This window comes from Homo sapiens, chromosome 5, assembly GCF_000001405.40.
Source record: "Homo sapiens chromosome 5, GRCh38.p14 Primary Assembly".
NCBI classification, from domain to species: Eukaryota; Metazoa; Chordata; class Mammalia; order Primates; family Hominidae; genus Homo; species Homo sapiens.
Genome location: NC_000005.10, coordinates 21,442,176 through 21,730,533, shown reverse-complemented (window position 1 = coordinate 21,730,533; position 288,358 = coordinate 21,442,176). Strand labels below are relative to the sequence as shown.

Here is a 288,358-nt window from a genome sequence, read left to right as displayed (position 1 = left end):
TTGCTCATTTTTCATTCAACATTTTCCTTTCTGTATTTCAATTTGGATGGTCATCCTTACTGACCTTGATTTCAAGTTTATTGATTTTCATTTACATTCTTCCGTGTCTAAAGTTTTTCTTCAGTGCCTAAATCTGCACTTAAGCAACGTCAGTAAATTAAATAATTCACTGGAAATTCATTCATAGTTTTTACTTCTCCATTGAATTATTTTATTTGCTTCTTTATTATGCTAATATTTTCATTAAAACTTGAACATATTTTAATATCCGTTTACAAATGTAAATTTCATTATCTATCATTTCTGGACCTGCTTTTATTCTTTGGTGTATCTCTTGGTTATAAGCCAAATTTTTCTATATTTTTACAACTTTAGTACTTCTTGATTGTGTGCAAAACATTATGGATACTATTTTTTATGTATCTAGAATTTGTAGTTTTTTTTAACTGAATGTTGTTTCATTACATTAGTCACTTAATTTACTTGTAGACAGATAAGATTAATGTTTTTGAAACTTGTGATTACACACTGTTAAGGTAGGTATAGTATGACCTTTACTCTAGGACCATAATAGTTTGACTACTAATCTGGGTTATTACACAAGTCTGTACTGAATAACTATGATGTTCCTAAAGGACTATTCATTTTGACTGACTTGAAGAACTCAAATATTTCACAGCCTTATATGGACTTTGCTATTTGTACAGTTTACAGTTATACAATAATGATTATTTGACTGGTTTTGTGAAGTCTTACTCTGTGCATACATAGTTTTGTATTCTGGCAAAGACTAGTACTTCTTTGCAAATTTCTGGAAGTCTTTCTCAACTACCTTTTTTTGATACTCTGGCTCACACAAATTTTACCACGTCTCTATGCTCTGTCTTCTAGGTTGTTCTTCACTGTGCCCCAGTCCGGATAGTGGCTTCATAAGGAAAGCTTAGTCAAGCAGGAGCCTTCCTCATTTCTTTTCCTTTCATGGGGAGATCACAGTCACATGCTGCCCCCTCATTCGTGAAAACAGTTATCTTGCATATTTTGTCAGAGTTACAGGGGTTTAGAGTGGGAGGGCTAGTATATAACCAGCCCCTCTACCATGCATGAAATAGCAAGTCTCTGGAGTAAAGTTTTCGAACAAGTAAGAAAAAATGGATCCTGTGCACAGGTAAAAAGATTAGCCTTAAATAAGATATAGAAAGGTTAGTCCAGAAACCTTGAACACATACACAATCAGATGTATAGTGTTTTTCTATAATCCTCTTGTTTCAGGGAGAGTCATACACTATTTCATACCAACAAGCCATGTGATAACTATGATAGTATCCTACCTATATTGCCTTTGCATTCAAATTAGGTATTAAATTGCATGGATTTCTATGCTATTAACATATCTGCCTCTTCCTCTGCTTTCCCACTATAACTGCCTTAGCATAAGGCCTCATTACTTTTTGACTACTTTTTATATTATATTCAAATATAATTCTAAATTTCAAATATAATCCTAAATTTAATAATTAGGTTACAATAAATTCTAAAACTATTATTTGTCTTAGTATATGCTAACAGGAAATAAGATATTGCTGGAAAACAATGGTATTAATAGTATGTTTTAGTCTGCTTGGGTTGCAACAACAAAACACCACATACTGGGTATCTTAAATAACAGACATTCATTTTCTCACAGTTCTTGAGGCTAGAAGCTCAAGAGTTGGTTAGGTGCTAGCCCATTAGGTTTCTGATAGAACCTCTCTTCCTGGCTTGTAATGTGTTGCCTTCTCACTGTGTTCCTACATGAATTTTCCTCAGCAGGTTTGTTGAGAAAGATAACAAACTCTCTCGTGTGTCTTCTTATAAGAATATCAATTCTATTATATCAGAATCCCAATGTTATGACCGTATTTGGCCTAATTACTTTCTTAGAGACCCCATCTACAATCTCACACTGGGGTTAGGGCTTCAACGTATGAATTTTGGGGTAACATAGTCCAACCATTATGGATTACCACTAAAATTTAATTTGAAATGCCGTTTTTAAAAAATTGCCAATTTGAAGGATATTCTTAAAGAATGACATTCAACAATGACTGTAGTTACAAAAAAAAAAACAAGTTTTTTCCAATCTATTCTATAACAATGAATTTTTTTCACTGATTGGCATCATAGAAAATTATCTTTTCTATATATTTAGAATGTAATGTATTTTTCTTTCATTTTGGAAATCTACTTATTATATATTATATATTATATATATAATATATATATATATAAGGACATTTGTGATGATATTTGAGGAGGCAAATACAAAAGATACTAAAATTCACATTCATTAGAAAGACAGTTATAGGAGAGAGGAAGATAAATATTCTCACCCTTATTACTGTTGTACATTACATCAGTGATATGGTACATCACATCGGTGATATGAGACAGGGTCTGGGGATTTTTTTAGCAAGGATTGCAGAGAAGTTTGGATAAGTGACTTTTGTAAACCTAAGTTCACAAATAAATGTGAATGTGAATATTTGAGCCTGGGGAGTGTGAAGGATATAAATAAGCTCTGTGCTCACACCTAAGAGTACTTCAAGTACTCTGCACTACAACACTCATTTTTACTTACTATAGAAACCAAATTTTTAATAAACTAAAACTATGATATCCCCTGGGCTTAGTTTCCAATTTCTCAAAAGTTTTAAAAATTCCTTGATTCAAATTTCATATGCTAAAACTATTAACTGGAGCTACCTTATATCACTGTATTGCCAGTTCGTTTCCAGGCAGAAAATCTTATTAGCTGAAAATAGCTTACACTCAGAAACAATATGTGTGAATGAAGGACAATGAAAATGTTGATATTTACTGCAATCGATGTAAAACAGTGACTGACTTGAAAATGTACTCAAGTGTAGCATGTGTTAAAGAAATCATTTGTCAATGTACTGCTGCTTTGTAAAGCACTGCGTGAAGATAATTTGGTTTTGCTTAAGAAACAGTTCTGGAACAAAAGTTTAAATGGAAAATAATTATAAACTCGTGTTATATGGATAGTGGAAATAATAGGCTTTGGAATTGAGCAGTGTTAAGTAGGCTTTTGGGAATTAATACATAAAAACATAAGCAAATAGGTCTCTGAAGGTTAGTAAAGCAATGAGACTGTGTAGTCTGATTCCAGTTAAAGTCTCTTGTTCACGGCTCATAACTGAACATCAAACTGAAGAAACTTCATAGTAAGTTCTATCGTAAAACACAGAACATTTTTCTTCAAAATAATTTTAGTGCTTGAATTTAGACAAAATAGTTATGCAAGTTGAAGAGTATTCAACGACTACATACACTATGTACACATTACATTTTAGCATGCTGCTTTCCTCTCTTCCCCTTATGGTTATGGTTTCTTGATGAGTAATTAGGAGGTAAAGAACTGACGCTAGTGGCAGTAGTTAGAACTGACTTGAGAAGATGAACATTTTCCTGGATGGAGTCCTTAGGATTGGTTCATCGTTTGTACTTTTGAACTTTTCCTCTTCCCATCACTTTAAATCTTTGCTTTTCATTCTAGGATGCCTTTATCATCCTTCCTCTTTATTGCGTTCAGCTATTAATTTATTTATGTAATTCTTTTTTTTACATAATTTATTTAAAAAAGAAAACTAGGACGGGCGCTGTGGCTCACGCCTGTAATCCCAACACTTTGGGAGGCCGAGGAGGGCAGATCACGAGGTCAGGAAACCGAGACCATCCTGGCTAACACGGCGAAACCCTGTCTCTACATAAAATACAAAAAATTTGCCGGGTGTGGTGGCGGGCGCCTGTAGTCCCAGTTACTCTGGAGGCTGAGGCAGGAGAATGGCGTGAGCCCAGGAGGCGGAGCTTGCAGTGAGCCGAGATCGCGCCCCTGCACTCCAGCCTGGGCGACAGAGCAAGACTCTGTCTCAAAAAAAAAAAAAAAAAAAAAAAAAAGCACTATTTGGTAACCTCAATTGATTGGCAAAGAAAATCATGTTGACACTCTCATCTGTTTCAAGCACTGCTGTAATAAATCGTTCCTCTCTCATTTTTTATAACTTGGAAATAACATGGCACACTTAACATATTTTATTGTCTCTTAAAACCTACCTCATTTAGTGTGTATGCACTACCTGCATTTTACATTGACCTTTGATCAGATTTCTCAACCCTTTAGTGAACGCTATTTTGTCTGAGACTGTCCTTGAACAAACTGTGACTTAAGAATTTGTTGGTGGCTCACACCTGTAATCCCAGCACTTTGGGAGGCCAAGGCAGGTGGATATCTTGAATCCAGGAGTTTGAGACCAGCCTGGGCAACATGGCAAAACTCGGTCTCTATAAATATATATATATATAAATTAGCCAAGCGTAGTGGTGTATGCCTGTAGTCCTAGATACATGGGAAGCTGAGATTGGAGGATCACTTGAGCCCAGGAGGCTGAGGTAGCAGTGAGCTGAGATTGCACCACTGCACTCCAGCCTAGGTGACAGAGCAAGACACTGTGTCAAAAATAAATAAATAAATACAATTTAAAAAAGGAATTTGTCATAGTCTTTCCAGTTTCTTTATAATTATTAGTTTGAAATATATTTCTTTATAAAATGTCATGAGACAATACTTTCTTTGGGATTTAACAATTTTTTTTTGAGATATTTTATCACGAAATGATCAAGTATCACCTTGTCTTTTGTCCTTATAGGTTGCATTACATTCATTGATTTTACAATGTAAACCACCCTTGTATTCCTAGGGTTAAATTACACCAACTTCATTTAGTCTATAGATTTGATAGTATCCTGGAAATTCCCATCATTTCCAACATTCCTACAACATTCAATATATAATAGAGGCCGGGTGTGGTGGCTCACACCTGTAATCCCAGCACTTTGGGAAGCTAAAGCAGGTGGATCACTTGAGCCCAGGAGTTCAAGACCAGCCTGGGCAACATGGTGACACCCCTTCTCTACCAAAAATTCAAAAAATTAGCTAGACATGGTAGTGCATGCCTGTATTCCTCGCTACTTGGGAGGCTGAAGTGGGAGGATCACCTGAGCCTGGGAGGTCAAGGATGCAGTGAGCCGTAACCATGTCACTGCACTCCAGCCTGGGTGACAGAATGAGATGCTGCCTAAAATACACACACACACCAGCAACATGCACTCTAAAATTATCAGAGATATAAAAAGGTATAAAATGTATAGTTTACCAATCTCACTTTGCTACCACCCTGTCTCATAAAAGAATGTAAAGTTTTTTTAGTGATTTTTAAATGATTTTATAGAATATATTTCTTTATTAGGCTGAAGAGGCATATTATCTTCCTGGATAGTTTTCCTGAATAAATATGATGTAAAAGTGAAACGTGAAATGTGTAAAATGATTCAGGCTAAGGCCATCTCTTTTTACTCAAAACAAGACTATGAACCTCTAACATTTTTATATTGCTGACTTAAGATAGAATTTTAAAACTAAAATGCCAAAGTGGCAGGTTTATCATTTTAAATTAATTTAGTAACAAATTGCAATACATTATGAGAAAGCAGTAAAATAAATGTTAAATTTTCCAGTTTTATTCTTTATAGGGTGTCTCCTGTTCTGTATTAAATTGTAACTAGATATTTATTTTGTTTGTGTTAAATATATTAATTGTTTTTTATGTCTGAAAAAAGTATTATATTAAATAAGGTGTTCTTACATTTATACCATAACAGGAATGAAAAGGGTTTCATTAGGTACTGGCAAATTATGTTATATAACAAAGTTGCAGTGTTATGAATTGTACTATGGCACAAAAAGAAAATATCAGGAGAAATGGAATTCACAAGATAATTTTGTGGAATATTGTGGAATTAATTGTACAAGGTAATTGAATTGATACAGTCGCTCATTTGCTGATTACCAACCCTATGGATTTCTGGAATGGTAAAAAGAAAATATCAGGAGAAATGGAATTCACAAGATAATTTTGCGGAATATTGTGGAGTTAATTGTACAAGGTAATTGAATTGATGCAGTTGCTCATTTGCTGATTACCAACCCTATGGATTTCTGGAATGGTACTATGGCACAAAAAGAAAATATCAGGAGAAATGGAATTCACAAGGTAATTTTGTGGAATATTGTGGAATTAATTGTACAAGATAATTGAATTGATGCAGTTGCTCATTTGCTGATTACCAACCCTATGGATTTCTGGAATGGTAAAATGCCTGATAATCAAGCATCATTGATTATTGAATTCATAATCAAGAAGCCAAGTTATTCTTTGTTTGCTTGTAAGTTACATCAAAGATCAAATTTTGAGGAACGAAAAGCAAAGAGTGACTAAATGCTGAGAGATGCATTTCTTTTCTTTTTGAAGTCTCCCTGGCTTGAGGAAAGCTTCCATTTGTATAATACCTAAAAGAAGACAACATTTGAAAGATATAAAGGAGAAAATGAGGACCAATTCTCTAGTGGAAACGAATGGATTGATAAGGAGGAAGGCAAACTAGAAGAGAGAGGAAAGGCATAAAGTTTTGTGAAGCAAATTGTGAGATATTGGAAAGATTAAGGACAGCTGAGTGTGAAGAACCATGAACTCTGAATGCTTGATCCTCCAAAGGCATACGTTATGGGGCTTACCTCCTTTCTCACTTGTGGTTCAATGGAGCTTGTGAATTAGATACGGTCCCTATTCCCTGTTCTTACACACCATGATATCCCAGGAACTTTGACTTTTAAGTAATAATCTATTTAAATCTCCATTGGTTAGGTTTTCAGCCTGTTTATGACTGTCACGATTCTATTCAGAAGTCCAGAGCCCACCTAGTGTTTATGCAGATTCCAACCAGCACAGGCCTGAGGAAGGAACAATGATGAGCTCTCTCACAAGAAGATTTTGAGCCACAGAGACCAACAAAAAATTCTCCCAAAATAGAGGCCATCAGCTCTGATATGCAAGAGAGTTTTACCAAATTATAACATTCCTAAAGTTATTGCAGATTATGTTATGACTAGTGAATTTAAAAATTACACCAATTTAGAAACTGTTATTGCCTATAATTTTCATAACTACTAAATATTTTTAATAAATAGAAATAACATACTTCAGTTGAGAGGAGTCAACATTTAGTCATAAAACAATTTAATGTCAAGGCCGTTCTTATAGATTCACATTAAAGGAAAGAATAACAACCAAAAAAATGGATGTTTTAAGATACATAGCAAAGGATGGCTATGTTTGAATCAGTATGATTAAATGGCGAACTATAATTTTTGTACAGTGCAAAAGTGTTTATATTTTAGTTGTTTTTAGCATATAGGAAATATTTATAATGCAGAATCATAATTTTAAAAAATTATAATAAACACAATACTTATATATAAATGTATGATATTATATACTATAATTAATATATCATCAGTGTAAAGTATAACATACACTTAATATATACTATGTAATATTCTAATGTCAATACTAATTAATTATAATTACCAACATACAAATTAATAAGTTTTATTTAATTAGGGCTAATCTTTTCTTCAAAGGAATGCTCACATTTGTGATTTATACTTATTCTTCTCAGAGAGAAAATTTATATTGTCTTGCTGCCATCTTAACATTGCTAATTAGATCATAATTTTAAACTCATGCTTTTTGGTGAAAGTACCAAGCAACAGAGGAGAAAGGACTAACAAGGAAGACAGAGCAAATTTTCCAAGGCAGTTAGTCTAAGGAGGACTGTGATGCCTTAGGTTTTGATGGGAAGGAAGAATTGCTCAGGTTTGAAAATATTACATGGACCTGCATCATAGAGGGAAATCTGATTTCGTTCAGCCTCACTTACACAGTATTTATATACTATATATGAAATATTTAAATGTATTCTTTGTCTCTTTCTCCCTGCAGAACGGAAACCATTCTTTTTAGAACTAATGCTTGTATTCTCAACTCCTACTTTCTTTTAGTTACCCTATGTTTAATGTTTTTTAGAAGTAATTTTTTCTTTATTTTTTACCTGAGAACTTTATGTTATTAGTTTTATGTGTTGAATATTTATAGTTTTATGAATTTTCTTAAACTTTCAAGTCAAAAACTATAAACTCTCAGTTAATACCTCATAGAAAATAAATCCTGGATAATATTTTATTAAAAGTATATTTAAGATAACTTAGCCATTTTTGTCCCAAATTCAGAAAATTTTAACTCTCAAAATATTTAAAATCACTATAGAAAATATATAATCTCATGAGATAATTAAAAAGTTAAATATCTCTAAAGTTTGAATAGACAGTGGCTCTGGATTTGCAAATTTCATCTGTGGTGTGGCTGAACCATCAGAGCTGATATGAATGTTTTCTCAGGCATGATTGCATTATGATATCAAATATCAACAGCACCTAGGATAACATGTGAGCATGTCCTGTTCTAAACTCCACCATGTCTAAACACGAACACTAATCTTTCAATTTGTTCATTACAAATGAGGTACATTTCCAAAATTACAATAGTAAAAAAATAGTGTCAGCAGAGGGTGAAAGAACCAAAGAAATGACTATGATTTTTATTTATTTTTTTATTTTTTTGAGTTGGAGTCTCGCTCTGTCACCGAGGCTGGAGTGCAGTGGCGTGATCTTGGCTCACTGCAAGCTCCGCCTCCCAGGTTCACGCCATTCTCCTGCCTCAGCCTCCCAAGTAACTGGGACTACAGGTGCCTGCCACCTCGCCTGGCTAATTTTTTGTATTTTTAGTAGAGACGGGGTTTCACCATGTTAGCCAGGATGGTCTCGATCTCCTGACCTCGTGATCCACCCGCCTCGGCCTACCAAAGTGTTGGGATTACAGGCGTGAGCCACCGCGCCTGGCCTATGATTTTTGAAGAACATGAACATACAGAATTTTCTTCTAAATTGACACATGCATTTTCCAATATTCAACCAAAAATATGATACGGAAATATAAAAATATAACCAAGACACAAAAAATCACATTCTTCAGAGTCAGTTCATTCTGAATTTTTATCAATATGTGAAGAAACTTGAGAAAAAAAAAAACGAAGATGATTTTGCCTCATGAAATTATGTGTGTTGCTTTATTTGTTAATTGTTAATTTCTTGATAGCTTGCAAACACTATATTGGTCCTCAAAAAAACTACATCCCACACACCCCATTATACTAATTAGAAAAACAATATATTGGGAGGCCAAGGTGGGTGGATCACCTGAGGTCAGGAATTCAAGACCAGCCTGGCCAACATGGCAAAACCCTGTCTCTACTAAAAATACAAAAATTAGCCAGGCGTGGTGGCAGGCACCTGTAATCCCAGCTACTCAGGAGGCTGAGGCAGAAGAATGGCTTGAACCTGGGAGGCAGAGGTTGCAGTGAGCCGAGATCGCACCACTGCACTCCAGCCTGGGTAACAAGGGTGAGACTCTGTCTCAAAAAAAAAAAAAAAAAAAAAGAAAAGAAAAGAAAAACAATATATTTATTATACAAGTGATAAGTTTTTAGAAGATGTAATTTCTTCATCCCCTAGTCTTTGCACAATGTACAAAATACAGATAACTTTTTGCTGGGAATGAAGTCCTGTTTGTTTTAGGTCATAGCTCATAGATAGACCTAACAAAATATCTAGATGACAGGGATTTTAAGTGGGAAACACTAATCATTCAGGACTGTATAATTTCCCAAATTATTTCAATTATAGCATGTCCAAATGGGTTCGTGCAAGTTAATGGGTACAGACTCGTAGAGTCTATTCACAACTTACATGTCAAAAGACAAAAATTAATGCAAGAAATTGAATTTCATCTTAATAGATAGACACCATTTATTTTTTCAGTTTTCAATGCATTTTAAATGTGTTTTTAATTCAATTGGAAGCAAATCGGTGACTGATTTTCTCTCTAGAATTGGAAACATAGTTCCAGGGAAAATGAATGTATCTATTGGTAGTAAGAGGAATCCAAATGATTCATTCGTATCTTGAATGGGGGCCACATTTTTATCAAAATTAACACAGAGAATGCATCCCTGGCATAAGAGGGACTGCAGGTGCCATTCAAAAAGTTTAATTTGCAGAAACTCCATTCTGGAAGGGCCAGACAAAAATTTATGTACTTGAAACGGTGGCAAAATTAATTTATACAGATTCTCCATAACAAACTTGGTAATGGCTGAATTTCTGGCAAAAAAGGTAATCTGGTTATGAATCCATATCCTTCATTGATTGGCTTCCTCTTGTAGCAAATAGCAGAGATTTCAAATCTTGCCAAAGGCAACTTATCCAGATTCTTGCCAAAGAGTTTGATTTTTGGCATGATCATCAAATTGATTTATTTCTAGTAACATTTTCCAAAGGTTGCATGTTTCCAGGAACCTCGCAACTATAACTGGCTTTATAGGGTCAGACCAGAAATAGAAATGACCAACAAAATAAGCTGTGTAATTTACTGATTTACTGTGGCAAAGCTTTATATTCTTAGCTGTTTCTGAGAACCACAATAAATGCCTTCTGTCATAGACAATTCTTAGAGTTGATGGTGAGTCCAAATGGCTATTTCTTTAGATGTCATCAAATACAGCTTAAACATATGCAAACATTCTTTTTAAAAAATTGCTTGTTATCTAAAAAAATATATTCATGGGCTTCTAAAGTTAAGTGCATCACGTGAAAAATATTTTTTATTCAATAAGACAAAAATGATGCACATATGTATTTATATTGGGTATATATTGAACTATTTTCTGTATAACCTAGTATTGATTGCCTGAAGTAAGTTTGTGATTTTATATCTTTATATCTTAATTGCTTTTTTTCCTGACTTGGTGATGATATCAACTGTTTTTGAAGTTTTTCAAATAAATGGATTTATTTCAGTTTTGATATACATCATAATTTAACAAGTTTTATTTTCATTCATAGGTCTACCAGAATTATTAATCCAGTTATACTTCTTTCTTTCTTTCTCTCTCTTTCTTTCTTTCTTTTTTTTTTTGAGATGGAGTCTCACTTTGTAGCCCAGGTTGAAGTGCAGTGGCGTGATCTCCTCTCACTGCAACCTCCGCCTCCCAAATTCAAGTGATTCTCTGCCTCAGCCTCCCAAGTAGCTAGGATTACAGGCGCACGCCTCCACTAGTTTTAGTGGAGACGGGGTTTCACCATCTTGGCCAGGCTCTTGAACTCCTGACCTTGTGATCCACCTGCCTCAGCCTCCCAAAGTGCTGGGATTACAGGCGTGAGCCACCGTGCCTGGCCCAGTTCTAAACTTAAAAAAATACATAGTGGCAGTATTTTTTCAAGTCACTAAATGCCATTAATACATTAATGTTTACTTTTGTGAGGTTTTCCCCACAATATCTTAATTGCTTTTTTTTTTTCTTTTTGAGAAGGCCTTCCTCTGTTGCCCAGGCTGGAGTGCAGTGGTGGGATCTCAGTTTACTGCAATCTCCACCTCTAGGTTTCAAGTGCCTCACCTCCCAAGTAGCTGGGATTACAGTTCTCTACCACTACGCCACCCATAATATCTTAAATATAATCAGATCAGAATAGAAATGTATTTGTACCATGTTTTTATTTTATATTAATTCTCCAAACATTAATGTCGTATAAAATGCTTCCTTTTAATAGCTACTGGGGAATTGGAAGTACAGAATTAGTCTAAATAGGAACCAATGGTGGATTGTCTTTTCTATCAATGAGTGTATGGGATGACTTCCATTTGACATTCTAGATCTATACTACAATATTACTTGCCCTACTCATTGGCTGGGAGTACGAACTATAGAGATTAGGTTAATAGACCTTGTATTCTCTGGGTCCTGCTGACATTGACCAGTGAGGAGCTCCAGCAAGAAACCAAAGAAAAGAGAGAAAGAGTATATGTTTCCTTGGTTCTTTCCTTTTGAGGTGGCATCAGGAAAATCAGATTTCTTTAATGGCAGGTCTCTACTCCTCTGAGTGAAGCTGACCCTAGAGGACTCTCTTTTCAGATTCTAATGATTTTTTTCTGCCCTTGACTCTTTGAGCCTAGAGATATTGATAGCCACTGTTGCTATGTCTGAGTTCCTGCACTATCCCTTGAGGTTTCCTGCAGTTAACAGATTTTTTTAAGTAGGCAATTCCTTTGGAAATATGCTTTTCACCTACTATACAAATTAGAATGTGTCATCTGTTTCTATCAACACTTGAATACATGGGTACGTGATTTTTTTCATAATTAATTAATAATACAAAAATGTTATTATTTTACCTGAAGCCCTGAATTCAAAATGAATGAAGCACTATTCCCAGCCTAACTTCTGGTGATATAGCTAGGCTTTGTATCCCCACCCAAATCTCATTTTGAATTGTAATATCTATAATCCCTATGTGTCAAGGGAGTGATCAGGTGGAGGTAGTTGAATCATAGAGGTAGTTTCCCCCAATGCTGTTCTTGTGAAAGTGAGTGAGTTCTCATAAGATCTGATGGTTTTATAAGGCACTTATTCACTCAGCACTTCTCCTTTCTGCTGCCCTGTGAAGAAGGTGTCCTGTTTCCCCTTGTAAGTTTCCTGAGGCCTCCCCAGCCTTGCTGAATTGTGAGTCAATGAAGCCTCTTTCCTTTATTAATTACCCAGTCTCAGGCAGTTCTTATTAGCAACGTGAAAATGCACTAACACAGTAAATCCGTATAAAGGTAGTGGGATGTTGCTATAAAGACTTTGGGAATGGGTACAACACGAAGAGGGTGGATCAACTTGGAGGGCTCAGAAGAAGGCAAGAAGATGTGGAACAGTCTGGAACTACCTAGTGACTTGTTAACTGGCTTTGACCAAAATGCTGATAGTGATATGAACAGTGAAGTACAGGCTGAGATGGCCTCAGATGAAGATGAGGAATTTGTTCGGAACTGGAATAAAGGTGACTCTTGCTATGCTTTAGCAAAGAGGCTGGTGGCATTTTGCCCCTACCCTAGAGATCTGTGGAAATTTTAACTTGAGAGAGAAGATTTAGGGTATCTGGCAGAAAAGCAGTAAAGCTTGCTCAAGAGGTGACTTGGGTGCTCTTAAAAGCATTCAGGTTTATGTATTCACAAAAAGATGATTTGGAATTGAAACTTATGCTTAAACGGAAGCAGAGCACAAAAGTTTGGAAAATTTGCAACCTGATGATGCAATACAAAAGAAAAACCCATTTTCTGAGGAGAAATTCAAGCAGGCTAGAGAAATTTGCATAAATAATAAGGAGCCAAATGTTAATCACCAAAACAATGTGGAAAAAGGCTCTACGGCATGTCAGAGGTCTTCAGGGCAGCCACTCTAATCACAGGCGTGGAGGCCTAGGAGGAATAAATGGTTTTGTGGGCTGAACCCAGGGACTTACTGCTTCATGTAGCCTCAGGACTTGGTGTTCTGCATCCCAGCTGTAGCTAAAAGGGGCCAACATACATCTCAGGCCATTGTTTCAGCAGGTGCAAGCCCCAAGCTTCGGCAGCTTCCACATGGTGTCGGACCTGTTGGTCGACAGTAGTCAAGAATTGAGGTTTGGGCTGGGTGCAGTGGCTCACACCTGTAATCCCAGCACTTTGGGAGGCGGAGGTGGGCGGATCACCTGAGGTCGGGGGATCGAGACCATCCTGGCTAACATGGTGAAACCCCATCTCTACTAAAAATACAAAAAATTAGCTGGGCGAGGTGGCGGGCGCCTGTAGTCCCAGCTCCTTGGGAGGCTGAGGCAGGAGAATGGCGTGAACCTGGGGGGCGGAGCCTGCAGTGAGCCGAGATCGCACCACTGCATTCCAGCCTGGGTGACAGCAAGACTCCATCTCAAAAAAAAAAAAAAAAAAGAATTGAGGTTTGGAAACCTCCACCTAGATTTCAGAGGATGTATAGAAATGCCTGGATGTCTAGAGAGAAGTTTGCTGCAGGGGTGGAGTCCTCATGGAGAACATCTGCTAAAGCAGTGGGTAAAGAAAATGTGACCACATAGAGTCCCCAATGGGACACTGGCTAGTGGAGCTGTGAGAAGACTGCCACCATCCTCCAGACCCCAGGATGGTAGACCCACTAACAGCTTGCACTGTGCACTGCACCTGGGAAAGTTGCAGACACTCAACACCAGCTCATGAAAACAGCCGGAAGAAGTCTGTATCCTACCAAGTCACAGAGGGAGGGCTGTCCAAGGTCATGAGAGCCCACCTCTTGCATCAGCATAACCTGGATGTGAGACAAAGAGTCAAATGAGACCATTTTGGAACTTTAAGATTTGACTACCCTACTGGATTTCAGGCTTCCATGAGATCTGTACCCCCTTTGTTTTGGCTAATTTCTTCCATTTTTGAATGGTGTATTTTCCCAATGCTTGCACCCCCATTGTATCTAGGAAGTAACTAACTTGCTTTTGATTTTACAGGCTCCTAGGTGGAATGGGCATGCCTTGTCTCAGATGAGAGAGATGAGACTCTTCCCCCTTCCCTCAGCACTTCTTCTTCTTCCTGCCACCTTGTGAACAAGGTGCCTTGCTTCCCCTTCACCTTGTGTCATGATTGTAAGTTTCCTGAGCCCTCCATAGCCATGCTGAACTGTGAGTCAATTAAATCTCTCTTCTTTATAAATTACACAGTCTTGGGCAGTTCTTATTAGCAGTGTGAAAATGAACTAATACAACTGGCTAAGAATTTTATACTGATAAATGGGTGGGGTGTAAAGAAAAGTAACTGAATACATGGCACCTATAGGTTCCCAATATCCAGAAGAATAGGAAGTCTTCGATGAAGAATCACTCAGTAGGCAACACACAGAGGGTAGTTTCTGAGGATAAAATTTGAGGAAAACATCCTAGCAAAACTGAGCAGGATAATTTGGCAAAGCAAATATGCACATAAGCCCTCGAGTGAGAACACAGTAAAAAAACTGGGAAACAAAATACAAACATCAAGACCAATGATATAAAAAGAAGATAAAAATAAAATTCATAGACAAGAGTAAGAGCTAGACAAAGCTGCCATCAACCTAGATGCAGCTGGAAATTGAACAAACACCATCATGTTTTCTGCAGAGGACTTTATGCCTTATTTTTTATTGATCATTCATGAATACATTTATTCATTGACTCATCCAATTATTCATCAAATATTTATTCATTGATACAATTTTTGGGCAGTATACCAAGCTATGAGTACGCAATGGTAAAGAAAATACTGACACTGCTCACAAATCCATGAGTGAGGCATAAGGAAGAAATATTATGGGTACAAAGAAACACAAAGGAGAGTCAGATAAGTCAGTCTGTAGTAAATCAGAAAGCTAGCCAAAAGACAGGGATTTATATGGGCTATTTCAATAAATATTTATTTTGCTCAATACCCATCTATGCCCAGGAGTACTGGATAATGCAAAGACACTTCTGTTATTGAAGGAAGTTCTATTGGACAGCAGTGCCTTAGACATAAAAAAATGGTGGATTTTAAAAAGTAACTCAAAGTTATAGTGATTCCAGGAACACCTGGTAGAGTAGTGAAAAGTTGAATTAAGAAAAGGAAGAAAGTCCAGAAGTGTTAATAAGTAAGTTATCATAGTGGGCAACTGGAGTGCAATCCCACTGCAGACCTTTGGGACCAAGTATAGAATTGGCCTCAGAATTTTCCCACTACGAAGTGAGAATGATGGAGTCTTTTTTTCATAAGTCCACTTTTGTCATTATTGAGGGATGCTCCCTGTGGAAATTAACTTCCCTGAACCGGCCTATGCGTGAGCCAAGATCATTCTGAAAGTACTGGAGCAATATAATGCCAAGGGTATATGGCTGGGCACAGAGAGCATTTTTTCACAGATTCCTAAATAAAGCGGCTCTCACAGAAATATCTATACTTGCTACATTGATACTGTGATGATACTGTGATGTCCATGTGGTCGCCACAAGATGCAGTACGCTATTTGAATTAAAATTGATAAGAAAAATAAATATAATTTAAAAATTCAGTTTTCTCGCATCAAGCCAACCACATTTCAAGTGTTCAATATTCACGTATCCCTAGGAGTACTGGGAAATGCAAAGACATTTTCATTCTTTAAAGAAGATCTATTGGACAGCAATGGCTTAGACATAAAAGAATACTGGGTTTTTAAAAGAAACTAAAAGCTGTCATGAAATAAAATAAGACGTATTCAATGAACTGGTTCACTAAAGAGAAGGAAATAAGTGGAACAAAACATATATAAGTACTCATATCTAGCTCAAGAGTTCAAATCAGAGCCCAAGATTATTCACTTTGTTTTGGAGGTGTTTAAACTATTATTTGAGTTATTTAACATTTTCATAAAATTATATTCATTTGCTGATTAATGTAAAAATCACGTTTATGCTCACTGCTCTCAATTGCTTCCCAATATAATGTAAATGATATAAAAATGCATGTCATTTATGTGATATTTAAATACTTCTGAGTGCATTTTACAAACTTTGGATTCCAAAACTCAAGAGGGCTTTTTCTAGGCAGAATCCTCTCACACTTGTCCCTGCAGTTGGAAGCTAGAGGGGAAGATACTTTCTTGCAATTATCACAGACTTGGGACAAGAAATCTGCATCAGCTGCTCTGTCTTTTGTCTATGTAAATAGATTTCCTACAGATCCTATATTGTAAACTTTGATTTTATCTGTGAGCATCACCTTGTGTTAAGTCATGTTAGTACTTGCAGCAATCATCAAGCTGGTAGATGGTCATGGAATCACAAAGACAGTATGTAATACTTCAAATCTTAAAATGTTTTAGAAATTAATATTTAATGTAATTTACTGTAATTTTGAAGATCTTTCTAGAACTATTAATGAAAATAATTTTATACTGGTTTTTGTTATTTTAAAATTATAGATATAGTTATTAAGGATGCTGAATAGAAGTTAGATAAATGAAAAAAGAATAGTGAACTATACAAAATCTATCTATTACCATCCGTATTCAAGTGGTAACAAAACACAGAGAAGTATGTATATAAATATATGTTCAATGGTAATTATGAGTTATTATTTTATATGGTATATAAATGCAGCAACCATAGTTAACTATAAATCAAGGTAAAAAATCTAATTCAAGCTTTATAAAATATAATTCAAATAAGTATCCTTAGAGAAGACAAATATATCTCACTGGAGCTAATTATATAAAAAGCTTTGTCTATAACATTACTATATTTATTAAATAAATTAACTTGTTATAGTACAAAAATAGTGAAATGCAATAATCCATATGATGTATTAGTATAAAAATTATAAATGACACTATGAAGTAAGTTATTTAATTTGAAAAATGTTATGTTTTATAACTTTATGAATACTGCTGACATTATTCTTATAAAAAATGGCCATATTACTACAAAGATTAAAAATTTTGAAGACATATATCATTCTGTATTTTTAGATTCTTTTCTCACTGTTATTTTCACTAAGTCACAATTTTGTGGAACTTGGAAAAATGCAATGTTGAATTCCAGAGTGAGTTTCAAAGAGAGAAATATGAACCTTCAGATTAATTTTTAATATATAACATTATGAATATGTATATATCAATTCCTAAGTTTCAGAGAGAGTGAATAAACAAAATGCTACCCTTTACACATCCTCAATTAGCATGGATACAGGAAGAGTTTATTTATTCATCCTTTCTTAGAAGACAGACACATACATGAAGAACATACATATATCTAATCCAGACTTACCTCAGAGATATTGTGGGTTTAATTCCAGAGCACTGCAATAAAGATTATTTTACAATAAAGCGAGTCACATAATTTTTTCCCAGTGTATATGAAATTAGGTTTATACTATAATATAGCCTATCAAATGCTCAATAGCATTATATCAAAAAATACATACTATAATTAAAAAGCACTTTATTGGTAAAAAATGATAATGATCATCTAAGCCTTCAGTGAATTGTAATCTTTTTGCTGGTGGAGGGTTTTGCCTTGATGTTGATGGCTACTGACTGATCACAGTGTTGGTTGCTAGAGGCTACGGTAGCCATGGAATTTTTAAAAATAAGATAACAATGAAGTTTTCCACATAGATTGACTCTTAATTTCATGAAATGTTTCCATATAGCATGAGATGCCACTTGACAGCATTTTACCCACAGTACAACTTCTTTCAAAATTGAAGTCAATCCTCTAAAACCCAGTGTTTCTTCATCAAATATGTTTATGTAATATTCAAAGCCTTTGTTGACATTTCAACAATGTTCACAATATCTTTACCAGGAGTGTATTTCATCTCAGAAAAGCACTTTCTTTGCCCACCCATAAGAAGCAACTTTTCTTCCATTCAAATTTTATCGTAAGATTGCAGGAATTCAAATACATCTTTAGCTTTCCCTTCTAATTCTAGTGCTTCAGCTATTTCCAGCATGTCTGCAATTACTTTCTCCACTGGAGGCTTAAATTCCTAAAATCCGTGAGAGATAGAATCAACTTCTTCCAAACTCCTGTTAAGGTTGATATTTTGACCTCCTCCTGTGAATCACAAATGTCCTGAATGGCATCTAGAATGATGAATCATTTCCAGAAGGTTTTCAGTTTTCTTTGCCAGGATACATCAGAGGAATCATTATCCATGGAATCTACAGCCTTATTATTTATTACTTAAATAATAAGACTTGAAAGTTAAAATTACTCTTTGATCTGTAGGCTGCAGAATGGATGTTGTGTTAGCAGCCACAAGAACATTAATCTCCTTGCACTTTTCATCAAAGCTCTTGAGTGACTAGATCTATTATCAATATGGATATATAAGAATATATTCTTATATATATACTTACATATATTCTTATATATATTCTTACATATATATTCTTTCAAACTATTACTGCTCATTCATTAAGAGCTTTGATGAAAAGTGCAAGGAGATATATATATAAATCTATATATATAGATTAATATATAATATATGTAAATGTATATATATATAGATTAATATGTAATATATATATTCTTTCAAACTATTAGTTTTCAAACTATTACTCTCCTCATTGTCAATGAGCAGTAAATTTTATATATTTATATATTTATAAACATATATGTTTATATATATATTTATATATATATTTATATATATAAATATATATATTTATATATTGATAAATGTATATATTTATATATTGATAAATGTATATATTTATATATTGATAAATGTATATATTTATATATTGATAAATGTATATATTTATATATTGATAAATGTATATATTTATATATTGATAAATGTATATATTTATATATATATTTACATATTGATAAATGTATATATTTATATATATATTTACATATTGATAAATGTATATATTTATATATATATTTACATATTGATAAATGTATATATTTATATATATATTTACATATTGATAAATGTATATATTTATATATATATTTATATATTGATAAATGTATATATTTATATATATATTTATATATTGATAAATATATATATTTATATATATATTTATATATTGATAAATATATATATTTATATATATATTTATATATTGATAAATATATATATTTATATATATTTATATATTGATAAATATATATATTTATATATATATTTATATATTGATAAATATATATATTTATATATATATTTATATATTGATAAATATATATATTTATATATATATTTATATATTGATAAATATATATATTTATATATATATTTATATATTGATAAATATATATATTTATATATTGATAAATATATATATTTATATATTGATAAATATATATATTTATATATTGATAAATATATATATTTATATATATATTTATATATTGATAAATATATATATTTATATATTGATAAATATATATATTTATATATTGATAAATATATATATTTATATATTGATAAATATATATATTTATATATTGATAAATATATATATTTATATATTGATAAATATATATATTTATATATTGATAAATATATATATTTATATATTGATAAATATATATATTTATATATTGATAAATATATATATTTATATATTGATAAATATATATATTTATATATTGATAAATATATATATTTATATATATTTATAACTATATAAATATATATTCATATATTTATAAATATATATATTAATATATGTATTTATATATATAAATACATATATTAATATATGTATTTATATATTTATATACATATATTAATATATGTATTTATATATTAGCATCCGTCTCAACATTAGGCTTAAAATATTTGGTAAACCATGCTGTATACAGATCTGCTGTCACTCAGGTTTTGTTATTTCATTTATAGAGCATAGGTAGAGTAGATTTAGCATAATTCTGAAGGTCCTTAAGATTTTCAGAATGGTCAATGAGCGTTGGCTTCAACATAAAGTCACCAGCTGTGTTATCCCCTAATAAAAGAGTCAGCTTGTCCTTCGAACTTTGAAGCCAGGTATTGGTTTCTCCTCTGTGGCTCTGAAACTTGTAGAAGACATCTTCTTGGAATAGAAGGCTGTTTTGTCTACATTGAAAAATCTGTTGTTAATGTTGCCGCCTTCATCAGTGATCTTAGCCAGATCTTCTATGTAACTTGCCACAGCTTCTATATCAGTACTCATTGCTTCACCTTGCATTTTTATGTTTTGGAGATGGCTTCTTTCCTTAAACGTCACAAATGAACTTCTGTTAGCTTCAAATTTTGCTTCTGCAGCTTCCTCTTCACTCTTAGCCTTCAGAGAATGGAAGAGAGTTAGGGCCTTACTCTGGAATAGGTCTTGGCTTAAAGGGAATGTTGTGTCTGGTTTGATCTTCAATCCAGAACATTCCAACTTTATTCATATCAGCAATGAGACTGTTTCACTTTTTATCATTCATGTGTCCACTGGAGAATCACTTTCAATGTTTTTAAAGAACTTTTCTTTTGCATTCACAAGTTGGGTAACTCTCTGACACAAGAGGCCTTTCAGCCTATCTTGGCTTTAGGCGTACCTTCCTCACTAAGCTTAATCATTTCTAGCTTTTGATTTAAAGTGAGAGACATATGACTTTTTCATTCCATTGATCAATTAGAGGCCATTGTAGGTTTATTAACTGACCTAACTTCAGTATTGTGTCTCAGGGAATAGGGAGGCCTGAGGAGAAGGAAAGAGATGGGAGAACAGTTGGCCAGTGAAGCAGTCAGAACACACATAGAATTTATTAAATTCTGCATCTTATATGGGCACAGTTCATGGTGCCCCAAAACAATTACAGTAGTAACATCAAAGATCTCTGATCACTTGTTACCATAACAGACATAACAATAATGAAAAACTTTGAAATGTGAGAATTACCAAATGGGATGAGACACTAAGTGAGCACATGCTGTTGGAAAAATGGTGCCAGTAAACTTACTAGATGCAAGGTTGCCATAAATCTTAAATTTGTCAAAAGAATGTGATATCTGCAAAGCACAATAACACAAAGGGCAATAAAATCAGGTATGTCTGTGTGATATTTTACCACACTGTGTGCAGGCCCATTCTCTGCGTGGCCTTGAACCAACCCAGTTATCATTTGCAGTTCTCAAGAATAAGTGTAGACTATTTTGGAAATATCACATCCTGATATGAGGGGGAGATGGCCAGAACACAGCAGACTGTTCGAGTCCTTCCAAGAAACAAAATGTCTATCAATGCTTTAGCCCAGTGCGTCATGTAACCATGAGGTATATAACCGGGGCAGACTGCCTTTCAAAGTTTCTTATCTGTGGTGCAAGTGGGGTACACACGACTGAGACTCTGTCTGCTCTGAGTGGTTTTCTGAGCTTCAGAAGACCAGCTCAAAATAAATCCTAGGCTTCTGTTGTCCCTTGCTGCCCATCTGTAAATACTACATCCACTTAATGTAACTTGTTGCTTACGAGCACGTACTGTCTTTTCAAACTCAGACCTGTCTTGCGTAAGTGTGTCCTGTCTCCACCAGACTCTAACCAGAGAACAGTGAACCTCCTTCACAATATGCGGCCTAAATTTCATTTTGAAATGGTTATTTACATAAATTCTTAGTGAAGGAAATTATCAGAGGATTCTTTTTTTTTTTTTTTTTTTTTTGAGATGGAGTCTCGCTCTGTGGCCCAGGCTGGAGTGCAGTAGCGCGATCTTAGCTCACTACAAGCTCCGCCTCCCGGGTTCATGCCATTCTCCTGCCTCAGCCTCCCGAGTAGCTGGGACTACAGGCACCCGCCACCACGCCCAGCTAATTGTTTTGTATTTTTAGTTGAGACGGAGTTTCACCGTGTTAGCCAGGATGGTCTCGATCTCCTGACCTCGTGATCCAGCCGCCTCAGCCTCCCAAAGTGCTGGGATTACAGGTGTGAGCCACCACGCCCAGCCTATCAGAGGCTTGTCTTAACTCTGCCCTGTCATCTTTCTCCCTTGGGATAATTTTCATCCAAGCAAGTTTCCTTTATTCCTTTCATAATAAAATTCTAACCATACCATCTGTTTTTTCTTGATGTTTAAAACAGATAGTTCTGCACTCTAAAAGCAATACACAATAACAGCATAACAGCCCTCCAACCAGAGAGTAAAAATCATAAACTCTTGCATATACAACCAATAGAGAAAACAATTTGGAATTCTCCTTAAGTTCCCTTAAATAATAAGAATACTGTGCCAAGTTATACAATGCATCAGAATGACTGCAGTATTTAGTTCAGACAAGAGAAAGAAAATTTAACATCTTCAGTTAAATTATTGTTCTACTCTTTCTATTAATAACTATATATGTCCAGGCATTGTCAAAAAGCTTAATAATGCATAATGAAATACACTACTGCCTATAACTTAATTGAATTGTGCACTTACAATAAGTAAACATTTTATGGTATGTAGAATGTATCTCAATAAAACTGAAGATAAAGCATGACTTACTGGTTGACTTTAGAATATGTGGCATATTTATAAAGGATGGAGAGCACCTATAATGCTAAAATTGTTGGTTGGAATCTAATGACTTGTGTGCGCTTATAATGGACTATTTAACTACATATTCTAATAAGAAATAAAAAATTGCTGAAGAAATTTTCACATTCTATTCACCAGGTACTCTAAACTCTATCCTTAAATTATATAGAACAAATAGGTGACAATGCATTTTAGCATATGATCTTATCTTTAATGAGTTGGTTTTATTAGAAACTTCCCTGCGAATCTTTCACCAAATGTAAAGTAAGATTGTTGATGAGGACATTGCATGATCCAGACATTATTTTACTTAAGGTGGGATGTATGAGAACATCTTGGTATTCATCCTTAGATTAAGATTTGCTTTGTTTCAAGATTTGCTATTCTTTCTACTTTCTACTAATACACATTATGTGACTTTCCATAGAAGCAGTTAGAGTAAGAAAGGGAGATACTTAAAATTGAGATTGTGTTGTCATTGCTGTGGCTGGTAATGGCTGAGTCTAGATGGTATGAGTGAGTGGCTGAGGTAGAGTGGAGAATAAGGTTAAGGAGACGAGGTTCGGGGAAGGTAGGAACAATTGTATGAAAGTAATAGAGAAAAGGAAAAGAGACACCTACATCTCCTGCCATAGATACACAAAAGCTACTTACTAGACCCTCTGGGTTCTGCTGCTATTTTCATTTAGAACACGTATGGAGAGCTTGACTCCATTTTATTCCCTGTCTTGTCTAGACAATAATGGACTAAAGTCTGGCAGAGGCAATTTACTTGTAAATTACCTATCTCATCAGTCCAGTGATGTCTAAACACTCCATTGTGACAATGTTTACCATTTTCCAAAGCACAGACTTTTCTGTAACTTCCAGGATTATGACAAGGTATCACAGATATTGTTAAACTTAGTACTTTCAGACCACTCTATTCAATATTGTTTACATTCTAGAAAGCAAAAAGTTGGGCAGAATGGGCAGGATAAAATGCGTTTCTGTCACATACTCATTTTTCTCTGTTTTTGAAAATGTAGATTATTTGAAAACAACTAAGAAATATTTATATTTACAAAAGAGTTGATAAATGCACATTGTATATGCAGAACAAATTATAGAAGTAAAATTAGTATTGATCATAATTAAGTATAATTAATAATGAATTAATGATTATAGTGGGCAGACAAAAAATGTGTGTGACCTAAGGCTTATAAGCAGTTAGCATTTTAGAAAATGTCTTAAAATTATGGACTTTAATATACTATTCATTAATTTGCTTTTTGTTCAGTAACTATTTTTTAAGTCACTTACTATATAGGATGTACATAAGACTTATTTTTGAATTTATATTAACCTTATAATAAATAGAACTATGTTTTTATTTAGGTAAATATTTTTAAGTTAAGGAAATACATACCTTTTGTATTAAAATTGCATGCATAATTTTAAATGTAATATATAAATTTACTTTTATAGTTGTCTACTGAGAACGTCATAAAAATAGCATTTGATTCACGACCATTTTATTAATAATGATGTACTGCAAGTGACTTTATAAAGAACTTGGTTGAAGATTAAAAATTATTCTAACAGGCCGGGCGTGGTGGCTCATGCCTGCAATCCCAGCACTTTGGGAGGCTGAGGTAGGCGGATCACGAGGTCAGGATATCAAGACCATCCTGGCTAACATGGTGAAACCCCACCTCTACTAAAAAAAAAAAAAAAAAAAAAAAATTATTCTAACAAAGACCTAGAAAATCAAGATAAATTGTATTGCAATTGTTTCATTTAGTGATATATTGTGATCATTTCTATGATATTAAAAATATAAGCTTTGTTCTGCCAAATACTTTAGAAGATGATTTATTTTCCCTCTTTTGGTTATAGCATAGCTTGTTTCAGATTAGGTTGCAGCTATGTGACGAGTTGTTAAATGAAAATTTAAATTCCAGTAGGTTTAAAATAGAAAATCACTGCCTGACTTCAGGCTATCTGCCTGGTAATTGCAGAAAAAACTTCGTTAGGTCCGTGTAGAATGAATGAGCACAGGCTCTATGAAATGCTGTTCAGACAACCATCCAGCAGAGAAAAGACTTTGAAGATGATTGCCTTAGGAGTTATTGAGCACACATACTGAAGAAGTAATTCTAATTCAAAGAATGAAAACCTTCTTGATTTTTATGAAGATAACTTACTAGAACCACTGGAAAGTAACTACTGCATTCAGCACATAATTGGTATTTAAGAAACATTTTATCTGACTGAGTTAGCAATGTAGGTTGAAATGGAAACCAATTTACTCTTGTTGGAGTTTAATAACCACATCTGTGTTACACATTAAAAATAAGAAATATAAGGATGCTGTCCTGAATTGAAAGTTGAATAATAAAATAAGGAAATGATAAAAGTGCCTGGCCAATATTTTGATGTCTTTGCATATTGCAAACTAATCATTTTTTCAATTTAAATAAATCAAATGGTGATAAAAAAGAAAGTATAAATAGTAAAGATTTTAGAGACCACATTTGCTGTAGAGACATATAGTTATGAGCTGATATTCATGTTTTCCTTCTTCCTTATATAATCCTTAATTATTCTGGTGGATAAATGGCTGCCCATTGGGAAGGGAGAGCTCAGATTTAGCAAATGCTTCTGCAGTTATGCATGACCATGTGGTTAAGTTCTGGTCAAGGAAATCTTAGTTGATATGGTGAGTAAAACTTATCCTCAAAGAGAAGAACAACTGCTCGGTTGATTGCTTTCTCTTGCTGCTAATTGGAATACGGACTTAATGGTTGAGGCTCAAAAATCCTTTTGTGGGAATCCAAGCGGAAACTATATGTAAAACTGAGTGATTAAAATAAGATGCTACTACCTACCTCCTTAGCTTATCTACTTCCAGATTGCTGTATATGACAGTGAAACATCTACATTGTTTAAACCATGGTCATTTTATCACTCAAAGGCAAACTTAACCCTAATTGATTCAGCCTTGTATACCATTATAACCTGCTTATCTATTACACTGATAAACGAAATTTAAGAATCATAGTTTTGAATAGACATTACATTAAACTACCTCTCCTGTCATTTTTTCCTACTTATGGACTCAATTTCTGATCAGGGTAAATAAGATGCTTTCACATTTCTGACAATTCCATTTAAAAAGCCATCACTGAGATTCTTGGTTAGAAAACTTATGTTCAATGCCTAAAGGAAAAACTATTCAACACATAACAAGGCTTGGGATGCCAAACAAAATCATATCTCCTCCTCTGATTGGGAGCAGTATTTCATAACACGATGAACTATGATGCTGCGGGACCACATTCTAACCAGCAGAAACCGGCTAGTGTGGAGGAGAGGTAATTCAAATTGTTCTTTCCCTTAAAATGCTCAACAATCTATATTGCTGATGAGAAAGAGGAAGAGAAGTCAAACTAGACAGCCAGAATGGAAGAGGAAAATTACCTTTTGTTTGAGGTAATAGGTACTCAGCAGTTGGAAATTATATTTAAATAACTAAAATCCCAAAATTCAATGCGTTTCTCTTGTGGTTTGGTCATGACAGGTTTTCTGCATAGCAATGATGCTCAAATTGGAGCAAGCTGCAGTCATTTAGCAGGTCTTAGGAAAGCATGGGATTCTGAGTCCCACTCCACAGTTTCTTATTTGGCAAAGGTAGGTGGGGCCTGGGGATGTGCTAAATTTCTAGATAATAGCAGTAATTCAGATACAGGATTCACATTTCAGAACATTTTTTAAGTCATTGGAGATTCATGCCTATTAGCTCAAATGAAGGTAGATTACAGGGTGAAAGGGAGAGCGAACTTGGGAGAAAGCCTGTTAATTCTACCAAAAGTTATCTACCATATATGTTCTTTAAAATGTGTGGCAGCAGTGCCAGAGATGGACTGAATAGAAGTAGGCTGATTTGAAACCCCAATGATAGCCTGAGCTCAGGGCTGACATCAGACATGAAGAAGTTAGATTAACTTTAAAAATATATATTTCTAAGGCAGAAAATTACCAAGATCTGAGAGAGAAAAGCCAAGAATGATTCTGGATGCCTGGCTTCTCTGACCACCATTAATGGTACTGATAAGACTAGAAGTTAAGTTCTATGTTGGATGTGGAGTTTTAAGACTGGGCTTTCTGTAAAAGAGTGTGTTTCAAACTTAAGTGTGCGTGACAGTTACATGGGGTGCTTTGAAAATACAATTCCCAGTCATTACCCCAAACCCACTGATGAAGTTTATGGGTGTGATCAAAATTTATTTTAAAGAATTACAGGTGATTTTGATTCAAGTGGTCTGTAGCTACTGTTTGGGGAACAACAGTATGGAAAAAAATCGCTTTTAGAGGTAGCCCACATTCCTTGGCACTTGTCGCCTTCCAGCAATGGAATCACTCAGACCTCTGCTTCCTTCATCAAATCTCCCTTCTCTGACTCTGACACTCTCCCTCCCTCTGATGAGGACCCCTGTGATTAGATTGGTCCCACATGGATAATAATAAGAAAGACCAAATAAGAATATGGCAAAAATTTGTATAGTCATTTTGCCAAAGAAAATATACTAATGTCTAATAAACACACAAGAAGATTTTCAACATCATTAGTAATTAGCAAAATTCAAATTAAAACCAAAATAAAATAGCACTATGGTAGGCAAAGAATGGCTATAATAAAAAACACTGTTAATACCAAGTGTTGCTGAATATGTGAAGGAACCGGAACCCTTATACATTGCTGGTGGGAAGGTAAAAATGGTAAAGCACCTTTGGAAAAGTTTGGTAATTTCTTAAGCAGTTAAACATTTCCTTGTACATGACCCATTATTCTACCCCTAACTACCCAGCCAAGCAACATTAAAACCTATATCCACACAAAGACTTGTGCTAAGTGTTCCTAGGAGCATTATTTATAATAGCCAGAAGTTGAAAACATCTAAATAGCCATCAACTGGTAAATAAACAAATAAATTGTAGTCTATCAATACAATTGTATACTCCTCAGCAATAAAAAGAGACAAACTACTAATGCCTCTAATAACATGGATAGATCTCAAAAACATGCTAGGTGAAAAACCCAAACAGAAAAATTATGTATTACATTATTCTACTTAAATGAATTTCTAGAAAAGACAAAAAATATATGTATATATGTGTTTGTATGATTCATATTATATATAAATATATATAGAGAGATAAATCAATAATATATATTAGATCAATAGTTGGTATGAAATGTGAGAGCTGGGCTTGACTGAAAACACAAATATCAGAGTATTTTAAGGTAGTAGAGATATTTAAAAACTATATTGTGATGATCATTGCACAACAATGTACATCCATGTAGTCACAGAATTGCAGTTATGAGGATGAATGTTATGGCAAGTACTTTTTATATACCTCAAGAAAGAGACATGACAACTAAAAAAATAGATACAGAGATACACTTAAAATAAATTAAAAAGAACAATCCATAACATATGAGACAAGATCAAACCTTCACCAAATTAGTCAACATAATCTATTAACAAAGAGAAATATAACTAGGGTTAGTAATTCTTTCTCCCTCCCTCCTGTCTGTGGATTTATATACTTGTACGATTTTCCAATTGAAATGTGTTACAAGTAAGAAGGGAGGATCAAATATCAACATTTTGACTGATTATTTTCTTTATCTAAAATACTTAAAAATCATTTTAAAGGACATGTATTAAAAATTTAGATTAAAAAATCAAAACCCGTTGATATATATTAAAAGAAACTAAAGGTCATGTACTTAAAATACAATTTGAAGTAGGTTCTCCAGCTTCCCACCAAGAAAAGCTTTTTCAAGAAACACATTAAGAAGCTTAAATTTATAATCCTTCAAAACTGACTGGGTGCTTGAAATTTGAAAATGCCACAAACCAGTAAATTGAAACTAGCCCCGTATAACACAAAACCCATGGAGGGGAACCACAATTAAGAAAGAAAGTGAAAGATTTAGAAACAAGGATTAAGCATTTGAGCAGGAGCTATCAGCTTACAAACTGGCAGACAATGGAAAGAGCTAAGCAAAAAAATTGCCCTTAGGCTTTTGAGTTTCTGCACTTCTCTATTATGACAAAAAAGTACTTACAGGAATTAGTCCTTTTTAATATAGATGTTCTATGTACATTGGTAAAACTCTTTCAGTTTTGCTTCCTCTCAAATGCTTACGTGCTTATTTGCCAGTATTGGTGGTTTGATTTGGCTGGAAGCCTCAGGATGCGGGAGTTGTACAACCAAACATACCTGGGATTACATTCAGAGGCAGCTAAATGGACTAACAAAAAATTCTTGGTCAATCTCAATTTTCTCATTTATTAAAGAGAGTAATGCTATTTACTTCGACAAAGGCTTTATTTTTAAGAGTTGAGGTATTTATTTAATAGCCTTCCAAGTAATAAATGTTCATGGTAGTCAGATTCTAAAGATTCTTGAAGTATTAATTGAAACGAACATGAAACTAGGTGTTGCCATAAAGGGATTTTGCAGATGTTATTAAAGACCCAAGTCAGTAGAACTTTAAATAGTAAAATTATCCAGGTGGGCCTTACCTAATTCCTTTTACAAGCAGAAAAGTTGCCCTAGCTGGTAGCAAAAGACAAAGTCAGAAATTCAAAATATGGGAGGGGTTTGATGCACATTCAGTGTCTTAGAGATAGACAGGAACTACTGCAGAACAAGGAATGCCGATGGCCTCTAGAAGGTGAGAGTGGTTCCCAGCTTCCAGCCATCAAGGAAATGGAGATCTCAATCCTAAAACCACACACACAAAAAATTTGGCTGACAACCTGAATGAGCATGGAAGTGGATTCTTCCCCTAAATTGTCCAGTTTGTGTGACCCTAAATATAGAACTTAGTGGTTCCCACCCAGACTTCTGAACAATGTGAAATAAAAAGGGGGTGTTGTTTTAAGCCAGAAAATTTGTGCACAGCAATAGAAAATTGATACTAAATAAAATTTAGTTTTTCTCTCTCTTTCATATAGCTGGGTAGAAACAAAGCCTATTAGCTTTTTTTTAAACACAGCAGTCTACTGTGTGTGATGACTGCATGCTGATACTTACGTTTATTACAAATAATTACTAAAATGTGTAGAACCCTTTAACAGGACTCTTTTAGTCCCTAACAACTGCTATATGCAAAAGAGTTGCAACAGTTTTCAGTATCTTGTTGCACATATGAAATCATTCTTAGAATGAAAGAATTTTAATAAGGTGCTTCCCAATCCTTATATAGCCCTTTTCCACCAGATGATGCAACAGGCATATTCTGGTAAATTCATTAAAATGTTAAAGTGGAGGTGTATATTCATAATGTAAATACTTAAAACCGTGGTGAAGCAAAATTATAATTTACCTGGCAAGTTTTTTGAGCCCTTAAAATGGATGATTAGTTAAATAATTTATGTTTGTCTTAATTCAGGGACATGTACGTTATAGAGATACATTAAGCCACAATATGTCTGTCTCTAATCTGTCCCTACTGACTCTTTCTTCCAATTTGATAAATTTTCCAAGTGAGAGTCAAAGGGAGTGCTTGGATCTATGTAACAGTCTAGCTTGGTAGTAAAAGACTTGATAAGCTAGTGCACACTTTCCAGTTTTCTATAAAGATTAACGTACCCCTAAAGTAATTACAGTAATGTAGATCCAAGCCTAATCACTTTTTATATCCTTAAAAGGTTACTTTCACCCAAACCTTCCAGAGCCTGGCTGGCCACCTCCTTGGCTGACTTTGCCTTGGCTCTATCACTGCAGCCACTGTTTCTGTGACAACTATTAACATGTATTATCTCTAACCCCTGTTGGAGAGATCTTCAAGTTTAACACAATTATGGTGACTGATGACAATTAAGTGACCATATTAAGTCTTGAAGGCCAAACGATATGGCACATGTGAAGGAAGAAGGAGGGCAAGGTGGAGAAAGCAGGATATGCTGGTTGTGCTAAAGGCCATTGAACAAGCTGTGGACACTGATGATTCTGAACAGATCAATATGAGGGTGAAGAGTGGGAGAGTGGAAATGAAGGAAATGGAAGGAGGGTAAAACCCTTTGTCTGGAGTTGATTTAGAGGGATAAAAAAAAAAAGATGTCTTTTGGAATCCGTTTTGCCTCTGAACGTTTTCAATTTGTTATTAAACATTTTGCCTTTGGCCGGGTGCAGTGGCTCACACCTGTAATCCCAGCACTTTGAGAGGCCAAGGCTGGTGGATCACAAGTTCAGGAGTTCAAGACCAGCCTTGCCAAGACGGTGAAACCACGTCTGTACTAAAAGTATGAAAATTAGCTTGGCGTGGTGGTGGGCACCTATAATCCCAGCTACTCAGGAGGCTGAGGCAGAGAATTGCTTGAACCTGGGAGGTGGAGGTTGCAGTGAACAGAGATCGTGCCACTGCACTCCAGCCTGGGCTACAGAGTGAGACTCTTTCTCAAAAAAAAAAAAAAAAAAAAAAAGATTTTGCCTTTGTGAAGAACAAGGAAGAGGGTTCTGACCATGATTTCAGCACATAGCACCTGCCTGGGCAGGGAGCCCAAGCCAAGGAAACAGGGAAACTTCCAGTACTATAACGTGCCCAAAGGGAAGCCACATACCAAGTGGAAATGGTTTATCTTCAACAAAAGCATGCTGACCTTAATCAACATCAGTAAGTGGCAAAAAATTATAAGTTTAACTTAAAAGAGCACGGAAGCCCAATGTCGGAGAGAGATTTTTGGTGTTTTTAATGAAAGAGGAGAAACTTAAGGAGGATTATAAAAGTAAAGATCCCCAAGCAAGGGCTCTCAACCTCCACTGCACATTCAGATTATCCAAAGAGCTTTTTGGCATTCCAACAGACCAAACTTGTCTTAAGTTGAAGCTTTTCCCAAAAGTGATAGTAAAGTAATAATCATTATTTAGAAAGTCTGTCCCTGGTCCAGTAATAAGGAAAAGTGGTTTCTAAATCTATCACTGCTGCTAACCACCTGAGTAACTTATTGTTCTTCCAATCAGCATTTCATTTATAAAATAAAATATTTGATCTAGGTTATATATTATATCTCTAGTTTTTTTTTGTTCACAATGTCTCTATATATTACTTATTTATATATGTTGCTATACATATAACGGGTTTGGGGATCAGGTTGGCTAGGTTTAAAATGGGAATTTACTTTCGGTTGTTGTTGTAAGAACATGGTCCACTTCTCAATTTAGTCCTCTGTAAACTAGAAATAGTTAGTTTCTACTTCATAGCATGAGAAAGAAATAAGATAGTACATGCATTAATTAATTAATACTTGGAAAATACAGATTTTTTTAAACCTAAGCTCATATATTTATGTAAATTTTAAAATAAAGTGATAAAATATTTGTGTCTTGTATGCTGTCCGTGTAAATAATATATAGCCAAATTTGTATGTCATAGTATAATATCTATATAATGTTTATATAATTATTAATAATATATACATTTTTCTGACTCCCATAAACTTGCATATTTCTTATGTTAAAGTATTTTTACATGACACTAGTTCTCAGAATGTGAATTAGGAATCACAGTTTTTTCATTTTTTAGGTGATTATATTGGAAGGTGTGTTAATAACATTAACATGAACATCATGTTTACTAGTAGTCAAATCTTCCATTTTTTTTGTAAACAATTATGTTTCCATTTAAAGCCAATTCAAAACCGTTGCTAAAATTTATCTAAAGAAGGGTACCAAAAAATGAACAACGAGAAAATCCAAACGTGAACTCCACTAATAGTTTTATGTATTATAATCTATTTGACACTATTGACATAAAAAGTAAACAGCATCATTTGTATGGATTTCAAATGTAAATGCTGCTCATTTTATTTTCAAAATTGAAAAGTTTATTCACAAACTATTAATATGCTTGGTTTTTTTTTCCATCAGAGAATGTAATTGCTCTGTTTTATAAGCTATTAATGAAATAGTTATAAATATCAGCAGAAGTAAACAAAGAAGTTTTCTCTAATTCCATGAGCTATTGTTTAAAAGCTTATAATTGAGAAAAGAGATAAATGAATGACGTTTTTATTATTCGTACTCACAGCACCAAATTCTTAAGTTTTAGCCTTAATAATTCAAGTATGTGGTGCCTACATGTGCTTTTCACAAAGCTTGAATATTTATTTAAAAGCAACAAACCTACGTAGAATGATCTAATGTCAATATGTATATCTCTCAATATATATTTCCACAATATTAGAGTGGTTTATTAGAAAGTATTAAAAAATATATTTAAGGACAATGGAAACGATTATCTATGTTTGTGAAAACACTAATGTGAATGTCAATAGTAAAATTATTTTTAAAGTCATTATCTTTGCTTTAAATTAAATGTTTAATCTATTTTGCTTACCTTACATGCATTAATGTATTACTAATTGTTTTCTTCATTAAAAAGTTACCTTATTAATCAACGTGCAAAAATCACAACATTCCTATACACTAACAACAGACAAGCAGAGAGCCAAATCATGAGTGAACTTCCATTCAGAATTGCTACAAAGAGGTTAAAATACTTGGGAATACAGCTAACAAGGAATGTGAAGGACCTCTTCAAGGAGAACTACAAATCACTGCTCAAGGAAATAAGAGAGGACACATACAAATGGAAAAACATTCCATCCTCGTGGATAGGAAGAATCAATATTGTGAAAATGGCATACTGCCCAAAGTAATTTATAGATTCAATGCTACTTCCATCAAACTACAATTGATATTTTTCACAGAATTAGAAAAAAATACTTTAAAATTCATATGGAACCAAAAAAGAGCCGATTTGGTCAAGACAATCTGAAGCAAAAAGAACAAAGCTGGAGGCATCATGCCACTTGACTTCAAACTATACTACAAGGCTACAGTAACCAAAACAGCATGGTACAGATACCAAAACAGACACATAAACCAATGGAACAGAAGAGAGATCTCAGAAATAAAATTGCACATCTACAATCATCTGATCTTCGACAAACCTGACAAAAACAAGCAATGGGAAAAGGATTCCTTATTTAATAAATGGTACTGGGAAATCTGGCTAACTGTATGCAGAAAACTGAAACTGGACCCCTTCCTTACACCTTATACAAAAATTAACTCGAGACAGAATAAAGAGTTAAATGTAAAACCTAAAAACACAAAAGCCCTAGAAGAAAACCTAGGCAATACCATTCAGGAAATAAGCATGTGATTTCATGATGAAATTGCCAAAAGCAATTGCAACAAAAGCTAAAATTGACAAATGGGATTTAATTAAACTAAAGAGCTTCTGACAGCAAAAGAAACTATCAGCAGAGTGAACAGGCAACCTACAGAATGGGAGAAAATTTTTGCCACCTACCCATCTGACAAAGGTCTAATATCTGGAATCTACAAGGAACTTAAACAAATTTACAAGAAAAAAACAAACAACCCCATCAAAAAGTAGGCAAGGGGACCATGTGCAGTGGCTCAGGCCTGTAATCCTAGCACTTTGGGAGGCTGAGGCAGGCAGATCACCTGAGGTCAGGAGTTCAAGACCATCCTGGCCAACATGGTGAAACCCCATCTCTACTAAAAATATAAAAATTAGCCAGGTGTGGTGGCAGGTACCTGTAATCCCAGCTACTCAGGTGGCTGAGGCAGGAGAATTGCTTGAACCCAGGAGGTGGAGGTTGCAGTGAGTGGAGATCATACCACTGCACTCCAGCCTGGGCAACAGAGCGAGACAGTCTCAAAAAAAAAAAAAGTGAGCAAAGGATATGAACAGACACTTCTCAAAAGAAAACATTTATGCAGCCAACAAATATATGAAAAAAGTTCAACATCACTGATCATTAGAGAAATGAAAATCAAAACCACAATGAGATACAATGTCAAATCAGTCAGAATGGTGATTATTAAAAAGTCAAGAAACAACAGATGCTGGCGAGGCTGCTGAAAAATAGGAATGCTTTCACACTGTTGGTGAGAAAGTAAATTAGTTAAACCACTATGGAAGTCAGTGTAGCAATTCCTCAAGGATCTAGAACAAGAAATACCATTTGACCCAGCAACCCCATTATTGGGCATATACACAAAGGAATATTAATCATTCTATTATAAAGGTACATGCACACGTATGTTTATTGCAGCACTCTTCACAGTAGCAAAGACTTGGAACCAACCCAAATGCCCATCAATGATAGACTGGATTTTAAAATATGTGGTCCATATACACCACGGAATACTATGTAGCCATAAAAAGGAATGAGTTCATGTCCTTTTCAGGGACATGGATGAAGCTGGAAGCCATCATCCTCAGCAAACTAACAGAGGAACAGAAAACCAAACGCTGCATGTTCTTACTCGTAAGTGAGAGTTGAACAATGAGAACACATGGACACTGGGAGGGGAACAACACACACCAGGGCCTGTCAGGGGATGGGAGGTAGGGAGAGCATCAGGACTAATAGCAAATGCATGTGGGGCTTTATACCTAGGTGATGGATGGATTGATAGGTGCAGCAAACCACCTTGCCATATGTTTACCTGTGTAACACACCCGCACATTCTGCACATGTATCCCATAGCCTAATTTTTTAAGTTGCCTTATTTATCTATTTATTATAGTCAAAGTGCTATGCTTATTACATTGCAAATGGTTTGCTTCATTGAAATAACTATAATAATAGCAAAATATTTTTTTGGAAAGCTTAGTGTAAGTGTTTTGTGAAAATGAGCAAATATAAACAGAACTTAAATGGTTTAGTGAGTGTTTCAGATATAGCGAATGAAAAACAAGGACTGAAGTTTATGGTATATTGAAGGAATGTGATGGTAAAAAGATGTTCCAGGCATGTTATGAATAGCTGATTAAGGAATACAGAATTCCTTAATGGGGAGAAAGTGGAATCTGTTGAGCAAGATGGTAAACATCTCACTGCGATACTTCCAGAAAGGATAAGAAATGACATTTATTGAACTCCTCATTTTCTGAGGGTTTAAGGTCACACAGTGAATAAGTAAGTTTGGAAGGGGAACTAAGAAAAATTTCACTCCAGAGCTTGTGTTCCTTCTATTATACTGCATTGCAAGGCAATGTAGAATGAATAGAAAAAGAATCAATGTTTAGATTACTAGAAATATCCAAGTCAGTTAAAGGCCTGCTTCAGAATATAAAGTCAGGAAAGAGAGAAAATAACATTTTTGAGTTTTGTATTTTCACAGGAAAATAATGATGAAGTGTTATAGAAGCAAGGATGTCATGATCCACAGCTTGTAATTCATTTTGCTAGTGTGTGCTGGGGTGGATGGATGGTGATGGGAGGCCATAGGGCAGAGAAAATAATAAAAGCAAACCTCCTGAAAACACAGAATGGGAAGATGTTAAAAGTAGAAATTTGATTTTAAGACAGAATTAGACCCAGGACACATATGGAGTGTATTAAGATGCAGTAAACCAAGAAACATTTTTTTTAAGTGACAAAGTTGAAAAGGACAATAACTGAGAAAAGCTGCTTTATTTGTAAATTAAAAAGTCACTGTTGGCCTTTAGATAAGGAATCAAATGTCAACATAGGATCACTCAATAGAAATAAAAAAACAAGTTGCAGTGTGATGAAATGAATTGCTAGAACTAGACATTTCTTTCTCTTAACATAGTGTAGCAGCTTCATGAAATTTTGGAGCAGGGAGAGAGAATGCCAAAAGTTCCTGACACATTGAAATGACTCTATAAATATTTGTTGAATTGACTTCAATACAATTGAAATGTTAATGAAAAGTTTTAACAGCAGGTCATAACTTGTTCACTGTTTACTTCAGTGGAGGATATGAATGATCCTGACCAGACATCCTTGTAAAAATTTTAATGGCAAGGTACTATCAGAAAGAAATGGGAGTCCTTATCTGTAAGATATTTTAGAGGGATATATCTAGTCCACATAAATTGCTTAATGTCAATCTAGAAGTTATGGATTTATGAGATCTGGCTGACTGAAGAATGGAGGATAGTGATATAAGTGTAGTCCTATTGAATTAATAGAGTATACAAAGAAAAAATTTTAAAATCAGAATGACTTTGTTTTATGGTCAATGACTCAAAAAAACTATTCTATTAATAGGAAATTATAATTTGTTTCAATGAGAGATAAAGGAACATTCTAAGAAGCTGTATCAGATCCTTTTGGTTCCTCCAGAAAAAGAAGGTTTCTTTGCATCTGTTGCTTTCCTGTTTCATACGGATCATTAGTGAAGTTTAGTAGAATGTTCCTGAGACTGATTTGACAGCTAAACCTTTATAATAGCACAGGTGGTTACTGGGGGTCTTTCAAGACATTTAGTATTCATCTTTATTTATTTAGAATAAAGGCAGTGTTTGGTGTCATTAATATTACTGTTATACTGTTAAAATTATACTCGTGTCCCAAGTGAAGGCTTCTTTTTTTCTACCTCTTTCCATGCACTGAATAATTACACTTCCACTGGGATTTCTTGTTTAAAAGTGCATACCATATTTATATTTGGCTCAATTATTTTAGAATTGCCTTGTACTTCCCTTTAATTCAATAAATCTTATCCAAGATAAAACTAAGCTCCATTGAATACCTAAAGTGTCTCTGGGGACAGAGATATTTAATATGTGTGGTTATTTTACACACATTATCAGAAATGAACATCAGAGCACTCTGTTGAAGGGATGTTGGATTTTACCTAAGAGACAAATGGGATGTTAAAAAAAAACTTGAGAAAATTAATTTAAGTTACTCTCAGAAAATCTGAAACTCTTTTTTTTGCTCTGGGGTAATATCTTCACTCAGTTTTTTGCAAACGTTGGAAAATACGGCACATAAAATAACAAAACTTCTGCGTTTGAGCCAATGATCTCTCCCTTTTATTTCACTTACCCTCTTACAGTTTTCAGCATGCTTTTATTTTTATAATCTCTTCTTTTTTACTCTGTCAAATAGGTCATTTTTGTTTTCTACTTTTGTCTCACCCACCAAATATCTTTAGAAAATTGTTGATTTAATCAAATACAGATTTGATATGCCTCTAAAGGCAAAAAAAAGTAACTTCTCAGGAAATATGTGCCTGAGGTTATGTGTGTAGTTCTTTGTTTCCTCACTGATTTTGGTCCTTTTGTAAGTCAAGATAACCTAATGATCTAACTGTTATAAACACTGCACAGACTTCAAATCTCAACAATTTGGGAATTAAGCTATGAGCTTTTTCCATGACTTCTCATTCCAGGATCTATGCTTCAATCATTTTTTTTTCCCTATAAGAAAATAATGCTCACCACCGTGATATAGTTTTCCTGTGTCCCCACCCAAATCTCATCTTGAATTGTAGTTCCTATAATCCTCATGTGTGGTGAGAGGGACCCAGTTGGAGGTAATTGAATTATGGGGGAAGTTTCTTCCATATTATTCTTGTGATAGTGAGCAAATTCTAATGAGATCTAATGATTTTATAAGGGGCTTCCCCCTTTGCTCAGTTCTCATTCTTCTCTTTCCTGCTACTATGTGAAGAAGGACATATTTGCTGTCCCTTCTGCCATGACTGTAAGTTTCCTGAGGTCTCCCCAGCCCTGTGGAACTATGCGTCAATTAAATCTCTTTCTTTCATAATTAACTCAGTCTCAGGCAGTTCTTTATAGCAGCGTGATAACAGACTAATACACATTGCTTCATCAATTCAGTGATTTTCATGTAGTACGCAGTCATGTAATTAATAAGTATTTAACTATGAACGCTTTGCCAGGTTGTTTGCTATCTGTTCACAATAAAAAGGGTGTTAATTTATGTAATATTTTCCTCTAATATATTCTTATATATATAAAACAGCTCATTTTAGAAATATACATTTACTTCTGCTTTTAAAAAACTGGAGCAATTTGGGGTAAGCCAAAGCTTCCACAATTTAGGCTGCAGAATATCATTAAGTATTCTTGTTCTCAACTTTCAAACCTACATCCTCCCTCTCCTGTGGCCCATACACTCCTTTTCAATTTCTTTTTTCATTCAATTCAGAGAATAAACATGTGGCTTCTCTGGATTAAAGTTTTCCATGTATCAGATACAACTATCCAATCTACAGGCTTTCAAACTCTTTCCTTATTTGTAGCACATAGTCTACCCTTATTTTTTCTCTGGTACCTCCAAATCTTTATTCTCCTAGAAGCTTTTCTGGGTGGTTTTGATTTACTTTACATTTTTCTCCTTCTGAATACATGCAGTATTGAATATCCTCCAGTCTTTAAAATTAATATTAATTGCTGCATATATTCAGCATGGGGATTTAGTATACAAATGTAGAGTTTCTGGTTAAATATAGCCAATTGGCTATGCTTTAAAATAACTTCTTTTTTTGCAAAACTCTATACAATTGGCTTAATTCAATAAAAATTTTAAAAGATCAAGATGAAAAGAATAGGGTAAGAAATATATATATATATTTGTGTGTGTACATATATATGTGTATATATAGGTGTAAAAACATAGTTTTAAGATGAAAATTAGACTTATGATTGAATAATTAGTTATTATTAAATTTTACAAGTGTAGAAATTGCAAGGTAATATTTTTAATATTGCAGGTAGAGAAACTGGGTAATACCAAGCTTACATTACTTGCTTAAGGGTCTTCTCTTAACAAGAAAACCAAGTGGGCCTCAAAACAAAGTCTATTAACTCATATGACATTTTTTCCCAGTATAATACACAATCATGTCATTTGACTAGATAAATCTAAATCGCAAATAGCCTTATTCTTTCAGCAAGAAAGATTTTTTTATGTACTTTTTTGTGTTTCATATGCTGTGAAAAAAACAAAGAAAACATTGCTGAAGCATGTTGGGAAATATTTCAGTACCAAAACACTGAAAGAATAGACATATTATTCTTTGAGTTAAAGTATCCATAACTAGTGAATGAGAAGAATTATAAAAATATTTTGTCAAGTTCTTCTAAATCTCCAAAGAAAATGGTAAGCCTCAAGGATGAATTTTCATTGCATATTGAATTTTAAAGTAAAATAAATTTTAATCAGAGCTTTTGCTTGAGATTGGGATTGGACTAGGTGGATGGCAACAAGAAATTACTATGAAAGTTTCAAAATTATTGCTAGGAAGGTATACTATTTTCTGTTTCATTTAAAAATATTTGCTCAATAAGAATGATCTACATATCAGTAGTTCCTATGATTCTCTATTTCAGTGATATTTATGCTATTTAAAATGAGAAAAGAATTTATACAAATTTTTTCTACTCAAGTCAGGTGCTCAGAATTGAGAAAATAAGTCTAGGATCTTTACTAAAATATATTGATCATAATTAAGGAAAATGACTAGAGAGAGGAATTATGAATAAAAATGATAGATCTTGAGTTACCAAACCAAACGATGTTGTTTCCATGTTTCCAAAATTATTTGTGGTCAATTACAGAAATACACCATAGGAATCAGCAAGATAGAAATAACAGAATACTTTTAAACCAGTAAAAGCCTGAACATAGAAATGAGTGCCATGAAATTCACTACAGCTTTATAACTTGGAGAGCAAAATCAACTTGTAGCTTTCTGGCAGCCAAAGTACAATTATGCTCAGTTACAACTTTCAAAACTTATAAGTGGTGTTAGTTTTATGAACAAGTTTCAAAATTCATAACTCGTTCAAAAAATTAATATACCAGTACACTGAGGAATCATAAAGAGGGAAATGGTGCAATTCTGGCTTAAGTAAGGTGGAAATGCCAGCAGAAGGAAAAACAACACCATTGCCCAGAGATAAACAAGACAGTATTGAATTCACAAGGTTTCTCTAGAAGCCCATAAATAACTGAAATTACTTTCCCTTATAACTGAGTCGGCTCGCTCCAGGGAAAACTGCTCTTCTTGATAGTTTTCAGCAAATCAGTTTGCCAAGGGAGGGGAAAATAAAACAAAACAAATTTGTACATGTTTTTCTTTTCCATTGACTTTTTTGTTCATTTGTAACTCTCCATTTCCCTTTGAAGAAATCTACATGTGACTAATTTCTCTTATGTATGACTAATTCAGTTGTAGGTTTAACTAAATTAAACATCTATTTCTTCTTAATACTACTTGGAAAAATAAAAATTTTATTTTTTATTGTCATCTGAGAAATCAGATCTTGAATTTTTCCTTAATAAAAAGGCTCTTAGTGACTTTATAATAATCAATAGTCTTACAACATATATAATAAAAATCTCTATATGCAATTTACTATATTCCTCAAGTAGCTCATTTGTGCAACTACAAAATATATTTCCAAAAAGCAGTTCTATAGAGGAAGCAGCTACTTGTGCGGCTGTTTGATAGTCAGCATGATCTAACAATCAGATTTAGAATATCTTTACCAATAGCTCTAAAAGTTTAGTGTGAGTTAGATTCACTTTGACAGTTTTAAAGTGCAGATTATCCTCCCACAATCTCCAACCACAATTCTGCTTAGTAGGTTTGACATGTAATCAAGAAATACGACTGTTTAATAGCTAACAAGATGAACTTGATGCTTATGACCCAGGACAACACATTGAGAAACACTGATTGAGGTTTTTAAAAAAGTAGTTTGTACATCTCTAAGAAAACCTTTTGTACATGTTAGTTATCCTAACTGAAAATTTTATTAAAGTATGAATAGCATAGAATGTGTGATTATAGTCTCAAGCTTGGATTGAGGTAATCTTGGTTTGTGTAAATACATTCTATGATGTTTGCATGATTGAGTCATGAGTCCCTTAACCACATAGATGCATTCTGAGAAAAGTGTCCTTAGGCAATTTTTTCATTGTGCAAACATCATTGCATGTACAAATCTAGATGGTAGAGCCTACTATACACCTAGTGTACCAGTCTGTTTTCATGCAGCTGATAAAGACATACCCGACACTGGGAAGAAAAGAGGTTTAATTGAACTTACACTTCCACATGGCTGGGAAGGCTTCAGAATCATGGCGGGAGGCGAAAGGCCCTTCTTACATGGAGGAGGCAAGAGAAAATGAGGAAGAAGCAAAGGCAAGAACCCCTGATAAACCCATCAGATCTCATGAGACTTATTCACTATCATGAGAATAGCACGGGAAAGACCAGCCCTCATGATTCAATTACCTCCCCCTGGGTCCCTCCCACAACATGTGGGAATTCAGGAAGATACAATTCAAGTTGAGATTTGGTGGGGACACAGCCAAACCATATCACCTAGGTTATAGTGTGTAGTAGGCTATACAATTTAGGTTTGCACATGCAACGATGTCCAAAAAGAAAATCATTGTATGTTTATACATGCAATAATGGTTTAGCCTACTGTTCCCAGGCTACAACCTGTAGAGAATGTTAATGTACTGAATACTGTAGGCAACTGTAATACAATGATAGGTATTTGTGTATTTAAATATATGTAAGCATACAAAGGCACAGTAAGGATACAGTATAAAAGACAAAAAAAAAAAAAAGGTACATTTTCATAGTGCATTCTACTAAGCCAGTCTTGCTTTGCTATAAAGAAATACCGAAGACTGGGTAATTGATATAGAAAAGAGGTTTAATTGACTCACAGCTTCTTCGGGCTGTGCAAGCATGGTGCTGCCATAGCTTGGTTTCTGGGGAGGCTTTGGGGAGCTTTTATTCAGGGAAGAAGGAGAACCCGGAGCTTGTGCATTACATGGTGAAAGCAGGAGCAAGAGAGAGAGTAGTAGGTGGGGGAGGTGTCACACACTTTTAAATGACAAGATCCCATGTGAACTCAGAGCAAGAGCTCACTTACCATCACCGGGGGAATGGCACAAGCCATTCATGAGGGATCTGCCCCCACGATCCAAATACCTCCCACCAGGCCCCACCTCCAACATTGAGGATTACAATTCAACGTGAGATTTGGGTGGGGCATTCAAACCATATCAGGCACTTACCACGAAATATGCTTACAGGATTGGAAATTGCTCTGGGTAAGTCAATGAGTGAGAGGTGAGTGAATGTGAAGGCATTACTGTACACTACAGTAGACTTCATAAACACTGTACACATAGGCTATACTAAAGTTTAAAAAATAGTTTTTTCTTTCTTCAATAATAAAGTATCCTTAGCCTACTATAATTTTTTACTTTATAACTTTTTTTAATTGTGACTGTTTTATAATAACACTTAGCTTGAAACCCAAACACACTGTACTGCGGTACAAAAATGTTTTCTTTCTTCATATCCTGGTTCTATAAGCTTCGTTCTATTATTAAATTTAATTTTAAAAATTTTCAATTTGTAAATATGTTTACTAAAAACCAAGACACACATATTAACTTGGGCCTACCCACTATTGGATCATCAATATCACTATCTACCCCTCCACATCTTGTCCCATTGGAAGGTCTTCAGGTGCAATGACATACATGGAGCTGTCATCTCCTGTGATCACAATGCCTTCTTCTAGAATGTTTACTGAAGGAACTGCCTCAAGCTGTTTCACAGTTAACTTTTTAAATTTATATAAGTGGAAGTGTACATTCTAAAATAAGATAAAAAGATAGTGTAGTAAATACATAAGCTAATAACATAGTCATTTATTATGAAGTATTGTGTAAAAATATATGTACTAGGCTTTATACGACTAGCAGCACAGCAGGTTTGTTTAATCAGCATCATCAAAAACACATCAGTAATGCATTGCTCTGTGAGGTTAGCAGGGCAATAGGAATTCTTCAGCGCCATTATAATCTTACGGAACCATCTTCCTGTAAGAGGTCCCTTGCTGACTGAAACATTGTTACATGTCATATGACTGTAATTGCATTTACAATTGCATTATAACAAACACATGAAATACTCAGATATAACTTTAACAAAATTATTAAAATTTATACACACGGCTGACAGAAAGATCTAAATAAATGAAGACATATACCATGATCATGAATCATGAGAATTAACATTATTTAGTTTTTATTTTTTTGGATTTTACGTATACCATGATCATGAATCATGAGAATTAATATTATTTAGTTTTTATTTTTTTTGAATTTTATTGAGGTAAAATTGACAAGGTATATTTAAGGTGTTCTGATGAAAAGAAAAACTAAGGGTATGTTTTTCCTATTTTCAACACTCACATACTCAATACTTCTGTGACTCCAGATGTGTGATGGTTTTTCCTTATACACCAATCAATTATCCAGCAAATTATTCAGCAAACCCCAGCTGGCTGTCCTCTAATTCAATTTAATTCTGATACTTTTTACCTGGGTACAGCATCAGCTCTCTCAGGTTGAGGTCTCAGCAGCACAAGACTTTCCCCCAACTTCAGATGCTAGTTACACAGGCTGGGAGCTGTGTCTCTGGCCAACCAGCTAGAAATCAGGGTTCCCACAATCTCCTTATTGGGTTTTATTACCTTGCAACAGTACTTCAGAGAAAAATGTTGTAATTACACATATTCATTTATTATAAAGGATATCACAAAGATACAGATGGGCAGCGTGATGGAAGAGATGCATAGAATGAGGGCATGAGGTCCTCATTAGAATGAGGCAAGTGGAAAGAGGGGTGGAGCTTCCATGCCCACTTCAATTATCACCCTCCAGAAACCTCCATGTGTTCAGCTATTCAGAAGCTCTCTAAACCTTGTCCCTTTGGGGTTTTATGGAGGCTTTATTATATAAGCATAATTAATTAAATCATTGGTCTTTGGTGATCACAACTCAACCTTCAGCTCCTCCGATCTCCTTACAGGTTGGAAAATGGAGCTGAAAGTCCCTATTTTGTAATTCTGTCTTGCTCTTTCCAGTGACCAGCCCTACTCTAAAGTTATATAGAGGCTGCCAGCCACCAGTCATCTCATTAGCATACAAAAGACACCCTAATCATGTAGGAGATGCCAAGAATTCTGTGAGTCATATGCTGAAAGGGAGGAGAAAGACCAAGTGTATATCTCACACTATCACACGTGTACAACGCGATGTTTTGATATATGCATACATTTGGAAATGATCACCACAATTAATTAAATTAATGTGTCCATTACCTCACATAGTTACCATTTTTTTGTAATGAAAATGCATAAGATCTACCTTCTTAGTAAATTTCAAGTATATAATACAGTATTGTGACCTACAGTATAGTATAGTTATCAATACTGTTTAAATATCAATGTTCCCAAAATTGATCAAAAGATCAAGAAATACTAATCAAAATGTGTATAGTAAATGATTTTTCTTGCTTAAAGAGAGGTTTGATCTTTTGTTTGGCTCCTGAAAAATAACTTCTAAGCCTTTGGAATGTCCTACCCAATAAAGGTGTCTCTGTTTAGCTGCATGTTTATGGCCACACCAGATAGTCTGTGCTAACAACGTGATTTATGTTGTATAGTGGAGGATCTTGAGTCACATGTTATCAGCTTATCAGCTGGACATCTGAAGGAGTTGGAGGCTAAGGTCAGTAACATGGTGAGCAATAATTTTTATGTAATTGAATGCAATGAAAACTCTAGACATCAAAGCTGGGCTGAGCTTTCTGGTTGGTATAGTCCATGCATATTGTCACATATTCCTGCTTAGAGAAATAGATTCTCTACCCAAGACTCCACTGGGAGAGTAGAAAGGGAAGCTTCATAGCTAGGTATTTCCTGGACTTTCGTCTATGTGCTTCTTCCCTCTGCTGATTGCCATTTGTGTCTTTTTTGCTGCAATAAACCATAATCATGAGTTGAACCTGAGAGCAGTCTTGGAGATGTGGGAACCTGGACTTAAAAGTGAGAGTGTTCTTGGGGACCGTACCAAGTTAAATAATGTCCCGTAAAAATTCATGTCCACTTAGAACCTGTGAATATGGCCTTATTTGGTAATAAGGTATTGGGAAATACAATCAAGTCAAAATGAAGGAAACCTAAATCCAATGTTATTGATGACCTCATAAGAAGAGGGAAATTTTGACACAAAGATGCAAACACACAGGAATAATGCCATGTAAAAATGGAGGCAAAGACTGTAAGGATGCATTGACAAGCCCAGAAACTCCTAGGATTGCCTGTGATCACAAGAAACTAGGATAAGGCTGGGAAGCATAATTCTCTAGAGCCTACAGAAAGAGAATAGGGCTGCTGACACCTTAATTTTGCACTGATGGCCTCCAAAACTGGGAAAGAAGAAATTTCTTTTAAACCATCCAATTTGTGGTTATTTATTATGATAGCACTAGAAAACTAATATGAATCCCACATTTTGCAAAATTCTGTAAGGATTTTTGTAGAAACTGACTGATTCTAAAATATTTATGAAAAACAAATAACCTAGAATAACCCAAACAGTTTTGCAAAGGAAGACCACAGCTAGGAGAGTTATACCACTTTACTTGAAAGTATACCATAAAGCTACTTTTATCAAGACAGAATAGTATTAACATAGAGATATACATTTAGATCAATGGGACAGAACAGAATTCATGAAAAGACCCACAGATATATAATCAATTGATTTTTTTCAGCATGTTACCAAAAAAAGGTGGGGGAGAAGAGAGATAGTATTTTAACTTATAGCTCTGGAAAAACATAACAATTAGAGGGAAAAATGAATATCAATTCATTTTTTTTTTTTTTCCAGACAGAATCTCGCTCTGTCACCCAGGCTGGAGTGCAATGGCATAATCTCGGCTCGCTGCAAACTGTGCCTCCAGGGTCCATGCGATTCTCCTGCCTCAGCCTCTTGAGTAGCTGGGATTACAGATGCGCACCATCATGCCTGGCTCATTTTTGTATTTTTAGCAGAGTCGGAGTTTCACTATGTTGGTCAGGCTGGTCTCAAACTCCTGACCTCGTGATCCACCCACCTCGGCTTCTCAAAATGCTGGGGATTATAGGCGTGAGCTACCGTGCCCAGCCGTATCAATTCCTAAATAATAAACATTTACTTGACATGAATTATATATCTAAAAGTAAACTGTTAACTTATAAAACTTATGGTGAGCATAATACATAGGAGAAAATCTATGTGTCCCTAGTAGGAAAAAATACAATACAAACACATGTAAAAATAAATAGAAATGTAAAAACTGATTTTATAAGAATTGAAAACATCTACTCTTTGACTGACATCTTTTAAAACAAAAAGAAAAATCAGAAAAAAACAACTCAGTTCATGTATTTGGCAGGTTGATTTCTATCCAGAATATGCACATAATCTTTATATCACAATAATAAGATAACAAAAATTTTTTAAAATATAAATGTGTAAACTTTAATATGAAATTTCATGAAATAAATCATATGCTATATATGAATTGCTAATAAGCACATATAAAAGTGCTAAGCATTTTTTGTAATAAAAATGCAAATTAACATTGCAGTGTGATACACTATACATCTATCAGAATGTCTGAAATTATTATTATTTTTTTCTCATCCTATTTTATGGTGTGTAAAATGTCTGAAATTAAAGAGTGATAGGGTTGTCAAGGATATGGGGAAACCACAACACTCAGACTTTGCAGGTGGTAATCTAAAGTGATACATCCACTGTAAAAACTGTTTCTCATCAATTAACACATACACTAACTATATTCCCAGTCATTCTACTGTGATGTGCATGCACAAGTCTGCCCATGGATGTTCATAGCAGCTTCATTTATAATAGCCTCAAACTGGAAAGAAACCAAATGTCTATCACCAGGGAAATGGACAAACACAATGTTGCATGAACATACATTGTAATGCTAATCAGCAGTAAAAAAAAAAAAAAAAAAAAAAACTACCGCATTTTTGCAACTTAGATGAATCTCAAAAAATAATTTTCCTGAGTCAAAGAAGCCAAAAAAGTACACAGTGTGTGACCCCATTTTTATAAGATGCTAGAAAATGTAAACACATCTATAATTAACAAAGCCCATCAAGGTTTGCTTGGAGTAGAAGTTGTGGGTGGGATAGACTGCAAAGAAACATAAGCAAACTTTTGGTTGTGGTAGTGGTGTCGGGTGTAAATAGATGTTAAAGTCTATTAAATTGTACACTTTAAGTGGGTGCAATTTGTTATACATAAACTATATCTCAATAAAGCTTCTCTTTCCTAAAAAAAAGTGCCTAGTCAAAGCTTTCATTTATTAATTCTTACTTAGGAATAACAAAAGTTTTCCAGGTAAATTAGACTATAGTTATCTAAACTGGTAGCCAGAAAGCAATCAAAGTCTTATAATTCTACATAACAGAAAATGGCTTTTTAAATTTTAAAATGGAATATTTTTAAAGAAGTTATCATCAATTGCCTGGCTCTATTATCTGAAATTCATTATGAGGTATAGATTTGTTTTATACCTGTGTTACACCACGTTTACAGATAAATTATTTATATAGTTTGGGCAGGGAAACCTCTTACTTAAGATACATAAAATGGATTAAAGAAATTTATGACAAAATGTGGTTACTCTTCTCAGTTTTTAATATTCCACCAGACCAATTTGGATTTCCTGCTGGGTAGACTTACTCATAATTAAGCCCAGACCCTGATTCTTTGGGATGAAGAGTTGCAGCCTCATTCATATTTAATACTAACAGATTTCTTAGGCTACGGCAAGTGTACTAAAGAGGAATGAGTGGAACCTTAAGACACAGGATTGGGATATACAGACATACACAGAAGAGGTTGAGAAATTTGAACAAACAGATTCTCAAAATTCTCTTGCTTTAGAGACAGCTTAATGCCTTCTCCTCCAAGAAAGTCAACCTTAATATGCGTACAAAGAAATAAAGAAAGAAAAAAATAGTGAAAGAAAGAAAGAAAAAAAACAATGACAAACACTTTTATTGACTGCCCTTGGGTAATTTATAATTTTTCTCAGGACAAATCCTCATGGTGCGTCATTGCCTGGGCTTTTAAGAAGAGCTAGAGCTCTTCTTTTTTTTTTTTTTTATCTTTTATTTTCTTTTCCTTACGATTTTCTTAATAACATTGTCTTTTCCCTAGCTTACTTTATCATAAGAATATAACATACAATCCATGTAACTTATGAAATATGTGTTAACCAACTGTTCATGTTTTCAGTAAGGCTTCTGATCAGCAAAAGTGTTACAGGTTTTTCTTATCATTTATTGGTAGAAGGCTGAGGAGAATGTATGAAATTCCTAGGATGTTTTAAGAAGAATGAAATACAACGCTCGATGGGGCCAAATACCATTATAGTTACCCTCACTCTGCATTCAGGGTTTAATGCCACAGCCTAAAAAGATGGAAGTGTTGGCTGGGCACTGTGGCTCACGCCTGTAATCCCAGCACTTTGGGAGGCCAAGGCAGGTGGATCACGAGGTCAGGAGATCAAGACCATTCTGGCCAACATGGTGAAACCCCGGCTCTATTAAAAATACAAAAATTAGCTGGATGTGGTGGCATATGCCTGTAATCCTAGCTACTCGGGAGGCTGAGGCAGGAGAATCACTTGAACCAGGGAGTCAGAGGTTGCAGTGAGCTGGGATCGCGCCACTGCACTCTAGCCTGGCGACAGAGAGACTCTATCTCAAAAAAAAAAAAAAAAAAAAAGATAGAAGTGTTGTTTATAGTCTACTAGATTGGCTAATCAAATTCTGGACTTAAATGACTTTGTATTAATGAAATTGAAATACCAGCACTCTTCTGGTAAACAGTGAAGTTGCAAGTCTCTGAGAATGACCATATAGCAATGGATCTATTTTGTCAACTTGTTCAGTGACTTTTTATCCATGCCCGGGAGGACCTGGAGTCTATTACTTACATAAGACATTGCAAGTGTATTAGTAAGAGGGCATTAGTATCCTCAAAAACTCTACGGTGCTTGTCCTTTGTAGGCAGGAGTTAATGGTGATGAATGCTGTTATTAAGTAGTTTTTCCTAATTTCAAAGGAAATAATGAAATTCAGAAACTGTAGAGGCCAAGGGGTAGCAATTAACTGTTTGAAAAAAATCAGGTGCAGTGATCACAATAGGCCTCAGAAACACACTAGTAATGAGAGTATCTTATCATGCAGATATTGGAGACCTCTAACTAATCACTGGATCATAATAAATGGAAACAGCTTAGTCATTTACTAAGATGATATACAGAGGAGAGAAATTTTAGATTTTGTGTGAAGGCCCCATTCTTTGAGGAAGCCCAAATAGCCCTGTAAAAGGCTATGGCTGAGTTCCCAGTCACAGTAGCCTTAATCTGTCAGTAATGTGAGTTAATCACCTTAAAACTGGATCCCTCTGCCCCAGTTGAGTCACTCTGTCTCATGTCTTATGAGTCAGACAACATTTTCCACCCCCTGAGATTGTTCCAGATTCATGAGCAAAGTAAATTATTTTTGCTATTTTGTCATTAAGTTTTGGAGTAGCTTTTAATACAATAATAAATTATTAGAGCAGGCATATTGGAATTTTCCTCCATACTGAGATATAAGCTGCTATTCCTTGCACTGCCCACTGCAAGATAAAATGGCATAACCTCTGGTGAAACTCTTAGAATTTTAGAGATAACCTGTACGACATGGGGCTACACTGCATCAACCTATTTTGAGAAGTATGTCATGGTTTCCTACTAAGCACTCATAAGAACTAATGTCTAACCTTGAACCCTAGGTGACTGTGACTTTACCTGCTCATCATGAGCTTGCTAATATAGTATCTACCGCATAATAAGTTTGGACAGGAGTCTGCATAATAAGTATGCACCAAGAGTCCATTGTTAAATGGAAATGGTATGTGTGAGACTCATTCTATGCATCTTGTTCAATCTTTATGTGAAGCCTCATGATGAGTGCTCCATGAGCTAATAAATGAAGAACAAAAAGCATGGACCTGAATTAAGAATCGGTTTGCCCAGCATACTGCCCCAAATGCATGTGAGTACTTCCTTTGTCATAGCCCTATACAGAGGTGACCCTAAAGACAAGGTAAAGTGAAATCTTCCAAAAGGGCAGAAACATCTGCCTTGTAGACAGTACATTAGGTTGTCCACACTGCATGGAAAGGAATAAGGTCTGAGGTTTGTATTTTAACACATGGACAGTGATTGATGGCACAGATGCCTGAACAAGAGCTTGGATAGAACAAAATTATTTAATTGGTAACATAGACTCCTAGGGGAATGGTGCAAAGGGTAATTGATTCTGATTATTTTGGAGGAACTTAACTTGGTATTACAAAATGGGGACAAGAAAAGATATTTCTGGAAATCAGGGCATTCAATGAAATAACATTTAGTTCTCTCCCTTAATTAAAGCCTTGCAGCTATTCAGGGAACCCTTACTTAAGGAAAATGGATGAGGCTGGGCGCAGTGGCTCACTCCTGTAATCCCAGCACTTTGGGAGGCCAAGGTGGGTGGATCACTTGAGACCAGGAGTTTGAGAGCAGCCTAGCCAACAAGGCGAAATCCTGTCTCTACTAAAAATACAAAAATTAGCTCTGTGTCATGGCGTGTGCCTGTAATCCCAGCTACTCAGGAGGCTGAGGCAGAGAATTGCTTGAACCTGGGAGACAGAGGCTTCAGTGAGCTGACATCCCAGCACTGCACTTCAGGCTGAGCAATGAAGCAAGACTCCATCCAGAAAAAAAAAAGAAAGAAAAGAAAAAAGAAAAATGGGTGAATCTCAGTAACAACAGCAAGCATTGTGGCGTTCTAAGTGGCCCTCTTTTTATCTCCTTTTTCCCTCTTCATTGTAGCCTTAAAAACCAACAGTCTGCAAACAACTGAATAATAGCTACTGAAGAGGGGTAAGAAGTTGGGCCTCCTGAACTTACCTGTTCCCAGAGAACCATCATTGTTCAACGAGTCTGCCATATCCCCACACCCATCTTCAAAGTAGTCTTTATTATGTATGACTTGAAGCTTACCTAATGAGAATAAACTTTTCCAATGGTGCATTTTCAAGAACAATCAAAGGAAATAGTTTAAGACTGTGAGTGCCCAAGGAAGGAAATGATGGTTGGAGACAACAAGAGGTTAAAGGAAACACTTAAAATAAAAATCAAAAATCTGGTGAAATGAGATGTCTGTAGAGAACTTCAGAATGCTCCAACATATTCTTGGAAATCTAAAATGCTGTATGCATACTTAGGGCTGTACCCAGACCTGTGTGTATGCACAGGGTAGAGCTGAGAAGGCCCTAAGCTCTTGCTGACAAACCTTAGCGCTCGTTGCAAGCAGAAAGTGAAGGCTAAGTAAGACAAAGATGTAAACTGTCACCTGAGTACTGAAGGTATGCATCAATGTGCCCAGAGACCCACTCAGCAAAGACTGAGAGACTTCTTGGTTTCTGGAATTTAAGGAAAGTCTATCCACTTAGTCTAACCACTAAGCTAGACAAGCAATGACTTCAATAATCAAGTAGGACAAAGAATCCACACTTTACAGAATTATTTTATAGAAGTCACTAAACAACACCAATAAATAGCAACAAAAACAAGCCCTGGGGTGGGAGAGCCTCTGTTTTCCAGAGTTGCCACAATATGTCTGTTAAAATGTCAAATTTTCTAACAAAATTTAAGAGACACTCAAAGAAAAATGAAGATGTGACTCATAGCTACAGATGTAGGGGGCAGTTAATAGAAACTATTCTCAAGAAGTTTAGATATTAAAATGACTACACAAAAACTTTAAAATCAGCTATTTGAGTATATTCAAGAAACTGAAGGAAACTTTGTTCAAATAACTAAAGGAAAGCATAAGAACAATGCCTCACCAAACAGAGAATATCAATAAAAATGTATACATAAAAAAATCAAGTCAAAATTCTGTACTTGAAACTTACAAAAACTTCCATGAAAAGTTCAGTAGAAGAACTCAACTGCATATTTGAGACAGAAGAAAGAAATCATAAAATTGAAGCTTAGTCCATTAAGATTATGTAGTCTGAGGAAGACAGAGAATAAAGAAACGATAAAGAAAAATGAACAAAGTCTTAGGGACCTGTGTAATTCAACAAGCATACCATCATATGCATGATGGGGTGCCAGAGGAGAGTAGAAACACACAAATTTTTGATTTAAAAAAATTAATCTATACATCCAAGAACCTCAACAAACTCCAAATAGGATGAACTCAAACAGACCCACACGTGACACATCAAAATGACACTATTAAAAGGCAAAGAAAAAATCTTGAGGGTAGCAAGAGAGAAGTAGCTCATCACATACACAAAAACCCTCAATAGGATTAATAGGTAATTTCTTAGAAGACACTCTGGAGGCCTAAGTCAGTGAAAGGACATATTCAAGAGCTAGAAGAAAAAAAGTCAACCAAAGACTCTATAACCAGCAAAATTACCCTTCAGAAATGAAGAAGCATTTTAATACAGTCTTATATAAGCAATTAAGAAGTAACTTGTTACTAAGCAGACCTGCTCTATAAGAAATATGAAAGGAAGTCCTTCAGGCTGAATAGAAAGGACATTAGAGAGTAACCCAAATGTACAGAAAGATAGAAAGAGCACTGGTGAAAGTAGCTACATAGGTAAATATAAAATATATAAATATATTTTTTATTTCTATCTTTTTTCTCTTTTCTGATATAAAAAGGCAACTCTTTAAATAAATAATTATAAATCCGTGTTGATGAGAATACAATCTATAAGGAAGTAATTTGTATAATAATAGCACAAAATGAAAGGAGAAAATGGAGTAAATGTTTTGTATAATATTGAAAATAAATTAGTACTACTCTGTATTATACTGATATAAAGTAAAGGAATAATGATAATTCCCACGACAATCACTGGGGGAACAATATCAATAGGTATTTATAGATAGATAGATATGGGTAGGTAGATATAAAATTAATGATTAGGAAATGTAAGTAATTACATTGAGATATAACTTCACACACAATAAGATGGGTATTAAAACAAAGACATGCAATAACCAATATTGAAGGGCATGTGGATAAATTGAAACTTCATACATTGCTGATGGGAATGTAAAATGGTGCAGCTTCTTTGGAAAACAGTTTGATAGTCCATCAAAATATTAAGCCTAGAGTTATCATATGACACAGCAATTCCACTGTTAGGAGTGGAACCCAAGGGAAATGAAAATGAAGGACTGCATGAAAACATACACATGCATGTACATAGTAGCATTACTCACAATAACTGAAAAATAGAAACAACTGAGGCTGTATTCAATTTATTTTCTGAGTCCACGAACAAGTTCAGTGCTTTGAGGAGAGAGTAATTGTAGGAATGGTAGGGTTTGAATATGTTTCCACTTCAAAATTCATTGAAACTTGAATTCCCAATGTAATAATATTAAGAGGTAGGCCCTTTAGGAGGCAAATAGGCCATGAGGGTGAAGCCCTCATGAATAAGATTAATGTCACATGTAAAGACTGGAGGGAACTAGCTAAGCCCTTTTGCCCTTCCATCTCTGTCGTGTGATAACATAGTGTTTGTCCCCTCTGGAGGACCCAGCAACAACGTACCAACTTGGAAACAGAGATCAGGTCCTCATCAGACACAAAACTTGCTAGTGCCTTAATCTTCCATTTGCAGTCTCCAGAACTGTAAGATAGAAATGTGTCCTTTGAGAATTACCCAGCTTCAGGTATTTTGTTATAGCAGCTGGAATGGATTAAGACAATAACACCCAGCTACTCGGGAGGCTGAGGCAGGAGAATCACTTGAACCAGGGAGGCAGAGGTTGCATTGAGCTGAGATTGCACCACTGCACTCCAACCTGGGCAACAGAAAGAGACTCTGCCTCAAAAAAAAAAAAAAAAAAAAAGAACAAAGTTGCAAATGCTATTTTCATAATTAGTCTTATGAACACACAGTATAGTCTGTGCTCATTAGGATTTTTTATTTTAAAATATGTAATTGACAAAGATTGTATATGTTTAAGGTGTGCAACATGATAATTCGATATACATATACTTTGTGTAATGTTTATCACAAACACATTGATCACCAATCATGCTGTATATTACAACCTCAGAATTTGTTTTGCTTCCATAGTGTTTTTCATAATGGCTGGACTAGTTTACACTGTCATCAACGGTGTACAAGGATTACGTTTTCTCCGTACCCTCACCAACACTTGTAATCACATGTCTTTTTTATAATAGCCCTCCTACCAGGTGTGAGATGATACCTCATTGTGATTTGATTTGCATTTCTCTGAATATTAGTGATGTTGAGCATCTTTACACTTACATATTGACCATTCGCATGTCTTCTCTGGAAAAATGTCTATTCCTGTTATTTGCCCATTTTTTAATTGGGAAAATTATTTGTGATTTTTTCTTTCTTTTACTTTTTATTTTGTTATGTTTTTACTATCGAATTGTGTATATATTATAGATTATATATTTTGAATATTACCTCTTTAACAGAGAGATGGTTTGCAAATATTTTCTCTCATTTTATAGATTGACAGGCTGTGCTCTTTGATTCCCAGGTGAACAACTATTATCTAGAATGGTAGATTTGAACATTGCTTCTACTTATTTTGGGGAAAGAGAGCTTCCTGCTCTCCCTTGGCCTCTGGTGCACCAGCTGCTATATGCCATGAATCAGGACTGGAGCAACAAGCAGAATAAAATTTGTCTTTGAGTGTATCTGAAACATCCTCTGCAGATGTCCAGAAATCTCTTAGGGATGATTTGCAGAGAACCAAAATACATTTGTCAAGAAGTAGGGCTGACACATCAGCAGAATGTAAAAGTTATAAAATGCAGCCATGTATACCTAAGGATTTGAAGTATGTTTAAAATACATAGGAAAAAAAATCAGGCCAGGGGAGCTGGCTCACACCTGTAATCCCAACACTTTGGGAGGCTGAGGCAAGTGAATCCCTTGAGCCCAGGAGTTCGAGACCGGCCTGGGTAACATGGTAAAACCCCATCTTTACAGAAAATACCCACCCTCACACACACACACACAAAAATTAGCTGGCATGGTGGTGTGTGTCTGTATTCCTAGTCCCAGCTGAGGTAGGAGGATCACTTGAGCTGGGGAGGTCAAGGCTGCAGTGAGCCATGATCGTGCCATTGCACTCCAGACTGGGTGACAGAGTGAGACCCTATCTCAAAAAGAAAAGAAAAGAGAGAGAGAGAAAAAAAAGTTCACTATGATATGATGTCTCCAATGCTGACCTCAACTTGTCAAACAACATAATAATCCAAAGAGTAAACAAATGTGTTGTTCTATTTTGTAGTTACTCAATATATTCAGTCTGTTAAGAGAACACATGTGAGAGAAGTCCTCCTATTATTGTAAGTATTAAAATAGGCCCCTAACATGGAAGCTTTGTCTATATTCTGACTTTAAGTTAGGATCTATCATAAAGACATTGTAAATGTATCACAGATGCACATACTAAATGACTGAATAAGATGAATGCTTCATACATATTTATGGACAAACCCCAAAAACCTTTTGAAATTTTTCCATATCTGGAGTTAAAACAAAAACCTCAAAAAACTGTTATTCCTAAAAGCAAATTCAATGGTTACTAAAATATATCATAGTTGACTAAAATTACTGCTTGAAAGTCACCTTATGGTTTTATCTCAAGATAGACACAAAGAGCTAAGTACTTATTTCTTTTTCTTATAAAATCATGAAACTCTATCATCACTTTATTTATAATGATTTTCTGAGAGTAAAAGGCAGAAAGGAAATTGCACTATATTACCCTAATATCAGTGTTCAGGGACACTGAGAAATTTTAATAGTTATAAACAAAATTTTAGAATTAAAGAGATCAGAGGGAGCAAAGTGTTTTATACTCAACCTTATACCTCTCATTTCAAGTACCTCAGAAAATAAAACTATCTTGGAAGCGGCTATAAAATGTGAATTTTAGAAGGCATTGACACAAAATTTTATTTTTAATTTACTTAATTCAAGCAAAAATTCTCTTGCAAAAATTCAAGCAAAAAGTCTCTTCATCTATATCACCTCTTCAGTAGGTGATTAAGAAATCTAACATATATTTCACTCCTTTATAATGTTCTCATTTGCTTTATGGTTGATTATTCAAATATTTTGTCTTCTATTTATATTAAACATATTTTGATATAGTGAACATATATTTTGCTATTAAAATAGTCAATATGGTTTTAATATGAAATGTGGTAAATAAAAACAAAGGCTTTCAGCTAAATTATACATCAACCTTCAGCAATTGTTCTTAAGTAATCTATTTAGTAATGATACATAATTTAAGCTCAACTTCATTTAATCTATTTTTTCCCCAAAAACCTTCAGGAGGTCTTCAATGCTTACTATGTTAGGGACAAAGTCCTTAGGTAGGCATTTTATTTCTTCTACATTTTTCTTTCTTACTCTTTTTCTTCCTCTGTCATTCTCTCTGTACTAAGCTTTCTTGCTTGCATTTAGCTATTTTTCAAGTTTTCTCTTCCACATTAATCTCTTGTTTTGAGAAGACACATTTCAAACTTATCATAAATGTCATCTGTTTTATATATTCTATATATGAATTCCTGATTATATGACTAATATGTGCTCATTGTAAGCAATGTTAAATATTGTCATAAATGTCATCTGTTTTACATATTCTATATATAAATTCCTGATTATATGACTAATATGTGCTCATTGTAAGCAAAGTTAAATGTTCATACAAAATGAACAGGACAATCTATCATAACGTCATAATGTCAGAGAGATATAATAATTTTCTGACAGCTGAAAGGGCAAAAGAATAACATGCTATTTTGGTTTGTAATTGCTGCTATAACAAATTATTATAATATTTCTTGCTTAAAACAACAAATAAGGATTATCATACAGTTCTGGGGGTCAGAAATACAAAAATCCAAGAGGTCTTATGGGCTAAAATCAAGATGCTGGCAGGGTTGTCTTCCTTCTGGAAGCTCTAAGGAAGTAATACTTTTCCTTGCTTTTCACACATCTAGAGGCTGCCTGTGTTCCTTGGCCTGTGTCCTCTTTACATCTTCAAAGGCAGCAATCTCACTGCTTTACCTAAAGCTATGATCATAGCATCTCCTCTCTGACTCTGATTTTCCTGCTCCTCTCTTCCATCTTTTAAGGGCCTTTCTTACCTTGGGACCAGTGAGGTAATCCAGGATGACCTCCCAGTCTGGAATGTCCTTCTGCAAAATTCCTTTTGAATGTAAGGTAATATATACACAGTTTCCAGAGAGTAGGATGTGTGTATCATTAAAGACCACTATTCTGCTTACATTATGCACTAAAATGTAGCCCATGGAATTAATATAATTAGCAAAGAGCTGACAATGGAGCCTCTAATCAAATTAATTTTTGTTTTGATTGTGTTTTTAAGTCAATATTTGTTGATTTCTGTCATCTGCAGCAAAGAATCTCAACTGATTGGAGTGCTTCTTAGCCTGATATAGAATCCCATTCTTTATCCCTAATTTTTTTGTACAATTGTGTACACACCAATGTTGTATCAGTGGTGCTTAGAGAATAAAAATAAGGAGAGCTTGTAAACAATCATATGGGGAGTGGTATATAGCCAACAAGGGTGGTGATGAACAGATGTGATTAAGATTTAGGGAATAGGCCCGGTGCAGTGGCTCACACCTGTAATCCCAGCACTTTGGGAGACCGAGGAGGGTGGATCACCTCAGATCAGGAGTTTGAGACAAGCCTGGCCAATATGGTGAAACTCTGTCTCTACTAGAAATACAAAAATTAACCAGGTATGGTGACGGGCACCTGTAGTCCCAGCTATCTGGGAGGCTGAGGCATGAGAATCACTTGAACCCGGGAGGCAGAGGTGGCAGTGAGCTGAGATCGCCCCACTGCACTCCAGCCTGGGTGACAAGAGCGAAACTGCATCGCAAAACCAAACCAAAACAAAACAAAAAACAAGAAAGGGAAGAAGGAGGAATGGAGGGAGGGAGGAAGGGAGGGAGAGAGGAAGGAAGAAAAAGAGAGAAAGAGGAAGGGAGGAAGAAGAAAGATTAGGATCAAACCTTAGATCAAGAATTCTTAAAACTATTTGGTAAAAAATAGAACTCCCTGCATAAATACTTGTGGCTTGGATTGTAGTTGTTTCTCCTGCCTTCCTCTCTTTCACTCTCTCTCTCAATGTCATCTATCTATCTTTTTATCTAGTATCTGTCTCTCGTGTATATATTTATACACACAGAGACACATCTTCTTATTCAGAAATAAGACCATTCAGAAACATTCAAAGAGAAGTTTATCTGCTGCAAGTTTTCTCAAAAATACACACAAGCACAAGTGCATAAAATTTCTTCTGCCTAAAAAGCAGTAATATTAATTTGCTGCTTGAGAAAGAAAAACGTGAAAATGAGAATAAGAACATCTTTTTAAAGAAAGGATTCAATTTTAATTAAAGAATAGCTATAAAGCTATTCACTTATATGTAAAACTGTTATTTATTCATACACTGTGCTGTCAAGGAAAACAGAATTTATGGCTAGTAAAATAAATAAACAATTCTACTTGGCTCTCAAGATGAAGTAAAGGTTTTACTTGTAATATTAGTATACATTTGACCTTGTAATATTCAAATTATTTTGACCAGGTAATATTACATGGTCGCATTTTATTATAATTTGACCATCTTTTTTTTTCTAGAATAACAGGTGAAAGCATTCTTTCTTGTGTTTTCTTACCATACAATGGAAAGAAATAAACACTACTGCTATAGAACTATTTTTAATATAGATAATGTTGCCTATTAAAATTATAAATATATATGTATAGATATCAATATTTGTGAAATATGACTTGTATAATTTAAAAAAATAGTAGAAGAAAACAGTGCTGGCCAGGTGCGGTGGCTCATGCCTATAATCCCAGCATTTTGGGAGGCTGAGGCAGGCATATCACTTGAGGTCAGGAGTTCGAGAACAGCCTGATAAACATGGTGAAACTCCATCTCCACAAAAAATACAGAGGCAGAGGTTGCAGTGAGCTGAGATTGTGCCACTGCACTCCAGCCTGGGTGACTGAGCAAGTCTTTGTCCCAAAAAAGCAAAATAAAACAGGGCTGATGTAAGAGTTAATGATAATTCTTAACTACCTCCCACACAAATGAGCTTCTAAGGACTTTACTATTGAATTTGTCATGTCTTTTTGCCTTGTGTTGAAAGTTACATATATAGCATCACCATATACAGCGTATTGTTACTGTATTCCTACACTTTCCTATTTATATGTTTAAGTTGTTTATGTGTTTTGAAAATTTAGCATAACACAAATTCGAGTTATTATTTGTGCATGTGAATTTGTGTCTAAATATGTATTTGGTAGTGTTTTCTAGCAGTGATGTGGTTTCATGCACTGTATTGCAGGAATCTTTTTCAGGAGCAAGAGTGAAGGAAGCAAGACAGGCACAGTGAATAGGTACACGCTGAGAGAGAATATAGTCTCAGAGAACTCAGCCTTGGCTTCATTCACAGGAGAATCTGGAACATAAATCTCACCAAAAAGTTGCCTTCACTTTGAGGCATTGTGGCCAGACTTTTGTATTTCCATATAATTAAATATTGAAAGCAGTATGCCTGTGGCATGGGAAGGAGCTCTCCTGGGTAAGGAAGCTCTTTTCAACCAAGGATTGTGGTCCTAATGAAGGGGATGGTTGTGAGCCTATTAGCAGCCAGCACTAACAGCAGCTGCAGAGTGAGTAAGTTACCAGAAGGCATTGGCTTCAGCTCACCCATCACCCCACTGAAAATCACTTTGTTCTCAATTTATGTTCACTGGATCCAGACACAGCTACTCCAGGATTCTAAATCACCACAATTCCTAGGAAGAGTTAAAAGTGGAAGGTTAATGCGATGAACCACAGCCCCTAATGCTGCAGTCAGTCCTGAGGACTGACCTGATACTCATCTCCCTTCTCTACCACAGTTAAATGACACTGATCTTTGCTAGCACTTCTGTTGGTCTAGGTGGCTTGTGGGTGAAGATTCATAGATACTATGGCCTATCTACCATCTACTATCATAGATTCCTGGATACTGTGACCTTATTAAGTTGTGGTTGTTCCACTTTCATATTGAGAATAAGAACTGAGCATGGGATTATCAAGAAACCCTGCAGTAGACCACCTGATTGCCAAACACTGTCCATCTTATGTAGCAGCCATCACCTGCCAGGTAAGAGGCAGAGACTGCTGTGAGCCGAGATTGTGCCACTGCACTCCAGCCTAAGTGACCACATTCCTGTCCATCTTATGTAGCAGCCATCTTACCTGCCAGGACCAATTACCCTGGCTGTTTTACTAATTCCTTTTTATGCCTGCTAGGTCATTGGCATGAAGAGTTCAAGGAGAACACTTGGCAACTGTAGCTTTAAGTATAATGAGATTCTTATTGTGTTCCCTGCTGGAAAGTGAAGCATAAATTCTGCATGTAGAAATGATGGAGAGCAGTGCCTGGCTACCTCCACTCCTGGATCCTGAATCCACACATTCTACCTGCTGGAGACAGCACCTCATAACCATCGTTTTAGGACTGTATAGAAGCATGAAGCATAGCTTCCCATTAAATGTGGATATGAGTAATGTGCATATGATGGAATCCATGTATCTGCATCCTTAAAGTCTTTGACAGTGGCACTAAGTTCTGCTATTCCTCTGGGATGAAATATTGTTTCTAATTTGTTCTCTTGGCCAGGGGCTATAATGGCCCGGTGTGAAAATTTCAGGGACTTCCATTTGGCCTTTGCTATGACAATCACTCTTACTCGAAAGATCAAGGAATCAATGTGAAGAATAGATTAACTGCTAAACATACCCGTTTTGATTTTATTTTCAGTCAGAAAAATAACCACTGTGTTAGTTCCTGGCCTCAGTGAACTGTGCTGAGATGGACCTGAATCAAGACTCCGTGAATTAGCTGAGTCCATATGTCACCCCACTAAGCGAAAGGTCACGGTGGTGATTGGGGTTTCAGGATAAATTCAGAACACATGAGTAGTAGTCCCTATTATAAATTTTGCATGTTGCTTTTTTTATAGAGTATTGTTATTTGAGCAAATGATTGTGATGCTTTTGGAGAGACTGGGAAAATATCTAGTGCATATATTCGCCAGGCTATTACAATGGCCTTCTCTGAGAAACAGCTGCTCCTTCAGTAGTAGAAAGGATGATGCTCAAATGGTTTTATTGTTTTTGTTGTGGTGTTTAAAAGGAGCAACATATACACAACACACACACACTCACACAAGTGCACAAAACTTATTACCTCAAATCTTTATTAAAATGTTGCAATATGAGAAAAGCTCTAATTAGAACTCTAATCTGAAAAGTGGAAGGGAATTTAAAGATTTTTATACTGATTGGGATAATCACTGAAATTCAGGGTATTCCAGGAATAGCTCACAAATCTCATTATGCCAACACTAACTTTACAGTAATTGTCCAGAAGTCAAACCTATTTTTCAAATGTAAAATCTTTATTTGTTTTAAATCACAACATACTTATTTATACTTTAAACTGGCCAATGATTATTTACTTCTCACTTCTTACACACCAAAATTTTTTAGGCACAAGGAAGAAAGGGAAAAACAAACAAACATTTCTTTTTTTTTTTTTTTTTTTGAGATGGAGTCTCACTCTGTCACCCAGGCTGGAGTGCAGTGGCGTAAATCATAGCTCATTGCAACCTTAAACTCCTGATTTCAGGTGATCCTCCTCCCTCAGCTTCGTGAGTTGCTGGGTCTACAGGCACCTGCCACCACATTTGACTAATTGTTTTTCTTCTTTGAGAGACAGAGTCTCACTTCATTGCCTAGGGTGGTCTTGTACTCCTAGGCTCAAGTAATCCTCCCAAAGTACTAGCATTACAGGTATTAACCACTGCACCCAGCACCAAATTCTTGACCTAGAACAGTTTAATCAATATATTATATTCTTTGTGGATCCAGATGTATTATATTGAACTTATAAAAGTATCATTGCCAATTAATTTCAACAAATACTAACATAGTAGTTATATAATGTAAATTCAAAGACTATACAAGGCCAGGAAAAGAATCAGTGAACTTAAAAATAGGTCAATATAGACTTTGCATATCAAAATACAAAAAAAAACTAAAAAATACAGAACACAAAATCCAAGAATGGGACAATTTCAAAAGGTCAGCATATATGTAATAGAATGCCAGAAGGAGAAAAAAAAGCAAATGGACAAAGAGAAATATTTGAAATTATAGTGGCTTAAAATTTCCAAAATTAATGACACTCACCAAGCCACAGGTCCAGGAAACTCACAACACCAAGATAAAAACAAACAAAAAAATTTTGAAAATAAAATAAAATAAAAATACCTAGACATATCATAATCAAACTACAGAAAACCAATGACAAAAAGAAAATCTTTTTAAAAATGGAGATTCAGGACAGCTTACCTACACAGGAAAAAGGACAGGAGTTAATGTGGACTTCTCATCGGAATCACATTAGCAAGAAAAGAATACAGTAAAATATTTTAAGATGTGAGAAAAAAACCAAAACACTAATCAAGAATTCTATTTCTGGGCCAGGCGCGGTGGCTTACGCCTGTAATCTCAGCATTTTGGGAGGCCGAGGCGGGCGGCTCATGAGGTCAGGAGATCGAGACCATCCTGGCTAACACGGTGAAACCCCGTCTCTACTAAAAATACAAAAAAATTAGCCGGGCGTGGTGGCGGGAGCCTGTAGTCCCAGCTACTAGGAGGCTGAAGCAGGAGAATAGAGTGAACCCGGGAGGCGGAGCTTGCAGTGAGCCAAGATCACGCCACTGCACTCCAGCCTGGGCGACAGAGCAAGACTCCGTCTCAAAAAAAAAAAAAAAAAAAGAAGAGTTATATCTCTGGAGAAATGTCTCTTCAAAGGAGATGAATAAATAAAGATTATCTTATATAATATAAACTGAAGTTATGCATCAGTAGCAAATCAGCCCTGCAAGATGTGCTAAAAGAAGTTTTTCAGGGAAAAGCAAAATTATATAGGTCAAAAAATTAAAAAGTCATAAGGAAAGGAAGACCACTGATTATGAAATAAATGAAAGAAAAATAAAGTGTTAATTTTTTAAATTGATCAAAAATTTAACCGATTTTAAAAATTTCATTTAATTTTAAGTTCTAAGATACATGTGCAGGACGTGCACGTTTGTTACATAGGTAAATGTGTGCCATGGTGTTTTGCTGCACCTATCAGTCCATCACCTAGGTATTAAGCCCCACATGCATTAGGTATTTATCCTGATGCTCTCCCTCCTCCTCCTATCCCCTGACATGCCCCAGTGTGTGAAAAATATAACTGATTTTTGAAATAATAATTATAACAAGGTATTGGGAAGTTACATATCGTATGGATAAGTTTTATGAGTCACAGTAATATCACAAGGCATAAGAGGGGGAATTGTGTACCTTACCTTGACATGAATGAACTGGCATAGTGTTATTTAAAAGTAGACTTATTTAAAATGTATAGTGTGAACTAAAGCAACAACTGAAAAAACTTAAATGAAGAATTAATATACTAAGAGAGGAGATAAAATGGAATTATAAAATACTCAAAATCAGAAGAGGCAGGGGAAAAAAGGCAGAAAAAAATAAAAACAAATACAAAAGATAGAAAACGGTTTCAAACATATAGATATTAAAATAACTCCATCAATAAGCACATTATATTTTAATAGTCGAGTTTCTTTCACTTTTAGAGAAGAAATGTGAGGAGCTTCATGTACTTACTTCCCGGAATAGCAACACAATTGGTGAAAATTATTATAAACAAGAAAACAATCATTTGTCTGGAAATTGTCACAAGGACATCCAGCAAATGAAAAAACATTTATTCAACAAAACTTACTAAAACTCAGTAAGAAAATATCAAGTCTGTGGAATGTGAGCCATAACACTTCCCTTCTCCACCCATCTCATTCTGATGAAGGCTTTACTCCACATGGGAGTGGCTGAAACAGGATCCCTCTTCCTTGAGCTGTTAATCAAGGAATATATTGTCTCGCCAGGAAGGAAAACCTGCCAGCATATCTCATCTATCCCAACTCCATGTTAGTGTAGTAGAGAGGTTGGGGTGTCCTTGTCCTCACAGGGCAGAGTGTCTAGCCCACGTGCAGAAGACTGAGAATATTCTGGGCCCCAGTAGTGCTCATCTCAATTCATTCACGGAGTAGAAGTTACATGTGGGGAAGAAAACCTGAGAAGACCAGAGGCCACTATTGCCTCCTGAATATTCCCAGGGTTTATTTCCAAGGTGGGTGCAGCCGATCAGAATGGAGAGCTTCAAAGCTCTTCACAAAGGAATTGACTCTATTTAAACCTAGAAGTCCAAACCATGAGAATAAGATCACAAAGGAGGCAGATGGTAGTAAATCTGTATTAAGATAAGGACATAACTGTAGGTGGTAACCTGAATGCATGGGAACAAATGAAGATGACCTGTAATGATAAAGAATAATGCTAATTGTCTTTGTCCATTTGTTTTGCTACGAAGGAATACCTGAGGCTGGGTGATTTATAAAGAAAAGATGTTTATTTGGCTCACAGGTCTGCAGGTTTTATGAGAAGCATAGAGCTGCTATCTGCATTGGGTAAAGACATCAGGCTGCTTTCACTCATGGGGGAAGGCAAACAGGAGGCAGTGTATGCAGAGATCACACCGTGAGTGAATATAAGGCTGGAGGGAGGTGCCAGCCTCTTTTTAACAACCGGCTTTCATGGGAACCAATAGAGCAGGAACTCATTCATTACTGTAAGGACTGCACCAAGCCATTCAAGAGGGATCTACCCCTTCACAGGCTTTCCATTAGGCCCCACCTCCAACATGGATTATCAGATTTCAACATATGGTTTGTGGGACAAACAACCAAACTATAGCTATAATATAACACATTGATATAGTTTGGCTCCGTGTCCCCACTCAATTCTTATCTTGAATGGCACTCCCATAATTCCTTTGCATTGTGGGAGGGACCTGGTGGGAGATAATGGAATCATGGGGGCAGTTTCTCCCATACTGTTCTCATGGTAGTGACTAAGTCTTATGAGAGCTGATTATTTGATAAGGGGAAACTCATTTCACTTGATTCTTACTCTCTATCTTTCCCGCTGACTTGCCTCTCACATTCTGCCATGATTGTGAAGCCTCCCCAGCCACATGGAACTGGGCGTCAAATTAAACCTCTTTTGTAAATTACCCAGTCTCAGGTATGTCTTTATCAGCAGTGTGAAAACAGACTAATACAGTAAATTGGTACCAGTAGAGTGGGGCATTGCTGAAAAGATATCCAAAAATGTGGAAGCAACTTTGGAACTGGGTAATAGGCAGAGGTTGGAACAATTTGGAGGGCTGAGAAGAAGACAGGAAAATTTGGGAAAGTTTGGAACTCCCTAGAGACTTACTGAATGGCTTTGACCAAAATGCTGATGATGATATGGACAATGAAATCCAGGCTGAGATGGCCTCAGATAGAGTTGAGAAACTTGTTGGGAACTGGAGCAAGGGTGAATCTTGTTATGTTTTAGCCAAGAGACTGGAGGCATTTTGCCCCTGCCCTAGAGGTGTGTGGAATTATGAACTTGAGAGAGATGATTTAGGGTATCTGGTAGAAGAAATTTCTAAGCAGCAAAGCATTCAAGAGGTGACTTCAGTGCTGTGTTAGTTTTAAAAGGGAAACACAGCATAAATATTAGGAAAATTTGTAGCCTGATGATGCAATAGAAAAGAAAATTTCATTTTCTGAGGAGAAATACAAGCTGGGTGCAGAAATTTGCAAAAGTAACGAGGAGACAAATGTTAATCCCCAAGACAATGGGGAAAATGTCTCCAGGGCAGGTCAGAGGTCTTTACCGCAGCTCCTTCCATCACAGGCCCAGAAGCCTAGGAGGAAAAAGTGGTTTTGTGGGCCCAGGGGTCCTGTACTGTGTGCAGCCTAGGGACTTGGTGCCCTGTGTCCCAGCCTCTCCAGCCATGGCTGAAAGGGGCCAACATAGAGCTGGGGAGGTGGCTTCAGAGGGTGCAAGCCTCAAGCCTTGGCAGCTTCCATGTGGTGTTGAGCCTGCCAGTGCACAGAAGTCAAGAATTAGAGTTTGGTAATCTCCTCCTAATTTCAGAGGATGTATGGAAACACCTGGATGTCCAGGCAGAAGTTTGCTGCAGGGGCGGGGCTCTCATGCAGAACCTCTGCTAGGGCAGTGCAGAAGGGAATTGTGGGCTTGGAGCCCTGACATGGAGTCCCTGCTGGGGCAATGCCTAGTGGAGCTGTGAGAAGAGGGCCACTGTCCTCCAGACCCCAGAATGGTAGATCCACTGACAGTTTCCACTGTGCTCCTGGAAAAGCCGCAGACACTCAGTGCCAACCTATGAAAGCAGCCAGGAGGGGGGCTATACCCTGCAAAGCCACAGGGTGGAGCTGTCAAGGCTGTGGGAGCCGACCTCTTGCATCAGCATGACCTGGATGTGAGACATGGAGTCCAAGGAGATGATTTTGGAGCTTTAAGATCTGACTGCCACTATGGATTTCAGAGTCACATAGGGCCAGTAGCTCCTTTGTTTTTGCCAATTTTCCCCACCTGCAATGGCTGTATCTACCCAATGCCTATACCCGCATTGTATCTAGGAAGTAACAAACTTGCTTTTGATTTTACAGGCTCATAGGTGGAAGGGACTTGCCTTGTCTCAGATTAGACTTTGGAGTGTGGACTTTTGAATTAATGCTGAAATGAGTGAAGACTTTAGGGGATCTTTGGGAAGGCATGATTGGTTTTGAAATGTGAGGACATGAGATTTGGGAGTGGCCAGGGGTGGAATGATATGGTTTGGCTCTGTCCCCATTCAAATCTCATCTTGAATTGTACTCCCATAATTCCCATGCTTTGTGAGAGGGACCCAGTGGGAGATAATTGAATCACAGGGGTGGTTTCTCCCATACTCTTTTCGTGGTAGTGAATAAGTCTCATGAGATCTGATGGTTTGATAAAGGGAAACTTGTTTCACTTGATTCTCATTCTCTGTCTTGCTTGCTGCAAGGTAAAACATGCCTTCGCCTTCCAACATGATTGTGAGGCCTCCCCAGCCACATGGAACTGTAAATTGAATTAAACCTCTTTATTTTGTAAATTACCCAGTCTCAGGTATATCTTTATCAGCAGCGTGAAAATGGATGAATACACGTATTCTATAAATATATACTTGCCTTTCTATCTCTTCTCGGCTTCATTAATTTATCAACATTTATATAACGTAATACTTTTAACAATTTATTGCTGGATCTTATATAGAAAAGCAGAAAGACCTAAGATAAATAACCTGAGCTCCTACCTTAGGAAACTGTAGACAAAAGATCAGTTTAAGGCCACAACAAAGAAAGAAATTAAAAAACATTAGAGCAGAAGTCGACGAAATTGAAAACAGACTAAAAATAAAGAAAAATCGAAGAAATCAAAACTAGCTTATTTTAAAAAATCAGTAAAATTGACAAACTCTTGTTGGGTTAAATGGAAAAAAGTGAGATGACACAAATTAACAATATCAGAAATGAAAGAGGGTTCTTCCCTATTGATCCCATGATCATGGAAAGAATTATTGTTATTGTTTTATTTCAACTTCTATTTTCAATACAGGATGTACAGGTGCAGATTTGTTATATGGGAATATTGCATGATTGTGAGGTTTGGAGTAAAGATCCTGTCACCCAGGTAGTGAGCATAGTACCCGACAGGTAGTTTTTTAACCCGTGTCCCCACCTCCCTCCATGTTTTAGTAGTCCACAGTGTCTATTGTTCCTATATTTATGTCTATGTGTGCTCAGCAGTTAGCTGCCATGTATAAGTGAGAACATACAGTATTTGGTTTTCTGTTCTCGTGTTAATTTGCTTAGGATTACAGCCTTCAGCTACATCCATGAGGCTACAAAGGACATGACTTAATTCTTTTTTATGGCTGCATAGTATTCCATGGTGTATATGTACTACATTTTCTTTATCCAACCTACTCTTGATGGGCACATGGATTGATTCCATGTCTTAGCTCTTGGGAATAACAGCACTGAACATATGAGTACATACATCTTTTGGCAGAATGACTTATCTTCTTTTGGGTAGATATCCAGTAATTGGATTGCTGGGTTAAATGGTAGCTCTGTTTTAAGTTCTTTGAGACATTTCCAAACTGCTTTCCACAGTGGCTGAACTAATTTACATTCCCACAGTGTATACGTGTTTCCTTTTTTCCATAACCTCACCAGTAATTATTGTTTTTTGACTTGTTAATTATAGACATTCTGACTGGTATGAAATTGTATCTCATTGTGGTTTTTCTGTGCATTTCTCTGATAAGTAGTGATGCTAAGCATTCTTTCATATGTATGTTGGCCACTTGTACGTCATCATTTCAGAATTGTCTGTTTATGTCCCTTGCCAATTTTTTAAAAGAGGTTATTTGATTTTTTTCCTTGTTGATTTAAGTTCTCTATAGATTCTGGATATTAGGCTTTTGTCAGATGCAAAATTTGTGAATATCTTATTTCATTCTGTAGGTTGTCTGTTTGCTCTGTTGACAATTTCTTCTGCCGTGCAAAAGCTCTTTAGCTTAATTAAGTCCCACTTGTCTATTTTTGTTTTTGTTGCATTTGGTTTTGGGGACTCAGCCAAAACTTTGCCAAGGCTGATGTTGAGAAGAATATTTCCTAGGTAATCTTAATGGTATAATATGAATGTCTCAATGCCCACAAATTAAATAATTTGTCAAATTATTTTGAAGATACATAGTTCTAAAATGTACACATAAAGGAATAAGTAAATATCATGCTTATGGCATAAATAAGGTTTTGATTTAATGGGTGTGTGTTTATCTCCAAACTCATTATGATGTACACTGTGAATATGTACAGTGTTTTGCATGTTAATCACACGTCAATAAAGTGGTTCAGAAAACAATTAAAATGTACTAACACTCAGTAGAAAAATAGGAAAAAGCCATGCATGCTCTGTTAGTTTAAAAATTAAAAAATTCAAATCTCCAATAAACATGCATCCATCTCACTACAAATTTCTAAGTGCAAAATAGGGTATCTGTTTTTAATTGTTCTTATTAAAAGAATAGCAAGCCTGATGGTATCTGGTTCTAGAAACTATTTTGGAAAATGTATATTCTTTAAACTGTATGAAATATAAATAATACATATATTCTAGACGGTATATTTTCCACATGTATCAACATGCTTAAAATTTCACATGCCATTTGACAGCAAAATTCAAATTATAAGAATTTATATTAAGAAAGTTATCTTAAATGTGAGAAAGAATACACACTAAAAATGGAGAAAACCTTAAATATGTATTTATTGGATGTATTAATGATGGAGTGTTCAGCCATTAAAAAGATGATATACCATCATATGCATTTAATTTAAAAAGATATTTTATGAATAGAAAAAAATTGAACATAATAAATGATGATAGCTGACATTTGCTGACTGCTGACATTGTGTCAAACATTTTTCAGTGTTTAACATGTATTGAATTATACCATTTCTCTCTTTCTCTCTCTCACACACACACACGTGCACACACACACACACATGCAAACACAGAGTGAGATTTTATAGAGGAGCAAATTTAACTACATTTTCCAAGGACACATAGCTAGGAGTTGTGGCTGATATACTAACTCAGGCAATTCAGCAATAGACACCATTAGAATCACTATCTTAATATGATTCTAGGTAGACCAAAGATACAGAAGGTGACCCAATTTGTATTTTTTAAATTTAAGTTTCATTTTAAGTTCAGGGGTATGTGTGGTGGTTTGTTATATAGGTAAACTTGTGTCATGAGGGTTTCTGGGTCAGATTATTTTGTCACCCAGGTATTAAGCCTAGTACTCATTAGCTATTTTTCCTGATCCTCTCCCTCCTCCTACTCTCCACCTTCTGATAGGCAGCAGTGTGCATTATTCCCCTCTGTGTAACCATGTGATCTCATTATTTAGCTCCCACTTATAAGTGAGAACATGTGATATTTACTTTTATGTTCCTAAATTAGTTTGCTAAGGATAATGGCCTCCAGTTCCATCCATGTTCTTGCAAAGGACGTGATCTCATTCTTTTTTTATGGCTGCACAGTATTCCATGGTATATGATATGGTTTGGCTGTATCCTCACTCAAATCTCCCCTTGAATTGTAATAATCCCCATATGTTAAGCGGGGGGCAGGTAGAGATAATTGAATCATGAGGGTGGTTTTCTCCATACTGTTCTCATGGTAGTGAACAAGTCTCCTGAGATCTGATGGTTTTATACAAGGGAGGAACTGCACAAGCTCTCTCTTGCCTGCCGCTATGTAAGACATGACTTTGCTCCTCATTCACCTTCTGCCACGACTGTGAGGCCTCCCCAGCCATGTAGAACTGTGAGTCAGTTAAACCTCTTTCCTTTATAAATTACCCAGCTGTGGATATGTCTTTATTAGCAGTGTGAGAACAGACTAATACAGTGTGTGTATATATGTTATATACGTAATGTATATATAATATATATAATATATAATATAATTTAATACAATATATAACATGTGTATATATACATATATGTGTGTATATATATATTTTATGTATACATATATATATAAAAAACATTTTCTTTGTCCAGGCTACTATTAAAAACTAGGCAAAGGACATGAACAGACACTTGACGAAAGAAGAAATACATGCGGCTAACAATCATATGAGAAAAAAGCTCGACATCACTGATCATTAGAAAAATGCAAATCAGAACCACAATGAGATACCATTTTAGACCTGTCCAAATAGCCATTATTAAAAGTCAAAAAAGAACAGGTGCTGGCAAGGTTGTGGTGAAAACGGAATGTTTATACACTGGTGGTGGAAGAGTAAATCAGTTTAACCATCGTGGAAGATAGCATGGCAATTCCTCAATTTGTATTTTAAAATGAAGCAACACATGTAACATATACGCTGACGTCCAAGAAAAAAAAATCATCAAAGCAAAAATAACTATTCCACAATGGTTATACATACCCAAGAAAAGGTTTTCTAACTCCAGTCCAAGGAGAAACTTTTTATTAAATGATGATGAAAGCTCTGAAGTGAGTCAATGAGATGTCTTTTATCCGGACAGACAGGCAATTTTTGGTTCTAATATATCACACATCATATCACTTACCTTTATTTTTGCAACATTCATTCTTGTCTCTAAGTAAAAGGAAGCTATACTTTATCTCCTGGCTGTCTAGGAGCACTGATTGTTAGCTGAATTTCTGCCAGATACTTTCCTTCAACAAAGAAGGAAAAAAAATATTTTTCTTTTTTTATTTTATTTTATTTTATTTTATTTTATTTTATTTTATTTTTCTTTTTTTTTTTATTATACTTTAAGTTTTAGGGTACATGTGCACATTGTGCAGGTTAGTTACATATGTATACATGTGCCATGCTGGTGCGCTGCACCCACTAACTCGTCATCTAGCCTTAGGTATATCTCCCAATGCTATCCCTCCCCGCTCCCCCCACCCCACCACAGTCCCCAGAGTGTGATATTCCCCTTCATGTGTCCATGTGATCTCATTGTTCAATTCCCACCTATGAGTGAGAATATGCGGTGTTTGGTTTTTTGTTCTTGCGATAGTTTACTGAGAATGACGATTTCCAATTTCATCCATGTCCCTACAAAGGACATAAACTCATCATTTTTTATGGCTGCATAGTATTCCATGGTGTATATGTGCCACATATGTTTATTGCAGTATTATTCACAATAGCAAAGACTTGGAACCAACCCAAATGTCCAACAATGATAGACTGGATTAAGAAAAAAAATATTTTTCAAGCAAGTGCTTTGTAGTTCAGTCAGCTTGGCTTTTAGAGAATACTTTTGGGTGATGTTTCAAGAAGTATTTGGTCTAAGAATAAGGACCTTCCCCCACCTTGACCACAAAAGCACTCTGCAGCTAGACAAATACATTAATGGGAATCAATATTGAATTAAAAATCATTTAACTTGTGGAAGTGTTTGAGTTTTGGTTTTTCCTCAGTTTTACAAATCTGCATATTTATTTAAATTTGATGTATGTCTTGTAATACATTATTGACATATAATTGAACAAAACCCTAAGTAGAAAATTCAGTGTATGTCATAAGATAGTGAAACAGTCTCTAGTTATCTGTTAATATGTAAAAAGCTATCACAATAATTGGTGGCTTCAAATGATATCATTTTGCTAAATTTGAGAATTTTGTGGGTTAGGATTTTGCCTGGGTGACTGTCCAGCTCCACGAGGGGTAAACTGGGGTTCTTGGGCAGCAGCTCTGGTCAGAAAGGCCCAAGATGCTGTCTCATGCTCCCAGGACCTTGGCAGGATGGCTGGAAGGCTGGGCTCAGCTGGGCTCCTTTCTCTTGTCTGACCAGGGCCTCCACATTTTCTATTCCACAGAGTACTCAAACTTTTTACATGACCTCTTAAGACTCCAAGATTCCAAGGCAGAAACTACCCATCCTCTTAAAATGCTAGGTCCAGGACAAGAATGGAGTCACTCTGCCACACTCTAGCAGTCAAGTCAGTCACTACTAGCTGGTTCACATTCAAAGGAGGAGAAATGGCCCTACTGCTCTACAGGAATAGTGCAGAAAAACTCGCAGTGATGTCATGCAGTACAATGACTTTGCTCTCTCTACTTTTTAAAACGTTGGTGGAGTCACAGAAAGTGTATGTTATCCAAATTAGTTTGTGTTTTTTTCTTTTCATGATACTGTAACATAAAGTTAGGAGTACTTTGACCTATACACATTTAAATACATTTCAGTTGCCTTAAGATTCAGCTTTAATACAGTCTGAAAGTGGTTTTTTTTTTTAGACAAAGTCTTGCTCTGTTGCCCAGGCTGGAGTGCAGTGGCACCATCTCGGCTCACTGCAACCTCCGCCTCCTGGGTTCAAGCAATTCTCTTGCCTCAGCCTCCAGAGTAGCTGGGACTACAGGCACGCACCACCACGCCAGACTAATTTTTTGTATTTTAGTAGAAACGGGATTTCACAGTGTTGCCCAGGCTGGTCTCGAACTCCTGAGCTCAGGCAATCCACCCACCTCAGCCTCCCAAAGTGCTAGGATTACCGCGCCCCACCTGAAAGTGATTTTAATAATCAACTTTTCACAGCAAACAGCAAGTCTCGAAAATAAATTAAAGTTTCATTAGTATTAACTGGTGGAAGATCCACAAAGCTCAAACCATAAACTAATGCTATAACTGAATTCCCATTTTCAATACTAAGACTGAAGTAGCATCAATCAGTCCTTTGTGATGATTATTAAATTTTATACCCAATTGTGCCAAACTATTTCTCATTTTTCTTGTAATGCAAAGTGGTTTCATCACATATTAGGAATGTTTCTTGGCAAGCAGGCAGTAAAAGCACCATAATAATTACATATGTTGTTAGAATGTTTGCATAATTAATTCATCTGGTAAATTATGTTTTATGCTCATGCAGCTGTTATACTTACAGAACACATATTTGACCCTCTTAGAACTTTTAATAGAAGCATTTCTACCTATCAACAAAGGATAACATGTAGCAATTTTGCATTAAACAAAAGTTGAGTTTTTGATCAATTTGAATAAAATGCCTGAACAATTTTTAATTCAAGCTTTCCCTTCATGTCTGCACTTACAACCTCAGAGGAAAAAAATGCATCATATCATTGGAAACTGTAATTTTGCACTCTGTTCTACTTGTATTGTATAATCTTAGAGAGCACTTAGAAAGTTTGTTGGCAAATATTAGTTTTACTGCCAGCTTTCTTACCAATTAATCTTATGATCTTGATTAGCTCAACCTTCCATGTCTCAAATTCTTCAAATAAAATATTGATTAGATGACTTTTTCAGGTCTAGCATTAAGATATTATGTAATAACTATACACCCGTAATGCTTCTTTTATGGGTTGATTTATGTGACATAAATTTTATTTTTAAATTTAATATAAATTACTCAAATTGACATATTTGATTAAATATACTTTATTTATTTATTCCCTTATTCCCATATTATACAATTTAGAATGATAAACTAAAGGGGCTAAAGAGAAGATTTTTATTTGTTTTTGTTTCACAGAATTTATTTACCAAAGCAATGTGCCTAACTGTAAGTGAAATATAAATACAATGGACTTTAAAAGCAAACAAATCTGCACATTTGTCTGCACATGAAATTGACAGAAAAATTGACTTTATCCACTATTAATGAATTATATGCTGTCTATGCATGAAATTGACAGAGAGTTTGAGTTTATTCACTATTGATAAAAATTAATCATTGGTCTATGAATGTCTGGAATGACATAATATTGAATAATTTGATAAATATTTTAAACGAATCTCAATTTTGTACAGGCATCTTTGCATGATGTGTTGGAAATCTAATATTCTAAAAGGCTAGCCTTTAAAATCTGAATCATAGCCGGATCTTTTTAGAACAAAAAAAATGGCTTACATTAATCAAAATGACAGTATTCAACATATGGTCATGATGTGGGTCATTCTTTGTGATTACAGAATGCTTCCTAACCATGGCCGTGTGCCGATTACTGATGATACGGTTTTTCTGATTCCATAATCTAACAGATTCACTCCGATTCTCCAATTGCCCATAACCCCAAACACTATAGACAAATCACTCCCCAGTTTATCCACAACTGCCCACTATTTTTCCTAACCACAGAATAGTGAAACTGAGCAGGACTTTTATTCAACACTTAATTCCATCACAAGATAGACGAAATTTAGGCAAGTTGGGACCCTCATCTTCTTCTCTGTAAATATAAGTACAAGCTGTAAAGGATGCTGGGCTTGGAGAAGAATGTCAGGAGTTGGGGTCACTGGGTCATTCGCATAGCAACAAAGTAGAAATGGGAGCTGGGCAAAGGCTGACTTTAAGTGAATCTTTGGTGACACCTTTCCAAAGAGAGGATAACAGTTTCCTGCAGAGGTATTCCAGCTGTTCTAAACATTAAATCTTTCAGGTTCACTCAGATAAATGGGCCTTGACCCTTCCTAAAAAAACATACTAAGGCTTCTTTAGATTTGAATGTAATTCTGATTTATACATCTTGCTTCTCACTTTATTAAAATTAAATTAAATGCTGCATTTGTTCTGAGCTTCATGATGGGTCTTCAGCCCTTCGGTGTCTGTCATGCCTGGCAGTCATTAAGCCTGTGTTTTCAATTATAATTTAAGAACTTCACTGAACAAACTATGGTACCAACTGTCTAAAATCCGCTATCCACATACACACAGTGGAAAAAAAAAGTTTTAAAAAACGTTTAAAATAAAAATACGAAAGGAGTCACAAAAGACTCATATTTCATATGCTAATTTCTTTCATGTCTTTTGAAAATAATCATTATCAAATATTTATGATGGTAGTGATGTGTGTGTATCTTCTGGCCTTGTTTGTACTTTAAACTGTTTGTGAATTTACTGGGAAATCCATCTATCTTCATATAAGTGCATGACTTAAATTCCATAGCAAGAGAAGGAAAGTTATTTGTTATCTAGGGAGAAATATGACCGCATGCCAAGTTTACAGCCACATATTTTAATTAACAAGCTATTGACCTGTTAAAAATACTAAATACAAATAATGTAAAAAATTTAGTCTTCCCATTGCAAAACCTGTTATTCAAAGAAATCCACAGAATCATTAATAAGCCCTTAACACAATTAGCTTTATCAAGCAGCCGATAATTTTTCTAGAGACAAATTTTTAGATTATAAAGTTCTGTATAACTTTTAGTTACATGTCAGCACTTAATGATATTTACTTCCCAAATTTTATTAATTTTTAGATATAAATGAGTTGACAGAATTGTACAATAGACACCCATAAGTCTTCCACCTAGATTCAACAACTATTATTTTTGTATATTTGCTTTCTCTTATTCTCTCTCTCTCTCAATCTGAATTTGTGTCAGAAAAATCATGACAATTCATCTCTAAATATTTATTAAATATTTCATAAGAATAAAGAAATGCTACATCCCTACATCTATAATATAATTACCACAATTGACTAAATTAAAATAATCATCTTATCATCTAATATCAAATCCAAACTCAAATTTTTCTCAGGAATTTTGTTTTATTATCAGAAATATCTTTCATAGAGTTTGCTTTTCTAAACCAGGAACCAAAACAAACAAAAAAGCAACATGAGTTATGTTTGATTGTTTTGCTTTAAGTGACATTTTTTGTGTTTTTTTAGCCTGCAATGCAATGATTTCTTAGTGACTCTAACCTTTTTAAGCATTTTTCGTGACTGTGATATTAGAAGATTTTACATTAATTGTCAAGTTCTACATTATTTCTCAGATTATTTCTTCACGTTTAACATCTTCCCTAATGCACTATATTTTCTGTAAACTCTATTAAATTTCTGGGTTCTTGATTAAACTTAAGATTTTTTTTTTGCAAGAATACACAGGTGATGTTTGGATGATAATATTGACTATATAGTTTCCATTATCAAGCAATAATCTATTTCCCATATAGTCTCCTCAGAGAAAATAGAAAGTTTTTTTTTTCAATTCAAGATGTTTTCACAGATTGTATAAAAGAAGAATAGCTTTTGAAGGACTCTTCATGAGCTCTTAGTTTCAGAATCTCATTTTATACAAGAGAATACCAGGTAAACACTAATAGGCGTAAAGGGCGTGAGTGATTCCTATTCTCTCTCTTGCTCTTGTTCCTGATCTCCTAGTAATGGGGCTCTGCTCTCTCACCCCCATGCCTTGCAAGGAACCAAGCAGCCTATGTTCTCAGGCTATCTATTCTCCTCCCAACAAAAATGGAATTGCAACAATTTCAGGATTTTTTAAAAACATGTTAAATATGTTATTTTTAAAAAATTTAAACTGGTTTATCACTAATAATTAAATGAGAATAACAAAGAGGTTCAGCAATAAAATATTGTAATTATAGAATAATAATAACATAAGAATATTAATACAGATACTAATAATAAAAATTAAAGCTCTACAATTTATTCTCTTATCTTTGGAAAAATGTCTTATATAGATACAACTACAACACAATGGACAGCCATATTTTGTATCATGTTCAACATCAAAAGTTATGGGGAAATTTTCACAATCAGAACACATAGATGTATTTCATTTTACTAAATATGGTATGTGCAGTATTTTGTTGTAATGAATGCATCACAATTTGTATCATTGTTCTTCTCTTTATGTTCATTTTTGTTGTTAAAATTTGGTAGTATGTGTGTTTCTGTTATAAACAATGATAGACTAATAGCTATGCACATTTTTGCTGTGTTTTCACCAAGGTGAATTATTAAACATTTTTAATTAAATGTAACTAATATGATGAGCCAAAATAGCATTCTATTATTGTTTTCTGCATTTCCATAGATTTAATTTTTGGTGACTATGTTCTCATTTGTTTTATAATCACTTGTATATTCGTGTGTGTGTGTGTTTGCAAGAGAGATTTTTTTCAAGATATTTTCTCAATATTGAAAAAATTGGACCACTTTTTTTTAGCCCATTCATTTATATTTTCTAGAAATTAGAACCTAGTCTGTCATTTTGGGTTCAGTTACTTTCCTAGACTTATCATTTGCATTTACAATTTAAAGACTTCTAAAAACTGCAGTAGTTGTTCTGGTTGGTTTTACACTTTGACATCATCATCTAGTTGTCAACATTGTTATGTAATAAAGTTTATCAATGTTTACATTAATTAGTGCTTACAGTTTTTTAATTTTCATTTTTTGAAAAACATCATACTGTGAGGTTATTTATTTTTAAATGCCCTTGTATTCTTACAGCCATGAAGTTTAATTAAAAAAAATTATTTTCGGCCGGGCGCGGTGGCTCACGCCTGTAATCCCAGCACTTTGGGAGGCCGAGGCGGGCGGATCACGAGGTCAGGAGATCGAGACCATCCCGGCTAAAACGGTGAAACCCCGTCTCTACTAAAAATACAAAAAATTAGCCAGGCGTGGTGGAGGGCGCCTGTAGTCCCAGCTACTTGGGAGGCTGAGGCAGGAGAATGGCGTGAACCCAGGAGGCGGAGCTTGCAGTGAGCCGAGATCCCGCCACTGCACTCCAGCCTGGGCGACAGAGCGAGACTCCGTCTCAAAAAAAAAAAAAAAAAAAAAAAAAAAAAAAAAATTATTTTTACCCTGGGAATTACTTTGAGGAAAGAAAGTGGTAGATTTACAGTTTTATTTATCAATGTGATAGTTCTGGGACTCATATGTATTGTACATGATGGAGCCACCAATCTCATACTTAACATGTAGCTAACCACATTTCACTTAACTAAAAATGTAAGTGATGGTAGGTTAAGAACATACATGCTATTATTAAGCTTTAACTGAATTATGATTTTTATCTTTACCTTATCAATTTACTAGAAAAGTTTGTTTTCTAAAATCATATTAATTGATCATTATTCTTTTTTTAATTCTATATTTCAATGCTTTATTATGTATTTACAAATGGCATTTTTTTTCAGTACCAGAATAATTTTTTTCCACAGCTCATCAGATATTCTGAATTCTAATCCTAACTTGTACTAGGAAGAGGAAAGAAAGAAAGGAAGGAAGGAAGGAAGGAAGGAAGGAAGGAAGGAAGGAAGGAAGAAAGAAAAGAAAGAAAGAAAGAAAGAAAGAAAGAAAGAAAGAAAGAAAGAAAGAAAGAAAAGAAAAGAAAAGAAAAGAAAAGAAAAGAAAGAGAAAGAAAGAAAGAAAGAAAGGAGGGAGGGAGGGAGGGAGGGAAGGAAGGAAGGTCAAAAGGAGGAAGGAAGCGAGGGAAGGAGGGAGAGATGGAGGGAGAGAGGAAGAGAAAGAATGAAGGAGGGAAGGAAAGAAGGAGAGAAGGAAGGTAAAGAAAAGAGAAAAGCTAATTCTTTGAGTTAATGTCATAGTTTAAATATTTTTAAATTAGTTGATGGTATCCAGTTTATTTGGGTTTATTATTTAGTTTTATATTTAACACATTTTCAATATCAATATTGAAAATCCTGGGGGATATCAATATCAGAGTAAAACCTACTTTTCATTATGTTTATTCCTCAGCATTTTTACTCACTGTGGACAACTTGCCTTTAGGTGATTAGAACTTCATTATATCTAAGAAGGTATGATCAAATAAAACCAAAAGCGATGACATTAAAATGAAGATTACTACTTTGCATGACATGGATTTATGAAATGTACACAAACATTAGAAGACAACAAACATATATTTGTTTATTGCAAAAGTTTAAAATTTGTTTAATTTAAAAAATTTTTACTTTTTTCCCCTGGTGTTAGACCAATACTCATGTTTTAAAATTTAAAATGACTGCTCCTTGCTATCTTCACCTTAGGGGGTCTTATTATTCACTTGTGGATAAATGCCAATGCCAGTTCAAATAAACGATGTTGACTGTCTGATTCATTTCCCAAGATACTCGAAATACAATGCTGTATTTGGGTTGGAAGCTCATAAATCTTTGAGGTTGAGTGTAGAGAGATTCCTAGGTGCACTCTGTTCTGATAGCATTAAAGATGAGATTTGAAGCTCTCCCACTGCAGCACGATAGTTTATCTGTAGCTGATACTATTGTAAATGACAGCCTAGTGGTAATCTAATCAATAATTTAAGATTTCTACCCTGGACCAAAATATCCACGAAGGAAGGAATTCCTAAAGTAATACATTTAATGTCTGGATAAAAGAGATTTGGCATTTCAGAATAGAGGTTCACCCAAATTGAAGTGTTCTATTGCAAACTCTCCCATTCATTAATGATTTAAAGACATCTACTGTTTTTCAGCAACATGTTTTTCCATTATTTATTTCCACCAAGGTGGGGATAATTAACTACTCTTTCTCCAGTCCAGGTTGTGATTGAATAAAAATAGTTCATGGCAGGTTACAGTACATCATTGTTTTCTCATCCTATAAATTTCTCACCTGACAGGAATGTTGAAATTTGGGCTGAAAAATTAATCATTATCTACTTTTGACCAATATATTAATATTTTATCAACTAAGACCCATTCATTTATTATTTATACCTCATCTACTTCCAAACTTTGTTTCCAGTGAATTATTAACCCAGAATTACAAATTGTAAAGTTTCAAGGGAAAAATAAGTGAAATATTGGATAAAAGCACCTGTATAAAACTGTAAGTTTCTCCCTCAAAATAAAAGAAAATAAGCACTATTCAGCAATAAGTTTCAGCTTACTTTTCTGGTAGAGAAATATGAACTGAGCTAATCACATGTCATGTATTTTATATTTGCTTGTGTTTAATATCTTGAAGAGATTTTTTTTCAATCAGGGCAATAATAAATTGATTTTCATAAGACTATCAGAAATGTATTTGCACTTATTTAGTTACTTCAGTCTAAACTACGTGTTTTTCAGCTTATGTTAACTCTTTTTTATTGTCCTAAAAGTTGCAATGTGCTATGTTAGTTAATGGAAAATTTATGAACAAGTAAAAACTTTTGCAACAATGGGAGCATTATCTAATCAATTGTGACTTACATGTAAAAATGATTCATGTGGTGGAAAATAGGAAACCTAATGATGTCCTAGCCTATTTGTAAATATATATCTAAGGATGTGTTTATGTTTAAGAAAAACATTAACCTTTTTTTTTTAGAAATATTTGTTCATTTGTTCTTCTACCCAATGAAGCAAGTCTTACTAATAAAGGCACAGATATATTTAGAAATGTATTAGAAAGATGTATTAGAAATGTATTAGAAAGTAAGATCAACAGCAGGTGGTTTACTGGAGCAGTCTTTTAATAAAACAGGTATCATTATTCTATTTTTAAAACTTTTTTATCAAACTATAACATGTATAGGAAAGTGCAAATGTCTTAACTGATTTTTTCAACTAATTGTAATAAATTGATGAACACTTCATGTAATGGACATTATGGGAAAAAGATGAACATTGCCAACAATTCAATACCCCCTTGTGGTCACTACCAGACTAATGATGGGTAACAATTATCCTGACTTTTAAACTGCAAAAGTAGTTGTATTTACTGTTTTACTTTATATACGTAGAATCAGATAGCAAGTGTCTGTCTTCTTTTGCTCAACATTATAATTGGAAGGTTCCTCCCTATTCTTGCATGCTATGTACATCATTCATTCTCACTGCTATATATAATTCAATGTGAGGAGTACTTATTAGTTTGTGTGTTTATACTGTAATCATCTGATTGCTAAGACAATGAACATAAGACTATCCTCAAGCATTCCCCGTTACTTTTCAGAAAAAATACTTCCTTCTGGACCAGGCGTTTCCTTTATAAGAAGATTTTTTTAAACAACACATTCAATTTATTTAACATATATAGGAATATTTATATTATTTTTTCAGTGAGCTTTTTTAGTATTTGTGTGTTCATTTCACTAAATTATCAAATGTATTAGCATCAAGTTGTTCATGTTATTTTTATTATCCATCTAAAATAGGAATGATACATAGTGATATAACTTCTTTTATTATTAATATACTGGTAATTTTTGTCTTTTCTCTTTTTCTCTTAATCAGCCCACCTACAGGTTTATCAATTCATTTTTAATCTTCACTGAGAACCAGCTTATGATTTCTTTATTGCTTTTCTGTTTCTATTTGCATGGTTTCTTCACTGATCTTTATTATTTCATTTTTTTGTTTATTTTGGTTTTCATTTGCTCTTCTCTTTTTAGTTTTTATGGTTGAAACTGAAATATCTTTCTTCTTCTACCATAAATGCTCAGTGGTAAAAATATATAAATATTGCTTCAGTTGCATCTTAAAATTTTGATAAGCTCTTTTTCATTTTCATTAAACTCAAATACTTTCTAATTTTGCTTTTAATTTGTTATTTGACCCATGGCTTTTTTGTAATTATAACATTTTGTTCCGACATTTAGGGATTTTTCAGATATGTATTGATTTCTAATATAATTGCATTATGGTTAGAGGAAGTAATTATATGATTTGAATCTCTTAAAATTTATTGGCCCTTGTGATATGACCCAGAATATTATGTTCTTGCAAATTTCCCATGAATATTTGCAAATAATGTGCATTTTTGGAAAGTTCTCTAATGGTCAATTAAATCAAATTTGTTGATAGTTTACTTCAGTTCTTCTATGTCTTTGCTTAAGTGCTGACTTATTTTTCTATTAAGTATTGAAAAATCAGGCCGGACGTGGTGGCTCACATCTGTAATCCCAGCACTTTGGGAGGCTGAGGTGGGCGAATCACCTGAGGTCAGGAGTTCGAGACCAGCCTGGACAACATAGCAAAACCCTGTCTCTACTAAAAGTACAAAAATTAGCTGGGTGTTGTGGCGGTCGCCTGTAATCCCAGCTACTGAGGAGGCTGAGGCAGAAGAATTGCTTGAACCCGGGAAGCAGAGGTTGCAGCAAGCCGAGATTGTGCCAGTGTACTCCAGCCTGGGCAACAAGAGCAAGACTTCATCTCAAAAAAAAAAAAAAAAAAAGGAAAAACAGTGTTGAACTATTATTATACTACAAGTGTAGAGTTGTCTATTTCTCCTTGAAGTTATATTTGCTTTTGTTCATATTTTGAAGCTTTGTTATAAAGTGCACAATTGAGATTGCTGTGTATTCTTGATTAATTGACCACTTTATCATTATAATAAAAATTTTCAAATTATATAATACTGCAAAAATTAGTCATAAATTTAATTGTTAACACAATGTTTAACTGGTTACATGTGAAGGAAAATGGAAGAAGATAGACCAGGTAATATAATTGTTAATACCCAAACAAAAACAATGACAAAGCTATAGAATGTGGAATGTGTGTGTGTCTGTGTGGGCATGTGTGTGTGCACATGTGTGTGTATAGATATAAATATTCCAGTTTTCAACAACAAAAATCATATGTCATTGTAAGTCATATAAAGAAAGAGAAACAGGAAAGTGTGATTCATACAAAGGAGCCGAAGCCAAAACCCAAACCAAAACATAACAAAGGAAGAAACAGAAATTGCTTTTGAGAGGGCTCAGATGTTGGAATTAGAAGATAAACACTTCAAAGCAGCAATTATAAGCATGTTCAAAGAACTAAAGGAAACCATGTTTAAAACAGTAAAACAATATATACGACAATATATTTATGTATGTATTTCCTTTTTTGGGGGGGTACGGGGGCAGAGGCTTACTCTGTCACCCAGGCTGGAATTCAGTGGCATGATCATAGCTTATTGTTGCCTCAACCTCCTGGGCTCTAGTCATCCTCTCGCCTTAGCCCCCCAAGTAGCTGGAAGTACGGGTGTGCACCACCATGTCAGGCTATTGTTTTGTTGTTGTTGTTAGAGGCAGAGTCTCACTGTGTTGCCCAGGCTGGTCTTGACTCCTGAACTCAAGAGATCCTCATGTCTCAACATGCCAAAGTGCTAGGATTACAGGTGAGAACCGCTGCACCCGGTCAATATAAGACAATGTGTTATGAATTTCGGCATAGGAATAAAGAGATATAACTTATTCTAAAAAGTCAAAGGGGAATTCTGATAATTGAAATGAAAAATATACTACATTAGCTCAATAGCGTATTTGAACTGGCAGAAGAATCAGTCAATTGGAAGATAGATCAATAAATTATAAAATCTGAAGAACACAAAAAATAAAAATGAAGAAAAAAATGACATAGCCTCAGAGACATGAGAAAACATTAAACGCACCAATTTAAGTGTAATGGAAGTACCAGAGGGAAGCGAAAGAGAAAGGGGCAGAAAAAATATTTAAAAAAACACCAAGGATGGAAACATTTTAAACTTTGATTTAAAAAAACATTAATTGATAACTTCAAGAAGCTAAAAAAATTCTAATTAGGATAAACAGAGATCCACAATTAGACACATCATAGTAAAAATGGTGAAAGACAAAAACAAAGATAAATTATTGTAAGCTGCAAAAGAAAAAACACATGACATGCACAAGGTAACCCTCACAAATTTATCAGCTCATTTCTCAGCAGAAACAATGACATCAAGAGAAAGTGAGATGACATATTCAAAGTTTCGAAAGAAAAAATTCTAACCAACAATTTTATGTCCATCAATAATACCTTTCAAAATTGATGGTGAAATAAAACATTCCTAGATAAACAAAAACTGAACTAATATGTTGCTATCAAAACCAGCTGGAAATAAATACTAAAAAGAAGTTCTTCATGCTGAAAGCAAGTAACCTCAGACATTAATTTGAATCCACATGATAAAAAGAGCAACAAAAATAGAGATTGTTTAATTATGAATGATATTGGAAATGTACGTCCTGTCTTGATGGATTTAAATAGCAATTGCATAAAAATTTATGTAAATAATTGCACTGTTTGTGTTATAATGTATAGAAATAAAATTTGACTAACAGCACAAAGAAAACTAATAAGGAGGAAGCTGTACTGACAAAAATAAATGATAAATGACACTAGATAAGATGTTAACTCGAATCCACAAGAACAAATAATAACAGAAAAGATAAATTAAAAGGTTAATATAAAAATTACAAATATATAATTGTTCTTTTTTGTTAACTTCTTTGTCATACAAATTTGTAACGTAATAATTATAACAAAGTATTTTTTGTAACAGATGTATTTGTAATGTTTTTAACAACAACAACACACACACACAAAGAAAATAAAGAATAGAGCTATATAGCAGTCACCTTTCTATATAGTATTAGAATTACATCCATATAAATGTGAAGCATGTGAAGCATATCCCAGTAAGGTAAGATCTACATGGTAAACCCTAGAGCAACTACAACGAAAATAAATTTTTAAGACGTAGTGAAAAAATTGAAAACAAATGATTAAAATGTTTCACTGGTTTCATTCTATTGAGGGAATGAAAGTGCTACACTAGAATATATTCAAATAATGGAAATGAATGCAGTAAAGGAAGGATAAAGAAACATACGAGACAAAGAAAACAAAAGCGTAAAATAGCAGATGTAACCATATCAATTAAAGTATTAAATGAGAATGAATTAAACAACAAAGTCAAAAGGCAGAGACTCTAAGACTGGATAAATATCAAGTTCCATATACATGCTTTTTATAGGAGACATGTTTTAGAGTCAAAGTTCCAAATATTTTGAAAGTAAAAGAATATAAAAATATACATCATGCAAAGGACATCCTTAAGTAAACTGGAGTGGCTATATTAATTTGAGTCAATAGACATTACAAAAATTAATGTTACTAGAGATAAAGAAGGACATTTTAAAATAATAAATGTATCAATCCTTCAGGAAAAATAATAACAATCATAAATTTGTATCTACAGAACGACGGAGTTCTAAAATACATGAAGTAAAGCTGATATAATTGACAGAAATAAACAAGTTAACACGGACAGTTTGAACTTCACTTCCTCTTTTTCAGTAACTGACAGAAGAACTAAAAAGGTCAAGAGAAAATAACCTACTTGAACACACTATAAACCAACTATACTTAGCAGATATCTATAGAAGATGGCACTCAACAATATTAGAATATATATATAATTTTTCCCCTCAAAAACACATTAATATGATTAATGATAGAACTCTTGATAGGCTATAAAATAATTCTCAAAAAGTTTAAAGGATTGAGATAATATAATATTCTCTGATCACTTGTAGTAGAATTAGAAATCTATAATAAAAGAAAATTTGAAAAAAAAATCCCAAACATGTGAACATTACAAAACAAATTCCTAAGTAACCAATGTATTAAAGAGGAAGTCACAAGGAAAATTAGAAAATACTTTAAAATGAGAGCAAATTAAGACAAACATGCCACAAATTAATAGTGCTTAGCTAAATCAGTGCTTAGAGAGAAATATATAACTTTAAATGCCTAAATTTGAACAATCTCAAAGAAATAACCTCACCTTTCATCTTAAGACCATATAAATAGAAGAGCAAATGAAACCCAATATAAGTAGATGGGGAGAAATGGTAAATATTGAAATAAATTAATTAAATAGAGAATATAAAAACAGGGAAAATCAACTACATCAAATGTTGGCTATTTAAAAATATAAACTAAGTTGACAAGCTTTTAGACTGACCAAGAGGAAAAGAATAAAGATTCAAATTAAAGAGGGCATTACAATCAACCTTGCAGAAAGAAAAACAACAAGGAAGTGCTAAGAGTAACTGTGTGACTACTATTAGACCATTCCTAGAAATACACGAACTGTCCAAAGTAACTCAAGACAAAATAAAGTACCTGAACTTCTTTACTTATATAACAGGTGTTTTGGTTTGAGTGTGTACCCTTCAAAATTCAGATGTTAAAATTTAATGTGATGGTATTTAGAGGTGAGTCCATTAAGAGGTTCTCCTCACATGTCTGTCCCCTTTAGAGAATACAAGCCTCACCAGACAACCAAATCTACTCATGCCTTGATATTGGACTTCCTAGCCTCCAGAGCTCTGAGGAGATAAATTTCTGTTCTTTATAAATTATCTAGTCTGTGGTATTCTGTTATAGTGGTGCAAACAGACAAATAAAGAAATTGAATTAGTAAAATTAAATAAATAAATAAATTCTACCGATATAAAAAAGCCCACATGTGGATGTATCCCTGGTGAATGTTACCACACATTTAAAGAATAATTGATAGCTGTTCTTCACAAAGTCTTCCAAAAAATGGAACTCGAGGAAACATTCTGTAATTCACTCTATCATCAAAATTTATTGGATTACCCTGAAACCAAAATAACACAAAGACACAAGGAAAGGACACAGCGTGACAGCTCTTATAAATACACATACACAAATTCTTAACAAAATAATAATAAACTCATTCAGTAAATATAATAGGATTACAGACTATAACAAAATATGATTTATCCATGCAAGATTGGTTTAACATTTAAAAATCCACTAATATAATATGCTATATCAATAGAATAAAAGAAAACAAATCATTTTCTCAATGGATGCACAAAATACTATTTTAAAAACGCAGCACTGTTTCAAGAGAAAAAACACTCAGCAAACTAGAAATAAAAGGAAACTCCTCCATCTGATAAAGAACATCTCATCTACAATAAACCCACAGCTAACATAAATACTTAATTGTGTAAGACTGAAGGCTTACACAATCACTACCATTTTACTATCAAGAGCTGGACAAGGATGCCCACTTGCATTAATTGTGTAAACATTGTACTGAAAGTTCAACCTAGAGTTAATTAGTTAAGAATATGTAATAAAATATATCAATATTAATCCATGTTCCTAGTTATGTGTTAGTGTATTGGTCAAGCATCTTAGCTACAAACAGAATCCACTGTAGCTAAGTTAAGCAGGAAGTAAATTATTAAACAAAATATATCATTTGAAGATGCTATAGAAGTAGTCTCTAAGATGAGCTTTCAAGCACATTTTTATTAAAACCCTACATAGCTAGCCTGATTAAAAGTTGCAATCCCACATACACATAAACAAGTAAATTAATTGTTGTGAAGTTTCCTCATGAAAGCTTCCAAGGACATTTTGAGACAGCTCTCTTATCTTACAAGCATGTGCTTCTGCAAGGAAAAAAAATATATAAAAAGGGAAAAATAAGGAAGGAATCAAGGGTGAATGTGATGGACAGACTCAGAGGTGGTCCCTCATGATCCCAGGCTTAGTGCTATGCCACTGTGTTTCCCTTCTCCTTGAGTTTGGGCAGGATCTGTGGCTTGCTTCTAAACAATAGAACACAGCAAAGCTCTTGTGATGTTACTCACATGACAAGGTTACTTTTATACATTCAAGACTCTTTCCTGCTAACAGATTCTCATTAGAAACACTCCTTGCTGTCTTGATGAAGTAAGCAGACATGTTGGAAATCCACATGTAAAGATCTTCTAGGAACAGCAGACAGCCTCTAATAACTGAGGGTCACCTCCAGCTGACAGCCAGCAAGAAACCAGTGTTGTCAATCCTATAACTACAAGGAAATGAACGCTGCCAAGAACTCGAAGAGCCTGGAAGTGGATCCTTGACAAGTCAAGTCATGAGATGACCACAGCCTCAGTCAACACCTTGACTGTAGCTTCGTGAAACCCTAAACAGAAGACTTTGCTAAGCTGTGCCTAGAATCCTGTCTCAGAGAAACTTCAGATAATATATTTGTGTTGTTTTAAGCCACTAAATTTGTGGATATTTGTTACGTAGCAATGAAATACTAATGCAGGAAGTAAAAGAAAATCACTAAAATATACCATTTCTTAAATAAATAATGAACATAAAAGATACACTCTTAACAATCTGGAATTTAAGACAAGTAAATATTAAGCCAGGATAAATGGGAGGGTGAGGACTTATCAGAGAGAGATAAAAGTGTGCTATAATACTTATATTGCTTAGGAAGAAAATATAGATACTGGTAAGCTTTATGCATACATAGGAAAATATTACTGTGGTAATTAGTAATTTATAAGTAAATATTAAAAGAAATGTACATGTACAACTATCAATCAGTTAAAACAAAGTTAGAAACTTCTTTCAATGTAAGAAAAAAATCAGGAAAAAAATGAAGAAATAAAAGCATGAAAAATAGTATTTACAAAATAAGATGTCAGTACCTGAGTCCTAACATCAACAATTAAAACAAATATAAATGTATTAAGAGATTAAAAATGTGATAGTCTTAGGTGTTACAAAACCAACATGAAAAGACCTGGTGCTATGTTATTTTAGGAGACATGCTTAAAACTAATGAACAGAGCTAATGAAGATAGATAATGAAGGTAGATAATAGACAGACAATAGAAAAAGATAGATAATAGGAGATAGGTAATATGTGATAGATATACAAGGAATAGATGCACCAAAAGAAAGCTGGAAAAGAAATTATAATGTAAGACAAAATAATGAAAAAAATATTAAAAGGTAAAATGGATAATATCTGATGTTTGTGAAAGGAAGACTAAACTAAGTTGGCACAACCCTTCTGAACATGTGTGTCTATAACACCATAGTCCTGAAAAAGGTGAACTATCAGAAAATATAGAAAAATATTAAAATCTATAAATTGAAGATGAATGTATTTTAGTAATACAATGATATATGATATTCAAATCACATTATTAGCAAGCTTGACTAAACAGATGTAGATAGGACTTTGACGTAAAAATAAGTTAGAACAAAAATCATTTGTTATAAAGCATTCATTGGATGGTCATACATGTTGATTTGACCCGAGGTCAAATAATTCAATAAAGGATCATATGTTACATTTATGGGTCATGTCTTGCTTGTCTTGTTCAAGTCGAAAAATTCTAAGACTTTCCTTGATTTTTATAATGTTGTGATTTTCCAAGATACTCACATGTTTTGTTTTATCTGATGCTTTATCATAATTATATTCAGATTATGCATTTTTTGTCAAGAATATCATGTCATCCTTTCAAGTGATATACAATTTTGATTTCTCACATTAGTGATGTGCTAATTTTGATCACTTGATTTGGTGAAGTAAGCCAAGTTTCTCCACTGTAAAGTAATTGCCTCTTTGTAATTAAAAAGTGCTTTGTGGAAATTATTTTGAGACTATCCAGTATTCAATTTGTATGAAACTTCTACTCACAGTATATTCATTCACTGACATTTTGTACCACCAATAATCATTCCAATAGTTATCAGGTGGTGATTTTTTAATTCCAACATTTCTTCTAAATTTTTCAGTTGTCTTCTTACTTAAGAAAGAGCATTCTCTTCTACCTATTTATATATTAAGATATTTATTATATAATTTTAAATACATTGAGCTATTCTCCTAAAGAACCCTGATTGTTTCTAGTGGAGAATAAAATTAGAGTCCATGATTTCAGTGCTAATTATGTTCCTGGCTCTCTCACTTTCTCAAAGAACAGAGAGTTAGGAAACACACACATACAGATTTACAGTTATAATTATTTCTATATCTATTTATCTAATCTATTTATCCATCTATTTAAGAATTATCTATCAAAAACAAAATTCACAATATCTCAAATTTAATTTCCAATCCTACAACAGAGAGAATATTCTAGCTTTCTGTTTTCCATTTTTGTATCCTCTGACACTATAGGAGTACTATGTTGGAACTCACTGCTCTCTCTAAAATAAATTTTTCACAAATAAATACTTCATTAATTTTCAAAAGTTTGAAATTTTCACCCTCCTGATATGGGTTAGTCATCTAAACAAAATTGACTTAATTTTAAATTTGTGACGGCCTGTATTCTAACTCACTTTTAGTATCTAATGTCATTCAACTTCATGTTACCCAAAACTTACATTTTAGTTCCTATTACATTTTACTTTTTATTGAAATATTGAAAAAAAAACCTCATGTTTACTTTATGAATTATTTTTTTAAATAGAAAAATTTGAGGTAGACTATCTGAGAAATGTCAGATATAATCGCTTTACAGCTTATTATGTTCTGAGAGGCTGAACTCTATGAATACTCTTAAATGCATTAGTGGAATAACATCAGATTACCAGTAATTGTATTCTCTGTTTCTATTTTTCCTGCATAATACCACCTTATATAACCTTTTATGATTTGGTTCAAATTAGATTTGAGTTATAACTGCAAAGTTCTTGATATGGTTTGGCTGTTTGTCCCCACCCAAATCTCATCTTGAATTGTACTCCCATAATTCCCATGTGTTATGGGAGGGACCCAGTGGGAGATAATTTGAATCATGGGGACGGTTTCCCCAACTCTATTCTCATGATGGGTTTATCAGGGGTTTCCGATTTTGCATCTTCCTCATCTTCTCTTGCTGCCACCAGGTAAGAAGTGCCTCTTGCCTCTTGCCATGATTCCGAGGCCTCCCTAGCCATGTAAAACAGTACATCCAATTAAACCTTTTTGTCTTCCAATCTCGGGTATGTCTTTATCAGCAGCAGGAAAATGGACTAACACAGTTCTCATACTAAATTGATTAGGGAAGCGACCTAAGAGTTATTCTTTACCTGGATAAATAATGTAGAACACAGACTATGCAACCACACTAGATAATATGCAATTTCTATGTCTCATATATGGGAAAAATCCACAGTTGAATATGCTAATTTTCCCTACCACCAAAAAATGTGGAGGAAAACAGCAAAAATAAAACATTGTTATTTTTCAAATTCTAAATAAGAAGTAATAAAATAACTTTAAATATCAATCAACTTTTTATCACTTTTAAGAATAATTTTTTATTTTTTCAAGCATATTGAAAATCATTACCACTGTCTTTGACCTTCTATTTGCAAATAAATTTATTTTCCAAACTTTCCTAAGTTGTTTTCTTGCAACAGTAATAAAAAAAATGACCTTTGTAAAAGCTTTTCTAGAAGAGGCATCTGACACAAATTACAAAATAATACACATGCTTTCAAATGATAATTGGTATAAAATTTTGTTTAGGCCTATATCATGGATTTGAAGTTTCAATAAACCATTAATGAAGAAGATTTGGGGGGAAATAGGATAAAACTGTTTAAAATATCACTCAAAGTGTGTGTATGGAGAAAAGAGAGAAAACATTACAGATAAATAGCAAGTTTTAACTTCTTTACTGCATGGTCATAAAAGATAAAGGTGGCCCACTTTCCTCTTTCTCTGTACACACATTTTCAGATATCTGGTCTCTGCAGGAGTATAAGTTACCCAAAGTTCAAATCCTGGAATGCAACAGATTTGCCTGATTAAAGGAATAGTAAATAATTAACAATAATAACAAATGCATAAATATTATATATACTATAGATGTGTCATGAATGCTGATTTATCATTCTCTTGTAACATTTCGTTATGCCTGAGTTCCATTATAAAATCAAAATAAATGTTAAGTAATTCTAATTACTTTGTTGCCTCTATGATTCTTGAGGGATTAAAAAATAATTATCATTTAGGCAAATATTATCTTGTGAATAAGTAGAGGGTACAAAAAATAGTTATAAAAACATTCAACAGACAAATTACTATAATCTTCAAAACTGTTGCTGAGGTGATATAAATGTGGGAAAAAATAATGGAGGAAGTTAGAGTATTAAGAGTATTCTTGCTAAGACCTTTTAACATTCTATGATTTTTCTAATTTTCTGATTGTATAATTCTAAGTAATGAATGTATTTTAAAGTTAAGCAAAGTCATTTATTATGATTATATAGTTCAAATCATAAATGAATTTAGAGTGTTGATTCATATTGTATTTTGGGTGTTATGTATTATTTCCCAAAGTTAATGGACCCAAAGCCTTCATAGAATGGTTTTATCATGGTGAATCTATCATGAGCCAGAATCTGTTCTGAACTGTCACAATGCTTATATGGTGCATTCTTCTTTCTAAATCACATTCATATTAACCGTATTCACAGAGACTGGTACAAGAAAAACTTAAAGTACAGAGTTAATGATCAAATTATTTAATAATCAATACATCATGGGTACAAAACAATAAAATGGGAACCAGTATTGGTGTAAATCATTGATGACTTGCCTGCACTGAGAACCTGAAAACAAGCTTAGTAGATCCAACTTATTGTCATGGTAGGCAACCTAAAGGGGGAGCCAAATTATAATTAGAATGTTATTTGGATAGAGTGTAATAAAATAAAGGGAGTTAGCTCATCACTCAAAGATGGTTGACATTGCCAGCAGTCAACTAGTATTTCTCCCAGGATGCCGTCCACATATGCCAGTGCTCTCATGCCACCTCACTCCACCTCAGAGCAGAGAGAAGGCTTTGAGCAGAGACAATATCGTTAGGCTAAAGATGAGTCGGTTACATTCATAGAACTCACAGACAGGTTATCATAGCTTTCTCAGGTGGTCCAAACTAATTATACATACTTACATGTGGAGAATGTTTCCCAGTTTTGTTCAGAGAGTGAAGAATGTGATGATGAAAGAATGGTCAGAGAGATCCAGCTTTGCTGGTTTTGAAGAAGGCGGAAGGAGGCCATGAGAAAAGGAATGTGGGCAGCCTTTTGAAATTAGAAAATGGATTTCCTTCCAGGACCCTCAGAAAGTCTCACTGCCTTACCAACACCTCGATTTTAGTTCAATGAAACTTAGGATAGATGCATAATACCATAAAATAATGAATTTATGTTGATTTAAGTCACTAAATTTGAGTAATTTGTTACCGCGACTATAAACAACTGGTACAAATGTAAATAGTAATCATGGGTACAGATGTAAAGGCAAATGGTAAGCTCTCTATGTAGCTAAAGTGTCAATGAATTAAAATCTAAGTTCAAAAATATGTGCAGCAGGAATAAAGAAATATAAAAGGTGAAACAAAAGATGTTAGAATAGAATGTTAAAGTGAAACGTATCTTAAAATTATGGAGATGTATATATGTATTCTTCAAATTATTATATAGAACTATAAGCACTCCTTAAACTTTTTAGGTGCAAGTGACAGTGAGTAGGTAAGTTGTATAAGTTTTAATTCTCTCGTGAATAAAATGGTGATAATAGTGCTATCTCTTCAAAGTTGTCATAATGAAGAATAAATGATCTATGTCAGTACAGTAGCACATTTACTGGCACATAGATATAATATGCTAATATTGTAAACAAAATGCTTATGTGCTGTATATAATTCATTACATAGTGGTTTCCAAAGTCTCATCAGCTCTAGATAACATCAATGGAAAGTACATTTTATGTTTATAATCTCATGCCTATCTAATTAATCCCTTTAAGTATCCTGTGTCTAAGGTAGTAAACTAAACTCACCTCCAGACTCTTTAAAGCCCAAAGTTCAGAAATAATAATTTTTAAATGGGACTATAAAAACACATGTCCCCAGAATTTTAATAACAAAATTTAATTGCAACAATCACATTGGTTTAAAAAAATTATTTAAAAATATAGGTTCCTTTATATCTATAACTATATATCAACATTGTCTTCAATGAACGGAAAAATTAACCTTTGAACTCAAAATATTTCTTGTTTTACATTCTTGAATCAACCTATTCATTGGCGCAGGTCTTATTTATAGGATTAGACTATTTTATCCAACAATCCCTGTGGTCAAAGTATAACATAATAACTTCCCATTTTTAAATTCCAGGCAAAACTGCACTGTTTATCCTATTTTAGATAGCCTATTATCTTATGGTACAAGGCACAGAGTTAAAAATAAACTTGCTATCAACAATTTGACTGAGGTATTTGTTCCCTACCAGACATTATTAAAAGAAACCTTCCTACTACATGTTAAATAAAGCCTCTGCAAAGATTGAATTTTGGAAAAAAAAGAAATGACCTGATTAAAATTCCATAATGAACAATGAAAAAACTCTGCCTATATTAAACGTCAAACTCCCTGAAGGATAAGCTCGAGAAGCCACTGAGAAGTGGGTGCTCCTAGTTTACAGGAGCTATTATCTTCCCATTAATTTCAATACAAGAGAAACGTTGTTAGTCTAAAGACAAGTTCAAGTGGAAATTTTATCGTTGTTGCTTGTGTAGCTAAAACGTTCACTTTCTTAATGCCTTCAGTTGAGCTATGGCCAGGAGTACATAAAAAATTACCTCCTAGATGTAAAAACAAAGTCAGCAGAACAAGAACAACCAAAGAGCCTTTGTCTGATGTCTCTAGGAAGCATTCCGGATATCTCTCCTCTTCTTTGCTTAGTTCCCTTGTGTTACAACGCAGAATTCACAAAGAAGAGCCTACCTGCCCTTGTAAGAATAGGCTGGAAACCCCCACAATTAAGTGAACAAACCGTTAAAAGCTGAAAAACATAAATTATTAAGTTGCCATGATCACGTGAAAGTTGCAGATACCTGGGTAAAATCACTTTTGTCAGATCCCGACAAAAGAGGGACTGGAAAGCCCGAAGGAGAGGTGGCTCATGCTTACGTATCTAAGTAAGAACTATTTCCAAAGACTTTCTAAAAAGCCTTTTGAGTCCTTCACACATCTCATGCTTCGATAAGACAGTCTTTAGGACTGCAGTAATTCAGAGACATTCTCAGAACACTTGCCCAGTAACGGCATCTCCACCAATGAGCAGACAACTCTGACTTCGAACCTCTGAAACCAACGAGCTCTTTCTAAGCAGCTATGTAACTCTCTTTTCACCAATGAAAGCTCCCCTTACCTTTCCTTCCCCAAATGCACTGGTGGCTTAGCCCTTCATGCATTCCAGGTTATATTTCTTGTTTTTATTTCTGAGTAAACACAACATATTTAGAGACAATTTTCTCTAGTGTATTATTATTATTATTAGGGTGGCAACAAGACATGTAAAGAATGTAAAGAGGCTTTCACTAATTTGTCGTGTGTCCTTTAACCAGGGAGAGCCAGCACTGCTGAGGCTACTTTCCCACCAAATGCAAGTCTGCATGAGGCAAAGCCACTTTCCGCAGACACCTGTGGCTCTCTCAAAGTTTTACTTCTGGGCATGTGAGCATGTCCTTTACCTGCTTAGGATACTCTTGGAATGTTGTAGAAGTAATGGATGTTGGAGAAGTGAAAGATGTTTTTCTAATAGTTCTTCAACAGTAAGTGGAGTTTTCAGCTTGTATGGAGGTGAATGGTATTTCTAACTTATTTTTTGATGCAGAAAATCATGATGGAATACTATGCAGCCACAGAGGCCATCAACTCTTCAACTAATGGCAGATGGAGTGTGTTCCTTGACCCCATGAGGGGCTTAGGTATTTGCTACATTTCCCTGAGCTCGCTAGCAGGACCAATAGCAATAATTTGTTTGGTAACATATACTCTATTGAGTTTTTGCCTATTACATATCATTTTTACACTCTCCTCTATTGTCGCCTGCATTCCATCCAAATAAATTACTTGCACTCAAACCATTGTCTCAGTTTCTACTTCTAGAGGAACTCAGCCTAAGAAACCTGACAATAGCATTAATCCTCCTCAAATGGTTCCACTAAGATTTTCCACTAATGTTGTTTTTCCTTGAAATACTGAAAACATGACCTGTAAATTATACATAAAATTATTTAGGTGTAACTTTGCTCATTTAGTCCAAAATATGCTTTTTCTTTTTCCTTCAGCATTTAGAAGAAACCATTCCTTTGTTGAGCATCAGAGGAAATAATCAACTTTCATTGGAGAGACATATTATATAAAAGAAGTACCTTTATTTATTTTATTTTATTTATTTATTCTTTTGAAATGGAGTTTCACTCTTGTTGCCCAGGCTGGAGTGCAATGGTGCGATCTCAGCTCACTGCCATCTCCACCTCCCAGGTTCAAGTGATTCTCCTGATTCAGCCTCCCAAATAGCTGGGATTACAGGTGTGCACCACCATGTCCAGCTAATTTTGTATTTTTAGGGTTTTCACCATGTTGCTCAGGCTGGTCTCAAACTCCTAACCTCAACTGATCCACATGCTTCAGCCTCCCAAAGTGCTGGGACTACAGGTGTGAGCCACCACACCAGGATCCAGAAGTATCTTTAAGACCTGGAATCCTGTGCAGCATGGTGAAATGTTTACACTGTTCAAAATATAAATAAAATGAGGCCAACTAAGGGAACAAATTATTAGAATGCCTTTCTCATATGCAAGCTATAGAGTAATTGAGTGATGGGGCAGATGGAATCTTCCACACTATTTACCCCACTCTGTTTTACTCTTTCCAGTGAAACAAAGTGTTTATTTGATTTGATCAAGAAAGAAAAATGGAGGGATATTTTTCTAACAGCTCTCCAACAGTAAGGAAAGTTTTTAGCTTGTATGAAGCTGAATGGTATTTCTAATTTATTTTTTGGTAGATAAAATCATGATGGAATACTATGCAGTCATAAAAAAGAACAAAATCATATCCTTTGTAACAAGATGGATGCAGCCGGAGGCCATTAGCCCAACTGAATTCCCACAGGAACAGAAAACCAGATACCACATGTTCTCACTTATAAGTGAAAGCTAAACATTCAGTTCATATGGACATAAGGATGGGAACAACATGGCTGGGCCTGTTGGCTCACACTCCCAACATTTTGGAGTCCAAGATGGTAGGATCACTTGAACCCAGGAGTTCAAGACATGCCTGGGCAACATAGAGAGACACTGTCTCTACAAAAATAAAAATAAAATATTAGCCAGGCACGGTGATGTATGCCTGTGGTCCCACCTACTCAGGAGGCTGAGGTGGGAGGATTGAGGCTGTAATGAGATGTAATCTTACAACCGTACTCCAGCCTATGTGACAGAGTGAGACTCTATTTCAAAAAATAATAAAATAAAGTAAAATAAGGAAAACAGCAGACACTGAGGACTAATAGGGGAAGGAGGGTGGGGGGGACTAGGGTTGAATTACTATTCTCACTACCTGAATAATGGGACCATTAGTACCAAACCCCAGCTTTCTGTGATATACCCACATATGAAACCTGCATGTATACCCCGAACCTAAAATAAAAGTTGAATTTTTTTTTTAAATAAAACATTATGGTCCTTTCAAAATATGTTATGAAAGAATTAAGCAGTCTTGATTCAGTTTTCATGGATTACATGATATCCTTTAACTCTTCACAATGACTTACACTGAAGTGGTCTGGCCTCTTTATGAGATTAGTGCGTGTAGTTTACTCCCTGAAACAGTCTGAGAATATTCTAGAACTCTTAGAATTAACGTTACAATTGCCAAATTCCCAGTTGACAAATGACAACTTAAAGGAAACAGACTTTGGACAAACAGTAGTAAAGGAAGTATATGATAAGCATATCTATATTTCCAAAAATAAATAAACAAATGAGGTGTGAATTAGCCAGGCCTTCAAAGAATGAGGACTATGGTAATATGCATATATGCTCAGCGGACCTTCTGAATTCAAAAGCAGTCTGAATAAACGGTCAATTAACTTCAAGGGAAAGGCTTATAGTCAAATTGTAGTCTCCCCCATTTCCAAGACACTTCAATATAGAGTGGGGATGTATATTGCTTTTTCTTTCTATGTAAATACTTTATTGTTTCATTAGCTACCTAGATTTGAAATGGTGTATGAACACAAGTCACTGAAATGATGCTTAATGAGCTGATATTGTAAAAATGCAGACTAGAAAGGGAAAAAAGTAAAAGGACTACAGGGGACTTGTTTTCTTACAGGAAACCACATTTTCTTCTTCACTGTTTTTATGATATTAGGCAATTCTTTGTTTAGAGTCCCTCTGACAAATTATTCTTATTTCTGTAACTATTTCTAGAGGTAGCAGTGTGGCATAGCTTTACAGTCATAAAATGTAGCCTCACAAGAAAGGGATATAAGCATTTCCTGAACATCTACTATATCTCAGAATCTATGTTAGGTGTTTTACATTTATTATCTAGTTTAATTTGACCTTCAGAGCAACAATATGATGCATTATAAATTGTGGTAAGAGCATATTTGAAAACTGAGTGTTTGGGTTATAATTGTGCCTCCACTTCTAAGGTATGTAATCTTGCGTAAGTCATTTCACTTCTCTGTGATTCAATGATTAAAACTGTAAAAAGAAAAGAGATGGTAACAACGGTACCTACATCATAGAGTTATTAGGGAATTTAAATCAGCTATTTTTAAAAAATGTTTAGATTACCATCTGGCAAATAATAAGCACTAAATAATATTTGTTTTAACCAACAATTTTAAAGTTAACAGGCGATTAAAAGGGTAACCAGAACTGTGTGAATGGGTTATTTTTCTAACTGATGAATCCAGATTAGGATTGACTGTGGATCCATCTGAATAGGTGTCCTTTCCCCCTATATTAAAAAATCATGATGCAGTAAACTGCTCAATGCCCTGCAGGTGAAAAGAAGCAAAAGACAAATTAAAACTCAGTGCCTGTGACATAGAAGACATTTGATGCGTATTTACGTGGGAGATGAATGAGCAAGTAAGTTAATAATGTGTCTGACTTCTGACTCTTTTTATTGTATTAGGTTGCTTCTAGCTCAGGCATATGAATATCAATTTAAGGAAAGCCTTTGGTCTCCCTGTGACATGTCGGATGAGTTGTATCATCTGTCCTATCAACTGCAAGCCTGTTACAGGACTTTGAAATGGTAAATGTGGTGAGGTATAGGAAAGTACTTTAAAAACCATAAAACACCATTTAGGTGTATGTATGCTGTTATCTGGCAGGTGATGTGCTGCATGTTGCAAAACAAACCTAGGATTAAACTTTACTAGTTTTATGACTTTGGTAACTGCCTAAACTCTCTAAACTTCACATATCTCATGGAGAAATGAGTGTAGTAGTTCCTAACTAATAGTGAAAAGTAAATGTGTCAGACAGTGCATATAAAGTCCTTAACTTAAAACTTATCATGGTGTTTATCAGTGCATAAAGTATTATGTGTCAACTAGATCTTCCTATTATCATATTATTGTTGTTATCATTATTGTATTTTTAGCAAGACACATTTGTAGGTAGCATTTCTTCTGAGAAATAGCAAATATCAGGCATACTACTAGGTCCCCACCCTGTGACAATGGCAGATGTTGCTAATTCACAATAACCTTTCTCTTCCTGCTGTATCAGGCAGCCACTACTGACTGAAATGATAAATGGGATGCAAGTTATGTGCTGCCATTCTCTCTTAAGTTTATTTTTGTAGACTGCATTAAATATGGACAATGAAGATCATGAATGACTCAAATGCAATTTTTATAACATTCATGGTTTCTTTAATAATCTAATCTTGAAGATACACTTTTGATGTAGAAGTGGAGTCCACCAGTAACTATTAGAAAATAGCAACTTTGAAAGTTTGTCTCATTTAATCCTTTTACATATCTATAATAATTATTATTTCAAGACCAGAAAACTGGTACTCAGAAAGGTAAATAACGCAACAAAAGTCACACAGCAATCACATATTGGAGCAAGGGACCTGAGTCCCATAATTACAAAAAACACAAAATAGCAAGTTTTCATATAACTGGAAGATTCCTAGGGGAGGAGGAAAGCCGTGCTTACTCACTGAGACTGCAAAACCCAATTCAAATCTAATCTCCTTTCCTGCAGCCTTATCTACATATCTCAATGTTTAATTCTCTTTTCAACATTTTTTTCATTTAAATATCATTCAGCTATTACTTTAATAAAAGCATCTTAAGTCACAGTCTCATAATGAGATAAGATTTACTTATAATAATTCTAGTAGAGGAAAGTGCCATAAATATATGGGGTTATATTAAAACATTCTCAAAGAATTCAGAGACAAGAAATGTCATTTTCACTTGTTTCATTGGAATTTTCGTTGTATAGAAAGTGATATTCAAACTGAGCTAAGAAGACAACAAAGGCGTGAAAAAGAAGGGGTTTATGCAACAGTGGAGTGTATTTAGTTTTTCTAGGTGATATGGTTTGGATCTGTGTCCCCATCCAAAACTCATGTTGAATTTGTGAACCTAGAAAATCTGAGAGAGGTCTCAGCTAATTTAGAAAGTTTATTTTGCCAAGGTTGAGAACATGCACCCATGACTAGCTGCAGGAAATCCTGACAACATGTGCCCAAGGTAGCCGGGGTGCAGCTTGGTTTTATACATTTTAGGGAGGCATGAGATATCAATCAAGTACATTTAAGAAATACATTGGTTTGATCCAGAAAGGCAGAACAAGTCAAAGTGGGGGCTTCCAGGCTACAGGTAAATTTAAACATTTTCTGGTTGACAATTGGTTGAGGAGTGTATCTAGAGAACTGGGATCAACAGAAAGGAATATTTGGGTTGAAATAAGAGGTTGTGCAGACCAAAGTTTTATCATGCAGATGAAGCTTGAAGCTAGCAGGCTTCAGAGAGAAACAGGCTGTAAAATGTTTCTTATCAGACTTAATGTCTGTGTTGATGTGAATGACGGAGAGGTTTAATAAGGCATGTCTGACCCCCGCTTCCCTTCATGGCCTGAACCAGTCTTTCAGGTTAAATTTTAAGAGCCCTGGCTGAGAAGGTAGTCCTTTTAGATAATTTTTTTTTGGAGGGGTGCCTTAGAATTTATCTTGGTTTAAATTCTCCTTCTTCTGGCCAAGATTTGCCAGAGGCAGCATCAAAGGCCAGCAATACTTATACTGTCCCATAGCATTGGCAGAGTGGCATGACTGCCTACTCTGGGTCCACGTTGTCCCTTGGTGGGACTCCCTATGGCTGAGGGCTTTAAGAATCAAAAGACTTATAGCCAATTAATTGTTGTAGGTCAGATACAACTGGATGTGGACAGGCATTCATTTACCTCTTAAAATTGTTATTTTAGGAGGTGGCTATCAAGATGGCCAAATTGGAACAGCTCTGGTCTGCAGCTCCCAGCAAGAGCAATGCAGAAGGCAGGTGATTTCTGCATTCCCAACTGAGATACCCAGCTCATCTCATTGGGACTCGTTAGACAGTGAGTGCAGCCCACGGTGGGCAAGCTGAAGCAGTGTGGCCATCGCCTCACCTGGGAAGCTGAAGGGGTTGGGGATCTCCCTCCCATAGCCAAGGGAAGTAGTGAGGGACTGTGCCGTGAGGGACTGTGCCGTGAGGAACAGTGCATTCTGGCCCAGATACTACACTTTCCCCATGGTCTTTCTAACCTACAGACCAGGAGATTCTCTAGGGTGCCTATGCCACCAGGGCCTTGGGTTTCAAGCACAAAACTGGGTGGCTATTTGGGCAGACACCAAGCTAGCTGCAGGAGCTTTTTATTTTTTTATTTTTTGTTTTTTCATACACCAGTGGCACCTGGGATGCCAGCAAGAGAGAACTGTTACTCACTTGGAAAGGCGGCTGAAGCCAGGGAGCCAAGTGGTCTAGCTCAGTGGAGTCCACCCCTCCAGAGCCCAGTAAGCTAAGATCCACTAGCTTGAAATTCTCGCTGCCAGCGCACCAGTCTGAAGTCGACCTGGGATGCTAGGGCTTGGTGTGGGGAGGGGCACTTGCCATTACTGAGGCTTGAGTAGGTGGTTTTCCCCTCACAGGGTAAACAAAGCCTTTGGGAAGACACAACATACCCGAATCTCTGGGACACAGCTAAAGCAGTGTTTAGAGGGAAATTTATAGCACTAAATGCCCATAGGAGAAAGTGGGAAAGTTCTAAAATCAGCACCCTAACATCACAATTAAAAGAATTCAAGAAGCAAAAGTAAACAAATTCAAAACCTAGCAGAAGAGAAGAAAGAAGTAGGATCGGAGCAGAACTGAAGGAGATAGAGACACAAAAATCCCTTCAAAAAATCAATGAATCCAGGAGCTGGTTTTTTGAAAAGATTAACAAAATAGATAGACTGCTAGCCAGATGAATAAAGAAGAAAAGAGAGAAGAATCAAATAGACACAATAAAAATGATAAAGGGGATATCACCACTGATCCCACAGGAATAGAAACTACTATCAGTGAATACTATAAACACCTCTAGGCAAATAAACTAGAAAATCTAGAAGAAATGGATAAATTCCTGGACACATACACACTCTCAAGACTGAACCAGGAAGAAGTTGAATCCTTGAATAGACCAATAACAAATTCTGAAATTGAGGCAATAATTAATAGCCTACCAACCAAAAAAAGCCCAGGGCCAGATGGACTCACAGCCTAATTCTAGCAGAGGTACAAAGAGGTGCTAGTACCATTCCTTTTGAAACAATAACAATAAAATAAAGAGGGACTCCTCCCTAACACATTTTATGAGGGCAGCATCATCCTGATACCAAAACCTGGCAAAGACACAATAAAAAAAGAAAATTTCAGGCCAATATCCCTGATGAACATTGATGTGAAAATCCTCAATAAAATACTGGCAAACCAAATCCAGCAGCACATTAAAAAGCTTATCCACCACGATCAAGTCAGCTTCATCCCTGGGATGCAAGGCTAGTTCAGCATATGCAAATCAATAAATGCAATCCATCACATAAACAGAACCAATGTCAAAAACCACATGATTATCTCAATAGAAGCAGTAAAGGTTTTCAATAAAATTCAACACCCCTTCATGCTAAAAACTCTCAATAAACTAGGTATTGACAGAACGTATCTCAAAATAATAACTATTTATGACAAACCCACAGCCAATATCATACTGAATGGGCAAAAACTGGAAAACCTTTGAAAACCGGCATAAGACAAGGATGCCCTCTCTCACCACTCCTATTCAACATAGTATTGCAAGTTCTGGCCAGGGAAATTAGGCAAGACAAAGAAATAAAGCGTGTTCAATAGGAAGAGAGGAAGTCAAATTGTCTCTGTCTGCAGATGACATGATTGTCTATTTAGAAAACCCCATCATCTCAGCCCAAAATCTCCTTAAGCTGATAAGCAACTTTAGCAGTCTCAGGATACAAAATCAATGTGCAAAAATCACAAGCATTCCTATACACTAATAACAGACAAACAGAGAATAGATTACCTGGGAATACAACTTACAAGTATGTGAAGGACCTCTTTAAGGTGAACTACAAACCACTGCTCAAGGAGAGGTACACAAACAAATGGAAAAACATTCCATGCTCATGCATAGGAAGAATCAATATGGTGAAAATGGTCATACTGCCCAAAGTAATTTATAGATTCAATGCTATCCCCATCAAGCTATCATTGACTTTCTTCACAGAATTAGAAAAAACTACTTTAAATTTCATATGGAACCAAGAAAAGAGCTTGTATAGCCAAGACAATCCTAAGCAAAAAGAACAAAGCTCGAGACAGCATGCTACCTGACTTCAAACTATACTACAAGGCTACAGTAACCAAAACAGCATGGTACTGGTACCAATGGAACAGAACAGAGGCCTCAAAAATAATGCCACACATCTACAACCATTTGTTCCTTGACAAACTTGACAAAAACAAGCAATGGGGAAAGGTTTCCATATTTAATAAATTGTGTTGGGAAAACTGGGTAGCCATATGCAGAAAACTCAAACTGGACCCCTTCCTAACACCTTATACAAAAATTAACTCAAGATAGATTAAAGACTTAAACGTAAGACCTAAAACCATAAAAAACTCTAGAAGAAAACCTAGGCAATACCATTCAGGACATAGACATTGGCAAAGACTTCAAAACTAAAACACCAAAAGCAATGGCAACAAAAGTCAAATTTGACAAATGGGATCTAATTAAAATAAAGAGCTTCTGCACAGCAAAAGAAACTATGATCAGAGTAAACAGGCAACCTACAGAATGGGAGAAAATTTTTGCAATCTATCCATCTGACAAAGGGCTCATATTCAGAATCTACAAGGAACTAAAACAAATTTACAAGAAATAAACAACCCCATAAAAAAGTGGGCAAAGGACACGAACAGACACTTCTCAAAAGAAGACATTCATGCGGCCAACAAACATGAAAAAAAGCTCATCATCACTGGTCATTACAGAAACACAAATCAAAACCACAAAGAGATACTCTATCTCACACTAGTTAGAATGGTGATCATTAAAAAGTCAGGGAACAACAGATGCTGGAGAGGATGTGGAGAAATAGGAACACTTTTACACTGATATTGGGAGTGTAAATTAGTTCAACCATTGTGGAAGAGAGTATGGCGATTCCTCAAGGATCTGGAACCAGAAATACCATTTGACCCAGCAATCCCATTACTGGGTATACACCCAAAGGATTGTAAATCATTCTACCATAAAGATATATGCGCACATATGTTTATTGCAGCATTATTCACAATATCAAAGACTAGGAACCAACCCAAATGCCCATCAATGATAGACTGGATTAAGAAAATGTGGCACATATACACCATGGAATACTATGCAGCCATATAAAAGGATGAGTTCATGTCCTTTGCAGAGACATAGATGAAGATGAAAACCATCATTCTCAGCAAGCTAACACAGGAACACAAAACGAAACACCATGTGTTCTCACTCATAAGTGGGAGATGAAAAATGAGAACACATGGACACATGGAGGGGAACATCACACACTGGGGCCTGTTGTGGGGTGGGGGGACTAAGGGAGGGATTGCATTAGGAGAAACACCTAATATAGATTATGAGTTGATGGGTGCAGCAAACCACCATGGCACGTGTATACCTGTGTAACAAACCTGCACGTTCTACACATATATCCCAGAACTTAAAGTGTAATATAAAATATTGTTATTTTAAGTAAAAAGCCAACAAACAAAACCAAAAGGCAAAATTATGAGACTGACTTATTTCTAACCTCTATGTGTTGAGTTACTGTAAACTTGGTTTTTGGTACAGACTTATGGCAATTATCTATATACAAAATAAGCATTGTTCTGAAAATAATTAAAAAATATATATATATTTATCTTCTTAACTTATAAGTAGAATATTATACCCAGGAAGCTTTGTTACAAGGTATTTTTACCCTGTAAAGAAATGTTTTTCTTTAATTCTATAGTAAGCAGGAAATTCTCTGTGGTTGGGGTGGATGCAAAGTTGATACATAATTGTTTAGAAGGCAACTAAACTTGTTTTACTAGTTGTTTAGGCATATTTGTACCCCTTCTTGATTTGGAGGGTTTGATCTTGACCTAATTTTATCCCTCAAAACTGGCCCTTATAATCTTATGCACCCACCTCTTCTGCAGTATCCCCTGGGCCTGGAGGAAGGGTGCTTGTGTGGTTGAGCGGCGGAGCATTCACAGTGAAACTGATCCAGGCCTCCTGGGATGCCAAATGAGGGAGATTCATGTCTCTGGTATGATGATTTTGGTATCCTGGAAAGTCAAACAAGGAGAGATAAATAACATTTATAATTTGACAATTATAAGACTAATTTGTATGTCAGAACAGGAAAATAAACTATTCCATTAGGGCACCAACTAAAAATATGAAGAAAAATTATAATCTGGTACTCTCTGGAGAATTACTGTAGCCAATAAATAATGATTTATTCTGCACTCAAAAAAAAAAAGTTGGGGCTGAGATTTAGCATTAGGTGTTATGCTTTTCCCTCGAAACAATTTATTGAGCTTTTTTTTAATTAAAGAGATATTATAGCAGGACCATTTTGTGTACAAAATAAGTTTTAGGCTTATTAAATTCAGTCTGATTATTTTGCATAGAATGCAGCAAGAATTGATTGGCCATGGAGGCTTTTTTAAGTTGGCCTTGCCTGAACTTTACCTACAAATACGCTAGTTTAGTTAAAGTCTTAGAAAAATAACTGGTGTCTCCAGTTGTTTCAAAATACTCTCATTGAATTTATGCAGATAACTATATTGTCATAAAATTACAAATTGAATTTTAGAACTTAGACAAAAAGGTAAACTTGCTTATAAAAACATATGTTACCCAAATAACTTAAAAGCAAAATATTTTTTGACCCTTCTTTAACTAGAGCAGCAGCTTTTAAAACAAGACGTTGATTTACCTTGGAAATTCCATTTACAAACCAAGCAGCTCACGAGAAGTGCCTATTAGGCACTGTGGAATTTAGCAGCTCCTCATAATTAGTCTTTGGAAAGAGTCTCCTGCTTATTAGGTAGCAAGATTTTATGTAAACCATTTTTATTTTATCATGGAACTCTTTTGAGAAACTTTGTTTCCATTAGCATAGGGGTAGCTTCAGTTAGTGTTCCATAGCAAGGCAGTAAATGCCCTAAGCAGAAATTCTCTAGTTCAGTCGTTATTGAAAAGTACTCATAATGTTTGGTATCAGCCCTGAAAAAAGCTCCACATAAAGGGCTATGCAGTGGAGATTTGTCCCAACTAGCAGTCGAACTTTTACCCTGTATTTTGTGGGCTCAGGCAATTTACTAGTTCCCATTTAGCATGTGCAATTAACATTTCTTAAAAGAACAAATTTATATGTCTTCAGTTTAGGAAACATCTCCCAGTTAGATATAGTACCCATTTTCGTAAGACTTTTCATAAAGGGGTTACAACTACCTTACATAAAGCTTGTTTAAACATCTTAAATTTCATAATTTTATCAACCTTTATGTTTTTACGTTCTGGGTCCCAGATTATATATATATAACATCTTCAGATAACTATTTTACCTTTTCTGGTGAAAAAAAAAAATAAAAGGATTTGGGTTCCCAGCAGGGAGTTGCATCTGTTAGACCTATGAGGGACAGCAAATTTGATAAGGCTTCTTAAACAGTCCTGTGATTCTATGGGACGGGCACCCATGAAAAAGGGACCCCTTAACCCTCAAATTCACCACGACTTGGGTAATAGACATATTTGGTGGGAGGGTGTTTCAGTTACCATAAAGCTAGTCCAACATGGCTTGCACATGAAGCATATTAACTGCTTCATCTGGGGTGCTTCCCTTAGTATTTTATAGGGAGAGTTGGGTAGTCCCCTTCTCAAAGCAAACAGACCTTACATTGGCATTTATCCAGCCCATTAGGCTGCTTGCTTTTTCAGGAATAATCCCCTGTGCATTTGGATCACATATACTCATCAGTGATTGTTCAGTAGTGAGCTGTGGGTCCTGCATTAATCCAAACCAGCTCTTAAATTCTGTACCATTTAAAATTAAGAAGCTGAATGATATCAATGTATGTAATTATTTATTTATTTATTTATTTATTTATTTATTTTTAACATTATACCCTCTGGTTTTACATAGTTACTTGTTTTACCCTTCCTCCATATCAACTATTTTCTTGGGAACCACAGTGTTCAGAGTAAACTTCCATTGCCCTGGCTTGTTTTTTTCTTTTTTTTTTTTCCCCAATTCAGTTAGTTTTATTTGTATACTTTTCTTCATTATAAAGCAACTCCTCATAATAGTTTCTTAAGCAAAAGGAAACCTGCATTTTTGAATATTGACATCTTTGTGTTTTATACAATTTTACCAAAAGCATATTTTATCTCCTACTTTTTTAACTTTTTAGTAACCCAAATTTCCAGTGGCAAGGGGGAAACTCGAGGGTTTAACGTGACTTTAAGATTTTAAATTACTGGAGGTTATTGAGATTAAATTTACTAAACTACTTTTACCAAAGATTACCAAGGTCATGTGAATTGAAAGTCAGCTGGGTTAGTTTCTACCAATCTGATAAGCATTTACATTTTCTAAGTTACTTGATTAGAGCTCTTTCCTGTGGTTTGGTAGTGATATATGAGTTCCACACGACACAAATAAAGATAGGGATATAACAGGCACTCAGAGTAAAATATATGTCCAAAAGATACTTTACTTGCCTGTATTCAAAAAAAATTTTTTCTCCCTTACTTTAGATAGTTAGTAAAAGTTACAGAAGCCAACAAAAGGTGAAGGAGAGAGCCATCATTCAAGGTCTTTTCAAAAGAATAAAAGTGGTACTTTTAAGATATCAATCTGAAGAATGTTAAAGAGGCAGATATTAAAATTTAACAATTTTTCATATTAAAAATAAGTTAATATTTGTAATAAAACTTGTTTTAAACAATTATTTAGTTTTGTATTAGTGCATTTTTAAATATCAACACTCATCTCTAGAAAGACTATTATAATTTCTTTTTAATCACAGCCAACTGAATTATAAAATCTCTTTAAAAATTACTTTTATTAATCTTATTATGACCTACATAGACCATTCACAACGTGCTTAAACTTTCTGTTTTTCCCCAAATATCCCCTTTTCTTGAACAAACCAGTCATTTTATTTTAGGGTAAAAATCCACCACACAACATTATTTCTTACATAAAATTCCTTTCCTTTTTACCTTCTTTACCAAAAAATACCTCTTTGTATCTTTAGCTTTGTGTCTCATTTCCTGATTTCTTTACCTTGTTTTATATATATCCCTTAAATAAGCTTTGAATTAGACAAAGATATTTACCTTTTAATGAGAAATTTAAACAATGTTTAAAATTGGAAATGACCCAGGTACTTAATATCAATTAATGACCTTAGATCTTAAATCGTGATGTTAGTGTACACGTATTTATTCCATTATTTACGTGATTAATTTATTTAATAGTTTAACTAGATTATTTACAAAAACTGTGATAGCCAATATTTAAAGTTATTTGCCTATTAGCAATTTTTTATATCTGTGAATTTCTGGTATTTACTTAAGTAATAAAACATATGGTTTCATTAAAGGGTACTTATTCCAATAACTCAGGATTTAGCTGTTTTCATTAAGCCAACAATATTTCATAAGCATACACAAGCAAAGATAACTCTGTCTTGGGCTGGGTTTTATAGTTTTATAACCCTTATGGCAAATCTTATAGTATTCTGCAGGAATAAACCCGAAATCATTTGATAAAAAAAATACTAACAATTCATAAGACATTGCTAATATCATTTTATCAATACTTTTAAAGACACCTTATTTATTAAAGAGTTTACTTAAGTCACGTGAACAAAAAGCATTTGACTAGTCTTGTTTTAAAGTATCTGATTTAAGCACTTGTATTTTTTAAGCCAATTAATTAGAGCTCTTTTATATATTTTTAGGAGTGAAACATTGTGTACACAACACATAAATAGATAGACGTATTAGGCATGCCAATGGAAGTACCTTTTATTGATTCATAAAGAACCCCCCCACTTTTTTTTTTCCTGTCTTAGACTTTCAGATTCTTGATAACCTGCTGACAACCCTAGGCAGTCGTCAGATAATGACTTATATTTGCATAATAAAGGAAACAACTTAAGTGAAAATCAAATAGCATAAGTAAATCATAAGGTACAGAGAGAAAAAGTCTGGTAGTGCTAGAGAGAGAGATGCTAAAATCAGGCAAAAACAGAATTCAGTCAACTAAGAAGAAAAAAACACTTTTTCCCCCCAAAAAAAGACAAGGTCTTAGAAGAGATAAACAACAAGAAGAAAAAAACGAAAACATGAAAGCTTTTAAAATACAAATACAAACATGCACACATATATGCACACATCATGGATGTTAGCCTTTTAATTAAGCTGACTTTTAACCATTGAGTTCCTTTTAAATAAATATTTTAAAATCTCTTATTACCTTATTTCGGCTAGGACAAAATGCTGCTATTTCAGAAGTACAGCCATTGCTCTTTCAGGTTGGTCTGGCTGGCAAAAAGGTGGTCTTGTTATATAAATAAAGCCCCTTTAGTAGTCAAAATAAAAAATCTTCCCTTTTTTTTTTTTTTTTCCTTTTGCTGGCCATTTTCCTCTCCTAACCATACCACCCTTTTGTGTGTGTGTGAGTTTTTAGCCATTTCAGCAGTCTTGTTCCCCGTGATTTGGCATTCCCCTTCAGATTTGACCAAGCTGGGACATGCGTCGGACTCAAAATGTGCCACTTGCAGACCTAGCTTTTCAGGGCCATTACTCCATGAACCGATTCAGACCACCTGTGTTGTGGCTACGTGGCACAGTGTGTCAGGGGCTCAAGGTCCGGGAGGGGTCATCTCCTTATATACACCTGCCAGCCCTAAGTACATTCTTTTTAGGGGGAAATCTATTTAGAGCCACTGCATATCTCAGGGAGTGTTCCTCCCAAACACCCTCATGTGATTCTCAGTTGCCTGAGAATGCCCCAAAAGGATGAGGCAAGTGCGGTGCTCTTATTTATTTGGAGTAGAAGATTCCACACTCATGAGCTAGAGGGTTATGAGTTGGTCAAATCCGATAAGGGAAAGGACCAAAACACACACACATACACACACACACAAAATCCAACAAGACAGAAACAAACAACAAAACAGTTAAGCAAAACTAAGAATGATCACACAAATTACAAGATTTCTGAGTGCTCTAAGAGTAAGCAGAAATTAATGCCAGGTGGTTGTTAATGCTAACTTTAGTCATTTAAGAAGAATTTGCAAGACAGAATCCCAAATCAGTTTCTTACCTAATGTTGCATCTCAGGCTATAGACTGCTCTCTACCATCTTAGAAGCAGGAAACAAAACAAAACACTAATCTTTCCTGTTGGAAGTGAGCTCAAACTCCATAAAGGAGTTACCGGCCTTCCATCACTATGGAAGCAGGAAAGCTTGCATTCCTCATTGGAAGCAAGTAAAACTCCCAAAAAAGAGGGGTTGTACAGCAAAATAAACTTTAGATATTGATAAAATGTTGGAAGATCAGAGATTTTCTGGAGGGGTGTTCTCAGATCTCAGCAAATTGTCCTATTGGTGTGAGCCATAAAATCTCATGCTGGTACCAAGCACCAATAGAAGATTTGTCAAAGGTCAGAGTCATCTTCACTCAGAATCCCTCTGTGGTTACCAAAAAGGTGAACCCAGAAAATCTGAGACAGGTCTCAGCTAATTTAGAAAGTTTATTTTGCCAAGGTTTAGGACACGCACCCATGATGCAGGCTCAGGAAGTCCTGACAACATGTGTCCAAGGTGGTTTCGGTGCAGCTTGGTTTTATACATTTAAGGGAGGCATGAGACATCAGCCAAGTATATTTAAGAAATACGTTGGCTTAATCCAGAAAGCTGGTGCAATTCAAAGTGGGGGCTTCCAGGCTACAGGTAAATTTAAACATTTTCTGGTTGACAATTGGTTGAGTTTGTCTAAAGACCTGGGATCAGTAGAAAGGAATATTTGGGTTGTGATAACAGTTGTGGAGACCAAAGTTTTATCATGCAGATGAAGCTTTTAGCTAACAGGCTTCAGAGGAAAACAGGCTGTAAAATGTTTCTTAACAGACTTAAAGTCTGTGTTGATGCTGATGCTGGAGATGTATAATGAAGCATGTCTGACCCCCACTTCCCTTCATGGCCTGAACCAGTCTTTCAGGTTAAATTTTAAGAGCCCTGGCTGAGGAGAAAGTCCATTTAGGTGATTGTGGGTGGGCAGGGGGTGGTTAGGATTTTATTTGGTTTACAAATTTTAATCCCCGATGTTGGAAGTGGGCGTTGGTGGGAGGTGAGAGGTGAGTGGATCATAGCAGTGAGTTTTCCCCTTTGATGCTGTTCTGGTGATAGAGTTCTCATGAGATCTGGTTGTTTAGAAGTTTACAGCACCATCCTTCTCTCTCTCTTTCTCCTGCCCTGGCCATGTAAACACGCCGCTTCCCCTTCTGCCATAACTGAAGGTTTCCTGAGGCTTCCCCAGAAGCCGTCAAGCTTCCTGTAGAGTTTGTGGAACTCTGAGTCCATTAAACCTCTTTTCTTTATGAATTACCCAGTCTCAGGTATTTTTTAATAGCAGTGTGAGAATGGACTAATACTGGGATACTTGGATTCATACTAGGCAGTTGTAGAAGATAAAACAATATAAACATAATAGGGATAGACAGGGCATAGTTTCCTTTTTTTATTTTTATTTTTTCATTTACATTCTTTTTTATGCTTTAAGTTCTGGGCTACATGTGCAGAACATGCAGTTTTGTTACATAGGTATACATGGGCCATGGTGGTTTGCTGCACCCATCAACCCATCTTCTACATTAGGTATTTCTCCTAATGCTATCCCTCCCCTAGCCTCCCATCCCCCAACAGCCCCCAGTGTGTGATGTTTCCCTCCCTGTGTCCATGTATTCTCATTGTTCAACTCCCACTTATGAGTGAGAACATATGGTGTTTGGTTTTCTGTTCTTGTGTTAGTTTGCTGAGAATGATGGTTTCCAGCTTCAGCCATGTCTCTGCAAAGGACATGAACTCATCTTTTTTTATGGCTGCATAGTATTGCATAGTGTATATGTGCCACATAGTTTTCATTTCCAAATCTAGACTTTGGATTTTGTGTGTAGTTGACATTGTGCTGAGAGAGTCGGGCTCACCCTCAGGAATGAAAATTCAGTTTCCATTTGTTGGGAGGACTGGCTCCCTTCCTCAGTTAAGGATGATGCTGATGAGTTACCTCAGGTGTTGTGAATGCATCAAGTATCACAGCTGAACTCCTGCCTCCGTCCCATCCTACTCACTTCCCTGCCCCCACAGGCATTTATCTGGGCATATCTCTGAATAAGGAAAACACACTGTTTTTACACTATACTCTCGGCTATTCTCACTTCTGACATCAAATGTTAATTTTCGTTTTCCCACACCAAGCAATTCCCCAATTCTTTGCAGACACAAACTGAATGCCCTACAATTTAGCTCAATTCGGACACTGTCTACCTGGAGAGAGCGTAAAATCCCACAGATTAAGAGGTCAGATCCACAAGACTTCCCCTATGTCAGATACCAATAACAAGTCCAATTTGTTACCTGTGCTTCGGGCTGACTGGCTGTAAGTCAGAGATTCCCATGTCCCCTTTCTCAGGTTCCACCATTTGCTAGAATGGCTCACAGAACTCAGGAAAACTTTGCTTAGGGTTAGCATATTGTTATAAAGAATAAAACTCAACAGCAGCCAGATGGAAACGCTGTATAAGGCAAGGTATGAGGGAAGGTGCACTGAGCATTCATGCCCTCTCCACGTGCTCCACCCTCTGGATGCCTCCAGCACATCCAAGTGCTCACCAGCCTAGAAGCTCTGCAAACCCCATCCTCTTCGGTTTTTATGGAGGCCTTATTACATACACATGACTGACTCAATCATTGGCCATTAGTGACTGACTCAACCTCCAATCCCTCTTTTCTCCCAGAATATCAAGGTAGGGACTGAAAGTCACAATCACTTAGTTGGTTCCCCTGGCAACCAGCCCCTATGCTAATGCTATCCAGTAACTGCCCCCCAGCACCAGTCCTCTCACTAGCATACAAAAGACACATCATCTCAAAGATTGCAAGAGTTTTAGAAGCTGTATGCTGGGTCATGGGGGCAGAGATCAAATATATTTCTTATTATATTACAACTTCCTAATAAACTTGATGCACACTAATCCCTATTGGAGAATCTATTTTCTTGGGAACTTGACTTTTAATAATCGCAAAATATGAAAAAAAGGTATTATAGAATATTTAAGATGCAAAAAAGTACATAAGACAGTTAATACAATTGCTTCTTTTCTTTTTTTTTTTTTCCTTTTTTTATTTGCGACGGAGTCTTGCTCTGTCGCTCAGGCTGGAGTGCAGTGGCGCTATCTCGGCTCACTACAACCTTCCTCTCCCAGTGAGAGACAGGACTAGCTGGATTTCCTAGGCCGACTAAGAATCCCTAAGCCTAGCTGGGAAGGTGACGCATCCACCTTTAAACACAGGGCTTGCAACTTAGCTCACACCTGCCCAATCAGGTAGTAAAGAAAGCTCACTAAGATGCTAATTAGGCTAAAACAGAAGGTGAAGAAATAGCCAATCATCTATCGCCTGAGAGCCCAGGGGGAGGGACAATGATCGGGATATAAACCTAGGCATTCCAGCCGGTGACGGCAACCCCTTTTGGGTCCCCTCCCATTTTGTGGGAGCTCCGTTTTCACTCTATTAAATCTTGCTGCTGCACAGTCTTCTGGTCTTTCTCAGGGCTGGAGCTGAGCTGAGCTTCCGCTTGCTGTCCACCACTGCTGTTTGCCCGTTGCAGATCCGCCGCTGACTTCCACCCTTCTGGATCTGGCAGGGTGTCAGCTGTGCTTCTGATCCAGCTAGGCGCCCATTGCCACTCCCGATTGGGCTAAAGTTTTGCCATTGTTCCTGCACAGCTAAGTGCCCAGGTTCGTCCTAATCGAGCCGAACACTAGTCGCTGGGTTCAACGGTTCTCTTCCATGACCCACAGCTTCTAATAGAGCTATGACACTCACGCACGGCCTAAGATGCCATTTCTTGGAATCCGTGAGGCCAAGAACCCCAGGTCAGAGAACAAGAGGCTTGCCACCATCTTGGAAGTGACTGCCACCATCTTGGGCGCTCTAAAAACAAGGATCCCCCGGTAACACCGGGTTCAAGTGATTCGCGGGCCTCAGCCTCCTGAGTAGCTAGGATTATGCACCACGCCAAGCTAATTTTTGTATTTTTAGTAGAGATTGGGTTTCACCATGTTGGTTAGGCTGAATTGCTTTTCTTTTAACATGTTTGAGTTTAAGTTTCTCCTCTTCTCTCCAAAGCACCAATAAAATGATATAAAAAAGAAAAAACTATAAAAGAGCAGAAAAAAAAGATAAAAGAAAAAACACTCAGTGAAAAATTTCTACAAATTTCTGCAAAACAGAAAGAATGTGAGGGTCAGTAGTCATGAAAAGGAAAGCAATAAAAAGAAGTAGCCCAAGATAAAACAGGAGTAGGCTACAATGGGGGAGAAAGCCAAGGGTTGTTAAAACAGAAAGTAACAACTAAAAGTCCTTCTCAAATTCGATGTATATTACAATGGTAAATATACAATCAACAAAAGGAATAAAATAACAAATTTCATTGATTAAGAGGAAGTGGGGACAGAAGGCTTTGTATATTTAAGATAAATCTCATCTTTCCTTGGAAGGCCTCAAGAGACATTGTTGCTGAACACAGGTTTGCCCACTCTCCACTTGCAAAATCAAATAACAAGCACGAGGGCGGTAAAAAGAAAGTGCTTAATTCCCAAGCTTAGCAATGGGAAAGGGCTAGATTCATATGTAAATGACCCACTTCAGCTTTGTGGGCAGAAAGCAGGGTTTTAAGAAGAGAAATTTTGGTATGCAGGGTATGCAGAAGAGGCATGGAGGTGGTGGTTTATGTGACTTTCTTGGGGACTCATCTCAATTAATAGGTCATCTGGTAGTCGGGCTGGCACCACTGCAGACAGATTCGGCCTGTAGTTTCCTGGTGGGGGAGAATTCTGGAGGGTGCTTGGTTTGTTTCAAGACTTGGTCCCTGGATCTTCTAAGCAAACATACAGCTAACAATGCTTGTAGGCACTCTGGCCAGAGGAAAGGAAGGTAAAGGTTACGTTTGCATTCCTGAGATGCTAAGTGAGAGGTGAACACAAGGAAGAAGAGAGAAGTAAAGATAACTTTTGTCCTTGCGATACTTTGCTGAGAATGATGGTTTCCAGCTTCATCCATGTCCCTACAAAGGACATGAACTCATCATTTTTTATGGCTGCATAGTATTTAAAAAAAAAAAAAGATAACTTTTAAGAAAATGGCATACTCAGTTACAGTACATTCAATTTATAACTTTAGACTGGTATATGGTAACTAAGGCTAGATAATGGAAAACAATTCTATATTCAAAATGTATTTAAAAAGTGAGATATATTAGGGGTAAGAAAGGTTAGGGAAAATATATGGGTGTGTGTTTTGTTTGTTTGTTTGTTTGTTTTTGCAACAGTGACTTTGCCTAGTTTAGAGGTTATTTAAAGAATGGATTAAACTGAGAGAATAAAAGGAAAAAGAATGAGATGGATTAACTGAATGGATATAGAACGTTGGGAAAAAAGAATAAAAATTGTGAAAGCTTAAAAAATGTTTACAGAAATCTTGTGTAGTCAAAGCTAGTTGAGGTTTGATGGATCTCTTTAGAAGCTTCCATTAAAATTAGGTTTACTATTTATAATACACTGATGCAAAGTACCATTCCGTTTTTTCTTTTGAACACGATGTTTATATATTATTCATAAGATAGTAAAAGACACTCAGTTTTCCAAACAATCAAAAGACCTAAGAAAGATAGCATGAGACCAACAGAATCTGTTTCTCTTTCTCCCTCTTCCCTTACTCCCTTTTTAACAGATTACTCAAAAGATATACAAACAACTCTATAATTAACCTAACACTCTATGGTCATTCAGTAATGATAGTCAATAGCTCATCAATGTTATTTCTGTAAATCAATTAGAATTCCTTACAAATAACTTTTGTAATTGCAACTATTCAGATTCATCCTTTTTTCTTTAAAGACTTGAGCCTCTCCTTTGTTCTCTTGAGCACTTCCCAAGGTAACTTGGAAGTGTTTCTGGGCTTCAGCCCTCAATATTCACTCAAATAAACTGTTTATTATTACCTTAGCCTCAATTTCTTTCTTTATGTTGACAGTATTGCTATTAGTTTTCAAGATTGGGTGACTAAGAAAACAGAAGCAGGACTTTTTTTTGGTTGGTAGTTTTTTAACTACAATTTCAATCTCACTGCTTGTTATTGGTATGTTCAGGTCAGGGTATCTAATTCTTCCTGACTTAAGCTAGGAGGGTTGTATCTTTCCGGGAATTTATTCATCTCTTCTAGGTTTTCTAGTTTATGTGCATAAAGATGTTCATAGTGTGGCAGGCCAGGTTTCACTAATGCAGGCTTCCATCACCACTGTTTCAGTACTGACTGAGTGGTTAAGTTCAATATTAAAAGCTAAAAAAGGAAGCCAGTGCTCTTATACAAAGACTGGGATAGAACAAAAGCCCATCAAGAGTTTTGCCTAGGCCTTTCCTGGGCCTTAAAGCATGACAAAATAGCAAAGGAATTCTTAACGGGACTTATTTTGGATTGAACAAGTTTTATTGGAGTCTGAATAAACTCCTCAGGCCTTCACAAACAAGTTTATTGGGGGTCTGAAGGAACTCCCCAAAACTCCGTGATGTAGCAGGAGGCAAGATAAGGGTAATCACCCCATTTAGAGTCAGTAAACTTACTGAGGTTCCAGAAGAAGGTCTTCAGGACTGAGACCTTAGGTATAGATGAAAAGAAGTCAATCACTTACGTCTTTAAATGAATGCACACTTACATGTATATGTATAGCTTAGAAGGTATATAAGCTCTGAAAAACTTTGTAATTTTGAGTTGGTCAGGTGATAATTTCCAGGCCTTCTTCCTGTAACCAGTTACAGAAATAAAACTCTCTTTCTCCCCAGTTCATCTGCATCTTGTTATTGGGCCATGAGAAACAGCAGCCTGACCCTCAGTTGGGTCCAGGAACAATAGTAGCCTTGAATGATCTTTTGTATTTCTGTGGTGTCAGTTGTAATATCTTTTATTTCATTTCTTAGAGGTTATTTGAATTTTCTTTCTTTTCTTGGTTAATCTTGCTAATGGTCTCTCAATTTTATTTATCTTTTCAAAGAATGAGCTTTTTGTTTCATTTATCTTTTTTATTGTTTTATAGTGGCACAGTTTTCAAGTTCAAAATCATAGAACCAAACCAAATGACCATCAAATAAAGAGTAGATAAAGAAACTGTGGTATATATATACAATGGAATACTGCTTAGCCATAAAAAGGAATAAACAGCATTCGCAGCAACCTGGATGAGATTGGAGATTATACTCTAAGTGAAGTAATTCAGAAATGGAAAACCAAACATCATATGTTCTCAGTGATACGTGGAAGCTCAGCTATGAGGACACAAAGGCATAAGAATGATACAATGGACTTTGGGGACTTGGTGGGGAAAGGTGAGAAGGTGGTGAGGGCTAAAAGCAAATAGTGTGCAGCGTATACTGCTCGGGTGATGAGTGTACAAAATCTCATAAATCATCACTAAAGAACTTATGTAACCAAACACCTCCTGTACACTAATAACCTATGGAAAAATTAAATAAACAAATAAAATAGCTAATTAAGTTAAAAGAAACAAACAAAAAACAAACAAATGGAAGCAGCAGGACAGGAAGAAACAGTCGTCAGTAACAGCAGCTGTTTAGAAGGATCATTGTAAACATTTTTGGTTTAGATGCATGTAGAATAAATCCTAAAACCTGTTCAGCAGGCCACTGGAATGGGACAATAACATATGGGAAACAGTTAAACTGTATATTCTATTATGTTACTTTAAACAAAATATTTTGGAATGTTAATCATCAGGCTTCCTATACATTCTTCTCTTTCCCTTTTGATTTAAGGGGATGGAAGTACCTTGAAATTGTCCAGGATTGTTACAGCAGAAATGCAAAGAGAGGCTAGGCTGGGTGTGGTGGCTCACCCCTGTAATCCTAGCATTGTGGGTAACCCCGGTAGGAGGACTTCTTGAGTCCAGGAGTTTGAGACCAGCCTGGGCAACATAGCGAGATGCTGTCTTCGAAAAACAAGGGAAAAAGAAAAAAAAAAAAAGAAAAGAAATGTAAAAACAAAGACACAGCAAAAAAAAAAAAAAAAAAAAAATTAAAAAGTCCTAACTAGGCCCTTGACAGTCAACAGTCTAGGAACAGACAGGATGAGAACATCAAATTGATCACACAGAAAACTTTAGAAAGTGTATAGAAAGGAAAAGAAAGAAATGGTTGGTGGCCCACGTAAGAGTAAAGGAGAATCATATGGAATTGAACAGGGTTGACAGAGTGACAGGCTTATGGTCATGAAGGAAGGCCAGCGTCAAAGACAAAAGGATGTGTTCTGGAGGATTTGCGTACACTCATCAAAAGATAGGAGCAGTATGTGGCCAGCCAAGTGCAAGACGACGTAACAGCTGAAAACTGTAACTCTTCATTCAAGCAAGCAGCTCACCCCATCTGAAGAGAGGCCAGATGGGCTTCACCTTCCTACAGAACAAATGCTTCCCATTGACCATTGCTTTTAAACCACCAGAGCCTCTTTCAGCAGAGAATGCCCTTTTGTGCTGTGAAATTTTTTGAGTCCCCGTCAAAACTCCCTTGTTTGCTTTGCCACAACCAAAGACATTTGTAAGCATCTCAAAAGCACAGAAGGCCCTTGACTTCTAAAGGGACTGTGGTAAGATAAGCTTTGGAGGATAATGGGGCTGGGCGTGGGGAAAGGCATACTTACATTATTCAATTTAGCAGTTAATCATATATTAGCATATTGTCGCTTTATTTTATGATGTCTATAAATGCTGTTTTTTTTCAAATTTAGTAAAGTCTTGATTTAAAAAGACATTCTTCTGCAATAATCTCATGTTCTCACATAGAACAAGGCCTATAATGAACATTCATTAACACTTGTTGACTTAATTCTTAAAGATTAGAAATGTTTCATTATATTCCCATTATATTCCTTGAGGACTTTTTAAATCCCACTTACAGTTATGCTGTATTCTGAAAAAGACTGATTTAAAAGATAAGTATGAATACATAAAAAATATTAAGTATACCCTGAAATGACCAAACATTGTTGAAATACATATATTTTTTTTTTGAGACAGAGTGTCACTCTGTTGCCCAGGTTGGAGTACAGTGGCACAATCTCAGCCCACTGCAACCTCCAACTCCCGGGTTCAAGCGATTCTCGTGCCTTAGCCTCCTGAGTATCTGGGATTACAAATGTGTGCCACTACGTCTGGCTAATTTTTGCATTTTTTGGTAAATACAGAGTTTTACCATGTTGCTGGTCTCGAACTCCTGACCTCAAGTGATCCGCCCACCTCAGCCTCCCACAGTGTTGGGATTACGGTGTGATCCACCACGTCCAGCCGGAAATACATTTTTAAAGAGACCTAAATTGATGGAAAGACAGCCTGTGTTCATTGATTGGAAGACATACTACTGTTAAGATGGCAATACACACACATACACACACACATGCACACATGTAACCCATGTTTACAGGCATGTCTGTATTTATTTCTCTATCTGGCTAGCTGTACACACATGAGGGCATATTGATGACTCCAATTCCCACCCACAAGAATCATTCTAACATTCCTTCCCTCATTTCTCATTTGTAACTTCTTTCTCCAGCAGTGAGAAGCCTGGCTCTTATCACCTATAGTATATTTACTTATTTGTTCAACACTTGTATACATATAGTTTCTCCATATTCCTTTCAAAACCTAAATCAGACCACTCCTTTGCTCAAAACCCTCCCATGCCTCCCATTTCATTTAGAGTAAACCCAAAGTCCTTGACCTCCTCTGACCTACAAGGCCGCATGTGCTGTGCATCCTCAATACATATTGATTGACTTACCCCTCCTTTTCCTTTCGCCTGAGATACCTTGACCCCCTTGCTGTACCCCACAGGCTAAGTGATGGGAAGGGATTTCTTGAGAATTGGAATAGGAAACTCGTTGGTATAATAGAACTATTTTGCATTTTGACTTTGGTGGTGGTAACGCAACTATATACATCTGTCAAAGTTCCTTGAACTACACATTAAAATTAGTGAATTTCATTGTATGTAAAGTGTGCTGTGATGAAGTTGAATTTTCTAAGAAGACATGTATTTCAAGCCATGCTCTCTGTGATACCACCCATTTGGAATGTTAGTTTGATGTTTCTAAAGTACTCTGAAGTACTTTGGGAGGCTGAGGCAGGAGGATCACTTGAGGCCAGAAGTTCAAGATCAGCCTGGGCAACATAGTGAGGCCTCATTTCTAGTAAACAACAACAACAACAAAAAAATTACCTGGGCATGATGGTGTGCCTGTAGTCCCAGCTACTCAAAAGGCTGAGGCAGAAGGATTGCTTGAGCTCATGACTTTGAAGATGCAGTGAGCTATGATCACCACTGCACTCCAGCCTTGGTGACAGAACAAGACTCTGTCTCCAAAAATAAAATATTTAAAATAAATAAATAAATAAATAAAGTATTAGTATACAGAGAGCTATTCTTTCCTTTCTCACTCTTTTTCATTTGCTGTTCTTAGTAGGTCTCTCTGTGGGAACAGAACATTCTCTTCAAACATAAAAAATGCCCAAAGAAAGAACATATAACCCAGTTTGTGCTAGTCTCTGAAATATTTCAAACCTATGCTCATTTCCTTTATCTCTTTCTTTTTTTTTTTTCTGGTATTCACTTCTTTGCTACTTCAGTTTTTTGGTCTTTCTTTTATTTATATTGAAAAGCCTGGTAAAAAGCGAATGCATTTGAAGCCTAAATATTTTTAAAGCAAGCTTTGCTAGTAAAAATGACTGAGGTTTCTTTGACCTCTAACTTCTTCTGCTGTAAGGGCTTACATATTTTCTCATCTTATTTGGCATAAGGTTCAGAAAATCACCTGGAAGTGATTTTGAGATACCACTCAAAATCACCAGGTGCCTTTTATCATGTGCCTTTTATCATGAGGCATTGTGCAGCACATTTACATTATATTTTTATATATAGAAAACTAAAAAAGTCTCTGGTTGGTTTCATAACTCCTAATAATAAGGCGTATGTTTGAACTATTCTACATGGTCATAAACAAGTAGACACAGAATTAATTTTTGCATTGATCTGTACCCTTAATGCACAGGGATTACATATACACTTTAAGCTATGGGTACAGTAGAAAATCTATCTTTCTTAAAGAGCCACAGATTACTATTACTATTATTATTATCATTATTATTGTTATTATTTTAGAGATGGCATCTTGCTATGTTGCCTTGGCTGGACTCAGGCTCAAGAGATCTTCCTGCCTCATCTCACAAAGTAGCTTGGACTACAGGAACACTACTGTTTTTATCCAATGTCTTTGATTAAAAGAATGAAGCCAAGTCTATTCACATGAAAAATACTTAGACTTTTACTTTGTCAGTGTTTTATTTTAAAGTCTTTAACTATTTTTTCATTTACTTCCAGAAGACTGTCAAGTATAAATTTGAAAGTCACTAGAATCATACATAAATTGATTTAAAAGTCTGTATCCTGTCCAGACATGGTGACTCACAGCTGTAATCCTAGCACTTCGGGAGGTCAAGGTGGCTGGATCATTTGAGATCAGGAGTTCAAGACCAACCTGGCCAACATGGTGAAATATCGTCTCTGCTAAAAACACACAAAAAAAATTTAGCCGGGCATGGTGGTGGGTGCCTGTAATCCCAGCTACTCAGGAGGCTGAGGCAAGAGCATCACTTGAACCCAGGAGGCAGAGGTTGCAGTGAGCTGAGATGGTGCCACTGCACTCCAACCTGGGTGACAGAGTAGGACACCATCTCAAAAAAGAAAAAAAAAAGTCTGTGTCCTAATATGTGCCAGACATCAAAGCGAGCATAAGATTAGAAAGTTGAGTGTTATGATTAGTGAAGTACATACTGACCTGGTGTATCTGGTCTCCACATATGTAGACTGGCATATTATTGGGTCAGGAATTAGTAGAAATCAGTAGGGAAAAAAAGCTGCAGTGCTACTGATACAGTTTTAGGAGCTGTGCCTGCATCAGCTTATGTTGACCTCTTTAGTACTCCCTACTGTGTAGCAATATCTGAAAAATGTAGTCTGTCTATGTATGTGAATCTCCGCTGTCAGATTCGGTGTCCATGAGAAAACTTTGTGAATCTTTCATTTGATCTTAGGTTAATAGATAACAAATATAGTTGTCTTTTTTTTAAGTGTAGAAAGCTTTAGTTTGAGAGACATCCTTATCTTATTTCTAATAGGAAGATGGACAAGTATTAGCATATTTTGAACCCCAGTAGACACCGATCGACTGTTTTACTCAATCTCTTTGGGAGCTCAAAAGATTTCTCTGAAATTCATATCTTATACTAGTAACCTTATTATAGTGTTTATATCATGCACTCTAAATTTATCCTGTGTTTTATTTCTAGCTCTGCTCACTACTAAAATTGTGAATTCAAGCTCATTTGCTACAGAAGTTTGATCTTCTATAAAATGTGATGGATAATAATAATGCATACCTCAGGGTAGAGTTTTCAGGAATGAGAATTTACTTAACAAATTTAATTCAAAGCCTACAATATATAAGCATTAGGAATGTTAACTCTGGTACAATTATTATTTTTATTACTCATTTATTTATTTTAAGCAGGATCTTGCTCTGTAGCCCTGGCTGGAGTGAAGTGGTGTAATCATAGCTCACTGCAAACTCCACCTCCTCTGAGCTCAAGTGATTCTCATGCCTCAGCCTCCCAAGTAGCTGGGACTACAGATGTGCACCACCATACTCATCTAATTTATGTAGTTTGTTTTTAGAGAGGGGGGTTTGCCATGTTGCCCAGGCTGGTCTTGAACTCTTTAGCTCAAGTGATCCACCTGCCTCAGCCTCCCAAAGTGCTGGGATTACAGGAATGAGCCACCACTCCTGGCCCAATTATTATTTATAAATACAAATAAAAGTTAAATGAATAAGGATATTTATCTAGTTACAAAACTAGTTTTACAATCAAGTTGTACTTCAGTGTCATCCTTTAGGTTTTGAATTCACCTCCAAAGCTTTTCTTTTGTATTGCTTAGCTCTAAGTATTCCTCATCATTTTTACCTAATTTCTTCTTCTCAAATCATAATTTATTGTTCAAAATTATGTCATAAATAATAACAGTCAACAGAACATGACATAACTCTATAATCCTTGGTGAAATAAACAGTATTTGTAGCCCTAATGTTTTGGATTAAAAGAATGAAGGCCAGGTTGTACGCATGAAAAATATTTAAGCTTTTCTGTTATAGTATTAGATTTTAGTCTTTGAAGATAGAAACAAATCTATCACCCATGCCAACACAGGTCATGACATATATTGGGAACTCAGTAAATATTTCAAAAGAAATTTTGCCTCTGGATAATACATTAATTTTGGTAACCTAATGATTTCTGTAGATAGCTACACCATCAGATTGATGATGGACATTAGCAAAATCATTATTGTAGCTATAATTACTGTCTTCTCTGTTATATAATTCTACCATTAACTTTAAATTATTCTTAAATGAAGGATTTTATCTCTAAAAATTACTGAAGGAAAAGATTTCTATGACAATGGCTGATATGAATAACTATACAAATTAATAATGAAGAGTGTTTCTCCAGATACTTGGGTGGTCATATATTTCAGAGATAAAATGATGTACATGTGGAAATATATATGCAATCATTTCCTCAAAAAGCAATTAGCTTGAAGTGGGCAACAATGTTATTCCATTGTAACTAGCATTTTGACACAAAATTGAGGATTAACGACTACACTTTATTTCTCAGAAATAGTCCTAATCTGACTGTAATCCAGGGTTTTGAGGAGTATCACATAGTTCATATATGATATGGTTTGGCTGTGTCCACCCCAAATCTCATCTTGAATTGTAACTCCCACAATTCCCACGTGTTGTGGTAGGAACCCGGTGGGAGGTAATTCAATCATAGGGGTAGGTCTTTCCCATGCTGTTCTTGTCATAGTGAATAAGTCTTATGAGATCTAATGGTTTTAAAAACAGGAGTTTTCCTGCACAAGCTCTCTCTCTCTTTGCCTCTCACCACCCATGTAAAACGTGACTTGCCCCTCCTTGCCTTCCACCATGATTGTGAGGCCTCCCTAGCTATGTGGAACTGTAAGTCCATTAAACCTATTTCTTTCATAAATTGCCCAGTGTCGGGTATGTCTTCATCAGTAGCATGAAAACGAACTAATACAATATGGACTGATTCTTTCTATTATTTGTAGTTGATTCTATGTGTGTGAATTAAACTGTAATTACTTTAATAATATTAGCAATAATTTTTGATTTCTAGAAATCTTTCTATATTAAAATGATTTTGAATATTATGTGATATTTTGAAACAGACAATTGAAAGAAAAAGATTATTTCTGTGCAAACATTCTAGTTCATTTCTAATATACAGACAAAAAAATTCCTTACAGTAGTATAACTTCTTTGAATCTTTTAAAAAAATTGCTGGAAATAGCTTTATCTATCCAACAGCTATGTAGAAGACACATATAGGCTTTTATATAGTGAATTTTTCTTTTTTCAAAAAGAATGGTGGAATTGTCTAACTCATTTCACCATCTAGCCTCTTTGGAAGACTAAGAAGAGGTGAGTAATAATTTCTATGTTGGAGTTATAAAACATTTTCTAGTACATACAGTTGCTTTTTAAAAAACACAATGTGAAACACGATTTCCCCTCTGGGATTGTGGAGTCCCTCAGCAATTGAGAGAACTAAGGTTAATGTTAACTTATTCCCAAGAAAATTATTACTGTTAATATGCTGATAATTGTATACACAGTAGCCACCAGGCTCAAACAGAATAACACCAGAGTTAAGAGACCAGATGTCTTCTTTTAAAATATGACAGTTGTGTAAATTGGTCTTTTCTTTAACTATGCCTATTCTAAGCCACTGGCTTTGACGTTGCCAGCTCTGTAAAGACATGGAGAAAACTGAACCAGGGCCAAGAACTTCATGGGAAATGTGATTTCAAGAAATCTCTATTATAAAAAAAGTAAATATACAGTTTCTTCAACAGTTGAAAGCTCAACATAAAATAATTGGAGAAGAGAAAGAAGCAAGTGACTCAAGAAAACCAGCTTCTAAGCGTATACTTTATACCAAGTCATGTATGCCTGAGTAGTAGGAGTGAGCCTTGAACCTCGTTCTGCCTGACATTCTGTAACTTTTCACTAAGTACTTTGAGTTTTATCTTCAAAATCTCTTTCCAGTGCATTTGTCTGAAAGCATCAAGTTAGAGACAAATATACTTTCTCTTGGATGAAAAAACTTTCAATTCACTCTTGTCTCCCTCCAATATTTTTACTGGATCCAGAGAGATATTTTAAAATGGAAATATAAATACTTCGCATCATGTTTTTACTTAAAAGTATTCACCATCTTCCTATTGCTCCTAGGTAAAAATTAAAAATTTTTATTGTGGAACATGAGACCTTAAGTAATCTGACCCCTGCCTCTCTTTACGGTTCTAGCCCATATCATTCTCTCTCATGTCTTTTATTTCTTTTTTTAAAAAAATTTCTTCACGCAAACATGATTTCTCTCTTTATAAGAAATTGCACACACTCATTTGCTTCAAACACTCTTTTCTCTTTCCACTACATCATTTTTGGCTAGATAACAGAGTGGTCCCTTGGTATCCATGTGGAATTGGTTTCAGGAACTTCCTGCCCCCAGATACCAAAATCCATGGATGTTCAAGTTTCTAATATAAAATGGCATAGTATAGTATTTGCAGGTAACCATATATGTTATATTTGCTATAACATTACTGAAGTAGATGATTTTAGTAATCTACTTTAAATCATCTCTATTTATAATACTTAATACAATGTAAATGCTATGTAAATCATCATTATAATGTATTTTTATTTATATTTTTACTTGTTACACTGTTATTAATGTTTCCAAATAGTTTTCATGCACAATTGGTTGAACCTGCAGACTTGAAGGGCAGACTGAATATACGTATCTCATTTGCCATTTGCTCTGAAAATTTTCTTGAACCCTGATATTATATCATGTACTTAATAGCACCTACTTGTTTCCTTTAACTGTACTTTTAAAATAATTTACTTAGAGATGCATTTGTGCAGTTGTTTGATTAGTATCACTCACTGCTCCACTGAGCTTTGGACTGATAACAAAAGACACCATGTTTATTTTTTTCACTACTGTATCTATTGTATTTGCCTGTTGCCATCCATATAGTCAGCTCTCAGCTTATGTATTTTAAGGAATGATTAAATAAGCAATTGAATGAATGAGTAAATAAATGAATTGCGTAAAATAAAATATCATGTGCAAACATTTAGTCCGCTCTTTTTCATGAGTCTGGCTGTGGCTAAGACATTATCAGTGATGTAACACTATGCCAGTTCCAAGCTGAGACCTCGAGAGACATAACGTCTCATATTCTTCTGTGTTCTGCCATCTGCCATGAGAAACATACCCCAGGTAGTATAACCCCTGAATGTGCACACACATGAACTCAGCTTATCGCTTAGAGTCAAGATAGCTGATCTGAGACGAGCTCTGTAGGTCCAGAGCTGATCCACCTGTGAGTGAGAGATCAACTCTTTGTATAGGCTACTCAGTGTTTAAGACACTTGCAATAATAAATGACTGATACATTTCTAAATATATAAATGTACTTGATTATGAATTACAGTGGGAAACAAGGCCATTCATTAAAGTTCGGCAAATATAGTACTTTAACCTATTTGATATACACATATTTATATATAATTTATACATGAAGTAAAATTACGTTATATGTACTGTTTAAATATATAAATATTTAAGTATATATTTGAATATATACTATTTATATATTAATATATACTATTTATATATTAATATATAACATAATATACATTTAAATTTCCTCTTGCTGTTTAAGAAAATTACTCTAATTCTCATTAAAATGCTTAATTAAACCTTATAAAAGATGAAATGGGTTGCATTATTTTATACTTATGAAGAAGATTGTTTTCCTTATTTTAATGTAATACTTTTTACAAGTTATAGCCATTTAAACTCAGTATTGCTTTACTCTTTTTCGCTAAAATTAGGCACTGGAAGAAGTTGACTTTTGTAGATTCCTTGAAATTCTCAGTTCTATCTTCTAAACCATGTACTTATGCCTGGCAGAGAAATGTCTTTGAAACTTAACTATGGCTAGATTTTATTTTTCTTGTTCCCTTCCAAGAACTGCGGATAAATTGAAACAATAAGTTTATGTCTGCAGCACTCATTGCATTGCTGTAGCGAATTTCTGTGACTTCTCATGAGAAGACCAACTGTACAGTGGTTACCTGCAGGGCATGTGTTTCTAATGAACGGCAAGTGTGGGAAGCTTCAGTCATTAAAAACTCCAGGCAGAAACTATTTCTAGGAGCACATGCTGATGCTCACCAGCAGTGGTGCATAATAGTAAAAAAAAAAAAAAAACAGGAATTACCTTTTTATAAAAAGCATATACATTTCAAGTTTTCCAGAAAGGCATATTTTAGATTCCTTAGTATCTAAATACTATACCTTCTTAACATCTTATTAGTCTCTTTTCGAATTTCTTTGAACTGCAAGAAACATTAATGTTCCTCTAATCCAGTTTTATCAACTGTGACTATAAAATCAAATTATCTGTGTACTTTCAATGTTTACTGATTCTCAGACTCACCCAAGATAGATTCTGATCACAAGGCCTGAGCAAGGGTAGTTTTTAAAAAGCTCCCAGATTAATTTAAAGATACATTCATGTTTGAGATTGTTGATACTAGTCTAATACCTTTAATTTATAAAGGAGACTGAAGCCCAGAGAAGTAAGATGATTTACCCAAGGTGGCCAAGAAAGTAAGTATAATTGTTAGTAAGACCCAGTTCCATAGTACAATATTTTTTCTAATAGGGAAAAGGCTCCTCTTGATCTGCCTGTATGCAAACCAGGATTTGACTCTTATATTTACTAATCATAGCATGTCTCCACATAACTGAGAGAGTTCATAAGCATGTCTGTTACATTTCTTTAGTATATGGTGAAGATTATGAAAATGAAAATAGAGAAGCAAGGAAAAGGTTGAAGAGGTAGGGTTTTTATAAATGTGAAGTAACGGTCACAATTGTATGATTTCAAATAAAAAAATAAGATTGTATACAGAAAACAAATCTAAGTAAATATTGAATCTTCATTAGTACACTATTTACTTTGTAAATTAACCTCTTCTAGATTAACAGAGTGGTAATTGCTGATGAAAGAGGATTAAATGTAAACATTGACAATTAACGGATACATTTTCTAAACTTCTTTTTCTTTCCAAAGGAGAGTGTATTGTATTTAATGCAATATAATTCAATACATTTTACTATGGAACTTTGTGATTTTTGCATACTCAGTGAAACATACATATTTATCATAAGAGGGAGTATGGACACTGACATGGTAAGGAGAGTGAAGAACTCTGCAAATATTAACATGCTCACTGTTGAAAAGCATTCATTAGCATTATTGGACAAATGAATCTCTTATTAAAGATGATATTGTTAATAACGCCATCAGAATTCAGTGTTGTCTGAGTCATATGACTGGAAGGCTCAGAGTGTCTAAAAGTTCCCTTCTCTTTTGGTGACTTCTAAATGTATCTCTGGGAAAGCTGAGTCTGTGTTAATGCCTGCTTAATCGCAACAAGGTCATTTTTAATGAACAGAAGTTAATTAGGCCCAAATGTATTTATTTTGGTGCAAAGGGTGCTATCACATTTGAATAATCTTAGACTATTGGGCACAGAAAGAAAAAATTAGAAGTGTAACTCACTAACGATGTCAATCTAGGATTTTTAATAAAAGAAATACCACTGAGGGGAAAAGGAAAAAAATGAAAGGCCTAAAAATTATTCAAGGTGGAAGAAGAATAGAAATTTGCAGAATGAGCACAAGAAAATTATAAACTAGAAACAGAATATCTATAGTAATTAAAATGATTATGGAAGGCAATTGAATGTGAATGTTAAATAGATTCCAAAACATCACTAAGAGAATGTTGATGTATTGATTAAACAGACACACACACACACACACACACGCGCGCGCACACACACACAGAAGGTTGAAATAGAAACACATTAGTAGTCTCAGTTAATCCATATGTTGGCCAAAAACCTTAATCTGAGTCAACTTATTGAGTCAATAAGATGTTAATGACAAATCTCATTAACATCTACATATAGTGGTTTTAATTTCAATTAAAATTATTCAGAATTCTTTAATTACATTATTACAAAATTTCTATGATGTAATCTCCAATTAAGTAGTGTTGCTCTGAAATGCACCAGCAATGTATCTAATTAGTTTTACTCTAAACTCTATCATTGCAAGTATTTAAAACCATCCTATTCTGTGATTAAGTGGAAATAAAAGAAAAAATATTATCTTATATGAAGATGTTTAAAATAATTTAAAATTGGATTTAGGACCAGGAATATAGTGAGGTATAATGTCATGAAACATGATTGTATTTCTAATTAAGAAGTGCTCTAAGTTGGTTTATTTTGGTAAATTCAAGCATATCAATTAACTTTTTGTTAATAGTTTCCTCATATGTAAAATGAGTAGGAGAAAAAATTTTGAGTCCCTTACAGTTAATAAATTGTTACAATTATTCTAGTTACATAGTAAGCTATTTCAAATGACTCACCGTTCCTTTAACCAAGCATATATATTTTTTCATTTTTATTGATACAAATTTGTCAAGAAATTATGACTATATTATGTAAGAAAATTTATTTATGACCTTTTATTAACCATTCTTAAGAGAGTAACATATTGAGTTTCTTAGAAAAACTCAACATTAATAGTAAATTAGGAAAGAAAATAATCAGTATAAATTTACCTAGCACGTTACCCTCTGCAGATATGTGATTATTTGTTGCTCTACAAAATAACAAGGTGACATTTATGACTCCTAAATCAATCCCATGTTAGAAAATAATTTTCCTTGTAAATCTAGATATAGAACAGGGCTGAATTCTCAAATGCATACTAAGACTTCGAAACTTTATCTAGTTATGTATTTTTTATTTACAACAAGAGATACAGTATAGGGGCAAAGCATATATTTAAATCTAAAGTGTAGATTTTATACCTCTGTTAATACATGTGAATTCATGCATTTATAACATTTTTATCAAAGAGCCCTTATGACTAACACTCTATGCATGTCACTTTGGTGATATGACATATATTCTACCCTTACATGATAGTAAGAGACACAAGAAATATAATTGCATTTCAATAAAAAATAACATTCAAGTGACAAGGAGTTCCTATTGAAATAGGTGATAACATGTAAAGAAGGAGACAACACTGCTGTCAAAAATGACCAGGACAGACAAGAGAAAGATTCTTGAACTTAGTCTTAAAGGATATACATGCCTGAATAGGGGATAATAAACAGAGTGCATGTTAAATGTAGGAAGGACATTGCTGTACAATGAATGTTTGAGTTTCCTCCAAAATTCATATGTTGAAATCTAATTCCCAGTGTGATGGTATTTGGAGATGGAGCCTGTGAGAATTAATTAGATCTTGGTTGGGGCCTTCATGATTGGAATTAGTGCCTTTTTATAAAGGGAGCTAGCTTCCTTGCTCCTTCTGGCCATATGACGACACAGTGAAAACATGCTATCTATGGGCCAGAAAGTGGGCTCTCACCAGACCCTGAATCTACTGAAACCTTGATCTTGTACTTCCCAGACTCCACAACTATGAGAAAGGAATTTCTGTTGTTTATAAGCGACCCAGTCTACAGTGTTTTGCTATACATGCCTGAAGGGACTGAGATAAATATTCTAGAAAGAACAAGCATTCAGAGGCAGAAAAGTCCAAGATGTTGACATTTTAACGTAGTTAACAGTATAGACTTGACTCAGCTAGCCTGGTTTGGAATCATCACTTTGATGATAATAATATGTATGAACCCTGAAAGAGTCAATCCTTCAAGATGGATCCTAAGTGGCTGAATGGGCCTTAATTCAAAATAGAGCCAAGCAGCCATTTGGTGACTGGAGGCCAATACACATACTCTATGTTCTGGGAAAACCCTTACGCCTCACCTAACTTTGGGACTTTCATAGCTACCTATTCCTGTTTGTGCAGCCTGAATCAATCAATAGACTGTGTCCTGCATCTGCAATCAAAACTCAACAAGCATCAGCCAGTCAGAACTAAATAATTTTGCATCCTTCATTTGCATAAGTAAACCAGAGTGAGAACCTGGGCAGAAACTTTGTCTATTAATAAAGACAGTCCTTCTCCTTGTTCTCTCGAATGCACCTTTGTTTTGTACTGAAGGCTGCATTTTCCTGGTCTGCAAACTCTTCACCGAAATAAAGTCTTTTTACTTCTCTCTCTTTCTTTTTTCTTTTTAAGAAGATCCTCTTTAGTGGATTTTTTTGTATATTATGGCATAGGGCAAGTTTTTTAACTTGTTTTCTCATCTTCACATTGGCAATAATAGCGTTTCACTATTATTGTAACTATTTCATGGAGCAGCTTAGAGAGGTGTGCTTATGGAAATGTTTGAATTCTAGGCTAAAGGGCTTAATATTTCATCAAGACTGCCTATTGTTTTAGACAGAGTCTCGCTCTGTCTCCAGGCTGGAGTGCAGCGGCACAATCTCGGCTCACTGCAACCTCTACCTCTCAGGTTCAAGCGACTCTCCTGCCTCAGGCTCCCAAGTAGCTGGGACTACAGGCGCAAGTCACCACGCCCAGCTAATTTGTGTGTGTGTGTGTGTGTGTGTGTGTGTGTGTGTGTGTGTGTGTGTGTTGTTTTTTTTTTTTTTTTGAGACGGAGTCTTGTTCTGTCTCCCAGGCTGGAGTGTGGTGGCGCGATCTCGCCTCACTGAAAGCTCTGCCTCCCGGGTTCACATCATTCTCCTGACTCAGCCTCCCGAGTAGCTGGGACTACAGGCGCGAGACACCACGCCCGCCTAATTTTTTGTATTTTTAGTAGAGACGGAGTTTCACCATGTTAGCCAGGATGGTCTCGATCTCCTGACCTCGTGATCCACCCGCCTCAGCCTCCCAAAGTGCTGGGATTACAGGCGTGAGCCACCGCGCCTGGCCCTAATTTTTGTGTTTTTAGTAGATACGGGGTTTCACCGTGTTGGCCAGGATGGTCTCGATCTCTTGACCTAGTGATCTGCCCGCCTTGGCCTCCCAAAGTGCTGGGATTACAGGCATGAGCTACCGCACCTGGCCCCCAAGTGAACTATGTTTCATATTAACTAGTCATTTTAATTTGGGGCAGTATATACAAGCCATTAAGACTGATTATAGCAGCAGGGATAAAGGAAATAAAGCATGAAATAGTTGAGAAATACTAATAAATAATAATCAACAGCGCTTGGCAACTGGGTATGGAAAATGTGAGAACAACTTAGAGTGAGGACGGATTCTAAAACGTAGAATGAGAATGATGGAAAGAAAAGGCCTTGGACAGAAATAAGGAAGCCATAATGAGGAGCTAGTTTTGACAGCAAAATAAGAAGTTTAGTTTAAAATATTTTGTTAGAAATGACAGCTAAATGGCAGCATATGTACCAGTTTGATTTAGAGAGATGTTTTTGTTGAAATCCAAGTTACTTTCATCACATTTGTTGAAGTTTCGTTATAGACGTGGGTTACTATCCACACAAAACTTAAAAAGAACCTCATTTTCAAGTGCTTACACTTTACACAGAGGAAATTGAGGGCAAGCAAGATGATTTACTAGCAGAGCTAGATCCTCTTAGCCATAAAACCTTAACTTTTTATTCTACCTTATGATTATATGCGAAAAACAAGAGAAAATTATGAAGAACTATGAGAACAATTTCAAAGTATTAGAAAACATGAGCCCTGCATACTTAAAGATAACTTCCTAGTCAAGTGTGCTTGTTGGTTTAAAGAAAAGAAGATTTAAAAAGATAATATAAGGAAGCAATTTCTAAAACATCATGTTATTTAAGTAAACAATTTATAACATATATTTATATCAAACCCTTTATTCTTTATAGGAAGAAACTTAAAATATTTAGATAAATCTGGAATTACAAATAAATCTATTAAGTGGAATAAAGAGTTAAAATGGTCCCACTTCCAAACCTACATCTGTATGTGCAAACAAAGGCAATGCTTAAAATCTCAATGGAGTAATGGGACGCCTGATTCTGTAGCTCTGTGCCTAGGTCTGCTCATGGATATATTTAAGAAGTTCTGCAGGTGATTGTTAGTCTCCAAGAGTTTTAAGAATCATCTATCCCCAGCTACTCAGGAAGCTGAGGCAGGAGAATTGCTTGAACCCGGGAGGCAGAGGTTGCATTGAGCTGAGATCACACCGCTGTACTCCAGCCTGGGCAACAGAGAGAGACTACGTCTTAAAAAAAAAAAAAATCATCTATCCTATAAAGATTGAAGCCTCCCAGATAATCTAGCTATCTAATAGACTCTTATTGAGTCCATATTGGAATGACTATTGTGTGGCAGGCAGAGACCTTATTCCTCAACGCATGGTCCAGCACCATGGTTACCAAGGTTTCATTTAGAATTTGTTAGAAAGCCTGGAGCCCACTAATTAGGCTACAAAATGCTAAGCTCATCAAGCTTCTGCCTCTATCTGGAATCTTAACTTTTGTCTCCTTGGAATCCAATCTTTTCATAGATTTTATTTCCCCAGTTATTCTTTAAATCAACCCTTAAGGAATAAAAACTCCTCACTAAACCTATGGTCTATGTTTTTACAGTATCTATCCATTTGCACTTCCCTTCTCAAATATTTCCATTCTTTCCTCTGACACCTTTGTTATGTGATTAATCTCTTCATCTTCCCCACGCCAGGGAGTATGCTGGGACTCTAAATAGAGGGAGTCCACAAAAGGTGAGTTGACATTCCCCCAGGGGCTCCACTCCTGAGGAACCACACAGAGACTACAAGGGAAGACAGTTACTACAGAGACTATGTGTAAGACCCATGGGGTCTCACAGAGATGCCTTGGCACCCCTGTGTCCCCAGGGGAAGTTCCTAGCCTAGGGTGGTGGTCAGTTACTATGTAGGTAACCATGAGAGAGCATTCCAGAGGAGAGTGGGAAGCACAAAGGCCCTGAGGCAGAACCATACCTACCAGCCCTGCAGATTCAACAGTAAAGAGGCCAGTGTGCCTGGGGCACATTTAGATGCATTGTCCACACTGAAGGAAACTCTAGAGGCAAGCAAAAGTGAGTCTTGGTGGAAAGAGGCAGATGCAGAATCAGAAATTGACCATAAGCGCAGAGCAATTCGGGGAAGGCATTTTTCTGGAGGAAACTTTGGGAGCCCAAGATTCTAGAAGTCTACGGATTTCATGGATTTAGTGGTTTCAGTTATACTCACAGCAGTATTACAATTTTTACATAACTTACTCAAAGGCATAGCTACTTACAGCAAAGGATATACTTTATTGGAAAGTAGATGTGGCTCTGGTAAGAAGATAGTTTTTTGTAGCCAGAGCCAAGTAAAATTCTGACTAACTGGAGGAGGCACAGAGACTAGGGAAGTTTGGTCATTAACACTTAGCCACAGCCTCTGCCCTACAGGTCTCATTGGCTTTTAAGGCAGAGGTTGAAATTACTTTGTAAGTGCCACAGTCATCCATACCTAACTTCCAGGTCTCAGGGGTCAGATTTCCAGCCATACCTTAGAAGAGCTTTTCAGGTTAATAAAGGATCCCTGAAGTGATAGGAGTGCCTTCTCATCTGCATGTCTGCCATGTCCCCCTGTGCAGATTGCACTGCCTTCTATGCCGGGTTTTTAGTGAGGGGCCTTTATGGTTTATGTCTAGAATTCATGGCTCTAAGAAAAACATTGAAAAAGATGGAAAATGAATGTTTCTCCTTGGGGTTTTAACAGTTTTAATTTAAATAGAGTGTCACGAAAATTTCAAAAGCAATTATCTCTGTTCTGTTGTTTAGCCATGTTTTTATCATTCAAGTCTAAAATAATGAGGCCAAAGAGTCTCTTGTAGATTTCCCAGGACCCTCATCCAACCCAAGTCCCTAAGCTCTATCTAGAATTTTTAGATAGCGAGAAAGTCAGGCTGTCTCCAGGCATCCCTTCATGTTGGCTAAACAGAACGCAGCAACTTTGGAGTTGAGGATTGGGCTTAAAGAACTAACAAGGGCTAGTGGGAACAAAACAATAGTACAGCTTCAGTTAGAAGTGAAGTATGCAGAGGTAAAGAGAAAGGAAGAGTTATCTTGTCTATAGGAAAAATAAACTATACTCTCTGTACTCCCTACACTATCCTCTCACTCTCAGTACTTCACTTCTGACACCAGATGTGTAGGGTTTTTCTCACACCATCAATCCTCCTACCAGCCATGCAGACTCAACAGTAAAATTAAATTAAATTGTAAGATGCCAGCTCCATGTCTTACAATTCAATTTAATTTTGATAGCAATCAAAGTTAGTCAGACCCCACAGGTTAAGCACTCAGTCTTGCAAGATTCCTCCTCTCCCACTTCAAGTCCCAGTTACAAGTAGTAGTGTATTTGTTAGTTCTTGCATTTCTATGAAGAAATACCTGAGGCTGGGTAATTTATAAAGAAAAGAGGTTTAATTGGCTCACAGCTCTGCAGGCTGTACAGGAAGCACAGCAGATTCTGGGGAGGCCTCAGGAAACTTACAATTATGGTAGAAGGTGGAGGGGAAGCAGGGACATCTTACATGCCTGGAGCAGGAGGAAGAGAGGTGGGAGCGGCCACGCACTTTCAAACAACCAGATATCATGAGAACTCTATTATGGTGATGTGGTTTGACTGTGTTGCCACCCAAATCTTATCTTGAATTTCCATGTGTTGTGGGAGGGACTCAGTGGGAGGTAATTGAATCACGGGGGCAGATCTTTCCCATGCCGTTCTCATGATAGTGAATAAGTCTCGGGAGATCTGATGGTTTTAAAAAGGGGAGTTTCCCTGCACAAGCTCTCTTCTCTTGTCTGCCACCATGTGAGACATGCCTTTCATCTTCTGCCACAGTTGTGAGGCATCGATAGCCAAGAGGAACGGTAAGTCCAATAAACCTCTTTTTTTTTTTTTTGTACATTACCCAGTCTTGGGTATGTCTTTATCAGCAGCACGAAAACAGACTAATACACACAGGAAGAGAACCAAAGGGGAAATTTGCTTCCATGATCTAATTACCTCCCACCAGTCTCCACTTCCAACACTGGGGTTTACAATTCGACATGATATTTGGGTGGGGACACAGATCGAAACCATATTAATAGATTTACAGATTATCCACAACTTCTGTCTAACTTGGCTACAAATCAGAGTTGCCTGGGATCTTCTTCTCATGCTCAATAATTTTCTAGGGCATCTCACAAAGCTCAGAGAAATGCTTACATACATTCATTGGTTTATTATAAAGAATTTTACTAAGAATACAGGCGAACAGCCAGATAAAGAGACTAATAGGGCAAGGTATATAGAAAGGCCCTCAGAGCATCTATGGCCTCTCCAGGTATACTACCCTCCAGGCACCTCCATGTGTTTAGCAACCCGGAAGCTCTCCAAATTCTATGCTTCTTAGTTTTTATGGAGGCTTCATTAGGTCAACATGATTGACTAAATCATTGGTCATTGCGATGAACTCAACCTTCATCCCTTCTTTCCTCCCCAGAGGTGAGGGGAAGGAGGGTGACACTTCCAGTCCTCTAATTACACAGGTGGTTCCCTTGACAACCAGCCCCCATCCTAAGGCTATCCAGGAGCTTCCAGTCAGGAGCCAACTCATTAGCATTAGGGGCTGTGTGTTAGGAAGTGAAAATAACACCAAAGTTATTATAAATCAAAATATCACATTCTACATTTTTCCATTTGCCTTTTTGTAGTAAATGTTGGTATCATTTCTGAGCAATCAAAGATTATGGGTAGAGGGAAAGACATTGACAGGTAATGCAAAAAACATGAAGTCTTACATTGTTTAACCTGCAATTTTTCTATCACTTGATTTAGGGTTTTGCTATTTTTATAAAGGCAGTCTCGAAAATCCTGTACATTTTATTTACAATACTAAAAAGCCTTCCCAGACATATTTTCATCACATTTGTCCCCCTTGATGATTTCAGTGGAGGGAATATAATACATTTAGTTAGCACTTTACTGGAGAGCTATTTAGGGTGAACATATGAAGGTATGTATAATATGCTAACCAGCATGATTAGACATACTTTAAAAGTTATTCAGCATTACATCAATCATTTGATTATAGAATAAATAATGAGATGTGCACACACACGTTTTCCTTTTTTTTTTTTAAACTCAATCTGTGTATATATGTTCTATATTGTTACCTTTGGCAAGATTCTTAACATGTCTGAAAATTCCTGTGAATATTTGCCTATTTAGATGTTACGCATCTATTAATTGTAACTAATTTTAAAAATAAGAGTATAGTGATTGCATCTCATGTCATGTAGTGTTTGGCATGTGGTAGGTTATTTAACAAACGTATCTTGTTTACATGGAGAAATGTATAAATAACATGATTTTTAGTTGAAAGATATCTGGCAGAAACCTGGGAACCAAACACATATTTAATCAAGGTAAATTTTTTAAATCAAACATATTCTAATTCATGTTTCATTAAAAAGCTTATATAAATATGGCAAAATATATGTTAAATTAAATGATGTTATATATATCGTATGTATGCTTTGCTAGCGATTAAAAATAAACTTAAACTTATTGTGATCCTATTATGTATGGGATATTTACATGTCACATTTACTCTTCACAGCAATCTTTGTCCACATATAACAAGTAAGAAAAATTGAGGCTCAAATATGTCAAGAGACTTTCATAAGGTCATTGAATTTATAAAAGGGTGAGCTAGGATATGAGCCCAGTTTGCTTAGATGTCAAGTTAATGACATTGTGTTGATGTCAAAATGCTTTTGATTTTTAACAAGGCAACATGGATAAAATGCAACACAAGAATGCCATACGATGCCAGGCACGGTGGCTCACACCTGTAATCCCAGCATTTTGGGTGGCTGAGGCAGGCAGATCACTTCAGGTCAGGAGTTCAAGACCAGCCTGGCCAACATGGTGAAACCCCATCTCTACTAAAAATACAAAAATTAGCCAGGTCTGGTGGTGGGCACCTGTAATCCCAGCTACCTGGGAGGCTGAGGCAGGAGAATTGCTTGAGCCTGGGAGGCGGAAGTTGCAGCTGTGAGCAGAGATCATAACACTGCACTCCAGCCTGGAGTCTCAAAAAAACAAACAACAACTCAAAAAAACAAACCAACAACAACAACAAAAGAATGGGTAGCCATAGTGGATTCACACTGGGAATGCACAATAGGTATAGTTTACCCAAGACTTATATATACCTGTTTAATTGGGAACAAGCTCACACATTAACTAAACATTTCTAACTCTCATATCTAATTTCAAAGAAGTTTAACTGTATCTATTCTCATATAATATTAATGAAATGGCCAATAATTAATCTAACAAATCTTTGTGGAGTTCCTATCAATCATATGCGTAAACTGAGAATACAGCACCAAATGAAACATGGTTTCTGGGTTCAAGGACCTCATGGGCCACAATGAAGACAGACGGTATTCAAATTTTCCTAATAAATTTCACATAAAAGATTAGGTAACTAGATAAATAGATCGACAGATCAATAGATGGATGAAGATAAAATAATACAAATGTAAGTATTTTATTTCCATGTATACATAAATATATTTCATAGATAATCAAGTCATTCCAACCTTACTGAGTTTCCTAATCAATCATACCTAACATAATTTAATGTTATACATTTGGTATTTTCATCTATTTGGTGAAACTATTTGAATTATTTTTAACTATTAGCTCTTGAATTCATCACATAGAAAGCAACTGCTTTTGTTTTATTTCTAATTGACACATACCATTGCCATCTTTATGGAGAAACATTTTGGTTCTAAACTGATATTGAATTCATTATGATCGTAACCCAATATTTTTAAGCAATATTTGCTTCAAGATTGCTAAAACCTTTTCACAAGTCACACTTCATAACCCTTCAATATTTTGAAAATTCCCTACTGCTGAAAAAAATTAAACCAGCAACATTTGTATTACTTCAGGGTACTCTCTACCTTAATGCTAACCACCTAGAGGTTTACAATTTAAAAAGAAAAAAAGAACCACTTCATTCCATTCAGCTATTCCGGTGTGTTTGTTCTTTGTTATTGATTCTTTACAAATGTATTTGGTTAATACCTTGGCACTGCCCTGTTGGTAGATACTTGTTAGAGATAACACTTACATAACTCAAGTATAATATTTTAGCTTTAACCCAAAGAGATAATATAACTGATTTGCTTTGAAAAAGATACCCGTTTTATGGCTTTTCCAGTGGTGGAGATGGTTTTGCAACAATTTCCTACCATTGTACCAGTTTCTTTTTTGTAGATTTGTAAGTATGCAAGCAAAATAAATATGACAACAGAAATTGTGGCTGTGAAATACTTTATTTGTCTTCAGATTGGTCTGGCTTATACATGGATTGAACCTCAGTTAGGGCAGCACCATCTTCTGTGAAATTCACTGTGACAGTATCACGTCTTAAGTAACCATATCCCCAAGATATTTCATTTCTCTTGAGCCCTGCATATCCTGAGGATCTAGTCACTATCCACCAGTCTTTTTATACAGGTTCTTGAGCAAATGTTTATGTAATCATGCATTTGTATTGAGAATTATTGGAAAGCCATGAAAGTGAAAGTAGAAAGACCATTTCGAAGATAATTGTGACAATTCAGAGGAGAGATAGCAAAAGCCTCCCTGTCTTAGTTTGTGCTGCTGTAAGAATATGCTTGATACTGGGTAATTCCTGAAAGACAGAAATTTTTTTCTGACAATTCCAGAGGCTGAGAAGTTTAAGATCAAGGTGCCAACAGGTTCAGTATCTGGTTAGGGATGCTGTCTGCATCCAAGGTAACATCACCTATCACTGGGGAGCCACTTGATCTCCTTCCCTTGGTGACAAGCAAAAATATCTAGAGAACCATATGGCAATAAAGAAAAATGCAATTATTTCTCAGGAAATACTGCTTTAAAGGTAATTTGAAATATTGCTGTGACTTTGAAGAGAAGAGCATGAAGACAAATTATTCCATGTGGGAGGTTTGCTACACAGCAAATGAGAGCACAGATACTTTTAAGATGAATCGCCTTAACATATTTAGTGGATTATCCTTCAATAATGAAGAGCTACTTCTATGGGGCACTAAAAGATTATCTATCTATCTATCTATCTATCTATCTATCTATCTATCTATCTATCATCTATCTATCATATATGTATCTATCATCTATATATGTATCTATGTATCTACCTATCTATCATCTATCATCTATCTATCATCTATCCATCTATCTATCATCTATCTATAATTTATCTATCTATCTCCTATCTATAAATCTATCTATCTATCTATATCAGAGGTACAAAACATCTCAGTAATAAACAACTTAACAACTTTTATAAATACTGTATGTTAGAAGAAAATTGTACACATATCACCACTGGTGGAGGGCCTACATGACATAAATTTTTTAAAAGAAAAATATATTGAACAAATATTATATATAACAAGAAGGTATTGTTCTCCTATCTAGTGCTAGAGACATTCTATAGCTTTTATGTTGTCAAAATATATAGATATAGATAATTTCATATTTAGTATGAATCATATTTTGGATAATATACGATAATCAGACATTATATCTTAGTTTAACAAGAAACTTCTTTTATGTTAGCTGATGGGTTTTACGTATTAGACAATGCGTAAAATGCTAAAATAGTAGATCTATTTCCATACCCTGAAGGTCAGTAATTTGAACTTAGTAGGATAAATTGAGGGAAGATGTTGTAGAGCTAAGAATACTCTATGGAACATCCTATATATCTCATTCTCTGAGATCCACCTGGTAACAGCACAGTTTTTGAGCCAGAGAAGTAAAAGTGTGCTGCAGACATGTTGTTAAGGTTGACATATGACTATTTTTGAATGATTTTAAAGCCATTTCAAATCACTTCAAAAGTGAATGTGAAGTTCTTTTGCTGACATTAAGATAGATTGATGGTCATACCTTTGGACATATAAGTGAATGCAAATTGGAGAGGTCATTTGAAATCTCACTTTCAAAATAGGTATAGCAATAGCTATCCTGCAGTTTTTACTTTAAACGATTCATCAGTAATCAGTACTACTTTTTTTTACTATGATGATCTAAGGTTGACTTTCTTCCTTCATTCCTTCCTTCCCATTTGCCTTTCTTTGCTCTTTCCTTAACTGCCTTCGTTTTTTTCTTCTATCATCCTCCACACTTTAGTAAATGATAATGATTAATTCTAAAAAGATCCAGATGGAAATTCCTGTGAACAAAGAGTGGTAGGTTGCATGATGCTTTTCCTACAACCACCCCCACCCACAAATGGGCATGGCCTCATCCCTGAAACCTGTTAATATGTTAACCTTGCATGCCGAAAGGGGCTTTGCAGAGATAATTAAGGTAAAGGTCGTGAGATGGGAGGATTATCCTGAAGTATCCTGGTGGGTGCGGTGTAGACACTAGGGTTTATGTAAGAGGGAGGCAAGAAGCTCAAGTCAGAGAGAAAAAGATATGATGACAAAAGCAGAGGCTGGACTGCTGGGAGGAAGGAAGGCTTACAAGGGCAAGAATGCAGGAAGCCTCTAGAAGCAGAAAAAGGCAAGGAAACAGGTTTTCTCCTGCAGCCTCCAGAAGAATCTGGCCCTGTGAAAACCTTGATTTTAGAACTTCTCTCTTCCAGAATTGTAACATAATCTACTTGTGTTGTTTTAAGCTGCAAAAGTGTGACAATTTGTTAGGGCAGCAACAGGAAAGTAATACTGGGAACAACATATGCAACTGCATGAAAGTGTCGACCTTAGTAATGGGACATGTGAAGAAATGTAGCTAGAACATCAAATGGATGCAGAAAAATACCAAGTTATTAGGCACAATTTGCTCCATTTTTTTTTTTTTTTTGACCTGATTAGGTACCTCTGCTTTGGGTTCTCATACGCAATTTTCAGACCTGTTTTATTTAACTGATTGTTTTTCTGTTTCCTCTGATCTGTAAATTTACTGTGGACAAAGATCCGTGCTGTTTTGCTCACTGGTAGATTTCTGGCACCCAGCACAGGCCCTCAATTATGATATTCGTTAATGATTGAAATGACTTTTAAGTAGTTTGTTCTCAGAGAGGGGTCCAAATATTTATATGACATGTCTGAAAAAAAAAAGAATGTAATTTTCTACAACAGATAGTTTTCTCTTAATGACAGCAGGATAATTTTGATTTTTCCAGTGAAAGTTTTCTCAGGGAAATCTAGTTTAAAACAGTCTAGGTCAGGTGCTGTGGCTCATGCCTGTAATCCCAGCACTTTAGGAGGCTGAGTCTGGAGGATTTCTTGAGGCCAGGATTTTGAGGCTGCAGTGAGCCATGATTGGGCCAGTCCATTTCATCAAGGGCAAAAAGTGAGACTCTGTCTCAAAAATAAAGAAATAAATAAAATAAGAGAATAAAGAAGAGTCTAGTTTGTAAATTACTTAATGTTTCATGGTTTCTTCCTTTTCTGAAGTCCTTCCTTCTTGGTTCTCCTTTCCCAAGTGGCATCTGGGCCTTTGGGTTTCCTCATAATATTGGGGAAGTGCTAAGCTGTCTCATGCTGTCCCCCAGAAGCTCTCTGTAACCACGATGGAAGGGTTCAGGGTTTAGCTCCTGTAACAGCAAGCCCGTTTGCTCTTCATGACTGATGCTTAGTGGTTCTGATGCAATGACTCACTATGGCTCCTATGAGTGCAACTCCGCTTCCACAGCCCAAAGTTAGGCCCTCTTTGTCCTTGTGTCTATCTACTCATCGGATCCTTCCTAGTGGAGAACTCCCCTTCCACATCATTATTCTTCCATCTAGCTTTCTCAGTTTCTGGTTTTGCCCTAGTGGGGTATATGGGAAAGTTATGATCATCCATATGTTGTGTGTTGTCAGTGAAGAACCAGCAGAAATATCTCAGGTCCATCTGTAAAAGTACTGTCATCGGAATCAATATTCCTACATCCAGGCATTCCATTAGACTAATTGTCAGGGAAACTAGAATTTGCTTAGAAGGGCACAGACTTTCAGCATTGCAGGGATGGGAGAAATCAGCCTTGTAGTCTTATAAGCAATTGCTCTTTCAAACTAACTCTTTGCTAGATCCAGAAATAAAGACAGCGTTTATATTTACATTATGCCTTTTCTTTCCTTCTTCTTCCATCTTCTTTCTGTAACAAAAAAAAAAAATAGATAAGCATTTACCTTTTATTTTTCAGCAAAACACTCTCTAAAGCCTTTCCAGCTGCTTTATAGACTAAAACAGCAAACAAAACAAAGCAAAACAAACAACAAAACCAACAACAAAACTCTCAATGATCTTAGACAATTAGGCTTGGATCTTAACGTGAAAATTCCATTTTGGGTGAGAAATGTCTTTACCAAAGAATCGTAAAACATCAAGATCATTTGTTGGAACCTATTTTCTCACCTGTACTTTTAATACTCAACCCCGACACTATTTTGATGTTCACAGAGAAGCATTAACTTCCTCATAATCAATCAAATTCAGCCATCCCCATGAGGCATACCTTTTATCTGATGAGTTAAAAAGCCTTAAATCAGTTAGGAACTAGGAATTACCTGAAACACAAATGTTTTGATTTAACATCTTCTTCCTACACAAACTTTATTTATTTCGAAGGTGGTTGAAAGCCCTTGAAGGTTATTAAGCAGGTGACTGACATGGTCATAACTGTAGGTTCAAAATCACTGGCAGTAGATTGAAAGGAGTTACTGGGTCAGGATAAGCCTAGAGATGGAAGTCCATTCCATGCTAGATCTAAAATGCAAGTGGGAAGCAAGACTGCTGTGACCTAAGACAATGATCCGAAGACAGAGAGAAGAAGGTAACATTGAGATAATTTTATAAAAATGAAATGACTCATTGGATGTGGCAGAAAAAGAGCAGCAGAAGAGTCTATTGTAATTCCTTGGCTTTTGTGCCATTTAATGACACAGAAAATGGAAGAAAAAGAGCAGATTTTAAGAATACGGGCCGGGCGCAGTCGCTCACGCCTGTAATCCCAGCACTTTGGGAAGCAAAGGCCGGTGAATCACAAGGTCAGTAGATCAAGACCATCCTGGCTAACACGGTGAAACCCCGTCTCTACTAAAAATACAAAAAAAAAAAATAGCGGGGCGTGGTGGCGGGTGCCTGTAGTCCCGGCTACTCAGGAGGCTGAGGCAGGAGAATGGCGTGAATCCAGAAGGGTGAGGGTGCAGTGAGCCGAGATCGCGCCACTGCACTCCAGCCGTCTCAAAGAAAAGAAAAAAAAAAAAAAAAAAAGAATACAATTATCCAGTCTCCTTTGGACATGTAGATTATTAACGACATAGGAATTCAGATTTAGACTCAGAAATGGAGTCTCAGCAGGAGATATGAAGACTTGGGAAATATAAGTGTATGGAGAAGACAATTTTAAATTCAGGGACACTATTCATAGAAAACCTGATTTTTAAATATTTTATGAATAAAATCAATTTTACTTTATTATAGCATAAATATAAATTTCTAAATGGCAGTAGTCAACAAGCCAACATATTAGACGTATATTTTCCATATGTTGGAAAATATTTTTATATAGGCATAGATCACTATGGGCACAGTTATTTGCCACTTTTTATACATTTATTTTTCTTTGCATAACTTTCATAGCTCTAGACTTCTCTGGATTTTTTTATTCCTCATCTTCAACTCATAAGTCCTAAATATTTCTAATGTGGTCTAAGGTAGTTGCCATATGATGGTTTACAAACATGGCTACAAGTTATAGAACTAATAGATACATAGAAATCTATGGAACCCATTCATGTTAAGTGGACTTTTTGCTTCATTTTTTGTGTATACAACCTGGACTGCATGCAGCTCCTTTAGCTTCTTGAGTCCTACCTACATAAAAGACATTTTAAATATATTTCTGAAAAGATAAACATTTCTAAAAGTCTTAAAGCAAATACTTTTTTGAAAGCATAGTAATTAATTAGTAAAAATACATCAAAATGTATGCATGTAAAAGCAAATATACTTTAAATATGATGTAAAAAGAAATAAAAGTGCTTGTTTGTAAATTTATGCAATATTTTTAAAATTTAATTCATATATTGGTATTCAAATATTGGATGGAAAGTAATTTTTCAGCCTTTGATGTTGGTGGCATTCTTTTTAATACTGAACACATTTAGTAACTGTATAATTAAATAAATACAATATTACTCCTGCTATAATACATTCACCATCATTTTTCATAATATCTTAAAATGGGTGCCTTTATGATTAAGAATCAATCAAAGAAACAAGAAAGAGATCATATACACTTTGTTAGTCAAAAAACTGAAAGGGTATTTTATATTTCAGCTTTAGAGGAGGCATAATTTGGTGACATTTGAATGTTCTCTATATTTAGGACTTTGTCATGAAAATTGCCCTATTTTGTATGCACATTAATGTTCTTTCAGAGAAAACGTAAAATATTCCTGGATAAGTTCCCAGGTGCTGTTAAGTAAGTTCATTCTGCCTCATAATTTGTACATCGTTCTCTCACATGGTGCTATTTGTGTTATTGATGGGCCTATGCATTCTCAGTTGCAGACTTCCTGTCTTTGTAAATTCTTTAGATGATCCTGCTTGTAATTACCTTGTGCTGGGCCCTTTCTCTGTTACCTGAAGAAAGTTTTATAAATCACATTATGCATGCAGAACAGCAGTGCTGTGTGTGGATTCTATTCTTGTTCCATGTCTGAGGCCTCAACTGAATGTTGCAAAGGAGCAAAACAAATGGACAGTGACCCATCTATCTCCATTTCCTTCTGAAGGTGACATCAGTGGATCTTTTTGATATTATTTAATAACCTTCCAAGACCAACCTCATTGTTTAGAGATACATTTGTCCGTGTCTTATTTGCCTTATTATAAATTAATCATCCCAAATTGTATGTGGATATCATTGACATATCCAAATTTACACAGAAAATGAAATATAAATATATAAAAACTCATTATATCTAGATATAAACTCATTATATCTAGAATAATGAGTTTCACCTGTTTATTATCCTCTCTTTTAAGGAGAAATTTTAGTTCCTTCAAAATTTGTATAATCTGCTAAAATATTCCCAGTTGTGAGGATAGTAAGAGTTTCAATGTATCTATCAACTTAATATGTTTATAAAATTTCAACTAGTGAAATTTTTATTTTTTCTACTGAAATAAAAATATTTAGCTTGTTGTTCTGTGAATACCAGTATTCATTTTTTAACATTTCTACAATTCAGATTACCATACACCTAATATCTTTTAGCTGAGTTATGTCTAAAAGAAGCTCATTGTTGAATTCAATGTTCTGAATTTTAACTGTCTCTTTATTCTTAAGAAAGGTGGTCATTTAATTAATGAAAGATGCATTGAGTATTGAATACATACCATGTACCAAGCATTTTGCCATTCTCTGCAGATATTGTGATTTAAAACTTAAAAAATGAATGAGATAGAAATTACCTTTATTCTACTTTGCACAAAGCTTATAGTATAGTGAAGGACGTGGAAAGTTAAAGAGGGATGTTAATTTCCAATTGCTGTTGTGAAAAGTTACCACACACTAAGTGGCTTAAAATAACATGAATTTATTATCTTAAGTTATGGAAGTCAGAAGTCCAAAATTAGTTTTACTGGGTTAAAGTAAAATGTCAGATGGACTGGCTCTTCCTGGAGGCTCTGAGAGGAGAATCCATTTCCTCGCCTTTTTCAGGTAACAGTAGCTACCTGTATTTCTTGGCTTGTGGCTCCTTCTTCCATCTTTAAAATGTATTATTCCAGTCTCTGTTTCCTATCACCCTCTCTGCTGACTCTCAGTCCTCTGTTCTACCTGCAACGGTTATTATGATTATATCAAGGCTATGTATGTAATTCAAGATTATCTCTCCATTGCAAGAGTGTTGATTTAATGACATCAGCAAAGTCTTCTTTGCCATATATCTCAGTACGTTTGAGCTGCTGTAACAGTACACCACAGACTGGGTAAATCATAATGTGCAAAAATTTATTGGCTCACTGTTCTGGAGTCTGGAAATATCAAGTTCTGGTTTCTAATGATGATTTTCTTTCTGTATCATCACATGGCACAAGGCAAAGGGTGAGAGAGCAAGAAGGAACCCAACTCGCTCTTTTATGATGTTTTGATCCCAGCTATGAAGGCAGGGCCTTTATGTCCTAATCACTTCTTAAATGTCTTACCTCTTAATACCATTGAAGTGGCAAATAAATTTCAACATTAATTTTGGAGGGGACAAACATTTAAATCATAGCACCATGTAAAGTAACATGCACAGGGTCCAGAAATTAGGATCTGTATATATTTGTCTCAAGAAATAAACAGATGCTTGCAATAAAGGAAAATAAATTTTACAATAAGAAAAACAGATATTCTTATAGAAGCATAGAGGAGGGTAATCTAAAACAAGGATGTGGCAAAAAAACAAACAAACAGTATTTTCCTTTTGTTTGATTCGGTTCACTCTACCAAACTGTTTACATGCTGTTCTTATTTTGCAGAAGACTAGATCATTTGTTGTGGTGCTTTTGTACATTCTTCATAGGTGTAGCCCCCAGGTATCGGCTTCTGCCTGCGCTTCTCTCAATTAGCATGATTTCATTGCTGCTGGGCTGGTTGCTTGCAAGACCTGCTACATCCACTCCCTTAGATCCAATCTCATTATTTTCTAGCTCCTGTCAGAACTGTTGCATGCCGTCATATGCTGCTTTAAGAAAAACATCCATGTCCTTTGCCCACTTTTTGATGGGGTTGTTTGTTTTTTTCTTGTAAATTTGTTTGAGTTCATTGTAGATTCTGGATATTAGCCCTTTGTCAGATGAGTAGCTTGGGAAAATTTTCTCCCATTTTGTAGGTTGCCTGTTCACTCTGATGGTAGTTTCTTTTGCTGTGCAGAAGCTCTTTAGTTTAATTAGATCCCATTTGTCAATTTTGGCTTTTGTTGCCATTGCTTTTGGTGTTTTAGACATGAAGTCCTTGCCCGTGCCTATGTCCTGAATGGTAATGCCTAGGTTTTCTTCTAGGGTTTTTATGGTTTTAGGTCTAACGTTTAAGTCTTTAATCCATCTTGAATTGATTTTTGTATAAGGTGTAAGGAAGGGATCCAGTTGCAGCTTTCTACATATGGCTAACCAGTTTTCACAGCACCATTTATTAAATAGGGAATCCTTTCCCCATTGCTTGTTTTTCTCAGGTTTGTCAAAGATCAGATAGTTGTAGATATGTGGCGTTATTTCTGAGGGCTCTGTTCTGTTCCATTGATCTATATCTCTGTTTTGGTACCAGTACCATGCTGTTTTGGTTACTGTAGCCTTGTAGTATAGTTTGAAGTCAGGCAGTGTCATGCCTCCAGCTTTGTTCTTTTGGCTTAGGATTGACTTGGCGATGTGGGCTCTTTTTTGGTTCCATATGAACTTTAAAGTAGTTTTTTCCAATTCTGTGAAGAAAGTCATTGGTAGCTTGATGGGGATAGCATTGAATCTGTAAATTACCTTGGGCAGTATGGCCATTTTCACGATATTGATTCTTCCTACCCATGAGCATGGAATGTTCTTCCATCTGTTTGTATCCTCTTTTATTTCCTTGAGCAGTGGATTGTAGTTCTCCTTGAAGAGGTCCTTCACATCCCTTGTAAGTTGGATTCCTCGGTATTTTATTCTCTTTGAAGCAATTGTGAATGGGAGTTCACTCATGATTTGGCTCTCTGTTTGTCTGTTGTTGGTGTATAAGAATGCTTGTGATTTTTGTACATTGATTTTGTATCCTGAGACTTTGCTGAAGTTGCTTATCAGCTTAAAAAGATTTTGGGCTGAGACAATGGGGTTTTCTAGATATACAATCATGTTGTCTGCAAACAGGGACAATTTGACTTCCTCTTTTCCTAATTGAATACCCTTTCTTTCCTTCTCCTGCCTAATTGCCCTGGCCAGACACTTCTCAAAAGAAGACATTTATGCAGCCAAAAAACACATGAAAAAATGCTCACCATCACTGGCCATCAGAGAAATGCAAATCAAAACCACAATGAGATACCATCTCACACAAGGTAGAATGGCAAACATTAAAAAGTCAGGAAACAACAGGTGCTGGAGAGGATGTGGAGAAATAGGAACACTTTTACACTGTTGGTGGGACTGTAAACTAGTTCAGCTATTGTGGAAGTCAGTGTGGCGGTTCCTCAGGGATCTAGAACTAGAAATGCCATTTGACCCAGCCATCCCATTACTGGGTATATACCCAAAGGATTATAAATCATGTTGCTATAAAGACACATGCACACGTATGTTTATTGTGGCATTATTCACAATAGCAAAGACTTGGAACCAACCCAAATGTCCAACAATGATAGACTGGATTAAGAAAATGTGGCACATATGCAGCCATAAAAAATGATGAGTTCATGTCCTTTGTAGGGACATGGATGAAATTGGAAACCATCATTCTCAGTAAACTATCGCAAGAACAAAAAACCAAACACCACATATTCTCACTCATAGGTGGGAATTGAACAATGAGATCACATGGACACAGGAAGGGGAACATCACACTCTGGGGACTGTTGTGGGGTGGGGGGAGGGGGGAGGGATAGCATTGGGAGATATACCTAATGCTAGATGACGAGTTAGTGGGTGCAGCGCACCAGCATGGCACATGTATACATATATAACTAACCTGCACAATGTGCACATGTACCCTAAAACTTAAAGTATAATAATAATAAAAAAAAGAAAAACATCCATGTCAATATACTTATTAAAATGTATTTGATACTCATTGCCAAATAATAATGGGCAATTTTCCTGTAACAGGTATTATATAACCTGACTGTGACTTATACTTCTACCCTTTGCACTAATATATATCCTGAAGTTTAGCTCAACTTGAACAATATCCATTTGGTGTGAAAGCCTCCCATGTTCCTTCCTTCATGAGATTATAATTGTACACAGTTGCCTGGTTTTAAAAGCCCAGCCTAAGTTCAAATTGGCTGAAGATGACTTTCAAAATTCATCAAATCTGAAGTAACCTTTACTTTTTGGGAGTTCCTTAAATACGTCTCAATGTACCTTCTACCTTATGTTGTTATTATTTACATCAGTTTTCTATCACTATAACTGGTATATATGCTTTTTGAAACAATCCATGATTTATTCATCTCAGTGTTTTTCAAAACACCTAATACTACATTTTAGAAATAAGATATGATCAATAAAGATAGGGAGAATGAATTAAATCTATGATATATATTTTATTCTCAATTTATACTACGTTTACCTCCAAAAGGTATTTTAAACAACCAATAGCAGCCAAATATAACATAGCAAAGGAAAATAAATTTTAAAAATTGCTAAGGAGGCTGGGTGCGGTGGCTCACGCCTGTAATCCCAGCACTTTGGGAGGCCGAGGCGGGCGAATCACGAGGTCAGTAGATCGAGACCATCTTGGCTAACACGGTGAAACCCCGTCTCTACTAAAAATACAAAAAATTAGCCGGGCGTGGTGGTAGGCACCTGTAGTCCCAGCTACTCGGGAGGCTGAGGGAGGAGAATGGCGTGAACCCGGGAGGTTGAGCTTGCAGTGAGCTGAGATCGCGCCACTGCACTCCAGCCTGGGCAACAAAGCGAGACTCTCTCTCAAAAAAAAAAAAAAAAAAAAAAAAAAAAATTGCTAAGGAACCCAAAGGAAAAATAAAGACTATGAACACTAAATTAGATCAGAAAAAAATCGTTTAAAAATCCAGAGGTTATTATACTGTTGTCAGTAATGAATAAGTATTAATCAAATATCAATTTATTATCCAGTTTTACCATTAGGTAGGATTCCAGGGAAGAATGGCATAGGTAGAGTTGGGGTTGGAGGTGGGGGAAACTTGAGTTTGACCAGTGTAGAATATTCAACAAATAGCTCCCACCAGCATTGAGGAGGTAACAAGAGGAGGAATAAAGTTCAAAGCCAGTGTATAATTTACAACAAAATCATTCATCCAAAAAGATCAATAGAGAGTGGGAACCAAAGTAAGGAATAAGTTTGTGGTCTATAAAACTCAGAAAGCCTCATGCCTGTAATCCCAGCACTTTGGGAGGCCAAGGTGGGCAGGTCACCTGAGGTCGGGATTTCGAGATCAGCCTGACCAACATGGAGAAACCCCATCTCTACTAAAAATACAAAAAAAAATTAGCCGGGTGTGGTGGGCAGCCTGAAGTCCCAGCTACTCGGGAGGCTGAGGCAGGAGAATCGCTTGAACTCTGGAGGTGGGGGTTGCAGTGAGCCGAAATCATGCCATTGCACTCCAGCCTGGGCAACAGAGTGAGACTCCATCTCAAAAAAAAAAAAAAAAAAAAAAAAGAGAAGAAAAGAAAAAACAGGCCGGGGTGCGGTGGCTCACATCTGTAATCCCAGCACTTCGGGAGGCCGACTCTGGCAGATCACCTGAGGTCGGGAGTTCAAGACCAGCCTGACCAACATGGAGAAACCCCGTCTCTAATAAAATACAAAATTAGCCAGGCGTAGTGGCCTATACCTGTAATCCCAGCTACTCCGGAGGCTGAGGCAGGAGAATCGGTTGAACCTGGGGGGTGGAGGCTGCAGTGAGCCGAGATCTCACCGTTGCACTCCAGCCTGTGCGACAGAGCGAGACTCTGTCTTAAAAAAAACAAAAACAAAAAACAAAAAAACAAAAACAAAACACACACACACACCTCAGAAAGCAAAGTATTTCAATGTATGTAAAATGAAGATAGGTTTCAAGATGAATTGTCTTTTTATTCTTCTGCTTTGCAGATGTGCCTACTGGCTATCCTAGATCAACTGAAGAGAACAGACTTTGAGGGAAAAAACAAAGTTTTCTTTTCACAGTATTCTATTTTTTCTCCCCATGTCAACCACCACGAGAATGAACTGAATGGTACTGATAACTAGTTCTCTTGAATTCTCTGAAAGTTTTCTAGAAAATCGAAAGTTTATTTACAAATCTGAGTCCCAAAACAATGTATTTTAAGATGTGAAACACAAATACAGTTTGCCAGCCAATCTAACTAAAGAGATGTTACATTAGCTGCAGGATACAAACTGAACTTTTTGATATAAGCTGCAATTTTACCACTAGACCACAGCCAAAAAAGAAAATAAATCCTTATATTGACTTGAATGTTTATATAAGACCCATAATATATTTTTTAAAACATTCAACACAAGTGACACATAATATTGAATTTGGTTGATGTGCCTGTTTTTAATATACCTCAATATTAAGGAGTTTAAGGTCATGTCACCAAATGTTACTCAGTCATCAAAATGACAACATAAACCTGATTGGATCTTCAGTATCTTTTAAAATCTGTCTATGAGGTGGACACACATTTCTCAAAGACTTATTTAGTGGCAATTATATGTGTGCCTAGAGTTTGACATGCTGCTAAATGAAGTTGATTTTATGCCTCCTTGTACCTACATATCTAGTAGGGGAGGTAAACAAGGCAGTAGCCAGTTATAATATTTTTAGGAAGCAAGGAAAGGGGATTATGGAAACAAAATAACAATTATTTCTTCCATCCAGACTAGAAAACATATTTAATTTTCAGTCAGAAAGAATAATTTTCTCTCTTGTGGAATTACTATGATGGAAATGAATTCATAATTTAACTTTTGTTTGCTTTTTATCTGAGTCCACTGCAGCAAATTGACTCAACACTTTCTTTTGTCTTCAACGGGTTGTAGCTTATGCATACACAAACATAGAGTCATTCACATACATGTGTACATACAAAATTTTGAATGTGTTCTCCGAACTGGTATATCTCTTGATTGTTAGAATAAGCATCTCATGTGGACAGGAATTATAAATGAGAGAAAAAAGCTACATTGTCTCGAGACATTTCTGCATCTTCACACTTAGACAAACTGAAGCAAAATTACTTTATTTTAAAATGAAAAAATGTGTCAAGAATCATGAGTATGTATTGTCACTATACGAAGTTTAAATTACTACTTTATAAGCATAGGGCAATCCAGACTTTATAAAAGTATATTTGTATACATTCAATTGCCACCCAACTAACATGCGCAAATAAAAGAAGCAATTCACTTTCAATAAACTGGTGTTAAAAGGAAAAATTTAAACCTCATTGGGAAAACAAATGACTTAAAATACCAGCAAACATAAGTGGGATGATCATAGCAACAAATAAATCAAGTGGTCCAATATTCATTGTTTGCAGGAGTCGAAATAGTGTATATAATTACTAATTTATCACACACACACACAAATTCACCAGCTGAGAAAACTCCTATTATATCCAAACAAATTCAAACTTGAGGAAGCATAATCAGTTGGATCATAATGGACAAAATAAGTGTCTGCAATTCTATTCTCCTAAGGAAACAAACTTAATTATAGCTATTAAATCTGTGGGCTATAGTACCAAACAGAATGATGCCAGATGATTAGTTCTGGAAGTTTTTGTGCAGCTGTCACCGAGGGTCCACTTGATAGTGGCGGACTTGGTATTTTGTATGCGTGATAAACTGACATGTCAGAATTGACCTGAAAATATCTCTTGTAAATCTAAATAGGTTTGATATTTAGATATAGTACAGAGTCAGAAAGGGACAAAATGCCAACTCTAAAACTAAACAAAACATCTCAGAAATTTTAAAACGATTGTTAGAGACAGGAAAAAATGCCTTCTTTACTAATTGGAAGGGAATTATCTGTAGTTAAAAATCTACCTAGATGAAATCATTTTACAAACAACATGTAAAGTCCTGCTATGCTTGGAAAAAGATAGAACCAAAGAAAGTTTAACTATGCTACATAATCAATTAACATGATTTTGGGAATTAGGAGAATAAAGTGAAATAGAAGAGGTTTATCAGTCAATGCAGCTGGCCCTAAAAGAACAACTAATACGAGACTGTTGTTCAGCAGATAAGCAAAAAAATAAAAAAAGGTCAGACATTTTAAGTATGTTGCAATGCTTTGACGCAAAGCACTTCTATTGCTCCCAATTTTCATTCTTATCTAACACACGCCCATTAGTGTCTTAAGTAGTGATAATGTAGTAATAAGAAAAAAAGACTCGAGGGAAAAACTAATCTCTGCATCAGTTTGGGATAGAAAAAAAGTGGAAGGAAGTGAGTCTGACTACCTAGCTCTACCAGGATATATACAAGTGTTTGAAAATAATTTTATTTTCAAAATAAATGGCTGTATTTTCCCGTAACATTTGCTGATGTTTCTATAATGCTGTATTTCAGAAAATTGCGTGGCCGTCCTCCTGTGCCAAAAATGGAAGTCCTGTTAGACTCTTCTCCTTTCCTCGTGCATGTCTTATCAGTCAGATTGTACAATTTTATTTTCTAACATTTTCTTAAATTCATGCTCCTTGCTTTCTGCACAATATTCTTGCTCTGATCATTTTCTCATGTCTCCATGGATTAATGAAACAACAATGAAAAATATTTGCCTCTATACAGTGTTCACAAATCCCCCCCACCCCCTCCACCACCACAGCTGCCACATGAATTACCATGAATGGGAGGCTCAATAAGCAGCTCACTCTTCTGCTTAGAACCCTTTAGGGACTCATTATTTCCAAGTGCTCTTTTTCTGGACTGGGTTTTATGACTAGTTGAGTAAAGAGTGGGGTTATTCTATTCAGGCAAACGTCAAACTTGCAAAAAAATAGATTTAGAGAAAATTCATTCTCATGTTTGTTTTGTCTTTAAACTTTTTCCTGCTCTTCATCTTTTCTTTTCTTTCAGCACCAATTAATATTTCATGGATTCCTGCTTACAGGAACATTATTGTAGAAATATGCCCTGGCCTAGACTATAAATTCTAAGTTATTTAGAGTGACATAAAAGGAATCTTGCCTTTGGCTAAAAATCCAATTATATCTCCTTTTAAACTTGACATTATAATTTATGTTTTATTAATGAAAACTGTTTTCAATTCTCTGTGAAAAGGATGCTGTTTCATGAATCTCTAGCCTAAAAACTTATCTCTTTTTTCTCTGCCCCTCTTCCTTTATTTGATGAGCTCAGCACTGTCAAATTGAACTTTCTGCAATGAAATAAATTCTGTATCTCTTTGTAGCCATGAACAACATATGGCAATTGAATGCTTGACATGTGGATAGTATATCTCAAAGACTAAATTTTAATTATACATAATTATATATTTTATATAAATTTATATATATTATATATGTATATAAATTGCCAAAGCCACCTCAAACTTTAGCAACCACCATCCTGATCAGTCAGCAGCCATCAACTTGAGGCAAGACCTTCCACCAGCAAAAAGACTTTCTGAAGGCTTAGAAAATTGTTGGCATTTTTTAAGCAATAAAGTATTTTAAATAAAGGCATGTACAGTGTTATTTTAGACACAATGCCATTGCACACACACATACACACATCTCTTTATATATATAGTCTGTATATATGTGCTTTGTCTGTACATACATATATACACATATACAGGCATAGCACAGATATAATGTGGGTTCAGTTCCAGACTAGTATACTAAAGCAAACATTGCATGGTTTCCCAGTGCATATAAAAGTGATTTTGACATTATACTATAGTCTATTAACTGTGCAATAGCATTGTGTCTTAAATAACACTGTACATACCTTTATTTAAAATACTTTATTGCCTAAAAATGCTATTCTAAGGCTTCAGAAAGTCTTATTGATGGTGGAAGGTCTTATGTCAAGTTGATGGCTGCTGACTGATCCGGGTGGTGTGCTAAAGGTTCAGATGGCTTTGGCAATTAAAAAAAAACAACAGTAAGGAAGTTTGCCACACCAATTGAATCTTTCTTTCAGGAAATATTTCTCTGTAGCTTCTGATGCTGTTTGATCGCATTTTTATCCGCAGTCAGACTTCTTTCAAAATTGAGGTCAATCCTCTCAAACTCTACCGCTGCTTTATTAACTAAGTTTATGTAATATCTTAAATCGTTTTTGTAATTTCAACAATGTTCACAGCATCTTCACCAGAGGTAGATTTCAATGCAAGAAACTGCTTTCTTTGCCATCCGTAAGAAGCAAATTTTTCATCCTTTAGTTTTATTAGGAGATTGAAGGAATTCAGTCACATCTTCAGGCTTTACCTCTAACTAGAGTTCTCTTGCTATTTCTACCACATCTGCAATTACTTTCTCCATTGAAGTCCTGAACACTCAAAGTCATTCAAAAGGGTTGGAATGTACTTCTTCCAAACTCTGGTTAATATTTGTATTTTGACTTCTTCCGATGAGTCAAGAATGTTCTTACTGGCATCCAGAATGGTGAATACTTTCCAGAAGGTTTTCAATTTGCTTTGCCCACATCCAAGAAAAGAATCACTATTTATGGCAGCTATAGCCTTACAAAATGTATTTTTAAGTAATAAGACTCAAAAGTCAAAATTACTCTTTGATCCATGAGCTGCAGAATGGATGTTATGTTAGCAGGCATAAACAACCTTAATCTCTGTATAGATCTCCATGAGAGCTCTTGGGTGACCAGGTGCCTTGTCAATGAGCAGTAATATTTTGAAGGAGCCTTATTTTTTCCTGAGCAGTAGATCTTAAGAGTGGGCTTAAAATATCCAGTTAACCATGCTGTAAACAGATGTGCTGTCATGCAAACTTTGTAGTACAATTTGTTGGGCACAGGCAGAGTAGATATAATGTAATTCTTAAGGAACCTAAAATTTTCAGAATAGTCAACAAGCTTTGGCTTTAACTTCAAGTTACCAGCTGCATCAGCCTCTAACAGGAAAGTCAGCCTGTCTTTTGAAGCTTTGAAGCCAGACACTGATTCTGTAGCTATGAAGGTAGCCATGTAGATGGCATCATATTCTGTAGTTATGAAGGTAGCCATGTAGACAGAATCATAAACCAATAGAAAGCTGTTTTCTTTACATTGAAAATCTATTAGATTAGCCATCTTCATCAATGAACTTAGCTAGAACTTCTGGATAATCTGCTGCAGGCTCTACATTAGCCCTTGCTGCTTCCTCTTGCATTTTTATGTTACGGATATGAGTTCTTGCCTTAAACTTCATAAACCAATCTCTGCCAGCTTCCAACGTGTCTTCTGCAGGTTCCCCACCTCTCTCAGCCCTCACAGAATTGGAGAGAGTTTGGGCCTTGCTCTGGATTAGGCTTTGGCTTAAAAGAATGTTGCACTGGTTTGCTTCTTTTTTTACAGACTACTGAAACTTTCTCCATATGAGCAACAATGCTGTTTCACTTTCTTATCATTTATGTGTTCACTGCAGTAGTACTTTTAATGTTTTCAAGAACTTTTCCTTTGCATTTACATTTTGGTTAACTGTTCTGTGCAAGAGGCCTAGCTTTCAGCCTATCTTGGTTTTCAACAAGGCATCCTCACCAAACTTAATCATTCCCAGCTTTTGATTCAAAGTGAGAAAGATGTGACTTCCTTTTATTTGAATATTTAGAGGCCATTGTAAGGCTATTTATTGGCCTCATTTCAATATTGTTGTGTCTTAGGGAATAGGAGGGCTTGATGAGAGGGAAAGAGACAGGGGATGAGCTGGTCGGTGGAGCAGTCAAAACCCAGACAACTTTTATCAACGCGTTCACTGTGTTATATGGGTGTGGTTTGTGATGCCTCAAAATAATTACAATAGAAATATCAAAGATCACTGACGAAAGGTCACCCAAACCAATATAATAATAATGTAAAAGTTTGAAATATTGTGAGAATTACCAAAATGTGACAGAAAGACACAAAGTAGATACATATGATTGGTAAAATGGCTCTGATAGACTTGTTTGATGCAAGGATACTATAGACCTTCCATTTGTAAGAAAAAAAAAAGAAAAAAAAATCTGCAAAGTGCAATAAAGTGAAACACAATAAAATGGGGTACACCTGTGTTTAGAATCTAATCTACTATGTATTCTTACACGAATAGTCCATGATTTGTAGGCAGCAGTCTAAATCAGAAGATGATAGGGCTGGTGAAGATGCTGTAGCATTAACAAACATCTCTTAACAGGACTTTTGTGTTGGTGGTAAACATTTCTGCACATAAGAAAAATCGAGGCAAAACAATACTGTGCATTATCTAAAATGGTCATAAAATTATTTCTGCTGTTCTCTCTGTTGAGGGCAACACATTAGGCCCATTTACCAAAGGACCTTGATGTAGAGGGCTTTCAGTTCTAGAAAAGGTCATTTTATTCCATAAGAATTTCTTCAGAATGACTATAATTTGCCTTGGCCAAATTGTATTGTAAGCTCACAGATTTACAATTGCTGAGGACTTCCAATGGTCTCTGACATTATTTGTTATCTAAAAACTTCATCTTTATCAATTAGTGTTTCAGAAGATTAAGTCTTAATGATATGAATTGTATTATATAAGTTCCTAAAAGATATGAAATTTTGAAGGGTAATTTCAGTGTCAGTCTAATTACACTTTTAATTCTCATATATTTCCAGGCAATTAAATTTAATTTTTAAAGTTCTGCTTCTTTGGTCACTTTATATGTAATGTAAAAATCTTTGTAAATTAAATTGAAAGTTTTAACTGGAAACCATTTAACTGGAAACCTAATATTCAAATAAAATAATGCATGAGTAGAGCCCAATCCACTTTATTTGATAACAGTTGCACTTAGCAAATGCATTTATGAAAATAATGCAAGCTTTAACAGTATATACAGTAAAATAAGATAAAATAAGCTTTAGTGTACGCATTGCCCAACCTCAACAACTCATTGTCAGTCTTGTTTCCACTATGTTCTCATTTTCTTCCCAACCTACAAGATTCATTTTGGAAGAAATCCCAGGCATATCTTTTCATTTAAAAACATTCAGAATACATCTCTAAATTACTATCATTCTTTAAAATAACTAAAATGTTATTAACCTTGATTTTAAAATTAACTGTAACTGCATCAATGGTCAGTGTTCAAATTTTCTTATCTGTCTCGTAATATTTTTATTCATATTACAATACAAACAAATCTATACTTTGCAAGTGGATGATATTTGTACGTCTTTTTCTCCGTCACCTCTGTTTCCCTCTAGTTATGAATACAAATTAAAACACAACATACTAAAACATGGAATGCGGCAGAGATGCTCCTGAGAAGTAAATTTATAGTAGTGAATGCCTACATTAAAGAACATACAGATTTCAAATAAATACTTAATCTTATACAATAAACAACTAGATTATCAGGAAAAAAAAATGAGACCCAAAGCTCCCAGAAGGAATGAAATAATAAAGATAAAGTTTAAAAATGTATTCAAATGAAATATAGAATGGAAAAACAATAGAGAAAATCAATGAAGACAAACGTATATTTTTTTGAAGAGACGAACAAAATTGACAAATTTTTAGCTAGATTGACAAAAAAAAGGAGAAGATTCAAATAACAAATTGGTAACAAAAGAGGGGACATTACTATTGACATTACAGAAATTTTTAAATATTTTAGAAATTTCCATATATAATTTTATATGTCAAAAATTAGGTAAACTAGATGAAATGGACAAATTCCTAGAAACAAATAAATTACCAAATTGACTCAAGAAGTGGAAAATCTGAACACATTTAGAATAAGCAAAGAGATTGAATCAATATTAGAAAACCTCTTAACAAATAAAAGTTCATGACCAGATGGTTTCAATTTGTTAACTTTACTAAACATATAAAGAAAGCTACTACCAATCCTTCTCAAACTCTTTGATAAAAGACAGAACCCTTTCTAACTCATTCTATGAGACCAGCATTACCCAAGCACTACAGCCAGATAAAGACTTCATAATAAAGGAAAACTAACAGACCAACATCACTTATGAATGTAGATATAAACATTCTCAAATACTAGTAAACCAAATATAACCGCATATTATATAGATTATATACTGCAGCCAATTGGGATTTATCTCAGGGATGCAAATTTGATTCAACATGAGAAAACCAATCAGTGTAATACACCACATTCATTGAATAATAAAAACAACAATTGATTATCTCAACTTATCCTGCACAAAAAATCCCATACTCTTCCATAATAAAAACATTAAATAAGCAGAAATAGAAAGTAACTTCCTCAATATGATCAAGCCCATATTTTAAAAATCCACAGCTAATACAATTGTTGTGGTGAAAATCTGAAAGCTTCCCCTAAGATCAGGAAAAAGACAGGGATGCACACTTTCACCACTGTACTAGAATTTCTACCCAGGGAAATTTAAAAAGAAAAGGAAATAAATGTCATTCAAATTGGGAATAATATAGTACAACTTTTTCTACTGGCAGATGGCATGATCCTAAATACAGAAAATCTAAAAAAATACACAAAAAAGCTACTAGAATTAATAAATAAAATCATCAGCATTTCAGGATACAAGATCAACAAGCAAAAATCAGTAGTGTTTCAAAATATACTAGAAATTAAAAATTTAAATTTAAAATTAAAAAAAACTATGATAGTGGCATCCAAAACAAGGAAATAACTAGAAATAAATTTGGTTATGTCTAGTGGGGTGTGTGATGGTGGTCATTAAAGATTTGTATACTGAATTTTTTTAATTGCTAAGAGAAATTAAAGAAAATCCAAATAAGTAGGAAAAATATCTTGGGTTCATTGATGTGAGACTTCATATTTATTAAGATGTCATTACAACCAAAAGTGATCTACAGAGTCAATGTAATCTCTATCAAAATTCCAATGGCCTTTTTTTGCAAAATGTAAAAATCAAATATCAAACTCATATGGAATTGCAAGAGGCACAAGATAAACAAAACAATCTTTAAAAAAAATTGAGGACTCACACTTCCCTGTATCAAAACTTACTATAAAACTATAGTAATCAAAGCAATGTAGTGCTGGCCTAAGGACAGACATACCAATGTAATAGAATTGGGAGTCCAGGAATAATTCCATATGTTTATGGTCAGATGATTCAAAAATCAAGAGGGCCAAATGACTAAATGGGAAAAGGAAAGTCTCTTCAAAAATAATGTTTAGACAACTGAATATCTACATGCAAAAGAATAAAACTGGACTCCTACCTCACAACATATAAAAAATTAACTGAACATGTATCATTGCCATAAATATAAGCACTAAAACCATGAAAGCCATAGAAGAAAACATGATTAAATCCAAATGACCTTAGATTTGTCAATGAATTCTTTAGCTATAAGACCAACAAAATTAAGCAATAAAAGAAAAAAAACAGATAGTTGTATTTCATCAAAATTAAAACACTTTGGGCATTAAAAAAAAAAAACATGTATTGTTTTTCTAGGTTTCCTAAGACAAAATGCTACAGACTGGGTAGCTTAAACAATATAAATTATTTTCTTATAGTTTTGGAAACAGGAAGTCCAAGGTCAAGGTGTCTGCAGGTTTAGTTTCTCCTGGGGCCTCTCTTTTTGGCTTTCAGATGGTCACTTTCTCATTGTCTTCACATAGGTATTCCCCTATGAGTAAATCCATGGCTCTTCTTCCTCTTCTTATAAGGACACCATTCCTATCAAAGATCCCACAGGTATAACCTCATTTAACCTTAAATTCCCTAACTTCAAATACAGTAACATTCTGGGTTAGGGTTTCAACATACACATATAGAGTAACACATTTCACGTTATCAAGAAAATGATAACCTAGAGAAGAGGAGAAAATGTTTGCAAATCATATTTCTAATAAGTGCCTCATACCCAGAATATACAAAGAATACGTACAATCAACAACAAAAAGACAAACAACCCAATTTAAATAAATAAATCATGGACATGGGTAGACATTTCTCCAAAGATATACAAATGGCCAATAAACACATGAAAAGATGTTCAGTGTCATTAGTTATTAGACAAATGCCAATCAAAACCACACAAAGTTACTACTATCAAACCTGCAAAAGTGGCTATAACTAAAAACATGGAAAATAATTATTGATGTAGATCTGAAGAAACTGGAGCCCTCCTTAATCACTGGTGGTAATGTAAATCATTCAGCCTCTGTGAAAATCAGTCTGAAATTCCTCAAAAAGATGAACATAGAAGTAACCATATGACCCTCACAATTCCACTCCTAGAATAGAAAACTATGTGCACACTCATGTTCACAGTAGTGCTATTCACAATAGCCAGTGGTGAAAACAGTCCAAATGCCCATCAATGGTTAAATAGATAGACAAAATGTGATATACACATAAAATGGAATATTATTTGGGATATTATTCACCCATGAAAAAGAAATTACTGAGACATGTATAACATGGATGTACTGCCAAAACATGTTAATTAAAAGAAGCTATATAAAAAGGACACATGTGAGTATATTTACATAAAATATCCTAAAATCCATAGAGAAAGTGTTCAGATTGGTGGCTGTCAAGGAGTGAGTAGGATGAGAAACTGCTTAATGGTTGTTTTAAAATTTCATCTGATGGAATTGTTTTGGAACTAGATAGAGGTGGTGGTTGCACAACACTGTAAATGTACCAAATGCCACTGAATTGCTCACTTTAAATGGTGAATTATATGTTATAAAATTTTCACCTGAATAGGTTATTTTTTAAAAAAGCAGTGAGATTTCTTCTAATTAACCATTTTATGGAAAATATAAATGAGAAGTATCTCTATTCACATATGGCTCCTGAATCCCAAAGGAAAACCAAGTGCTAAAATACAATAAATAGTTTGTGAAAAGTAATCTGTGCAGACTCATATTTATAAATTCACTAAAAACCATCACAGGAACAAAATTCATATTTCATTTTAAAAAATCAATACTTCTCAAAATTTAGAAAAAAGAGGAACTCTTTCTAATCTCAGTGGAAAAGGAGCTCTACACAACCACACTCAATCAGAAAATACATTCAGGAAGTAAAATGACTTGTGCTCCTGGAATTAGATGAAAATGGATTCTGGATCAATGTTAGAATTGTGTTGTCTTCATGCAAAGGACTCTTCTATAATTTTGCAAAGCTAGTTTCTAGCATGATTTACCTGGAGCTTTTTTGTATATTTTGCTAGTGAGAGGCCTTATGTTTAGAGAGTATTGTTACCAGTTTATGGTCATTTACAAAATTAAGAGAACTTTTTTTCTGGAATTCAATTTTCTGTCCCTAGGATGTGCATCTCTTCATCATCAGACAAATAGACTTAAAGCCAACTCATTGTTACTCTCGTCATCAATAAAAGAAGAAGAAGTAAAGAAGGTAAAGGTAAAGAGGATGTAAAAGTTATCATTTCAGGACCTTTTCCAAAAGTTTTCACATAACGCCACTGTTTACATCTGACTTTCCATTATGTGGACACATGAACACATCTAGTTGTAAAAAAATCCTATTATTTGTCATTGTCACCATTACATGTGCCCATGTACCTAGGAAGAAATCAATGTCCAAATGTAGGGGGATTGGCACTGGGATAGGCAAACAGCAGCCTTTACCCATAGTCTGCTCCTTTGGTTACCAATATATCCATGGATATCCATTTTCCTGTATATAGAACACATTTGTCTGCTCCCCAAGGAGAAGAGTTAGTATGCCATCCATTACTCACATCTATTTGCAGCCAAGTGTTCACAATCACTGAGTAACACGCAGTTCTTTCTACTAGATGCAGATAAGAGATTGCAGTATCCTGAAACTAGATGCAGATAAGAGGTTGCAGTATCCTGAAACCTGCAAACTGAGACACTAGTTACTTGCACCATACACATGTAATAAAATGATGATATAAGAATACATATTTCATTGAGAAAACCTGGGAAACACATTAGCTGATAGCCAGTTGGAATTAGCAAATAATGTTCAGCATAAAAAATAGAGACTCTACTTCAGTAGTAGGGCAAGTTTTCTGTTTAGACTACACTCTAAGCTTTTGATTCTTCTCTTTGGGAGGATATCCTTTCTCCATTGTACTTTGTGACCTCTTCATCATGTGTTATACATTTGCCTTTGGGTGCACATTCTTGAGGGACATAGAGATTTCATAGCCCATTTCATGCTGATGAAATCTGGACATGCTATAACATGGATGTACCGTCATGGGGATTCCTTAAGGCTTTTAATGTTGGGTCCAATAATTGGGTCCAATTCAGATTTATTTTTCAATAAAATTTCTTGAAAAATGTAGTAAATTTCTATTTGCTTCTAGTCAATTATATACGCAAATAATCACAATCAAAGTCTTTGTCTAAACAGATTTTTTTTTAAGTGTGAAATCTTCCTAAATACTTATTTTAGCCTCTTGGCTCTGGCCATCCTCCTTGTAATGTGGATGCCATCTTTATTACCAAGCTCATAATCTTTACAGAGGGGGATGCAAGTCTACGAAATTTGTGGCTATGCAGACACTCTCTCTTTGGTTACAAGTTGAGATAACAGTGAAGTTAGATATTTCAACCCTGAAAGTTTTAGAATCTCCTATTGTAGATTTCAGGCAGAGAAAGGCTCCTTTAGCAAAGCTCTGTTTTCTTTCTCTCTTTGTATTCCATCTACCCTAGGCATCAATCACTCAATCATTTGTAGGATTTTTCTAATAGATTCAAGAAATAGCACCAATAAAATTTCAAAACTAAGCAATTATTTTTCCTAATACTATATCCTAAGTTAATATGTAATTTGTCTTCCAAGGTGAAAAGATAACTTATTCAATAAAACATGACAAGGGTCACCTGCTTTCCTATCTGTGATATACATGCTCCTACCTCCCACCACCCTACTAATTACACAAACCAATTACATGGCTTAGTTTTCTTGAAAAATAGCTCTACTGGTACCATATTCTACAATCGTATGTGTTATATTTGGCTGTGAATAATAGAAACACAATAATAGTGGCTTAAAATCTAGAAGTTTATTTCACTCTTACAGTAATATTCACATGTAAGCAATCAAGTCAGCCATGAATCAAGCTACTTTCTACTTCCTTCTCTATCGTGGCCATCATAGATCTCACCCTTATGATCCAACATGAAACTCTGGCCTTCACATTGGCTAATTGCAAACAGCAGTGTAGATGATGCAGCAATACACTTCGGGAGCTCTGTAGAAAATTTCTCAGGAGGAATTGTTATGTAATAGTTCTACTTTCATCCTTTTAGTCACATGCCACTACTCAATGCAAAGATGAGAAATGTATCTTTCATTTCAGTTGGCCATGACATCAATTAGAAATTAGTGGTGTTGTTTGGAGGAAAATTCCATAGGGAAGACAGCTGGCAGTCTCTGCATAGATTTCTTCATTGTTCTTTAAATCTGCCGTATTGTACAATCATTTTAACAATTAATGAAATAACCTTGATATTAGGAGGCTGTAAAAGGAACTTGACCCACCTGACTTTGTACTTTTTGAAATGCATTTCTATTTTATAACTTTTATCCATCACCGCGCCCTGTTTCTTGTGATATTTCATGGGTCTGACCTCAAACATAAGGAGAATATTAATCAAATGATCTTGATTATTCAGTTGGCAAATATTAAAGGCAGATGTAACATAGATTGAAAAAAATGAATTTTTATATGAACAAATGGAGACTGAGTTATTTAACTAGATCTTTGCTGATGTGATGTAAAACAAAGAAAACAGAGATAAAAACAATGTTTAATATACAATTTAATTATTCTTTACCCAGTAAGAAATAAAAATTAATTTCTCGATATGTAAGTGCAAATTGACAATTTTCTGTGGTTATTTAGAATATATACGTATGTTATAAACAGTGAGATTATTGGCAGATAGAACTTAACTTTCTCGAGTTAAGCATTTATTGCATATGCAATCTGTGACAAATGCTATAATAGGTAGCAGAGCTCATATGGACCAACATATACATGTGCCTGCCTTTTATCATCATTTTTACATGTGGTTCAAGGTGCGCTTTTTGACTCTATGTCCCCAACATGCTGCCTCCAAACAGTTTCTTAAAAAGTTCTGTTACTATTAAATTGCATGAAATCTTAGAACTTCATATAGTGCTTCCATGAGGGAATCCCTCTCTTGCATTAACGAGGAAACTAATCTTCTTCCAAATCTTCAATCCTGAAAATATGAGTCCAGAAATTTGAAAATTATAAAAAATTATTGTAAGCTTAGCTATCAATATAGAGAGGTTGATGGACCAAGAAATTCACTGACATCAAATAAAAAGCAAAAACAGGAAGTCTAACAGGCAGGACTAACAGGCTAAGCTCACCCTTTCTGGGAAGCTGGAAAGGATCACCTAACAGAGACGCAGTCAGAATCTAGTCAGTTTTGCTTGCAGCCTTTGCACTATTACAAGAGTGGGATCCAGGCCCGCTTTGCTGCTAAAAGCGAGTCAATTTTTTTTGTGTGTGAATAAAACCAATAGTAATAGATTTGTGCAGGTAGCATTTTTTATAAAAACCTATGAGTGGTGTTCCAAGAAATAAGTTTTGGAAGCAAAATATGACCTTAATTAGGCAATTCTGCATATGAGTATGTGTAGGAGGCTAATGCTGCTAAGAGATGCCAATGTTGCAATAATCAAACACTATCTTGAGTGTTTCCTGGAACTTTCAAGAATTTGGGTATTACCTGTAGACTATAATTTTTTGTAGATACTATTAAATATAATTTATTAAGCATTCTTGATATCCATGTTAACGAGTAGAATATAAAGAACACTGAAAATATTTAAGAATAATTTATGATTTTGTGATTCTCTGATAATTTGGGAATTCTGATATCTCCTCCATGAATCCTTAAAATTAGTATCTGTCAGGAATTTGAGACACCATGAACTCCTCTGTAATTTCTGTTAGACTATAATTCTGGTAGACCGCAGTTATCATTTGTTTGCAGCCTTCCCAATCTCTTCTCTAATTTGAATAACTCTATTTTCTATTTAAGAAATGGCCCTTTTGCCATTGCACATGGTCTTCACCTGATTAACTGTCATTTCTCATTTCCGTGACCACAGAGGATAGGTCAATGCCCCACCTGTGGCAGATCATGCCTGACTCAAGCATGATCTACCATGCCTTTCCCTGGATGCCGAACTTAGCATCAGGTTCCTTCCAGAGCCAATACTGAGACAATACCAATAGAAATAAAAGTTTAAAACCAGAGGAACAACTGGCCTGAGTATACAGATTTTGCCTTTTTGAGAGATAGCAGCTACAGCAATGAGCATACTGTCTTGTTTCCCACACTCTCCCGAGGCCCATGAGTGAAAATCTCAACACTCCATAGCACCAATAGTGTTCTGTTAGTTGAGTGAATGAGGGAGAGAGTATAATGATTGGCAAGATGATGACCAAGAACATATCCTTGAGAAACTGTATTATGAACCCAATTTAAGATTGATATTGGTGTAATCTCTCATTTATAACATAAAAATATTTCCATAGCAAGTAAAATAAAATTTTGTCTGTGTGTATATTCATTTTCTTTCCACTTGCTGGAAATGAAATCAAGTCCAAGAAAGAATAATATTGAAGCTAAATTGATTATTGCATATACAAAGTTATTCCAATTGCTAAAAGTAATTTCAGGAGTATGTTTGAGTAATGAATGTCTCTCTTTTTAGCCTGACTATATCCATAATAAAATATCACTAAACATATCTCTATTAATGCATTTTCTTCTTAAAAGATTGAGGAATTAAACTGGATGTGGTTAATGAAACTTACTTTAATCCATCTTGTAAAACACACTGATAAAAATCTGTTAAATTCCTCATTTAAAATATCACACGTATTTCATTTAGCTACTACGCTCCTGAACTTTTTATTCACAAACTAAATTAAAAGTAATAATAAATTAAACTAGTCTATAGCTTTAAAAGAAGAAAACTAATATGATTTTTTGTTCAGTTCCCATATGTTCTTAAGTATTGCCGTTTGTCATAAATTTCATGTTTTCCTTAATTAACTCTATAAATAACATATTAAAGTGAAATACTTGATGAAAATTAAAATTAAGGACTTGTAAAAGCTATACCTGTCTAACGGTTTGTCAGCTAAATTATACCTTCTACCATAGGTGTCAGTATGATGCCTCAGTTGTGTTTCAAAATTAGAAAAACAAAAGACTAAAAAGACTAAAAGCTCTTTTTTTTTGAGATGGAGTCTCCCTCTATTGCCCAGGCTGGAGTGCAGTGGTGCAACCTCGGCTCACTGCAACCTCCACTTACCAGGGCTCAAGCAATTATCCTTCCCTAGCTTCCCGAGTAACTGGGGCTACAGGCACCCACTTGGCTAGTTTTTGTATCTTTAGTAGAGACAGGGTTTCACCATGTTGGCCAAGCTGGTCTGCAACTCCTAAACTCAAGTGCCGCCTTGGCCTCCCAAAGTACTGGGATTATAGACGTGAGCCACCATAGCTGGCCTAAAAACACTCTTTTTAAGAGAAATGCTATAAGTTAATACTTCGGTCATGTTACTTCTTCTTTTCTCTTTATAATTCATATACACCTTTAAAGAAATATTTGAAGCCTGACTTCACCTATGACTCTAGGCCTTATTTTCATCTTACTAGTAGTGCCACATAACAGAGTTTGCTTCTAAAATTATAAATTATTTTTTAATTTTTCCTCTTTGTAGCTCTCCAATTATATTCCCAACTATTTGAAGACACTGACTTAGGTAAATATTATTTAAGAATCTCCATTGTGTCTGATATAAAACATAAAAATATACTTCTTAAAATAGAAGTATTATAGAAATACTATAGTAAAATAAAAGTATAATATAGAATACGTTATGGGTGATTTTAAATAATGTTGAAACAGGAAAATTATTTTTCAATATTAGAAAATCCCAGAAGTCATGAAGATTCATAATTTTGTCTATATAACATTTTTAAATCCCTCATTTGGAAAAAATTATAAATAATTAGAATAAAGTATAAATGATGGTTTGGAAAAATATTTGCAATTATCTCAGAAACCAAAGGGCAACTTTCCATAATACAGATTTTTAAAAATATTATACATTACTGAGAAAAAGAATAAATTTACCAATTACAAAATTGGTGAAGGGAAAAAAATAATTGGGCCTTTAGTAAATAAAAATGATATTTATGATCACTCCTAATAAAATAGATGCAAATAAAAACTATAGTAAAATATAGCTATTTTAAGAAGTAAATGATTAGCAAAGACAGAAAAACGTGGTAACAGATAACAAAGTTTAACACAATTTAAAATAGTAAACTTTCCCTCAGCTGCTCTTCACATGCCAATTTAAAAGAAAAATTTACTCCATAGCACCTATCAACATCGAACATACTACAGTCTATTGAAATAAGCTGCACATAACAAGTGTCACATAGCCTACATAAGCACAGTTTTTCAACTTTGAGGCTCCACCTTTCTCTAGATTAGTCATGAGCTTCAGGCCCTGGGGCCAGGAATGACAGTGCTTCTATGCCAGGCCTTCTCCTCCTCCTTCACTCCCGTCTTCCTTCTTTCCTCTGTCTTCTTTTTCCTGTTCATCTTCAACTTTATCTCCTTCCTCTTCCTTATCCACATCTGCTTTGCATAAAACTCTTTTGTCAAACTGGTGAGAAACAAAGCTTCCTTGAAAAAATTATCCACAAAATGCAAAGCTCATTGATAATGTAAAAAGTTAAATTCTAAAACTCTGTGTTGAGGTGAGACACAGATTTTCATTTTCTTTTATTGTTTTATGGCATAAAATAATTCTATCAGGGAAGGAAGAAGATAGATGGCTGCTGTAGTTGTGCTGGTATAATCTGGACTAGAACTCAATAGTTTATAAATGTGAAGTTAACTTACAAGCAACATTCTAGTGAGTCTGCTGTCAGTAGAACTCATGGTAACTCTGATAATTTTAATGATCATAAAAGTGAGGTAGGAAACAAATATGACCATTGTGTTTAGAAACCATGATCCTTCAAAACTTGTATTTCTTCCTAAATAAATACTAATAGGGACTAAAAAATTAAAATTGGTAGTGAAGTCTTTACCAATTTATGTGATCAGTGGTATTCTCTTAATATTAACATAAATCTTTATTGATTCATTAGACATTTTTAGTTTTAAATAAAATGATCAGAAATGTCAGCAAGGGCTATGGGAAAAAAGGGCTGGGTAAGAAAATTTGAAGTCTCACCTAACTGGAATGTAGCAATTGCAGATAGATTGGTTGGGATTTATTTTATATGAAATATAAAATATATAAAGGCCACTCTGGTCACTTACATAAAATACTCAGCAGAAGCCCTACCACTTTATAATAATTCAGTAAGTGTTAACATCTTATAACTAAGGTATCATTCAATTCTAAAATCATCTAAGGAACTTTTGAAATGGATGTAGTGCGTATATTTCCAGGTTAAAAATGAAGCATTTTTAAAAAAATTACTTTTATTTATTTTAACTCCTTTGAAGTACTCTTTGAAAACAATAGAAGTAAGGAAGAAATTTTGGGATAGAACAGAAAGGAATAAACTAAACAACCAACGGAGTTACTGGAAAGAGTTCACCTGTAACCAGATAAGGTCCGCTCTCAGACCAAAAACTTGCTGTGTTCTACCTCCCTCTCAACTCTTTCTAGGTGCTCTTCTGTTCTGTTTTCATAATCTCACCTTCAGTATTATCAAATATTGTCACAGAATGGCTGGACTCTCAGCTCAACTCCACCCTCTAACCTAGAACCTCGGCTCTAAGTGAAAACAGCTGACCCCATTTTTCGGCCCAAATGATTGCCCTTTTGGCCTGCCCCGCCCCCTATCTTGTGAGTATAAAAAGACTTCAGCTGGCCAAGCAATAGAAGCAGCTGGTGCAACAGGTTGGGGATGCAGGCTGCTGAGTGTTGAGGATACAAGCGGCTGAGCATCTCAGACTACAGACAGACGGAGCTAACTTCAGAGGGTGCGGCTTCAGGGAAAGATCACTTTCTTCCCGCACCATCCCCTTTCCAACTCCCCATTCCACTGAGAACCACATCCATTGCCCAGTAAAATCCTCTGCATACACTACCCTTCAATTAGTGACCTGATTCTTTCTGGACCCCGAACAAGAAATGGGTGCCAAGAGGGCAGGGGATTGGATGCTGCTGTGGAACGCATAGAGCCTGCTCCTACCAGAGAGAAGCAGCTAGCTGATTCCAGTGTTCCTTTCTTCTGGTTCCTGCACTTGCTTGCTCGCACACTCCCTCTTGCAAGGAGTGGCCAGCAGCAGGCTAAGGGTAACAGGCCACTCCACTTCCCGCCCATGAAGGGAGGTCAGGGGAACAATCCTGTCTCAATATGAAATCTAATTTCAATAGAGGATTAAGTAGCTACCAAAAAATGATAGATTAGATAGAGACATAGATACAGATAATATTGATAGATATAGATATAGATATAGATATAGATGTAGATATAGATATACTGCATCCATCTGGTGATAGATTTCTGTCTTCAGAGTTGGAAATAACAGGCGAGATGGGGGTACTAGATCACAGAGATCTCAATTGTTTAACTCCTCAGTTTGCACACCATGATAATGAGGGACAGAGGCTGTATTTTCCATAACATATTCAATGACTTTATTTTGCAAAATCTCATTTCTTATCATTGATCATTTTCCAACATCAGATGCTAACTTTTTCTCTTGGACCAAAAAAAAATATGTTATCATGTGTTCTTTTCATAAATGTTTCTTTATTTCAGTAAAAAAAAAAAAAAAACTATTAATTTCAATGATGAAAACAAGGTAACACATTAAATTACGGAATGCCATACAAAGGGGGTATTATTTGTCAGTTTTAATATTATATATGCGTTTCTAGGAGACAGAAATATTTCTGCTTCAGTTATGTTTATTTTACTGCACTGTTCCATACAAGAATACATTGCAGGGTTAACAGTTTTTAAAGTGACTCACAATTTTGTGCACATCTCTGCTATATTATTGCAATCTGCATTCTGTTTAAGTTTTAAATTTAAAAATAATTGCTTCTTATTAAAATCTCCCACATTGCATTATTGCTGGTCATGCAGAAAATTACTTTGCTGCAGGAAACAAAACTATCCAATATAATCTTTTCTCCTTATAGCAGAGGAGATAATTGGATTAATCACAAGTCAAAATCTTGGAAGTAGAGTACTTGGTTGGCTAAACTGAGCCATGCCTGTTGGCGATGATAGATGATAGAGATTCGATAACGCTAGATAATCGAGTGAAGCTAGTCACCATGATAATGATTATTTTTTAAAATACTGGAATTTGTTAATTATCCACCAAATATGAGGAGAAGCTGGACTTGCCCTTTGAGGGAACTAGTTGCCTTGTTAAGACATCATCATATATCCACGTCCACTTAGGCAACTTGCTCCTCTGCTTATCTAGAACTATTCTGTCAATGTTGAAAGCTTGTGATGAAGTAGAGGTCTCTCATATTGTGAATCTTAGCGATGATTACTGCAAATGTTAATTTTTTTGCTAAATTTTTCTTCTTTTTCTTCTATTAAGCCAATTCAAAGTGTGATATATTTCTTGAAACTGTCTTACAGCTCTTTAATGTTCTCTTTTGTTTTTGTTTTTTTTTTTTCATCTTTTTTTCTCTTCTCATTTCAGTTTGGAAATTTTCTATGGGCTTACCTACAGCTCACTCATTGTTTCTTCAGTCATGGAAGTTGATTAATAAACCCATCAATGGGCCTATTCTTTTTTCTCCCTTAGCATTTTCTTTTGTTTTTTTCTTAGTTTTTTTTTCTTTTTTCATTTCTCTGTTTATATTACACACCCCTATTTTTTTTTCTGTTAAGAGCCCTTAATATAGTAATCACAATTATTTTAATTTCTCTGAATGATGATCCTAACAGTTGTGTTGTACCTAGGTATGGTTCTGATTCTTGTTTTGTGAAGTAAAAGTAAAGGAGTGACTTGATGAAAAATTACAACTGCAAATGCTTATATTAAAAAAGAAGAAAAAAGAATTAAAAAATTAATGATTTCAGCTCCCACCAAAAGAAGCTAGGGAAAGAGGAGCTTGATTATTAAGTAAAAGTAAAAAATGGATAAATAAATAGAAAAGACATCTCTGAAGGAAAAAACAAACTAATGATAAAGTAAACAAACAAATGTTATTTTAAATAAATTATTAAAAACAATTTTTAAAACTAGATTGCTCAAACAAAAGCAATGAAAGAGTAGGTTGCACTATATTTGTAACACACAATGGCTAAGAGAATATTATCTTAACAACTTTATGCTACCAAGTCTGGAAACTTAAAGAAAAGTGGCAAATAGCTTGAAAAACACAAGTTATCCAAACTAGTTTAAAAAGTAACTGAAAAGCTAAGTAGTCCTATTTCTGGTAAAGATATATAACTGATGATTAAAATCCTTTATACAAAGAAAGAAAAAAAAATAAACAGCCTTATGTAAATGTACTGGTAAATTTTATTAAATATTTAATGAATGAAGCATATAACTCTTAGTTGATAAAGTACAGTAGGAAATGTTTACTTAATTATGATTACCATAATACCAAAATTAGAAATTCAAATAAATATTTAATGGATGAATCATATAAATCTTAGTTGATGAAATAGAGTAGGAAATGTTTTGAGGTGGGAAATTAAAGAAATAAGGAAAAATAAAATTAAAAAGAGAAAGAAATAAGCTTTCCTGTATTAGGCTGACTGGTCCCAGAGGCAGCAACAGGCACAGCCCAGACCCAGGAAAAGGCTTGGTAAACACTATCTAAGAAGCTAGGACACAAAGGAATGTGCTCTGGAGACTCTCCCAGCACTCCTTCAACACATGGAGACAAAAAACAAATTTTCCTTTGCTTTATGGTATTAGTTTATAGATTCTTGTTTTCTGTAACTGGTAACTTCAAGTATTCTGTTTTATCTAAGAAGTACAGTGAAGGTCATGAGAAGCCTGAGCAGGCCTGAACTACAGCTGTCTGGGCACCATAGTGAAGTTATGCGATAAACCAGTGCAAGACTCTTTAGAGCAAAACCTGGATAACAGACAAATGGGTTGCTTGGCAATGGTCATGTGTAATCCGGAGTTATGAACCTGTCACAATTTAATTAATTGTTCTGACTCTGTATCCTTGCTTTCGCGCCACTGTAACTGAAAGCCTGCTTCAAGGTAGTCCACCCCTTTGTGAAGTGTGTATGAAAGTCAAATGCTGTCTTTGTTCTGGACCCAGTCTTTGGATGTTGAGTTTGCTGGGTCTGACTGCACTCAATAAAGATATCCTCCTGTATACACCCCAAGGTCTCTTTCTGGTCCTCCTGATTCCACAATATTTCACTTATTTAATTATGATTACCATAATACCAAAATCAGAAAAATTAGAAAACACAGATGTAAAAATTGATACATACATAGATGCAAAATTGTAGAACCAGAAAAGCTTTAGCAAAATATTAGCTAATTGAAATAAGAAATACTGGTTTAATATTGGAACATCTATGGCTGTATTTCACCATTATACTAGAGATTCTAGCATGTGCATTAGAGCAAGGGAAAAATATGTAAATTAAGAGTAAAGCTGCAAAACACTATTTGCATTTGACATTATTGACTTTGTAGGAAATTATAAGGAATCTACAAAAAATGTTATTAATATTTAAAGAACATAGTGGGTTCAGGCCAGGTGCGGTGGCTCACGCCTGTAATCCTAGGACTTTGGGAGGCTGAGGCGGGCGGATCATGAGGTCAGGAGATCGAGACCATCCTGGCTAAAACGGTGAAACCCCGTCTCTCCTAAAAATACAAGAAAAAAAAAATTAGCCAGGTGTTGTGGCGGGCGCCTGTAGTCCCAGCTACTCGGGAAGCTGAGACAGGAGAATGGCGTGAACCTGAGAGGCGGATCTTGCAGTAAGCCGAGATCTCACCACTGCACTCCAGCCTGGGTGACAGAATGAGACTCCAAAAAAAAAAAAAAGAAAAAAAAAAAAAAGAATGTAGTGGGTTCATAGGAAACGTGGCCATCATACAAAAATCTGTCTTTCCATGTCCTACAATTACAATTAAAATACAGAGTAAATTACAATTTACAGTAGCATCCAATACAGAAAATACTTGGAGACACATTTAATGTAATATTTGTAAAAGCTCTAAACTGAAAACTGTGATACATATCTGAGAAAAGTGAAAGAAAACATGAGATGGAGTGATGTATCATATTCATTGACTGTAAGACTCATTGTAAGATGTCACAAATCTATAAATTAAATGAAGTTTGGATCAGAGTCCTGGGAGGCTTTTTTTGTAGATTGTCAAGCTGATTCTAAAATGTATGTAGACATTCAAAGAACCTAGGAGCGCCAAAATGCTTGCACAGGAAGAACAGATTTGAAGGTCTTTTGCCGTGTGACTGCAAGCCTTAGTATAAAGTTACAAGTAATGGGTGGTATTGCTGTGAGGGCAGACATAAAAATAAATGAAACAGCATAGAGATTCCAGAAATCGGGCCATGGATATTTGTTGAGCTGACTTTCAAAAAAGGTGTCAAGTCAATTCAATGGGGGAAAATAAAATCTTTTCAACAAATGTTGCTGGGACAAGTGGACATGGAAGAAAAGAAAAGTTTAAAGTCATGACACATACGACATTACTTAAATTAATTCAGAAAAATATCTGTGAATTAAGTGTTAAGCTGTAAAATGTCTAAAAATTATTTTTGTGAGTTTTGAATAGGCAAAGATTTCTTACACAATTATTACAAATGTGAAAAATAAAAGAAAAAAACAAATTGAACTTTGTCAAACTTGCATGGAAATTATACTTGTCGAAAGGTGATTTAAAAAATTAATCCAGTGATAGTACTGCAAATTATGATAGAAAAAGAAATACATAATGTGACTGAAAATACCCTAATAGAGAAATGATGAAGTTTCCCTGTGAGAATATCTGAAAGAAAACATAAACTGCAAAGACAATTACCCAGTTGAAAAAATAAAATAAAACAAGATTGGAGGCAGAAATTTAAAATAGCTTTTAAAAATGCATGAGATAAAAAATGTGGAACAAGGGTTTAGCCCTAGCAATAATTTTGAACTATATTTTTTAAAAACAAAGCAAAACAAAACTTGCATATCTGAATAATTTGTGTAACAGACCCATCAAGAAATGTTTCTTGTGGAAAAGCAAGGCGTGTTCTTGTTAAGAACTTTCCCTAAAGCAATACTTTGAACAAAGCAAACTTTCTCTACACAAAATGGGTGAGTTCTACAGCTGATGAATCATTTTTAGTTCAGCATTATGCTTATAACTCAAAATCTGTTACTATTCATGGCCCATGGACTCATGCGTGACTCTCTTAGAGGGGAAGCTACAAATTTTGATTAACAAAAATAACAGGAGAGTTTTGCCACAATTTCTCTGTAAGTTACTAAAGCACTATTAAACCTACTTGATAGAATGTGCAACGGACAAATGCACAAGTGAGGGAGGAAGCCAGTTCCTACTCTAGATTTCTTTTGGTGTACACTGAAACATGGTAATAGCATGGTTTCTAAGGATATGGTGGTGGTTGGCAATTGGCAGACATGGCAACTAGTTTATACTCTCAAATGGACATTCATTCTTTGAGCGTGTACAAAATCTTTTTTCCCAGCTTGTCTCTTTCTCTAGAATGCAGGGCCTTGTCTAAGTACAATAATGTGCCTCAAAGAGGCCTTGCTTCATAGCAAAGGCACAATCTCAGCAGGACCAGGGTATGTATCAAAATAGGACACATGTGCTATCTGGTATCATTCATGTAATTTTCAGGAGGTTTTACCTGACGGTATATATTAGGTTGCCATGCAAATTATTACCTCCAAACCTGATCAAGGCACCCATCATACAGTCAAATCATTGCCTTATATCAAACACTATCTGCTCATTTTTACAGAGTCCTTTTTCTATCAATGAATCTTCTCAAGTCCTAAGAGGAAACTCCTCCTCTGTTTCTTGCATCAGTAGATTGTTCAGCCTTTACCCAAGAAATCTAACTGTTCTCTACTTTTTTTTTGTCATTTCACTTACTATGACTGCAGACTTCTGAGTTCTGGTCATCTTGGAGTTTCTTCAAGTTTTTATGCCATCGGCAACACAATGGTGTGCTCTGTGTGTTCAATTCTAAGACTGCATATAGCCATTGGAATATACTTAGTGAGATCTGCTAGATTATAATACAGTCATAATTAGGTTCACATATTTGGGGAATAAGAAACATCTTCGACATCAACAGGGTACTGGTTAGTTCTGTACCAATGTAATTCTACATGGGTTGTCAGATCTAGGACAAATATAATTTATTGGCTGTTCTCTTCTTTTGACACCAGCCACTGGAGGTCATTCTCTACTTCTAGCCTCAGAAGCTTATGTTCTTTTTAAAAAAAAATCCAGAATCTGAATCCCATTGCTACAGAAACTGATTTGTCAATGCATTCTGAAACTGTGCAAAAGGGACAAAGGAAATACAAAATACAACTCTCACTCTATGTTCCTGTATTTCTTTTTTATTCCCCTCAGAACTGAATTTGCAGGATTTAATGGCTGGATGACAGTCCCATCCTAAGGCACTTAAAAATGCTCGTGACAATGCTGTTCATTCATTATGCGAATACAAAAACTGTGCAAAAAAAAGCCTGGAACTCAGCTCACGGATAATTGCTTCTTTATTTTCCTGAATGCTTCTTTGCTAGAATAGCCAAATTTAACATCCTGGTTTCTCTTTAGCTGGTTACAATCTAACTGTTCCCTGAACAGTGTCTTTCTAGCTGTACTCAGGAAATGTAGACTTTGCCACTTCAACTCCATTGGACTAGCACTGCCATGCAAGAATATTTTAATAATTTCTTTTGATTATTTTGATGCTTTCCTTATGAAACCAAATATTTTTTTTTATTATACTTTAAGTTCTAGGGTACATGTGCACAAAGTGCAAGTTTGGTACATAGGTATACATGTGCCATGTTGGTTTGCTGCACTCATTAACTCATCATTTACATTCGGTATTTCTCCTAATGCTATTCCTCCCCTTGCCCCCCATCCCCCAACAGGCCCTGAGTGTGATGTTCCCTGCCCTGTGTCCAAGTGTTCTCAGTGTTCAATTCCCACCTATGAGTGAGAACATGCAGTGTTTAAAACCAAATATTTCTATTAGAGGTCTATCACTTTCTGTAGAATTGATGAATCTTCATAGAAAATGTATTTTTAAAGCAAAATCTGTTAAGTCGGTTTTCCATTTTGGGTGTATATATATATTTAAAACATTCTTATTTACTTTCCCTATTTCGTTGATATTTTGCACATAATTATTTCCACCAGGATATTGAAAATTAAAATATAATACTTGACTCTTCTATTAATTTTACTCAATATAACATTTCGACAATTTTACATAAGTTATTGTGGGTTAGCTGTTCTAGATGTTATTCTGTCAAGGCTCATTGTCCCAGGTAAAAACATTTGCAGATTTATATTTTATAAAAATATTTTATTCTATCATCAATTTTGAAAAATAAAAACAATTCCAAATGCAATATTAAACCTTTTCATTTGTATTTATTCTTTGGATATGATAATCTCTGTTTTCTCAGATAACCAGAATGACAACTACATCATCTTCAAAACGTTGCCACATACCCACCACAATCTGCTGAGTTTTAAGAGTACTCTTTTCCTATACTGCTCAGTTGCATTTGTATCTTTTTTGACATTTTCAAGCCACATGTTTTTCAAGTAGTTTGTTACGATCATAGTTACTAATTATTATTGCATCTATATTTTAGTAATGGAGAATGCTATTTGTGATGACGTATTCCAGCAGTACTTTTCACTATGAATTCAGTAAGAAATTATTATTTCTTACATATTACGTAAGAACTATTTTATGTTTTTCTCATAAGATAGAATTTTTTAAACTCACTTATTTTGGTGCCCATTTAAGTCATCAGTATAGATGCGATTATTTTATATACTTTGTTTTAATGAGTCATACAACTACCAGCAGAAGAAAGATAAAATTGTTAGTGTCAAACATGATGACTAAATGTCCTTTGGGTGAAAATATGAATGTTAAAATATTAATTGTGATCTGAAGCCATAAAACTTTCTACTAACAATGGAGTTTGTCAATTTATGTGCTTTATTAGGAGTATTTTGAAGCAAAAGGTATGACTCAAAAGACATTTTATAGTTTTGGATTTGTTGAAGATGCTATCTTAAAAATCTTTTAAATTTATGTGAGAAAGCTATCCACTAGTTTTTATTTAAGAACTCTTCAAGACAAACATTAATTAACATGTTCGAGACTTGTTGAGAACATGATTGGAAAATGCTGTCTCTGAACCAAAGGGCCTTGTGGCATTGGCTCTGTGATAATCCTTCCTTCTACGAAAAATGGAATGAAACTTGTCACTCTTTTTTCTGATACAAGATGCTGCAAATATCTCTAGACAATTCAACCCTGGAGAGATAATTTGTACATGTTTCAATAAAGTAGAGTGAATGAAAATTTATTATTCTTGGTGACATTCTTACGATATATTTGTTCTGACCTGAATAATCATATTTGATACTTTGATGTTTTTATTTTTAATAGCAAAAAAATCTCAGTGACTTGAATAAGGAAAATGTATTATAATTATACAGCATCACTGTCCATAATGTCTGCCCCAGTGTAAGTGATTAAAAATAGAATACTTCTTTCCTTTGAAGCTGTCATCGTATTCTGCTTCACTGGGTCGGGGAGGCAGATGCCTTTTTATTGGGCACCTTAACTCAATTCTAAGGATATAAGATGTTTCTTATCTGCTAGTTCTAGTTTTTAAGGTTTTTTTTTTACCTAGACAATCCCTTATTACTCCAATCCTCTGTTAGAGTTAATTATTTTAAATACAAAATTCTGCCTGTGCAAACTATTTTATGGTTTTGCTCTGCTGATAGGACCTTTTTTGATAGAGTAGAACATCATAATTTATTGAAAGGAAGAACTACAATCAGTAACAATATGGGATAGCAGGTATTTGATACTGAGGTAAGTAGTCTCTAAATATGGCAGCCAACAATTCCTTCCATCCTGGTACACTCATGCCCTTCCTCAGGTAACAGATGAGTTTATTTATATTATCCTTTATTTTGGAAGAAATTATGTCCGGATTTGACAGACAAAATGTGACAGAAGAGTGCACTGTTATGGAACCCAGAAGACATGCCGTTTGGAAGCCAGGCTAGACTATTGAACAATTAAAGACTATATGGAGAGAGACAGAGAGTGAAAAACCATCTCCCAAACAGTCTTTCAATCTAGTGGAATTATGTCAAAGACTCCAAGTGAGACCAGCAGAACTTCAAAACTGACCCTGGGTAACTCAAAGAATCATAATTAATAGTAAGTTATTATACTGGATTGTTTTGTAAAACAGAAACAAATGATTCAAACAGTAACCTGGAAATCATAGGTAAACGTGGGTATTACTATTCTCAGAGACTTGAGTAGGCAGGAACGAGACAACCAGCCTTCTCACAGACCAGACCCTCACCCTTCTTTCTTTCTTCTTCAAGAAATATCTGTCTTAGGCAGGAAATGTGTAAAAGTTTATGTAAACACCCAGAATCCTACAATAATTTCTGTTACTCACCTGGTACACCAATAATTAGTTAAAATATATTGCCGGTTTCCTGTAGGCATGGCAGGTGGCATGCTAATCTGCTGGTTATAAAATTAAACAAGATACACAGATAAACTGAATAGGGTTGAATTAGGGGCTTTGGAAGACCTCAGTAAGGATGCTCCCACAATGGCAATACAGCTCATTAAGAGATTAAGTGCCCAAGGCTGGTTATAATGAGTAGTGAAACAGCAAGAACATAATGTCCCAATTTGTAAATGTAATAGTGCTGTGCCTATGGAAAACCTTTACTATTTTAGAAGGTTAATGAAAGAAATCCCTATGCTATATCCATCACCTTGATTCGCTTATTAAATGCCCAAGATGATTCACATCTCACTGAAATTGAAATAGATTTGTTTTCTTAAATACACCTTCCTGGCACCTTTTAAAGAAGGCAAAGCTAAAGCTGAGAAAGTTCACAGGAATTGGGTAATGAAGAATTTGCTCAGCTAGCGTGACAGTCACATAGTCTAGATGGAGACAAGTGTCTGCTCAGGAGTCATTAGTTTAGGAACTCCAGGCATCAGGTCTTGATTGGCACATGTGATCACTTCTGCTTACAACAGCAGCTATAGTGGAGTAGCCTGCATGCACCACAACAGCCACACTGGCGATTAGTTCTCCTAAAGCAAGACGCCAAAGGGAAGAAAATAAAAGAGGTTGCTATGTATTTAATTGTGTCCCTAAGAACAAGATATGTTCTAGTCATAACCCTAAGTACCTCAAAATGTGAACATATTGGAAATAAGATCTTTGCAGATGCAATGAGTTAAATTAGAATGAGGTCATGTTGAAGTAGGCTAGTGTCCTAATCCTAGAAGCCTGGTGTCTTTAAAGAAGGCAGAGACACAGGCTCTGTGAAGACTGAGGATTGGAGTGATGACTCTACAAACTGTGGAATGTCAAATAGTGCCAGCCAACTACCAGAAGCCAGGTAGAGCCAGGAAAAGATTCCCTTATGTTTCAATGTGAGCATGGCCCTGCAGATACTTTGATTTTGGACCTCTAGTATCCTGAACTGCTAGACAATAAAATTTTTTTTAAGCCACCTAGTTTGTAGTACTTGGTTACAGCAGCCCTAGGGAACTTAATACAAAGGTCAATCTCTGCCTGTACAACATAAACAAGAATAATTACAATCCCCAGGCCCCCAATCCACACACACACACACACACACACACACACACACACACACTCCCTACAGAACAAGAACAGTAGCAACAACAACAAAAATGAAATGTACCTTCTTTTGATTTATCCTCATGTCTACTCCTCGAGAACAATCACATAAAAATATTTTCACAGAAGCTGTAACTCTATGTCCAAGTCCAAATGACCCTAAGAAACATTAATATACCAAAAATTGAGGAGCTTTTGAAAGTAGTGATTATATAAGTAATAAAGAATCTTGAGGAGAAAGAAGTTGAAGCTACAGAATTTTATCAAGTGTCCAGGTTAGAAATAAAGAACTAAGGCAATGAAGCTGTCCCCATTCCTTCAACTCCTACTGATAATTTGTTGTTTATAATTCTAGGGAAAGGATTCTTAAAAGGACAAAAAGAAGCAGTTCAGGAACTTCATTATAAATCATAATCATGAAATTATAATGCAATATTTTAAGGAAGACATATAATGTTTTAATTCTAATATGGAAATCACAGGGGTAGGTTATATACAATGCCAATAATCATCCCAATTATGGTCTCAGTTTGGCTGGTACAAAAGTCAGATGGGTTCTGGCAACTATTTGTAGAATATAAATAGAATTATTTATAAATTTTAAAAAAGGTTGCAGCAATTAGATGAAAACTGTGACCACATTTCTACATTGAAAGATGATTTTTAATTTCTGATTGGTATGCAGCCATTGATTTGGCTTATGTGATCTTACGAGTCACTGCTAATGCTGGATATCAAGAGCAATTTGTTTTTCTCTTTTATGGCCAGAAGTTTGATTTAGTGTTTTCCGAGCCACCTGGATATTTAAATTATCTGGCATGATATCATAATCCACTAAGATGAGCTTTAAACAGATGGCCTCAACCTAACTCAAATGCTAAAGTTGCTCATTACATTGGTGCCGTATTAACAGCAGTAATTGTGAAAAAATTGTGTGATGCTCTGTCTTTATTGATTTTATTGCAAAAAAGGGTGTGTTATTACATAGAAAATCATATACATGGCTTCCCAGACAGTATAGTCCCAGTTATCAGGGACAAATATACTCAAGACTAGACAGAAACTATTATCCTTGAGCCCCCTAAATACCAAAACTAATACTTAGAAAGAAACTTTCTAATATATTTTTAGGAGCAGCATTTATCACATCTAGTATGATCATGCCTCTTAATATGGTTGCTTTAAAATTTTTTAAAAAAATTTTTAGATATTATCTCATTCTATCACCGAGGCTGGTCTGAAGTGGTGCAATCATGGCTCACTGAAGCCACAACCTCCTAGACTTAAGCGATCCTCCCACCTCAGCCTCCTGAGTAGCTGGGACTAAAGGCACATGCCACCATACCCAGCTAATTATTTAAATTTTTTATAGAGCTGGCATCTTCCTATGTTGCCCAGGCTAGTCTTGAACTCCTGGGAACAAGCGATCCTCTCGTCTCGGCCTCCCAAAGAGCTGGGATTACAGGCCTTTTTATAAGATTAATAAAATGTGTCAAAATCATTTCAGTTATGAGCTATGTGGGGTCTTAAGATAACAAGATGCCTCCCAACTTTTGTGTTCACTTACTCATGTATTCAACAAGTATAAGCACTTACTTAATGCAAGTGCTGATCTAGAAAACAGGATCATAATAATGAAAAATTAAAAAGATATTCTCAAGGAGGTTATATTCCAGTTGAAGACAGACAATACATTTTAAAAATACATATGTAAATGCATTACATATCACAGGATAATGAACACCAAAGATAAAAATAAAGCAAGAGACAGAATTAGGATGTAATAAGAAAGATACATTGCTTACTAATAGAGAATTGTCAGGAATGGGTGCACTTACAAGTGGTATTTAAGTAGAGATACCACAGTGGCCAGAAAGGCTACAATGGAATGGAATGAATGGGGTGGCCAGAAAATGAAAACTTCAATATGAATAGATGTGGAACACGCAGGATAGGACAAAGCGTGGATCCACAACTTGCCATTACTTCCCTTGATATTGGCTAGTCTCCCAGTACAGCACTGGCAGGGATCATTATTGCTACCTCTTGATATCCTAGGAACTTTGTAGTCATCCTCAGAAATGTTGCCAAGCTCATGGATTGCTTTGCTAATATTGCTTCCCAGATCTTTGCAAATGACGAATCAGCCTTGTAGGGGCACAAAGAATTGAAAATCATTTTCATAGCATGTATACGCATCCTAAAGTGTTAAAATTATTGAAACATATCCCTAGTCAGGAGCCAATGGATTGTACTATATTGTTCTGGTCATTGGCCTTTCAAAAACTGGAATTATCTATCTAAATCTCTGTGAACAGCTCCTTCTAGGCTCACTTGGCTGACATGTGTGACGAAGTTGAAACCCTTGGTTCCTATGTAGATTTTGTGGGTGAAATTTCATATTAAATCAACACTTGATGCTCTGACAAAGCCAAAAGCTTTTTATGAACAGTCAGATCCACAGATACAGTCCAAAGAATGCATAAGTGGGTTGCCCATGGATGAAGAACTGCTATTCAGTATCTATAAAACCCAATTTAGAAGTTTCTGCATGTATCAAAAAAACAGTTTCAAGGTACCAAAGATGGCAACAGAACTGATTGTCTTCTATGGGTCTATAGTTGGTTTAGTGCCTGGGACCCATGTCTTTATAGGGGCATTTTAGGAAAGGTATTAATATTACATAAATATATACAATAATCTGGTTGATTTTCCTATTTATAATTTAGATATTTATTTTCAGACAGGTTGCTGCTACTTCTCAAAGTATAAATAAGCATGTGAGGTGTTGCATAAACATTAAATACCTTAATTTCACCATGCCATAATATACACATATGTCAAGACGTCATGTCACACATCATAAATATATACAATTTTTGCTGGTAAATTAAAACTATTTTAAATCAACTGTATGGTTTTATTCATGTTTGTGGCTATTTCTCTTAGACCTAATAAGGCTTTTAGCAAACATTTGTTGAATGCATGGCTAGAACAAAAACATAATTAATGATCGCATTCATTTTCTACTTTTTCTTTATGTAGTACATTGCTTTGTTTTATTTTCCTGTGACTTCCCTTCGTATCTCTTGGCAGAGAAACCTCAAAACTTTGTCTCCAGTAATCATTGTCCTGAAGTCCAATACTATATTTCTAATAGCCCATTTGACAAATATAATACATTTCTCTATGAAATGCAGAAAGCAATTGCAACAAAATCAAAAATTGACAAATGGGATCTGATTGAAGAGGTTATGAATAGCAAAAGAAACAATCAACAGAGCCAACTTACGGAATGGGGGAAAATTTTTGCAAACTATGCATCTAACAAAGGTCTAATATCCAGTATCTATAAGGAACTTAAAGAAATTTACAAGAAAAGACAAACAACTCCATTAAAAAGTAGACAAAGGACATGAACAGATAATTTTCAAAAGAAGACACGCATGAAGCCAACAGTCATATGAAAAAAAAAGCTCAAGATCACTAATCATTAGAGAAATGCAAATCTCACAGCAGTCAGAATGGCTATTATTAAAAAGTCAAAAAATAACAGATCCTGTCGATGTTGTGGAGAAAAAGGAATGCTTATACACTTTTGGTGGGAGTGTAACTTAGGTCAACCATTGTGGAAGACACTGTGGCAATTCCTCAGAGACCTAAAGGCAGAAATACCATTCGACCCAGCAATCCCATTACTAGGTATGTACCCAAAGGAATATAAATTGTTCCATTATAAAGACACATGCACTTGTATGTTCATTGCAGCCCTATTCACAATAGCAAAGACACAGAATCAACATAATACCCATCAGTGATCAGTAGATAAAGTAAATGGGATACACATAAACCATGAAATACTATCCAGTCATAAAAAAATAATGAGATCACATCATAAATTGTTCCATTATAAAGACACATGCACTTGTATGTTCATTGCAGCCCTATTCACAATAGCAAAGACACGGAATCAACATAATGTCCATCAGTGATCAGTAGATAAAGAAAATGGGATACACATAAACCATGAAATATTATCCAGTCATAAAAAAATAATGAGATCACATCCTTTGCAGGGACATGGATGGAGCTGGAGGCCATTATCCTTAGCAAACTAATGTAGGAAGAGAAAACCAAATACTGCATGTTCTCACTTACAAGTGGGAGCTAAATAATGAAAACCCAAGGATACATAGAGGGTAACAACACATGCTGGGGTCTGTTGGAAAGTGAAGGGTGGGAGGAGGGAGAGAGTCAGGAAAAATAACTAATGGGTACTAGGTTTAATATCTGGGTGATGAAATAATCTGTACAACAAACCCCCATTACACAAGTTTACCTATATAACAAACCTGCACATGTAACCCTGAACTTAAAGGTTAAAAAAATACATAAAATGTACCGATGAATGCTAAAAAATAAAATAAAATAAATTCTAAATCCATATATCTTAAAATGAAAACTTGAATGACAAATTAAAATAATTATTTAAAATATTTTGTCACACTTTCCTCAGTATAAGTTTGTGTAAATTCAAAATGTGCATTCTGTTTTTGAAAAAAATCTCATATAGTACATTGTTTTCCTTATTGCTTAAAACACGTTTGTAGGAGGAATATAATGATATTATAAACCACTTAACTTTCATTTATTGGGATAATTAACATTTCAAAATAATTAGTTTTAGATGTGGTTTATGGGAAATATGCTTTCGAAGAATGGCCTGAAACTTTATCTATTTGGATATTTTGTCATAGCATTTTAATAAAGAAACAGACTGATTTTAAATGACAGTTGTAATTTTCAATTTCAGTTCTGAAAAGCAGGGTTTTATAATCTATTTTTCCAAGTCATATATCTGAAATACAATCTCCATTTTTATTTGCATTTGGTTTATATACTAAGTATAAAAAGTTTGCTTTTACTTACATAAAAACATTAAAGAAAATTAAATAGTATACATCAAATGTTAAAATAAAAAATTTAAATGTTTTTACATATTATAATAGTATTACAATATAGAATTAAGAAGCCATATAATAGTATTTTGTAACATGCTCATATAAGATACTGGCTTTAAAATTAACATCATGTAAAAATGATAAAGACATATAAAAATTCCTTCCAAATTTGGTAAGATTTCATATTGCTATAATATACAAAAAATCAGGAAATTTTTGCTATAAGCCAAAGTATAAGTAAAATTTTTGCTATAAGTGAAATTAGATAATGTAATTATTTATATGTTGGAAAAATCTATCTTAGTGCATGTGTGAATGCGTCTCTAGATAGATAAGAATGTATTGTAATTTTTGAGACCAGGTAAAATATAAGCCTGAATTATGACACTATAGTGACAACGGGGATAGAAAATGATTCAATATATAACATCTTAAGAGGGCAGGACCTTTAATATTATAGTAATGACTAGCTATAGCTTTAGGGAGAAAGATTCTAGAATGTGTTGCATTTTTGCTTCTTTAATTTGGCTTATATTCTCACTCACTCAAATAACCCATGACTCAGAATGTTTAGAGAGGACCCTGTATCACTGTAGAAGGAAGGGAGGAGAAAGAGCTAGAAACAGATGAATTATTATGAATTTAGTTCTGAACTTGCTGAGTTAGAGATTCTATGAGACATCAGGTTGTAGTTGACAAATGTGTGTGTAGGAAGTCAAGCTTGGGATAGAGAATTGGGAGTTATGGTGGTCATTAGTATTGCTTTCTGGGTACTATGCTGTGCTAATTATTTTATATTTATTATTTCTTTTAATCTACCAAATGGATTCAGATGTTAAACTCTATTTTCCCATTTGAGGGATGAATTCTCAGATGGACATGGATATAAAGTGTGTTTCCCAAAGTTGCAAAGTTGAGTGGTAAATGGCAGAACTTCAAGTTCCGGTCTATCTTATGCAAATTCTGTGTGAGTACCCCCTGCAATATATGGATCACATTTAGTAGCACGAAGACATGAAGAGATGAAATTAGCTCTGGGAAATCTCAGCATTTAAAATGCGGAAAGAAACATCTGCAAAGAAGACAGAACATTAGGGGGAAACCCAAGAAAGAGAAAAGTCTGGAGAAAAAAAGTGGAGTGGCGAATATGTGCAATTTTTCAGTGAGCTTGATTTTGAACACCAAAAATAAAAAAGAGCAAAATAACGAAAATATATTGCAGAGAATGAACACAATGGCCACGGATGACTATGTTACAAGTTGAGTCTTCAATTATGACATAAACTGTGATAGAAGATTATCAAAAATGTTTTACTCTTTCAAGTAAGTTGCAAGTGTCCTCTGGTGAGAGACAGTTCTCATCAGTCAGAACAGTACACATTCTACAAGTGACAGCCTTCTATTTTTGTTAAAAGTGAATATATTCTGTTTTTGAATAAGGTAGGTTAGAAATAAACACAGGTGATAATACTTTATTCTAAATTTTCTACTGTTTGCTCAAAAGATTGCAACTGTGTGTGGCCAAAAGGCTTAGGGATACAATGATGTCTATTATAGACATATCTGCTTCTCTGGCTCAAAAGCCAACTTTTTCTAATATTACACACTGAAAACAAAGGATCTTTATTTCTATAAATTTTTTTTTTCTTTTTCATAGGCACAATTCAGGTGCAACATAAAAGGAATTTCTCTTCTGCTTAAAATGGTCTAGTATTACTTTAATGTAAAATGTTTCATGGAGGGTGACAAAATTTAACAGATTGAAATTTGAGAAATATGCTGCTGTAAATGAGAAGTCTTGATATACTAAGAACTCAGAGAGCAATGATGAATTTCAATCTTTACTTTCTGTTATTTTATCTCTGATTTTATAAGTTCAAGTATCAAGCTTTTCCTAATAACAGCTCCTAGTACTTATTGGGAATTTAACTCTCTTAGGTATTCTTTATTTTTTATACATCCATGTTTTTTTCTTTTATTAAGACAATTAATAAATCTAAAAATCCATATATTTTTGGTGGTGCTTTGGTATATGTATACATATGAAAGATTAAATCAAATTTAAATCAAGCTAAGGGACATAACCATAACCTTACATATTTATCTTTTTTTGCTGTGAGAACATTCAAGATCTACTTATTTACCAATTTTCAAGAATACAATGCATTGTTATTAAATCTACTCACCATGCGATACCATAGATATCCAGAACATATTCCTCCTATCTGACTGAAGATGTTTACCCTTTGACCAAAATCTCTGTATTTCCACTCCCATCCCCAAGATCCAACAACCACCCTTCTGTATCCATGTGTTTTCATCATTTAGCACCATTGTGTCTGCCGCCTGTATGAATTCAACTTTTTTATATTCCACGTGTAAGTGAGATCAGGCAGTATGTCTTTCTGTTCCTGGCTTATTTACATAGCATAATGTCCTTCAGGTTTCTCCATGCTGTTGCAAATAACAAGGTTTCTTTCTCTTTTAATTCCATTGAGTGTGTGTGTGTGTGTGTGTGTGTGTGTGTGTGTGTGTATCACATTTTCTTTTTCCATTCATTTGTTGATGGACACAGGTTGATTTTATAAATTGGCTATTGTGAATAATGCTGCAATGAACATGGAAATGAAGATATTTCTTCAGCAAATGGATTTATTTTCCTTTGAACATATACTCAGCAGTAGGATTTCTGGATCATATTGTAGTTCCAGTTTTAATGTCTTGAAGAAGCTTTATACTGCTTTCCATAAATGCTGTACTAATTTGCAATCCCAAGAACAGTATACAAGGTTTCTCTTTTCTTCACTTCTACATCAATACTTGTTTTCTTTCATCTTTTTGATAATAGCCATTCTAACAGGTGTGAGGTGATATCTCTTTGTGGTTTTAATTTGCATTTCTCTGATAAATAATGATGTTAAATATATTTTTATATATCTGTTGGCCATCTGTGGGTCTTCTTTTGAGAAATATCTATTCTGATTCTTTGCCTATTTTTTAATCAGGGCATTTGGGAGTTTTATTTGCTATTAGAGTGTGATTTGCAAATACATTCTTCAGTTCCCTAGATTGTCTCTTCACTCTGCTGTTTCCTTTGCTGTACAGAGCTTTTGAGTTTTAAGTTTTATTTAATTCCATTGGACTATTTTTGCTTTTGTTACCTGTGATTTTTGGGTCATGCCTCCCCCCAAAATATTACTCAGACCAATGTTCTGGAAGTCTTCCTGTATTCCATTAGTGATTTCATAGTTTCAGGTCTTAGGTTTAAGTCTTGTCCATTTGGGGTTGATTTTTGTAAATGGTGGAGATAAAGGACTGTCCTTTCCCTACTGTAGATTTTTGGTAACTTTATCAAATAAATCCACTTACCATAAATAAGTGGATTTATTTAAGAGGCTTCTCCTCTCATATTGGTCTATATAACTGCATTTTGTCAGTAGAATGTTGCTTACATTTTTATAATTTTGTAGTAAATTTTGAGATCAGGTAGTATGATGTCTTTAGCTTTTTTCTATTTATTCAACAGTGATTTCCCTATTTAGAGTGTTTATGGTTTCATACAATTTTAGAATTTAGGTTTTTTCTATTTCTGTGAAAAAACTGAATTTTAATAAGGATTACATTGACTCTGCAGATTACTTTGAGTATTTATGGCATTTTAACAATATTAATTTTCCAACTCATGAACATGAGATCTCTTTCCATTTATTTGTGTTTTCTTCATTTTCTTCTATCAGTGTTTTATAGTTTTCAGTGTATAGATCTTTCACCTCCTTGGTTAAAATTTTTTCCTAAGATTTTTTAAATACTACTGTAAATGGGATTGCTTTTTTGATATCTTTTTCAGATAGTTTGTTGTTAGTGTACAGAAACACTACTGAAACTTTTATGTCAATTTTATATCCTCTACCTTTACTGAATTTATTAGTTCTAACAGTTTTTTTGGTGGTGTCTTTAGGGTTTTCTGTATAAGATCATGTTATCTGCAAACAAGGACAATTTAACTGCTTCCTTTCCAACCTGGATGCCCTTTATTTCCTTTTCTTGCTTGATTGCTCTGGCTAGGACATTCAGTAATACGCTGAATAGAAGTGGCGTGAGCGAGTACTCTTGTCTAGTTTCTAATCTTAGAAAAAGATTTCAACTTTTCACCTTTGAGTGTGATGTTAACTTTGGGTTTATAATATACGGCCTTTATTATGTTGAGATAGATTACTTCTACACCTAATTTGCTGAGAGTTTCTTATCATGAAAAAACGCTAAATGTTGTCAAATGCTTTTTCTGCATGTAGTAAGATGATCATTTTGGTTTTGTTCTTTGTTCTCTTAATGTGATGTATCACATTTACTGATTTACATAAATGGGAACATCCTTGCATTCTAGTGATAAATCCTACTTGATGTTGAAAGATGTTTTAACGTGTTTTTGAATTCAGTTTGTTAGTATTTTGTGGGCAAGTTTTAGAACTATGTTCATCAGGGATATTGATTGGCCTGTAATAGTTGATTTTTTTCTTGCAATGTCCTTGTCTGGCTTTCATATTAGGGAAATTCTGGTCTCACAAGATGAGTTAGAAAGTGTTCCCTCCTATTCAATTTTTTGGATGAGTTTGAGAAGGACTGATATTAATTCTTAATTGTTTCATAGAATTCAGTAATGAAGGCATCAGGGTCCTAGAATTTACTTTGATGGAAGATTTTTATTGCTGACTTAGCCTAGTTACTTGTTATTGCTCTGTTCATCTTTTTTATTTCTTAATGATTCAGTCTTGGTAAGTTATATCTTTCTACAACTTTATGCCTTTCTTCTATATTATCCAATTTGTTGGTATATAATGGTTCATACAAGACTTTTATGGTTCTTTATATTTCTGTGGTATCAATTGTAGTGTCATCTTTTTGATTTCTGATTTTATTTCTTTGGGTCTTCTCTTTTTATTTCTTAGTAGTCTAGCTAAGGGTTTTTCAGTATTGTTTATTTTTTCAAAAAATAAACTTTTAATTTTATTATCTTTCCAGTCTGTGTTTCACTTACTTTTGCACTGATAATTGTTATTTTTTTCCTTCTACTAACTCTGGGTTTACTTTGTTCTTCCTTTTCTAGTTTCTTGAATTGTACCATCAGGTTATTTGAGAGCTCTCTACTTTTTTAATGTAAGCATTTAATTTATTGGGTATGTATTTATTTATTTATTTTGAGATGGAGTCTCACTTGGCCACCCAGGCTGGAGTACAGAGGCGCAATCTCAGCTTACTGCAACCTCCGCCTCTGAGGTTCAAGCGATTCTCCTGCCTCAGCCTCCCCAGTAGCTGGGACTACAGGTGCTCACCACCGTGCCCGGCTAATTTTTGTATTTTTAGTAGAGATGGTGTTTTGTCATGTTGGCAAGGCTGGTCTTGAACTCCTGACCTCAGGCTATCTGCCTGTCATGGCTTCCCAAAGTAATGGGATTACAGGTGTGAGCCACTGCAGCCAGCTTATTGTTATAAACCTCCCCTTTAGAATGGCTTTTGCTGCATCCTATGTTTCAGTATGTTCATTTCCTTTTTTGTTGACCTCAAGATACTTTAAAATTTTTCTTTTACTTTCTTCTTTGACCTACTGGTTGTTCAGGAGTTTATAGTTTAATTTCCACATATTTGTAAATTTTATAAAATTATATCCTTTTGTTTATTTCTACTTTCATACCTCTGTGTCAGAAAAAATACTTGATATGATTTCAATCTTCTTAAATTTGTTGACTGATTTTGTAGTCTAATATTCAATCTATCCTGGAGAATATTCCATTATACTTGAGAAGAATGTGTATTCTACTGCTGTTGGATAGAATGTTGTGTATATGTCTGTTAGGTCTATTTGTTCTAAAGTGTAATTTGAGTCCACTATTTTCTTATTGATTTTCTGTCTGGATGATCTATCGCTCTTTAAAATGCGTACGAAAATTCCTACTATAATTGTATTTCACTTCTCTCTCCCATTGTATCTGTTAATATTTGTTTTATATATTTAGCTGCTCCAATATTGGGTGCATATATATTTACATTTGTTATATCCTGTTCATGAATTAACCCCTTTATTTTTACATAATTATTTTCCTTGTTTCTTTACAGTTTTTGATCTAAAGTCTACATTGTCAGATATAAATAACTTCCCCTACAATATTTTGGCTTCCATTTGCATGAAATATCTTTTTCCATCCCTTCATTTCCAGTCTATGTGTTCCTTATGGGTAAAGTGAGACTTTTGTAAGCAGTATATATTTGGGTCTTTTTTTTTTTTATTTTTATACATCCATTCAGTCACTGTATGTCTTTTGTTGTACTTACTAGTGAGTATTGTACTTTCATGTTACTAATTATCATCCATTTTTTTTCACCTTGAAAAAGTCCCATTAGCATTTCTTGAAAGGCATATCCAGTGATGATGACCTTCCTCAGCTTTATTTGTCTGGGAAAGACTTTTTTTCTCCTTCATTTCAGAAGGACATCTTTGTGAGTTAAAGTATTCTTTCTTGGCAAAATAACCACATTCTTGTTCCCTTTCATCACTTCAATTAGATAATCCCACTGTTTTCTGGCCTGCAAAGTTTCTGCTGATAAATCCACTGGTTGCCTTATAGAGGATCTCTTATATGTGAATAACTGTTTTTCTCTTGCTGCTTTCAATATTATTTCTTTGTCTTTGATTTTTGATAGTTTGACTGTAATATGTCTTGGTATAGCATTCTTTGGATTGTACATGATTGAGACATTTAAACCTCCTCTGGCTAGGTATTTATATCTTTTTGCAGACATGAAATGCTTTAAGTCAATATCTCCTTAAATATACATTCCATCCATTCCATCTATTCTCTCCTTCTTTTTAAAATTCTATAATGTAAATGGTAGCTCTCTTGCTGTCCCATAAATCTCATAGGCTTTCTTCACTTCTTTCCATTCCTTTTTTCCCTCTGACTGTGTACTTTTAAGTAATTGTCTTTAAGTTAACAGGTTCTTTCGCCCACTCGATCAATTCTGCTGCTGACTGACTCTTTTTCATTTTATTCATTGTATTCTTCAGCTTCATAATTACTGTTTGGTTCTTTTTGTATAATGCCAATCTCTCTGTTAAACATTTTCTGGATGTTGTTTAATTGTCAGTTTGTGTTGACTTGAAGTGTGCTGAACTCCTTAAAACAATTATTTTGAATTATTTGTCTGACAATTCACATATCTTAATTTCTTTGGTGTAAATCACAGGAAAATTATTGTGTTCTTTTTGTGGTGTTGATTCCTTGGTCTTCTATAGTTCTTGTTACCTTTCATTAATGTATGTACATTTCACCCCTTGCCAACTTTATGGATTGATTTTACACTGGAAAGTCCTTCCCTACAGGTATAAGTGATGGCACTGTCTAGGATGGGTGCAGATGTTCTGGCTCTGATGAGAATGCAGTGGTCATAGTCTCTGTGAAGCTTATCAGCTGATGTTGGTGTCAGCAAAAACCCCAGGGATCTTTAACAGCCAAGGCTGTGGCTATCTGCACCAATAACAAAGGCTTTTATAGTCTTTTTTTCTTCCATTGGGAAGTCATGGCTAAAGGAGTCTCTTCGCGTTGGGTCTAGCTTGTGGTTGTGTTCCCAGGAACACTGGCAACAGTGTCTAATGCACAACGTCCTTGGAGTGGCCACAGACCTGAGGCCTGAAGCACAGGTCTGAAGGGACCTAAAAGGCCTGAAGAGACCAAGTTTCTAGGTCCAGGGTGGTGGTGACACCAGTGTTTGTGACAGACACACCTGCTGTGACACTGGTAACAATGTGTGAAGCACAAGTGCTTGTGGAGCATCTGGGAAGCCAGAATCGAAAGTGTGAGCATGCGCTGAGTTACAGTGACTTGAAGCCAGGGAGATGAACTAGCCCATAGCAGCAATGACTCTGGCATCTGAGGTATGGTGCTCACAGTCCATCTCCAGAGCCAATATATGCAGTGCAGGCACATGAGGAGCTACGGTGGCTCCAGGGACTAGCTTCTTGTGATGATAGCTCAATTGTTAGCAGCGCAGACACTCACAGAAAGGTTGTAAAACTGCTCTCCATAGTGTGGGTGCACAGAGCAACTGGGGTCCCAAGGCCTGGGAAAGTGTTAGCCCTATCAGTGGTGGCTTCTTTGTTTGAAGTATGAGTTCATGCAATGTGGCCACAGACCTGTGGTTTTGAATGTAGGCAAGCACAGAACATCTACGGACAAGTGTCTGGGGTGTGGGCTCCCACAGGGTGAATATAGCCCTGGGACTGGGGTGCATGCAGGGTTGAGAGGGGTATTAGTTTCTGCCCCTGAGTTGCCACGACAGCAGTTCTTTTTTCAGTGGAGAGAACACAGCACTGTTTCCTTCTCAGGGGACTCTATGATGGAGATGGTTGTCTCAGTGATGAAAGCAGGCAGTGTCTTCTGCAAAGGTGAGTTCTAGGGACTGTGGTGGCAACCACTGTGTGACTGAGGCTGTCAGCTTACACACTTCTTTGTTCCCAGGGATCTCCATATATCTCAGGTATGACAGACTCCTTAGTGATCATTTCTGTGCTTATATATAAATATATATGTATAAATATGTTGTGTGTATATGTGTATACATACATGTACACATGTGTATTTATATATCAATATATATATTGATTTTCTTCTTTATGGTTCAATACGGAAGGGTCAAATTTGCTATTAGCTATTAACATTCAATATTATTATGTTATAATATCTAAAGTAAGAAACAACTTTTGACCAGTAAGATTATGTGTAGATGTATCATGTATCACTATATATTAAGTATTACAAATTTTAGAAGAAGTAGAATGAGGGAAAATCAGTTGGAAAGGTTTCTGTTGCAGGCACACAATTGGTTCCTCTAAAAAAGGAAAACATATGTTTGTTTGTTTTTCTTGCTTTCGTACGACCCAACTTTCATTACTACCAATGGAACTGTAGTTTGAAGCCTATCAGTTTCAATTAGTTCACCTCAAACCTGGTCAGAGAAGACAGAATACAAAAAAAAAAAAAAAAAAAAAAAAGGTTATTTCTCTCTTATGCCTCTGAAGACACATATCTTAGTTTATTTTCTGCTGCTATAACAGAATACCACAAACTGTGTAGCACTGTAAACAATAGAAGGTTATTTGGCTCACAGTTCTGGAGGCTGTCAAAGAGCATGGTGCTGGCATCTGGTGTGAACTTCGTGCCACAGTGAAAGGTGAAAGAGAAGGCAGAAACAAGCTCAATTGACAGAGAAAGCAAGAGAGGAGAGGCTCCCTCTCTCTCTCTTTCTTTTTTTGTTGTTGTTGTTGAGAAGGAGTTTCGCTCTTGTTGCCCAGGCTGGAGTGCAATGGCGTGATTACGGCTCACTGCCACGTCCGCCTCCTGAGTTTAAATGATTCTCCTGTCTCAACCTCCTGAGGAGCTGGGATTACAGTCATGCGCCACCACGCCCGGCAAATTTTGCATTTTTTTTTTTTTTTTTTTAGTAGAGACGGGGTTTCACCATGTTGGGCAGGCTGGTCTCGAATTCCTGACCTCAGGTGATCTGCCTGCCTTGGTCTCCCAAAGTGCTGGGATTACAGGCTTGAGCCATCGCACCTGGCCCAGGCTCTCTCTTATAACAATGTGCTTTTGTGATAACTGACCTATTCCTGCAGTAACTATTATTCATTATTCATTAATCTAATGAACTATTATTCATTAATCCATTCATGAGGACAGAGCACTCATGACCCAATAACCTTTTATTAGGCCCCATCTCCCAAAACTTGGGATTTGCATTGGGGATTAAGTTTCCAACACGTGATTTTCACGGTGGGGGCACATTTAAAACCTAGAAACATATATCTTCAGAACTATTAACCTTGAAAACAACCAAATTCTGTAAAACCTTTAAATATATATAAAAGATTACTGATATAAATTGATAAAAAATACTTTACTTCATTTGTTAACACGTCAATGTTTTTAAATTATTGATTCATTCAATAAATTTATTAATAAACACACATTGTGTATATAACTAAATGTATGTTGACAAAATAAATTCTGTAGTTTAATATTATTTTATGTATAAAATGTTCCTTGAAGTCATGCAGGCCTTCTGTTTCTAAGGTTCACCTTAGCAGTCCAGAAAAATCCTCATGAGTCAACAACAGGAATCTGTTGTTGAGTTGTAGAGTTTGAAATAAATAGTAATAAATAACGAATTTTGTTGCTAACTGGATGGTAGGTATTTTCTCATTTTTGTAAGACTATTGAAGTTCAAATCTTGTAGAATTTGCTGTTACTATAAGATAACTTCATTGGGAAAAGCAGAGAAGAGCAATTGGGTGTTCATACAAATAGAACTAAAAAGAAAACAAAATATTTTCCTCCCTTTGTGGATTGAAAGATTGCATGGGTGAAAATGATCAATTTTATTGACTCTAGTTTCCTATCTAAAGACTCCCAGACCTTGCATCTATGATGTAGTAGAACCTGTTAGAAAGGAAAAAAAAAAGTTTCAAAAGTAAAGACAGCTGGCATTACATGGTGATTTATTGGAGTCTAGCTTACACACACTGTTTCCCTTACTGATGGTAACTGGTCTGTACTCCTGAGATTACTTTTGGTAACCTCTTAGTGACTTCTACTTGACTTATAAAAATAACTTGGCTAAATTATTTGATAGTCTTTGTGTTGAAAATTTATTATTTTTTATAATATTTAAAGAACTGAAGGGCATCTATATTTAGAAACACTAAAATCACTTCAAAATAAACAACACTATATTTAACATATATTTAGGAGAAATTAAGAATTCACATGTTTTCACAAGCTCCAGAGTGAAAGAAACTATTTATTTTGAAGAAAAGGGGATTGACCTGATGATCAGGAATAAAGCCAGGGGCAAAAATTCAATCTTCATTTCTTCACATATTCAAAAGGGATTGTGCTAAAAATCTATCCTTTCACTTAACTATTATGTGAGTCTATGAAATATCAAGGAATTGTGATCTTTAGTTCTCTACAGATGTTTGAAATAAATCTGAGATTTAGTGTATTTTTTGAAGATAAATTCTAACGAGGTACATATTATCTTTTCATTTAAGTGAAGTAAAATTTATTTTATTAATAAAATATACTAGTAGAATATTATTACTAAAGATGAAACTAAATATGCTTTTTTTTTCAGTTCTTAAGTCTCTGAAATACAGCAGGTGTTCTAAATGAGGCAATAAAATTGGCACTACACCTCACAGTATTATTGTTCAGACTTAATTCCTGAAATAAAGCAATGACACATGAAATATATTCAATAATGTGCTCTAGTTTGTCTTTATATTGTATAAAAATAATGTGGGCCGGGCGCGGTGGCTCACCCCTGTAATCCCAGCACGTTGGGAGGCTGAGGCAGGCGGATCACCTGAGGTCAGGAGTTCGAGACCAGCCTGGCCAACCTGGTAAAACCTCCTTGTTAGTAAGAATACAAAAATTAGCCAGACGTGGTGGCTTGTGCCTGTAGTCCTAGCTACTCGGGAGGCTGAGGCAGGAGAATAGCTTGAACCCAGGAGGCGGAGGTTGCAGAGAGCCAAGATTGTGCCACGGCACTCAAGCCTGGGTGACAGAGTGAGACTCCATCTCAAAATAATAATAATAAATTTTTAATAAGTCTGTGTATTTAGTCCATTATATTGATGATTGAAGGGATATAAAAATGATTCTATCACTATCTGAAAAAAGTTAATTTATAGATTTACTAATTAATTTTATTTCTTACAGAATGATTTATATGATATTTACTTTCAGAATTAAATGAGAATGTTTGTATTTTTTAAAATTTAAAAGAATTACTTTATTAAATAGTATATATTTTTTATCTTTGTTGTGTGACAGTTTGTTTATATACCCATTTAATTAAGCTTATTAATGCATTTTTTTTTAGATATTCCTTATTCATTACCAATGTATTCTTGGCCTATCAGATCATAATTTTTTACTGTGAGTATGGATGCTTTCTAACAGTTCCAAAAAGTTCTGATTTATTTTGATACTGTTAGATGCACACACAGGTTTATGAATGTTGTATTTTAAATTATTTTAATAATAAGTTACTAATTTTATTACTATTTTGCTTCAGTTTCGTTCATGATCAATGTAGGAATAGAAACTCTGAGAGGCTATTTCTCAAAATATTGACTTTTTCAAAATCTTTTTCCTTTGCAAAAACACACTTATTCTCTACATTGCGTCCACTTTATACGTTTCGGTTTGAGTGATTTTCTTAATAACAAAGTTCACATGTTCACTGAATATCTACTCTGTGCCAGGGACTGCTGTTCTACATGCTATCAGTCATGTCAACAAACGTGTTTGCCTCCATGGAACTTGAATTCCAGTGAAGTAAACAGAGAATAAATGGTTCAAACAATAAAAAATAGAATACAATTGATGACAATAACTGCACTAATAAAGTCAGAGGAAGGAAATAGAAATGTCTGGTATGAGGTTGGAGACTCCAGAGTTTAAGTAAAGTGGCTAAGACTACACTGAAAAAAAAAAAAATGACGTTTAAGGAAAGACCCAAGAAGATGAGAGCTAAGGCAAGAGATATCTAAGGCAAACTGCTCAACTTAAAGACACAAAAGAAGCCAAGGCTCTAAGCTTTTGGGTCCTTTTTTAAGGGCTGGATAATAATACCGTATGCCTGAGTCACAGATGTAAGAGTCACACTAATAGACAAAAAAGGTAATTTCACCGATAAAATTAATATTGGAGAATATGGCTTAGTTTTTGCAAATTAAAGGCCAAATCAATATTACTCAAAGTGTAGACAGAGCCAATGCCACTAAGAGAGTGCATGGCCAAGAGCAAACTAGAACATATTCTCTTAGCAGCTAACAGATTTCAAAAGAGAAGAGAAGAGGGTGCTAACTCATGCATTTTAAGTCTCTTTTCCCCAAACAGCCACCAGAAAAGATAATGGGGCATGAAACCACAAGTTTAGGAAGATCCATCCCCTAAGAGCTCTATGAATAAACATGCCAAATTACATGACCAGAACATTTAACTTGTAATCTAATATCAACACATAGATTTATGGTAATTCTTACAATTTCTTCAAGAACAATGAGTAAGTAGCTGATTTTTTCACACAGACACTGTGATTTACAGAAATAAGAAGGAAGACAAAATAAACACTACTTATAGTCCACTCATAATGGTATGGAATTACACATAGAATTTAGGAACTTTGTTATATTTAAATGTGTTTATACATTTAACCACATACAGTATTTTAATAACAAAATGAAGTATAAAGTATAATTTTAATACTAGTTCCTAAAATATTCCATTTTTAAATAATTTTTAAAACAATGTTAACTTTTCATGTCTCCTGTCTCTATTTTTCTATTATGCTTCTAATCAATGTCCAAAAGTATTTTCTTATATTCTTTTTTATTTTATTTATTTATTTATTTATTTTTGGGACAGGGTCTCACTCTGTCGCCCAGGCTGGAGTGCAGTGGCACGATCTCGGCTCACTGCAAGCTCCGCCTCCCGGGTTCACGCCATTCTCCTGCCTCAGCCTCCCGAGTAGCTGGGACTACAGGCACCCGCCACCGCGCCCGGCTAATTTTTTTGTATTTTTAGTAGAGACGGGGTTTCACCGTGTTAGCCAGGATGGTCTTGATCTGCTGACCTCGTGATCCACCCGCCTCAGCCTCCCAAAGAGCTGGGATTACAGGCGTGAGCCACCGCGCCCGGCCATTTTCTTATATTGCTATTGGAATTTTCGGAATTTTCTTCTTAGTATCTGCTTTGAGTAAACCAGACTCCAGCATGCTACATCTTCTGCTCAGTCTGTACAAGTATGTTATTAACATTTCCATGAAAAAATAAACCCAGTGTATTAGTCAGAGTTCCCTATGGAAACACAATCAATGGGATATTGATATTGAAACAGAAACAGAGATTATAGCCCTTGGCTCATAGTTAAGGCCAAGAAGTTCAACAATCTGCCAACTGCAGGCTAGAGAAACAGAAAGCTGATGGTATGATCCAGTCCAAGTTCAAAGCCCCAAGAACCAGAAGCTCTGACATCTGAGGACAAACAGAGAGAGTGAATTCACCCTTTTTCTACTATTTTGTTCTATTCAGGCTCTCAACAGGTTGAATGATGCCCACTCACATCTTTATTCAGTCTAACATTTGAAACCGTCATAGACACATACAAAAATAATGTTTTTTCAGCTATCTTGGCATCCCTTAGCCAAGTCAACCTGACATATACTACTAATCATCACACCCAGTAATCACAGTTTAAGTCAGTTAACTAATACGTAACACAAGATGTGCTCTTACTGTATATGAAATGATGGGAAAAGACCAAAGATTATTTTAGCCTCACTGATGGAGAGAATATATGCTGTTAATGACCATTTTTTTGTTTACAGTTGTGCAAACATTTCTTATTTACATAGTAAAATATTTTTCAATAAAGTGTTATCTGAAATTGTTTTATATGACTAGGATAAATATAAGAAAATGTTGGTAATAATAACAATATATTAAACAACCTTGCTAATCTACCAAAACACAAAACTAAACGAATAAATTTGGCCTTAAAGAAATGTACCCCAGATATGAAAGACTTCAGTATAGAAAAAAATAGCAATACTAAAGAAGACATTGATGTCAATTATTTGGTGTCAAATTTGGTGTAGGTTATTGATAAAATATTTACTGTACTTTCTGATATGTTTACAATACTCTAAAATGTGGAGATTTAATGTTCTATCTAGACTATGTTTTGAGTAATAAACATTTAAAAGTTATTCTAAATATGTTTATTTAAAGTTGACTTGAAAAACTGGCAATAGATGGTAACACTTTATGGCTTATTTTAGTTAATTTTGGTAATTTAAGAAAATTTTTAGATTTTGGGATAAGGTCTTCGGACATTACCTAATATATTTTCTATGAATATAAAAGAATATCTTTATAAAAAATAAAGCTCACTTATCACATTTATAAGGTAACTTTACCAAATTGGAAATATTGAGAAAATAAACTTGTTTGTTCATTAATAGAGGAACTATCTGATAGATTTACGGTTTTGAACTACCTTACATATAAATAGATATAGCACCTTAGTCTACATTGTCATTTATTATTAACAATAATAACCATTTACCTTATTTTTCAACTAACATATAACAAGTATGGATATGTATTAATGATTGTAAGTCTATAAAGAATAATTAACCCCGAGGAAATAAATGAAACAAGAGACAGATGGAAATCAATGGATGAGATACAGAGTTGCTTGCCTTGTATTTGAAAATTTAATTTGGCAATGATACTTTTATTGTTGGTGCCTAAATATATTTTTCTTTCTAGGGATTTGAATGTTCAATGAATAGTCAAGCAATAAATAATAAAAATAAAATATTACTGTTTCTCAAGCAAATGGACTATTTTCTTTAAAATTCCTTCATTTTAACAAGGTAACTATAGGCATTCATATCTATTAGGCTCAGGAGGATTCTGGTCCACTTTTAATACACTCTTTGGTTAGAATTTTTTCCTCTCTGTAAATAATGACTTGAGAAAATTAGATTAAGTTCACTATGTTTCTTATCACCAGAAAAGGACACTGAAGGTAATTTCAGTTGATAGTTAAGAAGTTTTTCTTACTAAATGTAAAATGTGAATAAACTCACATTATTCATTTTGTTCATGGGCCTCAGTAATTAAGGCAATTACCCAATTAACTATGTCAAAGTATTAATTCTCCACCCCTTGAGTCAGGGTTTAGATTTCTTTATGAGCGCCATTCAATGAAGACTAATGTCTCATATACTTCTCCCATTTGAGGTAATATAGTGAGCACACAGTAATTGTCATCAGGGAGTTTATCATCTAAGAAAAATGATGAGCTAAAATCAGCAACATAAAATAATTTAATGCAAGCCAAATGCAATAGTTACCCTTGCGAATTAAATGCAGTTCATTGACAGCAGTGACTCTGATTGAATGAAAAAGTGATTTGCTGTGAGCAATACTGATATTGGAAAAGTGTAATCTTCCTATTTATTCATTATCCCCCACATGGGAAGGGCATATGCTAACATAATAAGGTACTTAAATTTAAAATATCTAATAGTTTACATAGAAAGTGTTAGATATTTTCTAACTGCTTTATATAGTAACACTAATTGTGTGGCATTCAACAATTTAGTTCAGCAATACATGATTATTACCATTTGGGGGCACTTATTTCATGGTGACATTTTATATTTATTTGACAGAAAAAAATCAAGAAACACATCCAAAGAAGTTGAGATATTTATTGATATTTATACAAATATATAATTATAGAAATTATTCCTTAGGTGTTTTAGTAAAGTCTCATCATTGATACTGTCTAAATAATAAAAGGGTAACTAATATTAGAAAAAAATTATGTAATATATATGTTATATTTATGATTGTCCCTTTTGCAGTCCAAAGTCATAAATAACTGAAGTATGTTTACAGCTGAGGGAGTATGCATATGTTAGTATATGCACATATTATACTAATAGTTTATAATAATTTTTGAAAAGAGAAGATTATGGGATTTTTATCTCAGTGAGAGTTTTACATTGCATTTATAGAACACAGAAGAAACACATGGAACCAACACATTTCAAAAATAATTATGTGTAATCATTACTAATAAATAACTTGAAGTATGATTTTAAGACTAATTGCCATATGTTTTATATATATATGTGTGTGTGTGTGTGTGTGTGTGTGTGTGTGTGTGTGTGTGTGTATAGTATACATCCTTATTATTTCTAGTGCTGGAATATTGTCTTCACCTGACAGGAAAGAGAGGAAAATTAGCCTTATTGCTTTAATATTGTTCTAAATTGTTTTAATGTTTAATAGTTAACTGTCTGCATTTAATAAATGTAACTCAGCTAAGATATATTGCAATTAAACAATGAATAGAGAAATTTTCATAAAGTATATTTTTATTTGTGATGTAATCCAAAAATATAATATGCAATCAAGCTCCTACTTCCATTTAAATTTTTGCTGTTGAATTAAAAATAATTTAAAAGAATTCATTTTGGAAGGTAGGTAATGCTATTTTTAATGAGTAATTTGATATATAATTACATGGTAATTTAAAGTATAGTGTGCTTTTGAGACATATGATTTTGACATTAACTAGATATGTTGCTCAATTTGTATTATGTTATGTATTTCAAAATTAAATGACAATAGGAATAATTTTATGATGTTTATATTGCTTTATCAAATTATCTATAATTCTATGGGAATCCCCTCAAGACCATTCTGGTTATAAAAACACTCAAAAATTTATTGAAATCTGTAGAAGAATGTTGCAGATGTAAATAAGTAAATGATTTAAAACTGTAGTTAATAATTAATGAACCTCATTTGCATAGCCTTTTTATTATGAAATAGCAATGAGAAAAACTAGTAATCAGAACTCTAACACAATTGATTCAGATGAGCTCAAAACAAAAATGTAACTATATTTTATCTAAAATGTTTATTAGCAGAATTTGCTAGTAGTTTTTGGCTTGAATTTTTTTTCATCAGTATGCAGCATTTTATAACCTATTGTCTATTAGAATCTTGATTTAATAAAAGGCAAAAATTAAGTATATTAACAGTTCGTACCTCTAATAAATGTGAAAGGCTGATTTCTTTAAAGGTGCAAATTCAGAGCCTTAGCAGAGGACTTTGCAATCCATTGATATTTATTCTGAATTAACTGTGGATAACTCAAGGTTTCCTTGAGGATAGTCCTGCCTTTATAACAAGCACAATTTCTTGTGCAGAATGTAGTAGTATATATGTATGCAAAATGTCCATAGGTGCTAATTTGTTACCAATGAAGGGAGCTCTCAGCTTTTGGAACTTACCTAACTTTATTTTTGCTGCATCTGAAAGTGAACATATTGATAGTACACATATCATGGCAGGTAGTCCACAGAAAGTCTGTATTTCAGATATTGTAGATGTGGGAGTAGAGTTAGAAGGGATCTTTCTTACTAAAGAAGAACAAAATTGAAATAATGCCATAGTTTTTCTTCCCAACCATTTTTATTTAAATGACTAGGATATTGTAGAATCAACACGTTCTAACTCCAGATATACTAACAGTAAAAAGAACTGAGAGAGACACACCTAAAACAAGTGCAATTAACAGTAATAATGAGATAAAAACAGATATTACTAAGTGTTTCAATATGTTATCTCATTTGTCTCTCAGAAAGACTCAGCTCTTCTACTCTCGTTGGTGGACCAAGGGATTTTGACCCTGTAGTTTTCCTTGCAGTGATGTTGGCCATGTGACTAGGTTTGGCTAATGGACCGTGAGTGAAAGTAATATTTGTCACTTTCAGTTAAAACAATTAAATCTGATGTGTCTGATCCATCTTGCTCTTTTGTTGGCCATCATAAAGTTTACATAAGCTAAAGCAGCAATATATATGCAAAAATTTCTATATTAAATTTTATTAACCTGACTGATTTTCTGTTCTATGTCTAATGCATAAAATTTTAGATTTGTATAAACTAAAATTTTTAAAATATTAACAACTGTATCTTTTAATAAAGATGTTTGAAGCATAAGATTTGTTTTCTATTATTTCTCAACTTTTTAATTTATTTCATTAATATATAGTAATAGATGTACATATTTTGAGAGTATATGTGGTAATTTAATACAACGATATAATTTGTAAAGATGAAATCAGTATAACTGGGGTAGCCAATCATCTCAAATAAATTTCTTTGCCTTATGGTAGACACAAACTATAGCTATATCTTCTAGCTATTTTGAAACATACAACAGATTAGTGTAAACTATAGTCCCTTAAAAATGACTCTTGAGAGCTCTTTCTGTCCACCATGTGAAGCTGCATTGAGAAGGCAGCAGTCTGAAACCCAAGAGAGCTCTCTCACCAGAACCCAATTATGCTGGCTCTCTGCTGTTGGACTTCCAGCCTCCAGAACTGTGAGATGTGCATTCCGTTATTTAAAAGCCACTCAGGTTATGGAACTTTATTAAAGCAGCCTGAACTGCTGAAGATGGAAATTGATCATGAGAAGTGGGAGTGCTGTTATTATAAATACCTAAAACAAAGTGAAAATGGTTTTGGGCTCAGTGATTGGCAGAGATTGATGAGGTTTTATGCAAAATGCTAGATTACTGTGGAAAAAATTTAAAAGCCAATTCTCGTGAGGGCTCGGAAAGAAATATAGAAGAAAACGCTGTCTTCTCAGAAAATAATTAAATAATCATGAACAGAATATTGATAAAATATGGACAGTAAAGGTCATTCTGTTGGAGTCTCAAATGGAAATGAATATGTTATTGGAAAATGGAGCAAAAGCAATCCATGTTGAAAAGTGGAAACAAACTTTTTTGAATTGTATTCATGCTCTTGTGTTTTGCGGAAGGTGGAACTTGTGTGCAGTGAAATTGGACATTTAACCCAGCAGATTTCTCAGCAACATGTAGAAGCAGCAGCTTGGTTCCTTCTGAATCTGTAGAGTCAAATGTAGAAAAAGAAAAAGGTTTGAAGATGGAATGGTTAAGGAAAAAGTAACCATAATTTAAGATCTGGGAAATTCTCAGCCTGTCCATATTGCAAAAAAAGCGAGAAAGTGTGTTCTGAAGAGAACATGAGGAGTGTTTCGGACCCTTACTGATTTGATTAATATGGGTGTGAACCATAGGCTTAATCAAACATCTCAACACAAACCATGACTAGAAATGGGATTACACCAGGAGAAACACTGCCAGTTGGGACTAAAGGAAACAGAGATAATGGGACGAAATAAAGGAAGACATTCAGAATGCTTAAGCCCTACAGGCCTGGACCCGAGAGCAGAGAGCTATTCAGTTGTGGATGTGTGCTATTCTCTTCTTCAAAATTAAGGAAGGGGGGCTCAAAGGGGATTTGGAGACAATTACAGCTGCTACTTTTAGCAAAAATCCAGAGGGTATGGCAAGGTGGGCCATGGTTGCCTCCATTCTGATTTCAAAGGACAGAAATGATGCTCAGAGGAGCTGTGTGGGAGGGCCATCCAGTGAAGCCCTGGGTGAGTGACCTCAGCCCTGACAAAAGACTGTGCCATAAGTGGGTCCAGTGCATAGAGTCAGCAGCGAGGAGTGCCTCACTGAGCTGTCGGGGACTGTCTGGAAGGTGAGTCATCAAGCCAAAGAGGATGCTTCTTGAACCTTAGGGTTTGATGGAGTTTGCCCTGTTAGGTTTTAGATTTACTTGGGATCCAGCATTCATATATTTTATTTTTTTCGAATAGTGGTTCTTTTTGGAATGGGAATGTTTATCCTATGCCTGTCTCACCATTGTATTTTGAAAATTCATATTGTTTGATTCCACAGGTTCACAGATGAAGAGAAATTTTGTGAGAATGAACTGTACCGTGAAGCTCACCTGCATCTGATTTAGGTAATATTTAAATAAGACCTTGGACTTTAGACTGGACTTGAGGCTGGAATGAGTTAAGACTTGTGGATTTGTTGGAATGGAATGACTGCATTTTGCATGTGAAGACATGAATTTTGGGGAACCTGGGGCAGAATGTTACGGACTGAATTTTTAAAGTGTACCCTCAAAATCTGTATATTGAAATCTTAACTGTCAATGTAATGGTATTAGTATGTGGGACCTTCAGGAGGTAATTAGGTTGTGATAGTAGAGGCCTCATGAATAGGCTTAGTGTTCTTATAAAAGGGACCTAAGAGAGCTCTCACTTCTTTCCCCATGTGCTTATACAAAAACCCAGCAGTCTGCAGCCTGCAAAAGGGCCCTCCCCAAAACCAGAACATCCTGGCACTCTGACTTTGGACTTCCAACCCCTAGAACAGTAAGAAATACTTTTTTTGTTATTTGTAAGCCACTCAATCTATGGTATTTTGTATAGCAGCCCAAACTAAGACACTCCTCTACACTACAGTGTACACCACATTCTTCTGCCTCTTAGTATGCTTCAGTCACATTGAACTATATTTTGTTTACTAAACATGACAAATTTATTACTGCACTATGGTTTTGCCATATAATTTTTCCTGTCTTTTCAAACAGAAATTATTTCACAGCATACGCAGCTATAGGCAATTATCTAGCTTATGTATAAAATTACTTTCCTGATATTTGTCTCATTTTTTGTTTTTAAATGTTTTAAATAAATAATAATTGTTTTGAGGGGTACAGTATGATGTCTTCGTATATATTTATACTGTGGAATGATTAAATCAAGCTGCTTAACACATCTCTTATGTCACATATTTATCTTTTTGTTGTGAGAACACTGAAAATGGACTTTTTAGCAATCGAAAAAAGGCAAACCCTTAAAAGTAGAGAGTAGAATGCTAGTTAATGCTGGAGGCAAGGGATAGGGAATGGGGAGATGTTGTTCACAGGGTACAGTTTCAGTTAGACACAAAGATTGAGTTTTAGAGATTGACTTTATAGCAGAGTGACTATATTTAAAAATGACTTATTGTACATTTCAAATTTTCTATTTAAAATACACACAGTATCTGTATTCCCAGTTCTTAAAACATGACCTATTAAATAACAGATTTGCAAGACTGAATGATTTTTTTTTACCTTGTCCTGATCTCTAGATTTTTTTAAAACTTTATCTCATTAATTGCTAATTCTCTCTTTATGAATGTTAAATACTTAAAATAGCACCAAACATAACTAAACAAAACAAAAAGAAAATTTGTTTTTTATTTCAAATGGCATGTTCCATTGCGTTCTAAGACTGGACTGTCTTGGAGATAAAGGAGACTTCATTATTTTATGTAATATTCCTTTGAGAAATCCTGAGCTTTGTGCAAAAATGACATACTTCATTTTTTTTTGCATAATTTTATCACTCCATAGAGCCCAGATCGAATTCCTAAGTTCTCACTAAGGCACATGGGTCTAATTCCATTACATTTTTGGCCTGTGTCAATTAATTTTCTTTTCTCAGATAATAAATTTACACTCCTATTCCACTTCTGAGCAGTTAGACATTTTCAGCATGGAACATTCTATTAAAATGAAATGGCAAATTGCCTTGTAGCACACACATTTTCAAAGAATGTTTTGTCTGATAATGTAGTTCTTATGAGTTTCTTTCCAAAGTAATCCATTTACACAAAATACATTATTAATTTTGTGCATTTACAAACTACACATAATTTCAAAGTGATGTCATTGTTCCACAAATACATCTAGGTTTTAAAGTGATTGATTAAATTCTGTTTAAAATTTTGCACAGAAGTGCAGTATATAATCACATATCCCTCTGTGCAGGATATAGTTTTCTAAATCATACTCCATTGTCAGGAGCATGTTCATCTTCCATACAGAACACACTGACTGAAAATAAGATCAAGTCTACACATTTGGGATATAAATTTTTGAGATTACTGCTCTTGGTATAATATATCTCTCTTGTACTTGAGCCTCTAGATCTTGCTGTTTTTAACACTTTTGTGCTCGCAAGATTTACGCTTCTGTATACTTTGTTTATATTCAGCAGCTAAGTATATTTTGTCCTGTTATCATGACTTAACCTGTGATTTGTTTCAAAAGTGCAAGTAAGGTTTTAAACATAATTATAGTGTAATCTCTTTAAATTTTGCTGCATTATCACTCAGAATGAGAAAAATCTAAATTAAAAGTGTGTGCACATGTATACACATTTTTCAATGTACAAACTTAGGTATCATGTTAGATTCATCACGATTTGAAAATGAAATTTGATTATAATACTTGCAGGATGACTTACAAGTTAATATTTATATGTACACTTACAATTTTTATAATTTTTAAAACCATCCAATATGTTAGTTTTCTTTGATTTCTAATGATAACAGTAGAAATATCTGGCCCTGGTTATCATATCTGGTTGTTATGATCAATAGAAATGATATATGAAAAAGCAAATACATTTTAAAACTTTTTAATATTAATTTTTATTGTTACATATTCTGAATAATGCAGTTTTATAGTTATTATTATAACATGACACAAATGGTAGAGATTTTGATGCCTACATTTTTAATAAAAATGTTCAAAACCACATTTCACAAAATGTATCATGCTGTAAGGTTGCAACAGCCCTCTCAAATAGAGTTCTGCCTTTCTCTTGCCATTTAAACTAATGCTATCTGAGAGTGCAACAGAAGGCCCTCATTACATGCTGGTATCTTGATCATCGACTTCCTTGCCTACAGAACTATCAGAAAATAATTTTCTATTTTTTATAAATTACCCAGTCTCAGGTATTTTGTTACAGCAGCACAAAACAGACTAAGACATAAAGTGTAAAATTATCCTTCCATATTGCTGCAAGTGAAATGATTTATTTTTTATAGCTGTGTAGTATTCATTGTGCGTGTATGTGTGTGTATATATGTATATATGTATATCACATCATTTTCTTTATCCAGTTATTTGTTGATGGTCACATGTTGATTCAATATCTTTGGTACTATGAATATTGCTGCTATAAATAAATGAGTGCAAATATCTTTTTTGGTATAATGATATTTTTTCTTTTGGGTATACACCCAGTATAGGATTGATAGAGTGAATTGTGGCTCTTTAATACTTGAAAAAATTTTCATACTGTTTTAATAGAGGTGGGACAAATTTACATTCCTTCTAATTATACTATAAGGCTATAGTAACAAAAACAATATGATACTGATATAAAAATGGACACAATACTCAATAGAGCAAAATAGAAATTCCAGGAATAAAGTGACAAAGGCACTTTGTCACTTTATTAGTGGATATTTATAAAGGGACCTACCTACAGTCAATGGATGTTTGACAACATTGAAAAAAAATACACTGGGAAAAGGATATCCCCTTCAATAAATAGTGCAGGGAAAATTGGAAAGCCACATGCAGAGGAATAAAACTGGGCCCCTATCTGTTGCCATCCACAAAATTAACTCAGGATGAATTAAAGAATTAAATATAATACCTGAAGATATAAAAAGTACTCATAGAATACCTGGAAAAACTCTTCTAGACATTGGCCTTGGCAAAAAATTTGTGACTAAGACCTCAAAAGCAAATTTAGCAAAAACAAAAGTAGACAAATGGGACTCAATTAAACAAAAAAGTTTCTGCACAGCAAAAGAAATAACTGAGAAAACAGATAACCTGAAGAATGTGAGAAAATATTTGCAAACTATGCATCCAACTAAGTACTAATATCCAGAATCGACAAGAAATTCAAACAACTCAACAACAACAACAAAATAGATAACCCCATTAAAAAATGGACAAAATACATAAACAGGCATTTCTCAAAAGAAGACATACAAGTGGACAGCAAACATATGAAATAATGCTCAGTCTCATCATCAGAGAAATAAAAATTAAAACCACAATGAAATGTCACCTTATACTAGTCAGAATGGCTATTTTTTAAAAGTCACAACACATCAGGTATTGATGAGAATGCAGAGAGAAGTGAGTGAATCCTTATATAGTATAGGTGACATTTTTATTTATAGAATATCAAAATAGTTACTTAAAATTCATTTGAATTATAAAATATTAAAATGTAGATTTATGAATACTTTGTACTTTCTAAGTTTAACCACAATAAAAATCCAAACTACCACTGTTGTGTCCATAATAATTCATAATTGTATGTGATGATGTTGAGAAATCTTCCTAAATATCAGGATTCGAGTCCCTCATTTATTTTAATGAAAATATCATTCTTAAAAGCATTTCAAGGAATATAGCTCAATAATTCAACAAATAACATTTGCAAATTGATAATCCATGGTTCAAAGATGTCAAGATGAACTCAAAGTCTACAGGGATACCCTTTTGATTCAAGGAAATAATGTTACCCTAAATGAGAGAAGATAGGGAAGACCATGTCAAATGAATCACTTTTTGATGTGGTTTGGCTGTGTCCCCACCCAGATCTCATTTTGAATTTTAGTTCTCATAATCCCCATGTGTCATGGGAGGCACCTGGTGGGAGGTAATTGAATCATGAGGGCGGTTACCCTCCGTGCTGTTCTTGTGATAGTGAGTGAGTCTCACAAGATCTGATGGTTTTATAAGGGGATTCCACATTTGCTCGGCTCTCATTCTTCTCCTTCCTGCTGCCATGTGAAGAAGGACTTGATTGCTTCCCCTTCCACCATGATTGTAAGTTTCCTGAATGTTACCCAGCTGTATGGAACTGTTAGTCCATTAAAGTTCTTTTCCTTATAAATTACCCAGTCTCGGGTATTTCTTCATAGCAGCATGAGAACAGACTAATACACACTTCAATATTGATTTACATTTCTATGATCATCAGTGACCTTGAGTATTTTTTAATGTTTGTTGGCAACTTGCATGTCTTCTTTTGATAAATGTCTGTTTATGTCATTTGCCTACTTTGTAATGACATAATGTGTTTATTTATTTATTTATTGAGTTCCATGTAGATTCTGGATATTAGTACTTCGTTAGATGCATAATTTGTGAATATTTTCTCCTGTTCTGTAGGTTGCCTGTTTACTCTGTTGATTATTTCCTTTGCTGTGCAGAAGATTTTTACTTTACTTAGGTCCCATTTGCCTATTATTATTTTTGTTTCATTTGCTTCTGATGACTTAGTCATAAATTCTTTGTCAAGGCTGATATTCAGTAAAGTTTTCCTAGGTTTTCTTCTAGGAATTTTACAGGTTTTTACATTTGAGTATTTAATCAATCTTAATTTTTATATATGGTGAGATATAGGAACCCAGTTTTATTCTTGTGTATATGGATATCCAATTTTTCTAGTACAATTTATTGAAAAAGGTATCCTTTCCACATTGTTTATTTGTGCATGCTTTGTTGAAGATTAGTTGGTTGAAGGTATGTGGCTTTATTTCTTGGTTCTCTATTTAATTTTATTAAACTATGTATCTGTTTTTGTATTGGTACTATGCTGTTCTTGTTACTATAGGTTTGTAGTATAATTTGAAATGGGGTGAAGTGCTGACTCCAGCTTTGTTCTTTTTGCTTAGAATTGCTTTGGCTATCCGGGTCATTTTTTCAATTCAGGATTTCATATACACTTTGGGATTGCTGTTTTCTAATTCTGTGAAAAATGACATTGGTAGTTTGATAGAAATTGCATTGAATCTTTAGATTGCTTTGGACACCATGGTCATTTTTAATTTTTTTTAACCCATGAACATGGGATATTTTTCCATTAGTTTGTTTTATTTCAGGTTTCTTCCACCCATCTTTTGTAGTTCTTATTGTAGAAATATTTTACCTCCTTGGTTAAACGTATTTCTCAGTTATGTGTGTGTGTGTGTGTGTGTGTGTGTGTGTGTGTGTGTGGCTATTGTAAATGAGATTGAGTTCTTGATTTTGTTCTCAGCTTGAATATTATTGCTATATAGAAATACTACTGACTACTGGACATTGACTTTGTATTCTGAAACTTTATTGCAGTCATTTGTCAAGTCTAGGAGTCTTTCGGAGTCTTTAGGGTTTTCTTTGTATAAGACCATGCCATCTCTTAATGTAACTTCTATCCTAACTTTTGTGGTAATTTTTTTCTTGCATTTTTTATAATTTTATTTTCTAATTTGTTTATCCAGAAATACCATTTAGTTCTGTTTGGTATTAGACTTGGAAACAGTGCAAATTTTCTTTCTTAATAAATAATGAAAATAAATTTCGTTTTTGAAATTCATCCATGTTTTTGCATAGTTCATTCATTTTTATTGATGTATTGAGTAGTCTTAAGTTACCAATTTCATTTTTAATAGTTATGCTTTTTCCAAAAATTTTATAATAATTAGTAGTTTTATCATGACTATTCCTATATACATATTCATATAAATGCATAACAAAGAGTGCAATTGCTCATTTGGAGGGCATGCCATCTTTAGCACTATGACTATTAAATAAATTGTTTGCATTGATTAAGAGAGTGATATTCCACATCATCACCAGGACTGTGGATTATCAGACATTTTAAGTAACTGTGGCTCCCCATACAGGATAACTTGGTTAAACTTGCTATTCACTTGGCATCCCTAGCATTATATTATTGTCATCATAAGAATGGAACCCAAGGTTCTAGAGTTTTTAATCAATTATCAAACAACAATTAATTGAATACCGTGTAAGTTCCTAACCTTGTGCTAGCCGTTGTCCTACATTTGTGATAAGAATAGATAAAGTGCCCTTCTACCTAGCAGTTTAGACAATAAACAAGGAGAAAAGAAATTAAATGTGTATTGTATGATAGCAGGTTAGTGATAATCACTAATAATCCAATGAGTTTATATGATACCAAAATATTGATTAGATCAGGAAATCACTGCTAAAGAGGAAACATTATTTGTCAGTATGTTTATAACAGATGGAGCAATGAGTATAAAAGTCATGTGTTAGGGTATGCAAGATGATGATATAGAGCAGAGTAATCAAGGCAAAGGATAATGGTAGGTGGAGAAGCCAGCTTATAGTTCTGAGCAAGATTATATCTTTAGCTTTTATTAGGCATGTAAATGAAATACTTTTGAGATTTTCAGCTGGAAAAATGAAACTAATGTGAAATGCATTATATTGCCAGAGGTGACTTCCATTGCCTGGTGGGGAAGAGACTGGAGGAAGGATGGATAATGGCAGCACACAGATGCTGCTGAGAAGCTATTTTAGTAGTTCATGTAAGAGACAATTGTCAAATTTGCAATAAACTTCCAGGTGAAATGGAATTGACTTTCTAATGGCTTGGAATGGTGTATATAAAACAGCTGGTAATGACTCCATGTTTTGAAGCTTTAGAAAATAGATTAATAATGGCTCAAATTACTGAGTGAAAAATTACTGGGAAAGAAGCAGGATTGGCAGGATGCAGATAAAGAATTCTGTTTTACTTACTAAGGTTGAGAGGCCTATTTGATATTCAAGGCAGTTGCAAATGAGATGAGTGTTCAGGAATGAGATATCAGCTAAAGATATAAATTTTAGTCTTGTGCCCATATCTTAGCTGCAAGGAAGGATTTTATGAACTGCTGGTGAGACTGTAAATCAGTGCGATCAATGTAGACAAAGAAATAAATGCATACACCATGTCATCTTGTAATAACTCCCAACCCCCAACACCTAAAGAAGAGACTGTGTGTTTAAGTTGGGAGTGTATTGTGGAGTAAGAATAAGAAACAGGATGGGTGCTATAGGGAGAGAGAGTAAAATCTAGAACACATTATTAAGTTAGGTGATGTAATACTATATGACCATTCACTGAAGTGAAACAACGGGGGAAATATGTATCCATCAGCTCTAGGAGTTCCATTTTTCAAGCATAGCCTCATGGATGCTAACTTCTCAATGTGTCTAGACAGTGCATTTATGAGTACCAAGCAAAATGCCTACAACAATCCACACAACATTGTCTGAGAAATCCCACAGCAGAAAGTGAATTATTGCTCTAGTCTGAAGCCACATACTATCACTTCCATCTTTATGAAACTGACCAAAGTCTACATAAAAATAGTAACCAAGGCTCTGACTGGAACAAGAGGTAATGCTGAGAGGGTCTGCAGTGATGTAAGATCCAATACACCCTATGATTTTTAAATTTTGTTCCTGGGTTTATATCCTAGAGAAACTCTGACATATATATGTGTATATATATATATATATACATTTATATATATACACATTTAATATATATATACACACATACACATTCATAGCAGCTTTTTGTTGAAATAGCAAAAAATGAGAAAAAAACTAAATGGCAATATAATGAACAAAAGGGAGCTGTGTTTTGATATTTTTATATAGTACAATGCTAAACAGCATTTGAAATAATTGATAAGAATTATATGCGCCAACATAGATGGACATCATCAATGTCATATAAAACAAAATAAAGCAGAAGGTAGATAGACACTTTTTTTTTGAGTCGGAGTTTTTGCTCTGTTGTCCAGGCTGGAGTGCAGTGGTGTGATCTTGGCTCACTGCAACCTCCGCCTCCCGGGTTCAAGCAATTCTCCTGCCTCAGCCTCCTGAGTAGCTCGGATTACAGGCGCCCTCCACCACGCCTGGCTAACTTTTGTATTTTTAGTAGAGACAGGGTTTCACCATGTTGGCCAGGATGGTCTCGAACGCCTGACCTCAGGTGATCCACCCGCTTAGGCCTCCCAAAGTGCTGGGATTACAGGCATGAACCACCACGCCCTGATGATAGACACGTTTTTAACTTCTAAAAATATATGATCATGATTAAATTGTGTCTGTGGAGACTTGCACATATACTAAATTTTAAACAATTAGAGATATTTGTTCATTACCACATTTTAGGAGTCATTATTTCCTCTATGAAGAGAGAAAGGAATTTGATACAAGTTCACAGGGGCTTCCAGTAGATTGAGACTTTTATTTCTAGCTGAGCTGCTGATGTATGAATTTTTTTTGTTATTATGACTTTCATATGTATTAAAAATAAAATGACAAAACAAGGATTAGGTGAGGAACCTATACGTCTCTAATATGCCGAATACCACAGAAATAATGACTGTTGGGAAATTAGGCCTTAGCTCTGATGTTTGAACCATCCCCTCAATGTTTCCCAGTGCTTCTTAGAGTATTTTGATCACCTCTGTGTTGGTGCTTTAGAACTAGAGAAGCCCGTTTTGTTAACTTTTTGTTTTTTTTTTTTTTGAGACAGAGTTTCACTCTTATTGCCCAGGCTGGAGTGCAGTGGCACAATCTCGGCTCAGTGCAACCTCTGCCTTCTGGATTCAAGCGATTCTCCTGCCTTGGCCTCCAGAGGAGCTGGGATTACATGCCACCACATCTAGCTAATTTTTTGTATTTAGTTGGTCGGGCTGGTCTTGAACTCCTGACCTCAGGTGATCCACCCGTGTCAGCCTCCCAAAGTGCTGGGATTACGTGCGTGAAACACTGCACCTGGCCTTTTGTTAACTTTTAGTTTAAGTTCAGGAGTACACGTGCAGGTTTGTTATACAGGTAAACTCGTGTCATGGGGATTTGTTGTACAGGTTATGTTGTCACCCAGGTATTAAGCTTAGTACCCATTAGTTACTTTTCCTGAACCTCTCCCTTTTCCCACCCACTACTCTCAGGTAGGTCCGAGTGTGTGGTGTTCTCCTCTATGAGTCCATGTGTTCTTATCATTTGGCTCACATTTATAAATAAGAACATGCTGCATTTGTTTTTCTGTTCCTGCGTTAGTGGGAGCTGAGGATGGGTGGAGCTGAGGATAATGGTCTCCAGCTCCACCCATGTTCCTGCAAAGGACATGATCTTGTTCTTTTGTATGGATGAATACTATAAAGTCTTCCAAACTGTTTTGGTTTTGGTTTGTTTTCTTTCTTGAGAAAGGAAAGACAAAATAGAAATAAAAGAGTAGGCCGAGCGGGGTGGCTCACGCCTGTAATCCCAGCACTTTAGGAGGCTGAGGCAGATGGATCACTAGGGGTCAGGAGTTTGAGACCAGCCTGAACAACATGGTGAAATCCAGTCTCCACTAAAAATACAAAAAATCAGTCAGGCATGGTGGCACATACCTGTAATTCCAGCTACTAGGGAGGCTGAGGCAGGAGAATCGCTTGAATCTGGGAGGCAATGGGTTGCAGGGTGTGCCGGGATGGCACCACAGCCTGGGTGAAAGAGTGAGACTCCGTCTCAAAAAAAAATAATAAAATAAAAAAGGGAGAGAGAAAGAGTACCAATGTATGGCAGAAATCAAGAGAAGAGTTTGCTTTTTTGAATAACTACACCCTGGACATTAGTTTCAAGAAACCGTCTGCTGGAAATATAACTATATGTTTAAGTTGATGGATCATTATTACACGTAGCATAAAGAAAGTCACTCCTTGCTAGAAAGCCCTATGTAGGTCATTAGGCATCACAGTGTGGAGTTATCTAAGCAAGCACCAAGGTAGGATATCTGAATAACTGGTTTATTTCCATGTTTACTGAGAATATTCATTGCAACAAGTCAGTAGAGAAACAGTAAAGAGGGCAGGCATGGCTATGCTTCTATAGAATCTAGTGAAGAGGAGATAATTTCAAATAACCCAAGAAGGTAAATGAGTAGTCAAATTTTGAAAAGGACTATTAACTCACAAACAGGAAACTATAATAGAAAATAGTTGGTTGAAGGCAGAATGCCCAGTTCAGAAAAGATTCCTCTGAAAAGCAATATATAAGCATAGACTTCGAGGATGAAGAGTCACTCATTTTGAAAGAGCAGATGAAGAAAGTTTCAGGACAAAGAAACAGCATCTGCAAAGACCTCAACAAAGATATCACACAGAAAATGCCGTATTTAATCTGTTGCTAGACAAAAGTGAGCTACGGATCACATGGTCTTGGATGAGGGAGACAGATGATATAGTTTGGATGTCCCGCCCAAATCTCATGTTGAAACCAGATCCCCAGTGCTGAAGGTGGAGCTTGGTGGGAAGTGTTTGGATCATGGGGTCGAATCCTTAAGGCGTGGCTTGGTGCTGTCTCCATGGTAGTGCACCTACCCCAACACACTCTCTCTCTCTTGTTCCTGCTTTCACCATGTGAAGTGCCTGCTCCTGCTTTGCCTTCTGTCATGAGTAAAAGCTCCCTGAGGCCTCTCCAGAAGAAGATGCCGCTGTGCTTCCTGTACAGCCTGCAGAACTGTGAGTCAATTAAACATTTTTATAATATCCAGTCTCAGATATTTCTTCCTAGCAATACAAGAACAGCCTAATATAACAGCTAAGCAGGGACTAAAGTCATCAAAATTAGAATTGTGCATTTAATTTTGATTGCATTTAATTTTGATTGCATTGAAAAGGCAGATGCTTTGAGGCTAGAATGAGGTAATAACTGTTTTGTTTTGTTTTGTTTTGTTTGCTCTTAACAAATTAGTCTGAATTCAGTCCATAGTAAATTGGAGAGGAACTGGTAGAAGATAAAAGAACTGGTAAAAAGCCATTGTAAATACTCAAGTTTCAAAAACAATTTTGTGGTAAGGGCAAATCCTCAGGTCAAGAAAAGTGTGTTACTAAATTCTGTTACTTTCCAGAAGAAAGATAAAGTCATATGACACAGATTTTACTCCTTACGTTAGAGAGTGTGCTAAGGATACCACCCACATTTTCCAACATTTATTTCCATCATGTTTTATGATCTTCATCTATATTCCATCCTCATTATTTCTAGCAAGTCTATGAAATTTCTTACATTAATAGAAATAATGTATTAATATTCAGCAATGTGCTAAACATTGTTGAAACATTGTCTCAATATTACTCTTGGAAGAGCTCTGAGGTAGACAATATTTCCAATATATGAGTCATGAGGAAACTGAGGAATGGAAAGATTAAACAACTTGTTGAGGGTAGCATAATTGTAAATGGTGAAGACATAATACAAATCCTAGTATCTATGACTCTAATGCTTTAAAAAATCATTATATACACTACGCTGTCTCTGATGTGTGAATCTACCCACTTCTAATTCATTATAACAAGTATTTGTTGCCAGGTAGCATTCTAGGCTTTGGGGATACATCTTTGGAAAAGCTTATAGAAATCTCTGTCCTCAGGGAACTAATATTCTAGGGACTATACAATAAACAATAAGCAAAAATGTAACATGTATAGTGTGTTAGACTGTAGTAAGTACAATGGCAAAAAATTAAGAATGGAGAATGTCTAAGGGGACAGATTGTTTGGACTTTGAATAAAGTGGCTATGGAAAACCTCACTGGGATAATGGCATCTGACCAAAAGCATGAGGAAGATATAGAACAAACCGTATCTGTTGCATGTTTAGTAATAACCAAGAAAATACTGTACGTGAAGCTGAGTGAGAAAATTACATAGTGGAAGGAGGGAAGTCCATAGAAGAATTGGGGGCTTCATGTGGTGGAGCATCTATAAAGCATTGTGCATGTTCTGACTTTTACAATGAATGAAATGAGAGATCAGAGTTTTACACAGAAAAAGGTAATAACCTGATACATGTTTTAAAGTGATTATACAAATTGCTCTTTTGAGGATGTACTGAAGGGTGCCTTATGCAGAATCAGAAACACCTGTTTGCTGGCCATTTCAATAACCTGGGCAATAAATGATGGTGGTTAGCACCAGGATGCTAGTGGTGAAAGTAGCAAAAATGATCAGAATTGAGCTGCATTTTGAACATACAGTTAATAAGTTCTGTGGCATGACAGAAAAATGATTCCATAGTATTTGTATTGAGCAACTTTGTTGATTTGATATTCATACTAAGTCCTAATATTAAACAATGTAGGAATTTCAATGAAAATATGACCAAAGGGAGAAAATGGCTCCCAACCTACTGTAATTAAAGTTCCCTTCTGTTGTTTTAAAATGCTACTATGGATAGAGAAAACAAGATATGGATTTGGAAGAAAATTACCCACAGTCTAATTGTCAGATTTATTGACTTAATGTTACATGGCAATAAAGTTGAAAGAAAAATAAGAAGAAATTCTAAAAGCCAGCATGTTAGATTTATTCCCTCCACAAAAAGAATTGCTAATATTTATAAAGTGAGATAATATGCCAAATACTTGTACTTGGCATAATTGCATTTTCTCAACAAATCCTATATAATCAATATTGTTTTATTTGTATATGTGTGAAAAATCATGACACCTGCAGTTTAAGTTACATTTGTATGAAACAGTCAATATGTGGCAGAGCCAGAATAAAGCCCACGTTTAGATTAAAGGAATTCTCTTTCCATTGCACCACCCCATATTGCCTGTGGAAACCCTAAACAAGCCATTTAAATTTGTTGGAATTCCGTTTTTCAACTTTTTAAAACTAAGAGTCCAATCCTAAATCAAGTTAATGTTTAAATTCTTCACTTATGCTTAGTATGTACATTATTCCAAAATGTGAATTGGTCCCAAATATCATATTCATTCTAACAGAGGACATTAAAAGTTTAAAAGATATCTGTTATATGGCTGAACTGATTATATTTTATCGGAAAGTGAAAGGAACTGAAAGGAACTACTCAGCATATTTCTAATGAGTATACAGAGGAAAAGTATTTTGCCTCATTTAATTTTGTAAAATCTCTCTCTGGCACATAATTCACAGTCTTTTTTTGCCCACAGGAATAGTGAGGCAGATATGTATTAATTCATGTCATAATACAAGAATAGGTAGCGATAAAACACTGGCATTTTCCAAATTGCCAGTATAAAGAATTGTCAGAAGAACATGGGTATTAGCTTCAGATTCTCCAAGGGGTTAACATTTATGTTATCTGTTAAATATGAATTATGTATTAACTTCTCATATTTCATATATAAAACTTTATGCTTTGGTCCTGTTCCTCGGGATGACCTTGATGTAATCAGAAATAATAGTGTTCTTTACCAAAGACATTAATCAATAACTTTATAATATGAAGCACTATGAATATTTAATGGCTTCAGCTTGAATAATTCAAATCCCGTATTACTAAAAAATAAAGTCAATTGAGTGACTGAGAGTTCCATATTCCACAATTCCTACTCTGCTTACTACCTATTCTATTTACTATTCTCTTTACTATTTGAGAAGGGTATGGAGTTGTGTATGTTGCAAACATCACGTATCTTTTGTTCGACTTTCTTGAACACGTCATATTATTTTTTTTAGTTCATTTTCTGAATATAAGTAATTTTTGGCGAATTAATACTTTAAACAAGAGTTCACCTGGAAAGCAGTAGGCAAAATTTCATTAAAAATATTATTTTATTAACATACCTTAAAAATGTAATAGGACAATGCCTCAAAGAACAATTTCAAAATAAAAACACAGAAAACAAATGACCAGCAAAATTGCTCTGAAGTCTTAAAAACAGAAATAAATACTTCAATAATCATAGGTAATATGGAAATCCAATGTATGACTTACCTATAGAAAACCCTTCTGGAATTTCATTTAAATCTAACGTCAATATGAGCTATGTAGGAAGTCCATTAATAAATAAGAATATTATATAGGTACACATGTATATATTAATTTTAAGCCATATGCAGCCCTATTTGAAAATGTTAAAAAAAAATCATCAGGATTAGTCCATACTGATTATTAAAAAATAAAATTGTCATTGCTCATTGTAGAAGATAAATGTCAGCTGTGCAGCAGATGTGTTTATAGCCACCCAGTAATCCTATCGCCTCAATAATGCATTTCCCTTTTTTTAGTTAAAAACTTAATTACATTAAGAAACTGTATGTGTTTAGGAATATGAATATAGAAGGAGTAATCATCGTTTAGTAAAATAAGTTTTACTTGCGTAGTAAAATTTACTGTGTTTGTGAAGATGCTGATAGTACATTACATATGGAGATCCAAGTGCACATAGTCACTAATTCTTTAAACTATGTTTGATATTAGTAATAATTTACTTTACATATATATCGGAATTTAATTGAAAAATAGTAAATGACTGCTAATATACATTATTCTTCTGAGTTGCATTTTTGCTTAATGAAATAGAATTTTTAAAAAAATTGTTTATCTTTATTCCTACTAGATTATACATTTCATGAGAAAAGCATTATCTCTTTATTAGTATATTTGTTTACCTATATTAGAACTTGACTTTGAAATAAACCAGATATAATACCATTGTTGTAGATGTATTTATTGTAGTAAAAATAATATTCTGCATCTGAGTTTTGAGCAAGGAGATTTTACAATCTCCTTTCAGTTAGAAAACTACAAGACCCTCTTAACTGATGTTGGAAATGTAAGTAAAGAAGATAAAAATTAAAATGATAAAGAAAAGCATTTGGGGTATAGTATCACTGTGCTTCCCAGGAGAATGAGTTGTAAGTGCTCACTCCGCATTTTTCAGTAACATATACTTAAAGTAAGCACACAGGGGCTACAGATGCTATTTTTTGGTTCAACATGACCTGAGCAGTTAATTATTTGTAAAGGGAAGAAGCAAGAATAGGCTCAGGGAGGGAGACAGAGAAAGATTGGGTGGGGCGGGGAGGGAGGGAGAGTTTCATCTGTATCTAAAACAGATCAGAAGCAATTTCTTCCTCCAACTCCTCACTTGTCTATTTCTACTAATAAAGAGCAAAACCAGACAAAATAGATTATTGTGTCATTTTTGTTTTCTTATTTTGTAATACACAGAAAAACTCAAGCTGGAGACGGAAATGAACAGATGCATATGGCTGGAAAGACTCAGTGCTAATCTCTACAATGTTGTTTTAATAGAATGGAGACAAGACCACATACTTTCTTACAATAATGAGGATCAATAAAGACAAAACTGACACTTTGTAATGAATAATGATCTGAACAATCACCTGAGAAAGTATCTCTTTGTTGCAGGTTTTTGGAAATGGGCTATATTTTTTGAATCATAACCGATATGTACTGCCATAAACAAGAGGATTTCAAGCCAGCTCCATCTGGTCGAAAATTATTTTATTTATTACTAAGAGAAAAGTGTAAGACAAGTCCTGTGGTAAAAACAGATTTATTGCCTCTGCTATTCACCTGTGTTATTTCTTCATATATTACCATTGACATATATTATCCATTCTTCACAGCAATGGCTTTGCCGTGGCAAATTAAATATCTCATTGTCCTTCTCTGGCCATTTTACATTATAATGTTTCTGAGTAGACTTTTATAGCTCTCTCACAGAATTATAGCAAGTCTTTAAATAAAAACAAAATTGAAACAAAAATTTTAGACTCAACTTAAAATCCCTCTTTATTTTATAATTTGGATTTTTAAGTAAAATATGCTATATCCTATTTAACGAGAACTTTCATATGTAATGTATCAATGGAATTATCTAAAGCTCATTTGGTTTTGCATAAAAACACAATTAGAGTAAAAACATTCTAAAATGGACACTGGAATAAAAACAATGAAAGCAAAACTATTAATTTTACATTTTTCATTCAAGTATTTTGATTTTTACTATATTATATTATTATATTAGGTATTAGAGTAATCATTGATCACTTTCAAAACCCTGCTCCTTTCTAGGTGCAATGAAGAATTTTTATTTTATTGAAAAATTATCTTAAAACGTAAGACTGTGAGTGATAGTAAAGATTTAGTAGACCCAATGTATTCTCAGATAAATGTAAAATAAGCAAGATATGAATTAAAGGGTAAATATAGAGTTTAACAGCATAGATCTTAAAATCCATTATCATAAGGTAGAAGGATGTATAATTTATCATGATTAAAATATACTAAATATTCATATCACAGCATTCTGATTTCTGATATCTACAATTTAGGTGACATATATACATATGTGTGTATATATATATAACTGTATTATTTGATATTTTAAAAGTTAAAAGAGTTATATATTCAAATACCATTCTAGTTGTTGCTCTGAAAGTATTTTTAGATGAGATTAACATGAAAATCAGTAATTTTTGAGTAAAGCAGATTATTTTCCAAAATATTGTAGGGCTCATCCAGTCAATTGATTATATTAAAAGACTGAGATCCCTGAAGGAAATAATTCTGCCTGCAGATTGCCTTTCGTCTTGAGACTGTAACATCAACTTTTCTCTAGGTCTCTTGCTTGCTAGCCTACCCTGCCAATTTTTTATACATTAAAAAATATTTTTCTCAAATACTGTAGTTCTGCTATTTCCAGAAACGCTTGAGGATTGTACTTCCAAGTTCTTTTAAAGTTGATCATGGTCATGAAACTCATCATCAAATGGCATTTGAGCAAAATCTTTATTAATTAAACATGAGTGGAAGTTTCAAGGCCAATGCACAACTCACTCAGGCATTGTGAACTATGTGTGCAGACAGATCACAACTCATCCTTGGTCTCTGGGTGTGTCTGCGTCTATTACTGACTTACTCTGGATATGTAAAATGAGTAAGAAAAACTTTTTGTGTTAGCCACTGGGATTTTTGGTTTGTGTATTACTTTAGCATATTATCTCATTTTGAATGCTATAGTTTAGGACACTAGTTTAAACTACTGAAGTTAAAATGTTCTCCTTATTTCAGAGGATAGAAGGATCTTACAGTGACAGACATCCATTAGTAAGAATTAATTTCTAGAGATAAAATGAATTCAGTAACCACAGTGTCAGTAGAGTCAGCATGGTCAAAATAGTCTACATGGGAAATGCTTGGTGGCTCTTAGTTGATCATGGAGTCTCTAGAACCAAAAGTTATGAATGCCAATTAAGTTTCTATTTGGCTTATATGATCTCAAATCTTCAGGTTTACAAAACATATCTTGAGCCACCACCCAGCTCTGTCACCCAGGCTGGAGTGCAGTGGTACCATCTCAGCTCATTGCAGCCTCCGCCTCGGAGGTTTAAGCGATTCTCATGCCTCAGCCTCCTGAGTAACTGGGACTACAGGTGCTCACCACCATGCAGGGATTTTTTTTCTATTTTTTTGTAGAGACACGGTTTCACCATGTTGGCCAGGCTGCTCTCGAACTCCTTACCTCATGATCCGCCCACCTCAGCCTCCCAAAGTGCTGGGATTACAGGCATGAGCCACTGCACTGAGCCTACAGCTCATTTCTTAACACACAAAGCTTTGCACCTCTCCACAAAACTGCCATCAGGGATGTCCCCAGAAACCATTCATCCCAGGTGCCACGCAGAGAAGAGTTTCTTGTTCTCCTTTTCCCTTTACCTCTTCCCTCTCACCTCATCATGTTCATTCATTCATCCCTTTTCCATTCTCACTTTTAAGCTTTAACCTTTCAAAAGCCTATCTTCCCCTATAAGTAATGTATTGTAACTCCCGCCATCACCATATCCTTCTCCAACCAACCAAACTGCCATCCTGAGTTTATGGAAAGTCCATAAACTAAGAAGAAATGGGAAACATTCATTGCTAACTTGGCAGCCCCTCATCCACCCTACGTGAGAGCACAGATCTTATTGTCTTTGAAGACCCTTTCTTTTCTTTTCTTTTTTTTTTTTTGAGAAGCAGTCTCACTGTCGCCAAGGCTGGAGTGCAGTGGCACAATCTCGGCTCACTGAAAGCTCCAACTCCTGGGTTCACGCCATTCTCCTGCCTCAGCCTCCCGAGCAGCTGGGACTACAGGCGCCCGCCACCACGCCCGGCTGATTTTTTTTGTATTTTCAGTAGAGACAGGGTTTCACTGTTAGCCAGGATGGTCTCGATCTCCTGACCTCATGATCTGCCTGCCTCGGCCTCCCAAAGTGCTGGGATTACAGGCATGAGCCACCGTGCCCAGCTCCTTTTTTTTTTTAAAGACAGGTCTCACTCTGTTGCCCAGGCTCAAGTGCAGTGGTGTAATCATGGCTTACTGCAGCCTCCATCTCCTGTGCTCAGGCTATCCGCCTGCCTCACCCTCCCAAGCAGCTAGGACTACAGGCACACACCACCACACCTAGCTAATCTGTTTAGTTTTTGTAGAGATGGGGGTCCTGCTATGCTGAACAGGCTGGTCTCGAACTCCTGGCCTCAAGCAATCCTCCCACCTTGGCCTCCCAAAGTGCTGGGATGACAGGCATGAGCCACCATGCCTGGTCTGAAGACTTTTAAATGCTGCCATATTCAAGACGCATTGACACTCACCTGTATTCGATGAGCCTACTTTTCGCAAATGAGTAACATAAAACAGACTGAAATACCTTAAGCTTCTCAGCCTTTTACCCTCCTCTGGAATAATGAGTGTATCCCAAAAGTAAATCCATAATGAGGTCCAGTTTTTCCTTCATCCTTGGCTATGAAATAGACAAGAAAAAGGCAAGCTAGCCATTTCCATCTCACTATAGCAGACTCTCATGTTTGCTTTTTGACCGTATGTGGGAAGCGGGGGCCTGACTGCTTTCCTACTTCCTAAGCACAACTTACTTTTCCTAGGAAATTCTCAACACAATCTACATGGATTAAACCAGCTTCCCCCCTTTGTTTCCAATATTCTTACAGCCAAAATGTCCAGAATGGGCAAGGCAACCTGAAAAAATGAGGACGGGTACATTATCCCATGCGCTAAACTGCCACTTACACTGGTTAGTCATGAAATCGGCAAAATTCCAGATGAGCTCTCCAACCACGTATTTTCTGCGTTTTTGATTGAGACCCAGATGGTACTGCTCTAGCAGACTTTTCTGGTACTCTTCACTGAACATCAAGGTGGATCCTGGGATTCAAGGCAAAGAGAATTAAGAGTAAGAACTGGCAGAATTGTAAATGTTAGGTAAAAATAAAGATCCACTTGATGGTGACCAAAATATCTGTCCTCACTGGGGGCTGTAGTGACTGCAGGACTCACTGATGCTAGGGTAAAGACAGCCAGGGAGAAATTGGAAATCATCATTCTCAGTAAACTATCGCAAGAACAAAAAACCAAACACCGCATATTCTCACTCATAGGTGGGAATTGAACAATGAGATCACATGGACACAGGAAGGGGAATATCACACTCTGGGGACTGTTGTGGGGTGGGGGGAGGGGGAAGGGATAGCATTGGGAGATATACCTAATGCTAGATGACGAGTTAGTAGGTGCAGCACACCAGCATGGCACATGTATACGTATGTAACTAACCTGCACAATGTGCACATGTACCCTAAAACTTAAAGTATAATAATAAAAACAACAACAACAACAACAAAAAAAGACAGCCAGGGAATGATGTAACCCAGAATTAAAAAGGAGGTTTAAAAAAAAAACATCAATTAGTAACTGCTTTATTTATAAATATAACCTGATACTCAATTTTTATTACTTTTCCGTCTCTATCTGCTGATACAGTCTTAAAGCTGAACTACACTAGAAGGAAAAATATGTCTTTAGGTCAGGCGCGCTGGCTCATGTCTGTCATCCAAGCACTTTGGGAGACCGAGTTGGGAGGACTGCTTGAGCCTAGGAGTTCAAGACTAGCCTACAAAAAGTACAAAAGTTAGCCAAGCATGGAGGCACACACCTGTGGTCCCAGCTACTTGGGAGGCTGAGGTGGGAGGACTGCTTCAGTCCCGGAGGTCAAAGCTGTGGTGAGCTGTGTTTGCACCACTACACTCCAGCCTGGGTGACAGAACAAGACCCTATCTCATGAATGAATGAATGAATGAATGAATGAATGTAAAATGAAATTAAACTAAACCAGGCTGGGCATGGTAGCTCAGGTCTGTAATCCCAGCACTTTGGGAGGTCGAGGCAGGAGGATCACTTGAGCTCAGGAGTTCAAGATCAGCCTAGGCAACACAGTGAAACCCAGTCTCTATAAAAAGGCTAAATATTCACTAGGTGTAGTGGCGCATGCCTGTGGCTCCAGCTACTTGGGGGGCCGAGGAGGAAGGATCACTTGAGCCCAGGAGGTTGAGCAGTGAGCTGTGATTACGCCACTGCACTCCAGCCTGGGCAACAGAGTACGGCTGTCTCAAAAAAATTTTTTTTTAATTAAACCAAATAAATTCAGTTATCCTAGTCATATATCAAGACCTCAATAGCCACATGTAGCTAGTGGCTACCATTTCAGACAGTGCAGACATGGGGCATTTCCATCATTGCAAAGGTTCTTTTTTGAAACAAGGTCTCACTCTGTCACCCAGGTGGGAGTACAGTGGTGCAATTATGGCGGACTGCAGCCTTGACCTACTGGGCTCAAACAGTCCTCCTACCTCAGCCTCCCAAGTAGCTGGGACTAGAGGCAAGCACGACCATACCCAACAATTTTTTTTTTTTTTTTTTTTGAGACGGAGTCTTGCTCTGTCGCCCAGGCTGGAGTGCAGTGGCACAATCTCGGCTCACTGCAACCTCCACCTCCCCAGTTCAAGCGATTCTCCTGCTTTAGCCTCCTGAGTAGCTGGGATTACAGGTGCATGCCACCACACCCAGCTAATTTCTGTGTTTTCTTAGTAGAGACGGGGTTTCACCATGTTGGTCAGGCTGGACTTGAACTCTTGGCCTCGTGATCCACCCACCTCAGCCTCCCAAAGTGCTGGGATTACAGGCGTCAGCCACTGCACCCAGCCACAACTCATCTTAAATATTTTGTAGAGATGGGGTCCATGTTGTGCAGACTGGTCTCAAACTCCTGGGCTCAAGAGATCCTCTGACCTCGGTCTCCCAAAGGGCTAGCATTCCAGGTGTGAGCCACCACACCCAGCACTGCAGAGGTTCTATCAATGCTCACCTAGACCCTCTCGAGTTTCTTAAGAATTCAGAACTGGGGCTGGGCATGGTGGCTCATGCCTGTAATTCCAGCACATTGGGAGGCCAAGGCAGGTGGATCGCTTGAGGTCAAAAGTTCAAGACCAGCCTGACCAACATGGTGAAACCTCATCTCTACTAAAAAAAAAAAAAAAAAAAAAAATTAGGTGAGCATGGTGGTGCATGCCTGTAATCCAAGCTACTTGGGAGGCTGATGCAGGAGAATTGCTTGAACCTGGGAGGCGGAGGTAGCAGTGAGTCAAGATTGCACCACTACACTCCAGCCTGGGCGACAAGTGAAACTCCTCCTCAAAGGAGAAAGAATTCAGAGCTGGTTACCTTTTCAAAGAGAATGAACAAGGGTGCATATCCACAAACCACTTCCCCCTACTTGACTAGTTTGCAGAAGTGTCATTCTGTAAGCACGATAAATTTAAGGGTGCAAACAGAACAGTGCAGTCCATTGTGGGTGGCTGTTCCCTGTGTGTCAACGGGAGTCCCAGGAGCTGTGCAAAAGAGTGTGAGCTGGCTGGGGAGGGGACAAGGGGCTGGATGGGGTTCAGGAATCCACATGAAAAAAACCCCACAAGACAAAGCAACATATCTTTGGTGAGAAGGACAAAAAATGAGATGGATAAACAAATGAGGACAGGCCAGGCATGGTGGCTCAGGCCTGTAATCCCAGGATTTTGGGACACAGAAGCAGGCAAATCACTTGACGTCAGGAGCTCGAGACCAGCCTGGCCAACATGGCAAAACCCCACCTCTACAAAAATACAAAAATTAGCTGGGCATGGTGGCAGGTGCCTGTAATCCCAGCTGCTTGGGAGGTTGAGGCAGGACAATCGCTTGAGCCTAGGAAGTGGAGGTTGCAGTGAGCTGAGATCACACCATTGCACTTCAGCCTGGGTGACAGAGTGAGACTCCATCTCAAAAAAAAAAAAAAAAAAGACAAAGTGAGTGATTAAACATGGCTCTAAGATCTCACCCATGCCCTCAATAGGTATTATTTAGCATGTGCTGTGTCAGCTATTGCAGAGTACCTGGGAAACAACAATAAATAGGACTCCTGTCTCCTGAGCCCACAGTCCGATCAAAGAGAGAGCCAAAGAAATAACAACGGTGCCTGGCGAGAATGTTGGGAGAGCCAGGTTCCGGCTGCAACAGGGCAGAGCACGGGGAAGGTTCCCTCCGCCTGGGGCAGGCAGGGTAAACCTCCCCACAGAGGGGACAGCTATGAGGAGACTCAGATGCCAAATAGGAATCTTTTCAGCCACGTGTCGTGACTCACGCCTGTATTCCCAGTACTTTGGGAGTCCAAGACAGGAGGTGAAGACCAGCCTGATAGCGAGACTGCATCTCTACAAAATATTTTAAAACTAGGCTGCACATGGTGGTGCACGCCTGTAGTCCCAGCTACTCAGGAGGCTGAGGCAGGGGAATTGCTTCAGCCCAGGAGTTCGAGGCTGCAGTGAGCTATGATGACACCACCACATTCCAGCCTGGGCAACAGAACAAGACCCTGTCAGGAAAAAAATAAATAAAAAAAGGCTAGCACAGTGGATCACACCTGCTAATCCCAGCACTTTCGGAGGCCAAGGCAAAAAGATCAATTGAGTCCAGGAGTTTGAGACCAGCCAGGGCAACATAGCAAGACCCTATCTCTAAAAAAATAAAAAGAAAAGGATCTTTTAGTTGGTGATTATGGTGCCAACATGGGCATTTCAGGCAGAAAGAATAGCTCAAGCAAGAGCAGGAGAGCAAATGAGGGCAGTGGAAACAGATCAGTGGCCAGGAGTGAGAAGAGAAGAGGATGAAAACCCAGGAGAGAACAGAGGACACTGAGTGTCCTGACTAGTGGTTAGGACTTTGTCCTATGGGCCTGGGGGAGCCAATGATAGGACTCAAAAATTTTGATTTGTGGCCGGGCACAGTGGCTCACACCTGTAATCCCAGCGCTTTGTGAGCCTGAGGCAGGAGGATCACTTGATCCCAGGAATTCAAGACCAGCCCGGGGAACACAACAAGGCCCCTTCTCTACAAAAGTAAAAAAATAAGCCAGGCATGTTGGCCTGTGCCTATGGTCCCAGCTACTCAGGAGGCTGAGGTGGGAAGATCGCTCGGGCCCAGGAGGTTAAGGCTGCAGTGAGCAGTGATCGCACCACCGCACTCCAGCTTGGGTGACAGAGAAAGAGGCGGACTCAAAAACACACAAAAATTTGGATTTGTTAGAAAGACCACTTGGGAACGGGTGATAGGAGGCTGTCTGGAAACAAGGCCAGTAAGGAGTCCACCTTTGAGGACCAAGCGAGTGGGACAGAGGCCTGGCTGCTGGTGAGAAGGGAACGTGGACAGGGTAGCGGGAGGTGAGCCCAAAGCTGAAGCAAGGGGAGCACTGCAGTGGGCGCAGGGCAGGGTGGGAGAGGCAAGTGGCATCTCTGCCAAGAGAGAATACACAAGCAGAAAGTTCAACACCGCTTACCTGGTGAAACCCTACAAGCGTTTCCACTCCATACACGCTCTGAATAATGGGATTGTGATGTCTTACACCAGTTCTCAAACTGGGCGGCCAGCTGCAGCTGAATCAACTCCAGGTGCCCGTAGTTGCGATACCAAGAGTAGTAGCTGTTCACACGGATCACATCCACATACAGAGCCTAGGACCAGAGCAGCAGAGCCCGTTCAGCAACCACAAGACCGCATGACTCAGTACTCACATGCTGTGGGGGCTCCTCTGACAGAGAAGGTAAGAAGGGGATGTAATCCCAGCACTCTGGGAGGCTGAGGCAGGAGGGTGGCTTGTGGCCAGGAGTTCGAGACCAGCCTGGGCAACACAGCAAGACCCCAGCTCTACAAAAAATAGTATCAAGAAAATTAGCACGGCACAGTGGCTCATGCCTGTAATCCCAGCACATTGGGAGGCCAAGGTGGGAGGATCACTTGAGCCCAGGAGTTTGAGACCAGCCTGGGCAACATCGTAGGACTCCATTTCTACAAAACAAAACAAAAAGCCTAGAACGGGAAGAGCTGCCTCTCGGGGCTGAGAACATCCAACTGCACCAATTTAGATCCTGAAATTACCCTGCCCCACAAGCAAAAAACATGGTCACAAAGTGGCCCAAAGGAGGCAGGCCTGTGATTGCACACTGACGCTCACGACGTGTGCAGCTGGGAAGGGCTGTGAGAGGCAGAGCAGCTGCCAACACGCAGTCCTCAGCCAAAACCCAGGGCCCCCGCCACTGGAACTGACTCCTCTCCAGGCAGCACTCCCAGCACTGGGCATCCCCTCACCTTGCCCTGGAGAAGCCCTCCCACCCAAGGGGCCAATGCAGTCATTCTCGCAGATAATCTTTTTTCGCTTTATTTGGAAGACAGAGTCTCGCTCTGTTGCCCAGGCTAGAATGGAGTGGCACAATAGTGCAACCTCTGCCTCCCACGATCAAGCGCAGGCGTGGTGGCATGTGCCTGTTATCCCAGCTACTTGGGAGGCTGAGGCAGGAGAATTGCTTGAACCTGGGAGGCGGAGGTTGCAGTGAGCTGAGACTGTGCCACTGCACTCCAGCCTGGGCAACACAGCAAGACTCCATCTTTTTTTTAAAAAAAAAAAAAAAGAATGCTAGTATCAGCCAGGCACGGTGGCTCATGCCTGTAATCCCAGCACTTTAGGAGGCTAAGGCAGGAGGATCACTTGAGCTCAAGAGTTTGAGACTGGCCTGGGCAACATAGTGAGATCCCATCTCTACAAAAACATTTAAAATTAGCCGGGCACAGTGGTGTACACCCGGAGTCCCAGCTACTTGGAAGGCTGAGGCAAGAGGGTTGCTTAGGCCCAGGAATTCAAGGCTGCAGTGAGCTGTGATCACACCACTGCACTCCAGCCAGAGCAACAGAGTAAGACCTTGCCTTCACAAAAAAAAAAAACAAAAACAAAAAAAAACTCAGGTTCCAACCCTGGAGTTACTAAATCAGGATCTCAGAATGCAGAGATCTGGCATTTCAATAAAACTTCCCCTGGAGATTCTGATCAGCCAGGTTTGGGCCAGATGAACTCTAAGCTCACTTAAACCTTTGACATTTTATGAGTCTATTAAATCGAGTACAAAAAATGCTGAGTCCAAACTGGGCAAACAAATCCCATCTCCCTATGCCCAGCCTCCTTAAATTCAGAAAGCCACACTGCCTAGAGAGTAAGCAGAGAGAGAATTGTCATTAACCCAAAGACCATCTTTGAAAACAGACTGGCTGCGGCTGAGTGCGGTGGCACACGCCTGTCACCCCAGCCCTCTGGAAGGCCGAGGCAGGAGGACCACTTGAGCCCAGGAGTTCGAGACCAGCCTGGGCAACATGGCAAGACCCTGTCTCTATCTTTCTAAGTAAAACAAAATAAAAAGCTCAGACTGGCAGCACATGGTTCTTTCCAGCTCTTCCCATGAGCAGGCTTCAGGACAAGCCCAGGCAAAGGCAGGGAGAAATGGGGTGGGGACCCCCAGGCTCACCCCCTTGTCTGCTGCGTAGGTGGAGTTGGTCACAAAGGTCACAGGCTGGGAGGGGTCCAAGGCTTTGGTGTGAGCAATCACCATCCTGTCCACAAAAGAGAGAAGACACAGGTTCCGTCAGTCCGGGAAAGGCTCAGACACCCTCCCATCCTCTCTGTCCCATCTTCCCCTGCCAGAACACAACTGGGGGCCAGGCATGATGGCTCACATCTGTAATCCCAGCACTTCAGGAGGCTGAGGCAGGCAGATCACTGAGGTCAGGAGTTCAAGAACAGCCTGGCCAACATGGCAAAACCCCATTTCTACTAAATATACAAAAATTAGCCAGGCTTAGTGGCACGCATCTGTAACTCCAGCTACTCGGGAGGCTGAGGCACAAGAATTGCTTGAACCCGGGAGGTGGAGGTTGCAGTGAGCCGAAATCACGCTACTGCACTCCAGCCTGGGCCACAGAGCAAGACCCTGCCCCAAAACAAACAAACAAACAAACAAACAAACAAACAAAAAGAAAGAAAAGAAAAAAAAACAAAAAAAAAAACAAAGCACAGAGCCGCTGCTTTCTTCCCTAACTTGAGATGTATTTTACATAAGGGCACGTTCCTCTAGTCCTAGACCAAGCTCTCTAACAACACTCTTTCTCCCCCACCCCTGAATCCAATTCCCCCAGAGGCGTAGCCACCCTGCCAGGTACACAGAGCTGAGGTCACTGGACTGAACACTGCCAAAAATGAGGTTCACTTCCTGAAATAGCCCTTGAACACAGGAGTGAATGGGCTGTGGATTCAGGTGGAATATTTATTAATGCATCAAGCAAACAGGTAGTGCGAGGTGGGAGGTAGGCATGAGGCTGGGTGCTAGGTGCTCAGTAATGACTCAAATCTAAGTCCACAGGTCCTGGGCAGTGGGAGTGGAGATGCATGCACAGAAAAACGGTGCAAGCGCCAGGCGAGGTGGCTCACGCCTAGAACCCCAGCACTTTGGGAGGCTTACTTGAGACCAGGTGCTTGAGACCAGCCTGGGCAACATAGCAAGACCTTGTTTCTACAACAAATTTAAAAATTAGGGCCGGGCATGGTGGCTCAAGCCTGTGAGCACTTTGGGAGGCCAGGGCAGGTGGATCACGAGCTCAAGAGTTCGAGACCAGCCTGGCCAACATGGTGAAACCCCATCTCAACAAAAAATAAAGAAGAAAACTAGCTGGGCATGGTGGCGTGAGCCTGTAATCCCAGCTACTCGGGAGGGTGAGGCAGGAGAACTGTTTGTACCCAGGAGGTAGAGGATGCAGTGAGCCAAGATCGCAACACTGCTCTCCAGCCTGGGAGACAGAGCAAGACTCTGACTCGTGGGGAAAAAAAATATTAAAATTTAGCCTGGCAAGGCAGCGCACGTCTGTGGTCCCAGCTATTTGGGAGGCTGAGAGGGGAGGATCGCTTAAGCCCAGGAGGTCGAGATGGCAACGAGCTATGATTGCACCACTGCACTCCAGCCTGGGCAACAGAGTGAGACCCTGACTCTGAAAAACAAACAATGAAAGAAATGTTGCGAATGGAAATGACAAATGGTGGCAGGAATTGGGCACTCTATGAGACAACAGACACATCCCCGATTGGAGAGTCAGGGACAGGCTCTTAGAAGAAATGGCCTTTATGCTGAGTCAAGTTAACCAGGAGGGATGAAGGGAAGAGGCTCCCAACAGAGGGACCAGTCTGTGCTCAGAGCTCCCAGCATCTGCCCAAGGCCTCCACAGAACAGACTGTTGTGTTTTTGTTTTGTTTTGTTTTTTTGAGATACAGAGTCTCATTCTGTAGCCCAGGCTGGAATGCAGTGGCATTATCTCAGCTCACTGCAATCTCTGCCTCCTGGTTCACCTGAGGCGGTTCTCCTGCCTCAGCCTACCTAGTAGCTGGGATTACAGACGTCCACCACCATGCCCAGCTAATTTTTGTATTTTTAGTAGAGACAGGATTCACTACCTGTTGACCAGGCTGGTCTCGAACTCCTGACCTCAGGTGATCCACCCACCTCAGCCTCCCAAACTGCTGGGATTACAGGCGTGACCCACCGCATCCGGCCTAGACTGTTGTTGAAGCTGGTTTTCTTCTTCTTTCCTCAGTTCTTTTCTTTTACATCTTCCCCCCATCATTGCTCTGCCCATCCGAAGGCTGTGGCTGGCACAGGACAGAACAGAACCTCCTAGCCTCAAGTTCCAAACCCACACTCTCCAATAGCCAGGCTCTCAGATGGGAAGCTTCAAAGCCTTGTGACAGCCTGGCTGAACCTCTCCAGCCTGGGCGCTCCCTCCATTTCCTGCCCCGGAAACAGGCATCTCCTCTGGCCACCTCCCAAAGCCTGTCTGGAAGCCTCAGGCACCCGCTCCTGGAAGCCTGTACGATTCACAACAAAGGGCCTGTCCACCCAGTCGTGCTGAGCACACCCCTATTCCCCCGAGCTCTGAATTGTCCTCTGCCCAGGCTAGGACAACATCTCAGAGCCTTCTGCCTGCTGCAGACTCGGCTCAGCCCAAATCACTCCATGAAACTGGGGTGTGGCATCTGCCTCAAGGAGCATTTCTACAACCTCTGCTGCCTCTACCACAAATGAAACTGGCTCTCACCCACTGGCTCTCGGTGACGGGCACAGTGCGGAGCCCCACAGGGAGTGTGTAGAAGTCAAAGGCCCCAGTGACTTCTGTGCAGTCAGCCGCACCTATGACAGCCAAAGCGCCAGGTGTGAGCGCCCCGACAGCCTGAGCCCCATCTGGCCTGCCCTACAGCAGGAAGACCCCTCGTGCATGCACCCCAGAAGTCGCCTCTGGGCCTGCAGAGAAGCAGCAATCAGAGGCTCTGCCCTTCACTGGCTGGCCCTGGGACCTGCCCTTCAAAATCAGGCCTTCTCCTTGACCAGACGAGGTGGCTCATGCCTGGAATCCCTACACTTTGGGAGGCTAAGGCAGGAGGATCACCTGAGTCCAGGAGTTCAAGACCAGCCTGGGCAACCTAGTAAGACCCCCAACTCTATAAAAAGGATTTTTTTTTTTTGAGACAGTCTCACTCTGTCACCCAGGATAGAGTGCAGTGGCATGATCTCAATTCACTGCAGCCCCTGCCTCCTGGGTTCAAGCAATTCCCCTGCCTCAGCCTCCCGAGTAGCTGGGATTACAGACGTGCACCATCATGCCCTGCAAATTTTCATATTTTAGTAGAGACGGGGTTTCACCATGTTGGCCAGGCTGGTCTCCAACTCCTGGCCTAAAGTGATCCGCCCGCGTCAGCCTCCCGAAGTGCTGGGATTACAGGCGTGAGCCACCATGCCCGGCCTACAAAAAAAATGTTTTTAATTAGCCAGGCATGGTGGCATGTGCCTGTAGTCCCAGCTACTCAGGAGGCCAAGGGAGGAGGATTGCAGCTCAAAGCTGCAGTGAGCTGTGATCAGGCCATTGCGTTCCAGCCTGGGTGACAGAGTGAGACCATCACAAATAAATAAATAAATAAATAAATAAATAAATAAATAAATAAAAAATCTGGGCCTCCCACCAAGGGTGGGAAACATCAGAAAGCTCAGAAAAGCTCAGAGGACCACACCTGCCCGTTCACCTGTCCTGGGCTCCTGCTGAAGCCAGGGCTACCAGATGGGAGCAAAAGACCTCCCTTAAGCAAGTCCCAAACCACCATTACCTCCCACGAGTACAGGTAGGCGGGGTGTTCGTGCATCAGGTACGGCCACCAGAGGTTGGCACCCAGCACCTTCAGCTGGCCCTGGGTCCCAGCCTGGTTGTCCACGACTTTGTTTTCTGATTTCAAAAGACACACTTCCAACTTGAACTGGTTACTGCACTTGACGGAGATCTGGTAATTCACCAGCCCTGCAGGAGGCAAGAGAGACCAGGGCTTAGGGAGGGACATGACCTGGGTCACACAAACAGGAATGCCCCACAATGACCACTCCCAGGCACTCTCATTTGCTTCTGTTGCTTTTTTTTTTTTTTTTTTTTTTTTTTGAGATAGAATCTCGCTCTGTCACCCAGGCTGGAGTGCAGTGGCATGATCTGGACTCACTGAAACCTCTGCCTCCCAGGTTCAAGTGATTCTCCTGCCTCAGCCTCTGGAATAGCTGGGATTACAGGCACCTGCCACCACATCCAGCTAATTTTTGTATTGTTAGTAGAGACCGGGTTTCACCACATTAGCCAGGATGGTCTTGATCTCCTGACCTCGTGATCCGCCTGCCTCGGCCTCCCAAAGTGCTGGGATTACAGGCTTGAGCCACCGTGCCCGGCCCTGAACCAATGCGCCCGGCCCGCTTTTTTTTAATTTAATTTTTTAATTTTTTTTTTTTTTGAGATGGAGTCTCACTCTGTCACCCAGGCTGGAGTGTAGTGCTGCGATCCTGACTCACTGCAACCTCCACCTCTGGAGTTCAGGTGATTCTCCTGCCTCAGCCTTCCGAGTACCTGGGAATACAGGAATGCACCACCATGCCCGGCGAATTTTTGTATTTTTAGTAGAGACGGAGTTTTGCCATGTTGGCCAGGCTGGTCTCGAACTCCTGATCTCAGGTGACCCACCCGCCTCAGTCTCCCAATAGATTAGATATATTATTAACGAATTGCTTCCTTTAACACGCTATTCATTGAATTTTCCAGTAAACCACAATTACTAATTACTCCTGAAATCAGAAAAGAGGTTAAAAAGATTTTATAACAGTATCTTATGAAATCTACTACTTTCAAGTAATAGTAGTTGAATTACCAAAACCCGTCACTCAAGCCAATGACTACAATTAAGATATCAGTAATATTTCCTAGATAAATAAAGTCAATTAATTATATTTGCATCTGGGAAATAGAGAAAGTACATATAAGCCATGATTTTGAAGTCAAAAGAGAGAGAATATTTGGCAAGGAGGGGTGAGTTATAGTATGTAATTATAACATATAGTAGTTTTTTGTATGCTGGTAACTAATTTTAATTTCCTACATTTTTATGTAGATTTCTGCTATTCTTGTCCTATTTTCCTAATCACCTTTCTATATGGATGACTACATAAGTCTGAGAATACCAAAAGAGACAGACACAGAACCAATCGGATTCCTTTCTTCTTGAAGCTTCTGCACAGCAGAAGAAACTATCAACAGAGTGAACAGACAACCTACAGAATAGGAGAAAATTGTTGCAACAATGCATGTGACAAAGATCTAATGTCCAACACTGATAAGGAACTTAAACAAATTTACAAGAAAAAAAAAATCTCATTAGAAAGTGGGCAAAGGACATAAACAGACACTTCAAAAGAAGACACACATGCGGCCAACAAGCATATGAAAAAAAGCCCAATATCACTGATCATTAGAGAAATGCAAATCAAAACCACAATGGCATACCATCTCACACCAGTCAGAATGGTTATTATTAAAAAGTCAACGCCGGGCATGGTGGCTCACGCCTATAATCCCAGCACTTCAGGAGGCCAAGGCAGGCAGATAGCATGAGGTCAGGAGTTCCAGACCAGCCTGGACAACCTGGCGAAATCCCGTCTCTACTAAAAATACAAAAATTAGCCCAGCGTGGTGGCGGGCGCCTGTAATCCCAGCTACTCAGGATGCTGAGGCAGGAGAATCGCTTGAACCCGGGAGGCAGAGGTTGTAGTGAGCCGCGATCATGCCACTGCACTCTCCAGCTTAGGTGACAGAGCGAGACTCTGTCTCAAAAAAAAAAAAAAAAAAAAATATTTGAATTTTGTTTAAATCGCTAACACATACTGGGCATTTAATAACAAAAAAAAGGACATGAGATTGTGATCCTTAGGAGGGTTTGAGAGGCATTTCACTAGGGTTCAACATAGAGCAGTCTGAAACATACTGTAATAATTTAATCCAATGGCTCATCTACAGCACCTAAAAATATTACAGCAGATTCTCATTATTCAGTGTAGTTACGGTCTAGAAAGTTCCATGAACAAATAAAAAGTTAGGTTTCAGCAAGCTACTGGTCACATTTTTGTAAGCTTACCAACACCTACTTTTGTTGTATGTGTGCTTATTTAATATATATTGTTGGCCAGGCACAGTGGCTAATGCCTGTAATCCCAGCACTTTGGGAAGCCAAGGCGGGCAGATCATTTGAGGTCTGGAGCTCGAGACCAGCCTGGCCAACGTGGTGAAACCCCGTCTCTACTAAAACTACAAAATATATATATATATATATATATATATATATTAGCCAGGCATGGTGGCGCATGCCTGTAGACTTAGCTACTTGGGAGGCTAAGGCAGGGGAATCGCTTGAACCCAGGAGGCAGAGGTTGCAGTGAGCCAAGACTGCACCACTGCACTCCAGCCTGAGCAACAGAGTGAGACTCTATCTCAAAAAAAATAATAATAATTAATTAAATGAAGAATAAATAAATAATATACATTGTTCATTCATTAACACTGAACTCACAGCCAATGGCACTACAGCACTCACGCCTGAATGGAGTTTATTCAATGCATGTATTTCCTCTGTAAGACACATCACAGACTTCTTGGACTTGTGAATGCTAAGCAGCACTTCAGCACTATGCTTGGGGGTTAATTTAAATGGCAAAACAACCAACAAACAGTACAAAAACAGGAAAAGCATGGCATTAAATAGACCACAAAAAGGATACCTGACTATTGTATGAGAGCTGAAAAAGAAGGCAGAATATCATCCTGTTCAAACTCAAATTCTTTGACACTCTGCGCAAACACATGACTATGAAAGTGCTGTGAGTACTGATTTGGGGGTTACAAAAAATAGTAGGTGAGTTCACAAATACAAAAGCTGAAAACAAGGAGGATCGACTGTATTTTCGTAGACAATCTAATCTCAGAAGATTTCAATTCAGACAAAAATCATGAGAATTACTGTATTACAAAAGGGCACTAGATAGGGGGAAAAGAGTAAAAATCACAATTAAAACAAAGGTTCAAAATTCTGCAGCAACCATATCCAGTTACACTTTAATATGTTTGTGGCAGACTACATTATTGTTCCCAACTCATCACCCCTCCCTATATCTAAAACCTTTCCCCAAGACAATGCAGTTCCTCCTGCTAGAGATCAGGTATATTTATCTATACTATCAATGTTAGCCATGGACAAGGTATGTGCTTTGGCTGACTGAATGTTAGTGGACATGATAGAAGCAATGGCTTAAAATGTACTTCCAGAACTGGAGTTTCCTTGTGATTCTATCACTGTGACAAAAACACATTCTCAGGTAGTCCACTGATCCAAGGGGGAACAAACACACAGAAATCATACCTAGACTCTATCTGCAGCTTGCAGCCTCACCAAGCCAAGAACAGTCAACTCATGGATATGTTAGCAAAAATAAATGTTTTTCGTACCTTAAGTTTTATATAATTATTGACCTATAGTTAACTGATATACAATATACATTAATCTTAAAATATCATTATCCCATTAAAAATATTTACATTAAAAACTGAGACCACTTTCTTTCCTCCTTTTTTTTTTTTTTTTTTTTTTTTTTTTTAAATTAAGAGACAGGGTGTCTCAGTGTTGCCCAAGCTGGAGTTCAGTGGCTAGTGGCTATTCACAAGAACGATCATCGCACACTACCTCAAACTCCTGGGATCAAGCAATCCTCCTGCCTCAGCTTTCCAAGTCGCTGGGACTATAAGTGTGTACCACAGCATGTCAGCTCTCTCTCTCCTTCTTGACCTAAAGCCTAGCATAAAATTAGCTAAGTAGAATGTTTCCAAAGATGCCTGCATCAGTATCTCCCGTCCCACATAATTTCTGCTTGATTTTGCCATTCACCCATAAAATGGTGGGATCTACCTCCCCTCCTTGCAAATTTGAGCTGGCCCTCTGATCCTGTCTAAGATCTGAAGCCAGATATTAAGGTACTTCATTAATTTCCATGTTTGTCCTCCATGCAACCTAGCAATCAAGCCAGAAGTCAAAACATACTGACATAGTTTGGATGGGTCCCCACCTAAATCTCACCTTGCATTGTAATAATTCCCACGTGTCAAGGGTGGGGCCAGGTGCAGATAACTGAATCATGGGGATGGTTCCCCCCATACTGTTCTCGTGGTAGTGACTAAGTCTCATGAGATCTGATGGTTTTATAAATGGGAGCTCCCCTGCACATGCTCTCTCCTGCCTGCCACTATGTGAGACATGCTTTTGCACCTCCTTGCCTTCCACCATGATTGTGAGGCCTCCCCAGCCATGCAGAACTGTGAGTCAATTCAACCTCTTTCCTTTATAAATTACCCAGTCTCAGGTATGTCTTTATTTGCAGTGTGAGAACAGACTAATACAATAAGTTGATACCAGTAGAGTGGGGTGCTGCTGTAAAGATACCCGAACATGTGGAAGCAACTTTGGAAATGGGTAACAGGGAGAGGCTGGAACAGTTTGGAAGGCTCAGAAGAGGATAGGAAAATGTGGGAAAGTTTGGAACTTCCTAGAGACTTGTTGAATGGCTTTGACCAAAATGTTAATAGTGATATGGACAATAAGGTCCAGGCGGAGGTGGTCTCAGAGGGAGATGAGGAATTTGTTGGGAAATGGAGTAAAGTCACTCTTACTATGCAAAGACACTGCAGGCACTGTGCACCTGTGTTAGAAACGGGCATAAGATAGGCGGGAAAGAGTGAAAATAAGAATTTTTTTCTAGAGTTCCCTAGAGATCTGTGGAACTTTGAACTTGAGAGAGATGATTTAAGGTATCTGACAGAAGAAATTTCTAAGCAGCAAAGCATTCGAGAAGAAGCAGAGCATAAAAGTTCAGAAAATTTGTAGCCTGATGATGCAACAGAAAAGAAAAATCTATTTTCTCAGGAGACTGGGTTGTAGAAATTTGCATAAGTAATGAGGAGCCAAATGTTAATCACCAAGACAATGGGGCAAATGTCTCCAGGGCATGTTAGAGACCCTCACAGCAGACCCTCCCATCACAGGCCAGGAGGCTTAGAAGGAAAAATGCTCTTGTGAGTCCAGAACCCCCTGCTGTGTGCAGCCTAGGAACCTGGTGCCCTGCATCCCAGCTGCTCCTGCCATAGGTAAAAGGGGCCAAGGTACACCTCAGGCCATGGCTTCAGAGGGTGCAAGTTCCAAGCCTTTCAGGTTCTAGGTGGTGTTAAGCCTGCAGATGCACCGAAGTCAAGAATTAACGTTCATGAACCTCCGCCTAGATTTCAGAAGATGTATGAAAATGCCTGGAAATCCAGGCAAAAGTTTGCTGTGCGGGGCAGCGGGGGGCCCTCATGGATAACCTCTGCTAGGGCAGTGTCAAAGGGAAATATGGGGTTGGAGCCCCCACACAGAGTCCCCACTGGGGTACTGCCAAGCAGAGCTGTCACAAAAGGGCCACCATCCTCCAGACCCCAGAATGGTAGATCCACTGACAGCTTGCACTGTGTGCCTGGAAAAGCTGCAGACACTCAATGCAGCCAGAAGGGGGGGCTGTACCCTGCAAAGCCACAGGGGCGGGGCTGCCCAAGACCCTGGGAACCCACTTCTTGCATCACCTAGATGTGACACATGGAGTCAAAGGAGGTCATTTTGGAGCTCTAAGATTTGCCTGCTGGGTTTTGGACTTGCATGGGGCCTGTAGCTCTTTCGCTTTGGCCAATTTCTCCCGTTTGAAACGGGTGTATTTACCCAATGCCTGTATCCCTGTGTATCTAGAAAATAACTAACTTGCTTTTGGTTTTACAGGCTCACAGGTGGAAGGGACTTGCCTTGTCTCAGATGAGACTTTGGACTATGGAATTTTGAGTTAATGCTGAAATAAGAGTTTGGGGGACTTAGGGGAAGGCACGATTGCTTTTGAAATATGAGGACATGAGATTTGGGAGGGGCCGGGGAAGAATTATATGGTTTGGCTCTGTCCCCACCCAAATCTCATCTTGAATTGTAACAATTCCCATGTGTCAAGGGTGGGGCCAGGTGGAGATAACTGAATCATGGAGGCAGTTTCCCCCATGCTGTTCTCATGGTAGTGAATAAGTCTCATGAGGTCTGATGGTTTTATAAATGGATGTTCCCCTGCACATGCTCTCTCCTGCCCACCATGTCTGACTAAATTTTGTATTTTTACTAGAGACGGGGTTTCACTATGTTGGCCAGGCTGGCCTCCAACTCCTGATCTCGTGATCCGTCCACCCCGACCTCCCAAAGTGCTAGGATTATAGGCATAAGCCACCACACCCGGCCTCTTTTTTTTCTTTTTCTTTTTTTTATCTGGAGACTGAGTTTTGCACTCGTTGCCCAGGCTGGAGTGCAATGGTGCGATCTCAGCTCACTGCAGTCTCCACCTCAGCAGGAGAGCAGGAATCTTCAGTGATCCACGGGCAGATCTGCAGCCATTGTGGGCACCTGTTCCTCCCGCGACCTTTGTGCCCACGTCTCTCCCTCCAGTACCTATTGCACGACCCCCCCCACGTCCGCCTCCTGCCATTGCCAGCAAGTGCCTTGCGCGGGTACCTGGCTGCGCTTATTAATCCATTATGGTCGCTCTGTCACTGGTGCCATTATGTGCTCACATGCCCACTCCCTCAGGTTTAGAAGTCGCGTCGCCCGGCAACAGAACAATCTGCTGGCTTAGCCTTTGGCCAAGTTGGCAGCTGGACGAGGACGCTCAGAGCCCAGCTCTCGAGAGTTCAAGTATCCGACAGTTCCCCACTGCTCCCAGGAGCGGTTACCCGGGCACTCTGTGCCCCTCATTCCTGTTTGGGCCAAGGCCGAGGACCTGCGAGTAGGGCTCAGTTGCCTAGAGCCCCTTCAGCCCATCGCCCAGTTCACTTTGCTTGTGGGATCTCCCCGTTGCTCCTGCCCCTGGACTGAGTGGCAGGCCATCCTACAAACACCCGGACACTCAACATCAGTGGTGTCAAGACAACTCTAAGAAGGTTTTCCGTGATCCTGCAAGACCTGTGTTCCATCCTGGTGATTCTGTCTCCAATTTCACTGCACAGGTACCACAGTAAGCCAGTGCTGTGTGCTCCGAATTCCAGGGCATCCCCCAGCTCAGCCACTACACTGAGCACAAGGACTCTGTGGGGCCCAGGAGCAGGTAGTCACCCCTTTGGGGTCCTCAACACCCGGCTGTCCCCAGACTTGTGTCCAGGGAAGATAGTGTTGAGGGCCCTCAAGGAGAGCAGGGCAGGGATGCCTGAGCAGGACAAGGACCCCAGAGTCCAAGAAAATCCTGCTGATCAGAGAACGGTCCCCGAGGTCACCGGGGATGCACGGTCTGCATTTTGGCCCCTGCGGGACAATGGAGGCCTCTCTCCCTTTGTGCCCAGGCCCGGGCCTCTGCAGACAGACCTCGATGCCCAGAGCTCAGAAATCAGATATAACCAGACATCCCAGACATCCTGGACGAGCTCGAGCACAAAACGAAATGCCATCTCCAGCTCCTACAGCTCCACGGGAGGCTTGCCGGGGCTAAAGCAGAGGAGGGGACCAGCCTCATCCCGCTGCCAGCTGACCCTCAGTTACTCAAAGACAGTGAGTGAGGACAGGCCTCAGGCTGTCTCTTCGGGTCACACACGGTGTGAAAAGGCGGCAGATACAGCACCAGGGCAGACACTCGCCCCAAGGGGTGGCTCCCCCAGATCCCAGGCCTCTAGGCCCCGTAGACGCAAGATTCCCCTGCTGCCAAGCAGGCGAGGGGAGCCTTTGATGCTGCCACCTCCCTTAGAGCTGGGGTACCGGGTCACGGCGGAAGACCTGCACCTGGAAAAACAGGCAGCATTCCAGCGCATCAACAGTGCACTGCACGTTGAGGACAAGGCCATCTCGGACTGCAGACCCTCACGGCCTTCCCACACTTTGTCCTCACTTGCAACAGGGGCTTCGGGTGGGCCTCCCCTTTCTAAAGCACCCACTATGGATGCACAGCAGGACAGACCCAAGTCCCAAGACTGCCTGGGCCTAGTGGCCCCCCTAGCATCTGCTGCAGAGGTCTCCTCTACAGCTCCCGTGTCTGGGAAGAAGCAGAGACCACCAGGACCCCTGTTCTCCTCCTCAGATACCCTTCCTGCCACCTCTTCCCACTCCCGGGACTCAGCCCAGGTCACCTCGATGATTCCTGCCCCCTTCACAGCTGCAAGCAGGGATGCCGGCATGAGAAGAACAAGGTCGGCCCCTGCAGCTGCCGCAGCAGCCCCTCCCCCCTCCACATTGAACCCCACGTCGGGGTCACTACTCAATGCAGTGGATGGAGGCCCCTCACATTTCTTGGCCTCAGCCACAGCTGCAGCACGTGCCCAGAGGTCAGAAGTGAGATATAACCAGAGATCCCAGACCACCCGGACCAGATCCTGCCTCAAACGAAATGCCAGCTCCAGCTCCCACAGCTCTACGGAAGGCCTCCCGGAACTAAAGCGGAGGAGGGGGCCAGCCTCAGCCCACTGCCAGCTGGCCCACAGTTCCTCAAAGACAGTGAGTGAGGACGGAGCTCAGGCTGTCTCTACGGGTCACCGCTGTGAAAAGAAGGCAGACACAGCACCAGGGCAGACACTCGCCCCCAGGGGTGGCTCCCCCAGATCCCAGGCCTCTAGGCCCCACATCAACAGTGCACTGCACGTTGAGGACAAGGCCATCTCGGACTGCAGACCCTCACGGCCTTCCCACACTTTGTCCTCACTTGCAACAGGGGCTTCGCGTGGGCCTCCCGTTTCTAAAGCACCCACTATGGATGCACAGCAGGACAGACCCAAGTCCCAAGACTGCCTGGGCCTAGTGGCCCCCCTAGCATCTGCTGCAGAGGTCCCCTCTACAGCTCCCGTGTCTGGGAAGAAGCACAGACCACCAGGACCCCTGTTCTCCTCCTCAGATCCCCTTCCTGCCACCTCTTCCCACTCCCGGGACTCAGCCCAGGTCACCTCGCTGATTCCTGCCCCCTTCACAGCTGCAAGCAGGGATGCCAGCATGAGAAGAACAAGGCCTGGCACCTCCGCTCCTGCAGCTGCAGCAGCAGCCCCTCCCCCCTCCACATTGAACCCCACGTCGGGGTCACTACTCAATGCAGTGAATGGAGGCCCCTCACATTTCTTGGCCTCAGCCACAGCTGCAGCACGTGCCCAGAGGTCAGAAGTGAGATATAACCAGAGATCCCAGACCTCCCGGACCAGATCCTGCCTCCAAGGAAATGCCAGCTCCAGCTCCCACAGTTCTACGGAAGGCCTCCCGGAACTAAAGCGGAGGAGGGGGCCAGCCTCATGCCACTGCCAGCTGGCCCTCAGTTCCTCAAACACAGTGAGTGAGGACGGACCTCAGGCTGTCTCTTCGGGTCACACCCGCTGTCAAAAGGCAGATACAGCACCAGGGCAGACACTCGCCCCCAGGGGTGGCTCCCCCAGATCCCAGGCCTCTAGGCCCCACATCAACAGTGCACTGCACGTTGAGGGCAAGGCCATCTCGGACTGCAGACCCTCACGGCCTTCCCACACTTTGTCCTCACTTGCAACGGGGGCTTCGCGTGGGCCTCCCCTTTCTAAAGCACCCACTATGGATGCACAGCAGGACAGACCCAAGTCCCAAGACTGCCTAGGCCTAGTGGCCCCCCTAGCATCTGCTGCAGAGGTCTCCTCTACAGCTCCCGTGTCTGGGAAGAAGCACAGACCACCAGGACCCCTGTTCTCCTCCTCAGATCCCCTTCCTGCCACCTCTTCCCACTCCGGGGACTCAGCCCAGGACACCTCGCTGATTCCTGCCCCCCTCACACCTGCAAGCAGGGATGCCGGCGTGAGAAGAATGTTTTGTGTTCGAAATTGTTTGAGGGGTTTGGGTTTATTTTTGTTGGTTTTTTCTTTTTTGTTTTTGCTTACATGGGCATCCTTCAGCTTTTAATAATCTGAAAAGCTCTATTTACCCATTGTCAATGTGTATAAATTAATCTGAGTCAATTTTATACAATAAAAGGTGAACTTTTATGCATGAAACAATAATTTAACAAAAAATGTACCGGAAGAAGAATGTTCATTACAAATATAGGAAACATAAATATTACCAAATATTGGCAAGCACTAAAATGTTCAGAAATATAAGTCTACTACAGTTATAGCTCTCTCAAGCAAAAAAATAGCAGAGAAAAACTTAGTTTACCTTAGGGGCTATTTATTTACTTAGGGATTTGTTAAAAGGTCAAATGGGGTCACACAGAATACTAAGAAGAGCTGTTCACCCAGGCCTCACTAAGAACTCTTCTTCATTCAGTAGCTATATAGTAACATGACAACTGCTCCTACGACCCAAAGAGGAACTACAGCAACTACTCTTCAGCATCTGTTGCTCCCAACTCTGCTTTGCAATTATATGACTCAAGCATTCTGGCTCCGTTAACTATTACTGCTGTTACTCCCAATTAAATTCCCTCTAAAAAATAAAAATTTTTAAAGCTCTAATTTAAGCTCTCTGCTGCCTCATGACTTCAATTCCATCAGAGTTATGCATTGTTTCCTCTGTACATCTTTGCTCTGCTTCCATTGCTAATTCCCTAGTAAAGTGTTGTATATTCAAAGTTCCAAAGAAACAGAATATCCAAGACATCACCAATCATCCAAAACACAGTGTAGGAGGCCACAGTTAAGAGAAGCAAGACCATTAGCTCTTTTTATAGGCTCGAGAACAACAGGATGCTTTGGTCCTGTATCAGCAGGACGCTTTTCGGGTAGATCCTACTGCCACCCTAGCTATGGGCACATGTCAGAGTCCCATGTAATAAAGGAGACAAAAGGAAACCACCACGAGTATAAACTAAGAAAAGTACTCCAAGGTTTCTAAGGATGGAGCTGTATAACTCACTTTGCCCCATTTGTTACTTCTCCACGGTACTTACCACCACCTATTACATATATTTTGTTTATAGTCAGTCTTCCCTCATTACAATGAAAGTTCCGTGAGGATAGGACTAGACAGTCAGCCCTCAGTATCCATGGAGGACTAGTTTCAGGATCTCCTGAGGATAACAAAGGATACTCAAGTCCCTGATATAAAATGACATAGTATTTGCACATCACCTTTGCACATCCTCCCATATACTTCATATCAACTCTAGATCACTCATAATATCCGATGTAAATGTCATGCAAATAGTTATTGTACTATATTGTGTAAGGAATAAGGACAAGAAAAAAGTCTGTACATGTTCAGTACAGACGCAATTTTTTTTCCCAATATTTCCAATCTTTGGTTGGCTTAACAGATGTAGAACCCAGGAATAAGTTCTGGTGTCCTATTGCATAGTAGGATGAGTATAGTTAACAATAACATATTATATATTTGAAAATAGCCAGAAGAGTAGATTTTGAATTTTCTCCCTACAGAAAAATCATTATGCAAATTACCCTGATTTGATCATTACACATTGAGTACATGTATTAAAACATCACATTGTACCCCATATATATGTACAATTATTATGTGTCAATAAAAATTTAATGTCAATATGTGAAATAAAATGAAAAAATAAAAATTTTTAAAGCTGTAATTATCTCCATCTGGTAGGAATATATATAATCTGAAATAAAAAATATATTTGTAATTGTTAGGACAAAATAGATTATACATTAAGTCTGCAAATTATAAATTATAAAATTCTCACAGAAACTGAAAAATTATTGATACTGTTAAATATTTAAAAAGCTGTCCTTGGAGAGAAAGAAACCTATCAGATTTACATCAACAAGTGTAATATATCAGCCTATTACCATCTGCTACAGACTGCATGATTGTGTTCCCTCAAAATTCATATGATAGGCCAGGCGCGGTGGCTCATGCCTGTAATCCCAGCACTTTGGGAGGCCGAGGTGGGTGGATCACGAGGTCAGGAGATCGAGATCATCCTGGCTAACATGGTAAAACCCCGTCTCTACTAAAAATACAAAAAAATTAGCCGGGCGCAGTGGCGGGCGCCTTAGTCCCAGCTACTGAGGAGGCTGACGCAGGAGAATGGCGTGAACCCAGGAGGCGGAGCTTGTAGAGAGCCGAGATTGTGCCACTGCACTCCAGCCTGGGTGACAGACAGAGCGAGACTCTGTCTCAAAAAAAAAAAAAAAAAAAAAAAAAAAAATTCATATGATAAAGCCCTAACCCCCAAGGTGAGGATACTGGGAGGCGTGGCCTTTAGGAGAGAATTACGTTTAGATGAGGTCATGAGAATAGAGCCCCTATGGTGGCATTACTTCCTTTATAAGAAGAGACACTAGAGCTGCTTTTCTCCCTACCATGTGAGGATACTGAGAGAAGATGGCCATTTCCAATCTAGGAAGCAGGCCCTCTTTAAGAAACGTAATTTGCCAACACTTTGATCTTGCACTTCCAGTCTCCACAACTGTGAGAAATATCTGTTTTTTTTGTTTGTTTGTTTTTGTTTTTTTTTTGAGACAGAGTCTCATTCTGTCATCCAGGCTGGAGTACAGTGGTGCGATCATGGCTCACTGCAACCTCCGCCTCCCAGGTTCAAGCAATTCTCCCACCTCAGCCTCCCAAGTAGCTCAGACTACAGGCGTGCACCACCATGCCCAGCTAATTTTCGTAGAGACAAGGTTTTGCCATGCTGCCCAGGCTAGTCTCAAACTCCTGAGCTCAAGTTATCCACCTGCCTCGGCCTCCCAAAGTGTTAGGAATACAGGCATAAGCCACCACGCCGGGTCAAAATATCTACTGTTTAAGCTACCTAATTTATGGTATTCTGTTTTAGCAGCTGAAGCAGACTAAGATACCATCCTATAAGCTACAGACCAGCACTATCCAATAGAACTTTATATGACGAGGAAATGTTTTATATCTGTGCTATCCCTTATGTTAGCCACTAGTCACATGTATCCATCAAGTATTTGAAATATGGCTAGTGCAACTAAAGAACTTAATTTTTAATTTTTTTTTTTTTTTTTTTTTTTTGAGATGGAGTCTCGCTCTGTCCCCCAGGCTGGAGTGCAGTGGCGCCATCTCGGCTCACTGCAAACTCTGCCTCCCAGGTTCACGCCATTCTCCTGCCTCAGCCTCCTGAGTAGCTGGGACTGCAGGCGCCCGCCACCACGCCTGGCTAATTTTTTGTATTTTTAATAGAGATGAGATCTCACCGTCTTAGTAAGGATGGTCTCGATCTCCTGACCTCATGATCTGCCCGCCTCGGCCTCCCAAAGTGCTGGGATTACAGGCGTGAGCCACCACGCCTGGCCAATTTTTATTTTATCGTATTTATATAACCATATGTGGCTAGTGGCTAATGTATTGAACACTACAGCTGTAGACAATATGAAATAAATATAAAGCAGTCTCAACTTTGGAAAAACAGAAGACTCTTACTGCCTCATAATATGGATGAAAAATGAAATACTAAGATAAGTAAAATGTTCTTTAAAGAACAAAAACAAAAGAAAACCTAATGAAAGCTATAAAAGTCCATTGGATAATAATGCTACCAGCACTAAGGAAGTACAGCCCCTAAAAGTGACTTGCAGTCACAAATATAAAAATGACTATTCAAGTGAACTCTTAAGGTAAAAATTTGTTATTCACCATGCTCCAAAATGGTCTGTAATATTCTTCAGAGATGGCATGGTAAAGTACGATACAAGGGTAATATTAACAGTATGCTGTCACAGGTGCCATTCTCCTAAAAAAGAAATCCCAAAATAAATATAAATGGAAAGCAAATAATTAAATACACTAAATACAGATTATTACAAAAATCCATAAGGAATTCTGGTGGAGAAACAACTTAATAATCAAAATCCCAAATATAAAATTTATCTATCAAAAATGAAAATGCTGACAGTTTCTTGCAAAAAAATTTTTATAAATTTTTTTAATATAAATAAATAAGAACATCTTTTTAAACAAAATCTTAGGCTGTTGAGTCCCGTTTATTTTCTACACCTCTAATTCCAAAGCTGAGAAACAAATGGATACTTCAGAAAAGAAAATAAATAACTCATGACAATTTGTCTTTTGGACACAGAATATAAAGGAAAAATAAAATTTATGTCTATCTGGCCAGACCTCAATTGAATTTTTCATCCTAGCTGGTTCCTAAATCCAAATCAGATACTTATCAATAAAACTGTTTTTCTGCACAGCTACTACTAGCTAGAAACCGCTTCTCCAAATTTATACTGACCATTTCTTCTAAAATATTGAAATTCTAGCTGATAGTTTTTAAAAAACCATTCCTAATGTACTGATTCCAGAGTACTAATTCCAATGGCCAAGAAAATTCTAAAAGATTTGGAGTGGTCTCTGAGATTAGAATGTGTGACAATGTGAAGCATTTCACTACAATGTCCAAGATTAAAGTGTCAAAGCAGATGAGGAAATGAAGCTCCCAAAACAGATGCCCATGAGAAAGGAGCCCAGAAAAGCAAAAGGGGCCACAGCCCAGGACCTTACAATAAAGAAAAGTGGCTCTGGCCCCACGGTATCCTTCCTGAAACACTGGGAAAAATTGAAGTCCTCAGCAAAATTCTGACCAGGATCCCAAATTTAAATGTAAGCTTGTAAGGAAAACACCTATGGACTTGTGTTTAATTTGTCCATCTAAGATATAAAATTACAAGTTTGACCAAATGTGCCAGTTGTCCACTTATTGTCTCTCAGCTCCGAATTCAACCTTTCATGTCTGCTCTGCAGAAATGAACTTGGACCCTTTAAACATTTTTCCTTTGCTAGCTGGCATGATGTTAGATTGACATTGTAAGAGGAGATTTTCCTCTTCTTTCCAAGAGTCTTGTGTGCTCCTCTTGGCAGGCTTCTGTACTGCAACACAGCTTCTCCAGTGTCCAGATCCAGAACCCATGCAGTTTGCTCCATTGTCAGGCCCCTGAAGTGCACAGCAGTCAGCAGCACCGAGTATCTTCCACCAGTACCTCCACAAGGCAGTATTATAGCAGAGTGATTCTGATGAGACAGATTTCTACCACAGCAACTTCTCTTCATTCAGTGAGCGACAGCCATGCCCCCTCAAACAGAGTCTGGATCTTAATCCCAGAGGCCCTGGACGTTGTATCTCAACCCCAGGGGTTGATGCTCCTTTTATCTGTTATTCTTATATTCCTTAGAGTTCTCTTTACTTTTTACTAGCCAATCCTTATTGCTCCAAAACCCTGTTATAGCTAGCAATTCTTCGTATTAATCTTTCCTTGTTCAAATTACATGTGATTTCTCTATTCTAATCAAACACTGACTGACACATCAAATTTCAGGCAATTAATCAAACTGAGAAAATTATAGGGCATTATGTCTAATTTGTTATTTTATATATTAGCAAACACATAAGATCTGATAATCAGAAAGTTCAGAGCGCTAAACCAAAGTCTCTAAAGAAACAATGGAAGGAATCAGTAACGGTCTTTGCTTTGACTTATTATTGTCTATTGGTTAGAATCTAACACAGCCATGTGAGGGTCCCTGGTATTATAACACACACAACACTGACAGCAATGCCCATGAATCTTATCTGGTGTTGACACAAAGGAACAATGCCCCGTGGACTTGGAAAGGACCGCAGCGCAAGCATCAGGGTGTCCTTGTATGACTGAATGACCTTCTTCCAAGGCTTCTGCGACCTCTTTCTGCACTCTGTCCCCATGCTGCTGCAGCCTCACTGTCTTGCTGGCTGTCTCATTGCATTAGAGAAATACATCTTTGACATATGCTCTGTATGTGTTTCTATGAAAGTCATATTTTTAACTTTTTAAAAATGATACTTGGACAGAAATTTGGCAAATATATATCAAGGTTCTCAAGTGAATATCTCTTCTCTGCAACAGGAATGTCGCTTCTAGAAATTTTCCCTCTGAATAGAATTAGATAGAAGTTGAGGCCAGGAGTGGTGGCTCATGCCTGTAATCCCAGCACTTTGGGAGGCCAAGGTGGGCGGATCATGAGGTCAGGAGATCGAGACTATCCTGGCTAACATGGTGAAACCCCGTCTCTACTAAAAACACAAAAAAAATTAGCCAGGTGTGGTGGCGGGCGCCTGTAATCCCAGCTACTCAGGAGGCTGAGGCAGGAGAATGGTGTGAACCTGGGAGGCGGAGCTTGCAGTGAGCCGAGATCATGCCACTGCACTCCAGCCTGGGCGACAGAGCAAGACTCTGTCTCAAAAAAAAAAAAAAAAAAAAAAAAAAAAAAGAAGTGAAGAGACATCAGCAAGGAAGTTCAGGTGGCTTTGTCTTACAATGATAGTTTAAAAAAAAATGCCATTGGTTCTCAACCTAGGGTGATTTTGTCCTCCAGGGGACATTTGGCAATGTCTAGTGACAGTGTTGATTACCACAGCTAAGGGGAAGGGATGTTTCTGGCATCCAGTGGGCAGAGACCAGAATGTGAAGCCACATCCTGCAGTGTCCAGGGCAGTGTCTCTGAAAAGGATGGGCTAACCCAAACTGCCCATGGTACCGAGGCTGAGAAACCCTCACTTAACGTACCACTCTAGGGATTAGGAGGAATAAATTAAAGTGGAATGTTTCACAACCATTTTAATTATGATTAAAAAAAAAACTATGATATTGTCCATGTATATTCATGTTTAAGAGTTATTGTTAGGTAAAAAAATTATAAAATTATATTTGTGGTGTTCATATGATCAGAAAAAATACATTAATTAAAATTTCATATGTAAAGAATATTACATCTTTCATGTTTTCCATAGAATGAATACATTTTTGTATGTATGTGTATATACACAGAGAGGGAGAAAGACAAAGTAGCACATAAATAAAAATACATACATTTTATTACCTATTACAGTATTTATTCTTCTACACACTTCTCAGTTCATGTATATACGGCAGCTTTCTTACGTCCTGCACGGATGCCTGAGGTTCCACCACTAAGGAGTCTTGTCTCTAAGTGAAGAAGTCATTAAAGCTGTTTATGTAAAGCCTGTGTCTTGGAGACAGGGCGTTATCTCTTTATCAGTCACATGCATTGGATATGAAATTGCCGATTGGATTGGCTGGCATGCCTGTCACTCAGCACCGCCCTGGGACCAGACAGCTTTGGTGACCGAGCTGGAGAGGGGCTCCAGAGCTGGACTGACCCTGAGAAGGCTCCACCTCAGAGCAGCACAGGGAGGAGATGAGGCCCCACTGGTTTCCCTGGGGCCAGGCCTCATGTCAAATTGCAGAAACAGCCTGAGGACAGAGCCATGGAGAGCCAAGGAGAGGGCAGGCTTGTCCATTCCAACTTCCATCTCTGCCTCTGACCCACATCTGTGGAATCAGGGCGGTGAACCAGAAGCCTCTGGAGTTTCTCAGTGCTCTGATCCCGTGAATTCCTCCTCTGTCCCCGCGATTTCACAATGAATGGATGCTTCCCATTCTCACCAAGTGCCTGTTGAAACTTTCCTCAGCCTGACAACTTTCTTCTGTTACTTTCAAATGATCACAGGCTCCCAGGAGGAAAGTTTAGGTAAACCTCTCTTCAAGTGCTGCATCCCAGAAGTCCCAAAGAACTGTCTACCTATGAGGCGCTCTCAGGACCCGGGACGTGTGATCACGGTATCTGGGGATCAGCCAGCGCTGCGCCCTGGGGAGGAGGTGGCGCCGGGTTACTGGCTCCGGGCTGCGTCCCCTCGTCTGGGTCTGTGCTGTTCCTGCACTTCATAACGTAATTTTCCTCTTATTCCTTAAGGCTCAACAAGTCTTCTACTGCTCTCAGTCACTTTATCCTGGGAGTCGGATGTTTGCCTGGTTTTTTAGTGCAGGTGAATACCTACCCAAAATTGCTATGTGATTTTCAAAATGCTAAATTCCGTAGATTCTTTGAGACCAGTGACTTTCACTCTTTCAATCCATTTCCATTGGGTTGAACTGTGAAGTATCATGGGGAGAGAAAAGGACACCTTTGTAAACAGCAAAAAAAAAAAAAAAAAAAAAAAACAAAACAAAACAAGAAAAACCTCCACAATGTCTTGAACTTCACAGACTTGTGCAAGGTTGGAGCCAGTGTTCTTAACCCTGGCACTATTGATGTTTTAGGCTGGACAATTCTTTGTGGTCAGAGACTGTCCTCCCTGTGGAAGAGTATTTAGCAACGTCCCTAGGCTATACCTACCAGATGCCTGTAGCTCTGCCCTTAACCCCCACTACAGGGTGAAAAGTCAAAAATGTAAAAATGTCATATCTAGGGCAACACAGGGATCCATGTGCCCCGTTGAGCCTTCACTGTGAAGGTGCAGAAGGAGCCCAGAGCTCGTCTCTCTTCTGTGGAGATGGATGCCTCCTCTTGGTGGCCTGCAAGAATGTGGTTGATCCCAGACCATACGTCTGAAGAGTCATCAGTCCCATTGAGCAGCAGACCATAGCTGGGATGGTTTATAAAAACTGGTCCAGTACATGCATGCAAGTGTTACAAGTGATCATGTTTGTGGTAGAAATTGTGATAATTAGGAATGATAATATGTTCTTTGTATTCATTCATGCAACCTAAATTGTCTATGTTTATTCGTTTAGTAATTTTTTAAAAGCTCAAGAAATGGAAGAAATGAGAGAGATGTTTCATGTACTCTTAGGTGATGTGGCCAACACACCCTAAGGTCACCCCTCCCCGGTGATCTATGTTTTGGATAATCCACTCCCCTGAGCATAAAGGGGCTTGTGACATAATTCTAGATAATAGAATACAGCAAATGTGATGGTTACATCTGATGTGAGATTCTGCCTTAGCAAGTGGGGGCAAGAGAGACTCCCTCTTGCTGACTTGTGTAAGAAGGGCTGCCGTCCGTCCTATAGGAAGGACTGTGAGAGGCCATGTGGCAGGAACCATGGCAGCCCCTGGATGCTGAGAGTGGTCCCCCGCTGATAGGTTTGGCTGTGTCTCCACCCAAATCTCATCTTGAATTGTAGCTCCCATATTTCCCACATGTTGTGGGAACTGGTGGAAGATAATTGATTCACGGGGGCAGTTTCCCCCATACTGTTCTCATGGTAGTGAATAAGTCTCATGAGATCTGATGGTTTTATAAGGGGAAACCCCTTTTGCTTGGCTCTCATTCTCTCTTGCCTGCTGCCATGTAAGGTGGGCCTTTTGCCTTCCACCATGATGGTGAGGCCTCCCCAGCCACATGGAACTGTGAGTCCATTAAATCTCTTTTTTTTTTTTAAATAAAGTACCCAGTCTCAGGTATGTCTTGATCACTAGTGTGAAAATAGACTAATACACCAGCTGACTACCCCCCAAAAACAGGAACTTCAGTCCTACAACCACCAACAACCTGAGAGAGCCTCTGACAGGACCACAGCCCTGATTGAGCCCTGATTGTAGCCTGCTGAGACTCAGAGTGGAGGCCACAGCTGGTCTATGCCTGAACTTCTGACCTACTGAGAGCGGAGGTAACTGGTGTGTGATGTTTCGAGTCACTAGGCTGTGGTCATTTGTTATGCAGCCGCAGGTAACAAACACAGACAGCTTCCCTCTCCTTTGAAAACACATCAGCCAAATGCCTTTCATTATTGCAGCCACCTCTAGGCTAAGAGAATGTGAACCCTTGAGTATTCAGTATCTGCCAGATCAGAACTTACAGGATATTGAGTGGGACATGCAGCCTGGAAGAGCTGGAAGCTGACCTGCCTTCCCACTCTGCCGCTCTGCCTTGATGGACTCCTATGGACACAAGCCAATGCCACACAGCACCAACACTGGACAGGGACACACTGTGATGGTGGGGGCGGGGGCAAGGCAAATCAATACCCCTCTGTAATCTGGCCTGGTCACAAACAAAAACAAGAACGTGGTCAATACCACAAATACGCCTAGGCAGCCCCCACCCCGGCTTATGTGAGCAGCTGCTGCTTTTACATCAATTGTAGCACCAGCCTCATTCCATTTCTCCCACCTTCCAGGACAATTAAGACATTCAACCACAGAATTACTCCCATTTCCAGACAGCACTCCATCTGAGCATGGCCTGTGTATCAGTCAGGGTTCTCTAAACGGACAGAACTAATAGGATAGATGTATATATGAAGGTGAGTTTATCAGGAGAATTGGCTCACATGATCACAAGGGGAAGTCTCACAATAGGCCGACTGCAAGCTGAGGAGCCAAGAAGCCAGTCTGAGTCCCAAACTTCAAAGGTAGGGAGGCTCACAGTGCAGCCTTCAGTCTGCGGCTAGAGGCCTGGGAGCCCCTGGCAAACCAATGGTGTAAGTCCAAGAGTCCAAAAAAAAAAAAAAAAAAAAAAAAAGCTGAAGAACTTGGAGTCTGACATTCGAGGGCAGGAAGCATCCAGCATGGGAGAAAGATGAAGGCTGGAACACTCAGCAAGTCTGCTCATTCCAACTTCTGCCTGCTTTATTTTAGCTGCTGTGGCAGCTGATTAGATGATGCCCACCCAGATTGAGGGTGGGTGTGCCTCTCCCAGTCCACTGATTAAAATGTTAATCTCCTTTGGCCACACTCTCACATATACACCCAGTAACAATCCTTTGCATCCTTCAATCCAATCAAGTTGACACTCAATATTAACCATCACAGCCTGTTTCCTTGACCCTCCCTAAGATCACCTTGTATAAGCCAAACCCTCCGAGTCTTTCCCAAGGCCCTTTCACTGCTGCTGCTGAGCTGCTGCTGGGTCCCAGTGGTGCACAGCCTTCCTTGTTGTGATGAGCCAGTTGATGGCCTCAACTTTGCTGGGCTACAGGTGTGTTCCTGGTGGCCTTTAGACGACATCATTGACAAGATTATGACCAAGATAATTTTGACGCATCCTAGTTTCAGCTTAAAATTTGGGAAAACATTCATTTAAAAATAACCCATACCAAGGTTTTCACAAAATACAATCAAAATCAGGGCATATTAGTAGGTAGCTCATATGTGTACCTGCTCGGTATGTGCTGTTGTCATTGATGTCTGGAATGAAGTAATGAATTAGAAAGTCTTCAAACGCCAAAGAATGATTTAATGAACTATATTTACATAGTGTATATAACACATATAACATAATTACTTTTTCCTAAAGGTAAGAAATTATAATTGTGCATTTTAGAAAGATTTGGTTAAAAGAGGAGGAGGTATGAGGATTTTATCATGATTCCCAATTTCACAAGCATTTCTGTAAATTAGGAGCCTACTGTACTACCTAGAAATGGTGAATGGGTTTTTAACTTCAATTCCATCCATCACATCCCATCTAAATGCTCTGAGGTGGTAACAACAAACTGTGTCCTAGATCTTCTTCAAGCTGAAATGCTTTGGGATGATCGCATGTTCCAACAATGCCCCCTGGAGGCCAGTTGGCCAGGGCCAGTGGACACTTGTCCCCACAGAAGCAGGTCTGTGCCACTTCTCAGCTGTCAGGATTTGGATTTCCACCCTGATCCAGCTGCTGAACTGTCCCTACCACGTGTCCCTCACCCACTACCAGCCAGTGACTCCTACCTCATGCAATTTCCGGTGCTCACCTCTTGCTGTCCCCCACCTGGCCCTATCGTAAGTTTGTGTCCATGTTGCATTCAGTGCATGAGACACTGAGAGTGGTCCCCAGCTGACAGCCACCCATGATTCATTGACAGAAGAGAAAGGGGACACAGGGAAGAAATCTGTTACACCAGCGAGACAGAAGCCGCCCCTTTACAAAGGTGCATGGTGGGAAAGGCAGAGACATTCCAGCTGTACTGCAAAAAGACCACATTTTGAAAGATGGTTTCAAGGCCAGGCATGGTGGCTTATGCCTGTAATTCCAGCACTTTGGGAGGCCGAGGCAGGTGGATCACGAGGTCAGGAGTTCGAGGCCAGCCTGGGCAACATGGTGAAACCCCATCTCTACTAAAAATGCACAAATTAGCCGGGCGTGGTGGCAGGTGCCTGTAGTCCCAGCTTACTCTGGAGGCTGAGGCAGGAGAATGGCATGAACCCGGGAGGCAGAACCTGCAGTGAGTGGAGATGGCGCCACTGCACTCCAGCCTGGGCAACAGAGCAAGACTCCGTCTCAAAAAAAAAAAAAAAAAAAAAAAGAAAATAATGGGCCTGAAGCCAGGCGTGATGGTTAACACCTGTAATCCTTGCACTTTGAGAGGCCGAGGCGGGTGGCTTGCATGAGCTCAGGAGTTCGAGAGCAGCCTGGGCAATATGGTGAAACCCTGTCTCTACTAAAATACAAAAAATTAGCCAGGTGTGGCGGTGTGCACCTGTAGTCCCAGCTACTCAGGACACTGAGGCAGGAGAATCGCTTGAACCCGGAAGGTAAAAAAAAAAAAAAAAAAAAAAAAAAAAAAAAAAAGAATGGGCCTGCTTAGCTCCTAGTTCACCCTGTTTTTTCAGCCAATTCCTCCAGACCTCGGGGGGTGGCAGCAGCATTTGTACTCTAGGCTCATCTTCTCCCTCAGGTCTTACAGTCAATTATATTACTAATCAGGAAAAGATATTGAGGCTGCCTACTCAGCTGCCATTTCCCTCTTTTTTACTATTATTTTTTTTAATAGACACGGGGTCTCACTATGTTGCCCAGGCTGGTCTTGAACTCCTGGGCTCAAGCAATCCTCCTGCCTCAAGATTTACAAATGTGAGCCACCACACCATGCCAGTCCTCCCTCTTTTTCCCTTAGTTTTTCTTTTTTTTTTTTTTTTTTGAAGAAGAGAAAAAAGTAACAGATTTATTTAATCCAAGTTTTATGTGACACAGGAGCCTTTGGACAAGAAGACCCAAAGACCCAGGGAAAACTGTCTATTTTTATGCTCAGGTTCAGTGAAGAATGGACAGGCATGTAAAAAGGTATCGGACAAAAAGGGAATGACCTGATGTCATAGACTGAGGGGGACACCCAGAAAGGCCTGTCCAGCCAGATTCTTCCTGGCCTCTCCGTGCTGCATTTCTTCCTCCAGGGTATAGGGCAGAACCCCTCCGGAATGAGGGTCTTATGACCCACAGTCAGATAAGGTAGGTCAGAGACTTTCTTTATGGCCAGCGCTTACACAGAAAGGCTGGGGAAAGTTCGAGTACTAGTTCTGGATTTTATGATTGGCTTTGGGAAAGAGCGGTTCTTAGTTACTATGACCCACCTTGGGGAAGAGGAGTTCTGGTTTTTTTTTTTTTTTTTAATTTTTTTTTTTAATTATACTTTAAGTTTTAGGGTACATGTGCACATTGTGCAGGTTAGTTACATATGTATACATGTGCCATGCTGGTGCGCTGCACCCACTAACGTGTCATCTAGCATTAGGTATATCTCCCAATGCTATCCCTCCCCCCTCCCCCGACCCCACCACAGTCCCCCAGAGTGTGATATTCCCCTTCCTGTGTCCATGTGATCTCATTGTTCAATTCCCACCTATGAGTGAGAATATGCGGTGTTTGGTTTTTTGTTCTTGCGATAGTTTACTGAGAATGATGGTTTCCAATTTCATCCATGTCCCTACAAAGGACATGAACTCATCATTTTTTATGGCTGCATAGTATTCCATGGTGTATATGTGCCACATTTTCTTAATCCAGTCTATCATTGTTGGACATTTGGGCTTTTTGTTTTTGTTTTGAGACAGAGTCTCACTCTGTCGCCAGGTGTCAGTGCAGTGGCACAATCTCAGCTCACTGCAACCTTCACCTCCTAGGTTCAAGCAATTCTCCTGCCTAAGCCTCCCGAGCAGCTGGGATTATAGACGCCAGTCACCATGCCCACCTAATTTTTGTATTTTTAGTAGAGATGGGGTTTCACCATGTTGGCCAGGCTGGTCTCCAACTCCTGGCCTCAAGCAATCCACCTGCCTCAGCCTCACAAAGTGTACTAGGATTACAGACATGAGCCACTGTCCCCAGCCTAGTATAACACTTCTAAAAAAAAAAAAAGTCTGTATTTCAGCTGGGCGCGGTGGCTCACGCCTGTAATCCCAACACTTTGGGAGGCTGCGGCAGGCAGATCACGAGGTCAGGAGTTCGAGACCGGCCTGGCCAGCATGGTGAAACCCCGTCTCTACTAGAAATACAACAAATTATCCGGGCATGGTGGTGCACGCCTGTAATCCCAGCTACTCAGGGGGCTGAGGAAGAATTCCTTGAACCTGGGAGGCGGAGGTTGCAGTGAGCTGAGATCGTCCCACTGCACTCTAGCCTAGGCGACAGAGAGAGACTCTGTCTCAAGAAAGAGAAAAAAAATCTGTATTTCATATGTCCTACACATACTTATAGCTTTCAAGAACATAAAAAACATTAAAAAAAATTTGTACCATTATCATTTCCAGACCCTTCACAGCACATATTTTATCGGGGTTTTATAGTAATTCATCCTTTCCACTAGTGCACTTAGCAACCAAGACAGCTCATACCCCCACATACAGACAAACTTGCTATTAAAAGGGTCAAAGTCTTAGTTTCCTCAAGTGTACTATGAATACCCAGGGAAAGACTCCAATACCAAGCATGAGATAAATAATGCCCATATGAGAATTTTCAACTTTTAAAGAAAAGTAAGTCAAACTGTCTCACGGTAGGAAACTAGGGTTCCCGCAACCCGTTCTCTCTCTCTTCAATTTCATAATTTGCTAGGAGAGCTCACAGGGAATCACTTTTAATTCCACAGTCTAAATGTAATCTAATTGCCAAGTCTGGAAGAACACTAAAAAAAAAAAAAAATCTCTTATGAGTAACTTCCCATATAATGATGAATACTACTTCCATAAATTATTCCAATGTTATTTTCTATTTACATGCTAAAGCTAAGTAGATCTTTCAAAGAGATAATCAATTTAGATTCATGTGTTTAGATCAGAGGTAGAAACTGCAGTCCAAAGATGTAATAGTAAATCAAGAAAGTTCAATAATTTGTCCACAAAAATCAAAGGAGATCATAGTCTTGAGACAATTTTTCAATAATTTAAAAATTTAATAACTCCCTAAGTTCCTCTTAGGTAAAATGTATACATGCTTTACTAAGAAAAATTGCAAGAATTTAAAATAATATTTATAAAGTACTTTGCTGTTTATAAGCTACTACACCCAAAATCTTAATCTCTTCAAGAAACGTCCAAGGTAGATGATACACACACAACAGGGTTATGAAGGATCAGAAATTGGAAAACCCATCCAATGTTCCTCATCTAGTAGACTGTGGGGCTGGGCCTTAAACCTAGGTCCCCCAATTCCAAATCCCAAGCTCTTTCCAACAGATTGTGCCCATTTTTTTTTTTTTAGACAGAGTTTTGCTCTCGTCGCCCAGGCTGGAGTGCAATGGCACGATCTAGGCTCACTGCAACCTCCGCCTCCCAGGTTCAAGCGATTCTCCTGCCTCAGCCTCCCGAGTAACTGGGACTACAGGTGCCCGCCACCCACACCGGGTTAATTTTTGTATCTTTAGTAGAGACAGGGTTTCATCACGTTGGCCAGGCTGATCTCAAACTCCTGATCTCAGGTGACCCACCAACCTCAGGCTCCCAAAGTGCTGGGATTACAGGCGTGAGCCACCGTGCCCAGCCCAGATTGTGCCATTTTAAAACATTCTCCAAAGCAGCAAGATTTCATTTTTTAACAAGACAGTATTACAGGTCTAAATTCAATTTAATATTCTCAAAATATTTCTGAGAACCTATTTTACAAAGTAAAGTACTAGGGGCTATAAAACTTACATACCCACAAATATATACATCTACTATGTACCCACAAAAATTGAAAATAAAAAAATTAAAAATAAAAAGCTTCACTTTGGGAGGTTGAGGCAGGCGGATCACTTGACTTCAAGAGTTTGAGATCAGCCTGGCCAACATGGTGAAACCCTGTCTCTACAAAAAATACAAAAGTTAGTCAGGTGATGGTGGCACATACCTATAATCCCAGCTACTGGGGAGGCTGAGGCAGGAGAATTGCTTGAACCAGGAGGCAGAGGTTGCAGTGAGCCTAGATTGCACCATTGCCCTCCAGCCTGGGCAACTCAAAAAAATAAATAAGTAAATAACAACAAAAAGCTGACATAGCCAAATAAGACAATCCTTGTTCAAAACATGTTGTATTATATGCTTAAAATGGTAAATACAAGGTACCTATACTGTGATAGTACAAACATTCACTAAATTGTTTAAAACATTTGTAAATGCCTCAGATAGCATGTCTTTGTCTACTGTTTGAGGATATTAAAATTGTTTCTTGATGTGATGATACTGTGGTATAATATGAAATATATTTGGCCAGGTGCGGTGGCTCACTCCTGTAATCCTAGCACTTTGGGAGGCTGAGGGGGGCGGATCATGAGGGCAGGAGATCGAGACCATCCTGGCTAACAGGGTGAAACCCTGTCTCTACTAAAAATACAAAAAAAAAAAAAAAAAAAAATTAGCCAGGCATGGTGCCCGGTGCCTATAGTCCCAGCTACTCAGGAGGCTGAGACAGGAGAATGGCGTGCACCCGGGAGGCAGAGCTTGCAGTGAATCGAGATCACACCACTGCACTCCAGTCTGGGCGACAGAGTGAGACTCTGTCTCAAAAAAATATATATATATTTGGTCTTTGTTTCAGGTTCCTGCCACAGAGCTTCTGAAATACTTGGAATTTCCTGAGTGATAGGAGCTGTCTTTTGTTATTCATTAGAAGCCCCTTTGGATCCCACCTAAGTTTATGCTATTGAAGTGACTTAGTGTGGGATCCCTAGGCCTCAGGATGGGACTGCTGCTCACTAAAAAAACTGACAGGTTAGATAATTGGAACTTTCATCCCCACCCACCAATCTCTGGGGAAGCTGGAAATTAAGATCTATAGAAATTTTTTTTTTTTTTTTTTGAGACAGGCTCTTGCTTTTTTACTCAGGCTGTGATGCAGTGGCATGATCATAGCTCACTGCAGCCTCAACCTCTGGGCTCAAGTGACCCTCTCATCTCAGCCTCCCAAGTAGTTGGGACTACAGGTGTGCACCGCCATGCCCAGCTAATTTTTATAAGATTTTTTGAATGGGATCTCACTGTGTTAGCCCAGGTTTGTCTCAAACTCCTGGGCTCAAGTGATCCTCCTACCTTGGTCCCCCAAATTGCTGGGATTATAGGTGTGAGCCACTGCACCCAGCCTAGACACTCCTGAACCACTAGATGTGATTAGCTTCAGGGTAGTTGAACACAGGGGGATGCTGGGGAGTTGGTGCACCCAGAGAGGGCACAGAAGCTCTGCACCTCTCCCACCGCATACCTTGCCCAATGCATTACTTCATCTGGCTGTTCATCTGTATCATTTATAATATTCTTTATAATAAACTGTTAAACATAAGTAAAGTGTTTCCCTGTGAGCCGACCTAGCTAATTATCAAAGCAAAAAGAGTGGTCATGGGAACCCTGATTTATAGCCAGTAGATTAGAAGCACTGGTCACAACCTGTGAATTGAGATTAGTGTCTGAGTGAAGGCAGTCTTGTGGTAGTCTCCAGGCAGACGGTGTCAGAATTAAGGTGAGTTACCGGATACCCAGTTGGAGAACTGGTTGATGTGTGGGGGAAAACTCCTACATATCTGGTGTCAGAAATAAAGTACTGGTTCACACCTGTAATCCTAGCACTTTGGGAGGCCGAGGCAGGCGGATCACCTGAGCTCACAAGTTCGAAACCAGCCTGGCCAACATGGCGAAACCCCGTCTCCACTAAAAATACAAAAAATTTAGCCAGGCGTGGTGGTGGTCACCTGTAATCCCAGCTACTCAGGAGGCTGAGGCAAGAGAATCACTTGAACCCAAGGGGCGGAGGTCACAGTGAGCTGAGATCGCGCCATTGCACTCCAGCCTGGGTGACAGAGCAGGCCTCCGTCTCAAATAAAACAAATAATGAAGGGTTTTTTCAAAAAATAGTACATGTAGATGGCTTTCTATTCACCACAAAAAAGTTTTCTTCCAAAGACTGAAAATATTTTTTGTCAGGTACACTGCCAAATACTGGATATTGCTGCTGTACAACATTTTATTTTTTATTTCAGTTATTTTGTTTTATACTTTATATTTTATTTTATCTTATTTTATTTTAAGATGGAGTTTTGCCCTTGTCGCCCATTTTATTTTATTTTATTTTATTTATTTTGAGATGGAGTTTTGCTCTTGACGCCCAGGCTGGAGTGCAATGGTGCAATCTCAGCTCACCACAACCTCTGCCTCCCAGGTACAAGCGATTCTCCTGCCTCAGCCTCCCTAGTAGCTGGGATTACAGGTGCCCACCATCACACCCGGATAGTTTTTCTATTTTCAGTCAAGACGTGGTTTCACCATGTTGGCCAGGCTGGTCTCGAACTCCTGACCTTAGGTGATTCACCCACCTCAGCCTCCCAAAATGCTGGGATTACAGGCATGAGCCACTACAACTGGCCCATTGTTGGTTTTAAAATGATAAATTGGGCTGGGTGCGGTGGCTCACACCTGTAATCCCAGCACTTTAGGAGGCAGGCAGATCACAAGATCAAGAGATCAAGACCATCCTGGCCAACATGGTGAAACCCCATCTCTACTAAAAATACAAAAATTAGCTGGGCGTGGTGGCATACACCTGTCGTCCCAGCTACTTGGGGGGCTGAGGCAGGAAAATTGCTTGAATCGGGGAGGTAGAAGTTGCAGTGAGCTAAGATCGCACCCCTGCACTCCAGCCCAGCAATAAAGCGAGACTCCATCTCAAAAAAAAAAAAAAAAAAACCCAAAAAACAAAAAGCAGGGCACGGTGGTTCACGTTTGTAATCCCAGCACTTTGGGAGTCCAAGGTAGGCAGATCACAAGGTCAGGAGTTCAAAACCAGCCTGGCCAACACAGTGAAACCCCATCTCTACTAAAAATACAAAAAATTAGCCGGGCATGGTGGCATGTGCCTGTAGTCCCAGCTATTCGGGAGGCAGAGGCAGGAGAATCGCTTCAACTGGGGAGGTGGAGGCTGCAGTGAGCCGAGATCATGCCATTGCACTCCAGCCTGGGCAACAGGGCGAGACTCCATCTCAAAAAAAAAAAAAAAACCAACAGTGACAAGTAGCATAACAACATTCTTTTTTTTCTTTGTTCTCTGAGATGGAATTTCACTCTTGTCCCCCAGGCTGGAGTGCAATGGGGGGATATCAGCTCACTGCAACCTCCGCCTCCCGACTTCAACCGAAGCTACTGCCTCAGCCGCACGACTAGCTGGGATTACAGGCCCCTGTACCATGCCCAACTAATTATTGTATTTTTAGTTGAGATGGGGTTTCACCATGTTGGCCAGGCTGGTCTCAAACTTCTGACCTCAGGTGATCTGCCTGCCTTGGCCTCCCTAAGTGCTGGGATTACAGGCGTGAGCCACGGCGCCCAGCCAACATTCTTTTCTCTTTTTTAATATACTTACATGAGGTATACATAGTACTTAAACCAATAAAACGACAAATATCTGAACTTCTTACCCAGTGTTTTGCAACTTCTTTCCACAGCTGTTCTTCGAGTTTGTTCAAACATTGCTTCCAAGTCAAATGTGCGAGCTTTTTTACCTAAAAGATGAACAAATGGGAGACTGTGATTGTCTTGCAGTAAGCTGGCCAAACTTTAGGCGATCAATACTGATCAATAAACACTTACTTTGTCTAGTTTATAGCATGGCTCCAATATAACCATAAAATATCAGAGAAGGAGTTTGAGTCACAGAAAACTTCTGATGACAATCCCTTCACTAAGTACTATTAACCAGGCAACTTTCCCATCCTCCTCTAGATCCCTACCCTATGAAACAACAACACTAATGTGGGAGGCAGAATGGAGAATGTCCCAAAAGTTACCCTTTGCAAATGTAATTAAGGTTATGGACTTTTAAATAGGGAAACTATCCTAGCTGGCCCTTAAAGGCAAAGATGCACAACAGCTATGGCGGAAGAAGTCAGAGAGATCCAACGTTTGAGAAGAATTTGAGGCGTTATAGTTGGCTTGAAGACGAAAGGGGCAACATGAGAAGTAATGCAGGTACTTTAAGGAGCTAAGAGGGAAACAGAAATCTCAGCCCTATAACAAGGAACTGTTGAGCATGGAAACATTCTCCTCCTCCCCCAGTAACTTTATCAAAACTCTTAAAATTTTCCCCTATTTGGCACAAACATATGGACACCTTTCTCACTCCTGAGTAAAGGAATGATGTACTAAAATGAAGGATTTATACCGGGTGGGGTGGCTCATGCCTGTAATCACTTTGAGAGGCTCAGGTGGGCGGATTGCTTGAGCTCAGGAGATCGATCAGCCTGGGCAACATGGTGAAACCTCGTCTCTACCAAAAGTATAAAAAATTAGCCAGGTGTGGTGGCACATATCTGTGGTCCCAGCTACTCAGGAGACTAAGGTGGGAGGATGGCTTAAGCCTGGGAGGAGGAGGCTGCAGTGAGCCAAGATCGCACTAGTACACTCCAGCCTGGGTGACAGAGCGAGCCTCCATCTCAAAAAATAAAAAAATAGAAAAGGCTGGGCGCGGTGACTCACGCCTGTAATCCCAGCACTTTCGGAGGCCGAGACAGGCGGATCACGAGGTCAGGAGATCGAGATCATCCTGGCTAACACGGTGAAACCCCATCTCTACTAAAAATACAAAAAAAATTAGCCAGGCGAGGTGGCGGGCGCCTGTAGTCCCAGCTACTCGGGAGGCTGAGGCGGGAAAATCGCGTGAATCCAGGAGGCAGAGCTCGCAGTGAGCCGAGATCTTGCCACTGCACTCCAGCCTGGGCGACTGAGCGAGACTCCGTCTCCCAAAAAAAAAAAATGAATAGAAAAACTACAGAACTAGTATGTGTGAACAGAACCCAAGGCCAATATGTGTAAGTCTACTGTTTAATTACTATCATAGAATTAATACACGCTGGTCAAAAGAGAACAAGAAGACCTTGAGAAAAGGTTCAAGGAAGTTAGAATCCCAATGTTTGGATGAACAGCATTTATAATTTTAAAATGCAAAATAAAAAGAAATCATTTTTCATGTATCAGTCTACTAAAGTTTTGTTTTCATTTTTAAAATAATTTTCTTTTTAAATAATAATACCTACTCTGTGTTGGTACGGATATGGTAAAAATGGCATTCTTAAATTCTGTTAACTTTGGTATAACCTGAAACAAGTTTTTTGATGGGTATTACGGCAGTAAGCATCAAGAAGCTTTAAAAGGCACATACCCAATTTTTCAGCTTTTTAAGTATTTATACTTCTGAATAAACTAGGCTCTCTTTTAGAAATCTACCCTACAGAATTACATATTTTTAAAAATCCTCGTACAAATGCTGTTATTTACAAAAATGTTCATTTTAGCATTATTGGTGACTTAAAATTAGAAAAATCCTTTCTCTTCCTTTCTCTCCAGGACTCTCATAACTGTCACCTGAGTTGGTTCCAACGGATACGCAGAATAGAAGACAAATGGGAGAAGAATATTGACAAACTGCAAGGTATGCACCCGAGCTACAGTAATTCCGAGTTGACAGCTCGATCTCCCCTCCCACTCTGCGGCTCTTCAAACCTCTGCAAAAGGAAGAGGGTCTCTGCCTGGGGCAGTCACTCACCGAACCCCGTGAAGCCCATGGTGACCGCAAGCTGCGGGTCCGGTCCCGATGCGTCTGAGCCTGTCACTGGAGCAAGAAAAGAGAGGCGGCCTAGTTAGTGCGGCGCCCCAGCTCCCCCGACACGGCCCACCCCGCCAGGACTCGCTTCATGAAACCCACCTTCGCTGGGCCCAGAGCGCTCCATGGCTGGCCGCACGCCGCAGAACCAGCCACAGAGACAGCCCAAACTGCAGGGGAACTTGCCAATAACTCGCGGCAAATGCTGGAGGAAGTACCGCCTCCAAGCTACAGCGGCGCCGCCGAAGCCAAGAGCGGCGCCTTCCGCAGAGGGACTGCGGCTTTCTGCGCGGCGCCCCCTACCGGACAGGCGGGAAAGCGCCGCGCAACTCAGACCACTGAAGGGGAGTAGTATCTGGAGTTTCTGTAACATCCTTTCCCTTTTTTTTTTTTTTAAGCCAGAGCCTCTGTCGCCCAGGCTGCAGTACAGTGGCGTAATCTCAGCTCACTGCAACCTCTGCCTCCCGGGATCAAGCGATTCTCCTTCCTCAGCCTCCCGAGTAGCTGGGATTACAGGTGCCCGCCGGCTAATTTTTGTTTTTGTTTGTTTTTGTTTTTGTTTTGAAACGGAGTCTCTGTCGCCCAGGCTGGAGTGCAACGGTGTGATCTCGGCTCACTGCAACCTCCGCCTCCCGGGTTCAAGCGATTCTTCTGTCTCGGCCTCCCAAGTAGCTGGGATTACAGGCGTCCACCACCACGCGCAGCTAATTTTTTGTATTTTTAGTAGACACGAGGTTTTGCCATGTTGGCCAGGCTGGTTTCGAACTCCTGGCCTCAAGTGATCCGCCTGCCTCGGCCTCCCAAAGTGCTGGGATTACAGGCGACACCCTTTGCTTTTTTTTTTTTTTTTTTTTTTTTTTTTGAGGCGGAGTATCACTCTGTTGCCCAGGCTGGAGTGCAATGGCGTGATCTCGGCTCACTGCAACCTCTGCCTCCCAGTTTCAAGAGTTTCTTCTGCCTCAGCCTCCCAAGTAGCTGGCACTGCAGACACGCACCACCACACCCAGGTAATTTTTTGTATTTTTAGTAGAAACAGGGTTTAACCATATTGACCAGGCTGGTCTCAAACTCCTGACCTCCTGATTCACTCATCTCGGCCTCCCAAAGTGCTGGGATCACAAGCGTGAGCCATCGCAAATACAAATATTCATTAAACGTATAGGCTGTCTACTTACTCGATGACCTTTCTACCTAGACTAAAGCCAAAAAACTCTGACACCCTAAAAGATTCATAAATTATTTACTACATAAGGTTTAGATGCATCATTACCAATATTGCACATAGAAATTTAATGTTGTTAGTTGAGCAAACAGATGCCATGACTATTTCTTCTCTTTATAAATCTTGGTGGCTTATGGCAGCAGAAGCCTACTCCACTATTTAGGCTCCTATGACAGCTACTTTTCCCCTATTGAGCAAGTTTCACCTTAAGTTACTACCAAAAAAATTATACAATTAATATATTTTGTACCTCCTGAAAATAACTGTTTATATTATCATCTCAAGTAAAATAAAATATTTTCACAGAGAGATGGAGAGATGTGTAGAAAATTTATCAAATATTAACCTCTTCCTAAACATGGGGTTGAATTCCTCCAGTAACATTGTAACGTTGTTAGAATTATGTGAAAGGGGGCTTTGTCTCAACTATCCTGCTAGTCATTCATTCAACAGCACTCTATTTATGTTGTATGTTTCCCTAAATGTTTCCATTTTTGCCTCCAAACACTGCTAATTTGGTTTGGTTGCTATTTATTTTATACTGTCTTATAAATCCCCTGGAAAGTGTATTGCCCCATGCCTGCACACACTGCAGTACAAGAGTGTACTGAAGTACATAATGGAAGAGTTGGTTTTTTCTGCCACTCCATCACTTGAGTTTAAATAATAAGGAAACACAGAAATCTAAAACATTTTGAACAGTTAAGAATTATTAAAAGAAAGTAGAATGACAAACAGGAAAATTATCTATCCATATCTATATATGTATATCTTTCTAGAAATGTCCAAAAGGACAAAAGAGGAAAAAATGAAGGGAAAATCATGAACCCTTGAATATGAGTCCTTCTGAGCAAAACTCTGTTCTTAGCATTTCTCCACTATTATCAAGTTTCTAGTATCCTCCAAGAAAATACCATATTATCATCCTGGAACTTTGGTAGTATATACCTGTCCTTTCTATCCCTATCTACAGAGACCTGTCTGATTTAGATTCTAAACTGACCTTCCTCATTTTTTTTTTTTTTGAGACAATATTGCTCTGTTGCCTATGGTGGAGTTTAGTGGTGTAATCTAGCCTCACTGCAACCTTTGCCTCCAGGATTCAAGTAATTCTCATGCCTCAGCCACCTGAGTAGGTGGAATTAGAAGTGTTCCTCATTTTTAAAACTCTAGAACACAGAAATTTTATTTGTCTCCCAAAGTCCAAAAATTTAAGAATAAAAGAAAAATTAAGAGTCAGCTTTGATATCCTGACATACAGTCTTCTTTGAGATATTAATACCTTTTATAATAAAAATGAATGGGTATTTTTGTGACTTTTTAGTAAGAAAATAGTGAACCAAACCTGCTTGCACACATTTATATTTACATAATTCTCAAAGACAAATATTTAATTATAGAAACGGTATATATACATATGTACACACATACATACATTAGTGACTCATATTCAAGGACTCATATTCTAGGGTTCATAGTTTTCCCATATATATATATATACACACACACACACATATATATATACATACACACACACGTATATACACATATAAAATACTAAAAAATGTTTAAAAGTTAACTTGTAAATCTTACATTCAGATATTCTGATTTACCGTGTCTATATCAAGACTCAATGTGGTTTTGTAAAAGTAAACACTCCAAGTAGTTTTGATGCAAGTCATCTAAATCACTCATTAAAAAAATTGTGGCTCATAAGTGTTCATTAACAAATAAATGGATAAAGAAAATATGGTATATATACACAAAGGAATACTACAGAGCCATAAAAAGAATCAAATCATGTTATTTGCAGAAACATGAATGAAACAATAGGTCCTTATGTTAAGTGAAACAAGCCAAGCATAGAAAGACAAATATTGCATATTCTCACTCATTTGTGGGAGCTAAAAAGTCTGATCTCAGGAAGGTAGAGAGTAGAATGATGGTTAACAGAGGCTGGGAAGGAGGCAGGATGAAGATAGATATTGGCTAATGGGTGCACATATAGAGTTATATAGAAGCGATAAGTTCTAGTGTTCAATAGCACACAAGAGTGATTATACTTAGCAATAATTTATTGCCTATTTCAAAATATTTAGAAGAAAAGACTTAAAATGTCCCCAACACATACACACGAAATAAATGTTGGAGGTAGTGGATATACTAATTAACACGATTTGGCCATTATGCATTGTATGCATGCGTCGAAACATCACATGAACCCCTTAAATATGTACAATCAATATGTATCAATTCACAAAGACGGAAAGATGGAAATGTTTTCGTTTATAAAAACAAGGATGGAAAAAAACATCCTTACCTAAATACTGTCCACAATGTCACCGGTGCTTTGCATCATTCAGGTGAGCGATGTTAGTGTCCCTTCTACTTATCCCCGGGGTTTAATTTGCACCAAGATTGTTGTCTGCACAAAGATTCAATAATATACAGAAAATCTTATGGTGACCCAGAGAAGATGTGAAATGATTATAGTTTTATGCCTTAGATGACGTTGCATTTCTAGCCATGGCAACACATCCCCAGAAACTTTTCTGTAATTAAAATGGAAATACTATATGATTTATCATTTCATTATAAAAGTAGTTACTCTATATGTGGAAGGTTTTGGTGGTGTAATTTCCCCAGATATGTATATCAATATGTGCGAGCAAATGCTTGTAAGTAAAAACAGATAAGATAATTTTATATTCTATATGATGTTAAGAGTGTTAAGCCAGAGCAAAATTTCATTTTGAATATGGTAACCCTGGATTTGTTGTTTCAGTCTGGATTTTATATTTTAGATAGGGTTAATTAATCAGAAAATAGCTCACTCTTACTGCCTCTTCTGAAATTTTAACAAATAGTTTTGTTATCTGTTAAATATCAGCACCTTTAAAGTCTTTGGAGAGACTCTTTTCAGTTTCAGTAAAGCATTAGTGTTTGTACACTAATGTATGTTTGTCAGGTTTACTTATTTATTTATTGACCTCAGTGCAGGAAAATTTCACCCCAGGGGGTCTTACATTATTTTTCTACTCCAAAATACATAGGCTACACAGAACAACATCATTAGCAACATTGTTTCAGCAAGGAAATAATCCTTATTGGCAAAGGGAAACCAAGGAAAGAAAACTATTGTTTTCTTCAGCTACATGCTGTCTGCAAAGCACCCCATGGATTCAATTTCTCATCAGTTCAGAATGGAATACTAACGTGCTGCCTAGAGATACAGAAGTGGGATGAACGCAGGGCCTTACTCAGCATTCAGAACAAAACTGTGAGTAAACTTTCAGGCATGACATGCTTAGAGTCAGTCATAGAGGAAAAATAGAAGCCTCAAGTTCTATTCAGAGACATCAACTTACCAAAGTTTAGGCTAGTATATTCCTCATTTGCACGGGTGCTTTCCAAAGACCCGGATGCGACGTTAGCAAAGTCTTCTCATGACCATTCGTGTGCAATAAATTCATAAAGGTAAAATATGTGTATTTATTCTCCATATATTTTTTAATTGTATAAGCTTCAGGCTCGGAGGTGGCTTGGAAAAGATGTCCCTGACTGCATCTCCCTTCACTGCATCTTTGTTCAGCAAAATCTTAATTAAGAGCAAATCATCCTTCACTGATATCGGTGAATACGGTAACATGAAAAAAATAATAAGATGATGGTAGAGAGAACATGGAAGGGGAGGTGAATAATGAACTGGAATGTCCAGTTGGAAAAACCATCTAGAAAGTATTGAGAAGGTATAATGATTGATACTATCATAGTAAAGTAAGAAGACATAGAGAAGTAGTGTTGACACATCCCATGTTTTGCTAGTCTCAGAATTAAAACTTAAAGAAATAATAGTCAATAATTTTTAATGATTAAATAAAAATGATGAAAAGACAATGGATTAAAATAAAACAAACAAAACTGCCTCTACATTATCGATGTTAATGTTAAGGAAGTTAAAGACAAAAAAATAAGCTTCCAGACAGAAAAAAACTTAACTACAAAGAAGTCAAGTGGAGATGAACATAAAGTATGAAAAAAATCTTTCTATACAACATGCAATTAGACGTATCTAATAACTTAATATATAATATAGTATAATACATCTTGTTAATAAGAATAATTTAGAATGCATTAAGTTTACCTATAATTTATAGGTTGATTAGCCATAGTAAACATGATAATACATAAATGTAGTTCTGTAATTTCAGTATGTAATGACTCCCTACAATAACTTTTGGAAGAAGTATACATATGGGGGGAATCAATAAGACATACTCCATCAATCAGCTATTGTTGAGTAAAAACCACATCAAAACTCAGCAGATTAAAACAATAATTATTTATTATTTCTCATGATTGAGCCAAATCTGGCTGATCTATGCTTATATATCTGAGAACTCAGTTAACAATAGGTTAGTGGAAGTCAGTCTGTACTGAGACTACTGGTATCTGCTCTGTTGTAATTAACCTTGTGGGGCGAACATCGCTCATGACATTGACAGGGCTCCAAAAGCAACAACAGAAACAAGAAAGCTGTTTGAAGCCTAAGCTCATGGATGACACATTCTCAATTCTGCCGCATTTATTGGTAAAATGTTATCCCAGAATCAAAAGGTGGGGACACAGACTATAGTTGTCTGGAGAAGGTGCAAAGTCATAATGCAGAGACTGGATACAAAGAGAGATAAAAGCTTGCTGCCATTTTTGTAATCAATCAACAACAAATGATAAACTGGAGTGACTAAAGACATTAGTAAATTTAGATTGCCTGGACCAACAGAAAGCACCTGCTATGGCCTGAATTGTGTTTCTCCAAAATTCATACATTAAAGCCTTAATATTCATGTGATGATATTTGGAGACAGAGTCTTTAGAAAGTAATGGAGTTAGATGAGGTCATGAGGATGGGGCTGTTATGATGAGATTAAGGCCCTCATAAGATGAGGAAGAGACAGCAGAGTTTTCTCTTTCTGAGCAAATACATCGAGAAAAAGCCACGTGAAGACATAGTGACAGTCAACAATTCACAACCCAAAGAGAAACCACTCAACAGGCCCTGGTCCTGTTGCCACCTTAATTTTGAACTTCCAGTCTCCAGAACTGTGAGAAAAGCGATTTCAGTTGCTTATGCCACCAGTTCATGGTATTTCGTTATGGCAACCTAAGCAGACTAAGAGAGCATCTCTTTGGAATGGCTTTGAAATATTTAAACAGCTCTCACTTTCTTCCATACTTTCAATTATTCGTGCTAAGCCAAGAATCTTCAGGTGTTTACAGGCCTTTTGGGATATTGATTTTAGAATGCTGACACTCCAAAAGAGTTATATCCATGCCTTTGGTAAACTCAACAATGCACTACTAAATAGTTAATGGCAGATATACATTTTGGGATATTTTAGGTTTCTAAACTCAAGTGTGCTCAAAAATCAGGGGAAAAAAAATGGCTCTTAAAAAAAAAAAGAAGTCCAAAAGTAAGTTAAGATTTACATTTAGCTGGTCATTTTCCTCCATATTTCCCTCAAGCTAGATTCTATTTGTCTTGTGCTTCTGCTATCTACTTATGGTGGGAAATTTATGCTCAGCTGAACAAAATTTGATTTCTTGTGACTCCTGGTTGAGAGCCAGACAGGTCCTTTCACAGATGCTCTCAACAATCTGCTCCTTCATTAAATGAGCTTAAGGATGCTCATCTCTGAACCAATGACAAGGTTACAAGGAGGAGAGGAGGATGCCTGAACACCACCAGGGTCTGTGAAGGAACGTGGACTAGGAAATTGATTTTTGGCAGGCAACCAACTATGCCCTTGGGATGAGATTTGTGCCCAGATTGCCAAAGGATTGTGCAATGACTACAAGGTCGTAACAGTGAAGATGGTCATGGAAACAATGAATCTGAGTGTCAGAGCACTGAAGAGATGGCAAAGACCTATGGATGCATGAAAACATTCCTATGCTGAACACCCCAGAAATATTTACCAATGTTACCCATAATTATAGACATAATTATGGGTAGACTTCTTAGAAAAAAATAGAGTTGCATGTAATTTCATGTTAGATGTCTTTCTCAGAATACACCATGAGCACATGAAGAATAAGAAGCAGAGACCAAAGGAAAGTAAGCAAGCTGTGCAACTTACAGGGAACAATTTGAATTGGCCCACATCTTGGAATTTTTCTGACCACATTTTATAAATCTCTGAAAAGCTCAGAGGTCCTATATGGTATATTAATTATAACAGATATACAACTATTATATATGTGTGTAAATATATATATCTGTGTATATATGTGTATATATAGATGTATATGTGTATATATGTATGTGCATATACATGTGTATATATGTGTGTGTATATATATGTGTGTGTATATGTGTGTGTATGTTTATATATATGTGTGAATACACGTATATGGATCTTTGTGGAGAAAATTAACATATATATGAATCTTTGTGGAGAAAATGCACGAGGAATTAATCAGGAATAGAGGAAAAGTTATGCCACCTTCCAAAAGAAAAACAAATTCTACTAAAGGCTTGCAGAATCTTCAGTGGAGATTCTGAAGATTCCGAAGATTCCTCCACTGAAGATTTTGCAAGTGTTTAGTAGAATCTGGAGCCATGAGGAGAGGGAACGAATGGGCAGTCAGAAATTACCACATCGTACATAGTTTTGAGAAAATAGGAAAAAAATTGAGTACGTTATTTTCTATTTTGCTTCATCATACAATATATTAGACCAAATATTCAGTAGAGCATTGGGAAAGACAGATGGCATGGTGTAGAAGTCTCATGCACAGACAAGGAAGCCATAAAATGTCAATGTTCATTTTTGAGAGGGATGTGGATTAGAGATGAGGGTCATACAGGAATTCTCAGTACCTACATTTACTTTTTTTTAGTGCTCAATCCTTACTCTTCAAATGGGGGGTTTGAATGGAAACTGCTTATATGGGAGTAGCAAGGTTTGATTCGAGTCATTCTTAAGCGGTTTTTGCTATACTCCTAAGAAACTCCAGTTAGGGAGGCAGGAGTCTCATCTAACTTGAGAGGTCTCCATTTATCATTAATTAGAGAGGAACAAGAAAGCACTATGATCCGACATACAGAGAAAAATGTGCTAATAATGAAAGCAGCCTATGAAATGCAGAAAATTAAAAAAAAATGGAATAGCAGAGGTACATGCCTGAAGGTGACCATGACCAATGACAGTGAATTGAGTTATCATTTGTGTTCACATTCATATTTAATATTTGTGTTTTGGGTTGACAATGGAAAATAAATGGATCAGACACAAAGTTAAAACTTAAATTTAGCCATATATTTTATAATATTTACCAAATACTTAAATTCTACATATCCTGAAAAATCTTGAAATTGATGGAGAAAAAAACATGTTTTATCTAGCCATATTCTATCTCTTATAGGTAATAATATATAACTCAATCATGACAATATATTACAGCAGTGTAGGATATGTCAGTTTAAAGCCAAAGCCTTATATATTTAGTATTAAAGTTATTAAGCTGTTAGTATCTTATTTTTTTCAAAATGGAATCATTTTGAATGAAGTTAACTATAAATTAATGATAAAATCAATGACCTTGTGTCCCTTATTAAGATACTGTGGAGACAATATTTTGTTATTTAACGTTCACTATTCATTGGGAGGAGGGGGAATTAGGGGTGGCCCTGGTGAAAGTACTTCAACCTAGAAATTTGGTAGGCTTTATAGTTACTGCTTTATGAGAAAGAAAAGAGACTCTGAAAAGTTCAGTAATCTTACCTATGGTAACACAGCTAGTGAACTGTGGGTATTAATCCTAAAATTTTGTCATTTAGCTAATTCCCTAAGCATTTTTACTATCTCTTCTCGTTTCTCTTTGTTTAGATTTTTCAATCCAATTCACGTTAAGAAGATAACTTATTTTTTTTTATTTTTTATTTGATGGTTCTTTCTTTTTTTAAAAAAAAAATCTCAATAGTTTCAGGGAACAGGTGGTGTTTGGTGGTGATTTCTAAGATTTTGATATACCAATCATCTGAGCAGTGTACACTGTACTCAGTATGTAATCTTTTTATCCCTCACTTCTCTGCCACCCTTCTCCCTGAATACTCAGAGTTCATTTTATCATGCTAATACCTTTGCATCCTCATAGCTTAGTTCCCACTTATAAGTAAGAACATACGATGTTTAGTTTTCCATTCCTGAAATACTTCATTTAAAATAACGGTCTCCAACTCTGTCCAGGTTGCTGTGAATGCCATTATTTTGTTTATTTTTATGGCTTAGTATTCCATTATATATACATCTATCTATACAATAGAGTTGCATATAACTTAATATTAGATGTCTCCCTCAGAATAAACCACGAGCACATGAAGAATAAGAAGCAGAGACCACAGGAAAGTAAGCAAGCTGTGCAAGTTACAGGGAACTCTCTCTATATATAATATATATATGTGTGTGTGTATGTGTGTGTGTGTGTGTGTATGTATATATAACATTTATATATAAATTTATATATTTATTATATATAACATATAAATATTATATATAAATGTTATATATTTTATATATATATATAAAACATTTTCTTTGGTTGATGGGCATTTGGGCTTGTTCCATACGTTTGCAATTGCAAATTATGCTGCTATAAACATGCCTGTGCAAGTGTCTTTTACATATAATGACTTCTTTTCCTCTGGGTAGATACCCAATAGTGGAATTGCTGGATCAAATGGTAGATCGACTTTTCAGTTATTTAAGGAATCTCCCTACTATTTTTTAAAATGGTTGTACAAGTTTACATTTTCACCAGCAGTGTAAAAGCGTTCCCTTTTCACCATATCCATGCCAACATCTGTTATTTTCTTATTTTTAAATTGTGTCCATTCTTGTAGGAGTAAGGTTATATCCCATTGTGGTTCTGATTTGCATTTTCCTGATAATTAGTGATATTGAGCACCTTTTTATATGTTTGTTGGCCATTTGTATATCTTCTTCTGACAATAGTCTATTCATTTCCTTTGCCCACTTTTTGATGGGATTATTTGTTTTTTTTTCTTGCCGATTTGTTTGAGTTCCATGTAGATGCTGGATGTTAGTCCCATGTCAGATGCATAGTTTATGAATATTTTCTCCCACTCTGTGGGTTGTCTGTTTACTCTGCTGATTGTTTCTTTTGCTGTGCAGAAGTCTTTTGGTTTAATTAAGTCGCATCAATTTATCTTTGCTTTTGTTGTATTTGCTTTTGGGTTCTTGGTCATGAAGTCTTTGCCTTTGCCTAAGCCAAAGTCTAGAGGGTTTTTCTGATGTCATCTTCTAGAATTTTTTTTTTTATGGCTTCAGGTCTTAGGTGTAAATCTTTGATCCAACTTGAGTTGACTTTTGTATAAGGTGAGAGATAAAGATCCAGTTTTATTCTTCTACATGTGCTTTGACAATTATCTCAGCACCATTTGTATAACAGAGTGTCCTTTCCCCCACTTTATGTTTTTGTCTGCTTTGTCAAAGATCAGTTGGCCGTACGTATTTAGCTATATTTCTGCATTCTCTATTCTGGTCCATTGGTCTATGTGCTTATTTTTATACTAGTACCATGCTGTTTCAATAACTATAGGCTTATAGTATAGTTTGAAGTTGGGTAATGTGATGCCTCCAACTTTTTTCTTAGTCCTGCTTTTGCTATGTGAGCTCTTTTTTTGTTTTCCATGAATTTTAGGACTGATGTTTCTAGTTCTGTGGAGAATGCTGGTGGTATTTTGATTGGAATTGCATTGAATGTGTAGATTGCTTTCAGCAGTATGATCGTTTTTACAATATTGATTCTATCCATCCATGAGCATGGGATTTGTTTCTATGTGTTTGTGTCACCTATGATTTTTTTTTTTCAGGAGTGTTTTGTAGTTTTCATTTTTAAGGCCTTTTACCCCCTTAGTTAGGTATATTTCTAAGTATTTTTGTTTGTTTTTGCAGCTGTTGTAAAAGTGATTGAGTTCTTGATTGGATTCTCAGCTTGGATGTTGTTGGTGCATAGCAATGCTATTGATTTGTGTACATTGATTTTGTATTCTGAAACTTTACTGAATTCATTTATCAGATCTAGGAGCTTTTTAGGAGTCTTTACAGACCAATATCTCTGATGAACATAGATGCAAAAATCCTCAACAAAATACTAGATGACCAAATCCAACAACACATCAAATAGATAATACATCATAATTAAGTGGGTTTCATTCCAGGGATGCACAGTTGGTTTAACACACATGAGTCAATAAACGTGACACACCACATAAACAGAATTAAAAACAAAAACTATATGATCATCTCAATAGGTACAGAAAAAAACACTGGACAAAATCCAGCATTTCTTTATGATTAAAACCCTCAGCAAAATCAACATAGAAGAAAAATACCTTAAGGAAATAAGAGCCATATATGACAATCCCACAGCCAACATTATACTGAACAGGGAAAAGTTGAAAGCATTCCACCCTGAAAACTGGAATAAGACAAGGATGTCCACTTTCATAATTTCTATTCAACACAGTACTGCAAATCATAGCCAGAACAAGCAGATAAGAGAAAAAAGTAATGGGCATCCAAATTGCTAAAGACGAAGTCAAACTGTCACCGTTCACTGATGGTATGATCACATAACAAGAAAATATTTTAAATTACACTAAAAAGTAAAGCCAATTGCAAAATGGTGTTGCCACTTTGGAAGACACTTTAGCACCTTCTTATAAAACTAAACATACTTGTACCAAATGATCTGGCAGTTGTGCTCCTTGGTATTTACCCAAATGATTTTAAAACCTATGTTCATACAGAAACCTGCACAGGAATGCTTACAGAAGCTTTATGTTTAATTACACAAACCAGAAAGCAATTAAGATATCTTCTAATACATAAATAGACAGCCTAGTAATCCATACATTTAAATATTATAATATTGTTTAGCAGTTAAAAGAAACAAGTTTTTGCTGGCAAGATGGCCAAACAGCTTCAGTCTGCAGCTCCCAGTGAGACTGATGCAGAAGGTAGGTGATCTCTGCATTTCCAACTGTGGTACCCCATTCATCTCATTGGGAATGGTTGGAGAGTGGGTGCGGCCCACGGAGGGTGAGCCAAACCAGGGTGGGGTGTCGCCTCACCTGGGAAACCCAAGGGGTCAGGGGCTTTCCCTCCCCTAGCCAAGAGAAGCCATGAGAGACTGTACTGGGAGGAGTGGTGCACTCCAGCCCAGATACTGCACTTTTTCCACAGTCTTCACAACTGGCAGAACAGGAGATTCTCTCTGGTGCCTATGCCACCAGGGCCCTGGGTTTCAAGCACAAAACTGGGTGGCCATTTGGTCAGATACCAAGCTAGCTGCAGAACTTTATTTTTTTCATACCCCAGTGGCACCTGAAATGCCAGCGAGACAGAACCATTTACTCCTGTAGAAAAGGGGCTGAAGCCAGGGAGCCAAGTGGTCTGGCTCTGCAGGTCCCACCCCCACAAAGCCCGGCAAGCTAAGATCCACTGCCTTGAAGTTCTTGCTGCTAGCACAGCAGTCTGAGGTCAACCTGGGATGCTCAAGCTTGGTGGAGGGAGGGGCAACCGCCATTGCTGAGGTTTGAGTAGACGGTTTTACCCTCTCAGTGTAAACAAAGCCCCCTGGAAGTTTGAACTGGACGGAGCCCACCGCGGCTTAGCAAGGCCTCTGCAGTCAGACTGCTCCTCTAGATTCCTCCTCTCTGGGCAGGGCATCTCTTTACAAAAGGCAGCAACCCCAGTCAAGGACTTATAGATAAAACCGCCATGTCTCTGGCACAGAGCACCTGGGGGAAAGGGTGGCTGTGGGCACAGCTCCAGTAGACTTAAACATACCTGCAGACTTAAACATACCTGCCTGACAGATCTGAAGAGAGCAGTGGTTCTCCCAGCACAGCATTCAAGCCCTAATAAGGGACAGGCTGCCTCTTCAAGTGGGTCCCTGACCCCACGTATCCTGACTAGGAGACACCTCCCAGAAGGGGATGACAAACACCTCTTACAGGAGAGCTCTGGCTGGCATCTGGCAGGGCTAACATCCAGAATCTACAAAGAACTTAAACAAATGTACAAGAAAAAAACAAACAACCCCATCAAAAAGTGGGCAAAGTATATGAACAGACACTTCTGAAAAGAAGACATTTATGCAGCCAACAAACATATGAAAAAACCTCATCATCACTGGTCATTAGAGAAATGCAAATCAAAACCAGTGAGATACCATCTCATGCCAGTGAGAATGATGATCATTAAAAAGTCAGGAAACAACAGATGCTGGAGAGGATGTTGAGAAATAGGGACACTTTTACACTGTTGATGGTAGTGTAAATTAGTTCAACCATTGTGGAAGACAGTGTGGCAATTCCCCAAGTATCTAGAACTAGAAATACCATTTGACCCAGCGATCGCATTACAGGGTATATACCCAAAGGATTATAAACCATTCTACCATAAAGACACATGCGCAGTATGTTTATTGAGGCACTATTCACAATAGCAAAGACTTGCAACCAACCCAAATACCCATCAATGATAGACTGGATAAGAAAATGTGGCACATATACGCCATGGATTACTATGCATCCATAAAAAAGGATGAGTTCATGTCCTTTGCAGGGACATGGATGAAGCTGGAAACCCTCATTCTCAGCAAACTAACACAAGAACAGAAAACCAAACACTGCATGTTCTCATTCATAAGTGACAGCTGAACAATGAGAACACATGGACACTGTGGGGGGTGGCGGGCATCACACACCATGGCCTCTTGGGGGGTGGGGGCCTGGAGGAGAGATAGCATTAGGAGAAATCCCGAATGTAGATGACGGGTTGATGGATGTAGCAAACCACCATGGCACATGTATACTTATGTACTGAAACTGTATGTTCTGCACATGTAGCCCAGAACTTAAAGTATATATAAAAAAAAAAAGTTCTCTAGCCTGAAAAGACATGGGAAAACCTTAAATGCACATTGCTAAGTGATATAAACTGATCTGTAAGTGCTACATACTGTATAATTTTAATTATATGACTTTCTGGAAGAGGCTAAAGTACGAAGACAGTGAAATGATCAGTGGTTGCTAAGGTTCCAGGTTGAGGGAGGTGAAACTGTCCTATATGATACTGGAATAGTGGGTACATATCATTCCATATTTGTTAAAACCCATAGAATATATGCACATAGTTAGCACTGTTGTTAACTTCACACAAACAGTGAACCATAATGTAAACTATGGACTATAGTTGATAATAATGTATCAGTATTGGCTTATCAATTGTATAAAAAAAGTACCATCCTAACACAGAATGTTATTAATGGAGAACACTGCAGGGTGAGGGCAAGGTAAATAAAGGGACATAGGAAAACTCTATATTTCCTACTTCATTTTTTTGTGCACCTAAACCTGCTTTTAAAATGCGTCCTTTTTTTTTTTAATGAATCCAATAGCATTCACGTTGTTTTCTTCATGGTTAATATATAGAGGTTGAGAAGACTTATAATATCATCATGTCTAGTTAATTATAATTTTAATTATAAATTCTGACCACATCACAGCGTTTGTTATTTAATCTTTAATTATTACTGTTTATAATAACATTTTGTAGTATTATAGGATCCTACTCATGCTTATTAATTTTGTTGTGTTAAATATTTACCAGTTTAAAGGCTATTTCAAAAGTCTCTAGCATTTATTTTTAAAAGATTTCTCTTTAAGAAAGTTGTACTAGAGGGGAAAGGGTGATCTACCATTTCATTAATCACTTTGCTAATTTAGTATTTCGTGATTTTACTACTTTTCTATTCATTGTTTTGTTTGATTGAATGTGCTCTAATTTCTCAACTACGGGAAATATATCAAGCTAACAAAGTCTTAGAAAAATAAATTTTTAATAGAAAATACGTGACTATCCCTTCATGAAAATGCAAAGTAAAGCAAAGTATTCCCTTTTCTGTTGACCATCTCTAAAAAATAAAGGAAAAATCACTTTTCTGTACTTTAACTTTACTTTTTACCTTACATTATCTTACCTTACCTTATCTCCCCTTCATTCCTCTTACCTTCCCTTCACTTTCTTACTGTTTGCTGTGTGGGATGTTGGTGATTAAGATCATTTACTTGTCAGTGACTCAACTGATTAAAGTCATTTTTTGAAAAACTGAGTTTGGGAGGGGATCATCATGGCAGATGGGAGGCAGGACTAGATTGCAGGTGTGGACACAGCAGCTTGCGGAAGCTTGCATTGTGAATTTTAGCTCCAGATCAACTGCAAGAACAAACCAGCAATCTCGAGAGAACCCACAGACCCTATGAAGGAAGGGGAATGCTCCTGCAGGACCTGGGAGACACCCTAAATACTCCACCCCCACCAGAACAAGTGCTGTTATCCACGGCTGAGAGATCCATAGACGGTTCACATCACCGGACTCTGTGCAGACAAACCCCAGTACCAGCCCGGAGCCAGGTAGACTCACTGGGTGGCTAGACCCAGAAGAGAGACAACAATCACTGCAGTTTGGTCCACAGGAAGCCACATCCATAAAAAACGGGGAGAGTACCTCATTGAGGGAACACCCCGTGAGACAAAAGAATCTAAATAACAGCCTTCAGCCCTTGGCCTTCCCTCTGACAGGGCCTACACAAATGAGAAGGAACCATTAAACCAGGCCTGGTAATATGACAAAACAAGGCTCTTTAACACCTCGGAAAAATCACACTAGTTCACCAGCAATGGATCCAAACCAAGAAGAAATCCCTGATTTACCAGAAAAGGAATTTAGGAGGTTAGTTATTAAGCTAATCAGGAAGGTACCAGAGAAAAGAGAAGCCCAATGCAAGGAAATCCAAAAAAATGATACAAGAAGTGATAGGAGAAATATTCAAGGGAATAGATAGCTTAAAGAAAAAACAAAGAGCATAAACTAACATTCTAAGGTCACACCTCAAGGAACTAGAGAAACAAGAACAAACCAAACCCAAGCCCAGAAGAAGAAAGGAAATTATCAAGATCAGAGCAGAACTAAAGGAAATTGAAACAAAAATATACAAAACATAAATAAAACAAAAAGCTTGTTTGTTGGAAAGATACGTTAAATCGATAGACCATTAGGAAGATTAACCAAGAAAAGAAGGGAGAAAATCCAAATAACTTCACTGAGAAATGAAACAGGAGATATCACAAGTGACACTGCTGAAATACAGAAGTTCATTCAAGGCTACTATGAATACCTTTAGGCACTAGAAAACCTAGAAGAGATGGATAAATTCCTTGAAAAATACAACCTTCCTAGGGTAAATCAAGAAGAATTAGATAACCTGAACAGACCAATAACAAGCAGCGAGATTGAAATGGTAATTAAAAAATTATCAACACAAAAGTCCAAGGCCAGATGGATTCACAGCAGAATTCTACCAGACCTTCAAAGAAGAATTGGTACCAACCATTTGACGCTATTCCACAAGATAAAGAAGGAACCCTCCCTAACTCATTTTATGAAGCCAGCATCACCCTAATACCAAAATCAGGAAAGGACATAACCAAAAAAGAAAACTACCGACCAGTATCCTTGATGAACACTGATGCTAAAATCCCTAACAAAATACTAGCTAACCGAATCTAACAACATACAAAAAGATACTCCAGGCCGGGTGCGGTGGCTCACACCTGTAATCCTACCACTTTGGGATGGCTGAGGCGGGCAGATCACGAGGTCAGGGGATCAAGACCATCCTGGCTAACACGGTGTAACCCCGTCTCTACTAAAACATAGGAAAAACTAGCCGGGCATGGTGGCGGGTGCCTGTAGTCCCAGCTATTCACGAGGCTGAGGCAGGAGAATGGCATGAACCTGGGAGTCAGAGCTTTCAGTGAACAGAGATAGCGCCACTACACTCCAGCCTGGGTGACAGAGTGATACTCTGTCTCAAAAAAAAAAAAAGAAAAAGATACTTCATCATGATCAAGTGGGTTTCACACCAGGGATGCATGTATGGTTTAACATATGGAAGTCTATAAATGTGATACACCACATAAATAGAATTCAAAACAAAAATCACATGATCATCTCAATAGGTGCAGAAAAAGCATTCGACAAAATCCAGCATCCCTTTATGATTAAAACTCTCAGCAAAATCAGCACACAAGGGACTTACCTTAATATAATAAAAGCCATCTATGACAAGCCCACAGCCAAAATACTATTGAACGGGGAATAGTTGAAAGCATTCCCTCTAAAAACTGGAA

General features: G+C 36.9%; 2 long non-coding RNA genes and 1 pseudogene across 5 annotated transcripts, besides 10 other annotated features; all 3 read right to left on the bottom strand.

Annotated features, from left to right (window-relative positions):
• Positions 1–54,058: 54,058 nt before the first annotated feature.
• Positions 54,059–117,626, bottom strand: LOC105374685 (uncharacterized). Its single transcript, XR_925848.3, has 3 exons — positions 113,937–117,626; positions 106,424–106,563; positions 54,059–54,425 (listed from the first exon to the last, which is right to left on the bottom strand). It is a non-coding gene; the product is annotated as an uncharacterized LOC105374685 (long non-coding RNA).
• Positions 115,675–116,603: an enhancer, noted in NCBI's record as "OCT4-NANOG-H3K27ac-H3K4me1 hESC enhancer chr5:21614040-21614968 (GRCh37/hg19 assembly coordinates)". NCBI's record gives its function as "activates a minimal SCP1, AML or CMV promoter by ChIP-STARR-seq in primed H9 embryonic stem cells {active_cell/tissue: H9 hESC(primed)}" and the evidence as "EXISTENCE:reporter gene assay evidence [ECO:0000049][PMID:30033119]".
• Positions 116,240–116,534: a silencer, noted in NCBI's record as "tiled region #8629; K562 Repressive non-DNase unmatched - State 24:Quies". NCBI's record gives its function as "represses a minimal TATA promoter and a strong SV40 promoter by Sharpr-MPRA in K562 cells {active_cell/tissue: K562}" and the evidence as "EXISTENCE:reporter gene assay evidence [ECO:0000049][PMID:27701403]".
• A 23,535-nt stretch (positions 117,627–141,161) lies between the features above and the next one.
• On the bottom strand, positions 141,162–271,021 carry GUSBP1 (GUSB pseudogene 1; annotated as a pseudogene). 3 transcript variants are annotated; one of them, NR_027028.3, is made up of 6 exons: positions 270,950–271,021; positions 270,791–270,856; positions 268,668–268,751; positions 239,026–239,213; positions 235,352–235,436; positions 233,338–233,512 (listed from the first exon to the last, which is right to left on the bottom strand). The product of NR_027028.3 is annotated as a GUSB pseudogene 1, transcript variant 3 (transcript). The 3 variants fall into 3 exon arrangements; NR_027027.2 differs by lacking the exons at positions 233,338–233,512; positions 235,352–235,436; positions 239,026–239,213 and adding exons at positions 256,071–257,177; positions 258,933–259,072; positions 259,872–260,024; NR_027026.2 differs by lacking the exons at positions 233,338–233,512; positions 235,352–235,436; positions 239,026–239,213 and adding exons at positions 141,162–145,004; positions 228,708–228,842.
• LOC124900949 (uncharacterized) lies at positions 173,380–185,815 on the bottom strand. Its single transcript, XR_007058709.1, has 2 exons — positions 185,711–185,815; positions 173,380–183,826 (listed from the first exon to the last, which is right to left on the bottom strand). It is a non-coding gene; the product is annotated as an uncharacterized LOC124900949 (long non-coding RNA).
• Positions 234,995–235,673: an enhancer, noted in NCBI's record as "H3K27ac hESC enhancer chr5:21494970-21495648 (GRCh37/hg19 assembly coordinates)". NCBI's record gives its function as "activates a minimal SCP1, AML or CMV promoter by ChIP-STARR-seq in primed H9 embryonic stem cells {active_cell/tissue: H9 hESC(primed)}" and the evidence as "EXISTENCE:reporter gene assay evidence [ECO:0000049][PMID:30033119]".
• Positions 244,034–244,660: an enhancer, noted in NCBI's record as "NANOG-H3K27ac hESC enhancer chr5:21485983-21486609 (GRCh37/hg19 assembly coordinates)". NCBI's record gives its function as "activates a minimal SCP1, AML or CMV promoter by ChIP-STARR-seq in naive H9 embryonic stem cells {active_cell/tissue: H9 hESC(naive)}" and the evidence as "EXISTENCE:reporter gene assay evidence [ECO:0000049][PMID:30033119]".
• Positions 244,661–245,287: an enhancer, noted in NCBI's record as "H3K27ac hESC enhancer chr5:21485356-21485982 (GRCh37/hg19 assembly coordinates)". NCBI's record gives its function as "activates a minimal SCP1, AML or CMV promoter by ChIP-STARR-seq in naive H9 embryonic stem cells {active_cell/tissue: H9 hESC(naive)}" and the evidence as "EXISTENCE:reporter gene assay evidence [ECO:0000049][PMID:30033119]".
• Positions 244,693–245,075: a silencer, noted in NCBI's record as "fragment chr5:21485568-21485950 (GRCh37/hg19 assembly coordinates)". NCBI's record gives its function as "represses an EF-1alpha promoter that drives an FKBP-Casp9 reporter gene in an ReSE screen in HepG2 liver carcinoma cells {active_cell/tissue: HepG2}" and the evidence as "EXISTENCE:reporter gene assay evidence [ECO:0000049][PMID:32094911]".
• Positions 245,288–245,914: an enhancer, noted in NCBI's record as "H3K27ac-H3K4me1 hESC enhancer chr5:21484729-21485355 (GRCh37/hg19 assembly coordinates)". NCBI's record gives its function as "activates a minimal SCP1, AML or CMV promoter by ChIP-STARR-seq in primed H9 embryonic stem cells {active_cell/tissue: H9 hESC(primed)}" and the evidence as "EXISTENCE:reporter gene assay evidence [ECO:0000049][PMID:30033119]".
• Positions 247,797–248,424: an enhancer, noted in NCBI's record as "H3K27ac-H3K4me1 hESC enhancer chr5:21482219-21482846 (GRCh37/hg19 assembly coordinates)". NCBI's record gives its function as "activates a minimal SCP1, AML or CMV promoter by ChIP-STARR-seq in naive H9 embryonic stem cells {active_cell/tissue: H9 hESC(naive)}" and the evidence as "EXISTENCE:reporter gene assay evidence [ECO:0000049][PMID:30033119]".
• Positions 248,425–249,052: an enhancer, noted in NCBI's record as "H3K27ac-H3K4me1 hESC enhancer chr5:21481591-21482218 (GRCh37/hg19 assembly coordinates)". NCBI's record gives its function as "activates a minimal SCP1, AML or CMV promoter by ChIP-STARR-seq in naive H9 embryonic stem cells {active_cell/tissue: H9 hESC(naive)}" and the evidence as "EXISTENCE:reporter gene assay evidence [ECO:0000049][PMID:30033119]".
• Positions 258,374–259,027: an enhancer, noted in NCBI's record as "OCT4-NANOG hESC enhancer chr5:21471616-21472269 (GRCh37/hg19 assembly coordinates)". NCBI's record gives its function as "activates a minimal SCP1, AML or CMV promoter by ChIP-STARR-seq in naive H9 embryonic stem cells {active_cell/tissue: H9 hESC(naive)}" and the evidence as "EXISTENCE:reporter gene assay evidence [ECO:0000049][PMID:30033119]".
• Positions 271,022–288,358: the final 17,337 nt, after the last annotated feature.